This window comes from Podarcis gaigeae (genome assembly GCF_964106915.1).
Source record: "Podarcis gaigeae genome assembly, chromosome: 2".
In the NCBI taxonomy this organism is placed as follows: Eukaryota; Metazoa; Chordata; class Lepidosauria; order Squamata; family Lacertidae; genus Podarcis; species Podarcis gaigeae.
This window is the reverse complement of record NC_139679.1, coordinates 2,438,028-2,692,478: the sequence shown is the minus strand read 5'-3', so window position 1 is coordinate 2,692,478 and position 254,451 is coordinate 2,438,028. Positions and strand designations below refer to the sequence as shown.

The window sequence follows — 254,451 nt, the reverse complement described above, 5'->3', positions numbered from 1 at the left end:
GCAGAGACAGACCTGGCACACGCAAAAGTGTCAGCAAGACCCTTCTTCGTGCAGAGTTGACTGGAGTCGGAGGGGGGGGGGGTTCATCAGGAATCATCAGATGTAGAGGTGTGTGTCCACAGGAGTGCACCATCCTCAGGATCCATGTCCAGCCTGGTGACTGCTCCTCTCTGCATACTACATAGAACTAAGGGCTTAATGCTGCAATCCTTTGCCCTCTTTTCTAGCCCCTTTGGCCAGACCTTCCACTTTGAGCAGGCAGATGCAGGATTGTACCACAATCTCTTCAAAAAGAGGGTAGTTCCCCAGGGGCAAAACTACTTGCCCATCAATAAGGTTTGCAGCAACACAATAAATAGCATCGTCTCCTAGGAGCAAATTAATGAGATGATATACCTGCCACAATTTGTGAGCTACAGTAGCAGGACGAGGGGTGGGAGAAGGGACGGACGCAAGCAAAGTGCCTCTGATGATGAACATTACACGCAGAGCCTTTTCTTGTACGTATTCATTTCCAGGCACTCAAGCAGAGCTTCCTATATTCTTTTGAAAGATGGCAAGCGGCACTTCCTGGCTGCCAGATACACCAAGATACCTTTATATTAGAAATGTTTTAGAAAGGAAATTGACAGTGAAGTCTCTGCTTGCACTTGGACTTCCATGTTGCTTTTCACTTTGCTTCGATGCGGCCTGGTTTTGTTAAGAATCCTGCCCCCTGGACAGAAAATAAAGGAATGGAACACAGTGAGAATAGAACATTGCACCTGCTTGTCGAGAGGGGAGTGCTGGTGGTTTTCTGGGAATGGGGCTGAATCCAGGCAATGAGCCTCTAGGCAGGGGGGCATTCACTCTTGCTAGTGCCCTGCAGGGGTAAAGCACTCTGGGGTCACTTTAACTGCCATGGCTTCCCTTAAGGCTTCCTGAGAACCATAGTTTCTTAACGGTGTTGGGAACCATAGCTTGGGCAGGTGGGTCACCTGATGAGGGTGCTGAAAGTTAACAAACTACAGTTCCCAGGATTCTTTGGAGGAAGCTTAAAGTGCCTTGAATGCATGGTGTGAATGTGGTCTGTATTAGCTCACGGCCCTTGGTACATGTTAGGCTAGGATGTGACTGAGCTACTAGATTATTTTACAAGACAGGCTTTTTAATGGACTAAACTGGCAGCTGCCTCAGGTGTTGAAAAACTAGGTTAGGCTGGTACAAATTAAGCAAATGGCAAACTGGCAACCCCAGGGCCTGTGCAAATGAGCCGTTTCTTTCAAGGATTGGGTGCTTTGGATTCAGCTTGCATGAGAACCATGACCTCTGAACTCTTAAGTGCTTTCTTTCCTCAGTTGCAGGGATATGGACAGGCATTACTCAGGCAGCATGCAGGTTGTTTAGTCGATTAGTCGTGTCTGACTCTTTGTGACCCCATGGACCAGAGCACGCCAGGCCTCCTGGAGTTTCATCAAATTCATGTTGGTCACTTCTGTAACACTGTCCAACCATCTCGTCCTCTGTCGTCCCCTTCTCCTTATGCCCTCAATCTCACCCAACATCAGAGGTTTTTTTCAGAGAGTCTTCTCTTCTCATGAGGTGGCCAAAGTATTGGATCCTAAGCTTCAGGATCTGTCCTTCCAGTGAGCACTCAGGGCTGATTTCCTTCAGAATGGATGGGTTTGATCTTCTTGCAGTCCATGGGACTCTCAAGAGTCTCTCCTGGAAACATAATTCAAAAGCATCAGTTCTTTGGTGATCGGCCTTTAAGGTCCAGCTCTCACTTCCATACATCACTACTGGGGAAACCATAACTTTAACTATACAGATCTTTGTTGACAAGGCAGCATGCATACCATACATTTAAACACATTTTCCCTCCTACACTCCAAATCCCAAGAACTGTAGTGCTTAGAATTGCTGCTTTGTGTGAGTGAACTATAGTTCCCAAGATTCTTTGGAAGGTATGTGCTTTAAATGTGTGTTGTGTATGTAGCCTCAGGAAAGGCCTTCTCCACATGCACAGAGCCACTCTGTAAGACAGATGAGAAAATGTTTGGTGGGTTCTCAGACTTTTGTTGACTCTGTAATGCTTTTTGTTGGAGCCAAATACAGCTGGAGCCAAATAAAGCTACAATGAGGAGCACCGTCTCACTCTCCTGTTTCCAACCGGAGGCAAGAGAGATGTGTGAATGGAGAGGCGGCTGTGACAACAGTATGGACAGTCCACTTTATGAGGCCTGGTCAACCACCCACAGTGCCTCTCCTCAAAGGCGACCCTCTTGTCAAAAAAACAGATCAAAACTAGTTACTGTCTCCTTGGCTCTGTTACTGCCTTGATGGTCTCTTCTGTTGCAACAGAAGCCATCCTCTCAACAAACATCACTCTCCCTGTCATATATATATAAGACAAGAGACATTTCCCAACTGAAGCCATGAGCCGGAGCACACCTGATGGGATCGTTGGGGCAGGGACAAGGCCCACGGGAGAAGCATGAAGGAAGGGCGTTCAAGAGGCTTGCATTGAGGGATCCATGGGGTCATCCACTACCTATCCTAACCCTACCCGTGTAACCCTACTACGGAGGGCTTGTCCACACTTCTGCTTGTCCTGGGCCTGGAAAGGCTGGGGCTGAGCAGTTTTCCGCTTGTCCTGTGCTTTCCAGGCACAGGTCTGAATGGCTTTGCCATGCCCCACTACTTTCCCCAGGAAAACCCAATTGCCATTTTTTTCGATCGAGCACAGAAGAGCGGGTTTTCCTGGGTGAAAACTGCAGGGCAAAGTAGGTGTGGATGAACTCTATGCCAGAGAGTGGCTTAGGACTGGTCTTGTTTAGTTTTGGGGATGTTTCAGCCAGTTTCCAAAGAACCATGCGTTTGCCATGTGCCAAATTAAATATTCAAAAGAGACACCTACAAAACCAGAGTGTTTGGCTTGACGATGATCCACAGCCCCCAGCCCGTCATGCTCTGACTGGAAACTGCTGTGATCCAGACACAGGCAACCGATGCCAGGAACGATTGATGGCTTTAATTACTGTGTGTGTTTGTTTATCAGCCACCATCTGAGCTCAGAGGGGGTTGAATTCTGTCTTAGTATACATCCACATATAAATATCAGGGCTGTCTTTCGCATCCCGATTTCCAGAGAAGTGCTTTGTGAGAAACACACTTTTTCAAAACAGGCAGAGACCACAAAGCCCTCTGTGGTTAGTATTGAAATATCTTTGCCTGTTACGGTAAATGTCAGAAATCTGGGGAATGTTAACTTTTACCAATAATATTTAACATTTTAGGAGGCCACTGATACTGTTGGAAAATTCTGACATTTACAATTCAGTCTCAAGGACAACCATCATCTCTAGGCTAATAACTGAAAAGCAGTTTCTAAGCTTTGTGACACACAATGATTTCTGACATTCAAAAACAATGATATTTAAGCTACAGTCCTATCCCCGAGTTCCTGGGAGTAAATCCCATTGAACTCAGTGCAATATTTTTACAAGGCAAAAGTCTGCACAGCAATGAATGTAATTTTTACCTTTAGTCAGTAGGCCAGTTCCTGCGCTCACTTCTCATCCTTATCCAGCCAAGCAAGAGGCATTTCCCGACACAGTCCAGCCAGACGGAAACACTCCAGGAAGGTGTATCTGGGAAGGTTCCAAGGGCCAGAGAAAGAGGTATGGAGGGCCACAATTGGCCCTGCACCTCAGCTTCCCTGTCCCTGCTAATGGCCAACTCTCAAGGGGTACAGCTTGGGGCTGGGGCTGAAGAGGGCCTGTGGTGTGGAGAAGGTTCTGGAAAACTTGGAGGGCCACATAGAGCCTCTGGGCCTGAGGTTCCCAAGCCCTGCTCTAAACCAGTGCATTGCCTCACTCCCTCTTTGTTCCTTGCTCTGCCACAAAGCAGAGAGCATCATGGGTTTGCCCAGCACACACAGTGCAGTCATTGGTAAGCAAAAGGTGTGGCTCCTCCTGGATAGACACGCCTTGAAAAGTTGCCAAATGCCTGCCAAGAAATACGTTCCCCAGTCCTGCAAGGCTGGCTTTAGCTGTGTCCCCAACAACAGCACCTTGAACAATGCCTCATCTTTCCCTAGCTGTGACGAAGACAACAAGAAGACTGAGCAAGCGTTTGCAAAAGGAGAGCCCATGTTGCCTTACAAGGGCTGTAGCAGGGGCAAAACTAGTCATTTTCACCAGGGCCAAAGACCCTGTTTGGTACCCCCATTGCGCATTTGCCTACACACACGCCAGGAGCCTCAATGGTGCCCCTCTGGAGGCTTCACTCGGGACAATAAAACTGGCTAGCCCCCCCCCCCCGCCGGACTCTGGCTTAAGGCACATCAAAGTCCACTGACTTCAACCCATGGATGGAAGGAAAGGGAGGGCAACCAAGAAAAGCCAGCTTTATTGACTGCCATGGCCCCCATTCTGCTCTCCAGGGCATTCCTGGCCTTCGCAAGGAACAGCGCGTTGTTGTCACAAGCGTCGAAACACGTGCCAATGTTTCCTGGCCAAGGACCCTGTAAATCACAGCCCCACAGACAGGTTGCACACAGAGACTGTGACCTTATTTCTCTCCTTGAAAAGTGAATGAGTCATTGTGGATAATGTGTCAGCTGAGCTGTGACAAGGTGGCTTCAGTGCTCCAGCTCCTCTCGTGAGGGATTGCTGCTATGCGACTCTGGAGAACGGCTGTCATCTGTGCCATTTGCCCCAGAACAGTCCACTCCTTGTGTCCTGGTCAAGAGTGGGGAACGTCTTTCTGCACATGTCCCCCTTGGCAACTTCTGGAGGGGGAGGGGGTCAGAGGCAAAAGTGGGTGGGGCAGCAGGTGTGACTTTATACCACAGGCTACGCTCCAGCCATGCAAAAGGCAGAGGCATACATTGGAACATAGGAAGCTGCCTTATGCTGAATCAGATCTCTTGGTCCATCTATCGAAGCAGATCTACAGTGACTGGCAGTGACCCTCCAGGCTTTCAGACAGGTAGTTTTCTGGAGGTGTGTGTGTGTGTGTGTGTGCGTGATGTGTGTGCCCGGGTGAAATGAAGCCTAGTTTCCTCCTTGGAAGAAAGCGGTCAAGCTGGTGTAGAGTCAAGGGCTCTCCTGCTCCACCGTCTCCCAGGACCAGAAGAGGATTGAGTGGGCAGGTGTAGCCTCTGCCTACTCTGGTGCAGCTCAGGTGCAGGAGATACAAAAGCTGAGCTCGGGGGTGGGCCCTCTCTGCTGTGGCAACTGCCTCATCAGGTGTGCACCTAGGAGTAGCTGAGTGATGTAGGGATGATAGACTTGTTTTTTCCTAACACTGCCTGTAAGTGCTCCTTTGACAATAAAGTGTTAATTCCTCTTGCTGGACATTCCTTCCCTGGCAGCGCCATGAGAAAAGGTAAGTGTGGCTAAGCTCTTAGATATGCCCTGTGTCCTCCAGTGCCATCCAATGTACAGTGGTGCCCCGCAAGACGAAGGCCTCGCAAGACGAAAAACCCGCTAGACAAAAGGGTTTTCCGTTTTGGAGGCGCTTCGCAAAACGAATTTCCCTATGGGCTTGCTTCGCAAGAAGAAAGCCCATAGGGAAATCTCCGGGGACCTCTTTTAAATGCTAGCGGTGGGGAGCAAAGCCTTCCCCCCCCCTCCGGCCTTCAGAAGAGGTCCAGGAAGGCCGGCGGGGGCCGAAAGGCTTTGCTCCCCACCGCCAGCATTTTAAAAGCAGTCCGGGATAGCAGGAAAGCGCTTCCCGCTATCCCGGATGGCTTTTGAAGGCAGGCGGCGGGGGGGGGGGGAGCAAAGACTTTCGCCCCCCACCGGCCTTCAGAAGAGGTCCTGGACCTCTTCTGAAGGCCGGTGGGGGGCAAAAGTCTTTGTCCCCCCTGCCTGCCTTCCCGGGGGCTTTTAAATCGCCCCGGGACAGCGGATAATTCCTCCACTGTCCCGGGGCGATTTTAAAATGCTGGCGGGCAGCAGCGCTGCCGCCCGCCAGCATTTTAAGATCACCCCAGACAGCGGAGAAGTCCTCCGCTGTCCCGGGGTTTTTAAAATGCTGGTGGGCGGCAGCGAAGGCTTCGCGGGCAGCAGCGCTGCCGCCCGCCAGCATTTTAAAATCGCCCCGGGAGCGGAGAAGTCTCCGCTGTCTGGGGTGATCTTAAAATGCTGGCGGGCGGCAGCGCTGCTGCCCGCCAGCATTTTAAAATCGCCCCGGGAAGTCTCCGCTGTCCCAGGGGCTTTTAAAATGCTGGGGGACGGCAGTGAAGGCTTCGCTGCCGCCCGCCAGCATTTTAAGACCGCCCCGGGACAGCGGAGAAGTCTCCGCTGTCCCGGGAAGGCAGACGGGGGGGGGGAGCAAAGACTTTCGCCCCCCACCGGCCTTCAGAAGAGGTCGGGGGACAGACTGTCCCCGGACCTGGTTTGAAGGCGGTTTCCATAGGAACGCATTAATTGATTTTTAATGCATTCCTATGGGAAACCGTGCTTCGCAAGACGAAAAACTCGCAAGACGAAAAGACTTGCGGAACGAATTAATTTCGTCTTGCGAGGCACCACTGTATCTTAATGCTTCCTAGTGGAAGAACCATTAAGGCTGGGATTCTGCACACCGAATTTACCTGGGATAAGTCCCATTGAATGCAGAGGGACCCTACTTCCAGGTAACCATGCCATGGATCAGGGCAAACAGAAGAGATAAGAGATTCCACCCCTCACTGATATTACCAAAAAAGGTGCCCTTAGTTTGGATGGATCATGTCAAACCTCAGGTCTGGTTGCTTTGAGAATCTGGAATGGTGAGTTGCAGCTTCTCAATTCCTTGCGATAGGTAGGAAACAGAAAACCTTTGCACTTGTGGATAAAGCTCATGCTTATGAAACTGATTCCTCAATGATGGCTGACAGCAGCACATAGACAGGTAAAAGGTAAGGTGTATATTCAGTGACAAGGGCACTGGAGACAAAAAGGAAGACACAACACATGGTGTGAAGCAGACAGGATACAGTGGGATATAAAGTACAGGGGTAACCTGTACTTCACAAAGAGCATAAGCAGGAGACAAGCCCCTGCCCTCCATCAAAATAGAGATGAGACACAGGAGGGAGAAACACGGTCTGATTAAGCTTCTGTAAATTTACAGGAGGGAGCTAACACCCCAGAGGACAGGATCACACTTCAAAACGACCTTGACAGATTAGAGAACTGGGCCAAAACAAACAAGATGAATTTTAACAGGGAGAAATGTAAAGTATTGCACTTGGGCAAAAAAACCGAGAGGCACAAATACAAGATGGGTGACACCTGGCTTGAGAGCAGTACATGTGAAAAGGATCTAGGAGTCTTGGTTGACCACAAACTTGACATGAGCCAACAGTGTGACGCGGCAGCTAAAAAAGCCAATGCAATTCTGGGCTGCATCAATAGGAGTATAGCATCTAGATCAAGGGAAGTAATAGTGCCACTGTATTCTGCTCTGGTCAGACCTCACCTGGAGTACTGTGTCCAGTTCTGGGCACCACAGTTCAAGAAGGACACTGACAAACTGGAACGTGTCCAGAGGAGGGCAACCAAAATGGTCAAAGGCCTGGAAACGATGCCTTATGAGGAACGGCCAAGGGAGCTGGGCATGTTTAGCCTGGAGAAGAGGAGGTTAAGGGGTGATATGATAGCCAGGTTCAAATATATAAAAGGATGTCACATAGAGGAGGGAGAAAGGTTGTTTTCTGCTGCTCCAGAGAAGCGGTCACGGAGCAATGGATCCAAACTACAAGAAAGAAGATTCCACCTAAACATTAGGAAGAACTTCCTGACAGTAAGAGCTGTTCGACAGTGGAATTTGCTGCCAAGGAGTGTGGTGGAGTCTCCTTCTTTGGAGGTCTTTAAGCAGAGGCTTGACAACCATATGCCAGGAGTGCTCTGATGGTGTTTCCTGCTTGGCAGGCGGTTGGACTCCATGGCCCTTGTGGTCTCTTCCAACTCTATGATTCTATGGTTAATAAGGGATGGATGTGAATGGGTGCAGTTACTCTAGGAAGGGTTAACCTCTCGTCAAGGAGCAGACACAGCTACGTTTGTGAAGTTTACTGTATAAAAACAAATAGGGTCCAACTGTGTGCTGTTATGGTCACACCCACACACCCTACATCTAAAGTTCATGGCTTCACCCCAACATGCTACCTCTGCCCATTTCTGAGGCCACCTGCAAATGCTGGGATGAAGAAGTACTACGACTGATTCCTCGCTCGTTGCTTCTTTCTAAGTCCCATACAAACAGGGATTATCTGGGGCATTGTTGGCTGCTGGAGGATGGAGCTCATTCCATCACACACCCTGGCATTTGTGTGCCAATTTACAGAAGCTTAATCAGACACAAAGCAGCCTTGGAAGCAGCTGGTAAGCAGCTGGAAGGTTGGGCTCCTGCATTGTCCTGAGCCAGATGGGATTTTCTGACATGCAAATGGCACTTTTTATGCTACCAGGCTTCCTCAGGAACATGGCCGTGACAGCATCTGTGCCTCCGTTGGCAAAACACAAGCAGCAGAGCAAAAACACCTGGAATGGGATGTGGGTAGAAGTGCTCCAGTATCAACATGATGAATGTGTGCCAACTCAAGCCAAGGGAACTCAGAAGCTGGTGAAAATGCATAGGGCTACTGCTTTGGAACTCTTAATTGGCAAGAATGATTTCAAGCCCCCTTCCTGAAAATTCCTCTCTTGATTTCACAGGGTGGGGCAGAAGAGAGGAAAAGGGCAAATCTCACAAAGGCCAAGGGCAGCGGTGCAAGAAGAGAGGAATGGGGAATTGGCAACAATTTCATCTGCCCCAGCTTTATTTGCAGACATCCATGACTGATAATGCTTGTCTCCACATCATGAAAGGCATCACCTGCAGAGCAAGCTTCCACTGAAGGCAGCAGAGCAAGCCAGCTTGCTTTTTTGTCTTGGTCAGTTGGCAACCTCACATGTTGGCAATATCAGTGCTGAGCCTGTAACTCCACTCCTTGGAACTTACCCATTTTGCATCATCCTTCTGTGGCCACACAGAAAGAGAACCATTAACCCCAATAGAACACACTGTTATTCTTCTTCCATATTTTTTGCATTGCAGAGTCTACCTAGTAGTAAGCTGTACTGCAAGGTTAGGGAACTGCTTTGAGTCTAAGGGCCACATTACCTTCTGGGCAACCTTCTGGGAGTCACCTGTGAGTGGCATGTGAAGCCAGAGGCAAAAGGAGGCACAAGAATGGCAGCATATGTTGCATTTGCACACTAGACTAGTTCCCAGAAATACTCAAATGTGTTTCCCATCCACATCTTGCCTGTTTGCCCTACACAGGGGAGGGAGAGGACCTGTTGCTGGACAACATTGCAGGTAATCCCTGGCCCTGGTAGGTGGCCAAACTGGCTGGGGAAGATGGGCGCTGGAGTTCAGCAACATCTGGAGAACTACAGGTTTCACACTCCTGCCCTTGAGAGCATTTGGCTCTTGAGCTAAAATGTTTCCCCATTGGGGCAAATAGCATCACCTGGTATCAGGCAGCTTGCTAAATCCCAACGTTCCTTGGAGATGAGCTGGGTGCTTCTGACACTGAGCCATGGAGCCTTTCACCCGTGGTTGAATCCAAGGGACCTCAGAGACCCTCTTTATTGGGAATGACTGCACAGAGCCAGAAATTGACCCAACTCCCCAAACTGATTCTCCACCAATTGGGATGCCATTTTATTGCATGACAAGGTGGTCTGACAATATAAATTATATATTTCAACAAACAAACAGGAGGCAGGATTAGTTTGTGCAGAAGTGATGAGCATAAATTTCTCATCTTGCAGCATGGCTGTCAAATACTGCATTTGGGGACAAAATCACAGTGATGGGGGGGAGGTGTAGTTTAAAACCCACCAACTAGACCTGACTTTTGGTAGCCCAGCCATCACTGCCAAGGATCCAGCAGGGGGCGCACTCTGTCCCTACATGCAAAGCCCATGGGATGTGCGGCACCCGCCAGGTGTCCTTGCATTAGACAAGCTGTCCTTCTGCACATGCATACCACCTGTCACAATGGCAGGCGTTTGGCAACAGATGTCCTTCCTTTCCTGCTGTCCACCCTCCTTGCTCATGTGTTTAAAAGGAAAAGATGGGCTGTGCTGAAAGATTTACAGCCAGTCATGGTCTACTGATTCATCGCTTCCCTACTGGGTCTTCTGGTGGGCGTTCTGTCCCCATGACAGAAGGAGTGCAGGGCATGAAGAACCATTGCTTTTGGAATGGCAATTTGTTGCGATTTGAAGCACGTTCACACCGTGCATGTGTCTGCAATGGAAGAAAAGCTGACCCTCCCCCACCAAGCCCCTGTATGTGGGCAGAATTTAAGCTGCAGGGGTGTTGGGAAATGTGTCTTGCTCAGAGGAATCTGCAATGGAATGTTGACAGTGGCGTATGAGCGAGGGAAGTGAGAGGCCATTTTGGATGGGAGAGTAGGAAAAACAACCCTGGGAGCAGGAAGAAGTGCTCTTGACAGAACGTAGGGGGCAGAAGTAGAGTTGGGAAGACAGGCAAGGAAGCTGAGAAGGCCAAGGAATAAGAGCTAAGGGACAGGAAACTCATTGGCAGGAAGAGCTAAAGGGTGGAAGACAGAATAAGCAGAGGCCTGAGAAGCAGGGACCTGAGCCAAGTGCAGGCAGAGAAGGAAGAGGGCTGAAGGGGATTGACAAATGAAGGAACCAATGAGAAAGGAGCTCAGGGGATGGGTGGAACCTGATATAAGGCCCAGAGTCCGGAAGTGCTGGGGGTAGCCAAGATGGTGCATTCCAGATGCTTTGGACTCCAACTTCCATCATCCCTGACTGTTGACCATGATGACTGGTGTTGATGGGAGTTGCAGCCCAAACAGCTGGTGGGCACCACATTGACCACTCCTGTGTTCTGTTGGTAAGAAGCAAGAGGTTAAGAAAGGAACCTGTATCAAAAGCAAAGCAAGGTCAATGAGGAGTTGAGGTGAAGGGTTTCTTCAAACTGCAACAGTTTCAGCAGCTTGTCCTACACATTGGTATCATATTCAGTCACCTATTTCATACAGCCAGGATGACTTCTTCTTCTACAAGATGAACTGGTGCTCTGTGTAGAAGAGATTTGTCTCTGAGCATTCTCTTTGTATGCTGAATCGCCACAGCCCCAGTACCTCTCAGCTTAGGATGCAGCTCTGTGAACTGAACCTTAAAAACCAACCGTGTCTGAAGAGAGGAAAATGTCAGCCTCCTCAAGTGGAACACACTCTGGCCTGCCCTCTGCTGCCCTTTGCCCTTGCCTTGCCTGCTCTCCATTGGACGCTGCTGAAGTGAGCTTCAACGCCAGTGGGTGAGGGGAGCGCTTTTCTTTGAGGCCTTCCTGATTTCATTTTCCTCACGTTGCACACTCCAAGATTCCAGGAGGTTGACAGGCCGATGTATATAAATATGCACACCTCCTCCTCAAAACTCAGCAAATGACTCATTGCCAGAGACCAACCAGGGGCACATGGCAAAATGTTAACTTGCCACTTCAAAGTCAAACTTGCAGCCTCCCTCCCTTATATTTCTCATGGAGCAGAACGAGTTTGATGCTGTACCACTGTCTTGACAGCACCATCCAACAGTGACCTTTCCACCTGGCAACGAGGAGATAAATAAGCATTTTCCTGAATACAGGAGCCTTTATGCAACCCACATCACGCCATTCTTCAGTTTGTTTGCCAGGGCTGGTTCCAGGCTTGAGGGGCTCCTCTTGTGGGCCGCCTTCTCCTCCTCCTCCACCCCTGCAGCCGCAGCAGGGAACAGGGGCAGCAGCAATGCCTGGATCAGGCAGCTCAGTCCAGGCGCCATGTTAATTTCCCACATGCAGCCATGGGGGATGTTAGACTTTTATGTGGTGGTGTTGGAAATACAATGGGACACCTAAGTATGGATCTCCTGTGTAACATGTAGTTTGGCCATCAGTCACTACAACGTGTTTTCACGGAAGACTGAATTGTTGGTGGCTACAAGTTTTGGCAGCCAGAAGAAGAATATTTTTTGTGGTGAAATTTACTTATGAGTACCAAATGCTAGGAACTGGAAAAAGGGGTGAACTTTACACCCTTCTGAAGAAAGTGGCTCTGACCACCATTGGAAGACAGAATACAGAGCTGGATCAACTTTTCATGAAGTCTGTTCCAGTTCTTTAAAAGTAATGCATGCGAATGGGAGGTTTTTTGTACTGCAGCAAGAGGGAGCTTCCTGAGCAAGCTGCACTGTGGATTTCATAGTTTGGAACCTGTGAACCAGTCACAATGTGTTCAGAAGCTTCCAGGTGACTGTAATAGCACTTGATAAATGATTGCAGGCATCTATGCAGGACCATCTTCAGAAGTAACAGCCCCAAGCACTATATAAGGCAATTTTCTGAGCACCACCATTGCTTGTTCCTTCGCCCTCCAATACTACTTACTTTCTTTTCATGGAGAAAAGTTGGCTCAGGTTAATTTTGGGTGTACAAATAAAACAAGCTCAGGCAGGGCTGGAAGTGAGGTTGCTGGATCAAAACACAGACCTATCATTCTCAGACTGTTAAGGTTTAGTCATCACAAACATATTACCCTCCAACATTATTCTCCAGATTGCAATTTGTTCTTAGATTCTGCACACACACAGCCGGGCTGGATCATGGGTGGTCTGAAGTGAAAATCCAGACAAAAAAGTTGTTGAGCTTTCCTGCCCCACCCCCAGCTGTTGAGCTTTTTTTGCAAAATCACATTTTTAAATGTTTTTGAGCAAAAATGACACTGCCGATGTGGATTGCCACATGTCTGGATTTTCAGGGACATTTTGCTGATTTTTCGCCCGGACACTGCTGCCAACTGCAGTATTCCGGATGTGTCTGGGAAATTCCGAATGTATGGCAACCCTAAATACACTCAGTCTCATCTCTTACTTAAACAAGGCTCAGGCTAGACCAGGAAGCTCTTTATGCTTCTTCCAGCCCAGGTGGGTGGAGTCAGTCCAGGGTCAGAGGGTTCTGGAGCCTTGAGGAAGCTGTTGCCCGCAGCTCAGTGGCTCACCCCATGGGGCAGCGGCACACAGGTCCCCCCACCCCCGCTCCTGACACCAGATATCCAAAGCCACCTGCTTTGGCAATGAAAGCATGGCAGTTCCCACACCCTTGCTGAAACGTTCTTTGATGGCCGTGAAAGTATGTCAGCTACAAAGCCAGCCACTTTGTACAATGGCAGAGTTCTGTAAATTCCTTGCTCTTGCTGATTGTAGTGAACAGCGTGGGCCAGACAGCCTGATTAAGAGACCTTTTGTTTGGTGACTGTATCTTCTCTATTTGGGTCAATTCTCTCAACGGTTTCTTGCAAATGCTCTTAAGTGTTACTGTCTCCAACCTCATTCTCCAACCCTCTCTTGTTCCCAGGTAGGTTTGTATGGGAAGGTGCCAAGGTGAATTTCCAAGTGGCTCTCTTGCATGGTTGGTGCTGGGAATGGCAAGACCAAGGGGACATCACAGGAGAAGGCAACACACACACATCTTGCTATGAGGGTACCACTACAAGCCAGAGCTTGCAAAGATCAGGCACTCCTTTTCAGAGAAAGCTTACAAATGCTGAGCTAATTCCAAGGTAAGCCAAGAAGAGGAGTTCACTCAGTGCTCATTGTAAATGCCCTGTCTTTAAATAAAATTCTGGGGAGCCCTTATCAGCCCCATGGGGTGCATTTCTTTCTGGGCAACTTCCAGGGGCCCCTCCCCAATGATGGGTGGGGGCAGAGGCAAAAGTGGGTGGAGCAATGTAGACACCTTTTAACTAGGCCAAATTTCTACACACCCCTCTCTCTATCCTGCATCCAGACAAGTGAGAGGCAACACTAGAGCTCAAGGATGCATTCTAGCCCAGCAAAATATTAAGGGCTACTGAGGGAGAGTTCTGAGGGCCAGATGGAGAAGCCAGGAGGGCCACATTTGCTCCAGGGTTTGAGGTTTCTCTCCCAGGAACTTCACCCAGGTAATACCTGCAGCACAAAACCTCATCCCTTCAGGCATGTGCTCACTGTGCCCTCATGGATGGTTTGGCATTACCTATCCATGTTGTGAGCTGCATGGCATTTCCAGATCCTTCCAGTCCCTCCTCTCCCCGGGTCTATGTTTCCCTCCAATTTTGCCCATGGACTTATCTCCCAAGAGCTCTCCTTCCCATGGGGCGCCCTCTTCCTTTCCCATCTCCACCCATCCATCCACGCTCATGAACTCTTCCCCCTGCTCTCCTGTCACCCACGCACACCCAGGAATTAGCACCAAGCAGCTCTTTATTATTCCAGATTCGTGCAACGCTCGAGCTCATCAATCATGGCATTAAGCAATAATAAGCTTCCAGTGCACCCTGCTGCTGGTGCGGCGGCACACGCGTTATCTATATTAGCTTTGCAGGTTTCCTCCTCCTTCCTCAACAACAGCGGTAAAAAAGCCACTCAGAACAGACAGTAAACAAAACTGGTAAAGACAGCAGCCGTCTTCCCGCTCACCACCTGGGGAGGATGGGATTGTGTCCAGAATGCAGCTCCTGCCTCTTTACCTGCACACCTGAACGGTCTCTGTGTGTTAGTTAGCCAGTGCTTTGTTCCAGCCAGAGCGCAGTTCTGGCATCTCTCAGGAAGAGACTATTGCAGGCTGGCACTCCCCCCTCCCGCTTCTTGCCTTTACGTGCTTCTGAAAGGCCCTCAAATGAACATTTCAAGTCAAAAGGGAAGCTGGCCAGTGTGTGTCAGTCTGCACTTGACTGCCCCCAGCTCCTAGCTGTGATTAGTATTTCAATTAGTATTTCCTTTTCTTCAGTCCATCTTCCGTATAGCGGCAGTGGGTTTTAAGCTTTGCAGCCAGGCCTCTGCCACTGCACACATGTGCATTTGAGCAAGTTGCTCTAGCCAGCCGCCTGAATATAAGAGAATGAGGGAGGCAGAGGTGCATTTATTTGACCTGCACCAGAACCAGGGGCAACCCCCAAACCAACTAGGGAGACAGCTTGCCATAGTTTTCAGCACCTCCGCAGGTGGTGAACGTGACTCTTGTCAAACCAGCCTCTGTTCAGGGCTGCCCCAAGTCACCCAGCAACTTACTGTAACAACTTAATGATGAGTTCCCACAAGTATTTCACTTGGGAAAAAGTTCTGGTTCTAGCAATCAATGTGCATTTCCCCCTCTGGAAGGGAAGCAGTGTTGGAGTGCTCAACGGCCATTGCTTCAGGACCATAGGAAGCTGAATGAGGCCCTTGTTGACAGTTCCTAAACAAGGAGGACCAGAAACTGGCAGTGGCTCTTATTACAGTAGATTGTATCTTTCATTATGTAATCTGGTTTGGCGACTAGAAAGTCATTGTCAATATGGTTATTCTTCATTCGAATCAATTTGTTCTGCTATGTGTAGTTATTTATATACGAGCATTGATTGCAGGACTCAAAAAACAAAGTGTCTGTAGGCAGTTCCACATCTGCTCACAGCCACAGCTCTGGGCAAAGGTTCCCCCTCTCCCCTTGGCCCTGTGCTGAGGGGGCTTCTAAACGGTTGCTGAGTTTGTTTGTTTTTGGCAGGGGAAGCCTCCAGTCGCATACTGTACCCTCCAACATCCCGCTGAGCAAAATCAGGGTGCTCATTTTTTGATCCTGAGCCCTCCCGGGAGCCAGTGGATTCACACCAGAATGCGAGACCAAAAACTGAGCATTTATTAAAGAGTTTTCATTGGCTTTACAACATCCGCATTTCTTAGTTCCTGAGTCAGAGTGCAGATTGGTGAGAAGGCCTGATACCTGAGTGCTGCTTATATTCAGGGGCAATTTATATTTGGGTCAGTACAGCACCTAAAGGACTCTGGCATACATTTGCACAAATTTTACATGAAGTGATATGTATAAATGTATGTATAATTGCCTTTAGGCAAATTAAGGTAGCTGGTTGAATGAGGCCTCATCAATAGGACTCCTTGCAGAGCACTCACCTCTTGTATAAGCAAAGTTTAAAGATTTTTTTCAAAAAGGGCAGATCAAGGCCCCAATCAGCCTCTAACACACCCCTATTTGCGATGAAGCGATTGTTGCTAATTTGAGCTGCTAGACTTGTCCTTCTTTTGAGTTTCAGCTGCCTCCTTGGGGTATCTGAAGGCTAAACTTCGGGGGGGGGGGGGGAGAATGCATTTTCACTCCAGCACTTGGGCGCGTAAAAGGCAGGGCACGTGGACCCAAATGTGTCGTGCTTCCCTTGCCGCCCACCCTGCCAATAGCAACTGCTTTAGCTAAGGCTGCCGAACGTGTTTTGATTTGCAGCTGTTCTGCAAACAAGGCGAACCTGATCCGTTGGAAGATGAAACGTTCTTTTGTGGCTCACTTGGCTGTGCGCTGTGCTTCAGAAGTCAGGGCAGGAGGCATTATGGGAGAGCGAATTAATACAGTTTGTATAGCAGGCAGAAGAAAGAATTCATTTATAACATGCTTTTTTGAGGGGGGGGGGAGTTAATTAATGATCCTTGATGTGAGAATAGGTGTTACTTTTACCTGAAGTACCTACTATAATCTGCGGAATGTTGGAAATTAAGGCCTTGCTTATTATGCCGTGTTTTAAAGCAACACTCTTGCTTGCCCAAACCTTCTTAAACACTTTTAAAAAGAGAGAGCGCAGCGCACACAAACCAACTGCATGGCAGCCCAGCTAAGGCTGTTTCCTTCTGCGTTTTCCACCTTCCTAGATCCTCACGAACAATGAGAGCTATGGACATGCACTGCATCTCACTCAGCATCTTCCTCTGGTGTGATCTAAGCAGATCTCTATAGACAACAATGGACACCCAGGACCAATGGTGAAGCTTCGCCTGTAAACCTCACGCATTCAGCTATAATTAGTTTCTTCTCTGTCTTCCTTGCTCCTTGCTGCGCTGTGGAAGGCACAGTGCTGACCTCCTGAGGGGAAAATGAGGGGAAAGTGGACGTGTGAAGCTGTGGCGTTCTAGCACTCTGTTGTCTTCTGAAAGAGATGTGTTGGTTTTGTTCTGTAGGGACGTAATATTTTCCAATAAGAGACAATTGGCTTAAGTAAGACGCAGCTGGCAGCTGTATGCGGAACAGATTGCTAAATCTCTTAGGGCTACATTCTTTTATAGCCCGATGCTTTAGATTGGCTTTTGTTGCTGTGGTAGCAACTTCCATTCTCCTCCATGGGATTCATTTCAGTAGTGCTTCCGCGGGAGAAGCTTCTGGTTGATGTTGCTCTCAATCAGCCTCCTGTGTAATATGTGTGTGTATGTGTGTCTATATCTATCTATCATCTATCTATCTATCTATCTATCTATCTATCTATCTATCTATCTGTCAGGACTGCCGCTAGGTCCCAGCTCACAGAGGACCAACGCCCAGTGGATATTATATACAAAAGTCTTTATTGAAGTTTAGTTTCCATTTCCAAGCTCTGGGCGCGCAGGCCCACGTCTTAACGCTAGACCGGCTAAGTCCCCTCTGACTCACTGCTCCACCCACACCAGTTTAAGATTCTAGCCCGGCTCCACCTCTTGCGCTGCTCTTTCCTGCGTTGGGTCCTTCTGCCCTCTGGGGTTCCCTCCTTCCTGGACTCCTCTGACGCGGAGCCTCCTGAGTCTTGCCCCTCCGGCGGGCTTTAGGACCTGGCTCCCTTCCCGGGCTCCCCGCTGTGCCGCGCTCCTGTACATTTGAACTTGGCGTGCGCGCCCAGCCGGTGACTTTCCTTATGACCGTTTCCCCGCTTCCTGATGTGGGTGTTGCCAAACCTGACTCCTCTCCTCCCTCTGGTGGTGAGGACACTGGTCCCGACTCCTGGGACTCCCCCTCCCCACTGCGCTCTGGTGGAGACGCTGGCCCTGATCTCCAGCTGCTGTTCAGGGACTCCCCGCTGGCCCCTCCCTCTTGAGGTTTCTCCCTTGGAATCTCCCTTGCTCTGGCCACCGGCGCTCCCTTCTGTGAGTCCTCCGATTCGCTAGAGAGGCTTGTGGAATAACTCTGGCCACTGTCACTGCCTGCGCCCCCCTCGTACTCCTCCTCCTCACTCTCCATTTGCTCCCCCTCCTGTGTCTCTCCTTCTGAACCCCTGACATCCATCCCCCCCTCGAAGCCCCCCCTTCCCCCCTCCCCCTCTTCCGGTGCGGGTTCCGGGTGCTCCATTGTTGTAGGGGCGAGTCCAGGATACAGCTCGTCCCCTGAGGCTTGCAACCATCGAGATAAGTCCGGGAAGTCCCCCATGGGCTCGTCGACGACGACCTCCTCCGCTTCCATCTCCTGCGCGGTGTGCTCGAAATCTGAGCTCGACCCCAAATCACCCAAGAGCCCTCCTCCCCCTGTTGCTTGATGGGGGTCCACCTCCCAGGGCCCCTTCGGCATGTCTCTGCGCCAGCCCACTTCGGGTTGGTCCTCCCACCAATAAGATCCCCCCGTGCCAAAACCTGAAAGTGATCCCTCCGGAGAGCTGCCTCCCGGAGCCGAGTCCTCAGCTGACGAGAAACCCCGGAAAGTGCTGGCCGAGAGTGTGGGTGTGAACAAACAATCCTCGAAAAAGCCCGCCGGCATAGGCTTGTGCGGGAAAAGTGTGTGGAATTCTTCCTTGAGCAACTGCTCTTCCACTGCGTAATCCGGCACCCACCTGTTGGCGCTGGCCGGGGTGTCCTCTGTGGCGAGAAGATATTCAATCCCGTCCTCCCCCCACCTTGAGTCTAAAATCTCAGTGGCTTCATTAAGTGGCTCCCCTTTCGGCGACCCCCCTTTTTTGGGCGCTTCTCTGAGCGGGTCTGGCGCCTTCCCCGGTGCTTGAAACCTGTGGGGCTCTCTGTAGGGCGTGAGCACTGATCTATGAAAGACCGGGTGCATTCTGGAACCCTCCGGGAGTGTCAACCGGAAGGCTACTGGGTTGATCTGCGCCTCTACTTGGTAAGGCCCTAGCTGCTTGTGCCCTAGTTTCTTCTTGGCTAACGATCTGGCTGGAACTGCTTGTGCTGCCAACCAGACCCAGTCTCCCACCTGGATGTCCTCCCCAACCCTCCTGTGTCGATCTGCCTGCACTTTGTAAGCCTGTTTTGCCAACTCTAACTGCCTCCTGAGCTGCTCGTGGATCTCCTGCAACTCCGCTGCCACGTCCTCTGCTCCCTGTGGCTCCCCCTCCCGCACTGTGTCCAGACCCGGGAAGGTTCTGGGATGCCTCCCGTAGTTGGCGAAAAATGGGGTCACCCCCGTGGACCCGTGCTTCGTGTTGTTGTAGGCAAACTCGGCCAACGGTAGATAGTCCACCCAGGTCGATGGCTGCTGGTTCGCGTAGCATCTCAGGTACTGCTGCATGATGGCGTTGACCCTTTCCGCCTGCCCGTTAGTTTGCGGGTGTCTCGCCGACGCCAGGCTGACCTTGACGTTCAGGAATCCCATCAGCTTTTGCCAGAAGTTGGAGATGAACTGGCGCCCCCGGTCGGACAAAATAGACCGTGGTAGGCCGTGCACCTTGAACACGTGGTCTATGAACATCTTAGCGGTCTGCTCGGCCGTGGCCACCTTCGCGCACGGAATGAAGTGGGCCATCTTGGTGAACAGGTCCACTACCACGAGCACTGCCGTCTTGCCCCTTGAGCTGGGTAGATCTGTGACAAAGTCCAGGGCCACCCTCTCCCACGGTACGAACGGTGTCTGTAGCGGTTCCAACAGGCCCGCCGGCGGCTGGTGCACAGGCTTAGCCCTTTGGCAGGTGTCGCACCTATTGACATAGTCCGCGACATCCCCCCGCATCTTAGGCCACCAAAAGTCTCTGGCTACTAAGTCCACCGTCTTCTCCTTGCCGAAGTGCCCCGCGCTGGGCGCGTCGTGCAGCTGTTGCAGGACCTTCGCGCGGAGGCTGTCTCCTGGTACGTAGAGGACTCCCTTGCGTAGGAGCAGGCCGTCGCGCACTTGGAATTCGTCGCCCCTCGCCTTGCCACTGCACACCTCCTCCATCTTGGCTCGGGCGAACGAGTCCGTTTGCAGCGCGCGGCGCACCGCGTCCAGGTCCACCGTGGCTGACGCGCATGCCCACGCCTGTGGTGTGAAAATGTGCTTGGCCGCCGCCGGTGCCTCTGCCTCCAGATACTGCGGTTTTCTGGACAGCGCGTCCGCCAAGACGTTGCTGTTTCCTGGGATGTACTCAATTCTGAAGTCGAAATCTGCAAAGACCTCCGCCCAGCGGATGTGTCGCTGGTTCAGGAACCTCGCCGTGCGCCAGTACTCCAAGTTCTTATGGTCTGTGCGGACCTGCACCGTGTGCTTGGCTCCGACGAGGAAGTGCCGCCACGCCTTGAAGGCTGCATGTATGGCCAGCAACTCCCTGTCCCAAATGGTGTAGTTCTGCTCCGCTTTGCTGAGTTTTCTGGAGTAGAAAGCGCACGGCCTCCAGTCCCCCTGGTGGTCTTGCTGCAACAGAACGGCTCCCACGGCCCTGTCTGAGGCGTCCGTCTCCACTCTCATGGGCCTGCTGGGATTTATGTGCAGTAGGTTCTCCTCGGAAGCGAAGAGCTGCTTGAGCTTCTGAAAGGACTGCTCTGCCTGCTCCGTCCAGATGAACCTCTTCTTCTTGGAACTGAGGGTGTCGGTGATGGCCGCTGTCTGCATGGCGAAACCCTTGATGAACTTGCGATAAAAGTTGGCAAAACCGACAAACCTCTGTACTTCCTTCCTATTGCGTGGGCTCTTCCAGTCCAGTACTGCACGTACCTTGGCACCGTCCATAGCCAGTCCCTTGTCGGACAGTTTGTAGCCCAAGAAATCCACCTCCGTCTTGTCGAACTGGCACTTCTCCAGCTTGGCGTACAGCCTGTGCTCCCGCAGCCTCTGCAGAACTTCCCTAACATCTCTCTCGTGAGCCTCCGGCGATTCCGAGAAGATTAGGATGTCATCCAGGAAGCAGATGCACTTCTTGTAGAGGAGACCCGCCAAGACATGATGCATGAAGGCTTGAAAGCAGTGGGAACCATTTTTTAATCCAAAAGGCATAACTCTGTATTCATAAGTGCCCAGCGGCGTAAACATGGTTGTTTTCCACTCGTCGCCTTCCCGTACGCGAATGAGATTGTACGCTCCGCGCAGATCCAACTTGGTAAAGATGCGACCCTTCCTCACCGTCGCCAGCAGGTCATCGATCTTGGGCATAGGGAAGGCTGAGGGCTTGGTCTTGAGGTTCAAGAAGCGGAAATCAACGACCAGCCTCTTCTGGGGCGTATCCCTCTTCTTTACAAAGAACACGGGACTGCCTCCTGCCGCCTTGGACTCCCGGATGAATCCCCGCTTCAGGTTGTGATCTATGAACTCCCTGAGCTCTTGCAATTCATCCTCAGACATGGAGTACAGTTTCCCCGTCGGGAGCGTCGCCCCGGGCAGGAGGTCGATCTTGCAGTCGTAGGGTCTGTGGGGAGGCAGCTTATCCGCCTCTTTCTCGCAGAAGACCTCCAAAAACTCCTTGTATTTGTTAGGCACCGCTTGCAACATGCCCAAGTTCAGCTGTGGTCCATCCTCGTGCCCCTCATCTTCCAAGTCCGCCAGGATGCAGTGTTCTGCGCAGTAAGAGGAGCCGAAGGTCAGTTGCCGCTGGTACCAAGCTAATGCCGGGCTGTGCCTATCCAGCCAACTCATTCCCAACACTATGGGCGTGTCTGACAGGCGGGTGACGTTGAAGCTGATGACCTCACGGTGGTTTCCAATGCGCATCACCATTGGCGGCGTCTGCTGTAGCACTTGCCCTCCCAGTAGCTCCCTGCCGTCCACTGTGACGACTTTCAGAGGTACCGCCGCTGGCAGAAGGGCTATGCCATGTTGCTGGATGAACTGCATGTCTATAAAATCTGCATTGCTCCCCGAGTCGATGGTGATGGGAATTTCCACAAGTAGCCCATTGGGGAGCTGAAGGGATGCGGTGAGCTGCACTACTGGTTTGGGTGGGAGGGGGTCGGTGGGCTGTAAGATCCCTGGGGATTGCTTCACTGACTTGTCTGGCTGGTCCCCAGAGACGCCATCTCCAGCCAGACAGTGGAGTTTTCCTGCTGCGACTCCCTCTGCTGAATTGCGTCTGTTACTGTCGCTGCGGCTGCAGTATGCTTGTGAAACCGCTGGGGACACTCTTTTGCCATATGCTGAGCACTGTCGCAGATGTAGCACTTCCTGGTTCCTCTAGGAGGCTTCATCTTGACTGCTCCCGGAGTTAGGGCTCCGACTGTGGAGTGAGCCTTAGCACCACCTATCTCCATCGGCTCCTCTCCCCCTCCCAGCGGAGGCATGGATCGAGCGCGCGCCGCCTCCTTGGGGAAGGGAGGCAGTCCTCTCGCTGGCGTGCGTCCCAAATGCCCTTCCTCCTTGCCCCAAGGGCGTCCTTCCAACCGAACCCCAATGGAGAGTGCCCGTTCCACCACGTCCTTGGTGGTTTGGGGTCTTCCCCCCCTTGCGATCTCGTCTTTCACAGCTCCGCTCAACCCCTCCCAGAACAGGTCTCTGACGGCAGGCGATTCTTTCTCCCAGGCTAGTACATTCACCAATCCGAAAAAACGTGAATGATATTGCCTCACAGTGGCTTTACCTTGTCTTAGTCCGTGAATCTCCCTCCTAGCGATATCCACATCAATCTCAGATAAAAAACACGCATCCATCACTTTAATGAAGGCAGCCGCATTTTGGAGGGCTGGATCCTTGTCTCTCCATAGATTGCGCAGCCACGATTTTGCCTCCCCCCGTAAATGCGAAATAATAAATCCCACTCTCTCTTCCTCATTTTTAAAGTCTTTGTCAAGCAGCTGCAATGCATAAATTACATCTGCTCTGAAGTTAGGATACTCCTGCAGGTCCCCATTGAAGTGAGATACCAGGCTCCCTCCTCTGTTTCCCAGCCCAATCCCTTCTGGTCTGGTGGCCGGTAGCCTCTGTGTACTTAGCACTTCTAACCTGGTTCGCAGATCCTGGCAGGCAGCAGCTGCTTCCTGTTCTTTTTTTCTGGAAGCCGCAATTTCTGCAGTCAACTGCGTCACTGCGTTTTGCAAACTCGCTATCCTCTCTTCGGTAGTCATTTCCCTGTTTTTCGTGAGCACGCGAAGCACCAATCTTCACCCCTCGCTGCTTTCCCGCACTCCACGAGGTTGCAAAATTGGTGAAAATGGTGAGGGGACTTACTGTCAGGACTGCCGCTAGGTCCCAGCTCACAGAGGACCAACGCCCAGTGGATATTATATACAAAAGTCTTTATTGAAGTTTAGTTTCCATTTCCAAGCTCTGGGCGCGCAGGCCCACGTCTTAACGCTAGACCGGCTAAGTCCCCTCTGACTCACTGCTCCACCCACACCAGTTTAAGATTCTAGCCCGGCTCCACCTCTTGCGCTGCTCTTTCCTGCGTTGGGTCCTTCTGCCCTCTGGGGTTCCCTCCTTCCTGGACTCCTCTGACGCGGAGCCTCCTGAGTCTTGCCCCTCCCTCCGGCGGGCTTTAGGACCTGGCTCCCTTCCCGGGCTCCCCGCTGTGCCGCGCTCCTGTACATTTGAACTTGGCGCGCGCGCCCAGCCGGTGACTTTCCTTCTGACCGTTTCCCCGCTTCCTGATGTGGGTGTTGCCAAACCTGACTCCTCTCCTCCCTCTGGTGGTGAGGACACTGGTCCCGACTCCTGGGACTCCCCCTCCCCACTGCGCTCTGGTGGAGACGCTGGCCCTGATCTCCAGCTGCTGTTCAGGGACTCCCCGCTGGCCCCTCCCTCTTGAGGTTTCTCCCTTGGAATCTCCCTTGCTCTGGCCACCGGCGCTCCCTTCTGTGAGTCCTCCGATTCGCTAGAGAGGCTTGTGGAATAACTCTGGCCACTGTCACTGCCTGCGCCCCCCTCGTACTCCTCCTCCTCACTCTCCATTTGCTCCCCCTCCTGTGTCTCTCCTTCTGAACCCCTGACACTATCTATCTATCTATCTATCTATCTATCTATCTATCTATCTATCTCTATCTCTCTATCTATCTATCTATCTATCTATCATCTATCATCTATCATCTATCTATCTATCTATCTATCTATCTATCTATCTATCTATTATCTATCTATCTATCTATCTATCTTATCTATCTATTATCTATCTATCTATCTATCTATCTATCTATCTATCATCGTAAAGGTAAAGGGACGCCTGACCATTACGTCCAGTCATGGCCAACTCTGGGTTGCGGCGCTCATCTCGCTTTATTGGCCAAGGGAGCCGGCATGACTAAGCCGCTTCTGGCGAACCAGAGCAGTGCACAGAAACGGTGTTTACCTTCCCGCTGGAGCGGTACCTATTTATCTACTTGCACTTTGATGTGCTTTCAGACTGCTAGGTTGGCAGGAGCAGGGACCAAGCAACGGGAGCTCACTCTGTGGCGGGGATTCAAACTGCCGACCTTCTGATCGGCAAGTCCTAGACTCAGTGGTTTAACCCACAGCGCCACCCACGTCCCATATCTATCTATTTATATCTATATGTGTGTGTGTGTGTGTGTGTGTATATCTCCAACATGTCACCTTCTAGAGGTCTCTGGAGTCCAGCTCCCATCAGCCCTGGCCAGCTTGACTAATGATCAGGATTTTTTTTACTTAACAAACTGTTAATACCACTGACTCTTAGCAGCTTACAAAGGACCATTTATGATATATATTAAAAATACTGGTAAAAGGTAAGCATTAAAAACAAGGTAATGCCACATTTTAAAATAGATCAACAATTATAAATTGTACATAAAACCCATGTGCTGAAAAAGCTGCATTGGTTGTCACTTGCCAGTTTGTTAAATGACTCAGGCCCCCCAAATATCTGAAAAGCTGCTTCCTTTCCTACAGACCTCTTGGGTGTTTAGATCAGCAGAGAGGGGCCCTCTTGGCAGATCTGCTGCCCTCTGGAGTTTAGGGCATTCTTTGCAGCCGAACTCAGGCTGTGGAACTCCCTCACCCACAGAGGTGCACCTGCTACCTTCGTTACACGGTTTCCATCGTATGCTGAAGATGCAGCTCTTTGCCTGGGCCTTGCACAGCTGAGATCTATGTTTTTAGGAATCTCCTTATTCCTTTGACTGAAATTTGTTTGAGACTGTTTATGATATTAAATTTTAAATTGTTGTAACCTACCCTTATGGTAAAAGGGGGGTAAGAAACTGAACAACAACAGCAACAACATTACATGGTAAAATCACAGGGGCCTGGATAGGCTTGCTGGAACCAAAAAAGGTGAATGCAGCAAAGGTGGCTGTCTAATGAATGTGCTGCCACACTGAAGGATCAATTCCTGGCAAGTGTGGAGCAAACAGAACATGGCATTTTAAAAGTGCCAGTTCCATAGACTGAAGCTGTTGAGAGGGCATGTGTGGAGTTCAAGTAAACTGGTCCCAAATTGTTCTTGCACGGATCATGTGACCGCATGGGAGCACAGACAGAAAGAAGCGCGTTCCAGTTTTGGGATTCAACACATTGGAGGGTATGCCTTTCACACTAGAGCGAAACAAACGACAGTCCATGGAAAACCCAGTTGCTGTTTGTTCTGATTCAATGCTAAAGGACAGATTTTCCAGGGGGGAAGTGGCTGGGCAAGTGGGAGTGTGAATGAGTCCAGGGCAAACCTCGCTGGGGCCCAGGCTTTCTGTGTTCAGCTTCTGTCCCCCGTGTTTCCAACTGGCAGGTCTGAGTGGATTCTGCCACAGAGCCTTGGACTCTCCCCCCTCCCCCAGTTGTGGTCAGAGTTTCCCTTTGCATTAGCAATTCCTGTACAGGAGCGAGCACAATTAATTTCCCTGTCACAAGCCCTCATGAGCAACAGATGTAGCCCGTGGTCCTGTTTGTTTTTCCTCTCCTGTTATTTCTGAAGCGGGTGGCATTCAAGCTCACACAGTGCGGTTTGTTCTCCCTCCCCCCACAAACTCTTAGATTTTGCTTATCCCCATGATTTTTTAGTGACAGCTGTCAATCCTGGCTTTGTGGCTGTCCCCACTCTGCCATTCCCTGCTATTATTGCTGTTCCTTTTCTTCCCGCTCACTCCATCTCTCTCCCACTTGGCTCCTTTTCTTTGCATTTAAAATTCAAGACCATGTTTCAGTACCTTTGGCAATTAAAGTATCTGAGGTACTGGGAGCTGCCTTGGCATCGCCCATCTGAGATTCTCTTACAACTCTTGCTGGCAGCATCAAAATTGGAGCGGAGACAAGTTTCCTTCTCTCCCCCCACCCACCCCCCAATTCTCCTTTGTGAGCTTTGATGTCGCCGACCTTCGTAGCCTCTCAAGGTTCTGGATGATGAAAGATTTGCAGGATATTCTCCGGAATACCTGACACCTGAATGTATTTTGATTTCAATATTTAATACATGGTACTTGATCTTTGACAGTATTGGATCATATTTTTTATTTATTCAAACATTTGATGCCCTGCTCTTTGAGACAAAGGTTTTAACGTTTTAAAATGACATTGTCTGCTTCCACATCCCCTAAGGCAAAATAAGGGTTGATCTATCAAGAGGAAAGCACTAATAAACTGGAGAGGCCATCTCTGGCAAATAACTGGAGCGCATGCAAGGACTCCCTGCTGCCCTGTAGGACCTGGTGTTTGATCCAAGATCAGACTCTTCAAAAAACATCATTTAAGTTTTATGCCCAGGTTGTGAGTAGCCTGGTGATACTCAGCAGACTGTTTAGCTGCTGCTCACACCTGTTGCCGGTGTTTCATTTGGTGCTTAAAGCCCCAGGCTATTTCTAACTTGGGCTACAAAACCTGCTTTTACCTTCTCTCTTAGATTTTTGTTTAAGCAGCCTTCCCTTTTCCTTTGCTGAGCTGTTATTCTGGCTCTCTTAGTGGAACAGTTTGGGAATTTGCTGTTAATAAATAACAATGAGTACAATAGCTGCAGTTTACATAAGGCTGCGGTGGTTTGTGTTGTGTGTCTACAAAAGGGGGAGAAAGGGAGAAGAAGAGAGGGATTGCTTTAATTGAGATGGTTATTCCCCCAGAGTGCTGTTATAATAACTAATAATATCCGGGCGAGAGGACCTGCTAATTTCAAGCTCTGTTAGGAAGTAGCACAAATAGCTTTGGGAGGTAATGTGACTGACAAATGGCGAGGCTTCTCTCTCCCTCCCACCTGGGAATATCAGGAAAGCCTGAATTTCAGGCTCCTGAAATTTCCCATAGCCTCATGCCATGAGACTAATTACCCTAATTTTAAAAAAATTATTATTATTATTATTATTATTATTATTATTATTATTAGCCAGTATAGAGGAGCGAATGGAGAGCCGATGAGGTTGTCAACTGACTAAGGAAAGCAGCTTGACCTGCTTGAGTGCCTTTAACAGCAGCTTGATCTGCAGGAAGGAGCAGGAAATGCTTTTCACAGCATAGAAATGAACATTATCTCCCTGTCCAATAGAGGCTAATGCTGCTCCCCATAACACGTGGGCTCCTCTACACTTCCACTTGTTCTGTGCCTAGAAAGCAAGGGGCCAGGAGGTTTTCCAGCTGCCCCATTCTTTTAGGCATAGATCTGAGTGGTTTTTTCATTTGGCTCATTGCTTTCCCCTGAAAAGGCCGCTCTTTACCTCTGAATTGGAACAAGCATCAATCTGCAGAAACACCAATTGACGTTTGTTCTGATTCAGTGGGAAACAACAATGAGTTTACGTAGGAGAAAGCAGCAGGACAGGCAGACCCTTGAACGTTGCAAGAAGCAGAGCAAAGGAAAGCATTTTTTCACAGTGTATGGTTAAACTGAGGTTCTTACACCTCAAAAGAAGTAGCCATGGCCACCAGCTTGGTAAGTTAGACAAAGTCATGGAGGATATGGTGACCATTAGCCGCTAACCATTATGGCAGTGGTCTTCCTCCAGCCTAGGAGGCAGCATGCCTCTGAATACCTGCTGCTGGGGAGTGCAAGTGAGGAGACTGCTGTTCCATGAGACAGCCCTTGAGATATTTGAAGATGGCTGCCATATCTCCTCCCAGTCTCCTATTTTCCAGGCTGAACATACCCAGCTCCTTCAACTGTTCCTCATCAGGCTTGGTTTCCAAACAATTGTGAATATTGGTTGCCCTCCTCTGCACACCTTCCAGCTTTTCAATATCCTCTTAAATTGTGGTGCCCAGAATTGGACACAGTATTCCAGGTGTGGTCTGACCAAGGCAGAAGAGAGTAGTTCTATGACTTCCCTTGATCTGGACACTAGACTTTTGTTAGTGCAGTTAGCTTTTTTTGCTGCTGCATCACACTGTTGACTCATGTTAGGCTTGTGGTCCACTAAGACCCCTAGACCCTTTTCACATGTATTACTAGTAAGCCAGGTGTCCCCCATCCTTAAGTGCAGAACCTTACATTTGTCCCTATTGAAATTCATTTTGTTACCTTGTGCCCAGTTCTCCAGTCTGTTAAGGTCATTGGCATCATCTGCAAACTTGATGAGCATCCCCTCAAATCCTTCATCCAAGTCATTTATGAAGACGTTGAACAACAACGGGTCCAGGACAGAACCCTGTGGCACCCCACTTGTCACTTTGCCATTCTAACTACCAGTGAATTTAGAGAGGGGGCCCACACTTTGTAATCTGGCACAGAGCCACTTCCTTTGTTTCCTTAATGGCCTATTACCTAGTTTATGACCTCTCTGAAATGTTAGCCTGGATATTCCAGGAATTTGAATCCTTGCTTAGATTGTAACACTTGTTGAAGCCAGGAATTAGAAGGGTCTCAGCATTCAACCTACCACAACTCTTAACGATATTTTGTATTTGTGTGTGTGTGGTGCTTTTACCATTTTCCTTTGAGAAATACCGGTAGTCAAAATAATGACCCTTTCAGAACACTGATTTTTTTTTTTATTACTCCCCCACCTCTTCTCTGTTGCTTAATTCCTCTAACAGCTTTGCAATGGAAACTGCCACTTCGAGGCCACTCTTGCTGCAGCACAATTGTGACATGACGAAGAAACAAGTCACCCACCCACTTGTGTTACATAAACAAGTTACATAAAGCCCAGGTCCAGATACAACCAAAGGCAGAGCTGTGAATCCACCAAAGGGAAATAAATAGTGAGCCTGTTAACAGTTGGTACCTGAAAGCTGGATCGCTGAAAAGCAGCCCCCAAAAGACTATCAGCAAAAGTCCTCCATGCTGAGAGGCAAGGTGAACATTTATAGAGAACGAAGCACTTGACATGGGGGGGGGGGCCCTGTTTCAATCAGGGGGTTAGGTTCACACAGCTTGGAAGCTTACAGTGAAAATGTTTGGTTTGGGACCTAATCCTGTTCTCTCTGTCAGCTGGAGAGAATTGGCTCAGTTATTCTTATTTATTTCAGATCCCTGTATACTGCTTTCCATCATAAATGGTCCCAAAGTGGTATCTGTACAGCAAATGAAACTGTCTCAATATAATAAAATTTGGGGGGACATCAAGGAAAACAACAACAGTCCTGTTCAACAACAGTGCAAAGGAACTGTATGGTGGGAGTGATCCAGCAAGGCATCCAGTGGGCCTTTGCCATGCAACAACATCCAATCCGAGTTGTGACCATCTGTGCCTTTACACTCTGGTATTTGACAGGTGGGTGGGACGCTGTCTACCTTTTTAAAGTGACTCATCAGGGTTTGGGTAACCCAGGACCTGGTCCACCAGCTGAATCTAGTTCACCACCCCATAGAGCCTAAGGGGAGGATGCTCCATAACTGGAGTGCTACCAGAGAGAAGGCCCTGCTGCAGATCTCTGCCCAAGAAGCTCTCCCTGTTGATGGGACCGCAAGCAGCGCCCCTCCCTCGCTGACATTAGGGGGCAGGCTGGCTGGTATGGGGTGAGGCATGCCCACAAACACCAAAGTTTTATCCTGCATCTTCGTATCCACAGTTCTTTTTTTATTGTTGTACCCAAAAAAGGGGAAAAAACAAGACATAAATAGAAACAAAACAGTGATACAGATAATATTAATTACAAATCAATAAAGCAAAAAGTGGTCCTTGGACTATAGACCTGACCTCTCGTCCATTCCTTGTTTCAATTATCTATTACTTGTTTCCAATACACATTTTTATCTTAAATAAAATTATTGATTTATCTTAGATTTCATATCTTTCTTAAATCTACTACTAAAGTTATTCAAATGCTGCGGCAGTTTAAACTACTGTAATTGTTTATCAAATAAACTTTGAAGACTTCCCATTTTGAGATATATTCCTGTTTTGGTTTGTTCTTTATTTTTTCTGATAAAAACCAGCTCCACATAATTTTTTAGCTTTTGGGTCCATTCATGGGTAGAGGGGATTTCATCACTCTTCCATTTTGTAGCGATAAGAACTCTTGCTGCCCCTGTGGCTTATAAAAATATACCCTTCATTTTTTTGTGGGATATCCAAATCTGTGATCCCCAGGAGATAAGCTTCTGGATTTCTCTTAAAGGAAATCTTTATTATTTTTTGTATTTCTAAGTGCAACCCATAACCATAGCTGTCAACTTTCCCCTTTTCTTGCGAGGAATCCTATTCGGAATAAGGGAATTTCCCTGTTAAAAAGGGAAACGTAGACAGCTATGCCCATAGCTGCCATCCCCATACCAGTCTCACGAGCAGCAGTTGGAAACTCACCAGCTGGGGTGGTCCGGAGGCAGTTTTAGGTAACATGACCAGTTTGGTCAGACTGGATGCTGCACTGCAGGGGGGGGGGCAAAATATTGCAGAACAGACTGAGAGAGGAGGAGTGGGGAACCATATTTTAGCGCCACTGAAATATGAAAGTCTGCCACTGGATGGTCATCTATTAAATGAATCCTTATATCTGTGCCTTCACACATATAAAATACATAATGTTCTATTAAAAAATAAATTAATACCAACTCTTTTTGCTAACATTGTTGGGTCTGTGGCCATCTCTATAACCATTACACTATCTGTATGCATGTATATTTAAGAATATGCATCCATCCATATAGCCAATAATCAATACCACATGGATAAGCTGCTATTCATCATTAACCGTATTATATCTATTTAATGGGAACTAATGAATGGGTATTAACTTCCTTCTTCTGTCTTCCATTGCATACGTTATCACAAAAGATGTATTTCAATCCATTTTTTATTTTCATGTCTGCATTTCTAAAGGGCACCATAAAATTCAGAGAAGTGCAGGGATAATTACACTTTGAAAGGGGCCTTGACAGATTCACGGAGAAGGCGCTCAGTGGCTATCAGCCATGATGGCTAAGTCCTACTGTTGGAGGCCATATGACTCTGAATACCTGTTGTTGGGTATCACAAGAGGGGAGAGAGCTTCTCTTGGCCACAGCTGGACCAGGTGGGTCTGTGGTCGGATCAGGCAGGGCTCTTTTTATTATTATTTTAATCTGGGAGATGCAAATCAGGTTAGTTTGTGCTGGAATGAACAGAAATTGAATTCCACAAGCATTGCAGCAAACCTCTAATTGAGGAATCTTAGCATGTGAACAGCTGACATGGTGTTTTCCAATTACTGTTGCCACTTTATTTTCCAGCTTTGCTCTTGTGCCTCTTAACAAGCAACCTGACAAACAGGCGTTAAGCAGGTAAAGATTTTTCCACTCCTATCTTCCTGATTGGCTTCATCTGCTTAATTTCTTTGCATGAGGTTCCGTTTAGAGTTGCTAACCTGCTGGCAGAGAGTTGAGCACAATCTTCGGAGTGTGGCTGCTTGTTGGCTAGAAAAAGTAAGAGGCAAAGCCAATTCCTACTTTTAAAAAGAAAATATGTATCCCTTATGATCCAGAACCTCAGGCTTGGGAGGCGCACTGTGTCCCCTTCACCCTTTCTCCCCTGCTCCTTTTCCCAACCCTCCATTGCACTGGGGACCCCCCCCCCATTTCTATGCCTCACCCTCTCCCCTTTTCTGCAGCTCACTTTGTGCCCACCCCACACAATTATACACCGTATTTTTCGCTCCATAAGACGCACCTAGTTTTTAGAGGGGGGATGCAAGAAAAAAAGGGAGCGCTGAGCAGAGCCTGTATGCATCTAAGATGAACAAGAACAAGCCCATCAGTTAGCTTGTTCCGTTAGAGAGCTCATTTGATGGATATTATACATATATGTGTATTTGCTTGATAATAAAGTATCTCTTAAATTTCAGGCAACCCCTGATTCGTATGGGGGTTGCATTCCAGGGAATGACCCTGGGACGTCTTTTTTACACACAAAGCATCGGCTCTACCATTGAGCCACAGATAGTGGGCTATTTGAAATTGCTTTGTGGATGAAGAATTGTCAATGGGTCTCCTAATAGGGGCCAGAATTACCATCTTCTTCTATGGAAAAGAGATTTCCCCACCTTATTATTTATAGAATTTATAAATAGGTCTCAGGGTCTCACAGAACAAAATTATGTGGGTTTTTTTTGTCTGCCCTGTGCTCTAGGAATGCATTGCAATGCATAAATAAATAAATAAATAAATAAATAAATAAGTAAGTTAGTTAGGGAATTGTAAATTTTCCAGTAATATGAGATCCTACTGCCCAGGTTGTACCCTGGTCAGGTACCTCTGTTGCTTTATTTTAGTACAAGTTTACCTCCAGCTCTGCTCATAGGCTTTGAACAAGAGGCTGAGATGCAGTAATGAAGCAGGTGATGGATTTCCCTTCATCTTTTATCTCCCAGCCACACTTGCGAATATAAGAAGAGCCCTGATGGATCAGACCAATGGTCTGTCCAGTCCAGCCTTCTGCTTCCCACCAGGAGGCCTAAAGGCAAGGAGTGTGGGCACAGCAGCCCTTGTGATGCCTGCCTTCCAAGCTGCTGTTAATGGCACAGGAGCAAGAAAGAGCCTGAAGCAGGCTGCTGTGTCAGTTTCATTCCCAGCACAGTTATTTGGGGGGGGGGGGGATGAGGCTACCTTAATTTATTTTGCTGGCCTCTGGGAGTGAAAACAGATTATAAATCTGTCTCCTATTTTAATCAGAACCACTGACTGATCAAAACCAGCCCCTGGCCTGCCCCTATGTCTATAATGGCCACTTAATCTGCATCAAAGAGTGTGTAGAGAATTTCAGAGCAGGGAGAGAAACAGGATCACCTGCCAATCACTGGCAGATCGACTATGAAACTAATGAAGCGTCACTTTCAGGCCCCTAATCCTTGAGGGGCCAAAGAAGCAATTTTAGTCCACTTGCTTAAAACCTTTGTGTCTAGGAGACCCAACTTGTATTGCACAACTCAAATTGATTATTTTTGTTGTTGTATATTTTTCAACAATCCTCAAGCTTTGAGAATCATTAGCACAGATGATGGAGAGGTGGAGTGTCACGGTGTAGCGGTTTTAAGCAAAATCTGAGATTTAGTAATTTTTTAAAAATCCCAATTGTGGTGAACTGTTATGGAAGAACTGCACTGAAGTAACTGTGGTTACTCATTGTGAAGGGGCCCCAATTCAAGCTTCAGGTCTTCAAACATGTATGTCCACCACTGCTGCCAATACTTGTATATCAGGAATGGAGAATCTCAGGCTCAGAAGATGAATGTGGCCCTCCAAACCCCTCTCTGGCCCTCCATTCTGTCCAGGCCACACCGCTCCCAGGCCCTGCTTTGCACCCCAAGTGTTTTTGCCTGGCTGGAATGTGTCCTACAACTCTGATTGGAATGGAACTTTGCCTGAATGGAAGATAGAGAAGGGGATGTGTGTGAGTGAATATAGAAACTAGCAGATTACACCAAGATAAAATGTACATTTGTTGCTTCACCCACTTTTGCCAGTGGCCCCCTCCGCCACTGGCCTGCAGCCTTCAGAAGGATACCCTCCCCTATAGTAGGCCACTGTGGATCATCCTTCTATTGAGGACTAAAGAGCTGGTTGCAGAATTAGCGGCTTTCCCCGGCATATAGATTCAACTTTGCAATTTCTAAGCCTCATGGCATCTCCAATAGCAGAGGGGTAACTTCCAGCCCTACTTCCTTCTGTGCCATTCAGAGAAAGCGTCACTTGCTTAATGTCTGTGCCTCAGGCAGAGCCAGTTAAAAGGTGGCAATCCTGGTCACCACCAGTGCCCTGTAATGCTTCCTGAATTAGCAATATAACCAGCTTCCAAGTAATGTAAAGGTAAAGGTAAAGGTACCCCTGACCATTAGGTCCAGTCGCAGACGACTCTGGGGTTGCACGCTCATCTCGCTCTATAGGCCGAAAGAGCCGGCGTTTGTCTGCAGACAGCTTCCCGATCATGTGGCCAGCATGACTAAGCTGCTTCTGGAGAACCAGAGCAGCACATGGAAACGCCTTTTACCTTCCCACCAGAGCGGTACCTATTTATCTACTTGCACTTTGATGTGCTTTTGAACTGCTAGGTTGGCAGGAGCAGGGACCGAGTAACGGAAGCTCACCCCATCGCAGGGATTCGAACCGCTGACCTTCTGATCAGCAAGTCCTAGGCTCTGTGGTTTAGACCACAGTGCCACCCACATCCCACCCGCACATGCCCATTACTTTTACACAAAATATTCCACAGCTGAACCTCTGGCAGTGGCAAGGTTGCAGGGTTCAGCTTTGACTAATCTTGAGCTGTGTTTGCCTGCAAGAAGATTCCCAGAGGACTAGAGTCCCCTTTTAGCAGCTGGCATTTATCTGATTTTGCCCAAGTTCCCCACAATTTGGCCCTGGATTGAGAAGCACTTAGTAGTCTTGCACTCTGATCCTATACACAGAATGTTGCCAAGCATTTTGCTAGACTTTGCTCCTGCAAGGCCTTTAACAGCAGATCAGTTTGTGGCCATTACCACTTCTTTCTGTCCATGCTCTGAAGAAACTTTCTGCGCAGATTTTTGAAGATTAATTGGCTGTTGAAGGCATGGGAGCATATTCTGGTCAGCTGACAACTTCATATACATGGCTACTTGAAAGCAAATTACTCTCAAATGAGGCTGTAATCCTATGGACCCTGACTGAAATCAGTGTGACTAAGTTGTGGTAGACTACTGGGCATTAGGGGAGGGGTTGTACATTGGTGGGGGGGACACTGCTCCTTCTGGGGCAGTTTGTCCACCTTTGGTCCCCATCCTGCACTCAGCTTTCACCTTCACTTCCTTGAAGCTGTCAGCATGGGACAGCAGCCACACTCTGGGAAACAGCTTTGACAGGCTGGCTAAACCAGGTGAGGGGAGCCGATGGGTCTCAAACCCGTGGTGAGTTAGGAACTTTCCCTGCATGTGAAGGAAGGCTCTGGAGGATTAAGCGAATAGTGGGTCACATGGTCAAGAAGGCGGCTTCTGCATGTGCTGTAGAGGTAAGTGAGGGGCAGATGGGGCTTGTCAACCTGGAAGGTGGCCCATCTAGGAGAAGGAAAACTCTGATCCTAAACTTCCACTGTGTTGCAGCTAAACTCATTGTGAGAAAGGCTTTGGCAGTAAACCCCAAGCAAAAATGCATGTCCACTGCCTTGCAGGACATCTTCAGGAGAAGAAAAGGCTAAGGAGTAAATCACACACAAATCACGCTTACTCCTTGTATGCATAGGAGCCAACTCCTAGGGGCCAAGGTCCCTTCCACCCCCAAAAATAAAATATTTAAGGGGGATAGTTCCTCCCCAAAAGTGGATGGACATTGTCATTCAAATGGTGTGTGTGTGCCATGTCTTCTGATTGATTATGCAGGGTGGGGCTGACCTCCTCCCCATGATTTGCTCAAGTTGGCCAGCCTGGTTGTACACCTCCTTCCAGCAACACTTGCAGCCCTGCTGGAGCCAAACATCTTGCTCTGCTTTCCTTTGGACCACATCAGCTTTGGCCGAGAGGGGATTGTGCCATCTGAACAGCCCAAGACCTCCATACACACTGCGCAGGTTTGTGCCCCGGGGAGGTCACTTCTGTGCTGCTAACACAGCAAACACAATGTGGGAGGCAGCAGCTTTGAGTTACCAGTCTCTGCAGCAGATGCTGTGATGCTCCAGCAGTTTGACTTTACCTCTGGAGGCACACTCCATTGTCTCTTGAGACAGATGGGTGCCAACAACAAAAGTTCTGGGTAAACAGGAATCTTGCTGGACGAGCACATTGAATTGTAGGCCATAGCTATTGTGAAGGTTTAGGTTATTTACAAGTGGGATCTGAAACAAAATATTGCAGTGCAGAGTGCTCCCTATTAGGACTGCAACCCACCCCCTGCTTTCCTGTCCCCCACTACAACAGTGATCATTGAGCTCTTGGCATCTCTCTTAGCCCCACCCCTCTCAAAATGTTCTTATCTTTCTGCAGAAATTGAGCTTACCCAAGGCTGTGTGTGGGATGGTACTATTTTGGCTACACAAGTAACAGCACTCACAGCCTGAGCATCAGAAATAGAGGGAATTATGCACAGCCTTGAAGATGATGAGTGTCTGACAGCAACGTACCAATGAGGGCTCTCCAAACTCTCTTGAAGTCACAGCTATGGACCAGGGTCCTACTCTCAGATGTACAGGTGCAGGCTGTGTGACGACTACCCACCCAGGAGGGCAATGGATACTTGAACGGGATATCCTGATGCAGCCATTTTGATGCAGCTATTGTTCAACAATTGAGAGACAGAAATCCACGCCAATCTACTTCAGCTCATCTAGAGATCTACCAGCAGAGGTGTAGTGGTTCAGAATAGCAGGGAGCATAGATGCGGAGCTTTGAACCATGGAAAATATGTCTTCTCACCCTTTGTGCTGATTGGAGCCAACCAGAGGGAAAGAGGAGGCGAGAGAGCCACTGGCTCCCAGGGTCACCCTGGAAAAGAAAACTGAAGAGGAGTTGTTCCATTTGCTCCAAGGCTCAGCATTTAGGAACACTGGAAAGACAAGGTGCTTTGGTTTCAAGAAAAGGATGTGCAAGTTCTGAGAAAGACAGGGTTACTTAAAGGAAAATGCTGCTCTGAAAGCAGATATTGGAGCAAATCATTTGCCCAACCTTAAAAAGGTAAAGGGACCCCTGACCATTAGGTCCAGTCATGGCCGACTCTGGGATTGCGGCGCTCATCTTGCTTTATTGGCCGAAGGAGCCGGAGTCCAGCTTCCGGGTCATGTGGCCAGCATGACTGAGCCGCTTCTGGCAAACCAGAGCAGCACACGGAAACGCTGTTTACCTTCCCGCCGGAGCGGTACCTATTTATCTACTTGCACTTTGACGTGCTTTCAAACTGCTAGGTTCATCGCGGGGATTCGAACCGCCAACCTTCTGATCGGCAAGTCCTAGGCTCTGTGGTTTAACCCACAGTGCCACCCGCATCCCTCATTTAGTCCCTCAATGCCCAACCTTAGAAGGCTGTATAATCTTAAAAAGCAGTGCGGCTGTGAGTTGTGTGGCTGTGACCCGGCCTGTGCAGAGCTTGTCTGTGGCCTGGGGTGAGAGTTCTGTTAAAATAAAGTTATAAAGTCAAGCAAAAAAAGGAGCTGGTCCCTGGTGGGCCCCCTGGCAAGCTTTGGCCTCTGAGGCCTGGGGCCAGGGTCCCCAGCTGCTCCTTCCTGCAGCCCCTCTGCATGGGCTTGGCTATGACTATCATGAAGAGATCCTGCAGTTTGGAATTTCATAGAATCATAAAATTGTAGGACACAACTCAGTCAGGCCAATACACCCAAGGAGGACTTGAAGCCGGAGCAGGGGGAGAGTTCTGAGAGCTGGACAGAGAGGGGCACTTGGCCCCTGGACCTGAGGTTCCCCATCATGGGCATAGCCAAAGAGTGGGAGCTGCCCCCCAATCAATCAAAAGCAGCACAAATCTGAGGTTTAGCGCCCCCCAACAAAAATCCTGGCTATGCCCATTATCCCCATCCCCGATGTTGAGAATATGGAGCGTGATGGACCAGTGGAACTGACTTAGTAAAAGGCTGTGCAGCAGCCAGACATTGATAGCACATCTCTTCCCAAGGAATCCTGGGAATTGCAGTTTGGCAGGTCTGTTAGGAGTTTTGGGGGCGTGGGATGTATAGTGCGTGTCTTAGTGGCTACAAGTTTCTCTGTTCCTAAGCATACGTTGGCACAGGCCGAATGCTGCCTGGTGGCTTCTGCCCGTCCTCAGAGGTTCTCTCGTCAGAGCGGAGCGCTGGAGTAGGAAACAGGTGCGCGACTCGGTGCCCCAGGGTAATTGCTGGCTGCCTGCCTTGCGCCCTGCCGGCCCGCCTCCTTGGCCCAGCCTCTCCCCGCTGCCGCACTGCCCGCGCCGCCGCCGCCGCGCCAGCAACAGGGGCGAGCCGCGCTGCTGCTGGCCGCTTGCAGAAAGTTGCGCGCTGCCAGCGACGCTTCCACCGGAATCCGGATGCGCTCCGAGGAGGCAGCCGTCGCCGCCCCATTGTCACCATCCCCAGCAGCAGCGCCCGGGCTGCTCCTCTCGGGGACGTTGCCGCCGCCGCCGCCGCCGCCCAGGGGTCTCCCCGGGCAGAGAGGGCGACTGGAGCCGGGTAATGGTCGCCAGGGCGGCCTTCGCCGAGGCTGGAGGCTGCGGGGGTCGCGGGCTTTTGTGGCCCAGCGCGGGGGCCATTTTGGCTTCGCCTCGCCTCCCCTGCAGGCACCTGCCAGGGCGCGCGGGACTCGGCGGCCTTTCCCGCTTGCCTTCCCCGGAGAAGCGAGGGAAGGAGGCGCGCGCGGTTCATCTTCTCCGCTGTGGAGCCGCGCGTGGGAGCCGAGAGGGGAAGGAGAGTGGATCGCGGGAGCCGGGCCGAGGAGGAGGAGGAGGAGGAGGGATCGCACGGGAAGCCTCCCTCCCTCCCTCGGTTAAGGGAGGCCATTAAGACCGGCGCGCGGGGGGGGGGGGGGGATTGGCTGCAGCTCCCCCAACAACGGATGATTCAGGCGGCTCGCTTCGCCCGAGCCCGCCCCCCGCCCCGCGCTCCCTGCGCACCAGCCCCGGCCGGCGAGTCCCCCAGGCAGCGCCGAGCGCCCAGCAAGCCACCCGGTTACGTGGGGTAACCAGCTAGCGCGCAAAGGCAGGGAGAGGGGGCGCGCTTGCTTGCTTGCTTGTGGGGGGAGAGCATTGCCTGCCCCCCCCACGCGCGGGAGTGGGGCTAGAGGATCGGTGGGGAGGGGAATCGAGGCGCTGGCTCTCTCGGGGCTCACCATTTCTTTTCTCTCTTTCTCCCCGTCTGGTGTCAGAAGCAGCGGCGATGGAGGTCCCGCAGCTCGACCTGCTGGAATCCCCCGAGGGCTGCCCCTCTCCCCTGGAGCTCAAGTCCGCCCCCAGTAAGAAGATGTGGGTCAAGCTCCGGGCGCTGTGAGTAACCCCATGTACTTGCTCCCCCCCGCCCCCCTTGGGCCTTTCTGTCTGCCTGTGGCTCCGTCGCCAAACTCTTTCGGATCTTCCCCATCTGGCGTCCCTGGCCACCGCGGAGGCTTCTCCGATCTCCCGGACACCAATCGCTCGTTGCGCCCGGGCTGGGTGGGGGCGAGGACTATGCCAGCCTTGGAGGGCAGGCTTGCTGCTGCTGCGGTGCCCTGTCGGCGCAGGGGGAGAGGACGCCTGGCCGGGCTTGTAGTAGCGCTGGTCCCGCTCGCCCCCCCCCCCCGCCCCGTGTTTTCTAGACCCTGGACCGGGACGTGTGCATCCTCCTCAGCTCAGGGTTCGCTCAAGCTTTTGTCTGCCCCAACAAGTTTAGGCAGTTGAATTCTCGCTATGCTCCTGCCGCTGTCATGGGGGAACTGCCAGGCTTTACCGCTGGGGGGCTAATTTTTTTTTGCCGCAGCAATTAATAGCATTTGACGAACTGTCTCCAGCTGCTTTGGTGTGGGGAAACCCATGTACCCCCCACAACCGCCAGCAGCGCTTGTTGATCTTTCCATATTGTGAGACGAAGTCATCTGCATGCAATGTGCAACAGTGTTAGTGAGCTTGCCTAGGTCGGGGGTTGTTGTTGTTTTAGCTGCATCCATGGGGACTAGAAACTTGCCATGCGTTCCAGACAGAACTTGTTTGCACCATTTTTTCTGTGACTTAGTGCTTGAATAATGCAAAAGTGGGTGATCTAGAGCAGGAAGTAGCACTGAAAAGACCAACAAGAAAACCAGTAGTGCATGGGATGGGGCAGAGGAAGCCACCCTGCAGCAAAAGAGAGTATATATCCATTTTATCCAGTGTTGTCTACTAGTGACTGGCAGTGCTTATCTGGAAGAAGATCATTGCATTGCTTGCTTTCTGGTTCCTTGAGAAACAAACAAAACAACAACCTGGAGATGCCAGGGAACCTGTGACCCATGGGTGTAGCCAAGGGGTGGCAGAAATCACCCTAAATCCATCAAAATCAATATAACAAAAATCCTGGCTGCCCCCCTAACAAAAATCCTGGCTGTGTCCATGCTTCCACCCTAGCAGCTGTTTGGATATTGCTCAACTCCCTGGAGGGTTCCTTGGACTATACCCTACATCCATATCCTCTGGGGAAGGTCCTTAGCTCAGGGATAAGTGTACTTGCCTTGAATGTTGAAGGTCCTTGGTTCAATTTCCCATCTCCAGTTAGGGCTGTGAATATCTTCAGCTACTAGGCGTAGAAGTCTAAGCCAGAGACCAATGGAGCAATGGCCGAGCCAGTACAAGGTGGCTTCCTATGTTCCTAGGCTGACCACGTTGGTGTGGCTTGGTAGTTATGAGACCGAGCGACAAATGGGGCAGCTCTGGGTTCAAAGCTTGCCCTTGTGGTGATCTTACCAGGGGGCCTTAGCAAAGCCCACATTTGCTGAGTCTCACCACCAGCAGCAATGTAGGGATGGTAGCGCTGACCTCCTTGCCTTGCAGAGTTTGTCATAAGAATTGCACTGTGACAATGGTGCATGTGAGGCTCTTCAAGCATTTTTATTGCTAACCATTTCCAGGGATCGGGGCAAGTCCTGCATGGCTTGTAGGTGGCAGGAATAAAATGCTGCATTCTAAGTGCAACTCGCCAGGGAGAAAACCCCGTTGAGGAGTTGTTAGAATTTCTATACTGCCCTTCCTCTGAGGAGCACAGAGCATTTTTACAATATAAAAACACAAAAAATACACAGCTTGGTAACAAACAAAAACCATAACCCCTCACCCATTATTATTATTGTGGAATTTACTTCAGAGTAAACATGCTGAGGATTGCACTGCAAATTAGCTGCCTGCCACCGAAGAGATCTGTGGCCCCCAAAGCATATTTTTATTGTTGCAAACCTGACGTCGAATTCATTGGGCCAAGTGCAGAGGTTTCTGTTGGTTGGAAGAGGCAGGCGGGGACCTGACGCTTCCGTAAATACAAAGTCCCAGTTTCTGGCTACAGAACCCCTTGCATCTTATTCCCCTGCTACCTGAAGGCACAGAGGTCTCCTTCTGAAGCTGCCCTTGCAGGCAGGCTCTGTTCCAAAAGAGTCCTTTCTTTCCTGAGGGAGTGAAGGGATAATCATGAAGTAGCTTAAGATTGTGTTCTCTGTGCAATCTTGCCCCACATTAGATCTTTTTAAGTGCTTGCATATGCTGAATTTTGCTGTTGTTGGAATTATGAAACTGGATATGACCTGGTACTGTCCTGGCCATCTCCAGGCAGGGCTGGGAGAGGCTCTTGGGTGAAATCCTGTTGCCAGTCAGTCTAGACAGTACTGAGCTAGATGGACCCCGTGGTCTGACTTGCGAATGGCAGCTTCCAACAAAGCCACCCTTCGCTCCATAGTGCTGCTCCACCCTCCCAAGCGAACACTCAACAGCCAGCTTGTTGCATTGCAGGGGCTGGACTGGATGACCCTCAGAGTCCCTTCCAACTCTACAATCCTATGATTCTGTTTGGAGGCCAGGGTTCAAATCCCCATTCGGCCATGAAACTCACTGGGTGACCTTTGGTCACCTGTCATCTCTCAGGCTAGCCAACCTCACAGGGTTGTTGTGGCCCCTTATGAACCATGGAAGAAGAGTAGGATGAAAACAGGAATGAAATAAGGTGCGCTGTGTGGCTGCTGCCCTGTGGCCAGATAGCTGTCTCACCCACATGCTTTAAGTTTTCTGGCTCTCCTTTTCATTCAGGCTCTCTAGGAATCTGGCTTAAACTCCAGGGGACAATTTGTGAATCAGGCTCCAGGGATTATTCTGGGAGCCATCCCACGGCTGCAACATGTTATGTTTAAAGCTTGCTTTTAGCAGAGCAGAGTGCCAATTCACACCTCTCCGACACTTGCAAAGGGTAGAAAGGAGGTGAGCATGTTCACCTGTCAGCAGCTCAGCAAGGGTGCATTTTTAATTCATCCATAATGCTTCAAAGAAGGAGGGGAGGAAACCCGCTCTGCGGTGTGGTTAAACTGTGTCTAGCTTGAAGGTGCTGGAAATTGCAAATGTATTTTTTCCTGCTTGGGCAGTTTTCTTATAATGAAACTGGATGGTGGTGCAATGTAGTAGAGAGATGCAAATGGCAAATGGGTGAGCGTGGGGACAGGGACCATAGTGCAGTGGTAGAAGACCTCCTCAGCAAGTACAGCAGGGATTGTGGCCCCCCAGCTGCGGTTCAGCCCCAGGGATAGTGGAAGTTGGAGTCCAGCAACATCTGGGAAGGCATAGCTTCCCCAAAACTGATATAGAAAGACTCAGGATCAGTCTCTGGCATCTGCATCTAAATGGTCAGGTAGCAGTTAATGGGAGAGACCTTTTCCTGTGTGAGCTTGGAGAGCCACTGCCAGTCAGAGTAGACAGTACTAGATGGTCAAATAGGCTGGCCTGATGTAAGGCACCTTCCTTTGTGTACCTGTAGTGGTTGGTTCAGGTAGCAGGTTTTGGGGAGTACTTCTGCCTGAAACTGCCTGCTAGGCAGCATTGGTTGGGAAACTGACATTGCTGGACTCCAACTCCCATTAACTCCCAACTCCCATTAACACGCTCAGAGGTTAGGGATGATGGGAGTTGTGGTTCAATATCATTTGGAAGACACCAGGGCTAGATGGACCAGCTTGACTCAATTTAAGGTAGCTTCATATGTTAGCCTGACTCACCTTCAATCCGAGTTTCCTGTTAGCCTGACCCACCTTCCTTGCAGTGAAATCAGCTGAGGATACATTTATAGTCTACTCTTGGTCCCTCCCTTGAAACAGGACAGGGAAAAGCCTAATTGAAACATAGGGTCCCTGATCCACAGAAAAAGTTGCACAGGTTGCTCTTGTCCCTACTTCATAGCAGCGGAAATGAAATTGGGGTTTAGAGATTTGGCTAAAGTCTGCCCAGTTCTTCACTATGCACTGAGAACCTGAGGTGTGAAGGGGACACTTGTACAGGAGGTGGGATTTGCTGCCGATCCCTGAGCAGTGAACACTTGGTGGCAAACTCTGATTTCCTGCTGTGCAGTGTGTGGCAGGCAGGGACCTTATTCCCACGGAGCTGGAAAATGTGTCTGGCCAGTACTGCTGCAGGTGGGAACTCACAGGATTGACTGCTTCCTTAGCCACAGAGGGGGAAAAAGATTCCTGCACATAGAAAATCAGCATGTCAGGGAGAAAGCCAGGCTGGACATGCTATTTTCTGCATGCAAGGGGCTTTTCTTGGCACACAGGTGTGCCCATCCGCCTGTGGTCTGGAAGCCAAATTAGACAGGATGCAGTAAACATGTGGAGTGATTGTCAGTGGTGTTTGTTTTTCTTTCACAGTGGGCTCTGAATTTTGACTGCCACATTGGTGCCCACAGACCATTTAATTTCCCCCCTTTAGCATCCTCCTTACACCCATCAAGTTGCTTCCCCCCCCATTCTACAAGTCATTCATTTCACTGAGCATTTGTGGGATCACATCGCATACGAAAGAGAGAAATTGTTTCTCTGCTTCTCTTGCACCAAGCCATGCACATGCAATTATAAACCTTTATCCTGTCTTCTAAACTAAATATCCTCATTTCTATTAGCCTTTTCTCACGAGGAAGCTTCTGCTGTCTGCTAATGCCCCTCCTGCCCCCTTTCCAGCCCTGCAATGTCCCATGGATAGACAAGCTTATCCGCAAAGTAAACATCCTTTGATTTTGCGGCCTGATTTCAGTTGTGACGCAAGGCATGGCAAAACACTGATCTGCGCACGTCTCCATCTGTGCATGCGTGCGTTCCCATACAGTGTGTGCTAGCTTGTACACATGAAGAATTCACCTGTGGCCTGCCTGAGTCACAGATTGCTGCTATGCTCAGCATGTCACCTTGGGGGCCAATACCTGAATGCATTGTCATTTAAGATAAGGCACTGGTTACGTGCAACACTTGCTGAGGTGAATGTTGCATCGGTGACCCGCGTTGCATTCATATTGGAGCTCAGTCTGTCCTAAGTTTTCTCCAAATTCCAGCTCCCTTAAGCCTGCATGTGCCTCTTGGCTGTTTCCTGTTGGATGAAAGCTGGGTGCCCATATTGCCCAGACTGTGGGAGGTGATGGGTGCCTGTGCCTCAACTCCCTCCCTGACTTTATGGCCTGCTGGCAACAGAAGTTGCCATTGATGCTACTTTTTTTGGTGCTTCTCCTTAAGCCAGGCATTGCTCAATGACCAGACATGTATTGGGGGCTTCTAGTTGGTGGTTTAAATGTCTTGCTTGCTAAGTATAGCTCTCAGAATAAGTTGGGGGTGGGGTGGACTTCTGGTAAGTCAGGCTCTAAGATCCCTGGGTGATGAGAAGACGATTCATGAGGATTTCTAACTTCCAATTGTTTCTAACAATGGTAACAACAAATGACTCCCTCTCCTCCCCCAATTTTACTGCTGAAATGAAAGGGTGGGGGAAGCAGGAGTTGGTTTTTGTGTGAAAGGGCTATGAGCTCAGTTCACTTCTGTAACTGTGGACAAATTCTTGGGCTAAGTGTGTCTGTGGATAAGTTGCTTTTCATAATCAAGTGAACCGTGCTGGAATGCCAGCATCTCTCAGGCCATAAAACTCAATTATTTTTCATTAGGGTTGAACACCTTACTGTGGTTTGTGAGTGAGTAAAGAAGGGCTGGGGAACCTGTGGCCTTCCATATATTGTTGGACTCCAGCGCCCATCAGCCCCAGCCATCACAGCCAATGTTCAGGGACAATGGGAGCTGTAGTCCAACAACACCTGAAGTGGCACAGGTTCCCCATCCCGGGTCTAAAAGCACCATCCATTTTTGGCATTTGCTATGAACATATTTGCATGCTTTTGATGCTCTGCGTCATGGCATCACGCCCCATCTTTTCCCCCTTTGAATGTCCTCTGCTTCATTTCATTTTCCTACTATTTATTTCTGATAAAACCGTTGACTTCACATGATTCTGTTGATGATGTCACAAGGTGATGTCTGGCTGTGTTGTCATGGAGATATTTACTAATATCACTTGGAGTTTTTACACACACACACACACACACACACACACACACAATCTTTTGGGTTGTGTGAGATGTGCAACTTTCGAAAAGAATATTTAAACCAGATGATATTTAGTGCAGACCCTCTTCCCTTCCTTCCTTCTTTCCTTCCCCTCTTCCCCACTCATACCCTCTCACACAGTGACTTTTTCTTCTCTCATTCAGTCTTTTTGAAAGGCCTCAGCTTGGGAACCAGTAGAATTGCTGATTTATTAATTTCAGTGTAGTTTCAGCAGGTGATGACTTCATGTGTCTCTACACCACCTGAGACTGCCCCCCATGTGTTAGTAATAATAATAATAATAATAATAATAATAATAATAATAATAATAAATTTATTATTTATACCCCGCCCATCTGGCTGGGCCTCCCCAGCCACTCTGGGCGGCTTCCATAAAAACCAAAAATACAATAAAATATCACACGTTAAAAACTTCCCTGAACAGGGCTGCCTTAAGATGTCTTCTGAATGTCAGGTAGTTGTTTATCGCTTTGACATCTGCTGGAAGGGCGTTCCACAGGGTGGGCGCCACTACCGAGAAGGCCCTCTGCCTGGTTCCCTGTAGCTTTGCTTCTCGCAATGAGGGAGCCGCCAGAAGGCCCTCGGCGCTGGACCTCAGCGTCCGGGCAGAATGATGGGGGTGGAGACGCTCCTTCAGGTATACTGGACCGAGGCCGTTTAGGGCTTTAAAGGTCAGCACCAACACTTTGAATTGTGCTCGGAAACATACTGGGAGCCAATGTAGGTCTTTCAAGACTGGTGTTATATGGTCTCGGCGGCTGCTCCCAGTCACCAGTCTAGCTGCCGCATTCTGGATTAGTTGTAGTTTCCGAGTCACCTTCAAAGGTAGCCCCATGTAGAGTGCATTGCAGTAGTCCAAGCGGGAGATAACCAGAGCATGCACCACTCTGGCGAGACAGTCCGCAGGCAGATAGGGTCTCAGCCTACGTACCAGATGGAGCTGGTAAACAGCTGCCCTGGACACAGATTTGACCTGTGCCTCAATGGACAGCTGTGAGTCCAAAATGACTCCCAGGCTGCGCACCTGGTCCTTCAGGGGCACAGTTACCCCATTCAGGACCAGGGAATCCTCCACACCTGCCCGCCTCCTGCCCCCGAGAAACAGTACTTCCGTCTTGTCAGGATTCAACCTCAATCTGTTAGCCGCCATCCATCCTCCAACCGCCTCCAGACACTCACACAGGACCTTCACTGCCCTCACTGGTTCTGATTTAAAAGAGAGGTAGAGCTGGGTATCATCTGCATACTGATGAACACCCAGCCCAAACCTCCTGATGATCTCTCCCAGCGGCTGCATGTAAATGTTGAAAAGCATGGGGGAGAGGACAGAACCCTGAGGCACCCCACAAGTGAGAGCCCAGGGGTCTGAACACTCATCCCCCCCCCACTTTCTGAACACGGCCCAGGAGGAAGGAGCGGAACCACTGTAGGACAGTGCCCCCAGCTCCCAGCCCCTCAAGACGGTCCAGAAGGATGTTATGGTCGATGGTATCAAACGCCGCTGAGAGATCCAGCAGAACTAGGAAACAGCTCTCACCTTTGTCCCTAGCCCGCCGGAGATCATCAACCAGTGCGACCAAGGCAGTTTCAGTCCCATGATGAGGCCTGAATCCCGACTGGAAGGGATCCAAATGGTCCGCTTCTTCCAGGCGTGCCTGGAGTTGTTCGGCAACCGCTCGCTCAATCACCTTGCCCAAGAATGGAAGATTTGAGACTGGGTGATAGTTGGCCATTGTGGCCGCATCTAAAGATGGTTTTTTAAGAAGCGGTTTAATAACCGCCTCTTTCAGTGGGTCTGGGAAGGCTCCCTCACGGAGGGAAGCATTCACCACCCCACGAAGCCCATCGCCCAGTCCTTCCCGGCTAGCTTTTATAAGCGAGGATGGGCAAGGATCCAGGAGACAGGTGGTTGGCTTCACTCGTCCAAGCAGCCTGTCCACATCCTCGGAGGTAACAGATTGGAATTGATCCCATTCAACTTGACTAGACAGAACTCTAGCACTCTCCCGCCCCGGCCCTGCTCCCACGGTGGAGTCTACTTCTTCCCGAATCTGAGCGATTTTATCTGCAAAAAACTTTGCAAAATCATTGCAGGAGAATATGTGGCCCGTACTGGGCCCCGATGTTACAGGTGGTTCCGCTAAATTGTGAACCACCTGAAAAAGTCTCCTGCTGCTGTTTTCTGCAGATGCAATAGAGGTGGTGAAGAAATTCTTCTTCGCCGTCGCTATCGCCACTTGGTAGGCTCGACGTTGAGCTCTAACCTGTGTCCGGTCAGATTCGGAATGAGTTATCCGCCACCGGCGCTCTAGCCGTCTCAACGATTGTTTCATTGCCCTCAGATCCGTGGAAAACCACGGGGCTCTCCGGGCTCCATGCAATCGGAGAGGGCGCTTCGGAGCCAAACAGTCAATAGCCCTGGTTAACTCCACATTCCAGCGGGCCACCAGGGAATCGGCTGAAAGGCCATCAACATGGGATAAAGCATCCCCTACCACTCTCTGGAAACCATTTGGATCCATTAAGTGGCGGGGGCGGACCATCCGAATTGGTCCCACCTCCCTGCAGAGGGGATGGGTCGCAGAGAAGTCCAGTTGCACCAGGAAGTGATCTGACCATGGCACTTCTTTTGTTTCACTTTTACTTAGTGTCAGATCACCAACATCCATAGAGGTAAACACCAGGTCCAAGGCATGTCCGCGGCTATGGGTTGGGCCAGACTTATTCAGGGACAGCCCCATGGAGGCCATGCTTTCCACGAAGTCCCGAGCGGCCCCCTGTAAGGTCGTGTCGGCATGGATGTTAAAATCCCCTAGGACGACCAAGCTAGGTGTCTCCAGGAGAACATCCGCCACGACCTGAAGCAGCTTGGGCAGGGAATCCTTGGTGCAGCGGGGAGGTCGGTACACCAAAAGGAATCCTGTACTGCCCCTATTGCCCAACTTCCAGAACATGCACTCAGAAAACTGGGTCTTCCCAATAGGACACCTGGTGCAAACTAGTGATTTTCTAAAAATCACTGCAACCCCCCCTCCCCGCTCACATGACCTGGGTTGCTGTGCGTAAGAGAAACCTGGTGGACAAGCAGCGGCAAGGACAGGCCCATCTGCTTCATCCAACCAAATCTCTGTCACACATGCCAGGTCAAGTCCTCCATCCATGATCAAGTCATGGATGGCAGGAGATACTCAGACAATTGTGAAGGGACAGGTGAGGCTAGGAGCCATTTAGGAAGGATGAGACTTCTTTGTGTGCTGTGGGAAGCAGCACCCTCTCTCAAAGCACATTGAACCCTCTTAAAAAAACTTACCTGTCTGTCCCCTTGCTAGATTTTTTTGAAGTGACATAAGCTTCAAAAGACATAAGCAGGGTTGTGGGAGCTGCATTCTCATCCCATGGGATGATCCAGTGCTTGAGGGAATGCCAGTCTGTGTGCTTTTCTCCTTCTACTGTTTAGGATGCAAATGTAGTCACTCTTGTTTTGCTTCGCCTATGGCGATGCTTTACAATAATTGAGCTTCAACTGCTTTCTGCTAACTCTCTCTACTCATTTGTGCTTTTGTTTTTATGCTTTGTGATGGGAATAGTTTGCCAATCCTTTCTTTCTTTATTTCTTTCTTTTGGGGGGGGGTCTGTGTGTTAACCTTCCAATCTGCCTGGAGCAGTCTTTTTGCAATCTGGTGCCCTCCAGATATAGATGGACTTCAGCTCAGCATAGTCAATCGTCAGGAATGATAGTCACCACTGAAATCCAAAGTGTCTGGAGGGCATTAGGTTGGGGAAGCAGGGCTCACAGTAAAATATTTTGTTAGTGTCTTTACTTGCATGGAGTTTTTGCTGCCTTCTCTCCCCCCCCCCCCTCTCTCTACTTCCCATTGCCATTGTTTCCTTCTCTCCTAAGCTGAATGGGAAAGACCTGCACAACTGGTCCTGCCCAGTAATGGGACTGCATGACAGTTTCATGCCACTGTATATAGGTGTATATAGGGCCTTGGAGGAACTGTTAGCCCTGAAAGGGGAGAGAAGGAAGTGGTGTAGGGAGCCAAGGAATGCAGGAAGCTGCTTTATACTGAATCAGACCATTAGTCCATTTAGCTCTGCAGTGTTTATATTGATTGGTGACAGCTCTCCAGGGTTTCAGAGAAGCGCCTCTACTTACCAGGAAATGCCGGGGATTGAAACCAGGGCCTTCTGCCTGCATGGCTGGTGCTCTGCCCCTGAGCTGCAACCCTTCCTTCCCCATCTTTTCTCAAACACCATCTGGAAATCATGCTGAAATCTCCCCTTCCCTGATTTGACTGCTGATGCTCACATGGGGTCTTTCATGACCCTGCCCTCTTCCATGTTTCCCTTCCTGCATTCTTATGTTTTCTGGAGCAGCATGCAGCATGAGTGGTGCCGCGTTTCTCCCACAGCAGAATGATCTGTTTTATTTATTTTTATTTGCAACATTTGTATGGCACCCAAAAGCAGCATTCTCTGGGTGGCTCACAAGGATAAACTTTAAAAAAAGAAAAAGAAAAACATAGCAGTCATTCAGCTGTCAATAAAAAAGGAACAACATAAATTTCTCAGCAACGGCAAGTCAAAGAGTATAATCAGCTACACGGCATCACCAAAAACGGAATTTAACATCCAGTGGAGGAAAAGTGCACAGATCTAAAAAGCCTGGAGGGGCAGAAAAGAATCAGAACAATAAGGTCCAGAAAGGGTGTACAGTGGTACCTCTGGTAACGAACTTAATTCATTCCGGAGGTCCGTTCTCAACTCAAAACTGTTCTTACCCTGAGGCACGCTTTTGCTAATGGGGCCTCCCACTATGTGCACGATTTCCACTCGCATCTACTTCCGGGTTAGCAGAGCTCATAACCCGAAGCGTTCGCAAGGAGGACGGTTCATAACCAGAGGTATTACTGTATATATTGAATGGCATTCATATTCAGCTGTTTCTCTAAGGAGCTCAGATTGATGTATGTTGTTTCCTTGCTTATCCTCTCAAGAGCCCTGTGAAGCAGGCTGAGCAGAGAGACAGGTAGAGTGACTGGCCCAAGAACATGGTTCAGTTTTATTTCGTATGCCCTTAGAAAGGAAAACAGATACAAACTGCCTACTTCTCATTGGCATGTATGAAAATGAGTATATGAAAATGTATTACATACATTCATATACATATGAGTTTTTTGTTCTAGCCAAAGGCCATAACAAATTTGTAGCAAAAGTTTTAATAAAATAATGCAGAACACACATCTATAATAGGAGCCAGCATCCATGATGTAAGTTACCAGAGACGACATCAAACTCAAATCCAGCTGGATTTCAGAAAAGGTGTGTGTGCATTTGTGTGTGTATAAAATGGGAAAACAATCTGTGTCACAAGAAGTATTTGTTTGGCAAGATGTAGCATGTCTGTTCATCCTGAAAACAATAAAATAAGTGTTTTAATGCTTCTCTTTTTTTAAAAAGGAAGGGTGAGAGGCATATGTTTCATTCCTAGCTGCAGCATCAGAAGCTTCTAGGTAGGATGATTGGGAAAGGCTTGGCTGAAGCACTGGAGAGGTGTCTTTAAGATTGAGGTCCAGTAAATGTCTGACATCTCTTATGATTTTGACTCAAGGTTGATTCCTACAGTCCCCTCATCACACAGCCAGGTGTGGTTTGACTTATTCTAGCAGGCTGGATGGCAGAGCTGTGCATGGCTCATCTGTCGTTTGCTCAGCTTTCCCTTAAGGTGGATGATGAATCTGTGAATTTTCTTCCAGTTGCTTGAATAACGAATCCATCACTGTGCATCTTGGCTGCATTCAGAGTCCCATTTAAATCAGCTGTCAGTAGGTGCCTGTGTTCAAATGCACAACTGTGTTTGGCTTTTGAAACTCTTAATGGCGCTTGAGCCTTTCTTTCCCCTGGCTCAGAGGAGGTTGGAGGCAGACAGAATTTTATCTTAATATGACATGAGGTTTGCAGTTGCCGGTGACCTCTGCAGTCACTCCTGAGAAATCAGGTTAGTTCACCTAGGTATAATTAACAAGCTAAATTAAGGTTACCAGATTTCTTTCAATGAATCCGGGGACACTTTTCAACTTCAGTCAGAATGGATGGATTTTGTCAGGGGACTGATTTGTAAATCTGGGGACATCTGGTAACCTTAAGCCAAATGTCTGCTTTATGATAAACAGGTGTGTGTGGGGGGGGGGAGGGCTTGGAGTGCTGAGCCTCTTAGGATGTGATGTGCATTTTGCACCCCAAGAATAATCCACGGAAAATGTATTGACTTCACTTTGCTTGTTTGCCCTGCTGGTGGTCAAATCAGCCAGCATTAAGCATAGTGGGCAGCTTTCAGCATCGTCATAACATTCCCTCCAAGTGCAGTATTTTACTTTTCCCCGAAGGAATGAATGTCAATTGCCACTTATATTTATTTCATTTCATTTATGAATTGGTTCCCCTGAAATATCCCAAAGTGATGATGAACAACAAAAGGATAATAAAAACATCAACAATAAAAAACAGATTTAAAATGATTCCAAATTCAATACAGATACAGATGGGATAAAAAAACCCTCTCCTCTTAAATGTCTTGTTGAAAACGGTCTTCAGTAGGTGCTGAAAAGACTTTAGACATGGTTCTTGCCTGCTGTGTAGTGGCAGGGAGTTCCAAAGGGCAGGTGCTGCCACAGTAAGGCTTGATTCATACATCGTATGGAATGGACCTCCTGATGCGATAGCGTTTCTTTTGTTTAAACAAGCCTATTCAGGCTTGCAAATGTGACATGTATTTTAATGTGTAAATTTCTTTCTTTCTTTTTCACCATATCTTTGTCTAGTGATGAGAGTGGTGCTGGTCCTGCTTTTGTGACCCACTTTAGATCAGGCTGTGGTCCAGCTGTGGGGCCTGACCCACCAGCTGAAGACAGGAAGCCCAGTTGGCAGTGTAGCCAATACTAAGGTGGCTGAACCAAAGGTCTGATTCAGTCTAAGGCAGCTTCCGGTGTACTGTGCTGTCTTTGAGCATCTGATTTATCTTTTGAGTGCTGCTGCTGTCTGGTTAAACTTGTTTTAAAATCTTTGGAATATGGGTGCAGTTCCAGTGTTCAAGCCAGGTCAGCTCTGAAGACTTATGCCACTGCCGGTGAGCTCAGGTCTCTGAAGCTATGTAGGGAAAGGGGGGGAAGATGCTTCCACAGAACCTGGTTAAATGCCTGCGCTCCTATTAGTGGATTTATGCTTCTGCAAATGCCGTATTTATTGGGTGGGAACTTGGTGTCATCAAGGGGTAGAGTTTGGGTGAGCCTGAGTATTCTTCCAAACCCCTGCAGTTAGGATGTGCTAAGCTGGTAGGGGACCATGCAGAGATAGGGGACCAAACTGTGAGCTTCTCCAACCCAGGATGACAGGTGCTCTCTGCCATCTTTGGATTTTTACCTCAGGTGTGCACTTAGAATCATGGAAACAGCTTTTAGTCTTCTTTTAAATGTGTTTGTGGTTTTTGATGTTTTTAAGTGTCATGGGTAAATTGCTTTGGTGGTTTAGAAGGCAATTAATAAATTAATTGCAGTAATAATAATTTTTGAAGTTTTTCTTCTTCTGGACCAACACTTACTTTATTTATAAGAATATTCTTAAACTACCAACTTCATAATAATAATAATAATAATAATAATAATAATATAATATCACCCTTTATGAAAAAAGATCCCAGGGTAGTGTACAACATTTTTAAAAATACAGGACATCAGTGGTAAAAACATAATAGGAAGCATACTGACAGACATGCCAGGCAAAAACATTCCTCTTCACATGTCATGATGGCACCAGGTGAGCCTCTCTGGGGCGAGCGTCCCACCCCTGAGGAGCCACCACAGAAAATGCCTGTTCTCTTGTTGCCGCCCTCCCTCCCAAGCTCTCTGGGAGGGGCAACATAGAGAAGGGCCTCCGATGACAAGCGCAGGGTCCAGCTCGGTTTGTATGGGGAGAAGCGACCCTTAAGATATTGATTGAGGTCCTGGGCCTGGAATAGTAGTAGTAGTAGTAGTAGTAGTAGTAGTAGTAGTAGTAGTAGTAATAATAATAATAATAATAAAAATAAAAATAAAAATAAATAAATAAATAAATAAATAATTACAGTTTGCAATAAAACTATAAAAATATCATAAAAATGCAGCACCATTAAACACAGGATGAAGAACCAACACAGAATTAAATTAGTTCTTGAAAAATGCTTGGTGAAACAAATGCTTGGTGATCTAGTATTGGAATTCTATGTGCTTGTCTGATTTCAACAGTAGCAATGTTCCAGATTACTGATGCTGCTGGTCTTAAGAGCCTTAGTTTGCATGGAAACTGAATGGATGTGGATACTTTTTTCTCTTTTTTAATAGAGAGCACTGAATAATCCAGAGAGGTAGCTGGGTTAGTCTGATGCAGCAAGAATAACAATGAGTGTTGTAGTCCCCTTAAAGCAGACTTCCCCAACCTGGTGCCCTCTGGGTGTGGGACTATAATTCCCACCATCCCAGACCATGAATTGCTGGGGCTAATGGGAGTTGCAGTCCACCAACAGCACCAGGAGGACCACAGACTGGGGAAGGCTGCCATCAAAGACTAGCAGACTTATTTTTGTGACAGGATCTTTTGTGGAGCAGGGGTCACTTCCTCAAATGCGAGAAGTGTTCTCCACAGCCAACAAGAGATATGTCTGCATGGGCAGGTGGGAGAGAAGACAATGATGAAACACTAGGACCAAAAGGCCATGAAATGCAATGGGTTCAGCCTGTGACATTTCTACGCTGAGCTCAAATGCCGACAAGATAAGCGCGGTTGCCCTTCTGCAGCAGCGGTAATAGGTGATAACAGGATCCTCCAAGATTATTAAGGAATCTAGTGGTGCCTTAAGGAGTAAAAGATTTAGTATGGCAGGAGCTTTCACAGTCCTGTGTATTTTGGCCTCTTGTAAGCATTCAACAGAACCAGATTCCGTTAACCTGAATGAATCTGAGCCTTGGCTGAGGATTGTGAAACTGTGTGCTTTACGTATCTTGGTCTGCTTAGCTAAGCGGACTGTTGGCAAGGCTCCCAGGAGGACTTGGCAGACCTGTGAGATTTATCCTTGAAAAATCAGACAATCGGAACAACTCTGTGCCTTGATATCGATCCTTACTGACTTTGTTTTGCAGACAAAGGTACCATAACTCTTGAATATTCACACTGAAGTCAGGGGCGCTTACGCCAAAGTGAAGTGCCCCCGTGGTGATGGGCTGCAGCCTTCCAAGGGGGGGGGGGGAGAAGACTGCCCCAAGCAGCTTTTAGGCATAGATGAATGCAGGGGTGATGGAACCTGTGGAGCCTTCAGCTCTTTGTTGGGACTCCAATTCCCACCAGCTGTAGCAAGCATGGTCAGTGGTCAGGGATGGTGGGAGCAGGGGCGGATTTAGAGTTGTGCCTGTGGTGTGCACTCACTGTGTGCTGAGCTGAGGGAGCGCCATCTCCCACCCTGTGGAACGCCCTCCCATCAGGCATTAAGGAGATAAGCAAGTATATAACATTTAGGAAACATCTGAAGGCAGCCCATGTATTGTGAAGCTTTCTAAGGTTTAATGTTTTGTTGTGTTTTTATGTATGCTGGAAGCTGCCCAGAGTGGCTGGGGCAACCCTGTCAGATGGGCTGGGGACAAATAAAGAATAATGATGATGATGATGATTATCAAAGCCCGGTAAGGAAGGCACTGGGCTTTGGGAAGGAAATGTGAGGCTCTGACAGGGTCATAGAGTCCTGCTGCCTCCTTCCTAGAGCTTTTTCAGCTTTGGGAAGGACATGGGAGGGCTCTAGGATCCTGCCACAACCTCACCCCTCTTTCCCAAAGTCAGGGCCTCCTTACCTACCTTTGGGAAGGCAGCATGAGGACTGGTGGGGGAGTGTCAAATTTTGGCCTGGCGCAGGGTGCCATGGTACCCAAGTCTGCTGCTGGTGGGAGTCTGGAAGGTCACAGGTTCCTCACACCAGAATTAAAGAATACAGAACTCCTTTATTGTTACTGGAGCTTTCTAGGTCTGCCAAAATAATGCCTTGGGGTAGGACGGAGTGGGTATACACTTAGCATTCATGAAGGTACACTGTGCTGCAGAAGAACCCAGAAATTGTACCAGAACTCAGCTCATGGCCTCTTTACCCCCAAAGCACGCCTTTCCCCCCTCCCAATGCATTTCATTTTATCCATCTAAGTTGGAAAGGGAGGGGAGGGAGGGAAAATAAGCCTTTTTGTTGCTGCTGTTGTTAAATAATTGGGTGACAGAAAATCTTGCTGATCTCCTGCAAAGCAGCCATCTATCCTACCAGGCAATCTCATTCTGCAGCCCACCTGCCCCTGCCTCCAGCGAACAGATAACGTTTAGGCTGGCTCCCATCCCAAACTGCTCAAAGTCCACTGGGCTCTGCATCCAGGTACCAGCATGTTGGTGATGACAACTCTAGATTCAAGGCAAGGAGGCTTTACCGCTTTTGTACATTTTCACAATTGCAGCATTCCTAAAGGAACAGGGAATTGTTCCACAAATTAGGAACGTATGGTCAGAGAGAGAGAGGAACCTGCTCTAGGCAACCTAAAGGCCACGGCTGTTTTATGTCAGGAGAAAATCCCTGCACAGTAGCTGGTTGCTGACTAGAATATTATTGCATGTGACAATTGCCCATGTGGTTGTTAATTGTGGGTGCTGGTGTACGTATGTTGCTCTTTTTTTTTAATTGAGGGCCTATAGTGATCCAGTCCTTTCTTTTTAAAGATAATAGCATAGCTCTGGCACAGGCTTTACGCTTCATGCACCCGAAAAGTGGGCTTGAGTGCTTGAACAACTATGCCCCGATAGCATTTAGCATTAAACACAACACAGGATTCTCGGTGGTTTCTCCTGTAACAGACTGAGCAGCTAGTCTTTGGGAATGTTGATGGTCACAATACAAGGCTTTGATGTTTGACTGCTGGGACACAGCCATCTACATCAGGGGTGGCTACTCTTTTATGGCCCAAGGGCTGCATTCACTCTTGGCCAATCTTCTGGCAGCCGCATAACAGCAATGGATGTGCCCACCCCTCCCCCACTCTTTCATGCAGACTCACACCTAAGCACATAGCCTCCCTTCCTCTTCTGACATGTGCAGACATACAGAGGAGAGCAGTTACCATTCCTTCTGTGCTCATTAAATGACCAATCTCATGACTGAGGAGGGGCACAATTGGCATCCCCATCAGGGCATTGGGCCATAGCTGTCAACTTTTCCCTTTTCTTGCGAGGAATCCTATTCGGAATAAGGGAATTTCCCTTAGAAAAAGGGAAACGTTGACAGCTATGCATTGGGCTCTATTCATTCCACCACCCACTTACATTTCTTCTCCTTTCTGCAGCTGCTACTAAAATTGGTGAGGTCATGGGTGAGGGGACTTGCTTGTGGCGGGGGCAGATCAGGCCTCCAAGCTCAGGATCAACCAGCCCTGATTTATGCCTATGCACATGGTTAGTTGCACAGAGCAGCTTTCAGTGTAGGAATTTGTCTAGTCTGGAGTGGCCCTGTGCACCAGAGGGTTTGAACCTTGCTCTGCCACCATTCAAGGTGCTCGCTTTGATCTTTATAAAGCCTGAGATACCTGGGAGCCAATAACTTATGGGACTATCTTCTCTCACATGAACCGCTGCCTGCAGCATAAAGATAAACCATAGTAGACTTGCTCCCTTTGTGCAATAGCCTGTTGTTGTTTCTGGGTGGTTCTTTTTACAATTTTAACATGCTGAGTAAAAAGCAAGATGGTCTCTTCCTGCAGGCTCACAATTAAAGGACGTGGCCTGAAAGGAAAAAGGGGAGAGTGGGGAGAGAAGAGGAAAGAAAGCAAATCCAGACAATCTTAGTGGTATCCGCTGGCCAGATGAGCCTCCCTGCCTTTAAGCATGCGCTCCCAGTAGCCCTTCCTGAGCACAAGGGACAGAGGGTTTGGGTGATGGTGCTATGGCTATGGGATGCCCTTCCTGCAGAGATCTTTTGAGCCCCATCTCTGAATTCTTTCCATCACCTTAAACACTTGGGGTTTATTTGGCCGGCCCTTAAATTTCATTTCTGCCTGGATTCTCGTTGTTTTAGATTTCAATAAAATTAAAGTAAAAGCAGTTTAATTTATTTCTGTTTTTTTTGTGTGTGCATTTTTTTCATTTATTTTGTCATTTGCATTTTCCAAAACAGGAACAGAGAGCATACTTAACCCTCTCCCCCCCTGCCCCACCCCACTTACAACTTTGTACAAAATACAGCATGTATACATATACCAAATGACTTCCCTTCCACCCTTTTCCTGGTTCCTTTTGCTTTTCTTCTACTCCGCGTAATCTACATCTTTTTAATCATCCAATTTGTTATCTATCAAATACTCTATTTCAACTCTGCTGGATTTACTCAAGACCCGCTAAGCTATGTATTTGTTTATACTGGTCCTTAAAATATTCAATAAACATTGTCAGTTCCTCCTTATATTCCTTATCTTCGTTTTCTCTTATCCTGTTCTCCACCTTTGTGCCAATGAGGTTCTAGCTGCGGCTGTGGCGCAGAGTAACTCTCTTGTTTTTTTGGGGACCTCCGTGGTTACCACCCCCAAGAGGAAAATCTCAGGTGTTTTGGGGAAAGTTTTATAAAATATCTTTTAAAATTCATTATATATAGTTTCCCAATATTGCTTAATTACTTTATGGGACCACCACATGTGGAAAAACGTGTGTGCATTTTTAATGTTGTGAAGCTGCTCTGCGCCACCTTTCATCCCAAGCTTCTGTGAAGGGTTGATGTGAAGATCAGTGTGAAAGGGAGGGAACAATGTACTCTTCCACCAGCTCCTAGCAAGAAAGGGAGAATATCAAGAATGTAAGAAATGGAGATTATTTTTGTGTGATCTTCCAGGCAGGAGAATTTTTTCTTTGTTCTCTGCCTGTCAATAGGATGCATAGCCTGTAGGTGGCAGTGTTGGTGAGCCCAGCTGAACCATCCCTCCTGGGTTGGTGTCCACTTAGACTCTTAGAGGATTATAGAGAAACTTGCCTTGTAATTGAATGAGGGCCTTTATACTTGTTATGCAGAGGAAAGCTATGAAGAGATCATGATTTTTTCCTCCAGTGTACTAGCAGGAAGGAGTAAAGCAGCCCAGTTCCCAGTTCATAAGTACGGTACGTCTACCATGACTGTTGAAGAAGGACACCCTTAACAAGGTGTTGTAGCAAGGCGTGGCTGGTATACCTGTAAGTTAATTCCCCTGGTTTGTATAAAAGAGTGCTGTGAGTAAACTCTGCTCAGTAGCTTAACTATTGTATGTTTTCTCTCAACAGACCATGATCTGATGCTGTGCTTTGCTGTTGGCTTATGAGCTGTGGTTCATTTTACTATGTGTGAACCCAGCTCCCTTCCTTAACCATAATTTATTTGACTACCCCACCCCAGAAGCTCACCAGAGTAGAAGGGCATGAGGCAAACAGAAAACAAACCAACTTTGGAGAAACAAGCCAGGGTTTGTCTGTTGTGGAACAGACATTAAGTGTGTTGATGCAAGTTGAACTTTGGGAACATTTTGATGTAGCGAGGCAGTGTGAGAAGTGTTTTTTATGAATGTCAAGAATGGGGCTTGTGTGCATGATTTTAAAAAAGATTTCAGATGTAACTCTCCCACACCTGCAGCCTGATATGGTCCAGTCACCATAGGACTGTGGCGTAAGACTATTTTGAACATGCAGAGTGACTCTGAAAAACAGAATTTTTCCAGTGGTGTTTGTGCACATGGAGCTGGCTGGCTAGTCCATCTAGTAGCACAGATGTAACACTGGCTCTCTGCAGATTCATGGGAGCTAGCTTCACAAATAAGCACTTTAGCTCTGCTTTTATCTTTTATCTTTAAAGCAATGCCCTCCCCTCCAAGCAAACAAGGTTTCTTCCTAACCCTGGTGTGTAAACTCACTCCCAACCCTAGTTTCAAATCCTTGCCCACCTGAGAACCCTGGTTAGTGTTAGTGATGGTCAGTGCTATTTTTCTAGAAAAAGAGGTGCCGGAACTCATTGTGGACATATCCCTCGTTCTCTTAGAATGGCAGTGGCACCCACCAGAAAGGTGCTGGAAGCTACCTGAGAGGTGCTGGAAGTGAGTTCTTGCGAGTTCCCCCTGAAAAAATCCCTGGCGACAGGTAGCGCTGGTGTACCTCCATCACAGAACCAAAGTTAACACTGGGGAGGGAAGTGAAGTGAGAAATGGCTCCGGAGAGGGGAAGTTCATTCATTAGGATGGCTATTTATTTTAAATCAGGGGTGGGAAACCTGTGGCCTCTAGATTTTATTGGAATCTAGTTTCCATCACTCCTCTATGCTCACACATTTATTTGATGGCTGAAATATGCTGTTATGGCAACCTTGAAATTAGTTAGCTGTGATGTACTGAGTTATCTTAAAATAAATTCCCATTATTTGGGGCTTCTTTGGAAGTTTAGTTTTTGCTGCTGCTGCTGCTGCTGCTGCTGCTGCTGCTGCTGCTGCTGTGAATCATCATCATTTTGATCATTGGCCGGGGGCTGATGGGAACTTGAATCCATATGTAGGGCTGCTGGTTCCCCATCCCTGTCTTAAACCACGGTCTGTAAGTGTTTTTAATGTCTGCACTAGACCATTGACCAGTCAATTGTTCTGCAAGCTAAATGGGACCTGGAGCAAATGCACCCCCTGCTGTCTCTCCATGACCCCCCCATCCTGACCCTTTCTCTCTGCCCTGCCTGCCCCACCTCCCAGCCAACTGTGCTGATGTCCTAGCAGCTCTTGGATCTGTCTGGGAGAGAAGCTCTCATTTATGCTGCCACTGGAACACTGCTTTTAGGCATAAAATAACATTTGGCATTGGATGGTATACAGGGTTTCTGTGTTTGTTTTTTTTAAAAAAAGGTAAAAGGGAGGCATTAAAAGTTAACAGAATCTGTGCACCAGAGGTTGAGAAGCAAATGATTTCCCCTCCTTTAATCTTTGCCTGAATGTATGAGGCTCGTGATGTGCGCCCGTGATGTGCTGTTGCCTTTGAAACGAGAGGAGAATGCCTGATTGTGTTTCAGCATCTTCCGCCTACTAATTCTCTGCTAACGACAAAGGGAAGGGGGTGTGGGGACAAGGACCTGGCAGCAGCCCCCCCAGCCCCCACCGTCACTCCCCACACCACTCCTGGTGCATGATGTATAGATCTATCTGCTGGCTGTCTCAGCTGCAGAAGAAATCATTGCTTTGTATTAAAACCGCTTCTGGTGTTTAGGAAAGACGTGATGGCCATGTTTGCCAGAAGAATGTCTCAGGGCCCAATCCTCATTGGAAGGGATGCCCTGACCACCTTGCTTTTTATTGCATGTGCACCCCACATTTTTCTCCCAAGGAGCTCAAGGTGGTGCATGTGGTTCTCCCCCCTCCGCATGCAATCCCCACAACAGCCCTGTGAGGTGCGTTAGGCTGAGAGGCAGTAACTGGCCCAAGGCCACCCAGTGAGCTTCATGGCTGGGTGTGGATTTGAATTCTGACCTCCAGCACTCTAAGCACACCACCACACTGGCTATCATGGGTTGGGGGTGCAGAATGCACCTGGTACATGCATGGAAAAGTTCTGTTACAACTTTACATGTTCCAGGGTCAAATAATGGGATTCTTTTTCTTGTCTTTTTTATTATTTAAAAAAGCTTCTAAGACTGAACTGGTATCCAATGCACTTGTTCTGTTAGCATAAGGATTTACACTGGTGCAACAGAACCTATTCCCTCTCTTCCCCAAATCTGCTTCAGAAGGTTGAAGGAACCCCCAAAACAGTTTTAAGGGGCGCACAGAGGAAGGAGAGGAGGCAGAAATTTCTTTTCCACAAGTGTGGATCCTTCTCCTGATGGACTGCATTGCTTAGTCCTGTGATGGATAAAACCCTTAAATCTGGCTCATTTTGAGTCCCATGGTAAAGCAGGCAAGAGAGGCTGTTTGTATAAGCATAAAGGTAAAGGTAAAGGGACCCCTGACCATTAGGTCCAGTCATGGCCGACTCTGGGGTTGCGGTGCTCATCTCGCTTCATTGGCCAAGGGAGCCGGCGTACAGCTTCAGGGTCATGTGGCCAGCATGACTAAGCAGCTTCTGGCGAACCAGAGCAGCGCATGGAAACACCGTTTACCTTCCTGCCGGAGCGGTACCTATTTATCTACTTGCATTTTGACGTGCTTTCGAACTGCTAGGTGGGCAGGAGCAGGGACCGAACAACAGGAGCTCACCCCGTCGCGGGGATTCAAATTGCTGACCTTCTGATCGCCAAGTCCTAGAGGCTGTGTGGTTTAGACCCACGTCCTGCATAAGCACAACAGTGAGATAAATGCACTCCATGTATCCTCCATGTAACCTTGCGTGCACTGCATAGGGAGGACTTTTTAGTGCTCCTTGCACTGTAAATAGCCTTTCAGACTGAGCAGGACTTAAGCAGTCTGATTGGGGGCGGGAATGAAGTGTTTGAGGATTGAGGAAGTCCAGTGGCCAGCTTGTGCCTTGGCCTGTCAATTCCAGGCTCCTATGCTGGAGTTTCCAGCTTTGAAGAAACTGAACGTGCCTTTCCTGAATTGGGTGCATGGGATGGTGGTGGTGGTGGTTTGCTTCCCTTCTCAAGGGGAATGCTTTGCTTGGCACACCAGAGGGAACGCGCTTCTCATTGCTGCCTTCCCTGCTGTGCTTTCCTGCCCACAGAGTCCATCTGGTGAAGGACTGGAAGGGGGCAAGCTAGGTGGGCTGGCTGGATCTCAGCAGTCTGCAGCGCCCGGGAAGCCACATCAAAAGCCCATTTTGTGTCTGCAGCATTGCAGTGTTTATCCTTTTCTCTCTCCCTCCAAGCAGATTTCCATAAATCAAAACTGGCTGTGTGAGCTCAGCGGAGCCATGCAGGACCCCCACTTTTCCTTGGCAGTCCTTGGTTAACTGTGTTTCTTCCCACTCCCCAAAGCCCTCAGCTTCTCCCTGTCATTCTCTGATGCTCCCACTGCTCCTGGGCTGCTGGTCTTGACAGCTCCTTGATACCTTTTCTGTGCTTTGCCATTTTCCTTTTCCTTTTGTGCTTGAAAGCTTGGTTGTTTTTTAAATCTCCATGGAAGTTTTGGAAAGCTGAGCAGCTGCAGTGCTTTCTCTTGGGTTGTTGTGCCAGGCAGTGGAGGTGGTACCTGGGACAAGGGTGAGAAAGTGGCACCTTTTGCAACCCCCCTTGGAAGAGGATGGGCCCTTGGCAGCCGCTGCTCAGAGGCCACACCCACAGTGTTTCCCCCCACCCATGTGAAAGATTGATTACCTCTGGTTGCACTTTGAAAAAGGTATTTGCAGCTGCTTCCTGTTGCCAGAATCTCCTTTGTCTTCTGAGATTTCAGGGGGTGCAGCTTATAACTTCCAATCATTCTAGCAGTTCTCTAAATTTAGTTAAAGTTTTTATTGATTCCCTGTTTCTTTATTTTTGTGATGTTCATTGTAAATTACCTTGATAAACTTGCATAAAAGGCAGTATATATGTATGTTAATTCATTAGTATCTTTGAAATGATTAAGGCTAGAAACTTGACTTTTAATTTTTTTAAAAAATGAAAGCTGAGATTTACAGGAAGCTGAATTCTGCACTCGCTGCCATATTTTACTCTTTCTCTCTCTGTTTCCACCCATCGCTGGCCACAGAACCGCAGCTTCAGCATAGTCTTTGGTACAATAGCCCTGGACTGGCCAAGTCTGCAATCCAAGCCTGTCCTTTTAGCCCTTGCCTGGTCCTGCCAAGTGGTGTCCTCTGGTCTGCTGCACTTCATGCTCCCCCAGGAATCCTGTCTCCATCTGCACCCCCAGCAGGCACAGGAGACCCTTCCTGAGGAGGTCCCCAACTGCAGGACTGAATGCAGGCCTAACTGCCCCTGACCTTATCTTGGACTGCTTATTACAATTCAGGGATGTTAGTCATTAGTCATTTTAGGCACTTTTTATTTATTTTTGCTTTCTTCCTTCCACACTGCCCTGTGGAAATGCATTGCCTCATCTACTCTGGCACACTTTCCAGTTACCCGAAACACCCCAATAAGTACTTGCACTGCTATTTTTCAGGAAAAAGAGGTGCCGGAACTCACCATGAATGCCTCCCTTGCTCTCTTATAATGGCGCCCATCTGACAGGGGCCAGAACTGAGTTCTGATGTGTTCTGGCTGATAAAAAGCCCAATTTGCCCATCACTTTTCTTGACCAGCCCCTGCAAAGGACATTGCGGCAACCCCCCTTTTTTTGCAGTGCAATGGTACGTGTGGTTTTTATCTTTCCTAAGCAGATCATCAAAGCACATTGCAAACCTCTCTTCTCTCATTGCCCATCGGGTATCTCATTCCTTACTTCATTGGCTTGCTGCTTTGCTTTCCAGGAATATCTCTTGCAACAGCGTGACACCCACTCTTGGAATCAAGAAGCAGACTGAGAGTGGCGTCTATATTTGTTCCACTCCCCCCGCACCATTTTCCATTCAGCCACTCTTTGTGTGTGTGGGGGGGGGGGGGCGGAGAGATTCCCAAATTTATTTTCCCTTCTGCAACTTAGGAACCTTTATAGGAAGGGGTCGGGCAGACGGATGCAAATAGCCAGCAATGGAATTGGTGCTGTTGGGAAAACTGGTTCCCACGTGCCTCCTCTTCAGGTGTTGATTTGGACCATTGTGCAAGATAGATATGCCAGACTGGAACATCACCAACACGGCAGCACAGGTTTGTGCCAATAAACTAGCCTACTGTACAAAAGTGCAACTGAGATGTGGCAACCAGGAACTTGACCAGAAAGGACAAGTAACCCTCAGGCTTTAATAAAGGGTCAAAATAAGAAAACATCCTCTGTGCATATTCAGAGTTTCCTTCACACTTGGCTGGGCCACCAAAACCTCTGTCACTTATATATAAAGACGGGCTCAAATGCAGTGTTCCTAATTTTGAAACCATGGAATGTGCTGTAGTCTTGAATGACCCCTACTTTACATACAAATTTAATCATCCAAGGTTTCCTGCAAATTCATTTGGGTTTTGTCAACCATGGTTTTGGACAATCCTGGTTAGCACTGACCACAGTTGGCCCAGCGATGGGGATATAATGCTGAAAAATGGCAAGCAGTGGAAGGGTGCAGAGAATGCAAGTGATGAGGGGATGCAGCCCATGGCACATTGGTGCTATCCAAACCATGGTTTTGAGATCTGGAACCAGATGTTTGAAGTTAGGACCATCATTCCACAACAGAGCACATGCTTTGCATGCAGAATGTCCTAGGTTCAGTTCCTGGCATCTCCAGTTAAAAGGATCCTAGATCACCAGTGTTCGTAAAGGCCCCTGCCTGAAACGTGGGGCCCGGGCTGCTGGGCTAGATGGACCAATGGTCTGACCTGGTATAAGGCAACTTCCTGTGTCATGCTGGCTTATGGTGGTCATCCTATACCTCTCCCTTATGATGGTGCCCGCTCTCACTCACACCACTGGTCTTCCTGGACCTTTCAGCACTGGCCAGCCTAGAAGGGCTGAGCGTCATTGGTTTTGTTTTCATGTAATTGTTTTTTGTTTGTTTGCTTTTATATTCTGTAAATGGAGGCGAATATTAGGCTTGGGATTCCTACTGTGGAGGGGCGAGGGAGGTATGGCCGTGGGGGCAGATGTCATAGGCGAAGGGGATTGAGATACGGATATGCTCGTACCCCTTCCAATCTGCGCCCCATCCCGAGAGACGAGGGTAGGGTGAGCAAGGATTACTCACCTCCGTCACTGGTGTTGTGCAATGCCAGGTCTATAGGCAACAAAACCGCCACCCTGCGAGATTTCTTCACCTCGCAGGGGGTTGACCTGGCATGTGTGCCTGAGACCTGGGTGCACGAAGGGGATACTGTTACCTTACGAGAGATGGCGCCCCCGGGTTTCTCCGTCCTCCACCAGTCGCGGACTGTGGGCCGGGGGGGGAGGGGTGGCGTTATTAATCCGGGAAGATTGTTCTTTCAGGGCTCTACCATCGCCATTGATCCCCGGCATTGAATGTGTTGGCCTAGTGTGGGGCTCCGAGGTGAGCTTGGCTGTCTGGCTGGTGTACCGGCCACCTAGCGCACCAGCAGCCACCCTGTCAGGCCTGCTGGAGGCGGTGGCCGGCTAGGCCTTGGAGTTCCCTAACCTATTGGTATTGGACGGCCACCCGGACTCGGCCCCAGACACACTGATCAGATGCTTGGAGGCTGTGGCTAGATGGTTACGTGGGAGCCGGTTGAAGTTAAATCCTTCGAAGACAGAGGTCCTCTGGCTGGGACGGGACGACATGGGACTGAGGGGGCAACTCCCATCTCTTGCAGGGGTGCAATTAGTGCCAGCACCGTCCGTTAAGAGTTTGGGTGTAATCTTCGATACCTCCCTCTCCATGGAGGCGCAGATTGCAGCTATAACAAAGGCGGCATTTTTTCATCTCCGCCAAGCTAAGCAGTTGGCTCCTGACCTCTCTCGCCCTGACCTAGCCACTGTGATCCACGCGACGGTCACCTCCAGACTGGATTATTGTAACTCGCTCTACGTGGGGCTGCCCTTGAGACTGACCCAGAAACTCCAGCGGGTGCAGAATGCCGCAGCGAGACTCCTTACGGGGTCTTCGCTTAGAGATCACATTCATCCGGTGCTATACAAGCTGCACTGGCTCCCGGTGGAGTACAGGATCAGGTTTAAGGTGCTGGTTTTAACCTTCAAAGCCCTATACGGCCTAGGGCCCTCGTACCTACGGGACTGCCTCTCCTGGTATGCCCCACAGAGGAACTTACGATCTTCAAATAAAAACACCTTGAAGGTCCCAAGCCACAGAGAGGTTAGGCTGGCCTCAACTAGAGCCAGGGCTTTTTCGGCTGCGGCTCCAACCTGGTGGAACGCTCTGTCACAAGAGACAAGGGCCCTGCAGGACTTGACATCTTTCCGCAGGGCCTGCAAGACAGAGCTGTTCCACCTGGCCTTTGGTCAGGGCGCAGCCTGACTCCCTCCTTTGGCAATCTTTACAAGACTTTAGTTTATGGTTGCCATCAATTTTGATTTTAATTCATTTTTATAATGTTTTATAATGTTGTACTGTTTTAGTGTTGTTAGCCGCCCTGAGCCCGGCTTCGGCTGGGGAGGGCGGGATATAAATAAAATTTATTATTATTATTATTATTATTAAAGCACATCTTGCCCAGGGTGGCTTTGCAATGCTGGGAGTGTGCAGAACACATTGTTATCATTTGTGGCTGAAGTGGGTTTTTAATTTGGATGCCGAGGGATCAGAGAGAGACTTGGCAAGGTAATCCTTGCAACCTCTGAGCAGAGTTTAAAAGTGATGGCAGCTGCTTCACCCCCCCCCCACCTCGCCTCCGCCTCTCTGTTCTTCTTGACTCTCAGGAGCAAAATCCTTTTCATGCAAAGAGTTCCAAGTGCTGTGTGAGTGCTTGCAGCATTTCCCAGAAACAGCCTCAGAGGATCAGCCGTCACTGAATGCCCTTGTGCCAGACAACTGATCCTCCCCCTGCCCATCAAGGCCATCAGAAACCGCAAGGGTATGTGTGTGTCTTATGAACACTGTTCCCTTTCCCCAGATAGTCAACCCTCCCCTTGGAAATGGAATGACTTTCAAAGCAGTAGTGCACAGGTGCCAGGCGGTCCCCTTCCCGTATTGTGGTTGGGCCAGGAGGAGAGTTCTCTCCATTCTTATCCATGCTGGTGCAATACTGGAGCCAGCTGAAGTGGAAGGGACAAACATGTTGGTGGCCAACCAGAATGTGTGACTGGAGATGCCCACTGATGCCCCTCTTCATTGCACATCCAGGCGCTGCTTCATTGTGGGCCCAGCAGTGGTGTGTACTGATAAGAATCTCCTTGCTTATTCAGACTAAAGGCTTCCAGTTCTGTCCCTGGAAGCTCACAACCAGTTTTGAAACTCAGATATATAGGCTAGGCACCAAATGACTCCTTAAATCAAGGTTGCAGTCGCTAAAATGAAATGTCTAGTTGCCACTTTGGGGCAAGACAGCTCTAAAGTCTTATTTTCCAAATGATGGACTGACTGTGGCTGATTATCAGTTAAGCATCTGGCTAGTTCAGAGAATAACCTTGAGCCAGGCTAAGAGCTTTGAGAACTTAAAGAAGAAAAGTTACTTGATCCGGGGACAGTCCACATATATATCAGCCTAGTCCGACCTCTGGACTGCTCCGGCTTCTGCTGCAGAGGAAAAGCAATTCATTCTGATTGTGCAGATAAAATATAACTGATAGAATTCTACAGGATGAGGTATTAGTGTGTGAAAACAGTCCAGACCCAGGGATCTCCAGATGGTGATGTCAGGCGCCACCTTTGCACCCTGGCATCTTGACTTGTTTACAAGTGGTCGAAAGCAGGTGCAAAATGTTCCCCGTGCCTGGGTAATTTTGAAGACTACTCACAATGAGAGGGGTGAATGTGTTCCCACCCCCTTCATTGTTTGTTGTTTGGCATTCAGATTACTGCCTATCTTATCCCCCCTATATCCCCCATCTATATCCCCCATCTATATCTATTTTTTCTAATGTACGTTGCTTTGGATCACTGTGAGATATTTGACTAACAAAAATTAAACCTAATGGGCATGGGGACAAAATTCTTAAAGGCCGGTTATTTCTGTCTGACCCTTAAGAATCTTCCCAGTCCACACCTCTTTCCTATACCATATACCCTTCACTCATCCTGCTCTCTGCCCTCCTCAGATACTTTCGCCTGGCTTGAATATGCCAGTGAAGTGTGATAATACCACTTGCTTGCCTGATGCAAGATGGAGAGGTCTGTGTATGCAGAAAGTTCTTACTTCTGTATGGCTTGAAAGGCAAGGATCGCATCCATTGCTAACTCACTTTTGCCTCTGGTCATGCTCACTATTGGGACATGCCCCCCCCAGCCCAAGTTTTTCATGAAGGAATGTGCCCCCTGATTTGTATTAAGCCTCTGGGTGAGGTTGTTTGGGATTCAGGAGTCTGCAAGGGTTTGCTGACGACACTTCTATTTTCTGCATGTCATCTGAGGTCAAGTAAGGTGCTGCTGGATGAGGGCCAGTGAAGTGAAATGGAATTCCAACAAGACAGGTATGCCATGGATGGTTCAGGTCTGCAGAACTGGTAACAACTTGTGCAGGGCATGCAGTCCCCTCGAGGGAGCAGTTTAGCAGCTTGGAGAGACACGTAAATCCAGGGTTGTCACTAGAGGACCAGTGGCCTTGGTGGCACCAAGTGCCTTTCACGACTTTTAGCTTTTTTTGTTGTGCTTTGCTGTTGGCATCTATTTTGAGTGACAATGGAGTGCACCTCTGGGGGTGAAGTAAAAGTGCTATGTTAGCAACACTGACTTGACCTTCCCAGGGTGCTAGGGCAGTGTGCATGGAAGTCCTGGGCTGCCCTGATGACAGGACGGCCTCCCTGGTGTGGTCCAAAGGAAAAGCACTCTGGCTGTGTTACTGCATTATACCTGACAGCTGCCTTTGACTATGGTTTGGAAGCTTCCATTAGTACAGAATGCAGCTTTCAGAATTCTGACAGGTGCTGCCTGATGGACACACATTAAGCAGCTTCCAGATGAACTGCATTAGCTGCCTCTTCACTTTAAGCTGCTTGTACCTGCCTTTTAAAGCCCCGAAATGCCTGGGACTAAAATACCTGAATCCGCTATACTGAGTCTAGCACAGTACTGTCTAGGCTGACTGGTAGTGGCTGTCCAGGGCTTTAGGCAGGAGTGGGGATGCCAAGGCTTGAGCCTGAGACTTTCTGCAGGCAAGGCACAATCATAGCAACCTGCCTGAATCTTCCACAGAGGCCTTTTTCTATGTTTCTCATAGAGAGACGTCATTCCCCTACAAAGGAGATGGCTCTATTGGCAGGGGCACCTCAGCTGTGGAACTTATGCCACAAAGAAGTCCACTTGACACTAGTGCTGTAATCCTTTAGCTGCAAAGGGAATTTTAAAAAATAATTACCCAGGCTTCTGAATTTGTGCAAATCTCAGTCAATTCTTATGGATTTCGGTACACTGTGTTTATCACTCTACTGTTTTTCTGCTGTCTAGAAATCTAAGCAGGATGATGGAGCTCAAAGCCATCTCTGGCTTCTGCTTTCGAGGCTTGCTGTTTTTGTTCACAGATGGATGTCCTGGAGGTGCAGCTTGAAAAATGCATGTGGTTGGAACAGAGCCAGCTGGCCACAAAATCATAAACAACTACCTCTCTAAACTCCGAGTTTAGCTCATTGCTATCTAATCTTAGGCCATGGAGCACCTCAGCTGTTTAGAACAACTGAGGGTCATCTCTTATCTGAGTCTTAAGCCTTATTGTAACAGAAAGCATGGACTTGTGGTTGAATACTTGTTGGTGATGCCCAGGATTGAACCTGGGACTGGTTGCATGCAAAGCAGGTGCTCTGCCGCTGAACTATGGCTCCTCCCTAGGAAAAACACAGAACCTTTAATGGCATCTTTTTTTTTTTAATTGCTTGGCTTCACCTCTTCTTTCCCCTGCCCCATCTCTGCTAGAGCTGCGTTGGACTACAAGAGGAGAAAGTGCATTTTCAGAGAGATTGGGGCAGCTGTCTGGGAAGAGTTTGAATCTAGCCTCTTGAAGGCAACATCCCCGTCACATGATGAATTGGTAGTGAAACTTTTCTTGGGAGTGTGGCTTTGGTGGCAATAGATTGGTGTCAATCTTGCATTTCAAAGTCGACTGGGTTGGAACTGTGGAGCAAAGGAAGACCAGGCTGAAATTGTCTGTTGAGCCTGAGATTTCCATAATGGGCTGTGCTGGGGGTGGTCAGGTGCAGCAGGGCAGTGAGAAGAGAAATTGAAATTATCTATGCAGCTGTGGCTTGGCTTCATCCAGAGGCTACTTCCAGTTCTCTCACACACAAAGAGAGGTGTGTGTGTGTGTGTGTGTGTGTGAGTGAGAGAGAGAGAGAGAGAGAGAAAACATGTATGTATGTATGTATGTATGTATGTATGTATGTATGTATGTGAATGGTGAATGTTATGCTGCTGCTCTGTGATTCTCCAGCACCTAGTGGCAGTTTCCTCACCCACTTCTTGGTCCTCAGCCAACATTTGCACTTGTTCATTTCTTTCTTGGCCCGTGACTGGAATGGTTCAGGGATCCTGCTTATCTCCCCATGCCACCCACACCTTTGCCTCCTCCACAATGTTCTCCCTGGCTGGATGGCAAGCTGCTGGGGGTGGGGGGTGGGGGTGGGATGGAGGAGGCTGCTTCAGGAAGAGCTTGAGAGGGAAGCGGTGGAAAACAGCCTTCCAAGGGTTTATTTAAGCTGAAGAAATCCCATGCGAAAGAACAATTATGCACCACAAAAGCGCGCCTTGCCACAGTGTGCGAAGGAGAGATAACAACTTCCGCCAGGCATTACAATTGGCACTGGGCAATGCTACCCAAGATAAAACACTGAATCCCCTTCAGTCTACAGAGCCCCTTCTCCCCAGCACAGACTGTCAAGATATAGCCTCAAAAGGCCAGTGTTCTTTCTGGCTGTAGAGCCAGGCTTTCAGCTTGCCCATTAGGGATTTTCTTTTTAATTAAGCCGATTAACTGTCTGGCTTATAAATGATGGATCTGTTTTATTAACTGGGTGCAACTAAACATCTTGGTATCTTGGAACAGCTGTTCTGCCGAGGTTACTTAATGACGGGAATGCCGCTTTGGTGCAGGATTGCATGGGCTGCTCGCTTGATGCTCGTTCTCTGCTCAGCGGCACATTGCGGCTGGGCTGCCCAACATGGCATCCTTGGGCACCATATCATCCTCAATGCCCACCAAGGCTTCTGGACCCTTCTATTTTTATTTTTATTTATAAAAAACAGTGGGCTTTTTTTAAAGGGGGGCATTTTTTAAGGATTGTCTGGTGGTGGGAAGTTTTCCTGCTTTTTTCTTTGTGTCATTTGTTTATTTGGTATGGGGTGGGGGTAGGTGTTTTGTCTGGATTCTGAGCATCACCAGTTTTCCCCATGTGAAGCGAGTGTTCTGTGGTGCCCACAGCAGATTTCCAAGTATGCTCCTGGGCTCACAAAGGTTCGAGCCCCCTGCACTGTGGCCTGGATTGTACACTTAATCGGGATGTGGCATGTAGAAGAGTGACATGGAGGCAACCCTAGAAAATGAAAAGAAAGCTTTGGTTGCTGTTCTGTTGCTAAAAGAGGAGGATGTATGGTTGTGAGTTGTGCCTGGATGGGAAGCGGTTTGCAAAGGGAACATCATGCCAAGGCCAATTCAGTGTGCACACATCCAAACTAATGCACGTTCTGGTCTGTACAACATGAGTTTCCCTAAAGCAAGTTGCATCCTCCTGGCGTCTCCACAAAGCTCTCTGCAAAGAGAGCAGCCCATATGACAGAGGCACGGCTTTCTTTTCAATCACAGTAAAGAGTTTTGCATACCTTGTGTTAAGTCCAACCCATAGATGCAGCAAGCCTTGAGCACTGTGTGTCATGGAGCATGTGGAACAAACCTGTGCCTCACTTGGGCTTTAGAGCTGCCAGAGTATTGCACTTTGTGGATGCTGGCAGGACTTGCCCCATGACAACAGGCTCACAAGTAACTTCCCACTCACCCCCAACCCCCACTCTGTCTGATTCAGCTTATGTGCCCTTGACCAGAGATGCTGAGAATCTGCCTGGCACACAAAACACCAAATTAAGCTTCCAGCCATAGCTTTTTAAAAGCCATTTCCTTGCTTCTGACCCTTCTGACCCTTTTGCTGTGAGTTGGGCAAGACCTGCCCTGTGCCTGGCTCCTTTCCACCTGTCCTAGGAGGGTGGGGCCCCTGGCTGGCTGCAACATTGAAGGCTGTTCCAGCTGGTGAAGAGAACTATAATGTTTCCTATCCACCCAGGGAAATGTTAACGTTTCCGTTAGCTTGCCATTGTGGATATAAATGTGGTATTTACGAAATGAGTTTATTGCATTTATGGTTATGTTTTATTTGTGCCTTGATGGTGATGTAGTCTTGATTATTTGTCTGCTGTTCTCATTTTCTGGGCAGATCCTGAAAAAGCAGCACATCATAAACTTGAAAAGGAACATAGCCTGCATTGTTCAGATAAGGACTGGTGCTCGGTGGTTCTTGGTAGTTGCGAGTCATGGCAACCGTGTTCGGCCTCCCTTGTTGGAGGTGCTCTGTTTCTGATGGGGATCACAAGCAGGAAGGGTGTTGCTGGAGTCATGTCTTGCTTGTGGGCTTCTTCTAGGCATCTGGTTGGCCATGGTGGGAGCAGGATGCTGGATTGGATGGGCCTTGGGTCGGATCCAGCGGGGCTCCTCTACTCTCATGTGTTTGATGGAACAAGTAAAATGGGTGCAGTCAGGGAAAGTGCTTTTGTCACAATGTGTACACAGAACCTATAGTGATGATTTCCTTTCCAGGGGTCCCTGATATGTATATACACCCTGATATTTATCCTTCTGTATTGATCACTCTGTGTGTATTTTCTCTCACTACTTAGTGGTTCTTTACGGGCTTTTCACTATTAAGTCAATATTTATGTAGGGGCCGTGTGCTCAATGATAGATGAGAGATTTATTAGTGTTTCTGTTCCCTGACCCAAATGAGGCTCCAAGGGTGGCAGTAGTAGGAGAAGAACATAAGGAAACCCTTGCTGGACCAGGACAAAGGCCCATCTAGCGATCTGTTCTCACATTGGCCTATGGGAAGCCCCAAAGCAGGGCTTGAGTGCAACACCCTCTCCCCTCTTGTGATTCTCAGCAATAATAATAATATTATTATTTATACCCTGCCCATCTGGTTGGGTTTCCCCAGCCACTCTGGGTGGCTTCCAACAAAATATTAAAAATACAATAAAAGAGCAAACATGAAAAACTTCCCTAAGTCGTTGCATACTGCCTCTGTCGCAGGAAGTAATGTACAGCCGTTATGGCCAGTAGCTGCTGATGGCTTTATCCTCCATGGATTTACCTAACCCCCTTTTAAAACCATCCATATTGGTGGCCATCACTCCATCTTGTGGGAGTGAATTCCGGATAACTGTTGCATGTGAGGAAGTGCTTTTCTTTTATCTGTCCTGAATCGTTGAATATTCAGCTTCATTGACCAGCCCCAAGTTCTAGTATTTTGAGAGAGGGAGAAAATATAATCTTCTGCTCACCATGCATAATCTTATACACCTCTATTATGTCCTGCTGCCCCTTACTTGATAGTGGCAGAGATGGGCCTGGGCCTCCCCTGTTGATTTGTGCATCCACCTGCTTTACATTTGGAGAATTTCACACTGCAGCACCTTGGCCAGCACCTACTTCCCACTGTGTCTCGGGGCCAACCCCCATGTTGGCCTGCAGGCGCAGGGCAGAGGACCCAAAGTGGCAGGGGAACTAGGTGGTCATGGAGGAAGCAGTTCACCAAGCAGAAGCAGTGTGCAAAGGGTGTGTGTGTGCTTAAGGTGCCCTCATTCCTGCTTTCTCTCTGCAGTGCCCCCAGCTGCTTCCTGCTACTCGATGGAGGGAGAATTATTTCACCTGCCTCAAGAACAGCTAGCACAGAAGTCGGGAGCCTGTTGCCCCCATCAGTTCCAGTCAGCATGGCCAGTGGTCAGGGATGATGGGTGTTGTAGTCTGGATAGCCAGGGCCATAGTGTGGGGAGCTAGGGGGGCCCTGTGGCTCCAGGCTCACAAACCAGATGGTGCCTGCAGAGATCTCTGTTGTGCACTGCCTGGCTCTGGCAGCAAGGGCTAGTTGAGTGTGGAAGGTGAAGAGCACACTTGCCCCTTGGCTGTGAGGGTTTGCTGAGTGTGGAGGATGCTGTTCACCCCCTGCGCCCCTGCCGGAGGCGCATGTGCATGCACCCACCCCAGGTGCCAGCAAACAGCACTACACCCTTGTTGAGAGCTGCAGCCCTCCCCCCTTCGGCTAAGTGGGATCTTCTTTTCTGCCTTAGGCAATTTCAGAAGGTTTGACCCTGCCTGTTGAAGGCTCCCATCGAGTGACATGAAATGATGTGCGTTGCTACCTGTGGCTCCAACCTTTCTTTGCTCTTAACTCCTCTATCTCCGCTGTGCTGGATCCCAGCCAGCTTTTAAGCTAATGTTATCCAGCTGATTATAAAAGGGAAAACAGATCTAATGGGACTCGGAGAATGAGTGCAGTGCCTCCCACATACCTGCCAGCTGAGGATATTTTGAGGGAAGAGACAGAATATTATAAGTGAGGCTTCTAAACTCATTTAGCTCGTTTTGGAATTGGGGGGGGGGGCAGAAAGAGAGAGAACCATTTCGTTTCCCTCACCATCTTTTCAAAGCAGAAGGCAAAGCTTCAAGAAGAGGAGCAGAGGGAATGGCAACTGGAACACAGTTTGTAACAACATTGTCTCTTTTGCTTTTTTTTTTAAAAAAAGACACCACTCTGGCATTTGTAAATGTTGATGCTGATAATTTGAGACAATATTTAATTATCCAATTAATTAATATGTACCCTGCCTATCCAGAGTAACAAGAAGAAGAGAGAGAGGGGAAGGTAACATTTTAAAAATTAAGTTTATTTCGGCTTCTGTTGTGTTCTTCCCCAGGGATGAGAGCTGGTTATACAGAAACTTGGCAATTTTGCAATTAAAAGCTGCGGCAGGGGAGGGGGGTGAATCTGTCTTGACAGACTTCGTTATGTCACAGCTGGGTCCCTTGAGGGGAAAAGTGGGGAAGAGAGTGGCGGGAAGAGCAAGAGAGAAGGCAGAGGGTGTCCTTGCCTCAGCTTTGGCTCCAGCTCTGCCCACTGCTGGGTACCCAGCTCCTCACAGGGCAAGTAAAAAAAGGTGGTCTATCCCTGATTTAAATAATCTGTAATAAGGGAAGGCGAGAGACTTTGGTTGTTGCAGTCCTGAGGCCAGCCACCATGTCTCTGCTAACCCAGAAATAGTACCTCGGGTTAAGAACTTTGCTTCAGGATGAGAACAGAAATCGGGAGGCGGTGGTGCAGCGCCCCATTAGCTAAAGTGGTGCTTCAGGTTAAGAACAGTTTCAGGTTAAGAACGGACCTCCAGAATGAATTAAGTTCTTAACCTGAGGTACCACTGTATATAGGGTGACGCTGTGGATAAAACCTCAGCGCCTAGGACTTGCCTATCGTATGGTCGGCAGTTCGAATCCCCATGACGGGGTGAGCTCCCGTCTTTCAGTCCCAGCTCCTGCCCACCTAGCAGTTCGAAAGCACCCTCGGGTGCAAGTAGATAAATAGGGACCGCTTACTAGCGGGAAGGTAAACGGCGTTTCCGTGTGCGGCTCTGGCTCTGGCTCTGGCCAGAGCAGCTTTGTCACGCTGGCCACGTGACCCGGAAGTGTCTCCGGACAGCGCTGGCCCCCGGCCTCTTGAGTGAGATGGGCGCACCAACCCCAGAGTCTGGCAAGACTGGCCCGTACGGGCAGGGGTACCTTTACCTTTACCTTTACCACTGTATATGTAAGATACCATGTTGTATCCAGTGCTGTGCAAATGGGGCTCCTCCTTCCCCTTCCTCTCCTCTCTCCCAGATTTTGAATGTCTGTGGGGGGCTGGAGGAGGGGAGGTTCCATTGCACAAGTCCATTGTGCACCTGGATTGACAGTGCTGGATACAAATCCATTGTCCAGAGGTATTACTCAGTTTTAAACCACTGACCTGTTTTCAGAGCACTGAGTTAATGTTTCTTTTTTTGCCCACCACCTGGGTGAAGTGGTTAATGTCCAGGAAGAAATCTGGCAGGAATGCTCAAGAGTTCAGACTTCCATCCTGCTCTTAATCCTGGTCCTATGCTTAGGCAGGCTGCAGTTATTCATTGGTGTGTAAAATGCACTTTGCACATGTTTGCAGGGAGTCTTTGGCATGTGGGGCTAGCCACAGGGAGCACATCGCTCCCATGTTCTGTGCCAGACCATTTCAGGGAGGTGGCTGTATTAGTTTTTGCACTGAATGCACACCCACAAAAATTCTTGCGGCACCTAAAAGATGAACAGATTTATTGTAGCAAAAGCTCTCATGGACTGGAGCCCACGACATCAGATGCATGAAATGTTATCCACAGTTGATAGATGATAGATGATATATAGATAGACAAAACACAGAAAAAATAACTGTAAATTGCTTGTGGGTATATCTGTCTACATATATATGCATTCTCAGTCAAACTCACATGTATGTATTGAGTTCTATGATAGAAGAAAGGTGGGATATGAATATAATAAAATTAAGAATATGCATTACTGTACACAGTTATGTAGATATACAGAAAACCTGCCAACTGAGGCGAACACATCATGCATCTGATGACAGGTCTCTGGAAATTAATGTGCAGACAATACTGGTCATTGGGCTGCTGTCAGGGCAAATAATATTTTAATTGGTGCTTGTAAATACGTTGTGTTGTGTTTTTATTATTGCTTTTAATGTTTTTTATTTTTCTGTACAGTGCTACCTCGGATTAAGTACTTAATTCGTTCCAGAGGTCCATTCTTAACCTGAAACTGTTCTTAACCTGAGGTACCACTTTAGCTAATGGGGCCTCCCGCTGCTGCCGCACCACTGCCACACGATTTCTCTTCTCACCCTGAAGCAAAGTTCTTAACCCGAGGTACTATTTCTGGGATAGCGGAGTCTGTAACCTGAAGCGTCTGTAACCCAAGGAACCACTGTATTTTGTAACTGACATTTTTGAATGTTGCAAGCTGCCTTGAATCCCAGTTTGGGAGAAAGGTGGGATACAAGTATAATAAAGAAATAAGGAAATAAATAAATAAGTAGACTTTATTCCATGAGCACTTATGCCACAATAAATCTGCTAGCCTTCAAATGCTGGCCCCTCCACCCCATACCTCTTCTTGCTCCTTGTGAAGTCAAGGTGGAGATGCAGGAGCTACTTGATGGTGGCACCTGGAGTGGGGTTTATTAGGGTGAATTTATATTCTGTTTTTGATATGATTGCTTTGTTTTGCCATTGGAAAGCGTTCTCTTTCTCTCTCTTGAACTATGATAGTGTTTCATTAGTCCTACAGCTACATTGGCATTTTTAGTTAAGAAATGTATGTTAGAAACGGAGTGAATTAAAACATCAGTCTTGCAGATAAGTTCAGTGTTATGGAACACTGATGGCCCCAAAGGAAGGAAAACCCAGCCCCTTTTCCTGTTTACAAAAGTGTCTTTTTTCATCACCTGGAGAAGGCTTTTTACTCAGAACAAGTGATCAAGTGCGTAGCTATTTATACATCTAGAATAAATGCCATATAACCTTAATGCAGCACATATACAGACAGAGCTATGGACACAGATTGCAGAAATCTGTAGCATTATGATCACTAACAGTTAATGTTAATTAACAGTTAATGCTTGGTACGGAAGAACATCAGAAGAGCCCGGCTGGATCAGGCCAATGTCCCCCCTTGTCCTGTATCCTGTCCTCCCAGATGCCCATGGGGAGCCTGCAAGAAGCATCTAAGTGCAATAGCATTCTCTCCTCTTGTGATTTCCCAGCAACTGGTATTTGGAGCCGTTCTGCCTCCAACAGTGGAGTTACAGCATAGCCATTGTGGCCGGTACCCATGGATAACTCGATCTACCATGAATTTGTCTGATTCTCTTTTGAAGCCATCCAAGTTGGTGGCCACCATTACATCTTGTGGGGTTGTGCTTCAGAGTTTAACTATGCGCTGTGTGTCTTGCCATAGGATACTGGATACCCAGATTCATGTACTGTATTTTGAGAGAGGGAGAAAAATGTTTCCCAAGCCACTTTTTCACACAGTGCATAATCTTGTACCCTTCTGCCATGTTTCCAGTTACAGTGGTACCTTGGGTTACAGACGCTTCAGGTTACAGACTCCGCTAACCCAGAAATGGTACCTTGGGTTAAGAACTTTACTTCAGGATGAGAACAGAAATCGCATGGCGGCAGGAGGCCCCATTAGCGAAAATGGTGCTTCAGGTTAAGAACAGTTTCAGGTTAAGAATGGACCTCCGGAACGAATTAAGTACTTAACCCGAGGTACCACTGTACTCGCTTTCATCATTATGACTTTTATCAGAATGAACTGAAAAATTCTCATTCTCCTCCCGCTTCTCAGTCCACACTGTTGGAGAGCAGCCATGAGCCAGAAACTCCATACTGAGTAACATTTGTGTAATTTTGATCAGCTCACAATGCGTAGGAATGCTGGCATCTCAGAGAGATGCAAGAGTCCCTTCAGTGAGCTCTCAGTGCTGACCCATCCTAGAGATAACAGCGGTGATGTGGGAAGTTGGCGCTTCTCTCACTAGGCTGCCTCTTTAGTTCTTTTTTATGGGTGTTCTGTTCTCTCTTCCACCACTCTGGAAGAATAGAAACCATAGCAGCATGACCCGAAGGGGATTGGGGCCAGCTGGTTTGTGGAAGGCAGAAAACCGCCTGCTGGCACCATCACAAATGCTCTGTGAGCAAAGCTGTGTGCAGACGCTTAAGGAAATATTTTGGGGCCCATTTTATATGTAGGTTGTCCCTTTTATATGTGCTGCAGATGGAGGAACATGCACAAGTACGGGGATGGTGCCTTAAGTGGTCGCTGGAGGATCTGGCCCGGATAGAGCCAGCTTGGGGAAGTTCAGATTAACTGCTGCAGGAGGTGTGTAGCCTGGGTCAGCAGTGAGGAGTGGAGAATCAGCAGCAACAGCTGAGTGCAATTTTTAACTGAGAAATAGCACGACAGGAGAGGGATCCTGGGCCCTTTACCTTCTTGCTGCCTTTCCACTGCCAATACTTCTGCAGATTGCTTTTCACTCGCAATGTTGGCGAAACTGATCAGAGGAAAAGATTGCTGTGTTGAGTTTCTCTTTCTTGATTCTATTGCTTTGAACAATGTTGCTGCTAATTTAGTTTTTATAAGTCCCACCCCCTCAAAAAAGGAGTGTTCTTTTAAAAATTATTTTTCATGTTTTTGCTACCTTGGAGAATTTTAGTCATAAGGCGAATTACAAATATTTTAATAAAAATAAATTAGAAAGTGAGGAGTGGGGGTTTAAGCTTTAAATCATGTGCTGTAAATCACGGCTTCCCCACGGCTGCTTCCTAATGGTTTGGGAGATGACCTGGATGTCCAGACTTGGTCTCCTCCTAAATGCATATCTTGCCCCCTTGCCAATTACAATTTGGGCTGTGTTTATACATGACACTTAAGAAAGGAGAATGTGGCACTCAGGAAACACAAACGGCTAGAAAAGCTGTATTCTGTGACTTGTAAGAGGCAAAATTGGCACAATTTCTCTCTCCCCCCCCCCCATGGGGCATGTAAAATATGTGCAAGTGTGCATGCCTTTGCATACTATCTATCCCAGGAGCACAAAAAGCAGAAGCACAACTTATTTGCTTTTCTTTGTAATGTAAAAAGCAACCTTCGGGATTTCAGCAGACATTTCCCACCTGGTTCTTCCAAACTTAATGGGAGAGCGAGAGCAAGAGAGAGCGAACTAGCTGATGTCATCTGAATACTGAATTCAATGCCAAGGATGAATTTTTGTGCTTGTGTGCTGTAAGCATGAAAACACAGAATAAACACATTCCTGCCTATGTGCAGTGAAATCCTCTAGTCTTAACAAGGCTCCATGTTTTCCTCCAAGTAGGTCCTGAAGCCTATAGTTCTGCCTCAGATCCTTGCTGGTTCCTCGGCTTCTGTGCAGGCCCAGTGCCTTGGATTTGTACACCTGGAGGCTCTGGGGCTCTGTGTGAATGCAGAACAGGGTAGGAACTAGAGCTAGGAGAGAACATGTGGCTTAATGATAAGCAGCAGGCTTCAGTAAGACTGAGAAAGTAGTGTTCCATCACTCTGTGCGCACATGCCGTGTGGGAGTGCAGGTGCCCTGTGGGTCCTCAAGGAACAAGAGCCTAGATTGGCAGGGAAAGCAGATTCTCAGACTCTCTCCCTGCTTCCCTCAGCCAGGCAAAAGCTGTTATGAGACCTGACGCTGGATTAGCTGAGATCTGCCCCTTGAGGCTTTTACAAGGGGCCAAGTGAACAATAAGCTACTGCATATTCCCTGTTAGAAACATAGGAAGCTGAAATAAGCAGACTTCCGGCGAGGCAGCATGGCGGCTGCAACAGCAGAAAAGAGCTCCTGAAGCCAGCCAGAGTAAAAGGCTCTGCCTGGCCGACTCCCGGACTCCCAGGACTGCTGCCGCCAGCACTGCCAGCAGAGAGGAATTGGGGGTGCCCAGGGGTCTATCAAAGGAGCCAAAACACCCCCCCCAGGACTGAGATTGAGCCGGAAAGGCACCCGGAAAGGCACCCGACCACCCCCCCCCAACAGCTAAGAGGAGCTCCAAAACCAGGAGGACAGTGCAGCCAACGCAGAGAGGGAGAAAAAGAAGAGAAAAGGGGGAAAGAAGGAGAAAAGGAAAGAAAGAAAAAAGAGCCCCAACTTTACGGCTGCTGCCCCCCATCTCTGCCGACGGGAAAGAAGAGGAGAGGTAGGTGAGCACGGCTCCGAAAAAACAGGCTCCGGAAAAACACGTGGCTGAGCCGACGGGAGCCTACCCCTCCTGAAAACAGAGGAAAATCGCATGACAAAGGAGATCGCAGAAAGGAAGAAACGACCCTCCCCCCCCTTTTTTTTTAAATCCTTTTTTAACCCCTTCCTCCCCCTCTCCCTTTTTTTTTTTAAGTCCTTTTTTTATCCCCCCCCCCCCATATACCTACTTTGATCATTTTTCTTTTTAAAAGAGGGGGCACTGCTGCAGCAGCCACCCTTACTTTTTTCAAACAGAAAATAATAATAATTAGGGGGAAATAGGTTTCTTTTTTATATATATATATATTTTTTAAAAAAAACACAATCCCCCCCTCTCTATTCTATTTCTATTCTATTTGTTAGCTTGTTCTTGAGGGGGGGACCTTTCACCCCCATCCACGACCACCACTCTCTTTTTAAACAAAAATTTCCTCCATATCACTGCTATTGCTATTGATACTCCCCCCCCGTTTATTTTTCTCTCCTCTCTCTCCCTTCACCCCCTTTATTTTATTTTTTCCTTTTATCCCACCTTTCTCCATCCCCAATTTTGTTCTCTATCCCCTTTATCTTTTAAAATCAACTCCCCCTTTTTAGCCTGTTCGTCAGCTTGTTTTTGAGGGGGGAGCCCTTTCCCCCCACCCCCTCTTTTAAAATAAGACTTTCCCCCCCATACCATTGCCACAGCTCACCCTCCCTCCCCCTCCCTTCTCTCCCCCTCTCTTTTCTTCTCCCTCCTTTTCCCACCCTTCCCCCTCCCCCTCTCCTTTTCTCTTCCTCCTCCCTCTCTCCATCCCCCCCCTTCCCCTAAAGGAAACACATACACACATTCATATCACCATATCCTACTTTGCCCCCCTCATACTATAGCTAAAACTACTGCGGCAATCTAATACCGCCGATATTACTGTACTATCTCTCCTCTTTCAACTCTTTTTGTCTCTCTCTCTTCTCTTTTACTCCAATCTCCCCTCTCCCCCCCCCGTCTCCCCCGATCTTCTTTCTTTCTTCTTCTTCCTTTTTCTCCCTCCACCCTTTACATATAGCCTATTTGTCTGTCTCTGTTTCTGAGCGCACCCCCAACCCCAACCTCCACCTTAACCGGACCCCAATACCCTTTTGGGGTATATACAACCCCCTCCTAAACACATATTTTCCCTGGCCCCACCCCTCTAATCTCTTGCATCTCTACCTGCTAACCCCTCCCCCTTATATGAACTGTCTGTCCGTTAGTCTACCCATCTCTACTTACCTGCCCCCCCCCCGCTTTGGCGTCAACGCTGAGGCAACCACAGAAACTCTAGACAAGTTCTTAAAACACAGGCTAGAAGTGACACAAATGACCACCTAATCCAAACGCTCTGTAAAAGCCACCTGCAACGCCTGATCAGCCCAGCAACCCAAAAATACCCAGGAATCACCACTGCCACAACTCCTAACCACCACACGCCCTACTCCAAGAGGATGCCAAGCCAACCTCAAACCAAAACCATTAGGGAGACTGAGATGACACCAACCAGGGCAAACAATGCCAATACCATAACTCCCCTTCAAGATGACGACCACCCAGTAACGAAACGAGATCTGAGGGAAATGGAAGCAAGATTAGAAGCACGATTAGAAGAAACACTGAAGGCCACAATGGCTCCCATGCAGGCACTAATCAACAATCTAACCTCCAAAGTGGAAGCTCTAGAGAACAAGAACCAAATGCAAGAAAGAATAATAGAGCAATACCGGGAGGAGAACGCACGTGTGAACAAGAAACTGGACGAACTGGTAAACCAAATGGAAGCAGAACACAGAGGGATGAAAATTAAGCAAGCCGACCTTGAAGATCGCAATAGACGCTGTAACATCCGCTTCCGCAACTTTCCTGAAAAAATAGAGGAGAAAAGCCCAGCAGACCTAATTATACGCTGGCTGAAAAACACAATCCCAGGCCTGAAACTTGAGGCAGATGACTTGGAGGGGGCTCACAGAGCCCTAAAACCCATGCCAAAACCCAGCGCCCCCCCAAGAGACATCATTGTATGCTTCACGCGCTACAAAAAGAAGGAAGAGGTATGGAACAACCTCAGAAACTCAACCAACCTTCGATATGGAGAAACCCCCATTCTGGCCCTACAGGACCTATCCCAGGATACCCTAAACCGGAGGAAAAGCCTGCGCCCATTCACCCAGCGTCTCCAACAAGCCGGGATCAAATACCGATGGGGCTTCCCCTTCCGCCTAATTGTAACAACTAATACAACACAACACACGGCCACCAACATATCTGAGGCCCTACAACTACTAAAGAGCCTTGAACTCGACCTCCCACCGGAATGGCAACCGACAAACCCACCAAGTGACAGCCCCAACCACGAGGAAACAACAGCAAACAACTGGACGACGGTAGAGAAGAAGAAAAGGAAACAACAGAAGCGGCACAACAACGCAAACCAATACAGACAAGCATCATGCTCAGAACCGCCACGCCGGCCATACGACACAAGAAACCAGACCAAGATTAACCAAACCAATTCATCGCAGATGGACAACCCTACAACAACAACAACCACAGCTGAACGAAGCCACAAACCGAAGGACTGGTGATTTCCCCCCCCCCCGTTCCCCCTCTCCCCCCCAAAAAAACATAGATTTAGTTAACACCATCAACATCCCCCCAGCCCCACACCCCCACAGAAATCCCCACCCCAACACCAGCCCAGACGACCTCAACCACATTCCCCACCACCCACACCTTCAACACTCCCATACTCCATACTAAGGAAAAACAACTCCTCCAACCTCAACAACACAACCCACAATCAGGCTAAAATCTGATACCCAACCAGCACTATGGTGGCACCAGAGCGTACCAGCACCCACACCCACACCCCAACACACCAACAATGTTGCTCATAACATTGGCAACATTGCTCATGAACCTTATACTTGACAGCGACGTTACAAAGTCACTTCACACTGTCTCACTGATCTCCCCCTCTCGCAAACAACAGGGGGGACGGCCTGTCCTTGAACACGGCCTTCCACACCAGCTGAGACCTAGGACCAACCGGCTAAATGCCAGATGGCCCAAAATACCCCAAACAAACACCTATATGACTACATATAGGAAACTCTCTACAACTTACCCCCTACTCTTTAACCCAAATCTTACTCTAATCCCATTAGCCCCCCACCCACCACACCCTAGATCAGCGCAACCCCACTGGTTCTTTAAACAACACGAAGAGAGAGACACAAGACAACCCGAACGGGTTGGCAGGGAATCGCCCCACATAATAGATAAGCAAGATGGCTAACCTAAAAGCAATTACATTAAACGTGAGGGGGCTGGGAAACCCCATCAAAAGAAAACGCATCACCTCATACATAAACACCATGAAACCACACATCACCTTCCTACAAGAAATACACAACCCACCCAAAGGCAGCAAACTCCTGAGCGACCCCCGCTTCAGTCAGCAGTGGGTCGCACGAGGCTCAGGGAAAGCTCGTGGTGTAGCCATAATACTCAGTAGAGACCTGAACTTCACTGCCACAACAGTCCTCAGGGACAAAAAAGGCAGATTCATTTTCGCTAAAGGGACACTAGATGGTAAAATCAAACTGACAATTGGCTCCATATATGCCCCAAACGCGAAACAACTAGAATTCTTCCAGAAGACACTAAACAAATTCCTCTCCTTCTCTGAAGGGGAAGCAATCCTAGGAGGGGACCTCAATCTAAATATGAAAGGTATATCCCTGAAAGACATCCACCCTACAACCCCATGGGCAACCTTCCTCCGAAGGAAACCCCCAACAACTAGGAACTCTTACAAGTTACTAAAAATGCTAAAAAACAGGGGTCTCTACGACATTTGGAGTGAGCAAAACCCGGGAGACATCAGCCATACATTCCAATCGGGACGTCATGATACAGTGTCCAGACTGGACAGCATTCTACTCACACAGGGTCTGATCCCCTCAGTGGAATCAACAAACATCGGTAACATTAAAATCACAGATCACGCCCCAGTAGAAGTCATCGTTAAAATAGGAGAAGGAACACAAACCACCCCATCATGGTCCTTCAGTCCCATCCTAACTACAAACAAACAAATTAGAGAGAGTCTCACAAAAACCCTCCAAAACTACTTCAAGGAAAACGATGTAGACAATATAACAACCCCCCTCCTATGGGACACAATGAAAGCGGTCACCAGAGGAGCTTGCATAAAAGAGAAAACATTCCTTAAAAAACAAACCTCCTCAAAAATTAGCAAAATAGAACAAGACATCACAGCCCTCTCAACACGCTACAAACAAACAGGATCTAAAAAACTCCTCAAACTTATAGAACAAAAAAGGAGAGAACTAGACTCCCTAGAAATTAACAAAACAATGATCAGCATTCTATATTCTAAACAACGTTTCTACGAATATGGAGGGAAAAACTCCAGATTACTAGCAAACAGATGTAGGAAAAAAGCACTCAAAACAAGAATACACTGCATCACCAAAAAAGACGGCAGCATAACATCCTCCCCTGAAGAAATAACCTCAGAATTTGCAAAATTCTACTCCAACCTATACACCTCCCATAACCCACCAGAGAAGGAAATCAGAACATTTCTAGCAGGACTGACCATGCCTACCCTAACTGATGAGGAACAGGAATTCATGGACAGCCCTATCACCCCAGAGGAAATAGATGTGGTCCTCAAAAACCTGAAACCACACAAAGCGCCAGGCCCAGACGGCTTCACAGCAGAATTCTATAGGAAATTCAAGGAACCCTTGATGCCCTACATGACCCGCCTATTCAACGACATCATAAAAGGGGGCCCCATCCCCAAAACCTGGACCCACTCCAAAATAGTCTCCATCCCAAAACCACTAAAAGACAGCCTCAAAGTAGAATCATACCGCCCAATCTCATTAATAAACCAAGACTACAAGATATTCACATCAATCTTGGCCAACCGCCTAAAAATCTTCCTACACAAGTTAATAGCCCCAGACCAGACTGGCTTTGTCCCTGGCCGCAATATAACAGACCCCATCAGGAAACTACTGAACCTGATCGAACACAGCAAGGCAACGAAACTCCCATTGACAATTATGTCCCTAGACATCCTCAAAGCCTTTGATTGCTTAGAGTGGAAATACATATTAGCAGTACTAACTAACATGAAATTTGGCCCCAACTTCCTACAAATCCTCAAACAAATATACTCCCAAGCCTCAGCAAAATGCAGAATTAACAATATGGATTCTAATACTATAGCTATCCAAAGAGGCACGAAACAAGGATGCCCACTGTCTCCCTTCTTATTTATCCTGGCTCTGGAACCCTTAGCAATCCGCATCCGAGCAGCCACAGACATCAAGGGAGTGGAAATAAAAGGCAGAACCTATAAATTAGGGCTCTTTGCAGATGACCTAATGGTGACAACACCAGACCCCATAAGCACAGCAACCTCCCTAATCAGAGAACTCAACAAATTTGCAATGGTGTCGGGCCTACAGGTAAATTTTACAAAGTCAGAAGCTATGTGCTTCAACACCCCTCCTCACACCCAAAAAGAGCTCACGAAGGTCACCAAAATAAAACTCTGCCACACCAAGTTCAGATACCTAGGGGTACAAATAACCAGAAACCTCAACAAATTGTACCTCCACAACTACAAGCCCCTGTGGCGGCAAATTAACAAAGACCTAAAGAGATGGAATAACACGAATTTCACTCTCTCAGACAAAATAGCCATGATCAAAATGATCACACTCCCAAAACTAACCTACCTATTCCAAACCCTCCCAATCTGGATCCCCTCAACCCAACTCCGCAGTTGGCAGAGAAAACTACACTCTTTCATCTTCTCACATAAAAAACCAAGAATAAGCCCCAAATACCTGCACCTCCCCACCTCAGAAGGAGGATGGGGAATCCCCAACATAGAAGCATATTACAATGCCAACCAAATACGCCATATAATCCCATATATACTAGAAGATGAGACAAAACAATGGGTACACCTAGAGAGGGACACAATTGAAAACACCTGCACCACAACATACCCACTCCTCCCAAACAAACTAAAGAAAATTCCCACAACACTTAACAGGTACACACAGACCATGCTCAAAGCATGGAAAACACAAATAGGTAAACTATCCCCAACCCCATCCCCACTAATCCCCCTGGCGTACCACCCATTATTCCACCATGCAGCACAAAACCTCCAGATAAAAGCCTGGCGAACCAAAGGCTTATATCGCCTAATAGACTTTTATAAAAATAACAAACCCTTGTCAACACAAGAAATACAAGACAAACTAGAAGACACCCAAATGCCCTGGTTAACACAACACCAACTACATGCCCTCTTAAACAACCCAACAGTAAAATCAGCAGCAACTAGGCCCCTGACAACCTTTGAAAACCTCCTCCTAACAACAAAGGGAAATGGTAAAGGGACGGTATCCGCAATATACAAAATACTACTCCAAAATCCCGCAAACCCCCTAGACGCAATCAAAAAACAATGGGAGAATGACATAGGCTATGAGATTAACCCCACTCAATGGACCAGAATGTGGTCTAAACCCCCCTTTAAATCCATATCAACAAAAAGAAAAGAACTCACACTGAAACTCACCTACAGGTGGTACCTAACACCAAGGAAACTAGCGCTAATACACCCAGGAACCTCACCAAAATGCTGGAGAGGGTGCACCTCCACAGGCACATACCTCCACATGTGGTGGGAGTGTCCCAAAATCCAACTATTCTGGACAACAGCCATACAAGAAATATGTAAAATAACAAAGCAAGTATTAGACTTCACCCCAGAATTGGCCCTACTAAACATCTTCCAAGACAACAATGCCCATTTACTCCACAAAGAACTCATAACCCACCTACTTTCAGCAGCCAGAAACACCATAACCAGACACTGGAGAGACCTGTCAGGAGTAAGCATGGACCAATGGTACCAAATAGTATGGGAAACAGCCCTACTAGAAAAATTAACTAACAAACTGAAACTGACACGGGGACAAACAGAAGAAGACACCTTCACCCCGGTATGGCTCCCCTTTATCACATACACAGCCCAACAGGACAATGACAATAATCCACCAACAGCATACAAATCAATATGGCTAACTTGACCCAAAACACCCACCCACCTCACTCACACACGAAAACAAAGATCACCACAGCCAATCACAAACAAACAATCACATCCTAGGCCAACCCCAACCTCTCTCACCACCAAAGGAATACAAGTGAACAACACAAGCACGCTGACACCAAACTACATACATTAAGCATAATAGAAACACCGCTACCCCACCCCACTCCCATCCATCTCCCCTCCTTCCACCCTCCTTTCTTCTTCTTCTTTTTTCTTTTTTCTTCTCCTCCTAATGCCTCAACAAATGAAATGGATTTGTAAAAATGTTACACGGGAAAAAAAAAATACACGAGGCATTACACTTACACTGTAAAACAAGAAAACCCTTAATAAAATATATTTAAAAAAAAAAAAAAAAGAAACATAGGAAGCTGCTGTCTACTGAGTACTGAGTTGGTCCATCTAGCTCAGTACTGTCTGCACTGACTCACAGCAGCCTTGCCGGATTTTGGGCAGGGCTCTCTCCCAGCTGGGGTTTGAACCTGGGATCTTCTGCCTGCAGCGGAGATTTATTGGGAGTTCTAACCCCACATTCCATTTGGGGGAGCATAGCTGAACTCGAGATGGTTAAAAAAACAGGGAAAACATCCTTCATGTTGCCTTTAATAAAGTAGCTGGTTTTGTTCGTGCTTTTAATCACCCTTCATAGTATTTTTTGTTTAGTTTCGGGAGTAACATGGTTATTCACGTCAGTTAATGTGAATTGGGGGAAATTACATATTGGACAAGGAAGGAGTTGGAGATCTAAATGACTCCAATACGGTGAAAACACTAATTCAACAACACACTGTAATGGCTCTTTTATGTTCACACAGCAGTTAACTAATGAGGTGCTGACCATTCAGTATCTTTATCAGAACTGGGGTTGTGATCCCCCTGTACAAACACCCTTGGCAGATGCAAACACACAATGCTGCTGCCTTGTCCTCCCACATTCTGATTTCCCTGCATCTGGCTGCCAGTGCAGAACAACCATCAGACTGTGCTTTCTGGCTGATTTTCCAGGCTTTTCACGTAGTGGAGCACTGGGAGCTGTCCAAGGTTCTGGAGGGAGCGCTGGTCAGTTCCCTTCCCTGTCTTGTTCCACAGCAGTTAGAATGCCAACGACAGTCCCGAGTTCCTTCTTTGCTGTCTTCAACCAACCAAATTATTCTTTCTCCATTTATTTTACCTGTTTTAGATCTTTGTGTTTATCTGTTATTTTGAATGTGCAAAGCAGATTAGAATTTGAAAACAAAATCTCAAGTGGATTGAGCGGAAACACACTGCTTCCACCATGCTTTCGCTGTTTGTTTAGTAGATAACTTCGGGGGGGGGGGGTCACCTTGTAAACTATCTAATATTAATCTTTCTTCCCATGCCACACTTCCTCTTTATATTCCCTTGCTTCTGTGAGAGATAACTTTATCCAAAGCCCCACCTTCAACTGTCTCCTGATAACCCACCTGGCCTTTCCGTATTTATTTATTTATTTATTTATTTATTTATTTATTTATTTTTATTTAGTTTCAAAAAAAATTATATACCACTTGATTGTAGAAAAATTTAAAGTGCTTTACAAAAGGATTCTATCTCCTTTGGCCATTTGTCTGCTTGCTTAAGGAGTGTTTTCTATATGCAGCTGCCTTATGTTGTGTCCTACGGTTGGCCTATGATGCTCAGGGAAGAGGATCTGTGGCCTTCCAGGTGTTGTTGGACCACAACTTCCATCATGCTTCAACACAGGTCAAGCTGGCAGGGGTGGTGGGAGCTGGAGGGCCGCAACTTCCCTACCCCTGATCTAGCTTGTTATGGTCTAACAGCAGCTCTGCCTTATCTTTTCTAGATAAGATGCCAAGGACTGAGCCTTGGATCTTCTTCAGGCAAAGTGTATGCTCAACCACTTGACTCAGGGGACATACCTTGATCCTTGTCCCCCAGCCACTCTACTTTATCTCCAACTAGGTAAAGCCACCTCCACCAAGCCTGTAGCAACCACTCTTGCAGGGAAACATAATTATATAGCATCACAGCACTCCTGCTTGTTTTGTAACCTATTGAAGAAAAAGCACCCCATTATCCTCTTAGTTCCAAAGCAGTATTATTTGTCCACATACCCAGAAATCCCTAAATAATGCACAACTAGCCAGTGTTCTGTGCAGCAACCCCCTTTTTTGAATTAGGAATTGAAGCAGTGATGCTGTTCCGTTTTGAGTGTATAGGCCATTAGCACACTGTGTGCAGCCCTTAGAAGATGACACCCTTGCCCACGTGAACTGCTCAGTGAACTGTTTTCTGTGAGACAGAATGTTTCAGCTGCATTGTATTGGTTAATGATCAAATGGCTTTCCTTTTCAGTCCTCTTGTGTCTTGTGCAGCTTGACAAGTACACATTCAAGAGCCAATGTGGTAGTCTTCAAAAAGGGGTTGGCAATGTGTCCATGGGCACACATGTGCCTACAGAGGACTTTCTGGACACCCACAGGGTCCCTGTCTCCCTACTTCTGCCCCTCCCCAAACTAGGCTTGAAAGAAACACACTATTGTAGCCAACAGACCAGCTTGTAGGGTGTGCTTGGTTGTGGTGAGTTGTGTGGTTCTCACAACATCTTCTCCCAGGATGCAGATGTGCCCGTGGACCCCAAAAGGTTGGTGACCCCTGTTCTAGGATTTCCTACTTGGATCTGGGAGTTATGAATCCCATTTGCTCATAATCCGTGACTCTGGGATGATCACCATCTCTTTGATTTAGCCTACTTTGCTGGCTTGTTGTGAGGATAAGTGTATGCTGCTCTGAGGGTCTTGGAAGAAAGGCAGGATAAAAAGTAATAACATAATAACCCCAGGAGGTGGAAGCAGAAAATTGTGATGGAGCTGGGCTCTTACTTAGGAGAAAGGGCCTCAGTAATCTTGGTTAACTCTCATACTTGTGCAGGAAAAATGAAGGTGGAACCATCCGCAAGGTAATTACTATGGTTTTTCTTTTAAAGATGCAAAATGCACCTTGCAAGCCAGTGCTGTTTGCCCGAGGACAAAGTGGAGAGGGTGTCTCCCCCCCCCCGCCACAGTAAAAGAAGCTCAGTATCCCTTGCCCAGATTCCTCTTTTAAAAAGAGGAAGTCAATCCTGCTTTTGACATTAAATGATTATCTTTCCAAGCTTGCTAATTGCCTAATAAATCTTTTTAAAAGGGCTAATTTCTACCGAATGCATTAAAGCCTCGAAAGAAATATTTTGCCCAATAAAGGATGGTGCAGAGAATTAAAAAAGCAAAGATGAATGGCCCTGGCTTGGCAATGAGTAAAAAGCCATTTCAGGCTGTGCTGAGCACATTTTTTTACAGTAAAAGGTCACATCTGCTGGGGGGTGGTAATTGGGGCCATGGGGTTAAATGCATTGAGTGGCCATTAGTAGCAATCTATCATGATGAGTTACTGCTCAAAAGTAAATTGGAGAATTTGGATTGGATCCAGCTGGGATTGGAAGTGCCTGGTCCTTTCTAGGGGAGTCTCTGGTGTCTTATTTTGGACTCCTTAAGCCAACAGCCCAGTGACTGCCACGAGACATGTTGATTCTCTGAATGAAATTCTTAAATAGAAACCCCAAGGTCAGGTTTTGAAACTTGTTGGTTTGGTGGCCCCTTTCTTTTCCACTTACCTGACCTTGCTGCTCACTTGGTCAGAACTGCAAGGCTGTTGTTGAGCCAGGGGCCACCATATCACAGATGCAGAGCTCATTTTCTTTAAACAGGGCTTTGCCCATAAATATGTGGTGCAACACTGCAGAACAGAGTGGATTTGAGCCCGTGGAGAGTGATTTTTCACCATTGGTGCCTAAATATTTGCGGTTTCATCTCTGCAGTTTTAAGGGATTAAACCTGGGTGTTTAAACCTGAGTGGGGAAGCCTTTTTTTTTTTACTCCTGATTATATTATTTCATACTTTTAAAAGTAATCTGAAGTGGCCAAGAGACTCCTCCCTCAGTGGCAAAGTCAGTCACAACTGGTTACACTCTGTGGGAAGGTCAGGCTATTTGTCATTTGGTCCTATGAGACAATCAGGCATAAAGGGATATTTGTTTCTCTTGTTTTGAGTTGGGGCATGTGAGAGAAAGAATCAGGTGCTACGCAGAGGCGATCAGAGCTGTTCAGTCACCAGTCTCATTCTCTTCTGCTGTTTCCCCTGTGTGGCGTTCTTGGCATTCTTCTTCTTGTTGTTGTTGTTTAGTCGTGTCCGACTCTTTGTGACCCCATGGACCAGAGCACGCCAGGCACTTCTGTCTTCCACTGTCTCCCGCAGTTTGGTCAGACTCATGTTTGTAGCTTCGAGAACACTGTCCAACCATCTCATCCTCTGTCGTCCCCTTCTCCTTGTTCCCTCAATCTTTGCCAACATCAGGGTCTTTTCCAGGGACTCTTCTCTTCTCATGAGGTGGCCAAAGTACTGGAGCCCCAGTTTCACGATCTGTCCCTCCAGTGAGCACTCATGGCTAATTTCCTTAAGAATGGATGCGTTTGATCTTCTTGCAGCCCATGGTACTCAAGAGTCTCCTCCAGCACCATAATTCAAAAGCATGAATTCTTTGGCGATCAGCCTTCTTTATGGTCCTGCAGACCGTTTCCAGGTTCAGAGCAGTGGTAGTTTACTTTTCCCTCTCTCCTGCAGGTTCTCACTAGGTCCAAAATTTCCCCCCTCTTCTCCTGCTTCCAAGGTTTTTTTTTGTAATTTTAACCGATGGAAATTTAATCCTTTGCCAAAAGCTTTCAAAGACTTTAGCTTGTAACATCTTTGCTTCAATCTATTTACAAAAGCGGAAGGCGGACTTCCTGTTTAAGACCTTCCCGCTTCGGTGCCAAATTAAGGTATTTAAAGATCCAATTTTCCATTCTACTCACGGGTAGTTGTTTAAAGTCCAATTGTCCACAGGAAAAAGTCAGCGCTCTCCGGCAACAGCAATGCGGCTTCACTCCGTGAAAGAAGCAGTCAATTCGAAGCACCGCGCCACTCACCCCACGTCGCTCTGGATCCCCAAAACAGGGTTTCCCCGCAAGTAGGGAAGGCACAAAAGGTGCCAGCCGAATCCCAGGTTCACAAGCTTCTCCCACTTGTGATTTCAGTGGGTCTCCGCCTTCGCCGTGGCGGTCAGATCCTGCTTTTCACGGAGCAAGTTCCTCCCGATCGGAGGAGCTCCGTCATTGCCGGAGGCGCCAACCCGGAAGTCGGGAAGTTTTCATTTTCAAACCATAATGCTTGGAATGGTCCTTTTTGTAATTTGTGGTTCTCTGCCCAGCATCCTTTGCCTTTCCTTCTCCATTGCTGACGAGAACATCAATAACATAAACTTCATGGACCTCAAATTCTGCTTTTTCATGGTCCTTTCTTTGCTAGTCTGAGGGGTTCTGAATGATAATCTTCTCCCCATCTATCAAATGCTGCTTCAGCGGGTGTGATAGCATCCCTAGTAGGCTAGTTTCTGCACACACGTGCACATGCCTCTGTGTCCTCCAACCACAGATCAAGGACACATTCCAGGATGGGGCAAAGCAGAGCCAGTGTGTGGGGCTGGGGAGCGTCCTGAAAGCTAGACAGAGATGCCTAGGGGCTGCATCTGGTCCATGGGCTTGAGGTTCCCTACCCCTGAAGGTCTAACTGAAGATGTTGCAGAGCTGATGCCTGTCAGCTGAGCATTCTCTCTTTCACTGCCTGGGGGAAAGTGGTCCATCCACTTGCAGCCCTTTTTTATTCAGCAGCGTTCCCTGGTAGGCCTTTTGCACATCTGATTGTCTTTCTTTGCCCCCCTGCCGACCTGCCCACCCCCCTCTGGCAGCTGAACTGCTGAGTTCTCCACTCCTCCCCCTGCCGCTCTCTCAAGCCTGATTTCCTCTCATGAAAGCAGCTCTTCTTGCCTCTAATTTAATACATGCTGAGCATGCACCTGCTGGGTGCCTGAGAAAAGTGCTGGGGAAATAAGTGGGACCCTATTAAAGACATCCATTCTGTGCTCAGACTTGCCAAACTGCTACCTAGAATGCTGGAAGAATAGCAATGGCCTCAGCGAAGGACAGACCGCATGTTGCATGTTGCATTTTCACATTAGCAAATTGATTGGACATTCCAGAAAGCAGCATGGGAAGTACTTCTGTGGGGCAGGTGGAGATTTTTCTCCCTTCTCTCTCTTTTTTTTTTAAATTTTTTTATTGCTTTTTAGAAATACAGAAATACAGAAAAAAGAATAAAGAGTGGTTATAAGAAAATAGAGTAGAAAAATAACAAATTTCCATATTCTTTTTCCATCTAATCTATAGGACTTCCCCACATCCTCCGAACCCTGCGTTCTCTGTCTTATAAAGCATCAGCAATTTGTTAACTTATTTCAAAACTTATTGTAACTTCCATTTTATCATGTTCCCTATTTTCAATTTTACTGTAACTCAGTTCTTATATGTTTTATATTAAACACAATAAAGTTGTTTCATTATTTTACCTCTGAATTCTTGTGTCTTAATTTTCATTTCATTAACTTACATTTGCTGAAGCTAGAATTTCCTGAAAGGTGCATTTTTTAACATTCATACAGCTTATAGTGTTTTTTCAAATAGTCCTTAAACTTTTCCCAGTCCTCCTCAATTGTTTCTTCTCCCACGTCTCGGATTCTGCCAGTCATTTCAGCCAATTCCATATAGTCCATCAACTGCGATTGCCATTCCTCCAGCGTGGGTAAATCTTGTGTCTTCCAATATTTTGCAATCAGGATCCTTGCTGCTGTGGTGGCATACATGAAAAAGGTTCTGTCCTTCTTAAGCACTCTCTGGTCCACCATGCCCAGAAGGAAGGCCTCTGGTTTCTTAGGTAAGGTAAATCTCAGTACCTTTTTTAGTTCATTATGGATCATTTCCCAGAAGGCCTTCACTTTCGGGCAGGTCCACCAGAGATGAAAGAATGTCCCTTCCGCCTCTCCACATTTCCAACATTTGTTGTCAGACAGATGGTATATCTTAGCTAGCTTGACTGGGGTCATGTACCACCGGTATACCATTTTCATAATATTTTCCTTCAGGGCAGTACATGCCGTAAATTTCAAACCGGTGTTCCATAACCTTTCCCAGTCTACAAACATAATGTTGTGCCCCACATCCTGCGCCCATTTTATCATGGCGGATTTGACTGTCTCATCCTGTGTATTCCACTTAAGCAGCAAATTATACATTCTCGAAAGTAGTTTACTTTTTGGCTCTAACAATTCAGTCTCTAGTTTCGATTTTTCCACCTGGAATCCAACTTTTTTATCTATTTTAAATACCTCTTGAATTTGCGCATAGTGCAGCCAGTCTCGTACCTTAGTTTTCAATTTCTCCAAACTTAACAACCTCCAATTGTCTCCAATTTTTTCAATTATTTCCCAATATTTAGGCCAATGGGCCTCCATGTTGAGTCTCTTACGTGCCTTGGCCTCCACCGGTGAGAGCCACCTCGGAGTCTTACTCTCCAATAAGTCTTTGTATTTTATCCAGACCCTCCAAATTGCTCTTCTGACAATATGGTTTTTAAACAATTTGTGCACTTTAACCTTGTCATACCACAAATATGCATGCCACCCAAACGCATTGTCAAACCCTTCCAGATCTAGGACGTCAGTGTTCTCCAATAAAATCCAATCTTTCAACCAGCAGAAGGCTGCAGATTCATAATATAACCTCAAGTCTGGCAGGGCAAATCCCCCTCTTTCTTTCACATCAGTTAATATTTTAAACTTTATTCGGGGCTTTTTGCCCTGCCAAACAAACTTAGAAATATCCTTCTGCCACTTTCCAAAACATTCCACCTTGTCCACGATCTGTAGGGCCTGAAACAAAAATAACATTTTCGGCAATACATTCATCTTTACAGCAGCTATTCGGCCTAACAAGGAAAGTTTCAATCTTGACCATATTTCCAAGTCTCTTTTGATTTCTGACCAGCATTTCTCATAGTTATCTTTAAACAAATTCAAATTTTTGGAGGTCAAGTACACCCCTAGGTATTTTACTTTTTTAACCACATTCAGCTCCGTTTCTTTGGAGAACTCATCTGTTTCTGTAACTGTCAAATTTTTTGCTAAAACCTTGGTTTTTTGCTTATTTAACTTAAACCCCGCCACCCGACCAAAATCAGAAATTAATTCTAACACTCTTTTAGTGCTGGAGACTGGTTCCTGAAGTGTTAATACCAAGTCATCTGCAAATGCTTTCAATTTGTATTGTTTCACTCCGACCTCAATTCCCTGAACCAACCGGTCCTTTCTAATCATATTTAGCAACGCCTCCAGAACTGAGATGAACAATAGGGGGGATAGAGGGCACCCCTGACGTGTCCCTTTTTCAGTTTTAAACTCCTCTGTCACCACATTGTTTACTATCAATTTAGCTTTTTGTTCTGTATAGATTGCTTCTATATCATTTTCGAACCCCCGCCCCACTCCCATCCCTTCCAAATTTTTCTTCATAAACATCCAAGAAATATTATCAAAGGCCTTCTCTGCATCAACAAAAATCAAAACCGCTCTGGTGTTCAAATTTGTTTGTAGAAGTTCCAAAATGTCAATAATGTTTCTTGTGTTATCAAACAAATGCCTACCAGGGAGAAAGCCGGCCTGGTCCTTGTGAATCACTTCATTTAGTACTTTTTTAAGTCTATTTGCCAAAATATCAGCAAAAATTTTATAATCCACATTTAGGAGTGAAATGGGGCGGTAATTCTTAAGTTGGGTCTTTTCAGTCTCTAATTTAGGTATCAATGTGATGAAAGCTTCTTTCCACGTTTCCGGTGCCTTCCTTCCCTCCATTATCTGGTTACAAACCTCCATCAAAGGTTGTATCAAATAGTCCTTTAAAACTTTATAGTATTTGGAGGTTAGGCCGTCCGGGCCTGGGGACTTGCCAAGTTGAAGATTTTGAATGGCACTTTCAATTTCTTGCTGTGTAATGTTACAGTTCAGGTTTGTTCTCATTTCCAGGGGTATTTTTTGTAATCCATTAGTTTTAAGAAATTGATCCACCTCTGAGGCTTTTTGCGGCCCTTGTGAATAAAGTTCTTTGAAGTACCTCTGGAAGCACTTTCTGATTTCCTCGGGTTTCTGAACCATTCTCCCTTTGATCTCTAGATTTGTAACCGTATTAAGCTTTTGTCTCTTTTTCAACTGCCAGGCTAGCAGTTTCCCACACTTATTCGCCGATTCGAAGGATCTTTGTTTCATTTGTTTAATTTTCCATTCCACCTCTTGATTTATCAATTTTGAATATTGCGCCTGGAAAAATTTCACTTCTCTTAACACATCCTTCGACTTAGGCCTAGATCTTAATTTTTTCTCTCCTTCTCTTATTTTCTCCAATATCTTCTCCTTCTTTTCATTCCAGAGCCTTTTCTTAATCGTGTTTTGTTGTATTAGAAACCCTCTCATGACTGCCTTACTTGCGTCCCAGATTGTTCTTTTTTCCACGGTAGTATTCAAATTTATCTCAAAATAGTCCTTTAAAGTTTTTTGGGCCTTCTTCACAATCTCCTGATTTCTTAATAAAGTGTCATTCATTTTCCATCTAAAGGAACCGGTTGTATTAAGTCTCAATTCCACTTTCAAAGCACTATGGTCGGAGCAGGTTTTTGGGCAGATTTCCACTTTTCTAGTCTTGGGTGCCAGTCCTCTAGTTGTCCAGATTTGGTCGATTCGTGTCCATGTCAGATGAGCTTCAGAAAAGAAAGTCCCTTCTTTCCCTAGAGGGTTCTTAACCCTCCAAATGTCAACTAAGTCCATATTGTCTGTCATTTCAAAAAAAGTTTTAGGTAGTCTGCCGTCTTTCGATATGTTGGCACTTTGTGACTTATCCATATTTGCAGACACAACCCCATTCATATCACCCAGCATAATGATGTTACTATAGTCCAAATAATCCAGCATAGTCTCATGCAGCTTCCTGAAAAATTCCGACTTTCCCTCATTTGGAGCATATATTCCTAATATCAAAAATTTTTCTCCTTGTGTCTGTATTTCAATCGCCAAAATTCGGCCATATTCATCTTTAAATAAAAGTTTCGGTGACAGGCTCTCCTTTGCGTAAATCACCACTCCTCTCTTCTTAACTTTGTCCGAAGAAATAAATTCTTGGCCTAGTCTTTTGTTAATTAACACTTTTCTATGGAGCCTTGTCACATGTGTTTCCTGTAGGCAGATAACGTCCAGTTGTTCCTTTTTCAAGATGTGAAAGACTTTTCTTCTTTTTTCCGGGGAATTTCCGCCATTTATGTTCCAACTAAGAAGCTGCAGAGACATCCTGAATCAATTGACGGGTTCTACAATGGGGTATCTAAGCTTCCGCCCGATCCCGGGGGAGGTAATGCTCGTCCTGATCCAGGTGGTATAACTCTTGGAGGTGGTCCCGGTAGTGGTGGAGGCCAAGAAGCTGCAACTCCTTTTTGCAGGTCCTCCTCGTGGTCGTGTAGGAACTTCTGCTGGTCTTCAGGTGATTTAATCTTTATTTTCCTTCCTTTGTAAGTAAATGAAAGTCCTTGTGGAAACTCCCACCTATAAGGAATTCCGTTGTGTCTCAACAATTTGGTCAGATCTATATAGGTAGTCCTAAGTTCCAAGAGATATTTGGGTATATCTCTGTAAATTTCGGCCCTTTTGCCTTCTATCTCCAAAGATTTCTTAAAATGTAGGCCTAATATCTTATCCCTTTCTTCTCTTGATCTCAGAGCAACCAAACAGTCTCTGGGCTTGTCTTTCTTTACTGATTTTCCCAGTCTAAAGGCTGTCACAATTTTAAAGTCCTTTTCTTCCTCAATTCCCCAGAATTTGGAGAACAAAAGTGTCAAAAATCCCTCTAAATTATTTTGCTCCAGTTCCGGGATAGCCCTTATCCTGAGATTACTATCTTTACTTTTCAATTCGACCAATGCCAGGTAGGCTTGTTGTTCCCCTACCTGCCTTCTCAGAGGTCTTACCTCTCCTTTAATTTCATCAACCTTTAAATTCGCCTGTTCTGCTTTTTGGTTGGCTTCCACAGCTAATTTGTAGTTTTCTGCCGTAGCTCCTTGCAATTTCTCAATTGCCTGAGTGTGCTGCGAAACCTGTTCGGTTAATTTGCCAATAGAGGATGTAGCTTGGTCAATCTTTGATGTTTGATTGTCCACTTTTTGGTTTAAAACTGCCAATTGTTCCAAAATTTGTTTTAAAACTGTTTCAGATCCTCCAGTTGCCATATCTTCTGCAGCAGGCTGCACTAGTTCCACCTCCTGTGCTGTCAGCACAGTTGGGACAGATGATCTGCGGTGATGAGTTAAAGTTGTTTGCAAAAGTTGCCCAGATTTTTTCTCTTTTTCTTTATCTTTGGCTTTAGCTGCTCTTGTTCTCCCTGTGCCGCTCATTCCACACCTGCCTCTGTTCAAGGTCAGGTGGTCTTTTGTCCCATGGGAAAAACAAGTCCCAAATATAAACAAATAAAACCACAAAAAGTTTCAATAAAGTTCAATTCCCATGCCACTATATTTCCACAGTCCTATAGGGGGAGTATTTCAAAGTTTCAAAGAAGAAAGGAACTATTTTCCGCCATTGAAGTTCCTCAATTCCCCATGTTGAGTTTTGTAATTCCCAAACACAAAAGGAAGGTTTCCAGAACTTCTGATCTCTTAAAATCCAGCCACAAGGTATCAATATAGGTCCATGCGACAATGTTTAATGTTAATATCTCAGTCTATGCAACACTTTCAATCTCTGCAACAATGTCGTCAGTTTGACAGCAGTTTGACAGTTCTTTTTCTATGCACTGGCAGCCCGATGACGGGGTTATCTCTTTCAACCCCGTTTAGCCCAGAAATAGGAGGATAGTTCCAAAGAATAAAAGTCTATAAATCACACAGTTCTTTCCTTTTTATCTTCAAAATGCAGAGTCTATCAATGCACCCTTTCTTCCACTTTTACAATCCCTTTTTAGATACTTCAGCTCGTTTCCGAGCCCTTGCTTTGATCTAATTAGCAGAGTCGGGAGGCGGACTTCCTGTTACTCGCCTCCCGTTTTCAGCCGAATTTCTTCAATTTAAGTTAAAAAATTTAGGTCCCTTACTCACGGGTATGTTGCTCCAATTCCGATAATTTCAAGAAGAAAGGTCAGCGCTCATCAGCAGCAGCAGCGCGGCTTTGCTTCCACGAAAAGAGCGATGAACTCACAGCGCCGCTCCCCCTTTCACGTTCCGGAGCCTCTTACGAGGCTCCTTCCCCGCTTCTGGGGGGGCTCCAGGCGCCCGCCGAGTCCCACGGCCGCAGGCTCGCTCTGCCTGCGGTTTTTCTTAATGGGTCTCCGCTTTGCCGCAGTGGACGACCCTTTTTCGCGGAGCCCCTCTTCACAGCGCGAAGAGGACCGCCATTGCTGTTTCGCGCCGCCTCCGGAAGTCGAGATTTTTCTCCCTTCTCCATGGGTGATGGGAATACTCCTGGGGAGATCCTCTGTCACTTGTTCCACTGAGCTTTCTGGATGGCAGTAGCCCTGTGATATGGAACCTTAGGCAACAGTAAGTTGAATTCAGCCTACAGGGTTTCCAAAAGGATCACTGTGAACTGTTCTCTGCGCATTGATTCTGCTGTCCATTCCCTCCTCCAGTCTCTGTTTCAAGGATTCCATTTTTTGTTCAGTGGAACAAAAATGCCACCCTTCATTTCACCAATTTCCACTCTTCTCTTTCAGTTGACTCGTATGCCAGATGTCCCCAACCTGCAGCCCCCCAGGTGTTGCCGGACCCCAGATCCCATCATCCCTGACCATTGACTGTGTTGTCTGGGATTGATGGGAGTCCAACAACATTTGGACGGAGCCAGCTTGCTGATGGCTGCCGTATGCTTTCAGATCTTGAGCTCTGACCTGGATGAGCTTTATAGACAAGCTGACTAAGGGGAAACACTTCTTCTTCATCTGCTACTACTGGGGATGATGATGAGTAATATTAATAATAAATAAATAATTTCAATTATAAGGCTGAGACCAGAACTAGATGGTAATGGCTGACATGAGGCTGTTGCCAGAAACAGATACCATGCATTGCCACTTACTTCTCCTCCTCTCTGCCACCAATGGAAGACACTGGATGTCATTATCATATTGCAGCTTTCTGCACCCCTGCAAGGGACAACCAAGGAGCATCACAGCAGAGAGTGAGAGAGGCGAGTAGACGCAGGGCTGCTGCTGCTGCTGCTTGTAGTTCTATTTTTTTAAATAATATTTATTGCTTTTAAGGATTACAAAAAAGGAAAATAAAAGAAGACGAAAGAGGGGGAAAAAGACAATACAATACAATACAATATATAGACAATACAAAACACAACCTAAACCCATTAAACTAAACTAAACAAAACCCAATCCCTAACCCTAACCCTAAATAAAAAAACAAACAAAAACAATTTAAAAACATACATCACATCTTTTCCATACTCTATCTTTCATTCCCTTGTTTCCTCAACCTCCTCTCACCTCCCTTTTTGTATTCCACTTCTGTTAATTGTTTCAACAAATCCTTTCCATCTTTCTCTATTTTTATCATATTATAAATAACATATTTTTAAATCTTATTTTCCATTAAAACTAAAATACTTATATATGCTTAACTCCTTATAACTTTTCTGCTAAGCCCATAAAATATCATTCCACCATTTTTCTATCACTCATTAGTTTTGCAATATTTCTATATATAAACTTTAAATTTTTCAATCTTCTTCCACCATCTCCTCTCCCTGGATTCGGATTCTGCCAGTCCTTTCCGTCAATTCCATATAGTCCATCAACCTGGAGATCTTATGTCCGAGGCTCTTAACTCTTTTCCAGGTCCCTTCTGCAGGTCTTCTTCATATTCTTTAATGCTAAAAAGCAAATCTCGGGAAAACTCCAACCTAACAATACTTTTCTTCCTTCTGGACAGGTCAGCCAAATTTCCATAGTTGAAGCTAAGATCCATAGAGTATTTCAGGACATGTTTCAAGATTCCTCCAAATCCAAAGACCCCAAAACTTCAATCTCCTCCAGACCCAAGTCCATGTCCCAGAAGTCAATTAATCCCTCTATGCAGGATCTTTCCAACTTTCCTTCTTCAATCTGAGCCGGGATCCAATCCTCAAAATCTGACTTTTTCTAGATTCAGTCATAAAAGGCCTCAACTTGTAGTCCTCAATTTGCTTCTGTAAGACTAAGGATCCCGCTTGTATTACTTTAGGTGCTTTCTCCTTCTCCTCCACAATTTGTCCTGCCAAAATAGATTCCTGTACCAAGTCCTGAATTATTTCTGTGTTGGTGCTCACTTTTTGTCCCAAGTTAATCACTTTCTGTTCCAAGTTATCAATTTTAAAAGTCATGTCATCGGTCTTCTTATGAAGCTGTTCCAGTGAATAGCTTATCTTACATAATACAGTCACAATTGCTTCTCCTGTCAACATTTTTAAATGGTCCAAGGTCAATCTCTGGTTCTCACAATTCCTTATCTTGCAGGTGGTGATTTCCCAGTTACACTCCTGTAACAGTTTCAAAAGCTCCCTCTAGAGGGAAACAGTTTCCACTTGTATTAATCCTTTCAAACACAACTCAAACCATAAAAATAGTTTCAATTTTCAGTTGCTTTTCCTCCTTTTTAAACGCAGAAGAGGACAATGGAAACAGTATCTTTCTCTTATTTAGCTAGCTGTCAAATACGTTCAGTTCGCAATTAATGAACTCTTTCTGGCAGCCCGTTTCCAGGTTCAGAGCAGTGGTAATTTGATTTTTCACTCTCTCCTGTAGGCTCTCTAGGTCCAAAATTCCCCCCCCCTCTTCTCCTGCCTCCAAGGGTTTTTTTTGTAATTTTAACCGATGGAGATTTAATCCTTTGCCAAAAACTTTCAAAGACTTTAGCTTGTAACATCTTTGCTTCAATCTATTTACAAAAGCGGAAGGCGGACTTCCTGTTTAAGACCTTCCCACTTCGGTGCCAAATTAAGGTATTTAAAGATCCAATTTTCCATTCTACTCATGGGTAGTTGTTTAAAGTCCAATTGTCCACAGGAAAAAGTCAGCGCTCTCCGGCAACAGCAATGCGGCTTCACTCCTTGAAAGAAGCAGTCAATTCGAAGCACCGCACCACTCACCCCACGTCGCTCCGGATCCCCAAAACAGGGTTTCCCCGCGAGTAGGGGAGGCACAAAAGGTGCCAGCCGAATCCCAGGTTCACAAGCTTCTCCCGCTTGTGATTTCAGTGGGTCTCCGACTTCGCCGTGGCGGTCAGACCCTGCTTTCCACGGAGCAAGTTCCTCCCGATCGGAGGAGCTCCGCCATTGCCGGAGGCGCCAACCTGGAAGTTGCTTGTAGTTCTAGCCTGAGGGTGGGACTCAGCCTTGTGACAAGTAGGGTGTTCCAATGGAGAACGAGGTCCACCTGTACAACAGGAAATTCCCCTCTCTCCTCACCTTCCCACCACAAAAAGAACCTGTTCTGGGTTTCTCTTTCCTGTTTCCAGGTTAAGGGGATTGTGAGAGGAAAAGTTCCATGTATCTGTGTGGGTGCTGGGTGGGAGCAGGATTTTGCATTTGGTTTCTTTTGCGACCTTGTCCTTGATTGAAGAGGTTTGAGTTATTTCAGCCTTTGCCAACTTGGTGTCCTCCAGTTGTTGAAGGACAACTCTGATCAGTTCCAGCTAGCATGGTCAGGAATGCTAGGTGTTGTAGTTCAACCACATCTGGAGGGCACCAGGTTGGGGAAGACTGGTCTTTATCAAAACGAGGGGGGATTATTGGGTTGTTTTTGTGTTTATTATGTATTTTGTGTTTTTATTTTGTGTTTTTATATTGTGAACCACCCTGAGACCAGTGGGTATACAAAATTAATTAATCATCCTCATCCTCAGCTTTCCTTCTCAGTTTTGTGGGAGCCAAGACATGCAGACTCAAATTCTGGCTTTTTTTAAAATACTTTAGTGGAAAAGGCCAATGTTTCTGTCTGTCTATAATTATTATTATATTTATATCCCAGTTATCCTCCAATGAACACAAGGTGGTGTACACTGTTTTCCCATTCCCATTTCATCCTAACAACAACCCTGTGAGGTAGATTAGGTTGAGAGACAGTGACTGGCCCAAGGTCACCCAGTGAGTTTCAAGGCTGTGTGAGGATTTGACCTCTGGCCTCCCAGCTGCCAGTCCAACACTCTAAGCACTACACCATTCTGACTTTCCTTCTGTTGGTCTAACTATTGAACCAATTTTCCTGATGAGATCAGCAAAACACATTGGGAATTATATGTTAATTGACTTCGCTGAGTTTTGTTGGCTACAGTCTTTTCTTTTGTCATAGCTATGGCCATAAAAGTATGAAAGGGAGATGCATGTCTCTGTGTAGTCACAGTCCCGTGCCAAGGAGCTGGAATTGCTCTTAGCTTCTTGGCACATATCTAGGGCACGTTTAAAGATTTTACTCTTGCTTTTACACTTTCTTGTTTACTGCAGCAAATAAACACTGTTCTGACACTGATGTACCAGCTAGTCCTATTTTTCTAGAAAAAGAGGTGGTGGAACTCACCATGAACACCTCCCTTATTCTCTTAGAATGACAATGGCACCCATCTGAAAAAAAGCCCAGGTACAAGTGTCCAACACTGTTACAGTTGCTGCGTGAACAGTGAGGCCCTCTGCATGGTGGCTTTCAGCAAGCGGGAGAGCCCATGGTTTGCATTCAGAGCATCCGAGGTTCCAGCCCTAAGCTGAAACTCTGAAGAGCTACTGCCAGCCAGTGGAGAGAATGTTCATCTGAATGAGTCAATGCTTCCTGACTCTTACAAACCTGTGTGCACCTAATCTGCTTTCCTCTGTCTGACCCTATCTCACAAAGCTGTATTGCAAATAAATGGGATGAACATTTAAAAAGTGCATACTGGTTTATGAGCCAGTATGGTGAAGGCTGGTTTGCCATACTGGTTGGGTCTGACAGGAATTGTAGTCTAGCAACATGTGGAGGGCCCACAGTTTCCTTATCCTTGCAGTAGACAGTAAATCCTGAGCTCTGTGTCCCTTGGGTGGAATGGAAAATAAAAGTAAATTGCACCTGATATAATCCCAGAAACTCATCTTTCACAAATGGGTCCTGCCTGGTTCCTTCTCAGCATGCTGTAGGCATCCGGGACCTCCCCTTGGGAAGTGAGTAGGATGTGCCAAAGGATTTCGTCCCCAGCCCTCTTTCCCAGCAAGGAGCAGTGGCGACCCTTCTCTTCCGCACGTGGAGCTGCGCTGTAGCCCTCACTCCTTAGTAGGCAGGAGCCCTGCCTTTCGTCAAGGAGGAGATGAAATGGCTTTGCTGCTGAGCTCCTTATCATGCATCAACTTAACAGGCAGCCCCTGGCTGCTTCAGCCACAGCAGCGGAAACAGAACTTTAATCGCTCGGCTCAGCCAAGTAATTAAAAGGGAGCGTGCCCTGTGGAAGGGCTCCCTTGGGTGCTGGGAGGCTCGCAGCTCTGAGCACTTCCTTGCCTTGGCTCATGTCCTGGCAGCTGCTTTGCCAGCTAGTGTTGCTGTCAAGTCTGGCGGAGGTGGAAGATAAAGCACCCAGCAAGATCCGGGCTGGTTAATGGAGGCAAGGCGAAATGGAATTCCTGGCAGAATTAACGACCTGTGAATTCTGAAAAGGTCTGGTTCAGATGAGGGCATCTTCTCTCTCCCCCCACCCAACAGCACAAACATCTTGTTTCACACCTTCTTCCTCCCACCACTACAGCAGTGTGCACATTTGGGATTGTTAATTGTGCAGCACACACTTATCCAAATTGGCAGCACCCATTTTTTTTAAAAAATGAATGTTTAATCAATCAATGCACATAGCTCTGTGTGTGTGGGTGTCTCTGTGTGTATTGTGATTCCAAATGAATGCAGATGGAAACTGCAGGTTATCACAATAATCCTGTCCTTATCTGTTCACAATTTATCTGTAAATAGTCAATAAACCATTTCCATTCTTTTATAAAAAGTTTGTTATCTTGATTTCTTATTCTTCTGGTAAGTTTTGCCATTTCTGCATATTCCATAAGTTTTTGTATCCATTCTTCCTTTGCTGGGACTTCTACTTCTTTCCATTTTTGGGTGAGCAAAATTCTTCCCACGGTAGTAGCAGACATGAATAAGTTCCTATACAGTTTAGGTAGTTCTGTCCCTATAATTCCCCAAAGGAAAGCTTCTGGGGTTTTGTTTTTATTACAAATGTTATTTTAAACACCCTTTTCATTTCATTATATATCACTTCCCAGTAAGCTTTAATGTTATTACAAGACCACCACATAGGATAAAAAGAACCTTCTTTTTCTTTACATTTCCAACACTTACCGTATTTGATTTAGATTTATAAATTTTTGCCAATTTACTCAGCGTTAGATACCATTGATATATCATTTTCATATAATTTTCTCTTAGACCATAACATGTTGTAAATTTTATATCCATATTCCACAATCATTCCCATGCTTCCATGTCTACATTATGACCAATATCTGTTGCCCAATGTATCACTGAGGATTTTACTTGCTCATCCTTTGTCTCCCATTCCAATAATATTTTATATATTTTAGACACCACTTTTATATTACATTCCAGCAGGTCTCTCTCCAGTTGTGCTATTTGTTCCCAAAATGCTTGTATCCTATTTTTCTTAAATGCTTCATTCAAATGATGATATTGTATCCGTGCTGTTAATTTTCCTGATAATTCTTTAATTTTTAAAAATTTATACTCCCCTCCCTCTTGTTTTAATAAATCTGTATAAGTTGTCCACCCTTCTATCATATTCTTTTTCTTTACCATTATAGCTTCCAATGGTGAGAGCCAAAGTGTTGTTTTTACTTCTAATAAATCCTTCTATTTATCCCATACTCTATACAATTTTTTCCTAATTATATGATTTGTAAATCCTTTATGCATGTTTACCTTTTCATACCATAAATAAGCATCCAATCAAAAATAGTGTCATGACCTTCCAAGTCTAGAACATGTGAATTCTTTAATATCATCCATTCCTTCAACCAACAAAGACAGGATGCCTCATAGTATAGTTTCATATCCGGCAGGGGAAAATCTCCTCTTTCTTTTGCATCTATAAATATTTTATATTTTATTTTTGGTTTCCCCCCTTGCCAAATATATTTAGAAATATCTTTTTGCCATGTGTTGAAACAATCTGCTTGCTTGTTTCTAAGCAGCAAGTTTCTAGTTCTCATGGCTGCAAAATTAAGTTTGAAAATGGGTGCCTGTGGTGATTGTGGAAGCCATAGAAATGAGTGATTAAGCTTTTCAGTGGAAGTGATGAGGAGGACGTGCTGTTCCCATGACTTGTAATGTTGTATACCACCCTGAACTCCTTGGAGGTAGAGTAGAATGCAGTACAGTACATGTGTTTGCAAAACCCAGAAACAGGCATCAGCTTTGTGTTTCCATGTTCTAGGTGTGGAGCTGCTAAGCAGGTAATGAGAGAACCAGATTCATTTAACCTGCTCATAATCTAGAGCAGCCTTTGCCAGCTTGGTGCCCTCCAGATGTTGTTGGACTACAACTGCAATCAAACCCAGTGATGGGAACAGCAGTCCACTAGCATCTGGAGGGTACCAGGTTGGGGAAGGGTGATCTGGACTGAGCTACGTGCTACAGATGCTTTTGGGAGAAAAGTTTTTGTGGCCAAAGAGGGGGAGCCCAAACTAGGGATATTGCATGGGTCTCAAATCAGGCTAGTTTGGTGGCTCAGGGGCAAAAAGAGAGGACATGTTGCTCAGCAGCAGAGTGCATGGGTTTCTGGCAGAAAATCCAAGATGTAATCCTTGGTATGAAGGGTGGGAGAGGAACACAGCCAGGAGAAGGCATCAGGAAACTATTGCTGTTCCCTCCAAATAGTCCTCTTGTCTTCTCCAAGCTGTCTGCAGTGTGCCAGCCCATGTTCTGCTGTGGTTCCCTTGGTGGCCCACACATTAGACATGCAGCACTCATCCTCCTTGCAAGCTCATGGTTGATTGCAGCCCTAATCGCTTTATAATATCACAGACATCAGGGAAAGTGATCCAATTAACAGAGAAAATAAGCATGTTGTTTTTTTTAACACACACGAACGTGCACACACACACACACACACACACAAGCTTTTGGAACCCTTTGATTTCCTCCTCTCCTCGCTTTTCTGCCTCCCCTGTTTCCTATCTCTATTGCCTCATTTCCAAACAGACAAGGCTTTTGGAGAAGGGAGAAACAACACCGTCAATAAATTGTTAGCTGCGTGCGTGACGTAGCCCTTTGAGCACCCGAAGTCCAAGAGAAGCCTCGGCCTGATCCCTGCAGCAGCACAAATGAGCTTCCACTTGCGCTCTTCTCTGGCTGTGGCGGGGCCCTTTCGCTCAGCTAGCGCCGGTGTCAGCCAGCTGCTGGACTCAGTCACCTGGCAACAATATTCTGGTGATGACGGGCGTCGATTAAAGAGTGGCTGAATTCAGCTGGCGGATGTTCAGAAGCAGCAATTGATCAAACAAGTGCAGAGCCACTTGGCACAGGGGCAGCAGCAGTTGGGAGGGGAATGAGAAGGGTATAGCATTGTAGCTCTTACGCCAAGGAGCAACTGGCCTGCACACTCCAAGCTCACCCTCTCCCCCCACTTGTGCACTGGCATTGGCGCTGTGATCCCGGTTTAGTTTAAACCAGACCTTATTAATTAGGATCTTGAACCGGGGTGAAGCCATGGTTTGAAATCCTGGTTGCTAAGTCAACATTAAACCAATGTTCCCCATCATGTCCACAGTTTCTGCGCATAACAGCCAAGATGCGAAGAGTAGAGGGAAGGGAGGAAGAGGGATCTTTAGCTGTGATTGCCGCACTGCAGGGGAGTTGGACTAGATGACCCACTGGAGCCCTTCCAACTCTGATTCTATGATCTCATGGACCCAATGAATTTTCCCAGGGGAGAGTGCTGCCGTTGCATCTGTGTCCTGATTGTGGCCTTGACATAGACACCTTTCTGGCCATTGCGAGAACAGGGTGCTGGACCAAATGGACCTTTGGTCAGATCCCACAGCCCTCCTTACATTCTTATGATCTCTATCTTTGTATTCATTGTTGTTGTTATTTCAAAAACAATTTCCTGCCTATTGCCTCAGGAATGAGACCTCCAGCTGGGGTAGCTAGCAATAATCTTTAAAGCCAATCATGGCAAAACAGTGCACAACCAATTAAGCAAACAAACATAAGCAGCATTGCAGAAAATTTAGCAGCAACAGACTCATTTTGGGAAGATCAAACTCTTCAGCAGCATTTCAGGCAGATGCCAATTCAAGAATCAGCACTATCACATTCCTGCAGGAGGCACAGAGACCTTTTCCTGACTTGGAGCTGGTAGGCAGTGGTGGTGATGATGATGCCACGAAGAACCCTCACCTCTGGTGGGTGTGGGACACAGAGCCTCTCCGAGATAATCACAGCACGTGGGGAGGCCCAGATGGAAGGAGATGTGGTTTCACCACTTTAAACCATACTTGCTTTGCATAAAATTAGAGTACCGTATTTAGTGTAACCTTAATTTATATCAGTCCGTTAATGGCCTGCTGCTTTTTCTCCCAGGAGCTCAGGATGCTGCACACAAAGTTCCTGGGTATCCTCTCATTCAAGCACAGATCAGCCCCTGATTCGCTTAGCTCTAGCATTAGAACCGCATTATATATCTTGCCAGTTATTGTTTCTGTTGTTGTTCTTGAGGCAAACTGGCAGCTTTTGAGTGCAAAGGAACTGAAATTGACAGTCTTAGGTGTGGACCTAGGATGTGGAAGATTCTGTCAATTTCAGTTTCTGCTTTTTCCACTTTACTTTCCCACATTGCCATGTCAGTTCACATATTTCTAAAAATTCATCAGCATTGTAGTGTGACTTTCTCCTAATATTCACATTTGCGTATGTAATTTTGCCTAATGTACACAATTTTGCAAAGCCATTTCCCCATATGTTTTGCATTTTTGTATGCTGTTTTCACCAATATATACATTTCCATGCACACTTTCCCCTAGTGTATGCATCTTGGGAGACATGGCTGGGCCATGTGGATTGTTTTGGAAAGCATGAATTAGGGAGAATGAGCTGAACCAAGTTTCCTCCCTACCCCCAGCCTCTCCAGGCCACCTTTTCCTTCCCAAGCTGGGTTTGGACCAAGAGGCCCATCATCCTCTCTTCATCACCCTCTCCCTCTGTTAATCAGCCGCTCCTGCAAACAGAAAAACTTTTAGCCATGCCAGAAGTGGAATAAATGGTCATTATTGATTCTAAGTGCCTATACACCCCCTGCCTCCATCCCCCGATTTGATGTTTGTTGCTCAGTTGAGCTGTTTAAGTGACTCAATCAGCCGTTTCTCTCGTTATTATTTATTTATTTTCCGAGTGATTGGGTTTCATTGCAAATTGCTGTTTGCAGATGAAGCTGGTCTCGGCGGTAGGCTTGGTGTGGCACAGACTGTGGAAGCGGGACAGATGGTGCCGTGCCTGGGAAACGCAAGGAGAAAACGCCACGTAGCTCAAGCTTCAAGCTTCCACTTGAAACTTCTGCTGTTGGGATGCAAGCTGAGGACAGAAACCCCAGCTGTTGGATTGAGGGGGCTCCTACTCACCCCTCACCCCAGGGCGGACATAAATCTGGGCAGGACCAGGATCCAGATGGTGTTAGGAGGATGAGGGAGGGTTGGGATTGGCAGAGCTTGGAAACCAGATAAGAGCATAAAGGAGAGCCCTACAGGATTAGTATGAAGATCCATCATCATTAGGAGATCTGCTTTCCATGCAGGGTGTCCTAGGTTCAGTCTCTGGCAACTCCAGGAAGGTCTGAAACCTTGGAGAGTTGCTGCCAGTCAGTGCAGACAATATTGAGCTAGATGGACCAATGGCTTGGCTCTGTATAATGTAGCTTCTTATGCTCCTATTATCAGTTTTCTGACTCAGTTGGCTTCATATGATTCAAGGCTTGGCACAGGTGACAGCAGTGGGCCACTGGAGGCATCTTGCCTCCAGGCTCCTGAAACAGGGATCCAGCACTGCACAGTCTGCAGCGTAATTGTGACTGTGCAATGGCTAATGAATTTTAGCCTGACTTGAGCCTAGGTATAGGGAAGGCCGTGCATCTGAATGGTTTTTCTCTTTCAAAGGTAGGACACCTACTCACTCCCCTTGCTGCTGTTGGGTTTTTATTTTTACCAAGAAAGGAAATCTGTATTAAGTGGGTTTGCAATGAGTGTGCAGGGCTCAAAACATCAGATAATTACATGTCCAGTTTCATCCGCTTTCTTAGCAGCCCAAACTGCTGTTGCAAAATCTATTGCAATTACCCATTGTAGGGAGCTTTTGATGGCATGTTGGAGAGAGAGATCAACAAAGAGGTCGATGGCAGAAATCTCGGGTGGCTGCTTTTCAAGGTCACATTTTCACTCTCTGCACAGTGTACAGATCCTGTCCTAGCTGGCAGGATGTGGGTGCAGAGGGCACTGTTGTAAACACATCAACCCCTTTCCAAGTGCTCTTATTGAGAACCTGGTTGTGCCTTTAATGCTGCCCCCTCCCTTCCTGACATGTCTAAGCAGTCTGAAGCTACGCTGCCACCCCTTGCCCTGCCCTGCCCTTGCAGAAGATCCCACTGAGCAAGGAGAGATCCCTGCTCAGACAGAGGTTGGGTGTGACCTGGATTCTTTTGAGCCTCTGCTCCATCCCCTTGTGGGGAGCTAGAGTATCTTAAATGGTCTGTCCTCAGATTTGACAGTAATGTGGAAGGCACTTGGTCCCTTGCATTTGGGAAAAGATTCCCATGTGGATTCTGGCTCTGGTTCTATGAGCTCTGGTGCTGTGGAATCTGTTTCATGAGGCTTCTGCCAGACACCCTTGGAGTAATCCACGGATTACAAGCATCAGTTTTCAAGCCAGAAACATGATCTGCTTCCATAGCTGGTAGCACTGTAGCTTCTGACTCAGTGGGCGCTCCCAGGGGGCCATTTCTTGTGAGATGAGTTCTCTTCTTGCATGTGTGTGTGTTGGCATCAAAAAGCCAGCCTGTATTTCCCCAACCCACCCCAGTTTAATCCGGTTTTACACTTTATTTTTATGAAAAAAGCTGTTGCCAGCTGTTATGAAAAAAGCTGTTAACATTTTTTATATGTCAATGAAAAGTTTGCAAATTAAACCCTCCCATTTGGAAGTATCTAGCGTCCTGGTCATTGCTGGACTCAGGGATCACGATACCAACCCCCCGCAGTTTTGGTCAGATGAAATTGGTATATCCATTTTACACTGTGTGGTGGTCTGGGCTGGTAAGAAACAAGGCTTTTAAAAATGGATCTGGTGGTTGAAAAGCCCCACTCGGGGTAAGCTTTAATCCATTTTGGTGCATGAGGGGTAAAATCCAAAATGACACCATTCTCCTAGGTAACAGAGGGGATCATCTTCTACAGGGTCGGGGGAGCTGTGGACCTCCAGATGTTGTTGGACTACTTTCACTATCTTTGACAGTTGATCATTGTGGCTGGAGCTTGATGGGAGTTGGAGTCTAACAACATCTGGAAGGCTACAGGCTCCCCTTCCCTGATCTGCTGGGATGTTTTGCTACCCAAAGCAATTGAAACACATTTACCATCCTCATGCATGCTCCTGTTTATTCACTGGAGCCCGAGAAAGAGAATTTACTGACAGATTGTGCCCCTTGGATCAGATTGATCCACCTGCCCTTCTGCTGCCCTCAATGCCATTTAAACTCCCACCACAGAGTGCCCAACCCACTTAGCCTCACACAGAGCTACTGGTGGCTATAACAAAGACATCTTAAGACAAAATGCCCATTTCCCTGGAACGATATAGATTTTTAAAAAATAAAACAAAATAAACTAAGAACACTGTTTTGATACCTGCAGCATGCAGATTTCTCTGTAGCTTGCTAGCTAAGTCTTGCTTGCTTGCTTTAATGGACACTGATGCTCAGTTGCTATTCCTAGAGTTAGGAATGTGGGTCACAGTCTACCTGTCTGGGTTTAGGCCAGAAGCAGTTTGGAAAGAGGCCAGTGAAAGGCTGGAGGGGAGACATGAGTTTTTGCAGCTAGTTTGCAAGAAGCAGCCTCTCTGGGTGTGCTGCTGCTTGGGGCTGGGGGGGGGGCGATTGCTCCTTTATAGGGGCTAGTGGCATCTTCTTAGGTCTTGGCATGCTTCTCCCTGTTAAGCTGTTCTATTGGGGTGCAGAACCCACCAGGCCAGATCTTTTATCTCCTCCCACACCACAGGGCAGTTTTGATAGATAGGTAGGGACACCCACATGTCACTTATTTGATGACATAATGATGTCAGGTGATCAACAGGTGGGTGGTTGGGCCTAGCTATCAAAGTTGGCCCACAGGGTTGTGGGGGTAGTGACTGAGCAGGACTGATATCATGTTATGTTCCGATGCTGGAACTCTCAGGGAAAGTGGCAAGGCTGGAGGACCATGGACAGCTCCCAGTAAACAACTTGTTCCAGCAAAGGTTGGGAGGAGACTTTGCCCTTTCATGCCTGTCTCCAGACTGCCTCCTCCAGGCTCCACTCTCTTGAGAAAACTTCAAAACATTAATGGCCAGCCCTCTGGCCTGAAGACAGGCCCTACTCCTCTGTTCCATAGCCCCCCCTCCTGGTATACTCCCAGTGCTTCTAGATTGGTGTGTACAGTGGATGGTTCCTGGTTTTTCATGCTCAGGGAAAGGTGTCCATGAGGTACGAAGTCCTGGCCCTATACGCCCTGGTGGAATGGGAAGTTCCTCTGGGACTCCCTGCCCAACCAGCTCAGCCACAACGCTCTCCCTATTCTCTGCAGCTGGCTGTGAGCCCAGACCCATCTCCCCACTTGGTGCTCCTGTGGCATCCGATCCTGTGTCCAGATCACTGCTGGATACAGGGGTCATGGCAACTGAACTCCCTGTGCCTCAGCTGATGCGGGGGGGGGGTCAATCCTGCTTTCTGCAGGGTTGGGGTAGGCCGGTGAGTTCCCCTTAACAGTCCTTAAGCTAAGGCAATGGTTTAGAAGTGTGTGGCCGATGTTTGGTCAAAAACTCCACAAACGGAATGGGTAAAGATGATGGAGAGGGTTTTCCAGGGGCTAGCTGGGTTTTTAGCAGAAGCAAAATATTTTTTTGCAAAGCAATCGAGCACATGCAAATGCATGTGCTTTTAATATACATATATGGCGGACTTCCGGGGTGGCGCCATCGGTAATGGCGGACTCCCTCTGATCTGGAGGGACCGGCTCTACGGAAATCGGGTCTGTTCCGCTACGGCGAAGCGGGGGCCCTTTAAAAAATCACCGGCGGGTGAAGCCTGTGACCGTGGGACTCGGCGGGCACCTTTCGCGCCCCCCCCCAATTTGTAAAGGAACCCAATTACGGGCTCCGGAGCGAAGTGGGGAAGTGGCGCGGTGCTGAGAGTCAACTGCTTCTTCCGTGGGGTGAAGCCGCACAGCCGTTACCGGAGAGCGCTGCCTTTTTCCTGTGACAATCTGGCTACAAAAACAACTACCCGTGAGTAGGTTAAATTCGGAAATAAAGGAGACAATTGGACTTTATACAATGACCAGTGAGCAGAGTGGAAAATTGGAAAGAAATTTCTTCTAATTTGGCACTGAAGCGGTAAGGTCTAAACAGGAAGTCAGCCTTCCGCTTTTTGTAGATAGATTAAAGCAAAGACACGGCAAGCTAGAGTTTAGAAGAACCAATTTTCATCATCTAAAATTACTGAACCCCCCTTGGAAGCAGGAGAAGAGGGGGTTCTTTCTTTCTGGACTGTTTGAACCTGCAGAAGAGAGTGTAAAGAAAAGGAATTTTCCACCGTCTTGAACCTGGGAGCGGGGTGTCAGGATGGATGTTTTCGGGAAGTTCATTGACTATAGACAAACGCTTTTGACAGATAGTTAAAAGAAGAGAAACATAGTGACTCCATTGTTCCCTTTCGTATATAAAAGGAACAACATTTTGAGAAAATATCTGAAAAAGGAAACTTTGTTGCTAGACTTGCTATATAAAAAGAGAGAGAGAGAGAGAGAGAGAGAGATGGATACAAATAGAAGCTTTTCCCCTAGAGGGAGCTGGTGAAACTGTTATTAAATCTGAACTGGGGAGCTTTGCAGCTGCAACAGATTAAGATCGTGGGATCAGACTTTGACCTTGCACAAGAATGTACTCGGAGGCTCTGGTGCGTGCCTTCTGTAAGACAAGTGCTATATTGGAACAGTTACATGAGAAGACGGATTTGATGACTGCTGCAATCGGAAACTTTGCACAGGCAGTGGGTATCTATATAGAACCCACTCAGGAATTAATCCAGGAATCTGCTCTGACAGATCAGATGAGGGAAGGGGCTGTGGCTGGACCTTGGGAGGTAGAGATGGAGGGAGCTGTGGCTCAACAGGAACATGAGTTGTTGGACCCGATGAATGAACCTGGAAAAAGCCAGATTTGGAGAGACAGAGTTGTGCTTGGCTTGGAGATGGGGGGTTGGATAGACCCTCCTATGCAGGGATGTTTTGACTTTTCAAGTCTGGCTTTGGGTCAGGAGGAGTTTGGGGTGGTGGGGGTCCTCAACTTTGGAGGGACTTTGAAATATGCTTTTAAATATCACATGGAGTTCAGTGCTGACTATGGAAAAGGGGCTGATCTGTCGAGAAGGGTCAAAAATATTATCAAGCTGGAGTCTCCACGAGTGAAAAGAGCAGAAGACAAAGTAAAGTACAGGTATAAATATGAAGAAGTTCTGCGGAAGGGGCATGGAAGAGACTTAAGGGCCTCGGACATAAGGTTACCAGGTTAATGAACTAGCTGGATGGGATAGAAAGGACTGACAAAACCCGGGACCAGGAGGAAGAGACGTTGGATGAAGATTGAAAAAAAAATCTATTTAGGAATGTTTTGTAAAATTAATGAGTATTAGAAAAATGTTGGAATGAAATTATTTGGCTTTAGCAGAAATGTTAAAAAGAATTATGTAAGAAGGTGCTATGGTTATGAGAAATGGGAATGAATAAGATTTAAGTCTTAAGCTTTTAAAAAAAGGATTGCTAATAGATGGAAATATAAAGTTATAATATGTTAAGATAAGGAATTAAGATAAAAACAAAGAGGGAAAGGACTTGCTGAAATAACCATTTGAACTGGAATACAAAAAAGGGAGGCGTGAGGAGGTCAGGGAAACAAGTAAATGAAAGGCAAGACATAGAAAGATGGATTTATTTTTAATTGTTTTTATTTTTTCTGTATTTTGTATTTTTTGTTCTCTTTTTTCTACCTTTTTTATTATTACTTTTGTAATCTTCTTTTGAAATCTTAATAAGTATCATTTTTAAATATATATATGATGTGGAATGCAGCTTTCCTAAGCAAAGAATTAGAATTTGGATGGCAGCATAAAAATCATGTCTGTACTGAGTTTTGCAATTAAAAGTCCTGGCACCCTGAAAAAAATAACCAACACCCACGGAAAGTGAATGTGCCCAAGTGAATCACACATCTGGCTCTGGCGCTGCTCAGGGGCTCTGCTGCGTGATGCTATTAGCTCCCAGTTGGGTCTGAGATGCAGTTAACTAAATAGCATTGCAAGTTTATTGCATGCGACTGACAGTTCTGATTAGTGCTAATAGGGAGGGAGCGGTGGCAGGGAGCTGCAGACCGGAGAAGCTGGCAGGAAGCTGCCTCTGGAAAAAATGCTCTTTATTTTCTAATAATCTCTTCATTAGGTTTGAAATCTCCCTATGTAATGACCCTGTTGATGAGCAACAGGATCTGCCTGCCAGAGGGGTCTGGAATGAAAAGACAAAAAGCACTTCTGAATGACTTCCTTCCCAATGAAATTGTTGTGGCAACTGCCCCCAAAGCAGGAAGGTTTGATCTCCTTGTCCACCTCTCCTGTGACCCAAAGGGTGCTCATCAATGGTTCCTCTTCATCCTGGAGAAGAGTGACTAGTGGGGTGCCACAGGGTTCTGTCTTGGGCCCGGTCTTATTCAACATCTTTATCAACGACTTGGATGATGGACTCAAGGGCATCCTGATCAAATTTGCAGATGACACCAAACTGGGAGGGGTGGCTAACACCCCAGAGGACAGGATCAGACTTCAAAACGACCTTGACAGATTAGAGAACTGGGACAAAACAAACAAGATTAATTTTAACAGGAAGAAATGTAAAGTATTGCACTTGGGCAAAAAAATAAAAAATGAGAGGCACAAATACAAGATGGGTGACACCTGGCTTGAGAGCAGTACATGTGAAAAGGATCTAGGAGTCTTGGTTGACCACAAACTTGACATGAGCCAACAGTGTGACGTGGCAGCTAAAAAAGCCAATGCAATTCTGGGCTGCATCAATAGGAGTATAGCATCTAGATCAAGGGAAGTAACAGTGCCACTGTATTCTGCTCTGGTCAGACCTCACCTGGAGTACTGTGTCCAGTTCTGGGCACCACAGTTCAAGAAGGACACTGACAAACTGGAACGTGTCCAGAGGAGGGCAACCAAAATGGTCAAAGGCCTGGAAACGATGCCTTATGAGGAACGGCTAAGGGAGCTGGGCATGTTTAGCCTGGAGAAGAGGAGGTTAAGGGGTGATATGATAGCCATGTTCAAGTATATAAAAGGATGTCACATAGAGGAGGGAGAAAGGTTGTTTTCTGCTGCTCCAGAGAAGTGGACATGGAGCAATGGATCCAAACTACAAGAAAGAAGATTCCACCTAAACATTAGGAAGAACTTCCTGACAGTAAGAGCTGTTCGACAGTGGAATTTGCTGCCAAGGAGTGTGGTGGAGTCTCCTTCTTTGGAGGTCTTTAAGCAGAGGTTTGACAACCATATGTCAGGAGTGCTCTGATGGTGTTTCCTGCTTGGCAGGGGGTTGGACTCGATGGCCCTTGTGGTCTCTTCCAACTCTATGATTCTATGATTCTATGAACCACTAGGGACAAGTTTAAGAGCTAGGCTCTGTATCTTCAAAAACACCACATGGTACAGCTTTCTGAAGAATGCTCCCTCTTTAAGGGTGGACTAAGTCTTTAAGGGACGCAGGTGGCGCTGTGGGTTAAAGCCTCAGCGCCTAGGACTTGCCGATCGAAAGGTCGGCGGTTCGAATCCCTGCGGCGGGGTGCGTTCCCGCTGCTCGGTCCCAGCGCCTGCCAACCTAGCAGTTCGAAAGCACCTCCGGGTGCAAGTAGATAAATAGGGACCGCTTACCAGCGGGAAGGTAAACGGCGTTTCCGTGTGCGGCTCTGGATCGCCAGAGCAGCGATGTCACGCTGGCCACGTGACCCGGAAGTGTCTCCGGACAGCGCTGGCCCCTGGCCTCTTGAGTGAGATGGGTGCACAACCCCAGAGTCTGTCAAGACTGGCCCATACGGGCAGGGGTACCTTTACCTTTAAGCAGCTGAAACACATCCCATTTCAGATTTTCTGGTGCTCAATCAGAGGTCCGTTCCATCCTGTTTGATCTAGATTATTTTTTGAAAAAATACTGTAAAAGTCCTCTTTTAAATAGTACACATTTTGCATAGTTTTAGTTTTTTTAAAATACACATTTTCCAATTCTTTCCAGTACACTTCCTCATATAATGTGCATTTGAAAAAAAGAAACCTATCTTTATGTGCACCCCCCTTCCCTCCTGCAACCTCCGTTTACTTTTGAAAGTGACTCCCTGCCTCCTACACTTAATAGGAAGAGTGAGGAACCTCAGACCTGGATCCAGCTGTGTCCCTCTCCATCAGGACTCTCCACAGGTTACATCACCTCCTCAGCCACACCCCCTTCCTGCTCTAATTTTGCAGCTTCCATTGCATCCGCTAGCTCTCGCCCGGCACAACTTTTTAGAATAATTAGGTCAATAACGTCCTTAAGAGGACAATCAAATTTAAGCACAAATTCGACCCACAGCTGTGAGGCATTTGCGAGTTTTTTTTCGGATAAAGTCCTATTGCTCCGCCGTGACCTCCCTGCCAATTTAGATACAGTGACTGAACTGGAGGCCCCTCGAATGACTTCAGGTCCAGTGTTGGACCATTTCGATCGGATACTCCCTACTGATGTGGATAGATTCCTCCAAGTTAGTAGGCCCACCACCTGCCTCCTTGATCCGTGCCCGTCTTGGCTGATTAGGGAGTGTCCAGATGTTGCGCGGACCCCTCTGGTTGAAATTATCAATTTGTCCCTTGACACGGGGACATTCCCAGGGGAACTGAAGGAGGCAGTGGTGTGTCCACTCTTAAAAAAAACTTCATTAGATCCCTTAGACCTATCCAATTACCGCCCAGTTTCAAATCTCCCATACCTGGGTAAGGTAATTGAGAGAGCGGTTGCTGAGCAGCTTGGTAGGTTTCTGGAGGAAACATCGGCATTAGATCCATTTCAGTCCGGTTTCCGTCCTGGTTTTGGGACGGAGACGGCTCTGGTTGCCTTAACAGACGATCTCCGTAGACAACTGGATCGAGGCGGGTCAGGACTGCTGATCCTTTTAGATTTGTCAGCAGCCTTTGACATGGTCGATCATGATCTTCTGGACCACCGCCTCGCAGACGTGGGGATACAAGGCATAGCCCGTAACTGGTTGTGCTCTTTTATCTCTGGTCGGGGACAGAGGGTGGCACTAGGGAGGGAAATGTCGTCGCGCCACTCCTTGGTGTGTGGAGTGCCGCAGGGCGCAATTCTCTCCCCGATGCTTTTTAACATCTTTATGCGCCCCCTTGCCCAGATTATCCAGAGCTTTGGGCTGGGCTGTCACCAATATGCTGATGACACTCAGCTCTATCTGCTGATGGATGGCCACACCGACTCGGCCCCAAACACATTGACCAGATGCTTGGAAGCTGTGGCTGGATGGTTTCGTGGGAGCCGATTGAAACTAAATCCTTCGAAGACAGAGGTCCTATGGCTAGGTCGGGATGGCATGGGGATGAGGGACCAACTCCCTTCTCTTGCGGGGGCCCAATTAGTGCCATTGCCTTCCGTTAAGAGTTTGGGTGTAATCCTTGACGCCTCCCTTTCCATGGAGGAGCAGGTTACAGCAACAGCCAAGGCGACATTTTTCCACCTTCGCCGCATAAAGCAGTTGGTCCCTTACCTTTCCCGCCCTGACTTGGCCACAGTGATCCATGAAACGGTCATCTCCAGGCTTGACTACTGTAATTTGCTCTACGTGGGGCTGCCCTTGAAGCTGTCCCAGAAACTCCAGCGGGCACAGAATGCTGCAGCGAGGCTCCTCACGGGGTCTCTGCCATGGGAGCATATTCACCCAGTGCTTTTCAAGCTGCACTGGCTCCCGGTGGAGTACAGGGTCAGATTTAAGGTGCTGCTTTTGACCTTTAAAGCCCTTCACGGCCTAGGACCCTCGTACCTCCGGGACCGCCTCTCCTGGTATGCCCCACGGAGAGCCTCAAGGTCCATAAATAACAACACCCTAGTGGTCCCGGGCCCTAAGGAAGTTAGATTGGCTTCGACCAGAGCCAGGGCCTTTTCAACTCTGGCTCCGGCCTGGTGGAACGCTCTGCCTCATGAGACCAGGGCCCTGCAGGATCTGATTTCTTTCCGCAGGGCCAGTAAGACAGAGTTGTTCCGCCTGGCCTTTGGCTTGGAGCCAGTTTGATTCCCTCCCTCCCCCCCCCTTCTCTCTCTCTCTTTTTGTCCCCTTTTTTTCCTTCTCCTCCTGCGATGAGGCTACATTTTAATATTTTAATGTTCCATTATTTTAATTGTTGTGTTTTATTTTTGTTTTTAAGTTTGTAATCATTCATCTTGTTTTTATTATTGCTTGAAAGCCGCTCTGAGCCCGGCCTTGGCTGGGGACAGCGGGGTATAAATAAAAAATTATTATTATTATTATTATTATTATTATTATTATTATTATTATTATTACTTTGCATCCTCCTTAAGTATATCTTACCTGTCCTTGAACTCTGATAACACCTCTTGCTTGCGTGGAGGGAAGATAGCTAGAAGTGTCTGAGTGTTTGCAGAACTAGCCCAGGGTTGGCTGTTGTTGGCATCCGTCTGTCTTGAGAGACAATGGAGTGCACCTTTCGGGGTGTGTTAGTAGCACTGGAGTGACCTCCTCGGGGCGCAAGCCTGGGCAGCATGTATGGAGGACCTGGGCTTCCCAGAAGACAAGACCTCCCTCTCAGCCTCGCTGGTGTGGTCCAAAGGAAAGCAGAGCAAGACGTTTGTCACCAGCTGGGCTGCAGGACTTGCTGGAAGGAGACGTACAAGGCACCACCCAACCATCATAGGGACTCCACTCTGGATTTGTGTAGGGTTTACTCCTTAGCCTTTTCTTCTCCCAAAGATATCATACAAGACAATGGAGGTTTAGGATCAGAGTTTCTTTCCTTCCTAGGTGGATGAGCTCCATCTGCCCCCGCTTCCCTCTACAGCACATGCAGAACCCACCTTCCTGACTGTTAGACCCTCTGTTGGTCTCGTCAATCTGTCAGAGCCCATCTTTGCATGCAGGGGAAGTCTCTAACTCACCAAGGGTTTGAGACCCATTGGCTCCCCTCACCTGGTTTAGCCAGTCTGTCAAAGCTGTTTCCCAGAATGTGACTGCTGTTGCATGTTGTCAGTGTCTAGGAGTCACAGGTGAGAGCTGAGTGCAGGTGCAGACAAAAGGTGGAGAAACTGCCCCAGGAGCAGCACAATGTGTTCCGCAGTGTACAATTCCTGCAATTGTACCGCAGTGTACAATTCCTGCAATGCAGGAATCTCAGCTAAAGCTTTATAGGCAATCTAGCATGCACATGTTGGATCAACCTGTTTGTGCTGCCTCTGGTTTGGCCTGTTGCATCGAGGGAAAGCTTTGTGTTTAACCACCAAAGTACCGATTCTGCCCAGATTGAAAGGGAACTGGAGGAGCAAGTTCATGAAATGGTCATGTGAATCAACTGTTAGTGATTGTGGCAACCCTGGCACATTTGTGAGAGGAGATGCTTTTCCTGCTGCTGCTGCTGCTGCTATGAAGCAGCCATCAGTGAGAGTCTCCCTCCTCCCATTTCCTTTTCCACACCCTTGTCCAACAATCTGGCTCCTTTCCTTGGATGTTGAGGTCAGCGGAGTCCGTGAGAACTCCCTGAGTAGGAAGTGGCTGCCCCTCAGTCTCCTCTGCACAGCTGCTATGATGCAGAGTCACCAGCAGCTGGTGGTCAAGTCTGAGCAATGAAATGTCCTAAGGGAGGATGGGGGGGGGGAACCTTGAACCTATTTCTGGCCGCTGGAATCTGTCCCCAGTGGGAGAAAAAGGCTTGGTCTCGTTTGGCTGGCCTGCGTCCCTGGAAAGGAAGAGCAACAAGAGGCTGTTGACTTCACTATCCCTTGCCCTCTCTTCTCCTGGAGGAAAACCAATGAAGCACTGGTTGCTCGCCTGTGTCACCTAGGTAGGTGCCCTGCCTTAAACCAGCAGCATTTTTGCTTAACATCCTGCCTGAGGAAGAGCTCTGTCATACTCCCAAACTAGCTTCCTATTTAGTGAGTTTTCAGTGCTGACGTAGACATGGCCATGGTATATGTTAAACACCTTCCACATATAAAGCAGGGTTTGGGTTCAGGTGTCCACATGCATCACGAAAAAGGAAAAGGAGGCCACTGATTCACATGAGCTAGTTTAAATGTATAGGATGCAAATTTGTAAATAATTATTAATGTAATACAGCTCACCATAGAGAGAGATGGTGACCTCTGTGCCTGCTCAGTCTGCTGTCCAGATGTTCCCTGCTGACTGGCAACTTTAACCTCCTACCCCATATCAGGCTCTCTTATTATGAGTCAAACTGGACTTGGACAAATAGAGGACTCCTACAAATCTCTGCCAAAGGACAACCCCCTAAGAGACTGCTATTCACGATGGCTATATTTAACTCCAGCAGCAGGGGCATCATGCCTCTGGACACCATCAATTCAGAACAACCATGGAGGAGGGCTCTTGCCTCGCTGGCCTGCTTGTGGGTTTCCCTGGGGTAGCCTTTGTGGTCCCATCCAGCAGCACTCTTCTTATGTTCCCATGACAGCCCTGCCAGTAGAGGACTGTCCTCTGCAAAGTAGGGCACTCTAACCTTTTAATTTTTTGTGCATGAGAGAGGGGAGCAAAACCTCTTGTTCTCCACCCCCCACATTTTTCCTTTCTGTGCTGCTATTAAGTAGGTTTTCCAAAGTGAGCCAGGTGAGGAGAAAATATCTCAGGTGGGCGGGGGGGGGGGGGGGGAGAGAGACACTCTCTCTCTTTAAAGCAACAGTGTAACTCAATTAAGAAGAATATATTTATCACTCCAAACCATCATACAGGTGGTTGCTTCATATGTCAAGTCAATCCTCTCAGATGGCTGTGTGAAACCTATTAGTCCTTTTTTGGGGGGGGTGAGATGCCTCCCCTCCTTTTGGCAATGGATGCAAATGGTCGCCCTATCTGCTGCTTCTTCAAGGATGATGTAGTACTTGCTTTCTGCGCCTTGTACTGGACACCAGGTGGGGGAGATCCCCTCTAGTCCGTGAGCTCCTCTCTTCCTTGTGAGTAAGACTCCCAGGACTTGCTTTTATTCCCTGGTGAAGATTTACAGAGAGCTGTGAATGAGGGTGAAAAGATGAGTTGAAAGATTTTCCTGAGCTGGTGTAATGAAAGGCTGGAAGCAGGCAATCCTTTCGCTTCTGTTTTTAATGGAGCTGAGAGTGGTGCAATAGAGGCATCATTTGTCCTGTGGACACAGCTGGTCAAACAGTTTTTACTTCTTGGATTAGATGCAGGGAGGGTACTTCCAGAATGGCACTGCTGCGTTGAAAATCTCTAAGCCTGTGGTATAGATACTCTCAGATGTTTCCACAGCGAAGGATGGTCCTCCCTCTTCCTCTTCTTCACGTGTGCATCCCCCATTCACATTCCCAGAGGGAAAAAAACGATACACGGGATACCAATGGAGGCAAAATAATTGTGGGTTCCTCAACCCCACCCACCCCATTTTCATTCATAGAAGGTCTGCAGCACTGCATCAGCTCGCAGCCTTTTGATTGATTGACTGAAATGTTACTAGCCTGGTATGCAGAGAACGGCTCTTGTCTCTCCGAGATGATTCCATGCTGGGCCTTCCTGCCCCCTCCCTCTCCACCTCTCCAGATCCAACACCCCTACTCCCAGCTCACCCACTTGCTTTCCATACCAGCTGCAGTGGGAATTGAGTGATTGAGAAACCACAATTGAGTCACCCTTTGGTGTGTGCCACTCCACCCACCCCCCCGGAGGCATTAGGAAACTGATGTGTTTAAATTTCAGCAGTACAGTTCATGTACAAAATGTGCCCTTGTTTTGCTGGTCATGGCCATGAAATGTTTTGGCAGCAGAACACCTAGAAACCCAACTTCCTGAGAGAGTTGTGGTGGCAATATTCTGACGGCTGGGGAAGGGTGACACTAGATGCCCTTCTTGCTTTTTTTTAAACTCAAGTGTTACACAGCACTTTTCATAGCAACATGAGCAAGAGTGTGGGTTGACAAAGGAGCAAGAGCCAATAGTTATTGAGAGGAAGTGCTGTCCTATGCTTGAAGGCATGTGTGTGAAGGACTGTCTGGTCCAGGTCTGGTTTTAAATAAAGAACCTTAACAAAGTTGGCCTTCAAGAGCTAACAGCATCCACACAGCCAGGCTGAACAGGTACCCTGCTTGCAGACTTCCATTGTGAGATATACTGTATTTCAATTTAAATTGCAGTAATTCTTTGCAAATTTGCAGCCGTAAACATGCATTAGCTCAGTGTTTCCCAAAGTGAGTGATACCACCCCCTGGGGAGCATTGGAATGATCCAGGGGGTGGTAGTAGCCTCAGGTGCAGTTGGGGGGCATTGAATAAAAATAAGAGGGTGGTGGAAGCATAAAGAAAGAAGAGAAGAGAAAGAAGAGAAGAAAATTTTGGGGGGAAAAAACCAGTTTGTACATACTGGTATTTCATCTGTCGTGTAATGACACTTACCGTTAGGTTGGGCCCTGTTGTGGGATGGTGACAATGCCTTCCCTGTATCTGGCGGTCGTGCTGGAGGCAAGGGGTTTTTCTGGGGTTGGGTGAACCCGTTTTGGCTTCCCCCAGGCCTGGGAAGTGGGTCGCAGCTTGCCTACCTATTTGGCCAGTGGAAGGCGGGCTGTGGCCCTGGCACTGCCCCCGGGGTGGATCAGACTGAGGTGGCACTTTTCACTCCCCTCTGCTTCATGGGTTTTTATTCCCGGGATATTTTATTCCTCATCTAGTTTTGGAAAAGTGTTCATACATATTTCATCTGTTGTGTAACGACGCTTACCAATATAAATGTAGCAACATAGATACATAAAAGAAAGCAGATTTATCAAGGCATCTTTCTGTTTGTTCGCTTAAAGAAGGCAGATTTCCAGGGAGGCGCTGAGTTGCTTTTTCTGAAAAGGGAGTGGTAGGCCAAATACGGCAAGTTTGGGAACCTCTGCCTTAGCCTGTGCAGTTTCATGCTGCCTGTGCTCTCCTTGGATGATGCATCTCCTTCTTTAATGCATACTTACCCACCCTAAGGGGCACTGAACCTTCCATCTGCCTCCTGGCCTCCCCTGCAATTCTGTTTGCTGTTCACATACACACCTTGCCCAGATTCTAGAACTGTGTTTGTGATGCAATGAGAGCCTAGAACCTGGGTAGAAAGAAAAGCAGTTGATTGTGGGGTGCAGAGTTGTGATGGAGAAACGAGCAGGCTGGGAAGGGGTCAAGTGCCCTCCCTTACCCCCCTCCACCCAGCACTTCTCTACTGGAAATCACACCCTCGTGGCCAACAAATTCATGTTGGATCAGGGTATCAACGGCGGCTAACCAGACTGGCTATATTCTTCCTCCGCTGCCAGAGGCTGTGTGCTTCGGAATAGCAGCTGCTGGGAACGCCATGTGGGTGGGAGTGCTGTTGCACTGTGGTTCTGCTTGTAAGTGTCTCCAGGCCTCTGGTTGGCCGCTTTGGGAACAGGGTGCAGGACAAGATGGGCCTTTGGCCTGATCCAGCATGGTTCTTCTTCTGTTCTTCTTTCCACAAGTAGTTGTACTTTAAGTAGATCAGGCTGCATGTGGATCTCTCTGCTTGAGAATCTACATTTGGAGATGATGGGTTGAGGAATAGATGTGGAGTTAACCAAAGGCTAACAATAAGCACTGAGGTTTACTTTGGGGGTTATGCCTTAGCTCAGATGAAATCCTGTTGTGATAGATTCCTGCTGGATAAGTATACAAATTGGTTTCTTCAAAAGCCTGGAACCCTGTTCTCTCTTTTAAAACTGAGTGTCGGAGAATGTGCTCTAAAGGGGGGAAGCAGGTATTTTTCATTAAAGGTTTTGCGGAAGTGGAATGGCTCTCAAGGTATCCACCTGCTCTTTGCTCTCTAGCTTAGCAGCTTTTACAAATAGTCTGGTCCGGGACGGGGGCAGCAGGGCAGAAGGAGTTGCTTGCATCAAAATGCAGCCCATGTTAAGATGCTCCTTAAGGTATGGGATTTAAACAGTCTTCTGCTGCAGTCTCAGTATTCATAGCATATACACAGCACATTTTAAAGACAAGATTAAAACATCCAACACAAATGCAGAGTGACAGAGATTGATTTCAGCCAGATTGCAGTGGTGGAGCTTAAACCTGGACCATGATGCAGAGCAACAATTGATTAAAAGAAGAAAATTTTAAGCATGTGCAGAGTGCAGTTCCCTCACTTAATATGGCATTTTGCTACACCAATAAGGATTGTTTCATATCTGATGTTGCAACTGCCAAACACATGTGAGACTTGGCACTGCTCTTTCTAGTAATTTAACTACCATTGTAGCCAGGGAGGCTGATTAACTGCAGCTCAAAAACTAGTGCTTCTCAACCAATGAAGTCAAACATTGATGGAAGAATACTTATGCAACAATTTCTGAGATCGCCTGTACCAACTAACCCAGTGCAATAGCAAAGCCTATTCAGTTATGTAACTTTAAGTGAGTTCACATTTTTCCCATGTATTGCTCCACTCTCATATTGGCCAGAGTCTCAACAGGCATCACCAGAGCTTTTTCACACAGTACGTGTTTCACTTACGGAATTCAATGCCACTTACTGTGGTGACAGCCAGTAGCTTAGATGGGTTTAAAGTGGATTAGACAAATTCAGTGAAGATGTCTGTCAGTGACTACTAGACATGATGGCAGTTTATTACCACCAGTATTGGACGCAGCATATACAGCTGACTCTCAATTTATGTGGAGGTTAATTCCTGGGATAGCGCATAAAGCCAAAATCACGTATAGTCAAAATGTACATTCTCTGCATCTCCAAATGCTTTCCCAAGCTGTGTGCAATGGCAGGTGGGATTACAAAAGTTTCCCTGCCAGATGCTTGCCCCCCTTTTAATTTGTTTTCATCCAAGAGCATACAACTGAATTCACACAAGTTAAATTTGCATAAGCTGGAAGTTGACTGTATCTAAATATCAGGTGCAGGGGGCAAATGAGGTGAGGGGCGACATCATCACATGCTGATTGTGGGCTTCCTAGAGGATCTGGCTGACCACAGGCAGAAAGCAGATGCTGGGCAGGATGGTCCCTTGGCCTGATCCAGCAGGGCTTCTCCTCCTTCCCCATCCCTCTTCCTCACTGGATGCCTGTTTGTTTCTGGCCCCAGTTCAGGATGCTGCATTAGTGCTGAAAGCCCTAAAGTGGTAACAAACTTTTCTTGTATGGACACTGCCAAACCTACACTCAAGAAGGCAGAACCTCCAGGCTGGATTGTTGCAATGCGCTCTGTGTGAGGCTGCCCTTGAAGATGACTCAGAAGCCTCAACTAATCCAAAATGCAGAAGTCAGATTACGGGCTGAAGTTTCATTTAGAACCCATGTAACACCTGGGGGACGCGGGTGGCGCTGTGGGTAAAACCTCAGCACCTAGGACTTGCCGATCGTATGGTCGGCGGTTCGAATCCTTGCGGCGGGGTGAGCTCCTGTCTTCGGTCCCAGCTCCTGCCCACCTAGCAGTTTGAAAGCACTCCTAAGTGCAAGTAGATAAATAGGGACCGCTTTATAGCAGGAAGGTAAACGGCGTTTCCGTGTGCTGCGCTGGTGCTGGCTCGCCAGAGCAGCTTTGTCACGCTGGCCACGTGACCCGGAAGTGTCTCTGGACAGCGCTGGCCCCCGGCCTCTTAAGTGAGTTGGGTGCACAACCCTAGAGTCGGACACGACTGGCCCGTACGGGCAGGGGTACCTTTACCTTTAACTCCTGTTTTAACTCCTTCCCTACAGACCCTCCCGGGTGTTAAAATGGACAGAGGGAATTTTAGAGTTGGAAGGACCCTGAGGGTCATCTGCTTCAACCCCCTGCAATGCAGGAATCTCAACTAAATAGAATCATACAATTTTAGAGTTGGGACCCTAAGAGTCATTATGGGGCTATGCATGACATTACTACCCCTATCCTGGTGTGATTTTGCCCCTCCCCTTGACTTTCACAAGTTGAACATTGAAGATCTGAAGGGACATTCTAGCCACATTGAATTGAATGTGGCGAGAATCCTCCCCATGACTGAGAACTGTACATGTATCAGTTCCAAATTGAACGGGGATTTTTACTGCATTCAGCTGAATCCTGTTAAAATCTCCCTGTAGACCTTCATGCTCATAGTGCAAAAGGTTGGGAGGGGATTCTTGGAGGTGGGACCAGCACGCATGAGCCCCTCCCAGGTTGATCCATCTCTTGAATGCAGGAAGAGGGCTGCTATGAGGAGACTGGGTGGAGGAGAGGGGTGCTTTGAACAGGTGGAGGCAGAGAGGATAGATGATTCTGATGATATCAAAGGACTCCTTCACTCATGTAACCTCAGAAGACCACAGAGAGGCAACGTGGGGTGAAAGGAGTATGATTCTGGTGAAATCTCTCAAACTAGACTGCAGTGGTATGGGTTTTCCGCAAAACTGCAAATCGGAAAATGTTTCTATGCAAACATTTGCATTGATCCCCCCCCCTCCAGTTTGCACCAGAAAATTTCCTGAATGCATAGAAATTGATCTAATTTGGCTATCATTTATTTTAATTGTATTTGGTAAACAAAGCTAAGGGAAGTATTCAGCTAATGTTCTGCAGAAGCACAAGAGGATTCCCCCCTCTCTGCCCTGCCCTGTTCCCAAATCCGTTCCAGAATGTTGGGAAAAACCCCAGAACAGATTTAGGGGAGGGCACAGTAGGAGGAGACATTCTGTCACACAAGGAGAAATTCTTGCCCTGGCAGAACATCCAGCGTTCCACTACACTGAATATAACCCCATAAACTTGAAACTGCCAAACTTAATACGGTTGCATTTGCAATTAGACCCATTCATTGCTGCTAATGAACTCATGTTCCAAACTGTGGTTTGACTAGAGGTCATCTGCCCTAGGGGAAATGCCGTGACAGCTCAAAGAGGGACCCATCCACCTCAGGGACCATTTTGACTCATCATGAGAAAGAGGAAGTGAAAAATGGTTAGGTAGTTCCTCTTTAAAATGCAGCTGGGGATGGGGAAGGATATCTCCCTCTGCTTTTCAGAATTCATGTGCAACTTTCCCCTTAAACACCCACCCACAGCCCAACCTTGTAGCACATGGTAGTGGTGACTGGGTAACAGGCAACCTGGAACATGGGCAGAGGAGGGCAACCAAGATGATCAAGGGTCTGGAAACCAAGACTTATGAAGGCTGGGGATGGCTAGCTGGAAAAGAGGAGAGGAGATATGAGAGCCATCTTCAAATACCTCAAGGGCTGTCACATGGAAGATGAAGTAAACTTGTTTTCTCCTGCTCTAGAAGCAATGGCTTCAAGTTACAAGAAAGGAGACTCCTACAAAACACCAGGAAGAACTTTCTACAGTAAGAGCTGTTCAACAGTGGAATTATATCCCTCAGGAGGTGGTGGACTCTCCTTCCTTGAAGGTTTTAAAGCAGAGGGTGGATGGCCACCTGTCATGGATGCTTTAGCTGAGATCCCTGCATTGCAGAGGGTTGGACTAGATGATGCTTGGGGTCCCTTCCAATTCTACAAGTCTGTGAGTTTGTCATTTTATCATTAGACGGAGGAGGCAATCACTTCAACCACCAGATGCTGGGGGACAGGGAGCGGTGAAGAGGACAGAGCTATTTGTGCCATTTGAATTGTGGTGCACCAACTAAGAAGTTGCCTCAAGTGCCTGGGCAGGTGAGGGATAGTGAGATTTAAAATGCACTTTAGATTCGTGTCTCCTGAGGCGAAATGGGAAGCTGCCTTCTCCCCCCACTGAAGCCTTGTCTACTAGGGTTGCACAGCAGCAGCAACTTCCAGAAAGATCTCATGAGATCTTGTAGAACTCTTGCAAGAGTTTTGAAAACTGTTGTGAGATGTTGCGGGAAGCCGCTGTCGTGACCTTGCTTCACTCCACCTCATTGGTGGGGCTGGACCTTTCTCTGGGGCTCTGCTTGTTGTCATCCCCCCTCCAGTGGAATGCTGCAAGGGAAGTTCCCTTGAGAGTGGATGGAAAGAAAAGGAAGTTTCTAGAATTGACACTCAGGGATTTCACCGTACAACCAGTATCTCTGATTTAGGCTGCAGCCTTGCAAAAAAGCCATCCGGGATGGCTTGCAAAAAAGCCAAATGCGCTGCGTTTCTCTGCTCTCCCGGGAAGGCAGGCAGGGGGGAGCAAAGACTTTTGCCCCCCGCCGGCCTTCAGAAGAGGTCCAGGACCTCTTCTGAAGGCTGGCGGTGGGCAAAAGTCTTTGTCCCCCCTGCCTGCCTTCCCGGGGGCCGGCCAGCATTTTAAGATCGCCCGGGACAGCGGAGAAGTCTTCGCTGTCCCGGGAAGGCAGGAGGGGGGGAAAGCAAAGACTTTCGCCCCCCGCCGGCCTTCAGAAGAGGTCGGGGGACAAACTGTCCCTGGACCTGGTCTGAAGGCGGTTTCCATAGGAACGCATTGATTGATTTTCAATGCATTCCTATGGGAAACCGTGCTTCGCAAGACGAAAAACTTGCAAGACGAAAAGACTTGCGGAACGAATTAATTTTGTCTTGCGAGGCACCACGGTATTTCACTGTCTCTGGTCCTTTGGGAGAAATAGGGTATTGTCGGCCCCCCAACCACAAAAAAATGAGCTTAGTGCAAAGTGCTTCTGACCATGTGCAGACTGTTCTGTTCCCTTTTTAAAAAAGTAACAATGAAATCACTGAACACACCTGTTTTATATTTTGTGTTCCAGCAACTGAATGCAAAGATGAAATTCTGACTAGTTTTGCAACCTGCAAACCTGCTGCATTTCAGTGTCCTAAAAGAGCGGAGTTTGCTTCTTGGGCTGCTAGTCATTTTAGGCAAGGCTTCATTTACTTTTTTGAACCTCCTCCCCCCACTTCCAAAACAAACAGGCTGTTTCCACGCATTCCCTGCTCGCCCCCATCACCCCTGGGGAGCAGCCTGCCCAACCCTCTTGGCCTCTGCTGGCTGCCAATAGATGTTCCTGTGATATAAATGCTAAATGGCTTTTCACAGGCAAAAATAGTCAGTGGTGGTGTCCGATAGTCTGCCAAGCCAGCAGCTGAAGCCAGCCTGCATCTATCGAAGCACATATTCCCCCCGCTCTCTGGTTGCCTTAAATGGCTTTTGTGCGTTTCCTTTTTTGCCTTTGCTAGCGGTTGTGAACCTTTTCTACCTTGTGCCCCCTCCCAACCGCAACTCACAAACTCTTGCGGACAGAAGGCCTGACAACCCTACCGCAGATTGCATCCTGTGCAGCAACCCAGCATTTAAGCGGGGGGGGGGGGGACACAACCCCTTTGCTGTGGTGAAGAAAGAAGAAATATCGGGATGTTTTTAGAAAATAAACAGTGGACTAGGCCCTGGCTGGTGGTGCCGAAGCCCTCCTGGACTGACAGGGTGGAGCCTGAAGGCTCTTGTGGACAGTGAAGGTCCTCAGTGCCTCTCTGCTCATGGCAGAGGTTGTTCAAGTCCAGCGGGCCCATATGCACAGCCCCATCCTCAGGTAAGAACAGGGAGCGGTCATTTTCTTGGGCTGAGGCTGCAATCCTGCACAGACTTGCCGTGCCGTCCTAAGTGTGGTGGCATTCAACTCGGTTTTTAAGTTGAGCAGATCCATTGCAATGAATGGAGCTGACTTAGCCATGTCCATTAATTTCAGTGGGTTTGATCAGAGTAAAGACTTAGCTGAATACCAGTACCCTCTGTCTACTCAGAAACAAGTTCTAATTAATTCATTGGAGTTTGCACCCAGGAAAGTGGGGTTAGGATTACCTAGGAGTTTGTCCCCTGAACTCAGTGGGGTTTACTTCTGAGCAGACAGGTACAGGCTTGTGCTATAGAAGTTCTGAGTTGTTGTATAGCTGGACAAGAAAGTGCTCCTGTACCTGGGGGTTTCTTTGGCTGCTTCAAGCTTTCAGCCAGGCTGCCTTTTCAAGATGGAAAACCCACTAATGGTGTGCTCAAAGTTATGCTATACTGTTTATGTTAATCCTCCTCCTTCCTCTTCTTTTGAAAAGTGCCTTGTTGTTGTTGTTTAGTCATTTAGTCGTGTCCGACTCTTCGTGACCCCATGGACCAGAGCATGCCAGGCACCTCTGTCTTCCACTGCCTCCTGCAGTCTGGTCAAACTCATGCCGCTAGCCTCGAGAACACTATCCAACCATCTCATCCTCTGTCGTCCCCTTCTCCTTGTGCCTTCCATCTTTCCCAACATCAGGGTCTTTTCCAGGGAGTCTTCTCTTCTATGAGGTGGCCGAAGTATTGGAGCCTCAGCTTCACGATCTATCTTTCCAGTGAGCACTCAGGGCTGATTTCCTTAAGAATGGATATGTTTGATCTTCTTGCAGTCCATGGGACTCTCAAGAGTCTCCTCCAGCACCATAATTCAAAAGCATCAATTCTTTGGCAATCAACCTTCTTTATGGTCCAGCTCTCACTTCCATACATCACTACTGGGAAAACCATAGCTTTAACTATACGGACCTTAGTTGGCAAGGTGATGTCTCTGCTTTTTAAGATGCTGTCTAGGTTTGTCATTGCTTTTTCTCCCAGGCGTCTTTTAATTTTGTGGCTGCTGTCACCATCTGCAGTGATCATGGAGCCCAAGAAAGTAAAATCTCTCACTGCCTCCATTTCTTCCCCTTCTATTTGCCAAGAGGTGATGAGACAAATGGCCATGATCTTCGTTTTTTTGATGTTGAGCTTCAGACCATATTTTGCGCTCTCCTCTTTCACCCTCATTAAAAGGTCCTTTAATTCCTCCTCACTTTCTGCCATCAAGGTTGTGTCATCTGCATATCTGAGGTTGTTGATATATCTTCCAGCAATCTTAATTCTGGCTAGGGATTCATCCAGCCCAGCCTTTCGCATGATGAATTCTGCGTATAAGTTAAATAAGCAGGGAGACAATATACAGCCTTGTCATACTCCTTTCCCAATTTTGAACCAATCAGTTGTTCCATATCCAGTTCTAACTGTAGCTTCTTGTCCCACGTAGAGATTTCTCAGAAGACAGATGAGGTGATCAGGCACTCCCATTTCTTTAAGAATTTGCCATCGTTTGCTGTGGTTGACACAGTCAAAGGCTTTTGCATAGTCAATGAAGCAGAAGTAGATGTCTTTCTGGAACTCTCTAGCTTTCTCCATAATCCAGCGCATGTTTGCAATTTGAAAAGTGCCTTAGTGATGGTTAATAAATTCTATAGTACTTGAGGGAAAAATAAAGAAGACTGTGATATCTTAAAGACCAGCAGTTTCATTCTTTGTAAGCCGAGCAGACCCATTGTCTGTGCCAGATTTTAGGGGCTCTTGGGGGAGATTCAGTATTCAGTGGGGGGCTCTTCCTGAATGAGTCCACCTCCATGGCACTGTCGCCACTGCCTAGCCACTTACTTAATTAACAATTTTCTACATTTCATAGAATCATGGAATTGTAGAGTCAGTCCAACTGTCTGGAATGCATGAATCTCAGTCCCCAGACCCCTAACCAGACCAGACCCTGCTTACCTTTGCAAATGTGCTAGCAATTTTATTGCTGCACCACTGTTTTATATTCCACCTTTCCTCCAAGGAGTTCAGTGCTCCCCCCCAGCTCTATTTATCCTAACAACAACCCTGTGGGTTAGGTTAGATTAGACTAATCCACAGTGACTGGTCCCAAGTCACCCAGTGTACATCACATCTGGTGTGATGGCTGAGACGCTACCTTCCTGTACACTGTCTCACCAGTGCTGCATGCTCTGGTTTTCTCCTGCTTGGACTACTGCAATGTGCTCTACCTGGGGCTACCTTTGAAGGCGGCTCAGAAACTGCACATAATCCAGAATGCAGCAGCTAGACTGGTGACCAGGACCATATAACACCAGTCCTAAGTACACTGGCTCCCAGTATGTTTCTGAGCACAATTCAAAGTGTTGGTGCTGACCTTTAAAGCCCTAAACGGCCTCAGTCCAGTATACCTAAAGGAGCATCTCCACCCCCATTGTCCAGCCTGGACACTGAGATACAGCTCCAAGAGCCTTCTGGCAGTTCCCTCACTGCAAGAAGTGAGGTTACAAGAAGAGGGCCTTCTTGGCAGCGGCACCCTCCTTGTGGAATGTCCTCCCATCAGATGTCAAATAAATAAACAACTGCAGTGGTACCTCGGGTTACATACGCTTCAGGTTACAGACTGCTAACCCAGAAATATTACCTCGGGTTAAGAACTTTGCTTCAGGATGAGAACAGAAATCGTGCAGTGGCGGTGTAGCGGCAGCAGGAGGCCCCGTTAGCTAAAGTGGTGCTTCAGGTTAAGAACAGTTTCAGGTTAAGAACTGACCTCCAGAATGAATTAAGTTCTTAACCCAAGGTACCACTGTATCTGACTTTTAGAAGATATCTGAAGGCAGTCCTGTGCAAGGGAGTTTTTAATGTTTGAAGTTTTATTGTCTTTTTAATATTTTGTTGGGAGCCGCCCAGAGTGTCTGGGGAAACCCTGTCAGATGGGCAGCACATAAATAATACCATTATTTATTATTACTGTTATTGAGGATTCAAACCCTGTTCTCCCACAGCTTAGTCAAATACAGATGGGAGCTCGTCTCAGGGTGGAGGGTTCAAGCCCCACGTTGGGCAAAAGGTTCCTGCAAGGGGTGGGCTAGAATACCCTCCTGGTCCCTTCCAACCATGATTGTAAGATTCTAGCCACTACACTACTCTGGGATACTGGAACAGAATACAAGGGAAGCAAATTGGGAGCATTTCTATTTTATATTCTGTTAAGGTTGATACTCCACATTTCCTCCAAGTTGTCTCAGTGCATGCATGGCTGAGCACCCTCTGTGCTCTCCCTCTGCACCACTGCGGAGGCCGCTGCTCCTTCTCCGCCTTGCTCTTGTCCCTGCTTGTGTGCTTCCAAAGTGCAGTAATCAGGCAAAGATGGGGAGGAAGAACAATAGAATCGTAGGTAGATCACAGCCCGGGGACTTGGGGCAGGGCAGGCAGTAAGCAAAGGTTCCCTGCTAGGGCGTAGGCCTTGGCGGATGCCCAACAATGCTGACCCCTTCTGTTTGCCCAGCTTGGCACCCAGCTGGCCATTCTGGCTGGGGCTGCTGTGAGCTGGAGTCCAACAACATCTGGAGGGCCACAGATTCTCCTCTGGGATAGATGGAGTGGGGAATCAGTGGAATAAGGTTACCCTGGAATACCAGATATCTGTGGGGGCACTCTTTCAGTGCAAAAGTTGTGTTTTGGGGCCCCCTGTTTGCACTGAAAGTTTATTCCTTCTTTGTGCCCTAATTGAGTTCTGCTTCAGCAGCATTAATCCCCCCCCCCAACTATTTCTTCTTCTTCTTCCTGGAAATATTGACATCACTATTCCCATCAGTGACAATGTCACTGAGGGCAGATGCATCTAATTTAGAATGAGGCCCTTCTTTCCAGAACTGCATCGCCTTCACTTCGCCTGAATGGGTGACCAAGAGGGGAACAGACCCCTCCCCTTGAATCTTTTTCTTTTCTGAGTATTTAACTGTTTAAAGTAGATTTAATTTTTTTAAAAAAAACAAAAAACTTTGAACAATGTACCTCTTAAATCAGCGACAGCAAGACAACCTTCTGTTTTCCTTAAGTGTGATCAAGTTTGCAGAGTTTTCTTCTTGACTGGGCCAGATTAGCTCTGGCCGCGTTTGAAAAAAAGCTTTTGCTTGTACCAAATAAATCAAGACAGTAACTATGCCATGGTGTCGTAAGCCACGGACTTAGTGGGGTGTGAATGTGTCCTTCGATGGGTGTGTGCCCTTATACTTCAGAATGTGGGGAGTAGGGATGTGAAAAACTGTCAGATTTGGTTTCTCGGAGTTTTGCATTTTTCAAATGTTGCTTTCAGTCTCCACATTGCCGCAAAAGTTTGCAGTTTGTTTTAACAAAATCCAACATAAAATCATCAGCATTATCGTGTGAATTTCTCCTTATATATATATGTTTTTACATATTGTATATGGTCTGCATCAACAGAAGTCTAGCGTCCCAATCAAGTGACTTGTTAGTCTTGCTCTATACTGTTTTGGTCAGACCACACCGGGACTACTGTGTCCAGTTCTGGGCACCACAGTTTAAGAATATTGACAAGCTGGAACATGTACAGAGAAGGGTGACCAACCTCTGGAAACCAAGCCTTATGAAGAATGAGGGAACTGGGTATGTTAAACCTGGAAAAGAGGAGACTGGGAGGAGATATGATAGCCATCTTCAAATATCTCAAGGTCTGTCACACGGAGAAGGAATGGTGCTTATTTTCTCCTGCTCTGGAGGAGAGGAGCTAAACCAATGGCTTCAAGTTACAAGAAAGGAAGTTCTGACTAAACATTAGGAAAAACTTTCTGACAGTAAGAGCTGTTCAGCAGTGGAAGGGACTCCCACGAGAGGTGGTGGACTCGCCTTCCTTGGAGGTTTTTAAACAGAGGCTGGATGGCCATCTGTGATGTATGATCTCGCTGAGATTCCTGCATTGCAGGGGGTTGGACTAGATGACCCTTGGGGTCCTTTCCAACCCTATGAGTCTATGATTTTATGCCATTTTCCCCATTATAGACATTTTTGCAATTTCCCCTAATGTACCTTCATGTGCTATGCCTTTGATGTCTATTTTATCCTAGTGTGTGTATTTTTATACACATTCTGCTAAGAAGTGCAAAAATTTGCGGAAGCGCTTGCTTCTACATGCGAAAGTTGAAGGATAGCTGTGTTCTGGTTTGTACATTGTTTTGGAAACTGCAGCTTAGGTGAGTGTGCCTTTGAAGGCGAACGGAGCTCCTCCCCCATCCCAAGTGGTGACCCAACCCTGCGCTGCCCCACCCAGCCCGGCTCAGTCTGCTGAGCGTTGCTACACACTTCTTCCCCAAAGTCCTGCCCTTGTGGCTGCATCTTCCAGGCCTTGGGTGCTCTTGCAGGGAGTTTCCTCAAGAGAACTCCTGGTGTGGAAGGATATGGGTGCAAATTCTTGTCTGGAAACTTCCTTCCCTTCCTAAGGAAAGCTGAATGGCATATCAGTGCTTAGCGGAGTTAAAGCAGCTTGCAAGACGGTTGCGAGGCAGCAGCTTGTGAAGTCCCGTCCCCCCAGCTAACATGCTGTTTAGCGTTCTACTCGCACAATGCGGGTGATCACGATCAGGACTGGTGCCCACACAAGGTGCCTGCCACCAGAGTGTGACAAGTGTAGGGACCCTGGTGGGTGTGGGGCGGAACGAACAGCTCATTACAAACACAAAGGAACCTCTCTGCCATCGCTCACATGCTTGTTGCGCTAAAATGCTGCAAGTCAACTTTCTGCAGTTACCTAGTAACGCTACTGGGAGAGAAAGTAAGTTGCCCGGTGATGTTTCCAACTTGAGACCTTGCAGTGGGTTTGAGGGTCACCTTTGCCTCTCTTCTCCATAACTGGGGTCCCTAGAAATGAGAGGCTCCTTGGAGAGGTGGGGAGCAAATCTGGGCCCAAAGGAGAGGTACACTGAGGAGAATGTGGCTTCACTTTCAACTGCCCCTTGAGCAATTTCTCCAGTCTTCATGGCTTGTGCCTGTGTGCTGCCATCTGCTACTGATATTCCTCAGCAGCAGGAGGGAAGTGTGTAATCACACACACACACACACCCCACTGATTCTGATCCAGTTTTTATGGTTTGGGGGAGAGGCAGGATGTTTCTTAGAGCCTCACATTTTTCCTACTCTGTCCTCTGCTGCATTTAGGGACCCGGGGTGACAATATAGGGAGTGGAGAATTCCCCACCCTTGCCAGTGCGTTTGGCACCTTCATCTTTTAGAGCAGGCATAGGCAAACTTGGCCCTTCAGATGTTTTGGGACTACAACTCCCATGATCCCTAGCTAACAGGACCAGTAGTCAGGGATAATAGGAATTGTAGTCCCAAAACATCTGGAGGGCCGAGTTTGTCTATGCCTGTTTTAGAGGATGCACCTCTTAATGCTGGTCATCAACACCTGAGATATATATGTAACTGTAACTGTAATCTGTAATTGTAACTGTAATCTGTTTTAATTTGTTTTAGACATCGCATTTTCAAATAGCTGCAATGTACCCTTGCACCTTATGGTGAAGGGTGGGCAAGAAATCATCATCATCATCAACATCAAGTAATAATAAAACAATTATTGCAACTTGCCTTATAGGGCTCTTGAAGAATATCCTCACAGCAGCCTTAGAAGGCCAGTCTTGTTCATCAGATACGCTGCCAGCCTGTTTGCTGTGCTCCCCACACTTCCCTTTCCTCCCTCTCACCTCCCCAACCCTCACCCGCTCAATCTCCTTTAGCCCCCTCCCCTCCAATCCCCAAAGCTACCCCTCCCCCAACAGTTCACAGAGGAGAGAGGAATGAAGAGGAGACAGGCTTTCTTTCCTTCTCCCTCCGGTGCTGCCCAAATGAAGTGCACATTTTGAAATGCATACACCCTTCTGCCGGCAGCACACTAAGGGGAGATAGACTTCAACCTGGGGTGAGCTGACAGTGGTGGGGAGCGCATGAAGGCTTGCCTGTGCTGCCCTCCCAGCTGCCCTCTTGCTCATGCCTCTCACTCAGCCAGGCCACCTGCTTGCTTGGACCCCAGGCTTGCCTCGCCTTGTTATGCACACATGTGATCAAATAAGCAAATGGGCTGGTGTGTGGCAGCCACAACGACTACGGGGAACATGGGAAGGCCTGATGGGCCATTTCAAACCTGCTCCCTCTGCTCGCATGCTTGCTTCTACTGCTGCCCTTCCTGCTCCACTCAGTTGCGTGTCCAATGTTGTCATGCTGCAGTTTGTGTGGCCACCTAGTGGTGGCCACATGAACAGCAGCATGACAACTCTTTTTTTGTAAAAATATTATATAGTAAGATATGGCTATGCATGCATATAATAGCAATGGCCTAGTTGACCACCTTATTGCTTGCTTGCTAATGATTAGTGATGATCACTTGATGTTTCACTAGGGTTGTTCACCTGCTTACTAGAATGTATGGTCTCTGGAAGTTGAGTCTCCATGTGGGAGAGGCATGCGCTCATCTTTAGTCCTCCAGTGCATGTGTGTTTTGATGCATGCCCATGAACGTGGAGTCTTCTCTAGGCCACCACTTGCTGCCTTCACATGCTGCAGCTGCCCACGTTAATTTGAAAAGTGGTGGACTCATAATCTGGTGAACTGGGTTTGATTCCCTGCTCCTCCACATGCAGCTGCTGGGTGACCTTGGGTCAGTTATACTTCTTTGAAGTCTCTCAGCCTCACTCACCTCACAGAGTGTTTATTGTGGGGGAGGAAGGGAAGAGATTGTTAGTTGCTTTGAGACTCCTTAAGGGGAGTGAAAGGAGGGAAGTCAAGTCCAAATTCTTCTTCTTCTTCTTCTTCTTCTTCTTCTTCTTCTTCTTCTTCTTCTTCTTCTTCTTCTTCTTCTTCTTCTTCTTCTTCTTTAATGCATGATACAGCAAGCACTTTCCTCCCTAGCGGTATGTCATTTATCAAAATAACAAATGTGTGTGCTCTTTGCTGCTTCTGATATGTGGCTGAGTTTTTCTTAATTGGTTGTCTCCCCACCCGCTACTAATCAGTATCTGGACAGTAAATGTCATCTGATCTGGGCAGATGGGCCTCCTTGTCTTTAGTAACTTAGCACTAGAACTGGTGGACATCCGGTGAAGCTGAACATTGGAAGATTCAGGGCAGATGAAAGGAAACCCTTCTTCAAATAGCACATAGTTAAACGATTGAATTTGTTCACGCAAGAGGCAGTGATGGCCAGCTGGCTTTGAAAGAAGATTAGACAAACTCATGGAGGGTAAGGCTATGAATGGCTACTAGTCAGGATGGCTTTGTTCTGCCTCCCCTGTCAGAGGCAGTTGTTGGAGCTTGCAGGAGGGGAGAGGGGTCTTGCATCCCGGTCTTGCTTGTGGTCTTCCCATGGGTGTCTGGTTGGTCTGAGAGAACAGGATGCTGGACTAGATGGGCTACTGGCCTGTTCCAGCAAAGCTCCCACTGTGTGGAAGGGGCTTGAGAATAGCCTTTTTTTAATGTTTTCTGCCTTTAAAAAACAACAAAACCACCACCACAACAACAAATGCTCAAAGCAGTGCACAGCAATATTTAAAGCCATTGTAATAAACCAAGTAATAAATTCACTGAGCAATATATAAACAATATGGAGACAGCCATAAAAACAGCCTTGGCTCAGCTGATAGAAAGCCATGCTTTGCTATAAATTCTCATATACAAACACTAGAACTATGTTTCTTGTACTCTGGAATACCATGATAAGAACATGAGGAGAATTGCCATATTGGATCATTCATAGATCTGGCACAGTATTTTGCTTGCCATGTGACCCTAAAATGATTTCCAGAAGATAAAAAGGATGATAACTGTTATGTACTAAGCTTGGATCCTAGAACAATAGGTAGGTAGGATCCTAGAATGCAACAACTGATTGGCTTGCAGGAAAAGACCAATCAGGCTCCAGGAGGGAAGCAGAAAGCAGAATCAGCCAATCAGATGGGACCCATTGTGTAAATAATGTATATAAAGCCTGAGGTTTGGGGGGAAACTTAACTTCTGTTCTACGAGCTGCAATAAAGAGCATGAAATTACTGCAATAAAGAGCATGAAATTACTCCAAGTATATTTCAATAACCCACCTTTACTTGTTCCACAACTGCCTTGAAATACAGAGATTCCAAACAAGCATGGATTGGCAGTGACTATTCCAGGGTTTTTGACAGCCCCACCTGGAGATTCTGGGGATTGAACCTAGGATCTTCTGCATGCAGAGCTGGCCCTCTGCCACTGAGCTACAGTCCTTTCCTAATTGCTTGGAGCTATCTTATGCTGGGACGCAGGTGGCGCTGTGGGTTAAAGCCTCAGTGCCTAGGACTTGCCGATCGAAAGGTCGGCGGTTCGAATCCCTGCGGCGGGGTGCGCTCCCGCTGCTCGGTCCCAGCGCCTGCCAACCTAGCAGTTCGAAAGCACCTCCGGGTGCAAGTAGATAAATAGGGACCGCTTACCAGCGGGAAGGTAAACGGCATTTCCGTGTGCGGCTCTGGCTCGCCAGAGCAGCGATGTCACGCTGGCCACGTGACCCGGAAGTGTCTCCGGACAGCGCTGGCCCCTGGCCTCTTGAGTGAGATGGGCGCACAACCCCAGAGTCTGTCAAGACTGGCCCGTACGGGCAGGGGTACCTTTACCTTTACCTATCTTATGCTAGCCTTTGGGTCTCTCCCAACTCAGTGCTTATGTCCTTTATGACATCAAAGGATGACTCTTAAGAATCATAGAGGCTGCAATCCTATACACTTGAACTGTGAGCCAGCCCCATTGAGCCCCTTTGTGGGGTTTACCTAGGGCTGGCCCCACCGATGAGGCAAGGTGAGGCGACACCCTCGAGTGGCAGGATCCATAGGGGCAGCAGATCCATCCTCCAATGAATGCTGCCATGATGGCAGTGACAGCTGCAGCACTCTCCTTAGAGGCCAGATCTGCCATTTCCTTGGCGGCCAACCCAATACCACCTCTGTAGTGTCTTCCTGGCAAATAGGATGTGCTGCTGGTCTCCTCTCACCACTAGGGAGGAAGTGACAGAGGCTGCCCACTGTGCTCTTCTGGGCTCTGCACTCACCTGGTATGATTTTCCTCCTATGATGGCCTTTGATTCCCACTTCAATGTTCATGTAAGGTTGATGGATTCTCTGCCCTCTGTTCCCAGTGTAGACCTCCACTCACTCCTTCTTTCCTGGAGAGGGGTGCCATTTTGTGGTTAGCCTCTTGGGCTGGCCCTGAACTTACCTCTGAGTAAACATGCATTTCCTTTATTCCTTTTAATTGGTTTTGGACAGTGGATGTTCCAGGTGTTGTTACCAACCCAAAGCCCTTGGGGAGGAAGCATACTAGAAATTGGGCTGACTAAATGTTTCTTGCACCTTGTGGAAGTTGCTGATCTTTTGCTATGTGAAAGAATTGTGCAGTCAGGAGAAATAGCACTTTAATTTGTGCAATTAACTCTTTTCTCTTTTGGGAGGTGTGGACAAGCTGCAACACAACGGTGTTACACTGGGGCTTCCAATACCTTTAGGGTGGCCAGATTCAAAAAGAGGGTGGGGGTGCTTCTGCACCTCCTGCACAGAAGAGCAGATTTCAGAAAGCGGAGGCTGTCTTGCCAGCTGCACCTTCTGAAGACCCCCTGTGTGCCCCTCCTCTCTAGTCCTGGTGTGCGTGGAGTCATTGGTTCTGGAATTGCACTCTGTGCATTCTCTGTTGCTGCCTCTTACTCACACACCCTCACACACTCACGAGAGGAGCAATAGCGAAGAGTCAGACTAACCCCCCAGCTCTAATTAAGCTCCCTCTGATGCCCGCAGCTCTCCTTCAGAATGCCTATTCTCTTGGCCTTGAAATCCCTCCTGAAAATCCTTTTTATCCTTCAAAGCTATTAATCCTCACCTGTTATAGAAATCAACCCTTAGTACATGTAACTTTGCCCATTATACTTGACTCTGTTGACTACCCTCCCTCACTTGAAATTTTAGATGGTAAGCTTTGGGGGCAAGGATATGCCTTTTCTTTTTTAAATTATACCTACAAAGCATAGTTGCTTTATATGATAATTTAGTATGATTATAGGGCCATTAAGGTGATGGCTTTAAGTACCACTTTAATGTCACTAGAATCCTGTTTGTATAAGATTGTGTTTCTAAGCAGAATGAAGGACTGATACTTCATATACAAAATCTATATATAATTAATTAATTCTCAGAAGCTTGCAGCGAAGGGTCGGACTCAAGCCCAGGAAATGATTTTTATCTGTTTATTCCCAATAAACAAAATAAGGTGAATGATTGAATTCTTCTGTGGCTCCAAAACACTCCATGGAAGAGGCTGCCCCACTGTTAAGAGGAGCTGGATTCTGAAAGATGTGTTTTGTTTGTGCAAGCCCATCACATTTGCATCCTTTTGCATAACACTTTTGCATAACTGATTCTACATGGACACATGGAAGGAGTCTGGCCCTGACCACAAGAAAGCTAATGCCAGAAATCTCAGTAAGAGATATGGAGCAGTGCCTTCGAGTAAGCTACAAAAGTTGGAGTCCCTGATTTGCATCTCACCTCTGCCATGAGCTTATGAGGGGGCCAAGGGGGCCAAAGGCAAGTTATTCTCTCTCGATTTCAACTTCCAGAGTTCAATGGGACTTACTCCTGAGTAAGCAGGTGGAGGATTGCAGCCTACCTCACTCTGCCTTCTGAGAGTTTGCTGACAGTGCAATCCTATGCATATCTGCCCACATGTAACCCCCATTGAGTCAGATGGGGTCAAATTTACTCCAGGTAAATGTGTGCAGAACTGCAGCCCACAACAGACTTCCTTGTTGCTTTCTGAAATGCCAGAATGAGGAACCTATGGACTTCCAGAGATACTGTGGGACTCCAGCTCCCATCAGCCCCAGCCAACATGATCAGTAGTCAGGGATGATGGGAGCTGAAATTCCACCAGCATCTGAAGGGCCACAGGTTCCCTACCTCTGGCCTAATTTCATAGTGGTAGAAAAGAAAGAAAAAATGGGAGACAGAGAGAAAGAGAGAGGAGGGGGGTAGAGAGAGGGGGTGATGTACCCCCTTTGGGCTCTGCCTCCACACACTGTCAACATGTGCTCTCTGCCACAGATCATGCTCAAGCAGAATCCCCTGCCCACTCCTGATCCTATGGGATGAAATGGGAAGAAACCGGGTGGGCTGCGCTTTGGGAGAGCATCTTCTAAGTGCAACACATCTCAGACTAATGTCTCCTTGACTTTGCCCTTGCTGTTGGCTCTGAAGCACTTTAAACACCCATTCTGTTTCTTGTCCCCCCACCCCATCCTTCAGTGGCATCACAGCTTGCCTTCCACCTTTCCTGGCTAATTGAAAAGATAGTGGGCCCAGATTACAGCCTTGCTGTGTAAATTGCTCAGCATGGGAGGCTGGCTTGACAGCCGGCGAGGGAGATGCTCTGGCCAATGAATCAATCATGAGGCAGTGGAACCGGAAAGTCTGCTCTGGGCGACGTCGCCCGATCCCCCTCACCGGCCCAGCCAAGGTGATGATTATTCACATAGAACGCAGGCTGATAGAATGTGTGGTGCCATAATCCAAGTTGTCATGAGCTTTGCTGTGCCTTGGATATAGAACTGGTGCCGGACCACACATTATAATGAGTATTATTACTTATTGTTCTTACTGTGAAGCACTGGCTGCTGTGTTAGATGAAGTGCAAGTTGAAACCTGGGGCTCCTCTGAGCGACCTGTTTTTGAGCATTCATCCTGATTTGCTTGCATGTAGCTTACATGGAGGTAGACTGTGTCGGGTCTTCATTGAGCATTTGTTCTGATTTGTTTAATGGGCAACTATACCACAATGAGGGATGTGGGTGGCGCTGTGCGTTAAACCACAGAGCCTAGGACTTGCCGATCAGGCGATCGGCGGTTTGAATCCCCGCGAAGGGGTGAGCTCCCGTTGCTCGGTCCCTGCTCCTGCCAACCTAGCAGTTTGAAAGAACGTCAAAGTGCAAGTAGATAAATAGGTACTGCTCCGGCGGGAAGGTAAACGGCGTTTCCTTGTGCTGCTCTGGTTTGCCAGAAGCGGCTTTGTCATGCTGGCCACATGACCCAGAAGCTGTACGCCGGCTCCCTCGGCCAATAAAGCGAGATGAGCGCCGCAACCCCAGAGTTGGTCATGACTGGACCTAACAGCCAGGGGTCCCTTTACCTTTATACCACGATGAGCATTTATCCTGATTTGCTTGTGGGGTGTTATTCAGTTGTTCCTCCTACACTTTTCAGTGCACTTCCCTGTTGCTTTTTGTTGCACAAGAGCCCTCTTGGATCCGACCAGTGGCCCATCTAGTCCAGCATTCTGTTCTCACAGTGGCCAGCCAGATACCTGTGGGAAACCTGCAAGCAGGACGTGAGTGCAAGAGCAGCCTTCTCCCCTCCTGTACTTTCCATCAGCTGGGATATGGAAGCATTGCTGCTTCTGACTTTGGGGGCAGAGCGTAGCCATTGAGGCTCAGAGCCACGGGGGGCTCATCCACACTTACCTTTTGCCCCACACTTTCTGGGCACAGATGCATGCTTTCCCTGTCTGTGTCCAAGCCTTGTTTTGCCTTTTGCCCCACCACTTTCCCAAGGAAAACCTACTCTTTACAGTAATGCTCAATTGGGGTTTTCTGTGAATTGCCATTGGCTCTGGTTCAGCAGTAAAGGGAGGGTTTTCTTGAGGTAAGCGCTGGTTGGGGTGGATGGGGGAAGAAGCACTCGGACACAGAGCTTTAAAATGCAGACTTGGTCTTAGAAACATGGCACAGAAGGAGGTCTGGATGAGCCCTGATAGCCTTATCAATTGACAGCCTTATTTAATCCACTTTAAATACACAAACCTGAAGCTTGGATATATACTTCAATTCCTTCCACAAAATACTGAATGTCTGGAGGCACCTTAAAACATGTACAGGAGCTAGCACCATGGCTTACAAGAGGGATGGGAAACTTTTGGCCCTCCTGATGTTGCCAGATGCCAGCTCCCATATGCAGCCCTCCCCCTACATATAGCAGAAAGTGGTAACTCCAGGAACCCCCACCTCTACCCCTGGTTTGTTATATAAAATTGGCAATTAGCCATTGTTGGATGGTTGCTGTCAATCCTACGTGGCAGCCTTCCTCTTTTGCCTGCTTTTGTGTTAGGAAAGACTCTCCAGGAAATTCATGGGCCATCGCCCCCTTTCTCTGGTGCAGTCTTTATTTTCTAATGTTTTATCAGCTTGCTTAATTAAAACCCTGTTCATTATACAGAGCTCAGGGCTGCCCTTTGTTCTCACAGAGCAAAACATTTGCTGCTGTATTATTCCCCACGTGGCTGGAGACTTGTCCAAACAGATCTCTTTGAGATCCCATACTATCTGGGGATGGCTTCAGCCCAGAGACACTTATGCCAAATTATCACCATCTCCATCCTGCTCTTTTAGCTAGAGAACTCAGGCCAGCATCCCTTGTTCTCCCTTCCACCTGACTTATCTTTACAGCAACCCTGTGAGGGAGATTGGGCTGAAAGAGGCCCTTGGCCCAAGGCTACTCATTAGGCTGGAGCAGCCAATGTTCTGCTGTCCAGGTGGTGTTTGACCTCATCATCGCTGACCATTGGCCATGCTCACTCGTCATTATACTTCTTGCACTGCTTCACTCCCAGTGGGTGATGCTACATGCACAGTGGTATCACTGGTTTTCCAGACCTTCACGTTCTTCCGCATGACTTGCTTCCAGGATTCATGTGACTCGACCGGAGGCAGCAGTAATTGCTCAAATGCATGAGCCTGGGCTCTGTAATTGAATTTGCAGTCCCTAATCCGATTGCCAGGTGCTGGTTAACACGCTCAAGGCCCTGCAATGGCATTAGGGGGCTCCTCAGTCATTTCTCAGCATTGTAGCTGGCCAGGAAAATGCATCTCCCCCCTCCCCCTTCAATGTTGCCCTGACTCAGAGCCATCTGGATCTGCAAAGTGGAAAGAAAGTCTTTGAAATGCTGCAGTGTGACACTGATGTATGCATGAACGTCTTCGAAGTTCCAAGACAAAGGAGCATATGGAACTGTTTTATAATGACTTGGATTGTTAGTCTATCTAGTTCAGAATTGCCTATCCCTGATCAGCAGGGCCTCTCCAGGGCTTCAGGCAGGAGTCTTTCCCAGCCCTACTTTAGTGATGCAGAGGAATGAACCCCGGGACCTTTTGCACATACAGCATGTTCTCCACACAATTCAGAAATCCCAAGTAGCTCTTCCAATTCCAGCAGAATCCCAGGTAACTGAGTGATTCCTAAACCAGGCAGGTTAACATCTTCAGCCTCAGTCTCTTCCAGGCATGTGTGTGAGACTTGGAAGTCATATTCCAGGCAATGTGACCAATAAGAATGTGCATTCTAAGAATGTAAAAAGAGCCCTGCTAGATCAGGCCAAAGGAGTTCCATCGACTCTGTTGTTACAATGACCAACCAGATGCCTGTGAGAAGCCGGCAAGTGAGTGGAACCTGAGCTCAACAGCACTTGCCCTTCCCAGCAACTGGTACTCAGAGGCACACTGCCTCCAACAGGGGAGGTGAAATATAGCCACCTTACAAACATTAAGTGCTGACATTCATACTATCTCATTTCCTTAAAAAAATATGAATTTTTAATTCTTTTTAAATATAAAAACCATACCCTTCCTCCCACTGTACCCCCCTCTGCCTACTTTATCCTGACAACAACCCTGTGAGGTAGGATAGGCTGCGAGGTTACTCAGGGTCACCTGGTGAGAATCACAGCTGAGTGAGGATCCCAGTCCCAGTCTGACATTCTGACTACTGTGCTATACTGGCTTTCCTTGCCACAAAGAGCCAAGGCTGTTAACTGCACTGGACCAAAAATGGATTATAATGGTAGTGAAGCCTGTGCAGAAGACCTATCCATTGGGCATTCATCCTTGCAGCTGTTGTCAGGTGATGGCAGTTGCTTATTGAGCAGTCATTCTGATTTCTTCCTTGGGAAGGTAAATGCTGCTGCTGCTGCACCAAAGAAGTACAATCCCACACTTCTCAGTGCATTCCCCTTAATGTATAAAGTCTGATCTTTAGGGGAAGTGGGCTTCTTGTGCAAGACCCCCCACCACGACCAACTATAACTGTGCAAGCTGAATTTGCCAGAAGGCAGCTGAATCCAACCCCAAAGTAGTGACAGCCTGGAAGCGCCCTTGCTCAGACACCCTTCCCTCACCCCTTCTGTAGTGGCACGGGGCTGTAGGGAGGCTTGATGTAGAGAACAAGCACTTCCAGGATTGACTGTGCTAGGTAATGGGTAATCTCCTGGCCCAGTGGCTTTTAGGAACCTTGGGCATTTTTGGAAGACTGCATCACACACAGAGATACCTCCTCCCTACATGTGTCCATCTCTGCTCAGTAACTTGAGTCTCTCAGGCCGTTGCCATGGTAATAGAACACCGCAGCAAAGCCCATAAGAGCAAACAGATTCCTAGTGTAGGAACTCAGCCGGCTGGAGTGAAATCCCACTGAAACCATTCCCCTTTGTTTGTGCTTGAGGAGACTGCTGGGGAGGCACAGATAGCTGAGAGGACCTAGGCAAACTCCCCTCCACATGCCCAGGAGCACCTGAATCCTACTCCCCACCTCCCATGCACAGTGCATTGCACTGGTGGTGCTGAGCAGCGCCACTGAGCGTATCTGAGCATCTTTGCCATTGGAAACCCTTCCCTAGGCATCTGTGGGTCGTGTAAATCCTTTCCTGTGGGAGAACAGCCAGCAATGGCATTTTTATTTTAAGGAGGCAAGGCCTGTGCAAAGCAAAATAATCCCCCCTCTGGGATGCATTTTGTTAAAGAGGAGAGCGCTGACTCCTTAGCCTCCGCAAGGAATGACGAGACCATTGAGAAGCAAGAAGAAAGCAGATGGCTTTGTCATCTCCCTCTCTTTTGACTCTTACTTGTTGTCCCAGCCTAGCCTGCAGCACAGATCTCTCTGCTTTGGAGTGCCAGCCTGGGAATTGGCTAAGTGGCTCTTTATGCGCAATTGCTATTCCCTTGGCCAGCCGGGGCACCAACCTGCCCTTTCAAGAAAGCAATAAAAGGCCAGCTGGTCCCCAGTTTGTGAAATGCAAGCCAGGTCTTTGCTGCAGAGCAAGTGGGAGAGAGTTGGTGTACAAGACACGCAAAGAAAGACTTCAGCTTGAAGGAGCCTGAAGCAATTCTGCATCTGCGTGGGAGATGATTTAAACAGGTGTGCAGGTGTTGTGTGATGCTTTAAGAGGGGGAAGAGCATACATCCACTGCAGAAGGCAAAAGGCACCCTGGATACAAATGGCAAGTCTAGCTCAATACTGGAGAGGCAGAAATTAGACTACCTTTTTCTTTGCCATGCTATCCTAACCTGTGGTTTGCCATCATGGCATTGAAGGAGAAGAGTGGCTCAAGAGAGCCGTATGGCGCAATGGTTAGTGTTGAACTGTGACCTGGGAGATCAAGGTTCAAATCCCCACTGAGCCATATGAGGCTCACTGGGTATGGTCACCATGTCTCAGCCTAAGCCACCTCACAGGGTTGTTGGGAGGAGGAAGTGGGGAGGAGAACCATGTAGACCACCTTGAGCTCCTTAGATTCTTTAATAAACAACAGTAACAAACAAACATCGAACCAAACTGACCAAGATCTGCTTCTTACCTGCATTGCAGGGGGATAGACCAGATGACCCCTGGGGTCTCTTCCAACTTCCAACTAATTCTATGCTTCTACCTAAGCTGCAGTCCTAACCATGCCTACTCAGAAGCAAGTCCTCTTGAATTCAGTAGGACTTGCTCTCAGTGAAATGGGGTTAGGATTACCATCTTAGAATCAGGAAGACCAAGTATTTTAAAAAGACTGGAATAACTTTCTAACATATTTGAGAGATCACTGTAAACAGCTGAAATCATTGGCAAGAATGCATTCGCACTTGTAATGTAACATGGATTTGGGATACTATTTTTATATAACAGATAGATTACAGAAAATATGCAGGAATAACATTTAGAATTGGAACTCATGCAGGGAAGGAAGGAGGTCTCAAGATTCGAAAGAACCTTTAAAAAAACATGTGTTAAACTTATGTTTATGGTGTATAACTTTTACGTGATAGATAGATAGATAGATAGATAGATAGATAGATAGCCATCTTAGGTGGTAAACCTGTTTCTCGGCCATGTGAGCACTCACCTTCGATTCAACACAATTCAGCACAGAGCCTAATTCACCAACTCAGTGAAAACTAAGCTGATAAAGCAAGGCTGTTTTATATTAAAATGATAAAATACACACATAAAGCCCACAGCATATGAAGACTAGCAAATGATGCATGTATAATCTTAACCTGCAAATCAAACTGATCCATTATGCTTTCCTATCCCTTTAATTGTTCACTAACTTGGCCCAATTGATTATTCTTGTTTTGAGTCCACCTATTGCAGTTACTGAAAATAAAATAAAAAAGTAGGTCACCACCAACAGTGAAAGAATGGTTAGCAAAAAAAATTGGAAGCTAGAAATGACGTATAAATTTACAGAATTCATTAGACTGAGACAAGATAGACAAGAGAAAATTTTAAAGACAAGTGGAATCCTCTAATATATATCACAGTGTGTATGCATTTAATTATTTGTTGTAAGGGCAGAGCAAGGGGGCAGGGCTGGATGCTCTTTTTACCCAACAGAGGAAAATGAGCCCCCGACTGATCGCTAGCATAAGGAGATTGACCTGTCGATCACGGCCAACCAGTTGGACATCCCTGCACTAGATGATCATTGGGCTCCTTCCAGCTCTACAATTCTATGGGTCAGCATGCAACTTCTAGTTTTGGCGGCAGGCCTGTGTTTTTCTTAACAGGTAGTTTTGCTCCACAGGAAACGACATGGGTTGTGTGTGTGTGTGTGTGTGTGTGTGTGTGGTTTTTACCATTTCATTAAAAGGATAATCATGCTGTAATGATCTCTACTCATTTGGTTCTCCTGAAGTGTTCAATGTTTTTACATTAATGTCCTTCAAGCGGAACAATAGGGCTGATTAACTGGAAATGAAACATTATGGACCACACACCCAGCTGAGCTTGATGGCTTGTTATTAACTAGTGATGTGCCCCATCAAGGGAGCAGATGGCCCAAGGTGCATTGCTTAACATGCCATTTTCAGCTCCATTGTCAGGCTCTCAACATAGGAGAGCCATCTTGCATCAGGGTGAAGCACAACCAACAGAGAGAAGCCAGGAAACTGGCTTTTGTGTATATGAGTGAGGCACTGCAACAGAGAGGTCCAGTGTGGCATTATTCTGTTCAGGGTTCCACTCACTCCATTCCATCCCTTCTCCTGCTAGAGTTCTTCTCTCCACCTGCTTAATAGCCATTCAGCATTCCATGCCTACTGAGCATGCTCAGTCCTCATTGGGCTGTTTTTGATCCACAATTCATTTTTCAGTTTCTTTTTTGTGGAATGGGGTTTGGACACATATGTGCCCAATTCAGCTACCACATTATCACAGCAAATGAGTGATTTCACTGGTGTAAATTCCATTGGCTCCATTTCTCCCCAGCAGTCCCTCACAAGGTAATGATGGGAGTGGGCTGCCCTTTGATGGATGACCCAGAGAGCTCTGCAAGGTTCTGCTTCCCTCTTACTCATTTCCCCCTTCCCTGTGCTTCCATTTCCCCCTCCAGGCTGCGGTACATGGTGAAACAGTTGGAGACGGGAGAGGTGAATCTGGTGGAGCTGAAGAAGAACTTGGAATATACTGCTTCATTGCTGGAAGCTGTCTACATTGATGAGACCAGGTGAGGCTGTGGGGCTCGTGTGTCTTGCCTGACCCCGTTTCCAGAGAGGACCCAGAAATAAGCACTGAGCTAGCCACTGGTTAAAGTGCAGAGCCTGCAAGTCTAGGGAGACTGTTTTAGAAGCTCAGGTGGGTGTTTTGCATGCTGTTGGAAACAGTTCAGTAGTGTTGGGACCTGACCCTGAGTCAGATGAGATCTCATGAGGAGAGGCAGTTCCCTGTAGACCCCAGTACATGCTGGGAGCAGGAAAAGTTATGACTCCCCTCTAGCACTGACTCTGGGATTGCCACTGTAAAGAGCACACTATCCTTGGGCCCCGCTCATTTATAAACCCTTTCCCTGTGCCCAAACCTCACCTATGCCACAGGACTCACCATCTCCCCCAAGCTAATCTCCTGGGCTACACAAAGCATCTCTAATTCGCAGGGTGTCTCTGGAGGCTCAGGAGAATTTGATTTTATCCTCTTCCTTACCTCAATTTGTTTCTGCATAAGGAATAGCAGACCTTTGCAGCCTGTTGGAAGCTGTTCAGTTCAGAGAACTTAGGAGGAAATAAGTGCAGCCTGTTGAACTGGCCAGTGAAGCATCCCTGAAACTGAATCTTGTAATCACAGCTTTTACGAAAGTCAGAATTTGATATGCCAGAATTTGGCCAATTTCCAGATTATTTCTCTTCCTCTTCCCTTTCTCCTTCTCCCTCATTATCCCTCTCAGTTTTAACTGCAGTTCTGCTTCTCTTTGCAGTGCCTTTCTCACTAAAACACTCACTGCTCCTCACTGCTCATTTTTCCTGTTCCAGGCAGATCTTGGACACGGAAGATGAACTCCAGGAGATCAAGTCGGATGCAGTTCCCTCTGAGGTGCGGGACTGGCTGGCCTCCACCTTCACGCAGCAGACCCGCGCCAAGGGACGTCGATCTGAGGAGAAGCCCAAGTTCCGCAGCATTGTGCATGCTGTTCAAGCTGGCATCTTTGTTGAGAGGTCTGGACGGAGTGCTGTGTGTGTGTGTGTGTGTGTGTGTGTGTGTGTGTGTGTGTTGTTGGAACAGGGCTGCTCCAGATGGGGATGGTCCTCCATCTGTTTCATGCGTTGGCCTAGTACATTGGCCCAATGAGTGGGTCCTGCCCCACAACTGTGCCTTGTTGGTGACTATATCAGGGTGCCCTGGCTATCATTTGGAAAGGAAAGGAGTAAGAAGGACCAGGGGCTCAGCTATACAGCTGTAAATAAAATGTTTTAAGTGTGTTGCCTCATGCAATATACAAATGTGACACTAGATGGCAATGGTGAGTTATGACAAATTCAGTATAGTTTTCAAAACGTTTTTTTAAAAAGCATTTTCACAGTGTTTTTTATATGTGGGTAGATTCCACCTGGGTTGAGCAAGCAGGAGGAGGAGGTGGAAGGCAGCAGACCCAGATAGATATAGTAAGGGCAAAGATAACATATAACCGAGGTGAGGAACATGAGGCCTTGTGGACCAAATGCATCCCTCCAGTCTTCTCTGTGCGGCTGTTGAAACTCTCCACAGGCAACGCCAGTTCTCCTTTGACCACACTCTTCACCAGCCCTGCTTCACACCCTCTTCAATTGTTTTGCCTGGCTGGAGCCTGTCCTTAAGCTGTGAGAACACCTCTTCTTTCTCTGGAAAGAGGACAGAGAAAGGCAACACGTACAGCCATTGACCCACCCACTTTTAGCCCTGGCCCCCAGGCTGAAAAAAGGGCTCCCCAACCTGATCTATAAGGTGCAAAGATTGAAAGTCAAGTCCCATTTGAATTTCCTGGGTTTGGAAGGATTGAGGACTGCTGGCCTGGTATGTAAGGAGAGGGTCTTGGATGCAGTATTTTATCCAGCACTCAGACATCTGGATACTCAGTGGGGTTTGGGAGATGTCTCTATGGGGATGCAGTCCAGATGTGCCATGGGGAGCCTGACCTGCTGTTATCTGCTCTGCAGGATGTTCCGTCGGACTTACACAGCGGTGGGGCCAAACTATTCTCCCTCTGTCATCAACTGCCTGAAGGTAATGCAGCTCTATTAGGGGGATGCTGGACTTACTGCCCAATCCTGCCCATGTCTACTCAGAAGTAAGCCCACTGAGTTTAAGAGGGCTGACTCCCAGGTAGGGGGGTGTGTAGGATTGCAGCCTTAACTTCGTTTGCTTCCTTCCTTGACGTGATGCTTCTGCACCGGCCCCAACCTCTCAAGCTGGTAGTTATTCACTCTGCTTTCTGGGGGGCAAAAAAGTAGAAGGCTGGTATTCATGCTGTGGGTCCCAGCACAAAATGGCTGCCATGAACAGCAAAAAGAAGGAGTCCTGGTGGTACTCTGTTCCAATGGATACTGTCCCAAAAAAGGCACTGATTGTTTATACCCTGACCCATTTTCTGTGATCAAGTTGCATGAGTCAAGGAAACTTTCCTAGCTTTCCTCCTTTGTTTTGCCGTAACTTTTTAAAAGAGAGACACTGGGGCTGAAAGCGGTGGTTTTTTATCAGGAATTAATGGCCTACAATCTTGTTGGATGCGTAGGGGACCAGCTACATCTCATCACTGCAAAAGCAAAATGCTTTTTGCACAGGCTTAAAGGAACTCTTTGTGGAAATACTTTTTGTTCAACATACTCCAAAGTTGAGAGATGGAAGGTTTCCTTTCTTCTGATGCTCATTCTTTCTCCATCTGTACCAGTTAAGTGCACTATGCTCAGGACATAGTCCTCCTTTTTTACATTTCTTTTTTGGCTTTTCTTGTGTAGACTCTTGACCTTTGGTTTTTTGATGTCTTTGCGCTGAATAAGGTGAGCGAGGACCATGCCTTGCGCACGATTGTCTTTGAACTGCTCACCCGCCACAACCTCAACAGCCGCTTCAAGGTAAGAAATAGCATGTGTATAATCACAGTGTTGTTATTATGATGATTTATTAAAGAGCTATTCCATACCCCTCCTACAAAATAAAGACTCCAGGGCACCAAACAAGCAGCTACCCTGAGCTCCAGAGCCCAAAAAAGAAAGCTTCTTCCAAGCCTGGGATGTTCTGTATTTAAAGGAAGTGATCTTTTTGTTAAGGGGCCCCCTTTTTAAGAGCAGGTCATTCCTCATTCTGGAACGCCCCAGCCCCTTAGGACAGAGAGATGCCCTTGAAGTTCATGCTGCCATAGGGCATAAGGGTCATTTCTTATTTCTGTTTTTCAAGAGGTTAGTGATGGGATAGTGCGGGTGGAGGACTCACGTGCATTCCGGACAAGGAACGTGATCGCCCTGGGATCTTCCACTTATAAACTGTCTCTTTGCCACTGTGTGTGTGTGTGCTGGAATCTTAAGTGAAGACTGGAGGGTTCTGCATCAGAGCATAGATGTCAGCCTGTGACTTTTTTTGTAAGGATGGGTCCCACACTGCATGCAAAAGATCCCAGGTTCAATTCCTGGCATATCTAGGTACTGGGAAAAAGCCATGCCAGAGACCCTGTGGGAGTTAGTGGGAGTGGGTGGCGCTGTCGTCTAAACCACTGAGCCTCTTTGGCTTGCCAGTCGGTGAGCTCCTGTTGCTCTATCCCAGCTCCTGCCAACCTAGCAGTTCGAAAGCACACTAGTGCAAGTAGATAAATAGCTACCACTATTAGCGGGAAGGTAAACAGTGTTTCCGTGCACTCTGGCACTCGTCGCGGCGTCTTGTCGCACCAGAAGCAGTTTAGTCCTGCTGGCCACATGACCCAGAAAGCTGTCAAACACCGGCTCCCTCGGCCTGAAAGCGAGATGAGCATCGTAACCCCATAGTTGCCTTTGACTGGACTTAACCGTCCAGGAGTCCTTTACCTTTTACCAAACTGAGTTAGATGGACTTCCTAGGTACGAGACAGCATCCTATATCCTTGACTACTCCCAGTGCTTTTCCCCACCAGGGGGTACGCAGGGGTACACATATCCCTAAACATTTTGTGAATCTATGTTTGGCCTCATTGAGGGGCAGTATTTCAATACTGTAGGAAAATGAGAGTACATTGTTAACCTTTTCATTTATCTCTAGATCCCCACAGTGTACCTCATGACATTCCTTGATGCGCTGGAGGCTGGTTATGGGAAATACAAGAACCCGTATCACAACCAGATACACGCTGCTGACGTCACCCAGACTGTGCACTGCTTCCTGCTTCGCACGGGCATGGTGGTGAGGGCACCATGTGGATATTCTGTCTGCTGGTTCTCTAACTGAGAAGTGTCTATGGTGCCATCTTGGAAAGCTCTTCTAGGTGTAGGCAAACTGGGAATCATGGGTCATTAATGCTCTTAGAAAGTGTGTTTCTCATCTTGGCCAAGTCCAGTAATGCAGTCCTAGATCACAGAAATGAAGGGTCCACTACATGACTAATGGTCCTAAGCCCTCTTTTACAGTCCATCTCTAGAAAATCTATATATGAAGCATTGACAGGGCTTTTATTTCAGTGGGAACTCACCAGAACTCAGTTCCAGCACCTCTCAGGTGGGTGCCATTGCCATGATAAGAGAACAAGGGAAACATTCCTGCACCCCCTTTTCTAGGAAAATAGCACTGAGCATTGATATCAATAACATAGCGACTCCTAGTGGCCTCTTTTGGTTTAACATAATGGCAGGAGCTGGAAAAGAGGTTTCTTTCTGAAGGCAACGATTCACTAAGCCAGACCCTTCTCTCCTCACAATCTCTTTCCTTGTTTGTTGCTGTGTTTTATTTCTAATAGATACTCTGTACCTTTAATAGCCATGCAACAGGCAGAAATCCAACCCATAAAACTTGCAGTTATTGCAATGGCGATTTTTCTGATTTATCTTCAGGTGCTGAAAGCACCTCTGTCAGTCGAAAAGAAGCCATAGTTCCTACTCTTCTTCCATATTTCCCTACCTTGTGCTGTGTGTTCAGACTGCTTCTGCCTCTTATTGCATCAGCGCTGCAATAGATTCCAGAGGGGTAGCTGGTTGGTTTCTTGGCAATGAAACAACAATAGAGTCTAGTGGCATCATAATAACGAACAAATGTATTGTGGTCTCATGGATCAGAGCCCATGTCATCAGATGAATGAGGAACCTGTGACACCCCAGATCCAATTGGACTCCAAGTCCCATCAGCCCCAGTCAGCATGGTCCAAGTATGATTGGGGTTGTAGTGCGGCAGTGCCTGGCCATAGCTGGGTGGTACAACAGGTGGCAGTCCCAGGTAAGGTTGAGAGAGATTCCCCATCGGGAATCCTAGAGAGCCACTGCCAGTCAGGATAGACAGTCCTAAGCTAGCGGGACCAATGGTTTGCCTTGATGTAAAGCAATTTCCTATTTCTCTATGGAGGTCACAGGCTTCATGCATCTGATGAAACGGGCTCTGGTCCACAGAAGTTTGTAATACAGCAAATCAGTAATTTAGCAGGGGTGGGAAACCGGAGACCTAGGAAACCTGAGGAAACTCTATGCAACCTGAAGGATGCCCAAAGGGGTGTGTGCAGAAATTAACTACTGTACAACAGTGAAAGTTATGTTTGTTGCTGCTCCTACTTTTGCCTCTGGCTCTGCCCATCACTGACATAAGGCTACAGGAAGGCTGCCCATAAGGAAACACATCCATTGGGATGGAAAGGGGTCCCCTATCCTGGCCATTAGGAAGCCACCAGAGCACTATGCTATTCTGAGGGTGATCCATGAGTATGAACTGGACTTGTTCACCCACACAGGAGAATATCCAACCAGGCAAAGAGATGTGAGGCTAGAGGGGATCCATCCTGGTGAATACTCTGGTGCAAATAGTATTTCCCCTCCTCTGTCTCTGCTGCTGGGCAAGGGAGGGCTCCCCACAGGTTCTGATGGCATCTCCTGTTTCTGTCCCCCTTTGCAGCACTGCCTGACAGAGATTGAGGTCCTGGCCATTGTCTTTGCGGCAGCAATCCATGACTATGAGCACACAGGGACCACTAACAGCTTCCACATCCAAACCAAGTGAGCAATATGGATCTGTTTCGTGTGTGTGTGTGTGTGTGTGTGAGAGAGAGAGAGAGAGAGAGAGAGAGAGAGAGAGAGAGAGAGGGAGAGAGAGGGAGAGAGGGAGAGGAAGAGGGAGATAGAGAGGCTTATTGGTACAATGGGCAGCAATTAAAAAAAAGTGAAAGAGAGTCTTTTGAGTGGTAGAGCATGTTCCAGTCCCTGACCTAGCATAGTAACAAACAAAAACAACCCCCCTCTGCAGTTTTAAAGGCCATGATGGTTTAAGCAGCCAAAGGCCTGAGAGAAGAGGAATGTTTTTGACGGGCACCTAAAGATATGTAGCAAAGGCACCAGGCGAGCCTCCCTGGGGAGAGCATTCCACAAATGGGGAGCCACTATAGAGAAGGCCCATTCTTGTGTTGCCACCCTCTGGACCTGTCTTGGAGGAGGCACATGAAGAAGGGCTTGAATATGGTGGCTCTGCCTGTCATTGGTTCTGGCTTCACTTACCGTTGGGCGTCCACCTTACCAGCTTCAATTGGCTCCAACCACCACTGCAGGCAAGTCTGTGCAGGTCAAACTATACCCCCTGTTCAATGCTTAGAGTGTTGGACTATGGCACCTGATATGCGTGTGGGTGCATGGGTGAAAATCAGAAGTGTTCGAATGTCTGCCCCAATCCCTGTGAAACAAGATTGGAATTGGAATTGCTAAAGCTGCCTCTGAACTGTACTGTTGTTCTTCCCTTCCCCAGGTCAGACACGGCCATTTTGTACAACGACCGCTCGGTGCTTGAGAACCACCACATCAGTGCTGTCTTCCGCATGATGCAGGAGGATGAGATGAACATCCTCGTCAACCTGACCAAGGACGAATTCGTGTGAGACCTCGTCCTCCTCCTGCCTGCCGGATTGGACTCACTCTTGCTGAGGAAGATGTTGCCTTGGAATGGGGGGAATGGGGGGGACTCTCCTGGAGGGGGCAGACATTGTGGGAGTCAAGCCAATGGTTTGCAACCACTGCTGTCAGCTAAAGTGGATAGGATTGTGGACACAGTGCCCTCTCATTGTGCAATGCTTACTTACTCAGAAATTGCCCCACTAAGTTGGGTGGGTTTAGGATTCCAGTTTTAAATACTTTGTTTTATTTAAGCTCATACGTGTTTCTGTTGAGCTCCTGATGGTCTCATTTCAGGTCCACACATCCAGTAGGCTTTGAATACACCACAGCAGGTATGGATAACCTTTGGCCTTCCAAATGTTGCTGAACTACATTTCTGTCATCTCTGTCATCTCTGGCCATTGGCCATGTTTGCTGAGGCTGATGGGAGTTGTGGTTGAACAACACCAGGAGGGCCAAGGTTCCCCACACCTGTGCTCTATATAGCACCAGATGCTCCCAGTTCATTCACTGGACCCACTTTTGGTCTCCATGTCTCTTTTACCTATTGATCATGGACAGAGAACTTGTGACCCTTTAGATGTTGGATTCAAACTCTGATTGGCTGCAGCCAGCATTGCCAATGGACAGGGATGATGGGTGTTGTAGCTTGGCAGCATCTGGAGGGGCATAGGTTCCTCACCCCGGCTGTTGAGGGTGATGACAGCAATACTGTAAGGACCAGGAAAACAGGAACTCATGACTTGTGCATCAGTACATGAAGCAAGGTCAGAATATTAGGCTTAATTCACAGAAGCAGCAAGTGAAGTTTGAATTTGTTTCTGGACTTTACCACTGGATTTCAGGTCTGAAAACAATGGCATTTCCAGGAAATCCATATGCTATAAATAGTATATAAATCGATATGGATTTGTTGCATGGGTTGATGAAGGCTGTGGCTCTCCCCTGCCTTCACTTGGAAATATACCCAGACTGCCAACACACCACATAAAAAGAAAGCACTTGCAATGTAGGAAAAACCAGCTACTCTGGAGTCAAAGTGCAGAGAACCTCACTTGTTCATTTCATGCACACACAGGCTCAGAGGCTTGGAATTTATGATGAGACTTTTAGCTGGAGTCAACTGGTGTAGGTGATAAGGGTCTGAGCTTCTCCAGATCCCTTCTTCCAAATGTTTTTTCATGCTTGCCCTGCTTGTCTCCTTGATTTCAACCCACATCACCTTCCTTGTTGTTGTTTAGTCATTTAGTCGTGCCCAACTCTTAGTGACCCCGTGGACCATAGCAGGCCAGAGCATCACCTTCCTAGGCAGCACCCTGGGTTTGGAACCCTTTCCTGGCCCAAGGCAGTTTCCAAACCCTTTTCACTACCCATATCCAGGCCTGCTTCCTGACCAGACTCAAAAGCAACCCATGGGTTGTTTCTGTAGGTCAACTTGACAGGGTCTATAGGCAGCTCACTTTTCATGATACATCACTTGGTTTTCGTGCAGGCCAGACCTCACCCCTTTCACTTTCTGTGAGAATTCCCTATTTGCAGATTGTGCAGTTGCTTTATACTTGCATGGATCACACCACTTGGAGAAAAAAAGAGGGGTATAGGAAAGACCCAGCTACACAGCTGCCCCCCCTCCCATACACTTCTGATGGGGTCCCATCATGTTTGGCTTCCTCCTGGAACTTACAGGACACCCTTATGCATGCTGGGTAGCCAGATGCTTTGTAACGATGGTCTGGATGTGCCTATACATGGAAGAAGTGTGATTATATCTTTTGTTCAGTCCTAAGAAATAGTGGGAGTAAGGTTTTGAGTTTTACAGAATTCTCCTTCAAACGCAGCTGCACAGGACTAAACAATTGCGATGATGATTACCTATTGAATCTGTTCATCTTCAGAAAAAGAATGAAATTGGATAGAGTTTGACAGACCCTGATAAATGTGTTATAGTTACTAAGGCCTTGCTGGGAGGCTTAACGTTGCAAAGGCTTCCTGGAGGCAAGAGTAAATGAGAAGATGTATTATATTTGGGAACACAGGCATTTATGTGACTCAGTACCATTTGAGCTTCTCATGACTCCTGGGATGCAGAGCAAAAGATAGAACCACCAATATTAGAGGTCATTTAGAAAGCACATCGCAGCAGTCTTATTACCTGACACACATCTTGGAACAGAATCAAAGATTATCTGCTCAAATCTAGCCATTCATGATGACCAAATGGATAGATCCTTTCTTTTCTCACCAAATGTCAGGGCTCCACTGGGTGTAAGGACCTGTGATGAGCCTGCTGGATCAGACCAGGAGCCCATCCAGTCCAGCATCCTGTTCTCACCGTGGCCGCCCAGGTGCCCGTGGGAAGCCTGAAAGCTGAGCTTGAGCACAACAGTACTCGGCACACCTTCACAGCAATTGGTATTCAGAGATCTACTGTCTCTGGCAGGGGAGGTAGAATATAGCCCTGTTGATAGTCATGTACCTCAGGAATGTGTCTAATCCTCTTTTAAAGCCATCCAGGTTGGTGGCCAGCATGGCCTACTGTGAGGGCAAGTTCCATAGTTAAACTAAAGAAGAAGAGGAGATAATGGTACAGGTGGTAGAGCTGTCACACAGAAAATACATGTGCCCTTCTGCCCCAAGGCAGAGCTAGATCCAATGGGTTCAAGTTACAGGAGGGTAGATTTTTGCTCGTGCACCATGAGAAACCTCTTGATGGTAAGAGCAGTTCAATAAAGGAAGCAATTACCCAGAGAGTTCGTGGGCTTGAAGCAGAGGATTTGGACAGCCTTCTGTTGGGGATGCTCTTGCTCTGGATTTCCTGCATTGTGCAGGACATTGGACTAGACCAGTGTTCTTGCATTCTTCAACCTTGAGTCCCAAGATGTTGTTACGACTACAACTCCCATCATCCACAGCTGATTTAGCTGTCTGTGGATTAGAGGAGTTCTAGTCCAATATCTGGGGAGACAAGAATAATAAACTATACAGCCTACGAGGCCCCTTCCAATTCTATGATTTTATGAAACACACAGGAAAAGTCTGTGTGAATATCTCTTTCCTTCTGTTTTGTGTGGTTCAGGGAACTCCGGTCACTTGTGATTGAAATGGTTCTGGCTACGGACATGTCCTGTCACTTCCAGCAAGTCAAGTCCATGAAAACCTCCCTGCAGCAGCTTGAGCGGTAAGTGGCAGAAGAAGGGGACTGCGGGGGAGGCAGGGGCACTGACCATATGGCATGGATGGAGGTGCCCAAGGGAGGGGTGATAGGGACAGTGGGACCTGAGTCCTATTTTTTTCCAGCCTTGCAGAGTAACAGTGACTTGGTAAGGCCGGGGATGTCCAGCTAGCAGTGTTCCAGTGAATGTGATGACATCACAAATCTGGCTAGACAACCAGAGCTGGCCATGTGCTGATGTAACAATTCAGAGCAAGGGCAATGCTTTGAAGCAAGGTCTGAAGCCCAAAGGGAGAGGGGCTTATTTCAGCCTAGCTCTAGTTATGCTGGGGAACCTGTCCTCTATTAATGGCATTTCACTAAAGGAGTTACGCAAAGAAAAGTCATGGGGCTTTTCAAAAGGAGCAGGTTTTGTGGGAATGGTACCAGCAGAAGGACTCTGTTTTTCTAAGAATAGACCAAAGAAAGGCAGAAGAGCAGCAGCACAGAAGCAGTGTGAGCGAGGTGGAGGAGAAGCAATTTATTTAGCCCATTATGTTTTGAGTCATGGACTTGTAGAATTGAGGTTCCAGCCTCCAGCAATGGAGGAATATTTTGCCCAATGTGGGGCTTGAAGCCATGACTCTGAGATTAAGAGTCTCATTCTCTACTAATTGAGCCACTAACTTATCTAGAATGTCATGACTTATTTTCAGGAGTTCTGGTTGTACTGAAGCACAGAGGCCCATAAATATAGACGTGGCTTACCAGTCAGCCATTATTTTTGGTTGCCATTTCTGACATGCACAGAGGGCTTGAGAAAAGGGCAGGAGAAAAATGAGAAACAGCAGAACTTTCCCCCAAGTTCCCCAGTGGCTTGGAAGGGACTCTCCCTTTTTCTTGCCTGCTTGAAAACTGCAGTGGAAATAAGATTTTCACAATAGGGATCTGTGTGGTGCTATGTGACCTGCTTGGCCAGAGGGCTAAGATCACTTGTCTGTGGTCAGTTGGCAAGTGGCCTTGTGGCTGCCTTACCCTGTAGGGTGAAGGTGGGGTATGCCAGAGGTAAGATCCTACTCTATCCTCATTATTTCCATGATAATACTTTTCCAGAATTGACAAGTCAAAAGCACTCTCCTTGTTGCTGCATGCAGCCGACATCAGCCACCCCACCAAACAGTGGACGGTGCACTCCCGATGGACCAAGGCCCTCATGGAAGAATTCTTCCGACAGGTATATCCTGTGACCTCTGTGACCCAGAGGCCTGTTTCCTCTGGGATTATTACGCTTGCGTACAAAACAGACACACAAGTAAGGGGCGCATGCATGTAATTTTACATTCTTGCCTTCAAATTATTTGCAAGCAAGAAAGGAATCTCCCCCACCTTCCTTCCACCGTGAGTATGCTGAAAGGCAAATCCATGAAAATATGCTTGTGTGTTCCTTTCAGTATTGAGTGCAGTTTTGATCTACAGTTTGGGATCTACCGTAGTTTTGAATTGGAAGTGTGAAATATTTTGTAGGAGGCATCCCTTAGAGAAAGTTGCTGAAATATACAGAGGTAGAAGGGCTAGGATTCCTGAGCAGAGACTAAGAGCTGTGTTGAAGGAAGAACCATAACCCCCCTGACTGTTGCAAGCCATCTATTTGTGATCTCCAGGCAATGTATCTTATCAGGTGGCCTGTTTGTTTTCATTTCCCCTCCCCATGCTGCCAGTCTGTAGCCATGGGAACATGTGGGTTTGGTTTTAAACACACCCAACCAAAGCAAAGATTCTCAGGATTTCACAGCAATTGCAGCCTTTCCCCTGAAGAGTGATAGTCTGTGCTTCACAGCACAATAGTAGCCATGCTTGCTACCCTGGGATCAGTCTGCTTGGCTCAGATGTCTTGCTCTTAGGGTTGGTTCTGATGCTGCTTTTGCTTTCTCTAGGGTGACAAAGAGGCTGAGCTTGGTTTGCCTTTCTCCCCTTTGTGTGACCGTACATCCACACTGGTGGCTCAGTCCCAGATTGGTGAGTTGCACAATACCAGGCTGTATTCTTTGGTGAGGCCCTCACGACCAGCATCTCCTTCCCTAGTGGGGCTCAACACCTGTCCTGCTCCATCTGCCACCTTATTTCATCCTGCTGTCATTCTTGCCCACTGAGGTGCACCACGGTGCCTGGGGGAGCGGAGGAGTCCACAGCCCTGTTGTTAAGGCCTCTTCCTTTCCACAGGCTTCATTGATTTCATCGTGGAGCCCACTTTCCAAGTTCTGACGGACGTAGCTGAGAAGATGGTCATCCCCCTGGTGGAGGAGGGCTCCAAGAACAAATCCTCCAGCCAGCAGAGCAGGTTTGTACACAGGGGGGGCTGGGGTGGAGAGGAGCACTGGCATGGAGAAGCAGCCAGAACCAGTTCCAAAGGGAGAGGGACCGGCTTCTTCAGTATCATGTGCTGTGCCACAAGTTCCCAACATTCTGTCACATGCTAATGTGACCAATAAAAAATAACCCAGGGTGATGATAGGGCAATGGTAGGTGGCTTGGTTCTCAGTGGCTGAGCTCACCAGGGACAAGAGAGCTGGGTTGGTCCATTGGTGTACTTGAGTGAAGCCCATTCGTGTTACCTAATGGTACTCTCCATACCATGGACTACATCCTCCCTACTTGGGATAGCACCCCTGGGTAGCATACCTGCAGTCCTCCAATCGTAATGACAAGCCAGTTTCCTGATACAGTGGAACCTGGGTTTTCAAATGTAATCCATTCCGGAAGACTGTTCGACTTCCGAAGCGTTAGAAAACTGAAGATCAAAGGGCAGTCAGCAGAATCCATTGACAAAATGGAGAAACACGCCTCGGAAGCCATTTGAAAATGGAAGCAATTACTTCTGGATTTTTGACGTTCAGGTTCCGAATTGTTTGTCAACAGAGACGTTTGAGAACCGAGGTTCCACTGTATTCTGTTATGCTGTTAGTTCAGCCTTCTGCAAGATATTTTAGAATTAAGTCCCGTCAGGCTCAGCCATGATGGGCAATGGTCTGGGATGATGAGAGTTGTGGTCTAATAACATCAGGAGCAGGAGCGGTCAATGTGGTGCCCAATGACACTGTTGGACTACAACTCCCATCAGCCCCTGCCAACACAGCCAATGTTCAGGGATGATCAGCACTGCAGTTCAACCAGCCCTGGCCTGGAGGGTACGCATGTTGGGGGAGTCTGCACAGAGTTTAGGGGCAATGCAGATGTGAGCAGGCCTGTTTCTCATTGAGGAAAGGAGGGCGTGGAGTTTAATACCCCGCTCCACCAATAGTGTCCCTGGATGTACCCTTTTATTTTTCCAGTAAATGCATGCTTTTCATTCACTGCTATGCAGGAAAATAATACAATAGGAACAGAGCAAGATGCTTTATGCTAGGTTACATCAAGCCCACAATTTTTCCTCTTGGCTGCTGTGGCCAAGTGCTGTGGGCACTTCCCGTCTTTGGCAGACTAATTCTCCTTTAACTGGAGCTGCCAGGCATTGAACTTGGTACCTGAGCTCTAGACTCTCCCAGGATGCTGGTTGGCCCAGCCATTGCGGATGTGGATGGAGAGGCAGGGACAATGCATCTTGCCAGGGACCAGTTTCCCACATTGAGCCTGCTTGTCCCAGTGCTGGGGATTTGGGGGAAACAGGGCTGGTCCAAGTCCGAGGTGAAGGCCAAGATGGTGCCCCCCTGCCCCCTTTCATGTATAAGGAATAGCGGCTGAGTCTTACTTCAACACTGTCAATAGGAAAGTGACCTCCACAGCAGCTGGGGGTGTGCCATGTGGCATACACAGCATGCCTAACCCCTCAGCAACTGCCACCTGAGGTGGCTGCCTCATTGCCTTATGGAAGGGCCGGCCCTGGAGGGGAAGTTCAGCTTTTGAAGAAAAAAAAGAGTTTGGATTTGATATCCCACTTTATCACTACCGGAAGGAGTCTCAAAGCGGCTAACATTCTCCTTTCCCTTCCTCCCCCACAACGAACACTCTGTGAAGTGAGTGGGGCTGAGAGACTTCTGAGAAGTGTGACTAGCCCAAGGTCACCAGCAGCTGCAGGTGGAGGAGCGGGGAAGCGAACCCGGTTCACCAGATTACGAGTCTACCTCTCTTAAGCACTACACCACACTGGCTCTCTGAAGCATGTTTGCTGTGGGAGAGTCAGCCAGCCTTCTTTCTTTTGAAGAATAATAGGGCCTTTTTTCATTTCCCACCCCTCCCTGTGAGTTTTGGGGGCTGTGGAGTGCTTCCCCTCTTGACTGCCTCTCGCCTGCTTGTCAGGGGAAGGCAGCGAGGACCAAAGGGAGCCTGTGTCAGCCGGTGAGATCAATTGGAACCTTTCAAGGTACCAGCTCCGACAGAGCTTGTGTGTCCCCAAACTCCCGTGAGGCAAGCGCCAAGCAGCACAGCCAGCGGCAATGTCGGGCTTCACATAAACGGGCCCCTTTGTAGCTGGAAGTTGCCTTGGCCTGGCTCACTATGCAGGCTGTTCTTTGTGCACCTGGCTTGGGGATGCCCAAGGGAGAAACATGGATCCTTCCACCCGCCCCGCCCCTGCTCCTCTTCCTGTCTTGGTTGTCACTCCCAAAGCGGGGCAAGTTCACAGGAGAGTCTTTAATTTGATTGGATTTTTATTTGTATTACTATTTTTTTATTTATTTTATAAAATATTGTTTATTTTATTTTTTAAAAAAGAATACCTCCTCCCTTCCAGTTTGAAAACGGAACAGGGGTGGGGAACTTGTGGTCTTCCAGCTCCCATCCATTCCAGAGGGGATGGGTGGTCTGGTCCAGCAATATCTGAAGCACCCCAGGTTTCCCCATCCCTGACTTAAAATGTGCAATACAAAATAGGAGTTGGGGGCGGGGAGACTAAGAGCAGTTGATTTGCTCCGCAGAGATCAAGGCTAAGTGAGGGACTATAAAGTGGAAGCATGGCCAAAACCAGGGAAGTGCTTCCAGGGGCCCCGAGTTTGTCCCTAGAGGGAGACCAGGCAGCAGTCCAGCCAGCGTGACTGTCTCTGGCCGGGCGCTGCGTGGCAGGAACAGCCCTTTACGGTCCTTGTCTCTGGGGATTTGCAAGCTTCCTCTGATGGTGTCTCTCACTTCCTGCAGTTCCCACTGGCGCCAGCCCTCTGTCGATGAGCATGCTGAACTGGGAGAAATCAATGCTGACATCAACAGCTTCCGTTCCACCTGGACGAAGTACATCCAAGAGAACAAGCAGAAGTGGAAGGAGCGAGCTGCCAGTGGTATGGGCTGACGGTGGGGCAGAGGGATGTCTTTCTTTGTGAGTAGGGGACAGATTTAGTTGTGTTGGATCAATTTTCCTGGTCAAGTTTGTAAGGGAGCTGTGGTCAATACTGCCCCTTCCCCAAACTGTTAATAAAAAATAAAAAATAGTGGGCTCCATGACATGCATGCGCATGTAATATGTAAATTCAACCCAAACATCCACTTCCTGACCTTGTAACAAAAAGACCGTTAAGAACCAGCCCTTGAACACAATCTGATTGCCATTGATGTAATCATTCTTTCTCTTAATTTCCATTTGCATCTTCCCTAATGCCTCTCTAGCTGCTTTACCCTTCTTTAGATTTCTCCTTTTCTTGTATTTTCTCCCTTCTGACTTTGCTCTTTTTTTAGATCAAGTAGTTGTTTTATCTCACTATATTATAAAAAGATATTTTCTACTGGGTATGTTTTTCTATATATCTTTGAATAAGTATTAATAAATAAAATTTAAATAAAATAAAAAGAGGGAGCCAGCACATAAAAGGCCCTGCTCTTGCCATGCCTCTCCTAATGCTCTTGTCGTGTTGTATTCATGTCCCGCTCTTCTACGGCAAGTACAATAAGAGCAGCTTATAAGCAAGAATAAATAGAAAAGTTAATATGTAAATCCATCAACATGACCGATAGATTATTTTGTTAAAAAAAGTAAACAGACCTAACACTAGCATTTCCTAATCTCAGTTTATCCAGTTCTTGAGCAATGTATGCTTGTTCTGGTATTCACACATCAATTGGTACTGGACGGTACATTTAAAGCACTTTTCTACCACTTTAATAGTCATGGCCTCCTCCAAAGAATCCTGGGAATTCTAGCTCTGTGTGGGGTCTGTGTAACAACTCTCAACATTCTTAACACGCTACATTTCCCAGGTTTCTTTGGGGAAAGCCAAGACTGTTAAAGTGGTAGAATAGTGCTTTAAATGCATAGAGTGGATGCGACCCAAGTTCTTTATGGCATTTCCCTCCCTTCTTTTGGACCATTGACAGGGAACCTTTGGCCCTCTGGATATACAGTAGGTACTCATCCTACTCTGGCTGGGGCCGGTGGGATTTGGAGTCCAAAGTCTGTAGGGGGTTCACAGGTTTCCTGTTCCCTCTCCTTTTTCAGGGCCTACATCTTCCTAAGCCCCCCTTGTCTCACCTTACCTGCCCCCTCCCTCCTCCCGACCTTCTGCTGGGTCTCTTGATCTTGGCGCCTGACCCACAACCTCCTGATGCTGATGCCTTTCCCCCTCCTTAGGAATTACAAACCAGACATCCATTGACGAGCTCTCACCCTGCGAGGAGGAGGCGCGCACGCCTGGAAACCAGCACAATCAGAATGGCAACGTGGAATAGCACAGTCCGTGAGGGAGCAAGGTGAGTGCTTGCTTGCCTGCTGATCAGGGGCGCTGCTAGGGATTCTAAGAGAGCTGGGAGACCAAGCTTGTGACGCAAATCCCCATCATATTTATATTTCCTGATTTATATGCACAGATGCAAATAAATTTAAGATTGAGGGGATTGGAATCTCACTGGTGTTTTGCATCATACTCAGCAGGCCTGTAAGCCAAGTTTGTATTTTTTAAATAATAAGAGGCTAAGATTAAAAAGTGGGGAGGGGAAAGAGATAGGGAGTCTAGGGCCAGCACAAAAGAACTGGGGTCTGGGGCCACTGGGCTACCTCCTAACAACACCCCTGCATTGATGACTTGCTTGTCCCAGAACAGGGGTGGATTTAATGAACCTTAAGCATCAGGGCCCCGAATCCCAGAGGGACCCCAAAAGTGATTAGTCCACATTGCCTAATTTTTTTGGTGGGGGGTCTAGTAGACCCAATTGGAGTTGCACAGCTTAAATTGATTAATTTTTTGGTGTGCTCATTTCAACAATCCCAAAGTTTGAGAGTCAGTAGCACAGATGTTGTAAAGGTGTGGTGATTTGCCATGGAACAACCCCAGTGAAGAAGAGAACAGTAGTTACCCAGATCTTGTTGCTGGTTGCGAAGGGGCCCCATGACAGTCCCCAAAATGCAGGTTTGCCACTGTCCCCGAATTTCAATAATCCAAGAGGGGCAGGGAAGAAGAAACAGCCCTGCATCAAGGAAGCTGCTGCCTTCTTCTTGACATAGCAGTTTTCTGTGCAGAGGGTGTTTGTTTGTTTGTTTTTAGTGGCAGAACATTCAGGTGTGTGAAATAACACCCCACCTAGCTAGTTTTTAATAAGCAATAATTGTGCCCCAGATTTTTGCAGCTTAGTGGTATAGTCCAGATGCAGGCTTATTACCTGAGAGCAAGGCTGGAGAACGTGTGGCCCTTCATACATTTGTTGGACTCAGCCCTGGCTAGCATGGCCAATAGTCCTAGATGATGCGAGTTGTAATCCTGCAACATCGGGGGGGGGGGGCAGTTTCCTCAGCCCCACTCTAATGCAGGGTTCTTCAACTTTGGGCCCCCCCAGATACTAGGGGACTACAACTCCCATCATCCCCAGCCACCTTTAACCAATGATCTGGAATGATGGGAGTTGTAGCCCAACAAAATATGAGGATCTGCCCTGCTCTATTCAAACTCAAAGTATTGTTGTTGCTTTCTTGCTCTTATTTTCAAAGGTTATTGTTAATTTTGTTATTTCCCAATCAGAATTATTTTCATGATTTAACTCTGGTGGAAGGTATGAATGGCTTCCTTCCTATCCAGACCATGGACACGCTCCCGACTCTGACTCTTGAGGCTGTTTCTGTTTTTCCTGGCAGGTCTCCGACACAATTTACTCCAAAGTCTTCAGTACCATCGACAAAGCACCATTCGCACAGGGAGGGAGCCTCCCCAGGCTCGAGAAGGGTGTGATATGAATGTGACCATCAATACTACTAGTAATAATATTAATAATGATAAATGCAACTGTTAATGAGTCAACAATGTCGACATCACACAGCACCCACTGCCTGCCCCATCCCTGAGTTGCAGAGAATGAGAGAGACACATACCCCCCCCCCCATGTAACTGTTAGAATTCCTGCTCCATGATTGCAGTCATGGGATTTTTGTCTATCCCATCCCCCAAGCACCAGTGGATGAGCAAATGGCCTCGGCAACACTGAGGGCTTACACTCACATCCACCCTCCCCCTCCCTGCTGTGCCAAACGGGCCGGGTAAGGCTTCTCACTGCCAATCCAGCGAAGTGACTGCCGAGACCGCTGCCACATTTTTTTACTGTATTGGCTGAAATTGCACTTTGGAGGAGAGTGTCAAGGCAATGGAGCAATGGCAATGTCAAGGCAATGGAGCAATGTCAAGGCAATGGAGGCAATGGAGAGTGTCAAGGCAATTGCACCCCTGCATGATCAGTATGGCTCCTAGCTGGCCTCAGGGGTGGACTAAATTAATGGCATCTCAAGAGTCCCCTCCCCCCCATGTATGAGGTTCCAGCTGCAGTTCTCCTCCTGGGGCAGTTTGCCGACATCTCTCACAAGCCTAGTCCCTTGTATCAAAATGTGTATGCCCTATACTCAGCCTCCCATTTTTATGAAGCCAGATCAGCCAGCCTCTCTCAACTCGCTAAAGCATTAGATTGGCTCAGATCTGCTGTGTATCGAATCTCACATCTCTGGAGCAATAGTTATATTGCACCGTGGAATAGCTCCACCCAACCCAAGCCCTAAGTGGATGCCACTGCCGTCAACTGCGGTTCCACTTCTGAGATGAGATTTAGGCATCTGTTGGAGAGTCGCAGGCACCCATTTTTCTGGGAGCTACTTGGTCACATGGGTTGGGGGGGCGTGAAGAGGAAGAGTTGAATTGCAGTTCCTCATCCTATCCATAGACTGAATCCATTCTGTCTGTCTATAGGGGATAAGCAGTATGGAAGTTGGATGGACCTTATGCCTGCTGGTTATTCTGCAGCTACTGGGTTCTGGGCATAGATAGCTCACAGGATGTCCTAGTGGTGCATCTTCTATGGACTGATGCATTGATCTGTGCATTTGTGGGATCTCAAAAGCCAGTTCATGGGCTTGAATGGTCTTTAGTTAAGGACCCTGTTTCCCTTTTTGATTGGTGCAATCGTATCGCTGTGTGCAATGGAGATGTGAGGCAGGCTTGTATGAATGTGAAGAGAGGAGAGCAAAGCGTTTTGCAGATCAGGACCAGGGTTTAACATGAGCCAGAATCCATTTTTAATGCTAGGGCTTTGCTGAGTTCTGGCTACAGACACCCCCACATATCTTCCAGAAGGTATGTCTTCCAGGTAAGCTTTCTAGGTAAGCTTGAACCTCAGCATTCATCCTCTCTCTCTCTTTCAAGAAGTGAGCCATAAGAGAATCAGGGTTTTGGATCCTCATTGGATTGTAGCTGAGGCTGAGACGCATCGCAGAACACGTACATGGAGCATCTCTTGTGAGTTCTCATGAGATTTGGGGTCATCTGTTGAGTTAAAGGGTTGAACTGGCCAGTTCCCAGCCTGGAGAAGTCTTCCTTCATGGAATGTCAACCCAAATGCTGCCCCTAGAAGCTGATATAACACAGTAGTACCCATATGTACCCTTCCTGGCAACCTAGTAGTTTGAAAGCACGTCAGAGTGCAAGTAGATAAATAGGTACCGCTCTGGCGGGAAGGTAAATGGCGTTTCCGTGTGCTGCTCTGATACGCCAGAAGTGGCTAAGTCATGCTGGCCACATGACCTGGAAGCTGTATGCCGGCTCCCTTGGCCAGTAAAGCGAAATGAGCGCCACAACCCCAGAGTCATCCGTGACTGGACCTAATGGTCAGGGCTCCCTTTACCTTTACCCTTATGCTACTGTGCATATGTTCATCTGCAGCAGATATAGGGGACCTGTGGCCCTCCAGATGTTGCTGAACAACACCTCCCATCAACCTTGGCAAGCGTAGCCAAGGGCCAGGGAAATGGGAGCTGATGTTCAGCAAGGCTGGCAGGCCAGAGGTTCCTCACACTCTGATCTATAGCATAAGGAAGTATAGTATTGGAAATAGAGGTCGCCAGCAAGAAGTTGAATGACATGGTGAAATTGGGTTGAGAGACAAATTGAGTGCATGGTGAAGCAACCACATGATGCTTCAGCACTTGCCAAACTATGCATGGACCTTGACAATCCATGTTCTCAATATGACCATAGGACCTGACTCAAAATTATGGCAGCAAGTCACTTGGAGAAATTATGCCTTAGGCCAATCTTTACATTCATATATTAAAGCATATGGTTCAGTCTCATGAGGGCTGTGCCACTGTAGAATGCCCGCTGAAGGAATGGCAGATGAAATGCTCCCTGGCTCAAAATCCCTGTCTGTGGAAAGGCAGCATGTCAAGGAAAGGAGTTTCAACATGACTTCTTCCCAATACGCTCAATTGTCTCTCAATCTGTGTGTATCACACACACACACACACACACACACACACAGGAAAGCATTTCAACCACTTTGTATGGTTTTTTAGCTACAGGGTCCTGAGCACCAAGTAAATGCATGAAACATAGTCCTGCATCCACACACTGGGCTGATTGGTGCAGGGGCTCCAAGAACAAAGGAAAAGGCGGACTGTTCTGACTTATTTTAAGAATACCTCAGTGCATTCTGGGGCAATGTGGCTAGGCATATTGACATGGACAAGCTTTCAGGCAGAAGGAGAGAGAGGGTTGCATTCAGTGCTAGTCCCCCTCAGAATAGACTAACTTAGGTTCATCAGCTTCATTGGCTCTGCTCTGAATAGGGCTAGCACTGGATACAATCTCCAGAGACTGTAGTCAGGTGAGTTGGGGGTCTCTGGCCAAGAACCCATTTTGAAGCTGCTGAAGGTGTGCAAGAAGTGAAAAATCTCCCATCTTTGTGGCAGGACAGGATGCCCCCTCCATTCCTTCGCAACCAATGTCTGTCCTAGCCTGAAATCTCTCATCATATGACTTGTGTGATTTGGGACTCACTTCCTCCCTAGCTGTAAGCACTTGGAATGGGGACCTGGTTGAGAATTTGCTCTTTGGGGCTTCTTCAGCTATGACTTCCTGTCCGGTGCTTTGAATGCTTCCCTTGAGACTTAATGAGGCTGAATAAGGAATGTCAAGGGCTGGAGCTACCTTCACCCCAACTCTGCAGTTTCTTCCAGAGTGTCCAACCTAGAAGAAACTTGCAGCTCCCGTCTCCAGCCTCTTTGTCCTCCAACTCCCAGCCCCAGAACTTTGTAAATATCCTCTTTGTCAACACATTTGGTCCGTGGAACTCTGTATGTGTCTGTACCTCAGACATAATTTTTCTACCATGCAGTAGCTCTTCTTTCTTTTTGGTTTTGTTTCTTGAACTCCGATTCTTATATTATAACAGCTCCATACAATGCAGAATTCCAAATTATGCGCATGTAAAAGAAACTTAATAAAAGAATAAAAGGAAAGTGATGATCAACAACAGCAAATAAAAGGGAAGGGGAAGAGACACAAATGGCTGGTTCTCCTGGTTTCTGTCCATCAGAAATACCACAATAAGCACCTTGCAAGCAGGGATGGATGCCACAGCTTGTTTCTGACTTGTGTCCTTTTCTCATGTGATCACTGATTGTCAATTGAACCCCATTTCCCCATAAATCTGGTTTCTTTATTTAAAAATGCCCCCAGATTTGCATTTCAGTAAGCAGTTTTAGGAGCCTTGGAAGCTGCCTGACCGTGTCCCTCAAGGGCTTGAGGCAGGGCTCTCTCCCCCAGGGGATTGCTCTACCACTAAGTGCCATTCCCTAAAGTAGTTTCTCAAAATACGTGTTTCCAAATGCATTTAATCTCAAAAGACGGGTTTTAAAGCCGATCTCGATGCTTTTTCTGAGCCAAGAAGTACAGCACCACAATTGCATTCCAATCTGAATTTTTGTCCAGGAGCTGTAGATCAAGTGAGCCTGTATCACAATGTGAAAAGATCAAATTCCTCAAGCATCCCTGCTGGCAGAAGGCAGTGCTTGTCAAGGCTTGATAAAGAGGGGATGATGATTGGCGGTGGGGAGGTCCTTGCAAAACAGCCCCTGTAGAATGAAACAGTTATGTGATGGGAAACAGCTGCCCCCCCCCCAGTAGCCGGTGACAATTGTCAGGGTCACTGTGTTATATGTATGCAGTGAGAGTCAGCAGGAGGTGTGATGGTGGTTATGGGGAATGACCCAGACTTGATAAGCTTATTAATGGGGCCCCAGAGCCATTGCATGCAAACTGAGTGTCAGTTGGTGGAAATTCCCAGTCCTGAAAGGGAGACTCAACCTCCTTCTGGATCCTTCCTGCTCAGCTCCTTGGCCAATACAGACTCTCAACCCACCTTCGCTACTTTCCATTTGGAGTGGGGATGTGGCTGCCACTTTTATTGATCCGCAGGGTCAGTGAGGTCGGCCCATTAGCAATTTCTCCCATGGACTATCCCTACCATGTTTTAAGCAAATCTGTGTGTCACACAGGTAAGAAAATGAGTTGCATTCCGGTGTAAATGGAAAGCTATGGTTGGAAAGCTAGTTCACACATAGTGCTAAACCAAACCACAGTTTAGCACAAATGCATGCACACATTAGTGTTTCTGTAAATTTCAATAGTTGCCCTCCAGCTCAGGTGCCCCTGCTGCCGTCATGAGCAGCATGGCTTGGTTTAGCATTGCATCCAAACTTGGGCTCATGGTGTGTCTGGAGCAGGGGCAGAGGAAGGGGGTGCAGTGGGGGTGGGTCACCCTGGGTATCACCACTGAAGGGGGTGATAAAACGCAGGGCGGCACTCACTGCGGGGCCTGCAGTGCGCCCAAGCCATGCGTCACTCCTGGGAGAGATGCAGTGGTTTGGCTCTGCACTGCCTAAACGGTCTGCCTGCTGCCTCCCCCCAGCTGTGGGACAGCTGAGAGGGAGGAGGCAGGCAGACTCCTCGGAGGCCCCGCAGAGTGTCCTGCCCCGGCTCACACACGCCTCCCCAGGACCTGATTGGCTTGCTCCGCCACTGGTCTGGAGTGAGGCAAACCGTGAGTTTGGGCTCAAAAAACACTCCTAGCTGAACCATGGCTCAGCTCGCAGCAGCAGGAGTACCAGGAGAGGAGAGAACAGCTGCTGTGAACTTCTCTCTAGCAACCTGCACACGAAGCCATAGTTCATATTGTGAATCATTGTGTGAAATTCAGGCATACCTTTAGCTCTGCATCTTTATGCTGCACACAAAGTTAAATCAGAACTGGCAAGTAGGATAGCATCTACATTTCATTTAGTCACCAGAGTGTCAGCCAGGACTGCACTGGGACTCCTGGGTGTCAGTTGTCCTCTTCCTTCTCATTTTCTTATTTTGATGGGTTTGTCCCCAGACACTGTCAGGCAGAATCTCTTCCTCTCAAACACACCACTAAAAGAGAGGTGAACCCGTGGCCCTCCTGGTGTTGCTTTCATAAATCCACCAGCTTCATAGTTGTGTCTTCTAATAAGGAAGACAGGCTCTGACTCTTGCCTTCGGTGTCAGACGAAGATGGTATGTAATGCTGGCCGAGAGGCATTTTTGCAGACCAAGGAAAAACATCCTTGACAGCACTGCTGAGGCTGAAAGACGGAGCCCTGCCATGTTGTCATAGCAGCACACAAGCCACTTAGGGCAAACGAGTGATTTTGGAACTCAAAAACCAAGCAAAGATGACCCGTTTAATAAAGAAATAGAATTCACATGTGTGATGGGGGAAGAGAGCCCAGAATGGTGGTCCGGATATGTAAAACTCTGCCAACGATTCAGGAATGCACAATGTACAACTGATGAGAAACTCAAGTGGGATCTCTGATATCTCGGACCTGTGTATCTAGCCTGCAGCCACCCCTTTTGCGGGTGGAGCAATGAGTGTGTTAATAAAGGCATGCAGCACCTTTCCCCAAAATGGTGCCCTCCAAATGTTGCTAGAGGTACAATCCACCTTCCCTGCCCCATTGCCTATTCTGGCTGAGGTGGATGGGAATTGGACTGCAACAAAATCTGAAGGGTGATGACTTAGGGAAGGCTGGCAGGATAAAGGCCCATGTCATATTGAGGCTTTGGCTTAAAACACCAGTGTAAGAGCCACGGATCTGTCCTCCACTCCTTCGTCTAGGCTGCATTCAGCTGGTTTCTTTATGACAGGGAAGCCTTGACTGCATTTTCTATTACATAAGAGCAAAATTCAAAATACTGGTAGTATGTCTAGCATAAAGAGAAAAAATAGCTATTTCAAGCACTCACGACTGTGTTACTCTAACGTCCCAGGAAATAAGCAGACCTATTTTTGTTTAATGTGTGACAAATACTGGAGGTTATGCACACACGACTGAGGCCTGCAGGTTGTTTCAAGGGAGGAAAACCTGCTACTCTCTCCCAGAAGGCACTGTTGTATCTTGTCACTCCCAAAGAAAGGACAGCTCAGCTGGAGAAGGAATAAAGAGGAGGTTGTCATTTGTTCAGATTCCCCCCACAATGATAGGCAGGAAGCTTTTAGATGGCCGTCCAGATATTTTGGACTATAGTTCCCATCATCCCTGACAGCCTGAGGCTAATGGGACATGGAGTCCCAACCACTTTTGGAGGCTTCCAAGTTCCCCCATTCCTGCTCTACTTACTGTTCCCATCCTAGTTTCCTTCCAAAGCATGATAGGAGGAGCTGCAGATTTTCCCAGCCTGCACCTATCTATGGCTACAGTAGAAAGCAATAAAAAATTGTAGAAATCAGTACTGGACAGCTAGGAAAACATCATTGTAGAGTATAGAAAAATGAGGTCTAAGGGAATAAAATCATCTAGCTGGTGGCCTAGATCTCTCCCACAGCAGATGAAATAATGGTAAACCTATTTTTAAGCTGTACTACATAAGTGAGACTGCAGGTGGAAGCTTATGTGACTGAATGCTCTTCTACCCAACAATGACTACTACTACAACAAAATATTTGTATATAAAAAATGGCACATCAGAGAAAGAGCTAAGTTAGAATTCTCTGCAGTTCTTGGCATAAAGAAATCTATCGTGTGTGCTGGGAGTGCACAAGCATGTGCCTCACTCCCCACCCCCCAGCTCTTAAAGTGGCTCAGCTCCAGGCATAAGACTTTACAAACTCATCTGCTGTTCTGGAGAACTGGGCCAGTGATAAATGTACAATATGGAGATTTCTCCAGCTCTGCTAACTAACAAACATACTCTCTAGTGCTGATTCACCTTTTTCTACTTCAACACCTAAAACATGAGCCCAAGCCCAAAACTGAATAGACATCCTCCCCTAGGCCATTGGACATTTCATTTAAAAAGAAAGAAAGGGGGGGCATTACAAACATCTGAACAGCAATTGAAATCTTTTTTTTTTAAAAAAAAATTCTTTAAAGAAAACTGCTGTGTGATATTCCCGTATGTAGGCATGAGCTCCGCCTGTGTTCAGACGTAACCTCCATTCCTGAAGCAGTGCATCACCTATGGAACAAACAAACAAAGTTTGTAGAACAGGCTCTTCAAAATGGCTGCTGAAGACCAAGGTTAGTTTTAAAGTGAAGCTGGGATATGCACAAGAGTTTAATTATTCTGTGACAAATGTGGCAAAGGTGTTTGCTATCTTGTCTGATACCTATTTCAATCATTACTTCTGATCACCTCATCTGAAATAGGGAGATCTAGGAGCTGGAAAAGATATAGAAACAGACAATCACAAAAACCAAGGGTTTGGATCATTTTCCTTACAAAAGGCAGGGATAGCTCACCTGTGGCAGTTCAGATGTTACTGGACTACAACTCCCATCATCTTTGGCCATTGGCTGTGCTGACTGGGCCAGATGGGGATTGTAGTCCAACAACAGCTGGAGGGCTAAATTTTCTTCCCCTCTGCTGTAAGAAAAGGCTAAAGAGTGTGGGACTATTTTGGGTGGGTGGGTGAGGACAGAGTATATGAAATTATGCATGGGCATGGAGAGAGTTCAGAGATGCATTTTTCTTCATGGCTCATAATACTAGGACTTAGGGTCACCTAAGGGAATTGATTGGCAAGAAATGTTCTTTCTTGCGTGCAAGATGCAATGGAATTTAAAGCCATGGGGTTAGATAGCTTTAAGAAGGAATTAGACCCCTTATAGCTCAGTTGGTAGAACACGAGACTCTTAATCTCAGGGACTGGACTAGATGATCCTCATGGATCCCTTCCAGCTCTACAATTATTGATTGTGATTCTGTGAACTCACTGGAGGATACGCCTACTAACAGCTATGAACTATGTAAGCTCAACAGACCCACTTAGAACAGACTTTGCCAACCTGGTACCCTCCACAGGGAGGGTTGTTGGCTCAGCAACAGATCTTTGGTATGATCCAGTAGGATCTCTAAAATTGCCCCTTGACTAAATATAGAGACCAAGCTAATCACAACCCTTGGTAAATTTAACAAAATAGTCAAACTGTCCAATGATAATAAGAAGGTTGTCATCTCTTTTAGTGGTGCCTGAATGCATCAAAGAACCTTGAAATCTCTGCTTCTGTTTGGCTTGTGCTTTGTGTTAAGACAACACATTGCTGGGTACAGGTAGGCACTCAGGTGTGCGGGAGCCAGAGAGTGAAGACTTGTGCCAAGTCTGCTGCATGTGTCTGCATCTCCCCTGGGGCCCACACTGTATCTTCATTCTCAGTATACTAAAGTACAAAGAACGTCCCTTTCAGTTTTCATTAAGCCTGGGCTTGAGTGAAGCAACCAAACCTTTCCCTTGACCAATTTGATCTGAAATGAACTAATCTAAGCTGAAAGGAGAACTAATTGAAGTCACAGTGAGACTTCATAATCCAGGCATCCACAAAGGAAATTTGATACCCGCAGAGCTAACATGCTGTCGCTCTCTCCCTACTCTCTCACACCATCCAATGATTTTTATCACTGCGGGACTTGCAGCTGCATGTATCTGCATTGTGCCAGAGGTCATGCAGATGGCCTGGCACCTGTGGCCTTTTGATCTGCAATACAGCTTGCTTGCACATGTGCAGCAAAAGATAAATATTTTATCATGATTATTTTGTACCCCAGAGCATCCTCTGTCCCCCCGCAGGTTCACCTGGACACGCTGCCTTTATTTAAGCATAGCTCTCAAACCCATTTTCCTGTTCAGTTGCTCAGTGCTGAAATGCATGAACTGAAGAATCACAAAGGTGGATCACACGGCAATATCTGAATGAGCATTTTCAAATATTGCCCTGAGTGCCATTCCTGTGTATAAAAGGCTCATGTCTGACACGTTTTTAAGTTTAGAAAGCAGGAAAAAGGGGGGTTGGGGTTGACCTCCACCAGGTTGAGTAGACATATTTACCTTAATAGACCTGGTAGTCTTATCCATTCATTTTAATGGGTCTACTCCAAGTAGGACTAACATTGGCCACAACCCATTATTTTGGTATTGATACTCATCCATCCCTATGTTAAGATGTACATACCCCTTGCAGAATAAAGTATCCACATTGCATCAATGTTCTGCCCAGTGCCATGCATGTGTGCCAGCATATGGAATTTCTTCTTTGATGTGCATACAGCAGGTCATATTAGGATTACTATGCACCAAGGCAGAACTATGGGTTTATTCTTCCTTACTATGTGCAGAGAGATCTTGATGCGCTTCTGGGATATACAGTGTCCCTATTCATCTGGGCAAACATTTGCATTGCATTTCAGAAAATGCTGAAATTCCAAGTGAATGGGTGTAATTTGCTATCACATTTTACCTGTTCTCCTGGGGTGGGGGGGACACTAGAAATAACTGATTGAAAGAAACGATTGAAAATGTGAAACTACTGTTTACACACACACACACACACACACACACACACACACACACACACACACACACAATCCAGCAGCTATGAACCATCCACCTCTTCCTGGATTTTGGTACAGTATTTTACAGGTGATCTTTTTACAAAAATGTGGCAAAAAGTGTTCACCCATTCCAAGGAAAGGCAGTGCTGCTCCAGGAAGCACTGCCTCACTCTAAATCAGCTTCACTCTAAATCAACTTCATTTTGTTAAGCCATCACTGACCTGGATTACAAGAAGGAAGTGGGGGAGGAAAGCCCTAAGCCTAGGGAAAGCAAGCTGAAGCAGCAACAGATTGGGGAAACAATAGCCATGAAGGAGCAAGAGAAAGGTGAATTGCAAATTACTTTACTTTCCAAACCCCAAAGAGGTAAACATTCAGCAAAGTCAAAGGCTTTTCCCTGCAATACTTTCCCTAGCTCATAAAGGAAGACTATATATCACTAATGACGGCAATTTCAGAATTGATATTAATACACCCCTGGGTGTCTGTTCTATTCAGAGCAGAGTTGGCTCCTTTATCTCCCTTTTCCTGCCCCGTCCCCAAATTTAGAGGCACAGCTATACATACTCCTTGGCCAGCTTCTGCTTCTCCCCAGAGCTCTCCGGTGGTATATGAACTCCTTGCTTCTCGGAGGACAGGTCTGGCTTCACATTACTGGGTCTCTCTGCGCAGCAAGCTCCCGTGACGCTTCCCTCTGCACAAAACAATTGTCAAAAAGTCCATGAGGAAATGGAGGGATTTTTTAATTGATTCACAAAACAATCAAGCCGTGGAGCGGAATAGGGAGGACAGCAACCCTGGCAGATGATACTGGCGTATAGAGAACAAGAACAACAACAATACCAAAGAACGTCTGTCAAAACAGCTCCAGAGAAATCTATCTAAACTGGGTCACTGAGTAAAGGCATACCAGATGAGATTCACTGTTAATAAGCAGACACAGTTATACTTACTTCTCACTACATATATGCATGGATAGATTCTCAGTTGGTTGGAACTGCTCAGGGAAGATTTGGGAAGGTATAAATAATAAATAATGGGAAGCTCACACGGAATGTTAAACTCAGTGTGTCATGACAATAAATTCCAGTCATAGCCAGCCCCCTCTCCCCAAATCCATATGGCCACATGGGCATTCTGAACTCCAGCATGTGTCCTTTCCCCCATCTATAACCCTGCCAGAGAAAACTTTATGCACACCTCTTGGCACTTGAGAAGCCGCGACCTCTGTTAAAGTGAACAGACAACTCTTGGGAAGCTCCATGCATGCACTGGAATCCCCACACCTGCAAAGGATTGCGAGGGTGTGCAATAATAATAATAATAATAATAATAATAATAATAATAATAATAATACAGTGGTGCCTCGCAAGACGAAAATAATCCGTTCCGCGAGTCTCTTTGTCTAGCGGTTTTTTCGTTCTTGTTGCTGCTGCTTTAGGCAAGTCAAAATGTTGAACTCTCCACCACTGTGTCAAGGACAAGCCACCTAACATTTCCAAGAGTTGACTGGATTTACATCTTCTCAGTTTCATTTTAAATCCTTGTAATTTAAATCACATGCTATTGTGCTGCACATTCCTTAATCTGGACTGAATCTCACCCTCAGATTCCTGGACTTCTATCAGTTACATAGATTAGAAACCTCTGACTATGGAAGCGCTGAAAAGTGTAAGATGCTACCTCTTTTACCAGTCCTTTACTATTGTGATTGTACAATTCATTCATTCAGTCAACAGCAGCTCGCTCTCGCTCTCTCTATCTCTCCCTCTCCCACACCCACATCCCACCTTTCTAACACAACACTGTTTCTCTATAATGCACCCTCTGGAATCAGAAAAAAAGTGAGTTCAGGAGGGACACAATAGATTTTACACAGCAAGGAGAAAGTTCAGAGGCAGATGTTTTTCTCCATTTTTCATAATGCTAGAACTTGGGGACATCCAAAGAAGCTGAATGTTGGAAAATTTAGGTCAGGCAAAATTAAACACTTCTTCCCACAGTGCATAGTTACTGTGCAAATCGTTCCCACAAAATACAGGGATGACCACACACTTGGATGACTTTAAAAAGGGCTGGATAAATTCACGGAGGAGCAGGCTGCCGGTGGCATCTGCTTGGCCCTCTCAGAACAGAAACCTGGACCAGATGGGCCATTAGCTTGATCCAGCCGAGCTCCGATGTTCTTACTTGGGGCAAGCAAAAGAAGAACTGTTCTTGTTGAGTCTCCCATATAACAGACACACATTTTCTCATAAAATAGCCCAAACATCTTGGACCTGTTTTGCCTTTTTTATTATTTTTTATTTTGCCGCCAAAGCCAAGTTCATTAGGAGAAACATGGTCAAATGCCTGCCACTTTTTTTACTTCCTCCAGCTTACAATTGTGCCTGTGCCCCAGGGGGCTGGGAAAGATAAAGGTGGCTCTTGGCTGAATCCCCAGGAAAGGACAAGGGCAAATTTAGCCCAGCAGCTAAGCTTCTGCCAAGGATGCCCTTCCTCCAGAGGTGCAGGGAACAGTCTCTTTCTCCAAGAGAAAGCTGAGGAAGTCCCCTAGCCTGACTCTACGGTTAGGCTGGCCCTGGCTGAAGTTCCAGTTGTTATGTCTTGAATGACAGCTTCCCATAGCATACTCCTCAAAAGCTGTGAGTTCTCAACCAAGGGAAATAATAAAACATACATTACTTGAGCTTAGTGTTGGGGGAGAACCCCACTCTCAACCCTTGGTGGGACATGACACAAGTCTCTAGGGAAGCAGTTTGCTTTTTTTGTCTGTTCCCTGCTGCACTCTGAAGTCCTGTTTATAATGGAAAACAAGAGCAGCCATCTTCCCTCTTCTGTGAAATGTCAAAGGGGAGACCACAGCTGTTTTGAGCCCATCATCCAGCCGCAGCACTTTGCAGGACACGCTCACACTATGAATATTTGACAAGGGGCTTGGGCAGAGCTTGTTAGAGAGAACATCCCTGATAAATCATTTATCAAGACAGGGAGTGGATCAAAACGCTTCCCTCCAGGAAGGCCTCCCCCCCCCCCCGAGAGAGAGAGAGAGAGAGAGAGAGAGAGAGAGAGAGAGAGAGAGAGGACTCAAGCAAAGCTCGGCTATCATTTTGAACTACATCCGCTAGAGGCCACTGTTTGATCTCCTTATTAGACAAAGGATTTTTTGGCATGACTTTGCATTCAGGCTGCCTGCTGCAGTGTGGGGGAGAAGAGTGTCCTGTCACGCGCACAGGCTATTAGCATGATCTGCAGCAGCACCTTGTTAATGCACAGCTTGCTTTCACATAGGCTGTCATGGACCGATCATATTACATGGACCATTAAAAAAACCCAAAAAACAGATTCCAGGGTGGTGCTATGCAGATAAAGGGCTGCACAAATCAGAAAAAGACCTCTGTGCCCCCACTGAGTTCTATGGGATAAAATGTAGGGTTGCCATATGTCCTCTTTTTCCAGGAGATGCTCTCTTTTTCATGGGTACATAAAATGAGTGTCGTCATAGTTATCCATTGTTAAAAGTAGAAGTTGGCAAATGTGTCCTCTTTTTTGATCTTCAGAATATGATAACCCTAAAATAAAGCATAAAATGTAGGCTAGCCTTCATCAATCTGATGCCCTCCAGATGTTTTGGACGACAACTCCCTTCACCCATGCCAGCTAGGAAAAGTGGGTAATGCCTCTAGTTGACTGAAACATACTCACGTTCCTCCAGGCCAATGGGCTCCCCCTGCTGAATGCCCAGCTGAGCATGAGCTTGGGCCAAAGGGCAACTCCCAGGACTGTGGCCAGGTTCTGAGTTGGCATGAGGGCAGCAGCTTGGACTGTGTGGCTCTTGGCTCCCAGTGCTGACATCCTCCTCATCCGCCTGCTGCTTGCAGAGATGGTGCTCAACCATCAGCTGGAGCTCTGGAAGGGGGAGGAGGGGAGGAAGAAAACCTCATGAAAAATACGAAATTTAAAGAGTCTGGGACGATTTCCTGTGCACACATTTAATTAAGCCCAGTTGTAAAAAAGGAAAATTGTTCATTTAGAAACATTCAGCTACCAGTAGGCAGTGCCTTTTGATGACTTGGGAACTGAAGGAAGGTGTAGCTGTAGCCCAACACACAGGGTTGTGGCCAACGAAATGGTCCCTTTGGTGCAAGGATTTCTTCCTGTGTACCAGGACTTTCTCTCTCTCTCCTCTCCTGCCCCTTGTGCAATTTGTTCCAGAGGGTTGGGGTAAACCACGGAATGGATTTAGATGTGGAGGAGGCAAAGTCCCATTGTGGAGATGTGCCAACAGAAAGATTTTGTTGGTTACAATCCCCCCAAGGTTGAAGAACAGTGTTCTAAACCACTTCCTGTACTCCATGCTTCCTACCCCTGGGCTCCTTTATATACTTTACCTGGGAGTAAGTTCCACTAAGCTCAGGAGGACTCACTTCTGAGCAGATATGCATAGGAGCACACTGTCAGTGCCATTGTCACCCTTTTTGACCCAATGCCTAATGACCTTTCTTCTTTCCAACTAGTATATGAATATTTGACCTTGAATCCTGGTTGTCAGAACTTGAACCTGTTTTCTGGAAAACAGAATTTCTCCATCACCCACAAGTCATAATGACCTCTAGTTATGGAACCTGTTCCTCTTTCAACCTTGATCTCTCCTGTGCTCCAAAATGGATCCTGTGACTCTGTCACAGCCTGAGAATTGTGCTCTGCAAGGCTTAAAAAATAGCAGGATGGGCAAATTGGAGGGAATGTAGAGCAATGCAAAAGATAAAGTGGTTCAATGCAAAATTTATGAGGAAAGATTGCAGGAGGAGGAGGGGGGACCAGACACATTTAGTCAGACAGAAAGAAGAAAATTGTAGATGGGAACACGCAAAGACAACTTAGAACCCATCCACACATACAGAAGAATCACACAGAACATCTTTGTGGGCACTTCAGAATGTTCAACTACAAGCGGATATCAGCTTGGCAACTGTTCTACATGCAGGAATCCATCTTAAATTGGTACAGACCCACTGGGGGGGAGGTGTGGGTCTTCCATGGGTGTAGATCACGTCTTTAAGAGTTGGACATTCTGGAGCAATGCCATGAATGAGCATTTGTAAAAATAGGTTGGGAGCAGCATCTGCCAGGGGTTGTTTACGTGCAAATGGGCTTAAGACCAGTTGGGGGGAACAGAATGGATTGGATGACCTTTGAAGGTCCCTTCCAGCCCTATAATTGGAGGATGCGTGTTTAAAAATAAATGCTAATCTCTTTTAAACGACCATGTCATTAATCACAGGATGGCATTCCTGGGATACTGCCAAGCAAGGGACATAGCAGTGTGTCTGTGTGCGCGCATGTGCATGCACACCTTTGAAAAAACAGCCATTCCATCTGTGGGCCTTCAGTGCTTTTAGCAAGCAAGTCAATAGACAGCCAGACAAAAACTTGTGCTGGCTACTGACCCTGCCATTACCTCACAAAAAGAAGGGGGAAATACTGTGGGGGTGAAACATGCTGCCATTTGAAGGAGCTGTGGCTGTAAGCCCCAACGCTCTCCCCCATCTCCAAGCTGATGGAGTGGGGAAGACGCAGGGGTTTAGCCTATCCTGCACAGAACCTCACTGACAGAACTCTTGATCTTCTCTAGAGTGCAGAGAAAGACATGGTGCCAAGCCTTTCAGAGCGGGGGAAAGCAGCGAGAGAGCTTGTTGCTTTCAAAGCACTGCCAATATCCGTACGGAGTTAAGAAAAACCTCAATTCCTTCCCAGAGTGAAGCAATACGCTCAGGGTGGGTAGTGGCAAGAACCATTCAGGGCCCTTGACTTGGAGTCAACTAGTCCCTAAACTGCAGCCACTGTTACCTTTCATGGTGGGGGTGGTGCGAGAAACCTTCTTCCTCTGCCTTGGAGACATCGACATTCCTGGCTGTAAAGAAAGGTGGGGGTGGGGGGGGGAGGTGAAAATACCTGATGAGCCCCTAGGTGGAAACTCTGAAGCAAACCTTTAGCTATGTCCTGAATCTGGATCCTGCCAGTTCAGGAATGAAAGAGAAGATGCTCAGTGAGAACAAGGCCTCTCAAAATGCAGCCTCTCCTCTCTGAGGGGCCAGTCCATCTGGAGAGAAAGTGCCACTGCCTGATGGGCAGGTGCCTTTAGTCTACATAGCAACAGCCTGCCAGAAGAAGTCCCTCCCCACCTGCAGCCCCTCCCTTCAAGATTCAAACCAGAAAGTGTGCCTGATTTGTCCCCTCCCATGGAGGCATGATGTGGCAAGTGCTCCCATTCACTGAAGTCTCATGTCAGGAAAACCAGCACCTGTTGACTTTCTACTCACTATGGGGCTCTTAAAGCAGGGGGAGCAGCCTGTGGGCACATGGGCCAAATTGCCAGGCCTCCCCATTTGACTTGTGAGACTGTTCTGTGGAAGCCCATCTTACACCTGACATCATTTATGGCATCAGGTGTGAGGTGGTTATGGGTGGGGCTTCAAAGGAACATTTGGGAACTTAAGGTGCATTCTGGATTACTCCTTTGATGGTACAAGGTGAGCCCCCACATGCCCATCAGCTGACAATAGGAGGTGGAAGATGCTGGTGAACCTCTCTACGTTTGGAGAAGAATTCTAGCAGCTCCTAAAACTTGCCACATTAGGAAATATTTCAAGGCCAGGAATTTTCCCCTGGCTAGATTAAAATCTAAACGAGATAAGAAGTGTTAGCTCCCCCCTACCCATCCACACCAGATCTTGCCGCCAGCACCATCACGACACTCTTGTTCCTGCCACTGCTTCTTAAGTCAAGGAAGAGGAGCAGCAGTGGCAAATGCTCCCTCTGTCCTCCTACCATGAGATCAGTAGCTCTTCTGAGGACTTATACCAACTGAAATGAAAGGATGTGCATTAGGTGGTGGAGCTGGTGGTGATGGCAAGACTTTGGGTGAGGATCAGAAGGCACCCTTCCAAGCACTTGGACTGACTTAGAAAGATAATATTCTTTCTTTCTCACGCCCCAAATTAATGTTAAATAAATACCACTTTACTATACGATCAAGCAATGAAGCCTTTTCCTGGACCAGGTGCTTGGAGGGAGAAGGTTGCCTGTGTCTATGCCTGCCAACAAACAACTCCCCCATCCTCTTCACACAGAAAGCTAGCACACCAGGGAGAACCTTTTCACTGACATTTCATTTCTCTCTGTGCATGGAGAATTTTCACTGGGGGTGCCTTAAAACTGTATCTGCAGCTTGAAACGGTTCTATCCAGGACGTACTTTAGCACCCAATTTTGCTGGATAAATGAAACTGGACTTCAGTTCCTCACCCCTTGGAGAAGTTATACATACCTTCAAAAGAGGGTTGGGGAGCCGGTCTTCATCAATTTCTGGGAGAGAAGGATTTGTATGTGTGGAGAGGAGACACAAGGGAGGGGGAAAAGAGCAACACGTTAATAAAGAAGCAGACAGAATCATGCCATGATGAAGGGGGCCTAATTTTGGCAAGTCAGGGAGAGTCACCAAATCAGTCAGGAGATAAACCTGGTTCACTTGTTTCAAAACAGGTGCAACTAACGCCCTTGGCTGCCCCCCAGGAAACCATGCACAAAAGAACACTGCTTATCCTCAAGAATCCTGGGAACTATAGTGTAATGGTGCTGGGAACTACAGCTCTGTGAGGGGCAACTACAACGCCCAGGATTATTTGGGGGAAGGATAGCATGAATGAGAAAACTCCCAGGGATTCTCAGAGTGTATTGAGTGGAGTTCTTCCATAATGTTGTTATAATGTGGTGGTGGCTCATTAAACTTTTGGAATGTTTCATTTTATGGATTAAATTGCTTCTCATTAAATTCAGTTCAATTTATTGTGTTTCTATGGTTCTCTTTGTTGTAGTACTTTTTGGGATTAGGGTTATCTGTGGTCAAGGTGCTGATTTAGGCCCAGGACGACAGGCCTTTGCGGAGCTTTGCAACTCTCTTCAGGAGCCCAATGGGTCTGAGAATGCCTAGTCAGAGAAATATAAAAGAACGACTGATGAATGTGCAAACAAGCAATTAGGACTGACTGAGCATTGCTTTTGACTTTTAACCAAAAAACAAAAAAATAAAATCAATACAGAAAATGTTTCCCTCATTGGGCCCAAAGAGGTATTTCCTGCCAACTCATCCGCTAATCAGTTTTACCCAGGACAGGAGGTGGGGGGGGGGGGGAAAGACATCTGAACACCAGATCTGAACATCACTAATCCGAACATCAGACCTGACCCAGGAGTGGAGCTGCAGCCAGGCACACACGTAGCCCAGTTGAGGAGAGAGGCAGCACTGCTGCTGACTCTCCTGCACTCCACCCCCAGGCTTGACCCGGGAGCGGAGCTACTGCAGCCGGGAGCAAGGAAACTGGCTCGGCAGCTCCCTCGCCCACCAGAGCCAGGCTCCAATGAGGGAGCCTATCATGGGGGTGCCTAGTTGCACCCCCACCCTAAAATGTGTCCCGGCCACACACCCCTCAGCCCCCCACTCTAAGCCACTGTGGGTGACAAATGGGTGGGGTCCCTCCTCCAGCAATGAGATAGTGATAAGACAAAACCCAGAGTTCAGAGTTTAGTTTTGTGTGATGTGAGGGAGAGGAAAAAGTAGCAAGCAGAGGGTCAGAGAGACATGGCTGATTTCTGCTTGAATCCATGGTTGCAGCTATCAAAGAAACAATACCCCTTTGGGGTGTTGATGCTGGGAACCCCTCCATTGTAGGCTCAGGTTGTATATATGCATAAAGAAGCCATATATCACAAAGACCCCACGGTCTCTGCCATGCCTCATTCCCAAAAGGAAACATGAACCCTGGGTAAACGGCTGGAACCCCTGGAATTTTGCACTGCTTGGATAGTGTTGGTGCACAACAATGTGTTAGGAATAAGGGCAATACTTCCTGAGGGCTGCTTCATTTACCCTCCATGACTTCAACATTATACGTGTGTTCAGGATGCATCTTCCCCTTCAGAAGCATGACTTTTGCTAAATAGAAAGCTTAATAGACAAACATTTGACACAGCCTCTAATATTTCACACACCACACAGGGTACCTAATTTGGAGCGGCTCTGTCACCCAGGAAACGTAAGAGGGTGTTGTCATGGGAACTAGAACACTGCTGGACTACCAGGCTCCCCTTCTGTCAGCAGTCCAGAAACCATTCCGGCAGGATCCCAGAAACTCACAGCTCCAACATGCTACTAGACACCAAGCAGGATTAAACAGATTGTAAGGGAATGGGACTTAACCCAAACAGAGTCTGCCAGAGGGCACGGCCCATTCAGCAATGATCTGAACTGTGCCGCTTTTTCTTTTATAAAGTCAGCTACAAATACACCTTTTGTGAGATATACAGGCTTAGGAATAATCATGGAGAAAAATGTGTTTCATAAAAACTGTCTCTTTGGTTTTGAGCCACGAGAACCCCTACAATGTCTGAAGACGCTGCACAACTGCAGTGTTAAGCAAACCTGCCCAGAAGCAATAAAGAGAATTTGATGGAGAAAAGGACACTTAAAAGAATAAAAGAATTGTGAGTGCAATTCCTTCCCCCACTTTTCTGAGGCGGGGTGGGGGGGGGGGAGATTAGGCTCAAAATCATGGTGCATGAGGGAGGGTTAACCCTTTCTCCTGTACTGTAGCTGCAGTGAAAAACAGCCCACTCCCAGGGAGCGAAGGCAGTGGCGGATTTATGGGCAGCCTAAGCAAACAACAGGTTAGGGCCTCAGACTATGAATGACCTCTAAATATGAGGGTTTGCATTCAGCTAAATTTTACTCATAGTAGACCTTTTGAAATGAATAACCCTAATTTAAGTCATATGTTCATTAATTTCAGTGGGTCTATGCTGAGTAAAACTTACACTAAGTTGACATTTTTTCTGAGTTTCAAGTCTTACATAATTGGCTTTTTAAAAAATTAAAGGAAACTGGGGAAAGAGACTCTAAAATAGACACAATTGTTCTGATAGGACCAAAAATATATACCAAAAATAGCATTGATTTGAGCACCACTACGGACCTCTTAAACTCCACATGGCCTGGGGCCTCACTGTATCTTAATCCAGTGCTGACAACAGGGAAGGACTTGGGTCTTTCACATTTCAGTGGCACCTTCTCCGCAAGGCCAAAATTCAGAGCCTCCCCGCCCACCCTCTCACCTTCCATTCTACTCAATTCACTATGTCTTGGTTGCAATGCCCTGCAGCGCCCCCTAGGTGTGGGGCCCTAAATCTGCCTCTGCTGCAAGGAGGGATGCTCTCCCTGCCCCTGGCCATGCAGAAGGCCAGCTTCCATTGGCATCAGAAGAGTATGGGCTGGTGGTGTGGGGCAGGAAGGGGAAAAGGACCAGTCTTGGCTATCTGGACAGTCCATGTCTTTCCTCCACCCCACCCCTACCTGTTCACTCAGGCTGAAGACAGATGTGGCATTTAAAGGGGAAATCTACTGAGTAATCCATCTAATAACTTGCTGCTTCCTGGTGAAGAATAAGCATGCATTTATACTGGCCAGGAACTTCCAAAGCATCTCTACTGCCTTACAAATGCTACATTCCATCTTCAGCCAAAAAGATCCAACCCTGGAAACCAGAGACCCTGTGTTTAGCCTTCAGAATTGCTCCTTCAGAAACAGAACCTCTGTTTATACATATCCTCCATCTGAGATCTGACTTCATATTATGCTGCCAGAGGAGGCTCAGCACAGCATTCAATATTTATGTGCACTGTAGCAGTGACTCCATACAGTGGCATACTCTCTCTCTCTCCCCCCCCCCCCCATTTAACAAACACATTTTCTTCTTTTCTGCTGCTGTGGCTGTTGGGTCTCAGAGGAAGGGATGGTTTTGGAATTCGCAAAGAGGAGCGTGTAATTTCTTGGCTTTCAGATTATCTCTGCTCCATTTGAAGATCAAACACAGGTGCCTCCTGGCAGAAGGGGGGGGTGCTGGTTTATGTCAGGAGAGGGAGTTGAAGAAACACTGTGTGGAAACCGTAATCAGAGCATGATACAGGCGCATGTGTTGTGCGCTTGCAAGACTGCGGCATTTTCTTTCTCAGCCAATCTGCTTTGTGTGGTAGGAAGAAGACTTGCACTTTAGATGTGCTAGATAATAACACAGAGCAAGTTTAATCTAGTTTGCATTTGCAACTCCCATAAAAAGGCAGAGAAAGCCTTTTTTGGGGCCTCATTCAACCCCATCATTTTCTGTTCTCAAATGAGCATTCCTGGCAGGGAGGAAAATTCAGTCTAGCCCAGGATGATTGGCACTCACAGTCATATGATAATCTTGCAATCAAGGGTGTTTTTAGAAGAAGGCACTGCCAGACAAGTTCTACAGCAGGGATGAAGGACCTGGTGCCCTCCAGATGTGTCTGGACTACAAATCCCATCACCCCTGTCCATGTTGGCTGGGACGGATGGGAGTTTGAGGGCCACAAGGTCCCTATTCTTTCTCTACAGGAAGCAGGCATAAACTAGCTTTTCCTTGCATTCCTGCGAACATAAGACCTTTGAGACATCTGACGTGCAGCTTGTTCAAGCAAGCATAAGCAAATCACCTTTCTCTTAACTTTGAAAATGAACTTGGTGGGCTGGCTCCAGGTAGAGCTTCCCACAAAGCAGGGCTGGCTCCAGGTAGGAGGAGAAATTGGCTCCTTATGGTGAACAAGTCCAATATTTTCTGAACACCTTATATTACAGGGGTGGGAGAGCTGCAGCCCTCCCACTCCCATCAGCCCCAGTCAGCATGGTCAATGGTCAGAGATGATGGGTGTCATAGTCCAGTAATGTCTGGAGATCCATGGATGTCCCTCGTCCCCCCCCCCCACGCTGTATAGAAAGATAGGCTCATCAGCGGCACAAATCACCTCGTTCCAGGGTGCTGGAAGGGCTGGGAAAAGGCCAGTTAGCCTGAATGTATGATTGAAGGCATAGCCATCTAATTCAGGGGTGGCCAGAAGGTTGTTCTAGATCTACTGGCTGATATCTTTGTGATCTGAAGCAGACAGGCATGGCTTTCTGAATGCCAGTTGTTTAACAATGGCAGCAGCAAAATGTATTGTGGGGCTGAAATGAAAAAAGTTAGGGTGGGGAGTTATCCAGGACTGGTGGGGTGGGGGGCCAGCATAGCAGAGGTAGTCCACCCGCCCTAACCTTTGAATTCATTCTTGCCACTTTCCATCTCTCCAAGGAGGATATTTTCTCCTGGCTGATGAAGCGTGACTCACAACTGCTGAGGCCGACCCCTTTCATGCTAAGAGATGGAGCACAGAACCTTCCTTACTGAGCGATGTATTCAGACCCCTTCTTCCCTCCATTGTGTTTCTAAAAGAGTATCATAGATGCAAAGCAGTGAGTGAAGGAGACTGAGCAATTACCAGCAGAATAAAGTGGGTTCACCTATCAGCTCCAGGGAGCTGCTTAGCCTTGAGATAAAAGAGCTTTAATTTATGCAGCTAGAGGAATTTAACTGCTTTTTGTTGCTAAATCATACACACACACACACACACACACACACACACGATGCAATAGCATGCAAATATTCATAACATCCTACCCCCACCCACTCCAGTAGAGTGGGAAGGCAGCTAAGGCCATGCCTGCCCAAGCTGTGTTGATTACTTTCCTGATTTGTGATGCAAATGAATATTGTATTATCAGCTGCCCCATTTCCTAAGACAGGAGTGGGGAACCTTTTTCAGCCAGAGGGCACCCAGTGTGCTTTTATCTTTGCACAGTGTGCTAGTTTCTATACACATGGTGGTATTCAACAAACATTTGCAATAGGCAGCTCTACTTAGCCCTAGAGAATGCAGGTGCTCCCATGAGGGTCTCAGTCGGAACACACAAAATCCATCTCCCTGGTCCTCTAATAGGAAGACCACAGAAGTCATTCTGATGCAGGGGTCCTCAAACTTTCTGAACAGGGGGCCAGTTCACTGTCCCTCAGACACTGTTGGGGGCCAGACTATACTGTATTTTGAAAAAAATATGATGAATTTTGTTGACTTTCTACCTGTCATGTAGCTGCAAAATGCCTGTAACAATCATAGATGTGAGCTATTTTTCCTAGGAGTGTTCCTGTGCATTTAGCTGCATGGCAGGCAGAAATCAAAGAGATTTTTCCCCCAGGTATGAATGAAGAATACATTTAGCAGGCTTCTGCCTGTCATGCACTGTTAAATATATAGGAGCTCAACCCAACTAGGAAAAGCAATAATGTATCTCAAACAATTAAAGGTAAAAGGTAAAGGACCCCTGGATGGTTAAGTCCAGTCAAAGGCGACTATGGAGTTGCGGCACTCATCTCGCTTTCAGGTCAAGGAAGCCAGTGTTTGTCCACAGACAGCTTTCTGGGTCATGTGGCCAGCATGACTAAGCTGCTTCTGGTGCAACGGAACACCATGACGAAAACCAGAGCGCATGGAAACACTGTTTATCTTCCTGCTGCAGTGGTACCTATTTATCTACTTGCATTGGTGTGCTTTCAACTGCTAGGTTGGCAGGAACTGGGACAGAGCAACATTGCAGGGAGGCTCAGTGGTTTAGACCACAGCACCACCAGCATCCCATATCTCAAATAATACTGCAGAAACAATCCAACAAGTAGTGGGGAGACAGGAATGGGGGGGGGAGGGAGGGAGGGAGAGAGAGAGAGAGAATAAGCCCTAGCACAGCTAATAATAATAATAATAATAATAATAATAATAATAATAATAATAATAATTTTATTATTTATACCCCGCTCATCTGGCTGGGCCTCCCCAGCCACTCGGGGCGGCTTCCAAAAAAAATATTAAAATACTGTAATACATCAAACATTAAAAACTTCCCTGAAGATGTCTTCTGAATGTCATGTAGTTGTTTATCGCTTTGACATCTGATGGGAGGGCGTTCCACAGGGCGGGGGCCACTACCTAGAAGGTCCTCTGCCTGGTTCCCTGTAGCTTTGCTTCTCGCAATGAGGGAACCGCCAGAAGGCCCTCGGCGCTGGACCTCAGTGAACAATGTGCATTTTAACACCAGTATGTGAGACAGAAATCTGATAGCTGGACTTTGTTTAATCAGGGGTGGTAGAAAGCACCACCAGTTGCATTTTATCCATGTTGTGCAGCTGTTTAATACAATATCGTATAAGCAGAGTTCCTGTGCATCCCAAGCTTCCTCCCTCTTGGGGAGGATGGAAGGTTGGACCTCTGGCTGCTATACGTCTGCTCAATACAATACATGCACTTACATTCACTTATTCATTAATTGCCCTGTAACATGGCTCTCTGGGCAATGTAACAAGAAATGTTTAAACACAACTTGAAAAATGTTAAAAAGACAAGAAGGAAAAGAAGGAAAAAAAACCCACCCCGATTACGGTCCAAACATACCACAGCTAAAAAGATCCAAAACATCACAGACTATTCCATATACTGTATTTTTCGTGTATAAGGCTAGCTTGTTTTCCTAAAAAATAATGTCCAAAATTTGGGGATGTCTTATACACGGATAAATCTTTCCCCCCATTTTCTTAAATCGGAGTCCCTCATATACATGGGGGCGTCTTATACACTGAAAAATACGGTATATACTGTATATAAATCTACCCTGAGCTCCTTGGGGAGGAAAGACAGGATATAAATCCAAATAAACACACACACGCAGCAATTCATCTAGTCCTCCAGAAAGCCAAAATAATCTCATAAGCACTAAGAACATAAGAATTGTGTCCAGTCACGGCTGCCCACAGGCAGAAATCCAGCCGGCGAGGAGGTGCATCTCCCCTCATCACAGAGAGGAGCGAATTTGAGCCCGCTCTGTCAGTCCTCGCACAGCATGGCGTTATGGCTGGCAGGCCGGATTGACGAGCCTGGCGGGCCGAATCTGGCCTGCGGGCCTTAGTTTGAGGACCCCTGTTCTGAAGCCTTGAAGCCCCAAAGCCACTTAGATTTAGAGGTATTGTGCCTCATGAACTTTCATGGTTGAGGGTTTTATAAATCGGTTATGCCATATTATCAATTTTGCAAAGAATTGCCTTGCAGGACCTTTGGGGGGGGGGTATCTAAAAAGACAAAACAGTGACTGGGCCCTTCTTGGCTTCCTCCCTTTCCTGTTTTTTTTAAAAATAATATTTATTAATGTTTCAAAAAAGTTCCAAAAGTGAAAAAAGAAAAAAGAAAAGAAAAATACAAAATACAAGAAAATAAAAACAGTTAAAAACAATCAATCTTTCCATATCTTGTCTTTCATTTACTTGTTTCCCCGACCTCCTCACACCTCCCTTTTTTGTATTCTAGTTCAATAGTTGTTTCAGCAAATCCTTACCATTTTTGCTTTTATCTTGATATTTTATCTTAATATATTGTAACTTTACATTCCACCTGTTAACAATCCATTTTTACATACCCCTTTGTAACATTGTTGCTAAAACCACATAACTTCATTCCAGCATCCTTCTAACATTCCTTAATTTTACAGTGTTTCTGTAAATAGTCTTTAAATTTATTCCAATCTTTTTCTACCGACTCTTCTCCCTGGTCTCGGATTCTGCCAGTCATTTCCGCCAGTTCCATATAGTCCATCAACTTCATCTGCCATTCTTCCCGGGTGGGTAAATCTTGTGTCTTCCAATACCTTGCAATAAGTATTATTGCTGCTGTTGTAGCATACATAAAGAGAGTTCTATCCTTCTTTGGCACCAATTGGCCGACCATGCCCAGGAGAAAGGCCTCTGGTTTCTTCAGGAAGGTATATTTAAATACCTTTTTCATTTCATTATAGATCATCTCCCAGAAAGCCTTAATCTTTGGGCACGTCCACCAAAGGTGAAAGAATGTACCTTCATTTTCTTAACATTTCCAACACTTATTATCGGGCAAATGATAGATTTTTGCAAGCTTGCCTGGTGTCATGTACCACCTGTATATCATTTTCATAATATTCTCTCTTAAGGCATTACATGCCGTAAATTTCATACCTGTGGTCCGCAACAGTCAGCAAACATAATGTTATGTCTGATATCTTGTGCCCATTTTATCATAGCAGATTTCACCGTTTCATCCTGAGTATTCCATTTCAACAGCAAGTTATACATTCTTGATAATATCTTAGTTTTGGGATCTAACAGTTCTGTTTCCAATTTTGATTTTTCCACCTGGAAGCCAATTTTCTTGTCTAGATTGTAAGCCTCCCTTATTTGATAATAGTGGAGCCAATCTCGCACTTTGTCTTTTAGTTTCTCAAAGCTCTGCAATTTCAACTTATCTCCTTCTTGTTCCAAAATCTCCCAATATTTCGGCCATTTGGCCTCCATATTGAGCTTTTTCTGAGCCTTCGCTTCCATCGGTGACAACCACCTTGGGGTTTTACTTTCAAGTAGGTCTTTATATCTTATCCAGACATTAAACAGTGCTTTCCTGACAATATGGTTTTTAAATGCTTTATGTGCTTTGACCTTATCATGCCACAGATATGCATGCCACCCAAATACATTATTAAAACCTTCTAAATCCAAAATGTCTGTGTTCTCAAGAAGCAGCCATTCTTTCAGCCAGCAAAATGCGGCTGATTCATAGTAAAGTTTAAGGTCTGGCAGGGCAAAACCACCACTTTCTTTTGCGTCACTTAGTATTTTAAATTTGGCTTCCTCCCTTTCCTGTCCGCCTGCCAAGAATGCTGAGCTGCTATTGTCCCAAGGCACCGTACTGAAGTTATTTCCTTGGATGCCTCCTTATTATGTCAGCCACCCTAACCCTTGTCTACCTCCCTTGGCATTCCTTCCGTACCCTTTTCCAATTCCTTGCAGCCTACATCTTAACCTGAAGCACTTCCTCAGAGCTCCCTCTCTCATTGGCCCCTTCTCACCTCAATTCTTCATTGCCTTTGTCCAGAAGATCCACTATCCTCAGGTTCCTCTTTCTCAGACAAGTGCTCCTGTCCCTAGAGCAGGAGTGGGGAACCTGTGGTTTCCAGATGTTGCTGGATTGTGACTCTCATAGACCTTTGAACATTGATCTAGGGCTGATGGGAGCCCAGCAACATCTGGAGGTCCACAGGTATCCGCTTCTTCTGTATGCGAGGGGTTTTAAGCTCAGCCAAGCTGACACCTTTCACTTCCCTCATGGAACCTGAACTACAGACATTCTTTGTCCCTGAGCAATTGTTATGTTTATGGACTTGCCATGCCATGATGTCGGCTCAGTCAGCTGGCATCAGAGGCTGCACCAGCACCTAAGCAATAGAGTGCAATGTTTTTTGCTTTGGACATCTTGGAAATAACCATGTTGCCATGCATCCTTATTCTGTGATGGATATCTTTCATAGACTGCTCAAACAGAGCTCCCTCTAGGCCAAAGCATATTTCCCTCCAGTAAAAAGTATAGCAAGGCTGTTCCTGGAACAGCGCTGCCCATTTCCCACTCTGGGGCACCAAAATCTTGAGGATTTTAGGAATATGCTATGTCCTTAGGAGTCCTGGAGGGACTCGGTCATATTTGATCATCTAAGAGAGGTTGCTTTTACCAAGTCTGGCATGCTCAGCAGAATGTCACTGGCATTTGTCAGCTTGCTAGAAGGAGCCAGTGTCCTTAATGGCAACACTTTCCTTTACAGAAAGGATTGGTCCAAGAGGTCTTCTAAGGGTGAGCATGAGCATCTTGGCAGTTCCATCCATGGAGGGGTCTCCAGTTCTATTAGGGTGTGTTGTTTTAGAGATAAAACTGATTTTTTATGAATTTATTCAGTGAGTGGTCTTAAAAATATGTTTTTGGATGTGAGTAATTAAAATTTGCTATTATTTTTATGATTGGACAACAGTTAACTTCATAAGTTTATGTTTGATGAAGAAACACATAAACTGCTTTCAGACAACCAAATAAATTTAATTTTACCTTCTGAAAATGTCAGATAATGCTAATTAATTAATTAATAATATAACTGCAAGTACTTGGCAATCATTGTTAATGATTTCTATGCAATTTTACACACATTTTACTTATCAAGCAAGAATAATTAATTTAAGCAAAATATATTTTGAATTCCCCAACTTTTTAGCACCCCTCATTCTTGGAATTCGAAAGTCTAAAAATTCAACACGCCTTAGTAATCCATGCTTACCCCATGAAAGTGACGATAAGCCCCCACATTGGGGGGGGGGGGCAGGTGTTGCATTCAAATAAGTACAAAATTCCCCTGGATCAGTCCTGTCATTGTGATCCAGTGACTGGTGTGAGAAGGTCCACTCACAATTCTGACCCCAATATAATCCTAGTGGACCAGAGGCAGCTGCCTTACACCAAATCAGACATCAAGCCTGGTGACTGGCAGCGGTTCTCCAGGGCTTCAGACAGGCTCCCTTTCCCAGCCCTGCCTGGAGATGCCAGGAGTAGAACCACAGACTTCCTGCACGTAAAAGAGGTGCTCTGCCACTGAGCTCCATCGAGGTGTCATCTACACAGGCTGCCCTTACAGATTCATAGAAGTTGGAAGGGACCCTGAGGATCATCTGGTCCAACCTGAATATGCAGCTGTCCCATCCAGGGATTAAAGCATTATCAGCATCACGCTCTAACCAACTGAGCCAGCATTAAGATGAGTCCCATTAAAATCCCAGTGTTGTCCAGCTTTGAACTCCAGATTCCTCCTAGCTCCTAATCTAAGAAAATGATGCCCCTTTTGGCACCAGAGGCTTCTCCGGTCAACCTCCCTTCCCCCACCAACAAAAAGATGTCATGGCTTGCTGACTATTGCTTGCTCTCAGCGTTATTTGCCAAATCAACAATCCACCATGACAACTTCCTAAATATTCAGACAGACAAGGAAGCAGAGAGAAACACAGGTCAGACAGGCGGTCAATTATCCAGCATGCACGAAAAGCCAGAGAATGCAACCAGGGACTGAGACTGTCAAGTCTTGTGCAGGCCGGCTGCAGCTGTGGGAGACTGACAGGAAAGGGAAAGGAAGGAGAGGCCTGCACAGACAACAAGTGAGGTCTTTTTCCAGAGATGTTGCTCCCTGCTAAGAAAGAAGATGCTTTCCTGTTTGTCCAGTTCAGATGAATTTTCCCGCTCTTGTCTTTGGGACAGCAACCCACAAGGGATATCCAGAGACCCACTGTGGTGTAGTGGTTAGAGGACTGGACTAGGACCTTAGAGACCAGGGTTCAAATCCCCACTCAGCCATAAAAGTCACTTTCTGGAGCTTCTCTCCTAAATTTATCAAAAGCATCTTGGGACTCCAATGTGCAAGAATGATGGGGGAGGGCAAACATTCTGGACCTAGAGAGGGGGGCATGTGGAAATCTAAGAAAAAACTGTTGAGAGCATCACAAAATGCCCATTTCACAGAAAGAAACGTTGGTGATGCTCAGAACCCACACCTCTCCCCCCACAAAGAACCAGTCAAAAAATACTGAACACACATTGCAAAATAAAAACCAAAAATGCACAAAAAGCAGGCAATACCTCCACAAAACATGTCACCCTCCCACAAGAAAAACAGGTAAAAAACTCAGTTGAAAGAAATCACGAGGGGCAAGACACTGCCTCAGGGAGGGTGTTTCAGAGCATTGTGATAGAAAGAAGCTGCATGTATATCCCTCGGGAAGGAGTTCCACAGGTGCAGAGCCAACACTGAGAAGACCCTGTCTCTAGTCACTGCCACTTGAATAGATCTTGATGAAAGGAAACGTGAGCAAGACCTCTGAGACCAGTTTGAAAGTCCAGGTAGCTGCATATGGGTATAGGAAGTCCTTCAAAGAGCCTGGTCCTAAACTATTGAGGGCAGGGTGAGGTAACAGATTTCAGCTGAAGGCCCTATGCAGCTCTAGGGCTGTAGGTTGCCCACCTTCCTGCACTAGGTCCATCTTACTCAGCTACGAGTGATTGCCTAAAAAGAAGAACTCTCAAAAAACCGGCAGGGAGACACAGACCAACAACAAACACCTTGCAACATTTTATTTATTTATGAAATCTGCATACCACCTTCCATTTGTAGATCTCAGGGTGACTCATAACATAAAAATACAATACCCCCCAATACATAATAAAAAATAAGAACCAATAATAACAACCCCCCTACAACACATTTAAAAGGAAATCGGGTGTCAGTCAGCCAAAGGCCTGGTTGAAGAGGAATGTTTTCACCTGGCGCCTAAAGGTGTATAACGAAGGCACAAGGTAAGGCTCCCTGGGGAAAGAATTCCACAGACTGGGAGCCACTACAGAGAAGGCCCATTCTTGTGCTGCCACCCTCCGGACCTGCCTTGGAGGAGGCACACAAAGAAGGGCCTCAGGTGATGACCGCAGGGTCTGGGCTGGTTTATATGGGGAGAGGCAGTCCTTCAGGTATTGCAGTCATCAGCTGGTTACGGCTTTATAGGTCAAGACCAACACTTTGAATCAGACGCAGAAACTAATTGGTGGCTAGTGCAGTTGGGCCAAGATTGGTATAATATGCTTAAACCGTCTAGCCCCATGGAGCAACATAGCCGCTGAATTCTGCACCAGCTGAAGTTTCCAAACCATCTTCCGAGGCAGCCCTACATATAACATGCCCTTCAGGGGAACAATTGACCAAGAAAACAGTTCTCATTGCCCATGATAGAGCAAGGTTAGGGATCCATAAGGGCATCTTCTGGGCCAATAAAATGGCTCAACAGTGCAACAGCCCTTGTGACAAGGTCTCCTTGTTTATTTCTGAAGCTGCTCCCACAAACTAGTGAGACACCCCAAAATATGCATGAGTATGTTTTGGCTCTCACCAGGAGATGACTGGTCACTGCTCAAGACCAAGGTAGCTGGAGTTGGGCGACGTCTTCGGATCTATAAGAAAAAAGAGTGGGAGAGGGGTGGGGGCGTTAGGCACTCAGAACCACTTTTGTCCAAACACTTAAATATAGCAAAATGGGTAGAGAGACAGGCAATAAATGGACAGCAACTACAAAGCCACAGGATGTGACTTTTCTTTATTTTGTTCTGTTCATACTATGCCTTTTCACCAAGGTACTCAATGATGGCTTTCACAGTTCTCCTCCGTATATCCCTGAGACAACCCTGTGAGGGAGGTTGGGCTGAGAGATGGTGTTAAGTCAAAGATGACCCAGTGAGCTAAGCCCATGGTTGAAGGGGGGCTTGAGACCAGGGGACCACCAGGCTGGCTCTGTCTGCCAACTACCAGTTGGAAGCTGGTGTCAAATAATCGAGGCAGCACCACCATTACCAGTGAGGGCCAAATACCCTTGCCAATATAAGGAAATACAACCCCTGAGGAAACGTAATTCTCTTTTCAAAGGGTATCTACTTAGATCTTAAAAGCTGTGAATTGCTCTGATAAATTCCCTTTGAGCAGCAGATGAAAGTGTTTATTTACACTAAGACATTTTAAATCAGCGCCTGTGTTTTTAATGTTGCCACAGTGTGAGATTAAAATATTTTTTAGTCTAATATTGTAACCATCTGGCCTGATTTATCTGCTGCTGCTTCTGGGTTGCTTTTAAACTCAGAGATCTTGGTTTCTTGTTTGGGTGCTGTTTATTTATCATCTATCTGCAAACCGCCTTGAACTAATGCAACATGTGCATACGAGCAGACTGACAATGGTCCTGCTCAGCAACCTGCCGTCCCTCCTCTCTGCACCTCGAAACTGGTGTGCCCCAGGTTCAGTGGCCAGACTGACAGCTCTCTTTGCAAAGAGACATCCCAAAGAAGACCTGTTTAGGATGGACCTCAGTAGGAGACAAGGATGGCATTCATAAACAGACAGCTCCTGGAACACAACACGATCCTTCTGGACATCTATGGCCCCCCAGATGTTGCTGAAATACATCTCCCTTCAACCCTGACAATTGGCCATGCTGGAATGGGATGACAGAATTTGTGAGTCCAACAACATCATGAGGGCAACAGATTCTGCATCCCTGGTTTGTGCTCTTTCATGATATTGCCCGTGCCAACCTTACTGCAAGTGTAGGGGGAGGGTGGGCAAAAGGAGCATAAGACAGTTCCCTTTCCTCCAACTGGTAAATTAAGTGACTTTCCATATTCCAAGGGGAGGTGTGTCTGATGTCCAAGTGAGAAGCAGTGCCTCCCACATTTTAAGATCAATCTTCTGAGGACACCTTGAACCCACCCAAACCCTAGAGCAGAGGAAGTCAAGATGGTGCCACCCAGATACCACAGACAACAACTTCACTTATCCCTGACCACTGACCCTGACCACACTAGTGGGGGCTTATGGGAATTGTAGCACATGTTATAGAGGGCACTGGGTTGGCATTTCCTGCCTTAGAGCTACAACTGGTTAGGAGGCCTCTAGCTGATGCTTGTTTCATAGACAGATCCCCATCTCCCAGGTTCCTTGGAGAGACAAATCAGCCATTAAGCCAATTTGTAGGATAGAGGAAGTCAGCATAAATACAGCCTGAGAAACATGTGGGGTATCTTCCAACTGCCACTCAAAGACTGAGCTGCATAATGCCAAACGCAAAAGCGACTTCTTCACCTGGTCTTTGAAAGCAGGGCACAGCCCAGAGTCAAGCAAAGATCAAGCTGGTGGCAGCTGAAAGATCAGATCCGCCTTTCCTTCCCCTCCACACCTATAGTAACATTGCAGAAAGTTCAATGTGTTCCCTGCTGTCTGCAGAAGGCACCCATGTGGTGCAGGAAAGGCAACTGCTGGGGAAAATGGCACCCAACACACTGATCACTCACCAAATAACTGCAGTTCTCATTGCATGAGCTTCTGAGGTTGCTGGGAGGTGCAAATTACAGTCCATGCTGCAGACATGTGCATTTTGGTGGTACACAGCCTCTCTAAATTCAGTCTCAGCCATTTGATGCTGCCAAATCCATCTTAACAGCAGCTATCCTATCTTTTCCAGGATATTTTCCCATCACTTTCCTTAGTGTAGAAAGCCCAATCTTTGGGGAAAGTAGGTTCCTTGCACAAGGCCTCTGAATCAACTATAATTGTACAAGCTGAACCTAAGTTATAGGATTGCAGCCATGTAGTGTGTGTTGTGCACTTTAAAGCCTTTCTCCATAACTGTATGACAGCTCAGTATCACCATCATTAATGCTAGCTTACATCACAAACAGCAAGAGAAAAAGGAAGCTTGAGCAAGGGGATTTTCCTGACCCCTCCAGCCCCTCATAAAGCCTCTGCAGAAGATCAGGGAGCCGTTCTGAACAGTGAGGTGTAGGGACCATGAGGATGTGGGGGGTGGAAGAGGAAGAATGTAACACACACAACACCAAAACAGGCAGAGGCACCTTGCTTTAGATTTGCTTCACTTCTGCTACTTAAGATCTGGGTCAGTTTTTTCAAGGAAAACAGTCACTACTTTCTGCAAGAGAAGGATGAATAACAGGCAAAATATGCACTAACAATCACACATTGACACACAGACACACAGGACACACACTCACTAGTGTTCTATGAAGTGCGCACATGTTCTCAGAGCATGCTTGAGTGAGAATGACACCCTCCTCCAATTTGTCACTTTCCATGTCCACACGCAGACGACTAAGAGGACAGATGAGAGACTGCATAATCAGAAGGCTCTATTTCCCTCCCTTAGGGCTGTCAACTTATTTATTGATAAGCCAATTAAGTTGAAATAAAATTTACATACCACCAAAAACAAGAGCAACAACCCACACCATTGCCTATTTAAGGCCTAACTGAGATACCGTAGGAAGTGTAAGGTAATTTATACAGCAAATGCTGTTCCTCATGATTAGGAAAGATGGCAGCCAGGTGGGCAGGGTATAAATAATAAAATTATTATTATTGTTATTATAGCTCCAGAGATTTATGAAGGATGCCCCATCTGGGTCCAGAGATTTAGAATTCAGGGCAAACACTCTGGGGCAAGAGCAGGAGTAGGAAACTGCCAGGCTGAGAGCCAGGTGTGACCCATGGCATCGTCCCTTCTTCTTTTAAATCAAAATTCTATACCTCCTGGTTATGAAAATATGCTCAAAAGTGTGTGGGCAATATCAGCTAACATCCCAGGGGAGCAGCTGAACTAAATTTCAGTGGCTGAACAACTCCTGGAGGATGCAGACCATTAGGATCCCTTCCAATTGGGATTCAGGCTTATCATGGGACTGAAAAAGCCTTGGTTGCACTGGTCAATGATCTCCAGTGGGCTAGGGATAGAGGGAAAAGCTGTTTCCTGGTTCTGCTGCATCTCTCAGTGGCCTTTGACACCATTGACCATGGGTAGGCAAACTAAGGCCTGGGGGCCGGATCCAGCCCAATCGCTTTCTAAATCCGGCCCACGGACCGTCTGGGAATCAGCATGTTTTTACATGAGAAGAATGTGTGCTTCTATTTAAAATGCATCTCTGGGTTATTTGTGGGGCATAGATATTCATTCATTCTTTTCCCTTCAAAATATAGTCCGGCCCCCACAAGGTCTGAGGGACAGTGGACCGGCCCCCTGCTGAAAAGTTTGCTGACCCCTGCCATTGACCATGACCTCCTTCTGGATTGTCTAGAGGAGCTGGGGGCAATGCCAAGCAGTGGTTCCGCTCCTTCCTCCTGGGCCGTGTCCAGAAAGTGGGGGGGGATGAGTGTTCAGACCCCTGGGCTCTCTCTTGTGGGGTGCCTCAGGGTTCTGTCCTCTCCCCCATGCTTTTTAACATCTATATGAAGCCGCTGGGAGAGATTATCAGGGGGGTTGGGCTGGGTGTTCATCAGTATGTGGATGACCTCTCTTTTAATTCAGAACCAGTGAAAGCAGTTATTGTCCTGTGTGAGTGTCTGGAGGTGGTTGGAGGAGGGATGGCAGCTAACAGATTGAGGTTGAATCCTGACAAGACAGAAGTACTGTTTTGGGGGACAGGAGGCAGGCAGGTGTGGAGGATTCCCTGGTCCTGAATGGGATAGCTGTGCCCTTGAAGGACCAGGTACGCGGCCTGGGTTCATTTTGGACTCACAGCTGTCCATGGAAGCGCAGGTTAATTTTGTGTCCAGGGCAGCTGTTTATCAGCTCCATCTGGTACACAGGCTGAGACCCTACCTGCCTGCATGCCATCCCAGCAGAGTGGTGCATGCTCTGGTTATCTCCCGCTTGGACTACTGCAATGTGCTCTACTTGGGGCTACCTTTGAAGGTGACTCAGAAACTACAACAAATCCAGAATTCCATCTGAGACTCAGAAAACACTGTGACAGGAAATGAGGCTGCCATTGGGGGTAGGAACGCAACTGACGATTATTGTGCTAGAGAAGAAACTAACAATTTTTTTTTTTTAGTTTCTTCTCCCATTAGATTCATAAAATGTTTAGGGGTATGAGTACCCCTGCGTCCCCCCCAGAAGAAAGCACTGAATATAACAACAACAACAACAACAACAACAACAACAACAACAACAACACCCACCTCTCTGTTGACTTATAAAAACGCCAGTATATATTATGCAAAATATGCATATTGGTTCTATTTGCAAAAGATGGATTTCACAAATGTTAATCTGACAGCAGTTGCATACTAGCTATTCAAAGTGGCTATTGCCTGTTGTACTTGTTTTACAAGATTGTAAACCTTGGGGGGGGGGGGGAACCCTGTAGAACTTTAAAAGGAGCCTTCAGACCATCTTGTGTGGCAGGATTGCTTCTCAAGCTCTCCAACGTGCTAGACTGGCAATTTCCGCCCCTCATGTTCCCCATCTGGCCCCTGAAGCATCCCACCCAACCTGGACTGTGGTGGCGTCATTGGGAACCAGCAGCTGATGACCCACAGACTAGAACCAGTCCACAAACCACCACTTACAGCAGCACCGTTGCATAGTACAGTAAGTAACGTATTTGTATACAAAATGTAATGTATTTTTTAAAAAGAAAATAATGGAAACATAAATGGGGCAAAGCAGAACATATGTGAAAAGAACATGGGCGGGAAATTTTCTGGGATTATGCATGATTTGTGGGGTGGGGGTAGATGCACTCTGGAGTGAATGTCAGAAGGGAAAGTGGGGTCCAAGAGAGGTCTGTGTGCCCCCACCAGGCAAGCTGCAACCTTTACGCCGGAACATATTTGTTTTCTTTTTTAAAAGCACACACATAAGAGGACCACACAGATCTAGCCAATTCTTTGTAGCAGGATGCTACAGGCATAACCCAGGTGCCCAGGGAGCTGAGTCTTTCCAGCCCTCTCCTTAGCTGGCACCGGGCCACGCTCCGCACAATCTTGGAGAGAGTTAAGTACGCCAAAGGGCTTAATGTCTATGCTGCGCTTTGTGTGCCTGTGTGCTTGTGGAGAGCTGTGTGCAGTTTAAGTGCTGCTAAGCATTAAATGATTAATTAATTATACTCTCTATTTCTCTCTCGCTCTCTAAAGTGCTTTGGAGATGAAGTGTGCTATGTTAGAGCTATTAATAAGGCTCCTGCATTCACAGAAGCTGGGAAAGCGGGGTCAGGCACACAGACAATCCAGTCCTGAGATTGTAAATAAATGCAGGCCTCCCCAGAATGTCTAGACTTATGGCAAGCAATAAGCCCATGTATCTTGTTAGGTGTCAGTATTTTACCTTTAAAAAATAGATTTTTAATTTTAATTTTTTTAAGTTTGAGTGTGGAGCTGCGTTGCATTGATGGGAGAGGGCATTGCAGATGAGCAAACCTTACCTCCCCCACCTGCACTGGTCAGTGGAAGGTTATTTTATAGAATTGTAGAGTTGGAAGGGACCATGAGGATCATCTAGTCCCAACCCCCTGCAATGCAGGAATATGTAGCTGTCCCACAGAACTGCAACCTTGGCATTACCAGCACCAGGCTCTGCCAAACTGAGCTATCCAGGCACATTTGATTGGTTTTGATCAAATATGGTTTTTGTCAGCCCAGTCCCTTTGGTTCAAAGCAGATCAGGCCTTTGGAGTTCCCACTTAAACCAGGTAGCAAATGCCTGAAGGGTAAGTAATCTGAAAGTGGGGGGCTGCAGGGATGAATTCACTACCTCCACCCCTGTTGTTGTTGTTCTGGGTCACCCTCCAGGAGTTCAAGGGTAACTATATGAAGCCAGGGGTCTGCTGCTCCTCATGTGGTTTAGAGGATCCTAATTTTCCAGGGTTCTGAGATGTGTGCAGAGTTCCATGCTGGGGAGGGTAATCAGAATAGCACTGGGGGGAATCTGATCCTCACTGCCTTCATCATGTGCCTCCTTAACTCAGGCAGTGGATGCCTGAAGAGAGCCAGTAGCCCGGCTAATGCACTGGCTCCTGGGGGGGGGGGGGGCTCATAGAGAAGCAGAAGTGGGGCCAGGTCTCTAGCTCCACCCCATGAATCTCCCAAGAGTTTTGTATGTCAAGCACCAAGGTCTTAAAAAAGGCACCCTTCCTGGTTTCATGGAGCCCAGATGTGGGAGCAGCTGCCTGCCCAAACCCTTCTCTCTTCAGACCTCCATGCTCAACATGGTAACGGCAGGGCCGGGCAGCAACGGGGACACAATGTCACACCCTGGCATACATTATAGCCCCAACCCTGCTTCTACACAGAAGAGCCAGTGTGGTGCTATGGTTAGATTGTTGGATTAGGACCTGGGAGACCAGGGTTTGAGTCACCACTTGGCCATGAAAGCTCACTGGGTGATCTTGGGCCACTCACTGCCTCTCAGCCAAACCTACCTCGCAGGATTCTTATGAGGATAAAATGTGTGTGTGTGTGTGTGTGTGTGTGAGAGAGAGAGAGAGAGAGAGAGAGAGAGAGAGAATATTGCACACCCCTTTGAGGCTCTTGGGAGGAGCATCCATGTAGGATGCTCTCTCAGCATCAATGCCTCACCTAGAACAATTGCCCAGGGGTGGCTGACCCACAGCTCAGTGCTGGTGTGCCAAGGTTTTAATTCTTATTGCACATACAGAAATTCCCTTCAGTCAATAACTCTTTCCATCCATTCCCTTCATGGGATGATAAGTCATGTGGAGGGTGGGAGGGAACAGGGCCATGCCCACTGGCATTCTGGGACCTGTAGTTTCTTAAGGGAGCCAAGAGTGGATAGGAGACTTCTATTTCCGTGGTTTAACCATTAATCGCTCTTCCCCGGGAACTTTGTAGCTCTATGAAGGGAATAGGGGTCTCCTAACAACTCTTGGCACCCTTAAAGAAACTACACTTCCCAGAATGCTTTGGGGGAAGCCACGGCTGTTTGAAATGGTACTGCTTCAAGGGCTCAGTGCAGATGGGGCCTAACTTCCCCTGAATCAGAGCCAACATGAGAATAACTCCTCAAAGCAGCACAGCAAGTGCTGGAAGCCAAAGTTCACTTTCAGGTCCCTTGGGGCAGCACTCCCTTGAACCCCACACGAAACAGTCATGTGCACCAGAACCCTGGGATTATTTTGTTGTGAAACTGTAAAATGGTAATTTCACAATGCAAGGTCACAGGCACCCGGCGTGTGACATCATTCAACACTGTGTACACATTACTAATGGTTGGGATCGGCCCAAATGTGTAAACATAATGGAGAAAAACCAATATTTATGAATAATTGAGTAACCTCTGAGTTGCAGAATCCAGCAAAGGGCACATGAACAGATAGCAGTGGGTTGTTACCTACAAAACCAAGCTAAGGTGCTAGCCAGGACATCCAGCCAAGCAGCAGACCAATTGCTCCAAACAGAAACAAAGCCATAAATAGGGTATATCAGTGGTTTTCAACCAGTCTGCTGTGCCTGGGGTGCCTTGAATTATAGTCACGGGCGTCACGGGCAATGCTGGCCTCTGTCCCTCTTTCCTTCCCTCTCTTCCCTGATGCCCTCTTACATCTTTGCCTCCGAAAAGCTTGCACAGCTGTTTTTTGCAGCAGCCCTGGCTATAAGCTCCGCAGGCTGATGGCGCCTGTGGGAGGCACTTCTCTTTGGGGCAAGACTGGGGCGGCTGCCCAGAAGACTCCGAAGGAGAGGGGAGAGGAGAGGAGGCTGAGGGAACACTCCACAAGGGAGGGTGTTTGAGAAAGGGTGAGAATCTGCCAGCTTTGCAGGCAAAGGGTGACATAACTGGGCTCCTGAGCCCCACAGGGGTGCCACAGAAAGAATGTAGATTGTCAAGGGAGCCATGGACTCAAAAAGGTTGAAAACCTCTGGGCTATATACAGTGGTACCTCTGGTTATGTACTTAATTTGTTCCGGAGGTCCGTTCTTAACCTGAAACTGTTCTTAACCTGAAGCACCACTTTAGCTAATGGGGCCTTCCGCTGCCGCCGCACAGTATCTCTTCTCATCCTGCAGCAAAGTTCTTAACCCGAGGTACTATTTCTGGGTTAGCGGAGTCTGTAACCTGAAGGGTATGTAACCTGAAGCGTATGTAACCCGAGGTACCACTGTATATATGCAAACATGAAGGTATCTACTCAAAACTAAAGTTGTCCTGAAAGAACCCAATATACCACATTAGACATCCCAAGTTCAGACCTATTAACATGGGATTTAAAAACAGGCAACAATAGAGACGCAGGTGGCGCTGTGGGTTAAAGCCTCAGCGCCTAGGACTTGCCGATCGAAAGGTCGGCGGTTCGAATCCCTGCGGCGGGGTGCGCTCCCGCTGCTCGGTCCCAGCGCCTGCCAACCTAGCAGTTCGAAAGCACCTCCGGGTGCAAGTAGATAAATAGGGACCGCTTACCAGCGGGAAGGTAAACGGCGTTTCCGTGTGCGGCTCTGGCTCGCCAGAGCAGCGATGTCACGCTGGCCACGTGACCCGGAAGTGTCTCCGGACAGCGCTGGCCCCTGGCCTCTTAAGTGAGATGGGCGCACAACCCCAGAGTCTGTCAAGACTGGCCCGTACGGGCAGGGGTACCTTTACCTTTACCTTTAACAATAGAGACAATTGCGTTTCCTGTGGATTGTCGTTTGTTCCATTTCAGCAGTAAATAACGGGTTTCCCCAGGGAAAGTGCCAGGGCAGAAAAAATTCTGCTCAGACATGGAGCTTTAAAACATGAACCTGTGCCTGGAAAGTGTGGCACAAAAGGAAGTCTGAATGAACCCTCAAATACAGTAAAAGACACCTTCAAAACAGAACCATCCTCTGCCAAATAGGGCACATGACGTCCCTAGCTATTGCCTAGCCTTCTCTATGCCATGATAATTGCCTATGTATCAGCAATTAAGGTGATTATATGTGGTGGAGGGGAAAGCTTCCGATCTTATTATTTCCACACCACCGGTTGTAATCTGACACAGTAGGTGCAGCCTAGAAGCAGTGTTAATCTGGTGATGATGAGCCTATTTTCCCCGACTAGGTATCACTAAGGGTAAAGTCCTGCCCCATCTGCTGGATTCATGTTCCTTGTGGGGCATGCCAAATGCTACTGTGTTCCATATTCCACACAAGCATCCCTCCACTGCTAGGATTATTTGGGACTTGTACCCTCCCCAGTGCAGGAGATCTTGCCAGTTCAGGAGACGGGGGTACATGTGTGCACTGTGTTTGGTCATGTGAGTTCCAGGAGGCACCAATGAGATGCTAATGATGCTTCCAGGAGGGACTTACCATGCAGCATTCTGACAACTGCAACATTGGGAGGTCCCAGGTGCCTCTCTCCCCGGCCTCACCTCCTTACTAAAACCTAGTTGCTATGGAAACCCACATTTGGAATTCCAAATAGAGGATTCAACTCTTACCTGCTCCCCACCCAAAAGGGAAGATAGTTGTTATTTGTTTTCCAGCAGAAAATGTACAGAGAGCAGGGAATCATGAGACATTATTTAGATATTATGACAACTGAGCTTTCCCTTTTTCTTGCTGACTGGATCCCTAAGCCCCAACAGTAACTAGGTCCCCTAAGCAGGAGCCATGAACCACCTCCTGTGATCCCAGGCTCCTCTCCATCTCCTGGCTCTCTTGAAATGAACTGCGTTTCTGCCCAGTGACCTCTCTCTCTCTCTCTCTCTCTCTCTCTCTCTCTCTCTCTCTGTCATGCACACAGGAACCAGAAAGACTATAGTCACTGCACGAGCAAGCAGACAGCAACTTCCAGACACCCTAAAGTGAGGACATGGCAACCACATTCTCCTGCATCCCTTCCAGGTCCCATCAGTCCATGCAGGTTGCTCTCTCAGCATCAATGCCTCACCTAGAACAATTGCCCAGGGGTGGCTGACCCACAGCTCAGTGCTGGTGTGCCAAGGTTTTAATTCTTATTGCACATACAGAAATTCCCTTCAGTCAATAACTCTTTCCATCCATTCCCTTCATGGGATGATAAGTCATGTGGAGGGTGGGAGGGAACAGGGCCATGCCCACTGGCATTCTGGGACCTGTAGTTTCTTAAGGGCGCCAAGAGTGGATAGGAGACTTCTATTTCCGTGGTTTAACCATTAATCGCTCTTCCCCGGGAACTTTGTAGTTCTATGAAGGGAATAGGGGTCTCCTATCCACTCTTGGCGCCCTTAAAGAAACTACACTTCCCAGAATGCTTTGGGGGAAGCCACGGCTGTTTGAAATGGTACTGCTTTAAGTGCTCAGCGCAGATGGGGCCTAACTACCCTTGAATCAGAGCCAACATGAGAATAACTCCTCAAAGCAGCACAGCAAGTGCTGGAAGCCAAAGTTCACTTTCAGGTCCCTCAGGGCAGCACTCCCTTGAACCTGGGCAAGCCGGATCATTTCTGACAAGAAAATCATTTTGGAACAAGGAGGACAGGAAGGATGTCAGAGGAGGCGGGGTGGAAAGAAGCTTTGCAGCAACAAAATAGGCATCAAGGCTTCATGCAAGGCTAACTCCTGTCAACAGCCAGCCATGTTACACCTCGCTTGATCAAAGGCAACGGGAAAGCAGAAACAAAAAAGGGAACAGACAGGCGCTGAGAAGCAGGCAAGGGTGCTTTGTGAGTGCCCTGTGCTTCTCCAATTCCTCCCAAGTGTGGGAACGTTTATATAATTTAGCAAAGTTTAAACGATCCCCTGTTTGAGTTTATGCAGCGACAAGTTGGTTGCTAACTCGTTTGAGTCCTATCAAAAATTATACCTTCCTGGTTGATAATCCCTTTCTGTCCCTCTTGAAGAAAACACACATGAATCTGAACCATATTAACATAAACTACTTTACTATCAGATTCATTCAGGTTTACAGAGTTGTTCCTGAAGGCAGGCTTAGGTTATAAACTATATACTAGATAGTAGTGAGTCATGAGAAGACTGCATCTGAGCAGTTGCCAGTTAACACTCCTTGCAGCAACCGACCAACTGACAGAACTGCCTGCCACACAGAGGGAGTCAGTCCTCTCGGAATGTTGGACTTGACTGACAGCTTTATATCCCACCCCAAGCAGTGGAGCATTCTTGGGGGTCCTCATCCTGGAAACTGGATGTAGTGGCATTGCTGGACTTTGGGAAGCAGCTGTCCCAACCAGTTTGAAGTTCATATCATGATATTGGTTTCATCATTTTTGACCTGGCAATATATTGTGAATCATGATGTGTGTGTGTGTGTGTGTGTGTGTGTGTGTGTGTGTTATGCAAAAACCACAATGCCTCTACATATCTCCATCCTTATTTCAGACATGGTGATATATCTGTATATCATTATGTTTAGCTGGTGATATATCACAATGTTGAAAACCAGGTATCACCCAGCCCTACTCCTGGGTGTCTACTGACCCTCCACATGTCCTTTTTATTGTGCATTCATGTTGGTATTGGGGCAGTTATACAACATCCCATTTTCAATACTGTTTGGTGCCTGAAAACGTTTTGGGGGAGGCACACTGCTTTGTTTCCAATCTGCATATGTCCTGTCTAAATCCTGTAACTTGTCATATGGCAAATGCCTGCTCTTGTTATTTTGGTCCCACTTTTGTTGTGCTATGGGGCAAAAGTAACTGCTAGACAGCAATCAGGAAAGCATCGCAGAACAACTTACAAAGCAGGAAAAGTTCGGATGGTCCACTACAAATCAGTGCCGGATTTAGGGCAGTGTGGGTGGTTCCCCTGCAGAGAGCGCTGAGCCAAGCAGATACATAATAATATTGAGAAGATCCATTAAAAAGGTAACTGTACCAAAAGGATTTATTGTGAAATAAGAAAGAGGTGCATGTGCCTAATTTTGTCCTTGCTCAGGGCACCATATTACCAAAGTCCGGCCCTGCTATATATCCACCGCCAGTACTCTTTTGCTGCATCAGTGCAAAACACCTCATCAGTTCAGTACATGATGCATAAAACACTTGCATCAAAACACCATGTCCTGAGAGGCCCATGGGACTCACCAGAAAAGAACCATGCCATGAGACTAAATTCAGTGGGAAAAGCCAAACTCTATGGGAAGATGGTAAGAAAATCACAGAATGATAGAACTGTAGAGCTGGTAGGGACTGTGCCAGGACTGCAGGAATTTTTCACCCAAAGCGGGGCTCAAACCCACAGCCCTGAGATTAAGAGTCTCATGCTCTATCAACTGAGTTATCCCACATACATATAATACAGGAAGGAGCACACAAGATGAAGATTACATTGAATAAAGATTTGACTTTTTGGAAACATCCACTTCAAAACTCCAGGTACAGCGAGACACAGAAGCTGGAGTCAGAGTCTCCTTGTCCTACACAGTACAGGATGTTCCTGATCCTCTGCCTACTGTTCTTGGAAACAGCCGGCGGTGGCAGGCATGGTCTGTGCCACATATGCCGCACCTTTCAGCAAGCGGACAGGCCTGTCACTTCTTCCGAGGCTGAGCTGCTCCTCAGCCAAGGCCAGTTATCCCCCTGCCCCCATCCCCAAACAGGAAGGACTAATTGCAGGCACGGGGCCATGGGCCTGCGTTTTCAATACACGTTGTGTACCCTACTCTCCTTTCACATACTGGCTTGATGTCCAGGGGCAGAAGGAGTTCCTCCAAGTCTCTTCCCATTCCAAGCAGAATGGCCACATATCCAGCTTTGCAGAGAACAGTTCTCTCTCTCTTTAAAGGGCTCTTGGAGGACAGCCTGCCCTAAGTCTGATTTAAGCATAAGGGAGCATAAGAAAGGAGAGCTGCAGGAGCCTTGAAGCTGCTCTTTGACAGCGTTGCAGCACCCGGACAGCACACTGAGCAGCAACACCAGTCACTGGTACCTTCCCCACGGTGGGAAGAGGCATTTCCATTAAATTCATGGTAATCGTTTCTAAATTTGGATCTTTACATATAAATTGCCATACGCTAATTTCATGCGCATGTTGGCGTCCCAAACTCAGAGCTAATTCCGATAGCAAAATGTGCCAATAGCACTTCCACAATATTCATGAGTCAGGAATCATTTCCACAATGAAGAGGAAGGGGTGTGGCTCCAGCCAGAGGGTAAATGGCATTACCCTACCGCCAAGGCAGAGTGAGGCAATCATTTCAGGGGGCAGAAGCTTGGAAGCAGTGACAGCCCCCCCCCCAATTCCTCCTGAGCTATTCTCCACTGTTGGAGATCAGATCTGTGTGCCTCACAGGCCTGTCACACAGTCCTAAACTAACCTGCCCCCCTGAGGTACATTGGAGCACACCATTCCCCTCAGCAGGAAGCTCTGAATGTCATGGTCATGGGCTCAAGTCCCATGTTGGGCAAAAATATCAGCACTGCAGGGGGTTTGACAAGATGACCCCTGGGGTCTCTCCCAACTCTACTATTCTATGATTCTATGATTGCTGGCATTGCAGTAAAATCTGGTCAGTTTATGTAATTACCGTATTTTTTGCTCTATAAGACTCCTAAAAAGGAAGGGGAAATGTGTGTGCATCTTATGGAGCGAATGCAGGCTGCGCAGCTATCCCAGAAACCAGAACAGCAAGAGAGGTGTGTCTTTTATAGAGCGAAAAATACGGTATATGCAATCTGGTAGCTGCAAAGTAAGTGTAGTTACTATAAATGGGTGGAATTCAAAGTAATACTAAGGTGATTGTTCCATCCACACAAGCATTTATGCATACATCCTGTTCTGGGGGTTCTCCTGATCCTCCCAATCAGATTTTTGCGAGGTGGGGTGAGGGAGAAACCCCTTGTATCAATGGAACTCATTGCATTGGCTTCCGCTAGTGCAACAACGTAGGTAAATCGGGCCCATTGTTACTAGTTGGCAGTAGTGCTAATACAGTGGTACCTCGGGTTAAGAACTTAATTCTTTCTGGAGGTCCGTTCTTAACCTGAAACTGTTCTTAACCTGAGGTACCACTTTAGCTAATGGGGCCTCCCGCTGCCGCCGCACCACTGCCGCATGATTTCTGTTCTCATCGTAAAGTAAAGTTCTTAACCTGAGGTACTATTTCTGGGTTAGCGGAGTCTGTAACCTGAAGCATCTGTAATGAGGTACCACTGTACTGTAGAGCTATATTAGATGTACAAAACCAAATGGTTTTTTGGTACTCTGCTATCTCAGAGTATGTGAATGTGTCTTCTTACACAGCACCTACAACAGAGCATCAGCCATGGAATAAATGGGTGGGTACGGGGGAGGGAGAGACCATCTTGTCCTCTGCCTTTGGGATGGGCCACAGCTCAGTGGCAGAGAATGTGCTTTGCATGCCTAAGGTCCCAGGTCCAAACTCTGACATCTCCAGGTAGGTATGGGAAAGACTCCCTGCCTGAAACCCCAGAGAGCTGCTGCCAGTCAGTGTAGGCAATTCTCAGCTAGAAGGAGCAATAGTCTGATTAAGTATAAAGCAGATTATTTTGTTTTTCAGGCAGCCAAAAGTCTTGGGCTGCCCCTGCGTGGCATGCAAAAAAATCCATGTTCTATCCCTGATGCTCTACTTAAAAGCATCAGAAGTCTGCAAGCCTGGGGGAAAGACCCCTCCCCTGGCAACTTGGGGAAATGACTGCCCAGTCAGGTTGAACTGTGCCAGGGTAGACAGGCCTACAAACTGACCTGGTGCTAAGATAGGTTCACAGGGCCTTGAAGAATCCCCTCCACACGTAGTAGCCTCTACGCATGAAAAAGAGCCAAGCCTTGCCCTTGGGATTTCCTTCCACAGTCTTGACCAGAGCAGAAATCAGGCCCAGACAACTTGCCCTGTTCCAAATGGTTGCCAGGAAAGAGGCTATGAATAACCCTCCAACCGCCCTCTCTCTCCACAAGGAGGGACCCTGACACTCCCACCCCCACCCCTAGCCAGGGGAGCTTTGGCCCATCAGCTGAGATCATTTTACTTATGGCTCCCTCAGTAATGCAAGGTCAAGCGAAGGGATGAGAGATTAGATTTCATCCTGGCCTGAAGCAGAAGTCAGGGGAGGGGGAGTCTGCAGCCGAGGGGGGTGGATGTTGACACACACCACCAGCTTTCCTTGCTAAGCATCCTTTTTTAAAATCCATATTGATGAAACACCTTTGTTTCCCTTAGAAAAGGAATAAGTTAAAGGGAATACCAGCCACAGTTTGTCCCATTTATTCTGGCCGTGGGGAAGAAACAGTGTCCTACCTGTCTGTCTGCCTGCTTGCGCAGGAGCATTCTCTCTTGCTTTCATTCTGTCTTGCTTCAAACGGGAATTGATGCCCTGTGAGTAACAAGGCCTAGAAAAGCCTCAAAGTTCACACTTACAGAGCGTTCACACCTACATGGAGTGCCACATAAAAAGAGAATAAACCCCCATTTGTGACAGGTGTATTTTGCGCTTTCCTCCTTGTATCTTGCTCCCTCTCAGAGGAGGATGCAGGGAGTGTCATTTTATCCACCCAACAACCCTGTAAAGTAGACTATTAGGCAGAGAAGCAATGACTTTCCACCAGGGCTACCAAGTAAACTTCCTGGGTTAGCAGATATTCCAGGCTGAAGCCTACCATGACCAAAGTCGGGCATTCCAGCCAGTCTGCCAGACAGACTTTGCAGGCCAAAGGCCACATACTACCTCAAATTCACCGCTTCCCAAATGGAGGCCAGCAGTTCGCATGTCCACTTTCCTCACTTGTGATTCCAAGCGACTGGTATTCTGAGGCATACCAACCGTGTTGCGGCATTTGCCAGTGTCCAGGGTGCATGTGCATGGAAGTGTACAGAGGGTGAACAGAGCCCGCTGTGCCAGGTGCACACACACCAAGTGAGGGCAGCATGCAGAGCCCACCGCACCAGCCCAGCCCTCGCCACTGGAGCCAAGCGCCCTTGGTGGGCAAATGCCCCCTGACATTGGCTGGGTGGCCATTCAGCGAGGGAGCTGGGGGCACAGTGGCAGGCCAGGCTGCCCACCTTCCAGGGCCCAGAGACCCTCAGTGGCAGTCAGGACAGGATGGGGATCCCTGGGGGAGGGGCGCCTAGTTCATGGCCCCTCAAAATTGTGCACTTGGGCTACGGCTCTTCTGGCCCCTGGGGCATATGGCCTCTGATAGTGGAGTTTATTATGCTATTCCTTCTTGTGGTGGTGCTCAGGACTTTGCAATATTACAAGAGCAGGAAGGGGAGGGGTCTATAGATGGCATCGTTCACTTCAACATGTTGATAATCCAGCCTTGCTGCACTAGCTGGCTCTTTTTGCCCATCCTGCTTAGGGTGGCCCTGGACACCTGCAAGTCCTGCTCTGAGCATCTCCCTGAGCTACCATTGGCCAAGAGAGAGAGAGAGAGAGAGAGAGAGAGAGAGAGAGAGAGAGAGAGAGAGGAACCTCTCCCTCCACATTGCCCTCCCTCTCCCAGACAAACACTTCGCTTTTTCGTAAAGTGCTCAGAATCTAAGGATGCAGCTAGTCTTTCCAAGCTCCAATTTTCAGAAGCCTATTTTTGGCAGACGGAGCCAACCTCTGCTACCCAAACATAAAGAAGTAGAACTGATAGCTGCTGCTCTGTTGCTTTAACAGAACTATGTTATTACTATAGCCAGTCCCAAACACATTGAAATTCAGGACCAAGGTAACCCAGATTCCTTCTGGAGACAGCACAAGCTGCAGAAAATTGAAGACACTTGAATGAGTTTCCTAATTCAGTGCAAGGGATCCTTGACACATGGAACGCCTGTGCACATTCAGGCAGTTACACGCTAAGTGTCTCTTTTTGAATGGTTGCACTCAATGCATAGGGTGCCAGACTAGGGGCACGCTTGACATCATTATCCACACACACAATATATTTGTGGATAACACTCAATTAGGTATATAGTTTATATTATCCTTTCAAGGGCCAGGTTTTTGAAAGAAATAGACCTTTGCAACAAAGGGCCATAAGAATTGCTACAGGAGCTGAAAATAAGCCAGGAACCAGAGGTTTGGGTCTGCTAGTGCACTAAGATGTTTAGACGAAGAAGAGCCTTGCACCAATAATAATAATAATAATAATAATAATAATAATAATAATAATAAATTTTATTTATATCCCGCCCTCCCCAGCCTTAGCCGGGCTCAGGGCGGCTAACAAAAATAAAACAGTACAAAAGTACAGCATAAACAACACTCTAAAATCATTCATTATAAAATTAATTAATTCAAGCCGCTGGCAGCCATTGGGCCAGAGCTCTGCGAAGATTGCCAAGGGAGGGATCAGGCTGTGCCCTTGCCAAAGGCCTGGTGGAACAGCTCTGTCTTGCAGGCCCTGCGGAAAGATGTCAAGTCCCGCAGGGCCCTGGTCTCTTGTGACAGAGTGTTCCACCAGATAGGAGCCACAGCCGAAAAAGCCCTGGCTCTCGTTGAGGCCAGCCTAACTTCTCTGTGGCCTGGGACCTTCAAGATGTTTTTATTTGAAGACCATAAATTTCTCTGTGGGGCATACCAGGAGAGGTGGTCCCGTAGGTACGAGGGTCCTAGGCCGTATAGGGCTTTAAAGGTTAACACCAGCACCTTAAACCTGATCCTGTACTCCACCGGGAGCCAGTGCAGCTGGTATAGCACCGGGTGAATGTGATCTCGCAGTGAAGACCTCGTAAGGAGTCTCGCTGCAGCATTCTGCACCCGCTGGAGTTTCTGGGTCAGTCTCAAGGGCAGCCCCACGTAGAGCGAGTTACAATAATCCAGTCTGGAGGTGACCGTCGCGTGGATCACAGTGGCTAGGTCAGGGCGAGAGAGGTAAGGAGCCAACTGCTTAGCTTGGCGGAGGTGGAAAAATGCCGCCTTTGTTGTAGCTGCAATCTGCGCCTCCATGGAAAGGGAGGTGTCGAAGATTACACCCAAACTCTTAACGGACGGTGCTGGCACTAATTGCGCCCCCGCAAGAGATGGGAGTTGCCCCCCCAATCCCATATCACCCCGTCCCAGCCACAGGACCTCTGTCTTCGAAGGATTTAGCTTCAACCGGCTCCCACGTAACCATCCAGCCACAGCTTCCAAATATCTGGTCAGTGTGTCTGGGGCCGAGTCAGGATGGCCATCCATCAACAGATAGAGTTGGGTGTCATCGGCATACTGATGGCAACCCAGCCCAAAACTCCGAACAAGCTGGGCGAGGGGGCGCATAAAGATGTTGAAAAGCATCGGGGAGAGTATCGCACCCTGAGGTACTCCACACACCAAGGAGTGGCGCGATGACAATTCCCCCCCAAGCGCCACCGTCTGTCCCCGACCAGAGAGAAACGAGCGCAGCCATTGAAGGACTGTGCCCTGGATCCCCACGTCGGCAAGGCGGTGGTCCAGAAGGTCATGATCGACCATGTCGAAAGCTGCTGACAGATCTAGAAGAATCAGCAGCCCCGACCCGCCTCGATCCAGCTGTCTACGAAGATCATCTGTTAGGGCAACCAGAGCCGTCTCGGTCCCATGACCAGCGCGGAAGCCGGACTGGAATGGATCCAGAGCCGACCTATATAAAGACAAAGTGGAGATGGAGAGCTTGAGGAGCCAAACACATGCTCCATATACACAACATATTTAAAGCACATTATATTCCCTGAAGCATCTTGGGAACTGTAGTTTATCCCTCACAAAGCTACAATTTCCAGCACCTTTAACAAACCTTTCAAAATGCATTGAAGTTTTCAAAACTGCACTCATCTGAACACCTCTTAAGATAATGTAACTTATGCTCCCTCTGGAGGAATCCTGCTCAGAGGAGCACCTGGTGCAGGATACAAAAAACCCTGTTTTGCTTCATTGTGTCAGGGTAAAAGTTGATGTCATGTTTCTTACATCCCACAAGGCTTTGGGGACTTTCCTGTCTGTCAAACTGAATTTTGTGGAAAATAATTCATTCTCTCCCCCGCTCCTCCCCCTCACCAATCAAACAGGCCCCTTTTAAAATGCAGGCGTCCCTCCCCATTTCTGAATCAATTAACCTTCCAGGGTCAGGGATCTGATGCAGAGACTTAAGAAGTGGCCTTTGACACCCACGCTCATCAGCATGGGTAGGTCAGAGACAGAGGTAATTGGGAACATATGCCCAAAAACATTTTCCACATATCTCAGAGGGAGGGAGAAGAAAGCATAGCCAGAGACTCTCAGGACCTTCCTATACCACAAAACCCCCTGCCATTTTGAAACCTTACAGTCTTTAAAGATGCCACAAGGACATCTATGCTGTTTCTGCTGCAACTGTCCATTTCTGGTCCCAAGGTGGAACCCACAGAACATGACAGCATCATCTTTGCAGTACTAAGGAGAGCTCCTAGTGAGCAGCTTCTCTTGAGTGACTCCAGTGCACCTCTTCTAGGCTCTCTCCTGCCCCCCCCCCAATTGTCAGAGTACTAGAGACTCCTTTAAGCAGGAGCGAGAAACCTCAAGCCAAAGGGCCAAATATGAACCCTACCCAGGCCATACCCCCCACTGACCATGCATCACACCCTGAGTGTTTTTGCCCTGGCTGGAATGTGTCCTTGAAGGACTCTTGGATGGATGGTAGAGAGGGGTGTGCGAGTGTGCATGGAAACTAGCCTACTGGACAAAGGTAAAATTATCATTTGTTGCCTTGCCCATCATCCAGATTGGTGGGCCATCATTGGCTCCTGTGGGAGTGAGTTCCATAGTTTAACTCAGCCCCATGTGAAAAAGTGCTTCCTTCTGTCTGTCCTGAATCTTCCAACATTCAACTTCATCCGATGTCCCTGAATTCTAGTGTTATTAAAAGAGGGTGGGGAAAAGTTGCTCTTTGTCTTTGGGACACTGGCTAATTGTAGAACTGCCTTTTTAAAGGCCATATAATCAAAGGGTTTTCAAGGATGGGCACAAGTGAGAGAAATACATGCACTGTCCCCATAAAAGCCATCCAGAGATTTTCATGTATATGGACATGAGTGCTGAGTCAGACTGGTTGGCCTGTCCCATCTCACCCAGTACTGTCAACCCTGATTAGCAGGTTCCGAAATTGGACAACCTTTAACTCGAAATGCCAGGGATTCAGTCTTGGAGTGGGAGCGGGTGGGGGATACGCAAAGCCTGTGCTCTTCCACAATGTCATCACCCTTCTCCTATGTCTGCAGAGTTCCTTAAAAAAAACTCATTGGCAAAATTAGCACTAATTCAATATAGAGCCTTCTGTGTTGAACAGAGATTCCATTCCTAGATTATGTCCAAGAACATGTAAACTCTGTGCAAAGAAGGAGGAGGAGGAAGAAGAAGAGGAGGCAAACATTTGCAGAATGAAAAAGTGACCTGTGTAAGTTATCCAGAGATATTGAATAAATATGTTATGTATGGAATACAGGAAGCAGCTTTATACCAAGCCAGTCTGGCATTTTGCTTGGTCTATCTTGCTCAGTATTGTCTACACTGACTGGAAGAAGCTCCGCAGGGTTTTAGACAGGGGTCTCACCCTGCTCTCCCTAGAGATGCCAGGGATTGAACCTGGGACCTTCTGCATGCAAAGCCGATCCTCTACCACTGACCTATGGCCCTTCCCCGTGTGTGTGTGTGTGTGTGTGTGTGTGTGTGTATGCACACAGGCACAGATCTGATGCTTGCATGAAATATGTTAATATCAACACAAAGGGAGAAGCAAAGAGCCTAATATTTTTATTATTAATAATAATTTATTTATACCTCACCCATCTGGTTGGGTTTCCCCAGCCACTCTGGGTGGCTTCCAACAAAATATTAAAAATAAAATAAAACACCAGACATTAAAAGCTTCCTTAAATAGGGCTGCTTTCAGATGTCTTCTAAAAGTCAGATAGTTATTTATTTCCTCTAAAGCAGGGGCCCTCAAAAATTTTAAACAGTGTCCCTCAGACACTGTTGGGGGCCGGACTATTGTTTGAAAAAACTATGAATGGTCAGTGCTCAAACATATGTATACTGCAACATTATTAAAAATCCACAATAATAAATAGACTTTAGGTTTAGATGCCAGACTGTCACCCTGGTTCTGCCACACTCCACCCTTTTAAAATTTACTAAGAATTTAACTCAAAGAACTTCTCCCTAAATGAGCTTAGGGAAGAAGTGTGAAGTTAAAGCAGAGACTGGGAACTGTGCAGCCCATTCCTTCTGGGATGAATTTACTCCCAAAGGCACACAGCTAAGGACCCAGTTCTAAAGCCCTGAGCATGCCCTCTTGCACTCCAGAGACAGGAGCCGTTTTCTCAGGAGTAAAAGTAAAGGGACCCCTGACCGTTATGTTCAGTTATGAATGACTCTGGGGTTGCGGTGCTCATTTTGCTTTATTGGCTGAGGGAGCCGGCGTACAGCTTCCGGGTCATGTGGCCAGCAGGACTAAGCCGCTTCTGGCGAACCAGAGCAGCGCACGGAAACACCATTTCGCAGGAGTAACCCTATTCAAAAGAGAAGGAGCAGCTCAAGAGGCTGGGGAATTGTGGATTGCAACTTGGACCTGTTTGTACTACAGTGGTACCTCAGGTTAAGTACTTAATTCATTCCAGAGGTCTGTTCTTAACCTGAAACACCACTTTAGCTAATGGGGCCTCCCGCTGCCGCCATGCTGCCGGAGCACAATTTCTGTTCTCATCCTGAAGCAAAGTTCTTAACCCGAGGTACTATTTCTGGGTTAGTGGAGTCTGTAACCAGAAGTGGATGTAACCTGAGGTACCACTGTACTGCAGTTCCCTAACCAAGGAGCCCCCCTTCATTACGGGGAACCCTCTTTTTAAAAATCCCAATATTGGAGCTCTCTTGGGAAACAAGACAAGGCCTGGGTGACGCCACTGTTTCTGCCTCCTGGGTGGGAACTGCGGAGGAGAGAACAACAAAAAATAAACCCACCTTGGCTGGTCAGTTTCTTGAATGGGGAAATAAACAAAAAGATAAGCAAAAAGACTTGGGCTTGACTTGCAGCAACCTCGCGGGACCCTGTGAAAACCCATAGAGGCGTTTGCCACTGACTTCAAGCGGAACATGTGCCTTGTGTGAAATTCTTGCGTGCGGAGAGGTGGTGAGGCAGTGCGTGGCCGGGAAGAGGCGACCAAGGGACGGAGGGGGAGACAGAATGAGGGGGTTGGAGAATGAGCTTGAGGCAGAGCCTGAGGCTGAGGGAAACCCGGTGTGGCGTTTCAGCCTTGGACTTTGTGGCAGGTTCTAAAATGGCCGGGCAGGCCGTAGTCTGAGGACCCCTGCTCTATCCTTCCTCTTAGTTCTCCTCTGCACATGCACACTGCCAGCTTCCATGCTTTTACCAGCCACTGAGCACATGCTTTCAACTGCTGCCTCCCAGCTATTTAAAACCTTATGGCAGCTTCTTCAACCTTTGGGTCCCCAGATTTTGGTTGAACTACAACTCCCACCATACCTAGCTGGTCAGGGATGGTGGGAGTTATAGTTCAACAACATCTGTGGACCCAAGGTCAAGAAAGAGCACCTTAAGTTCTGGTAGTTTGAAAAACAATATCCAAAAGTTCTTAGTATGCTGGATTCTGAATGGGGGCAAATCGGAGCAGGAAAGGGTGAATGTTGCATGTACCTTTACTTATGCAGCATGGGAGGCACTGATAGCTCCCTATTTAGCCCCCTCCCCCCTTCTTGTCCGTGGGTGGGGTGGAGTGATATACTCCATGGTCACTGGCCCGAAGCCACTATTTCGTGGCCCCCAGAAGGACATTGTAAGCAAAGCATTTGAAGGGGGTAGGGAAATTGTGATCTACAAGGGTGTGTATAGCTCTTGTGGGTTCGCTACATCAAGGAGGGAGAGAGAGAGAGAGAGAGAGAGAGAGAGAGAGAGAGAGAGAGAGAGTGTCAGTTGCCACTGTTGGCTACACTACCTGATTAGAGGTCATGGAAAATCACTCCCCCTCAATCCCATTTGCAAAAGTAACCTGGTTCCGTGAACAGAGTGGCCATGTGTCCTACCTTATAGAGGCAGTCCTCTTTTTTGAAGGGCTCTTAGAGGACAGCCCTCTGTTTGAAGCTGTTCCAGGCTGCCCCCTTTAAGGATAAACCATAAAAGGGGGGAGCAGGCACATCAAGATCCCCCTGCATCTTCTCTGTTCTAAATAAGAGTAATTATTTATGAATATGCATCTATACATATAAATTACCCTATGCAAGTCTGTTGCAAATTTAAGTCCTTTTCGGGTGTGGGAGGGGATGCATAACCTGGTCTGCCAACAGGATGGCTGGCTAACAAAGCCAAATATCCATTCTTGGACAGGCTACTTGTGAAACTGTGGAATAAAACATGCTTACCCTGGCTGTACTACTCTCTCCTTCCAGAGTTGGGTTCTAAGAGCCCTGCCTAATGGGGTGTGTCTGTGTGTGCGCCCTCAAGGCTGTGCTGGTTAGCTTGCCTCCCCCCCCCCCCAAGCCCTACTCCCTGACTGCATCCCCATTTTGGCACAGCAAAGAGCCCCATTTGGAAACTGGAACGGCTGCTGCTCCCGTAGCTATTTTTAGACCAATTTCCGACATTGATTGTCAATTACCACTGCGGCCAATCATCACAATGGGGAACGCCAAGAGTAGCCTGCCAGAGTTCACTTCCATCTGTGTGTGCACGCATGCGCATGTGCCCATGCCTGCATGCACAGGCCCATGTAAGGCAGGCAGACTCCCAGCCCTGACCCCCTCCAATGCTGCACAGCAGGGGCAAAACCAGGCTTCATTTCACCCGGATCAAAGACTCAGTTTGGCAACTCCCCGCGTACATTTATGTAGACACACACAGAAGCTGGGAGCCTCAAAGGTGCCCCTCTGGAGGCTTCACCCAGGGCAAAAATCCTGGCTAGCCCCCCCCCCCCAATAGCTATGGCTCTGCTGCACAGTCAGGCTGGATTGGGCCCAATGACAGCTTCACTCAATGCGACATCAGAACTTGCACTGTTGCATCAGTGCTGGAAGGCAGCTGCAGAACCAGCAGCCTCCCCCTTGAGAAATAAAAGCTGCAACCCAAAACTGGAGGCAATCACTGCAAAAGAGGCTGAGTTAATTATTTAAACAAATTCAGTCTAATCACTGCTCTTTAGCATAGTAATAATAATAATAATCCATATACAAAAACAAACAAATTAAATTGTTGGCTGCCTCCTCCCCACACGCCAGGCAGGCAAGAGGCTGCTGCTTTCTCCCCCCTTTCTCCCCAGGTGAGGTGCAGAAGAGAAGGGCTGGAACAGTTCTCCGCTTACACACCCCTCACCCACTCACTGCCTTTGTCCTGTGCAGGGGCCAGTCGCTGCCCCGAGAGCTCAAGAGCTGCCTAGAGTTCATCCACATGGCTCTCAGGTCTGAGAACTGGCTTTAAAAAGAAAAGAAAAAAACCAACCTCCGCTCTGCTAGTTTCCGATTTGGGGAGACCTTAACCAGAACAGGAGAGAGTGCTCTTCTGCTCAGGTCCTGCCTGTGTGCATCTCACAGGCATCTGCTTGGACTAGATGAGCCATTGGCCTGATCCTGAGCTCTCTTCTCAAGTTCTGAGGTCATGGTGCCCTCACTGGGTGAGGGGGGTGTTCCTTCCACCTTTCCTTCCTCCTCTCCAAGGCACCACTACCTTTTCCCTGAAAAGGTAAAGGTAAAGGACCCCTGACAGTTAAGTCCAGTCGCAGACGACTCTGGGGTTGTGGCGCTCATCTCGCTTTATAGGCCAAGGGAGCCGGCGTTTGTCCAAAGACAGTTTTTCTGGGTCATGTGGCCAGCATGACTAAACTGCTTCTGGTGAAACAAGAGCAGCGCACGGAAACACCGTTTACCTTCCCGCTGGAGCAATACCTATTTATCTACTTGCGCTTTGACGTCATTTCGAACTGCTAGGTTGGCAGGAGCTGTGACTGAGCAACGCGAGCTCACCCCGTTGTGGGGATTTGAACCACTGACCTTCTGATCTCCAATCTATATTAGGGATGAGGAACCTGGGGCCCTCCAGATGTTGTCACCACCCTTGACCATTGGCCATGCTGGTTGGGGCAGATGTGAGTGGGAGCCTAGCACCACCTAGAGAGCCACAGTTACCCTATTGCTGTTCTGCATAACTGCCCAGAGGGAGAGTGCAAGGCAGGGAGGGGGCCCTGCTGCATCTCATCACTCTTGCATAGCTGGAGGTGGCAGGGGAACCCCTGCAGTGGACAGCTAAGAGGCTGAGAAGCAGGCGCCTCAAATTGGGGGGGGGGTAATACCCCTTTGCGAGGACGTCAGCCTTGGCAGGTGCCCAGTGATTCTGACCTCTGAAGTCAGTTGTGGTCCTCCAGCCTCCAATGTCCAGGCGTGCTTTAGACAAACTATTTGCCGCTTCTCCACATGGCCAGCAGTGACCAAACGGTGTGGATTTCAAGTCCAAATGGGGGTTTTATTGCTTTCCCTAGAAAACTTTGAAAATTGTCACACTTTGAGGGAACTTTGAGGTTTCTTTCTATAAGTACAGAAGACCTTGGGGTGGAGAAATCTATGTGGAGAAGATCTCCAAAACCAGAGGTAGTCCCATAATCAATAATAATAATAGTGTTTTATTATTTATACCTTGCCCATCTGGCTGGGTTTCCCCAGCCATTCTGGGCAGCTTACAGCACCAACATGGTGCTTTGAGATGTTTTGGGACTACAGTGCCTGCCCATGATCCCTGAGGATGCTGGCTGGCAGTGATGGGAGCTGGAGCCCAACACCTGGAGAGCATCACATTGGCTACCTCTGCCCAAAACAGCCCCGGGGAGGACTGAGCATGCTCAGTGGGTGTTGGAGGGGTGGGAGACAAACTCAAAAAAAAGCAGGGGGGAGGGGAAATGAAGAAATGAACAGAAGCACCCCTCCACTGCAATGTTTTGTTGGGGTCCCACTAGTATTAAAAATTAGCAGGAGCAGACCCTAACCACTACCTGAGCTGGAACAAAACTGATTTCCCTTCTCTATCTTTGTGCAGCATTTAAAAGAGAGGGAGAAAAAAATTGGAAATGGTCCACACCTTCTTTACATATTACAAAGGAGCACACAGGCAGTGATCTGTTGCATAGTAATTAAAACACACACACACACAAAATAAAATAATAAAATAAAATAAAATAGAGTGACATAGTGATGAACAGAATGCTGAGACTTGGGCAGGGAAAGCCCAAGTTCAAATCTTTAGTGAGCCATGAAAGCTCACTGGGTGATCTTGGCCACTCACCACTTTTCAGTCTAGCCTACCTCACAAGGTTGTTATGAGGCTAAAAATGGGGGTGGGCCATGAATTCTTTGCAAGAAAGGGAGGATCTAAATGTAAAAATAAAACAGAAGTAGAAATATTGATTTCAGGGCATACAAAGCAGCCCTTCAACTCCAAACCAGCATCTCAATGAAGTCAGCAGCCACAAGCCACACCCCTTGAAGCCTCCCTCCCACCTCTTTAAAAAGCACCCTGTGCACTTCATGGACAGTTCCATCGCCTTTGCATAAGAATCAACTGGGATCCTGCAAACGTAACAGCCTGGTGGTCCCTGTCCTCCCTACTTAGTGGAGAATCCACACATCCCCCCCCCCCGCCAACTGCCACCTCGAAAGCTGCAGAGCTTGGCAGGAGAGGCAGCAACAATAGAAACAGCTGGACCTCAGGTCCATTTAGTCTGGCTGCAGCCGCACATAAATTAGAGCAGGGAAGAGAGGGAGGCGACACAGCCAAGCACTTTCCCCGCACTCACCAGTGAAGGTTTTCCTCCCGACACTCACGTCCAAACCAAACTGCTTGCAGGCAGCGATGGACAGCGCTGATTTCAGAAGAGGGCTGAAAGTGGTCTGTGATGGAAGCATTGTTGCTCCTGCAGCGTCCTTGCACCTCTGTGTCATCTCAGATAAATAGGGGTTTTTGCACCTCCTCAAGAACAAAGCTGTTTGACCAGAAGTGAGAATGGGATAGAAGAAATAAGCTTAGGTGCCACATATGCGCCACAGGCAACCATTCCTCTGTGGCACCATTTCCCATCTCTCTGAAATAACTCTGCTGTTCCCGGCCTGTAACTGTTATGAGGTGTCATGTAGGCACTTACAAAGGAACAATCTATACAGCTGTTGGCTGCTGGAGATAGTTTGAGAGCAAGGAAAGGATGGGGTCTGGGCAAGGTGGCTTATGATGGGAAATAAAAGACATTTAAAAGGCTGCAACTGGAGGCTAGACTTTTAAGGCAAGTAGGGTACCAAATTCAGGTTAGGTTCATGTAAGTGGCATGAATTGCAATGAGGTCATTCACACACAGCCTGCATTTCAAGGTGTGCTGTTCACTTCAGAGATGTCTTCACCTGGCATGCAAGGTCTTTTTGATTTCCCTGCCCCTGCCACCCCCAACCCACACTCTTCCATTCATGAAGATGTTGACTGCTCATGTGCACTCATCTGCCCATGCATTGGGACTGTACAGTTATCTTCGCATTACACACCACCCAGTTTTCTAGCAAGAATGAAATTATAGGGCAGAATCATGACAAATAGCAGTATTTGCAGACAAACTACAGGACTGACATGGATTGTGGCTAATGTTGTGTGAATGTAGCTTCAGAAATGAGTGGGGGTGAGTGCTTTAGATATGGAGCAAGCAATAAGGCAAGCATGCCCTCAGTCCCCGCCCCTACCTGCCTGCCTTCTTTTTTACAACCAGCGCAGGGGATGGCCTTGGCTGTCAATATTCTCCCTGCTTAGCCTCAGTGTTGCCCTTAGAGAAAACTAGGAGGCAGGGGGAGGGAAATTAGAATTAGCTGGCTGTCATTGGCTGCGGCTCTGCCTTGCATTGGTCTTCCTGCCTTCCACCCTACTAGTCCCAATGGACGCCTGCCACCATTGGAGGCTGCCCTGCAACCCTCCTGGTCCCCAATGGCACAATGGGTCAGTGTGCCTGGCTGTTAACCAGAAGGTTGGTGCTAACCCAGGGATGGCTGTGGGCAGGATTCCTGCATCGCAGGAGGTTGGACTAGATAACTCTTTGAGTCCCTTCCAACTGTACAATTCTACAATTCTATGGTCCCACACTATCAGCAGGGCACACCCTTTGCATGCAGGAGCTCCCGGGTCAATCAGACTAAGGGTACAAAAAGCAGCGGCTCCAGCTTCTCCTGAGAGCCCCTGCCTAACAGAAGAGCTACAGCACTTTTCTATCAAGAGTTGCCTGCTGGTAGTGGGTGGAGCCACAGTGAGTGGCAGGCAGGATGCTCCTCCCCTCCCCGCATTCTCTTTTTGCCACTCCATCCTCTATTTCCCCCCTCCTGGCCCCCCATGTGAAATCCAGCCACAGGCTGCTCACTCTTGTGCTAGGAGGTCCCTTCTGCTTTGAGATGCCAGGGACTGAACCTGGGGCATCCTGCAAATAGAGCACATATTCTGGAACCGCACTATGGCCTCTGCCCGGTAGGAATTGAGGAGAGTGTTTATATGTGTGTGGCTGCATATTTATGTCAGTAGATCTGAGCAGGGGAGAAAAATATAGTGGCAAGGGAGGTTATCAGTTCCGCTGATTAAAAGGATGTCATATCTGTCAAAAGCTGCTGCCCTAGGGTAGGGCCAGTCTCCTCCAATGTGGTGCCCTCCTGTTGATGGACTATTGCAGCTCCCATCAGCCCTATCATCAGAGATGGTGGGCGGAGGTGTTGGACTGTGTCTGGAGGACCACAGGGTCAAGGAAGGCCACTTTAGCATTGAGCCCAGTGATGTTTATCTGGCTGGCAGCAGCTCTCCGAGGTCTCCACAGAGAGGCCTTCTCTCAGCCCTTTTGCCCCAAACTCTTTTAAATTGGAGATGCCAAGGATGGAACCTGGACCTTTACTCATGCATTGCAAAAGCAAACCATCTACTACCACTGAGTGGAGGGGACCGGAAGGGTTAGAAAGTGCAAGGAAATCTGAACCACTGAACTACTGAAATCACCAGGCATAGGGCAGCATACCAATTCACACAAACAAAAAGCAGGCAGGGGAAATCAATCACTTAATTCCCAGACAAAAAGCTGTGAAAGAACTCCCAAGTATGCTCTGATATGAAGTAACAAAAGGCTCCTGTGAGCTCAGTGTTTCTCCTGCCCGCCCACCAAATAACAGAGGCTGCCTGCTGCTTCTCTGCATGATGCAGGCCTCTGGCAATGTCTCCATCCAATCAGCTTCCGCTGGGAAGGGAAATTCTATTGTGCCTCTTTCCAATGGCAGTGGCTGCATCCTTTCATTATTCCTGATAATAGACGCACAGCAGCATTCACCCCTCCCCATCCACACAGGGCAGGCTACCTCTGCATCTCTGCACAAGGCAGCTGTTCTAGACTAGCCTCCTTACAGTCAAGAATCACATGCAGAACAGAAACAAAGGACAGAGCAGGCTCCTCTGACAGCAGGGAAATGATTGCTACAGACTTAATAATAATAATAACAATAACAACACTTTCCTGGTGTAAATGAAATGTGCCTACCATTTTTAAAATTTGGGGTGAGGGAGGAGTGTTGCTTCAGCTGCCAGACATTTGGGAAGAAAACAGACTTTTTTGCCCAAACTGGCACATTACTTTAATTGTGTAAGAAGCCACTGCAGCTATGGGGTTTTTTGTTCTTTGTTTAATTACAGGCATGGGATAGGCAGCATAGATCAGGACTCCATCATGGGCAGAAGGGATGTTCCATCCTTTTCTCACCATGTGGGATCATAATTGTGATCGCATACACAGTGGGTGGATGCTTCCATACAACTCTGATGGAGTCACATAGGAGAATCCTGTAGGAAAATTACAAGAGGAAGGCATATCTTAAAGACATTAATATTTACCAGAAAGCTGGTGAGACTGGGAGGTGCAGGGGGTGTTATGGATATATTTAGATTTCTACTTCTAGAAATCCAATCAAAATTATTTACACACAAAAAATTGAACACACGCAGCTATGGCTTAGAAAATAACTCTTGAGGGTCCGCCATGAAGATTCATGTGAAGAGGGAAACATTTTACTGTGATTGCACCTGGAGTTGGAAGGGTTAAACCTCTTCTCCCCATGTGCAGCAGTCCTGATGTGTAAAAGAAGAGTAAGTCATCCCAGTAAAAGGTAAAAGGTAAAGGGACCCCTGGCCGTTAGGTCCAGTGGCAGACGACTCTGGGTGGCGGCGCTCATCTTGCTTTACTGGCCGAGGGAGCTGGCGTACAGCTTCCGGGTTCTGTGGCCAGCATGACTAAGCCGCTTCTGGCGAACCAGAGCAGCACACGGAAATAATAATAATAATAATAATTTTTTTATTTATACCCCGCCCTCCCCAGCCAAGGCCGGGCTCAGAGCAGCTTACAAGCAATAATAAAAACAAGATCAATGATTACAACTTAAAAACAAAAAGAAAACACAACATTAAAATAATGGAACATTGAAACATTAAAATGCAGCCTCATCGCAGGAGAAGGAAAAGAAAGAGAGGGAGGGAGGGAATCAAATTGGCTCCAAGCCAAAGGCCAGGCGGAACAACTCTGTCTTACAGGCCCTGCAGAAAGAAATCAGATCCTGCAGGGCCCTGGTCTCATGAGGCAGAGCGTTCCACCAGGCCGGAGCCAGAGTTGAAAAGGCCCTGGCTCTGGTCGAAGCCAATCTAACTTCCTTAGGGCCCGGGACCACTAGGGTGTTGTTATTTATGGACCTTGAGGCTCTCCGTGGGGCATACCAGGAGAGGCGGTCCCGGAGGTACGAGGGTCCTAGGCCGTGAAGGGCTTTAAAGGTCAAAAGCAGCACCTTAAATCTGACCCTGCACTCCACCGGGAGCCAGTGCAGCTTGAAAAGCACTGGGTGAATATGCTCCCATGGCAGAGACCCCGTGAGGAGCCTCGCTGCAGCATTCTGTACCCGCTGGAGTTTCTGGGACAGCTTCAAGGGCAGCCCCGCATAGAGCGAATTACAGTAGTCAAGCCTGGAGATGACCGTCACATGGATCACTGTGGCCAGGTCGGGGCGGGAAAGGTAAGGGACCAATGCCATTTACCTTCCCGCCAGAGTGGTACCTATTTATCTACTTACACTTTGCCGTGCTTTCGAGCTGCTAGGTTGGTGGGAACAGGGACCGAGCAACGGGAGGTCATCCCATTGCGGAGATTCGAACTGCCAACCTTCTGATCGGCAAGCCCTAGGCTCAGTGGTTTAGACCACACTGCCACCTGTGCCCCACATCCCTGTGCCCACAATTAAACAAAGATTGAAGGGGTGAGGGAGAAATTGATGCGCGGCACATTGTACAATTAATTTAACACCTAGCTTGGCCAAAAGCAGGCTTTCCCAAATAATTCTAATTCTGAGGCGAGTGGGAATTTCTCCATTCCTGGTGCCTAGAATTCTATTAAAAAACTTTTTAAAGACATGTGCATTGCCAGACCTGTGAGGACAAGGTGTACAGGAGATAGTGCAAGGTTCCATAATGGAAGGGAAATGGGGGAGGGGATTGGGGCCCAGATGCCAGGAATTAATTTATTTCCTGGGCAGGGCATTAAAGGTGCCAGGCCCAAACTTCTGAAGGTGGCCAGTTCTTATTAAGTCTAATAAGTCCTGCTGAATCAGGCCAGTGGCCCATTTAGACCAACATCCTGCCCTCCAACCAAATGCCTCTCTGGAGGTGGCAAGCAGAGCGCAAAAGTCCCTCTCTCCTCCTGGCATTTCCAGCAATGGCTATTCAGAAAAGTGCACTGCCTCCAACAGCACCGAAAGCCAGACTTTGAGATCACACAGTCTCAGATAGGAGGGTGGCTTCTCCTTATGGCAAAGGACTCTGCACATGTTCAGGCACACCCTTCCTCTTCCAGCCCTTTGTCCTTTGCCAGAAGAATAGTTTGATCTGAAAACGGGTTCTGGGACTGGTCCTTCTCCATTGTTCTTTACTCTTTCAGAAGGAAAATAAATAATACCCCCCCACACACACAAAGCAAACTGCTCGTAGCATCATGTAACAAAACAACAACCAAAAAGAAGCCACCGGCAGAAGTCTCCTGAGTGCAGCAGGAGAAGGATGAGCTCAGCTGTTTTGCAGCACATTCCTCAGGAGACATTCAGATGCCCTTCCGCACACAGCAAGATGCAGAGCAAACAACAAGGCATCAGGCAAGGCAGAGGAGCCTGCCAGGTGGCTGGGACTCTCTCCCCTGGCTCCTGCTGGTGAGGGCAACCCCACCACACCCGGCCGGCGCTGAGACTAATTGGAGAAGGAGGGCGAGCAAACAGTGTGTGTGTGTGCGCGCGTGCACACACACACACGCATTAAAGCAGATGTGATGTTGCTCCCCACAGTATTATTGAGAACACTCTCTATTATTGAGAACACATACGGTCATAACCACGTTGGGAACCAAAGCTGGGCCCAGTGGGATTGCGCCCTGTCCTCAACTTCACTGCTTTCTCTTCCTCCTTCCCTGCTCCCCCATCCTGCCTGCTCTGCCATTTTAAAAGACAAGCGGGCATGTGGCACAAAGAGAATTTCGTTTGCTATCTGAATAGGACAGCAGCTGGGTTAGTTGTTTTTGAGGCTGGAGTAGGTACAGGGAACATGCAATTCTCTAGCAGGGATGTCAGAGAATTCTGATGAAAAATGGAAAAAGGGAGCGGAAATTGCTGCAGTTTGTGGTTACAAAAGCAGTCAAGTGCATATGATTGGTATTCATAGAACACAGAGTTTAAAGGGACCCAAATTGTCATCTAGTCTAGCCATCTAGTCCATTCACTCACTTGCTCTGTTCAAGTCTGTAAATTCTATATCAATTCATTTTCACATTGTTTTGATATTTATGTTAAAATTTATATACCACTTTTCTTCCATGGAGCTCAAGGTGGTGTACATGGTTCTTTTCCCAATTTCATCCTTACAACAACCCTGTGAGGTAGCTTAGGCTGAGAGATGGTGACTGGCCCAAGGTCAACCAGTGAGTTTCGTGGCCAAGTGGGGATTCGAACTCTGGTCTCCCAGGTCCTAGCCCCACACTCCAACCATTGCACCACACACCATCCCAAGCTGGTAGCCATCATTGCAGCTGGTGGTAGCTAATTCCATCAGCTTAATTTTGTGCTGATGATCTACATATGGCAGGTGTCTTACTTTGGCTTTGAAACATAGCCAGCTGCCTTACTGGAAAAGCTCATGTCATCATTCTGCAATTTTACACAAATAGGAAACATCACGGCTGCTGCTTTGGGGTGGGAGAATCAGAAACAAGAAACAAAATTAAGGCTTCAGGGCAGCAAAACTCCAGAATTGACAAACGGGCAGTGTTTCTAACCATTGTTCTGATTTCTTCCAGCAGCCAATAGGGGCAGTTGTAGGCCTTCGCATGGGTGAATGTGTGTATCGGACTGTGTGTGGCTAATATTGAAGAGGCTGTCAGAAGTGAATGTAAAAATGAGGAAACACTCCAACACATAACCAAGGTACAGCTAGTCCTCAGGACCATGTCCTACTGAAAGCAGCAGCAGTTGCACCCAAGTTGCTCCACTAAGAAGCAGATCTGCAGTTCAGTGGCAGAGCACATGCTTGGCATGCAGAAGGCCTCCATTTCAATTCCTGGCCTACACAGGAAAGACGTGAATAGAACTCTGTCCGAAACCCCAGAGAGTCACCGTCACCCAACATAGACAATACTAAGCTTTGTAGACCAACTAGTTTGACTCAGTATAAGGCAGCTTCTGTGTTTCTAAGGGTTCATGATGCGACATTCAGCATGCCGCCCACCTGTGACTCCCAAGCCCACCCCAAGCCGTTGATATGGGGGGATGGCAAAAATTTTATCACACTGGGTATCACCTGACCTTGCTGCGCCTCTGATGATGCCATAAGAAGTTGCATGGAGAAATGCTTTTTGGATGTTACACCTACAAGATTTAGTTCTGTGGGGAGAGAAAACAGATAAGCCAACCAGTCAGGAAATTAGCAACAGAACATATGACCTGTGTGCATTTATATATAAGCACCAGTTTCTGGGCTCCTTCTCTCTAGCGCAGGCATGGCCAAACTTGGCGCTGCAGCTGTTTTGGGACTACAACTCCCATCATCCCTAGCTAACAGGACCAGTGGTCAGGGATGATGGGAATTATAGTCCCAAAACAGCTGGAGGGCCATGTTTGGCCATGCCTGCTGTGGCGCAAGGGTTGGAAACCCATTGTCCTCCAGTGGTTGTACTACTCTAGCTCCCATCCTGTCTTTCCATTGAGAGATTTGTGGATATGTGGAATTGCACCTGCACCAGTAATGGTTGCTTTGATTACGGAATCCAGCTCTTCACCACTTCTTATTGCAAGCTGTAAGTGACAGGGAGTGATTCATTTCACCTTCAAGTCTTTGGATGCATTGCCTGCTAGTTCAAGGACCTCATCTGTGCGGTACCCCAAGAGAGCAGCACTAAACACAGCACCTATAGCTCCCACACGTCCATGACTGGTAGTCCTTGATTTCAGATGCCGCTGAATATGGCCCACCAGAAACTGTAAGCCAGCCCCTTGTAAATGGGACACAGACTTGGTCTTAGTCTTGCTGGAGTCTTTCCCAGGTTTGCTACCAGCCATTTCAAACGGGGCCAGCTTCTCCTCCTGGAAGGTGCTGCACAAACATTAAAGAATGCTCGATGGATGCCTTTCCCCCAATTATTTTGCGGTGGCTCCAATTCAAAATCATGGGAACAGCATCCAGAAGGTGACAGGTTAGTCACCTATGGCATAGACCACATGGAGCTACAGACATTGAGGGTCTGACTCAGTGTAAGCAGAGGCAGATTTAGGGCAGCGTGACCGGATCCACCACATTGGGTGCTGAGCCAAGGGGATGCCACAGGGTGTTGCTATGATGACATAGTGAATTGAGCAGAACGGAAGGCAGAGGTGGGTGGGTGGGTGTGCTGAATTTTGGCCTTGCTCAGGGCGCTGCTAAAATTTGTAATGGTGTAAGGCAGCATTCAGTGGTCCTTATGCCATTTTCAACAGTGTGTCTTAGCTGGCATCTTGTAAACAAACTGCAGAAAAGAGGACAATTTAGGGAAGCAGGAATTGAGCTTGTCAAGTAGACGAGGTGGTCGAAAGGCTGGGGAACAATGCAGTCTGTTCAAGCCATACTGAACATCCTACTTTATATTTTTTTTCTATACTTATCTGTGGTTGAATGAACAGCTTAAAAAAAATTAAGAACAAAGGTAACAAGATTTATTTAAAAACCAAGTGGCTGTCATTCATTCCAGCTTTTTTGCATTCAGTTTCCAGAGCAAGGGGGAGGTGCAGAGGCAGATTTACTTCTTACTAACCAATTGGGTATAATGCTGCCTTCACTTGCCAAAAAAAAAAGTTTCATAAAAACTAGAAAGTTGCTTGGCATAAAAGAAAAGCAGTGATGGCTGAACATTCAGGGAACAGACTCAAAAAGTCCCAGGGAGGGTAGAAGCTCCCCCCCCCCTCCTTGCTGCAGCCCTAGATCTGAGGTTCAGCACATACTGAAGATCCCAGAGGCAGATAAGGTGTATCTTTTCTTCTGACTAGCTTCATATGCAGCCAAAGAAAGATGAAGATAAGCAGCTTCCGCCATCCTAGGTCAGTGTTCTCATCATGTTTGTCTTGTCGTGTTAGCTTTTCCTCAATTTGTGCCTTGCTACATTGACTAATGCTGCCACCTCCATTGTTAGTTCTGGGCACTTACGTGCTTCATCAGAAATAAGCACATTCTCTTTGACAGGGACACACAGGCCATCGGTTCAAACGGCCTGGGGAAGAGGTGCATTTCTAACTCTCCTCACCCCTTCCCCAGATTGGTCAATATGTTTACAACTCTTTCCACTGCATCCCTCTGCCCTTTTTCATTCTCAGGATATTGCACAGCCCTGAAATATGATCTCTCCTGCTATTCCGGACCCAAGGAAAGAGTTGCCAGCAGTTTCGCAACAGTTGGCTTTCCACGTCTTGGAAGCTCGATCGCTCCCTTTCTCCACTAATGTACTTGCCCAAAGTGCATCTGGTTTCCTAGAGGGCATAAACAGTGTATTCTATGTTAAGGGGTGTGAGCATGTTTTAGATAAAATTAGCAAAAATTATGGACTGAATAAAGCTTGTTTAACAGGGAAGGGCATTTACCCACAGAAACCTATTCAACTGCCCTCCCATCTATTCAGATGAAGAAGCATCATAACTATCAGCCAATTGCTAATTTCCCTTTTTGAGCAAGAGGTTTGAGTGGTCATGCAACTCTAGACAACACTAGAGATCCATTTCAATCTTATTTTTTTTTGTCCTGGAAAGGGCCTTGTGCACCCGAATAGATGGCCTATTTTGGGGAAAGGACATGGAGAGTCTGGCCCTGCCAATTCTCCAGGATCTCTCAGAAGCATCCACCTTGGCTTGCTGTCTAGGGATCAGGCACACCATGCGCCATTGGTTTTGTTCCTGCCTGGGTGTCCAGAATGTGGTGCCAGGAGACTATGTTCTGCCCCGTAGACCTTGTGCAATGATGTTTGGCAGAGTTTTCTTTTGTTTCCCATGCTGTTCAACATCAACATAATATCTGAGTGAGGAGGTCAGGTGGGAGCTTAGGAATGAGGGATCAGTGAGCAAACACTCAGATCTCTTTTGTCACTTCATCCAGTTCAGGTGAGGCAGAACATGTGTCATATCAGCACCTGGGATCAGTAATTAACTGGACAAGGCTTGACAATCTGAAGCTGAATCCAGACAAGGTGGAGAAAGTCTGAAAAGTGGTGTTTAGTCTGTCTTAGATGGCACTGCGCTCCCCATAAAGCAGGGTTGGGGGACCTGTGGCCTTCCAGATGTTGTTGGACTCCCTGGCCATCCTATCATCAATGACCATATGTGGACACCATGTGGAGAGTCACAGGCTACTTGACAGCAAGGATGAGGAACCTGTGACCTTTCAAGTTGTTATTGGACTCCAAGTCCTTTCATGCCCTGTGGTTGTGGATGATGGGAGCTATAGTTAAAGAACACCTGGAGAGTCCTTTACCATCACACCAGATTTGGAGTGGACACTCCTTAAAAGAGAGGACCATCCTCTGTAAAGCAGGTAGCCGTGCTATTTTGGATGCCAGGCAATGAACATTTTTTATTTACCTAAACCTATGAATCATCTTCTGCTTTTAGGGTTTAATTGCTGCTGATCTCTTCCCTCTGTTTCTAGTTTTGTATTGATGTTTTGTATTGTTTTATTCTATAATTGTAAGCCTCCCTCAGTATCCAAAGGGAACTGAATTATGAGATTTTAAAAAAATAAACAGGTGCCAACTATGAGTCAATTCACGCATTATATTTAGGCCATTTGAAGCCAGCATTATACATTTCTGCATGCGCATGTGGGGCAGGAGGTGTTCATCTGCTTGATCAAACCATGACAGTAGTTAATAGGTCTGAACTGCAGCTGCTTATGCAAATCACAATATCATCACAGTTGGTATAGCTATGTGAGCTACCAGCTCACATGTTTGGTTGCCAGTGTGAATGGGTGGGTCTCATGAATATAAAAGAGGGTGTAAGAACTTGTGGTGTGTTCTGTGACTCAGATTTTGATGAACAGTGAGGGGATAGAATGAGGATGATTTGAAAATCCCAGTATTTGAGGAATGGACTTCAGCAATTATGGGGAGCCTATGGGGCTCTAGATGCTGTTGGGACTACAAATCCCATCATCCTTGACTGTTGGTCATGCTGGATGGGGTCAGTAGGAACTGGAGTCCAATAACATCAGGAGTGGGGCAAATGGGTCAGATGTAGAGTGACTTTGGTTCTCTAAAAAAAAAAATGAGGATCAGACCTATAGTGCCAGGATTCATCTTCTATCAAAGTATAGATTGAAGATAAGTTCTTGAACAGGCAGAATGAGGTAGAACAGGAGGGACTTCAGATCAGTGGTAGAGCACATGTTTTGCATACATAAAGTCCCAGTTTGAATCCCTGGAATCTCCAGCTAAATTTATCATGTTGCATGTAATGGGAAAGGCTTTCACTGCCTGAGACGCTGGAGAGTCACTGGCAGATTAGATATAGTGAGCTAGACAGACACAGGGTTGTCACCAGCATTAGTCCTACTCAGAGTAGACCGATTTAAACTAATGGACCTATACTAGTGATGTCTATTAATTTCAGTGGGTCTACTCTGAATAGGACTAGCATTGAATACAACCCAAATACTCTATGGTGCTTCCCGTTGGGGAACTGCTGGGGAACATTTTCCCCTCAAGGTCTTAAAGTGACAGACTTGGCCAAATTTGGGCACTGTCTCATCAGAGGTTCTGCTTGCTTATGGCTCCAATAGTGTCATAAAGCTACAACCTCCCTGACTGTGGCTGTTAGACTTGCTTGGTGATAAATTTATGACGCTCAAAACATGGTCTTCTGTTGGTGGGACTAGTCAGTTGATTCCTGCCCAGACACCTTCTACTCTGGTGCCTGAAATCAAGGCAATACATGGTTCTCCATTAAAAAGAAAAGAAAGATGAAAAAGCAATGATGAAAAACAGCTCAATTCCAGGAAAAAGACAGCAAACACTTGTGGTATGCAGACACCAGATCAATAAATCAACGGACAAGCACCAGACACAAAGTGAGGGTTGGCCGTCATTTGTGGGATCTGGATAACCAGTGCTTGAATTAAGAAAGAAAGTAGGAGCTTAATTAAATCTACAAATCTGGCCTACAGACTCCATCTGATTTTAGCACAATCACATCTCCCCCTAAAAAACAGTTAAGGGGTCGTATCAGGAAAGGTAAAGTGTCTATGCTTCCTTCCCTTGAAACGCAAGTACTGTGGAGAACTGCGGCCCACACAGCCCCTCTCTCCATCTGCAGTTTCCTTTGAGCAGGAGAGAGAGCCATCTCTTTTTTCTATCAAAGGCCACATACTCTCAGGGGTAATTTCCTGAATGCAGTGTGCTAACTGTGGCAGAGCTACAGTCAATGGATCTGGATTAACTACTCTGGATCAGAGACCCTCCTCTAACTACTCTGGAATAAGGGGCCACTCTGCTTCAGTTTTTCACTATGGCTATCTCCTCAAGCCTTACCGCCAAGAAATTAGTATGTTTTTATTAGTTAGTTAGTTAGTTAGTTAGTTAGTTAGTTATTACATTTGTATATTGCCCTTCATCCATAGATTTCAGGGCAGTTCACAACATAAAATTACAATATAAAAACCAAAATGCATAATAAAAATAAGGACAAAAGCCAAGCAATAATTTCTGCTCCCCCAGCTGACTTGCAGTGATACCTATAAGCATACATACTTACATGTATATAAAACAAAAACTGTCCCTTCCAGTTGTTCTGAAACTACACAGAAAGCAGTTGAAGGGAGAGGCACTTCAAAACCTGGGGGGGGGGGGGGGAGTGTTAAACCACAGAGCCTAGAACTTGTCGATCAGAAGGTTGGCAGTTCGAATCCCTGCGATGGGGTGAGCTCCCGTTGCTCAGTCCCTGCTCCTGCCAACCTAGCAGTTCAAAAGCATGTCAGAGTGCAAGTAGATACATAGGTACCGCTCCAGCGGGAAGGTAAACGGCATTTCCGTGCGCTGCTCTGGTTCGCCAGAAGTGGCTTAGTCATGCTGGCCACATGACCCGGAAGCTGTATGCCAGCTTCCTCGGCCAATAAAGCGAGATGAGCGCCACAACTCCAGAGTCGGCCATGAATGGACCTAATGGTCAGGGGTCCCTTTACCTTTAAAAGGCACGAAGGAACTCTTTAGGGAATGGAATGATGGTGAAGCTTCAAGAAGCACTAGCAGTCACCTACAAGGAGAATGGGAAGCTGCAGGTGACCCACCTGCACCTTTGAGAGGTCTGCCACTTCCTTATGCACCATCATTACAGCCAGCATTTGGGCAGATCTCTCTGCTACCCACTTTGGGGGTCCAAAAGCAGTTTGAAAATTTCACCATACCTACTTCATCCTATTTTCTGATTTCCTTGCATCTATAAATTGTTTTGCTTTTAAATAATTTCATAATCCTTTCTACTTGAACTGAAAGGAAATCAGGTGGATAAAAATCAATGTTTTTTTTTAAAAAAAAGTATATTAAAAAATTGGATTTTTAAAATTTAAATTGGATTTTTAAAATAAAATGCTTTTGGAGAAAAATTCTTTCTAAAGATAGTTTTCTATTTAAGTTACATTATAGTCATCAGGAGTGAGTCATCAGGAAATAAGGATTTGTTTTAAGTTTTTAATGTGTGCTAAAACTCAGTCTAAGGGTGTTATGTACTGAGTTGAATAGGATCCAAAATGCAGCAGTCTGATTGGTCCTAGAACAATAGGATCCAGAATGCAGCAGTCTGATTGGTCCACAGGAGCCACCCAATCCAGCTCCAGGTGGAAGTGAATCCGCAACCTGATTGGCCTACAGGTGAATCACGTGGGGCCCATTGTGTAAATAATGTATTTAAAGCAGACATTCTGGGGGAAATTCCATTCCTCCTCACCACTATGAGCTGAATAAAGAGCATGAAATCCACTCTCGACTCTGAGTATATTACAAAGGGGTTAAAAAAAAATCGTTTAACCACATCAGTTAACAAACATGGATACATATGCTATAATCTTATTGTTTTATTTAAATAAATTGTTTAAATTGTTATTAAGGAAATGATTATTTTGCTCCTTCCAATAAAGTACAGTGGAAAAGTAGTTCAAATATAAACAGTTAACTTATTAAACCTCACGATAATTCCATAATTATCTGTCAATGTATTTCCAATAGCATAACCAAATTCGTAATTTTTTATATAACTGTAAAAACTACTCTGAAAATTTATTATTCCAAAAATTAAACCTTCATCTTGTTGTAAATATTAAGATTATACCAGCAAGAATAAGTCTTTCTGTAAAAAAAAAAAGAATTAAATCAAGTCTTACTGACTAGTGATTTAAATCAAATCTACCCTGAAGGAAATTGGTTTAGATGAAAAGCTGTCTGCTGCCCATTGGAGAGAAGGCAAGCTTTCCTGGGGGTGAGGGAGAATGTCCATGTTTTTTGGTAGCATTTATAATAAAGCACCTGTGAATTCAACTAAACCAGCTGGAACTGTCCCTGTGACTCTCTGGTCCATTAAATCTCTGTGGGCTGATTCATACATTCACACTTGCTATCACTTGATGACTGCAGAACTGCATGCAGATGAGCCACCTCAAGCCTTTCCCATGAGAGTCCATTCACAGACCCACTTGTGAGTCACCAAGAGATGGGAAAGCAAGTGATGTACATAGATAACGTGAACCAGACCATACATTTCCAGCAAATGCTCCCAGAACATCATCAAAAGCTGAAAAAGCAGGCTGGCAGCAAAGTCCTTGTCAGAGGAGAATGTCTCCTTACATTTCCAGTGTAATCTACGATTAGGTAACTGCAGGTTATGGGAGGTGAACAGTCACGGTGACCTGGCAGGTCAGGGACTGGGCTGGCTGTCATGCCAAATGGGGCAGAGCAGAAGCCATCAAAGCACCAACAATCAGGCTTTCCACAGGGCAAGGAAGGTGGGGAGGAAAGGGAGCCCAGGATGGGAAGCACTGAGTGTACATGAAGCTGCCTTTGACCAAGCCAGGACCTTCAAGCTGCTCAGTAGTGTCTACTCTGTTTGATAGTGGAACTCCACCATGTCTTCCCCATCCTGGCTTCCATCATCCTTGTACTGAGATACCAGAGGCTGAACCTAGGACAGTGGCAGGAAACCGCTTCCATAATCCCCCAACCACTGGCCACGCTGTCTGGGACTGATGGGAGCTGGAGTCCTAGAGCATCTGAGGGGCACCTAGGACCTTGTGCATTCCCTCCAAGTGCTCCAATTTTCCAGGGACAGTCCCCAAATTACAAAAGCCACCCCGGCTTCTGATTTGATCCCAAAATGTCCCTATTTCCGCTGCCAGTGCTGAGCTTGGGGAGGAGAATAAGCTGACGCTTTTCCCGAGTGACCGCAGTGGTGGCTGTGAGGGAGCATCCCTTGGCCTCTCCATGGCCACTGCTGCCAGCCTTCTCTCTGGGAAGGAGAGGCTGTCGCCGCCAAGACCCAGCCCCACAAGAAGCACCATCTGAGGGGAAGGCAGCGGGCAGGACCCTCCAAGTTGTGGGCATCCACATCTAATCTTACCCCTTTCTAAAAATTTATTTCGGGGGTGTTTTTCTTTCTGTAACTCTATCAAAGAATAAAATTAATTCAGGATGAAGGGGTTTTCTCAGGGCGGTGGAGGGCGTGTGTGTCCCACTGCTGCATGGTGGGGGCATTCACCCTTCTTCTGATAGGAAATGCGGGGGGGGGGGGAGGAGAAAATAGGGGGCTGAGGAGGGGGAGTTCAGTGTGTGTGAGAAATGTCCCTATTTCATCTGAGAAATGTTGGAGGGTATGCTTCTACATGCAAAGAAAGCTCTGTCAGTGGGTGCTGGGCCTTTTTCATTGAGTAGAATCTACCTGGGTATTGCTCTAGGGAGAATGTACTTAAGCGTTCATGATAGATCAGGCTCTAGTTCTAGCAGCACTGACTTCCTGAAGACAAAAAAAGGGATCCAGGCCATTTGCTCTTTCTTTGTGCTAAAGGTACAGGATCATCTGCTCAGCAGCTTCTTCTGAGAACCCTCCTTAAATGGCATCTTTTCCTAAGGAGGCAAAACTAACAAGATCTCTACTTTTCCAAAGCTGACAAAGCATTGAAAGGAAGCTGATGGGGGGGGGAATGGGATAACTGGTGTGTTGTCTTCATTTTGGACATCACAACATAAGCCTAGGCAGTTCAGCTAGGTTGTACCCCCAGTCAAATTCTGTGTGCTCCTCTTCTCGTTGTGTGCTAAAGATGGGCAATCTGTGGCCCTGCAAATGTTGTTGGACTCCACTTGGCATCAACCAGCATGGCCAAGGATAGGAACTAGAGTCCAACAACATCTGGAAAGCCACAGCCTCCCCACTTCTCCATTACATGGTACAGGGATGGCCCAAACGCTGCTTGCACAATCATGGGGATGAACAAGTGTCTCCCTCAAGAGCTTGTTCTGCTTGATCTCTTTTGCTTGATCCATGCATGTGAACAGAACCCACTTATGGCTTACCACTTCTTTCTAGCCTTAAAATGACTGCTCTTCTTCAGCTTCTTTCCCCCTCCTCTTCCCTTCCCTTGTGTGTCTTTGGAAGCCTGAGGGCAGTGCCACCACCCTCTCTTCTGGATTGATACAAGCCACTTTGTGAGAGAGTATATCTCTGAAAAGCTACATAAAACATAGTACCGGTAAATTGTACATATAGACTTCCAGTATTGGGAAGCGGGTCCCATACAAGAGAATTAACAGCAGCAGGGAAATTTTGTTCAACCCAAGGGAGGACTTCCTTTAGGGGCAACCCTTCAGAGGCCCCATGGCAATGGTGGGTGTGGCCAGAGGCAAAATAAAGGCAGAGCAATGGATTTGACTTTTAACAAGAAGATAGGTTACATCCATGCAGAAGTCAGAGGTTTATACACATCCACTTCTTTCCTCTTTCTATCCAGCCAAGGACATCACCACAGTTCAATGATGTGCTTTAGCCAGACAAAAGTACTAGAAGAGAGCATGAAACTGGCCTGTTAGGGGATGTCATTTTGGGGCTTTATAGAAAGACAGAGGCCTGGAGGGTGGCATTTCCCCCCAGGGCCAGGGTTCTTCAACCCGGTATGTATGAAGAATATTGTATTTGACTAACTTGGCCTCATCCCCTCTCAGGCCATTTCCCCTTAAAGGCAGGAGGCTAGGTGTGGGTGGGGAAATAAGATTGTGCTCCACCTAGCACAGGGAGGAATTGGAACCTGTGGCCTCCAGATGTTGATGTGCTACAACTGCCATTAGGCCCATCAAATGTCGCCAACAGTCAGGGATTATGGGAGTTGTAGTCCAACAACCTCTTAAAGAACCACAGAATTCAGATCCCTGATCTAGAGGATTCCCCCCCCCCCCGCCCATCCCATTATCCTGGATTTCTGAAGTCTCAGGAAGTCACCTGTAATGCTTACTGGGTTGGGTCAGCCATGCTTTCTCTGCACAATACAAGCTCCCTCTCCAAATACAACTCATACATGCTATAGGTCAGTTGATCTTGCACCTCCAAACAACCCAAACACAACTACAGAATACATCCTGCAGTTCTTTATGCCTAACATTTGGTACCAACAGGGTGCTAGGCGCTGCACAGAATGCAGAAGTGACATATCCTAAGGGGCTTCCAATGGTGGAGAAGGTTGCCAACTGATTGGGAAAAGGCTACTGTGGCCTGCCTCTGGCTTTTTAACAGCCACTTCACCTGCAGACATCAGCAGCTGGTGATTTTAACAGCATGGAAATGAACATCAACACTTGATATGTCTTCATAGCAAGCGGCTCAAAAAAGTGCATTAGCAGAGGGTCAGTTAATATACGTGTGTGTGAGAGAGAGAGAGAGAAAACTGTAGGCCAGGCACAAGGGAGCACCAGGTTCCCAAGCACTTTTAATAGTAGTGGTCACATCCACACCATACATTTAAATCACTCTTATTCCACTTTAACCATCAACTCTTATCCTGCCATCCTTTGCACTGTTGTAAAATCTCCCCATTTATTTCCATTACACAATACCTCCCAGAGCAAGAGTGTCCGGATCCCAACCCTCCACTGCAATCTCTCATAATTTAATTCAAACAGCGAGCCCTGCTTTTCATCACCCTCCCAATAAAATGGCACAGCAGCCACCCACGGACAATCCTTTCAGCCTGCAACCTCACCGCCACAGGAGAGCCAACCTATAACTGACTAGCCTCCAGCTACACAGCAGATGTGACCACAGTTCAAAAGTGCCCATTGACAAAGCATCCCTGATATCTAAGAGAAATCAGAAGAAATATTAAAAGCGACGGGAGTTATTTGGTGGACATAATAAGCCTAGAAAGATGGTATTGTTACAGATGTAAGTTAGCACCCAATAAGCATGTGCTACACAACTCCCTACAACCCCCTGGCATTGCAGTGCAAACCTGAGAACCGGACAACCCCAGTGCTTGCACTTTCACCCCAAACCACCCCCCAGAACCAAGCACTCCACATTGGGGGCAGCACCTTGCAACACCCCAGATTTCCCTGCCACAGCCCCAATTCCTTAAAGTGACCTACATATGACTGAAAGCACAGTGACGAAAATGACAAACACCACACCCACAAGCTACATTCCCGCCCCTTCCCCAGTGCTCAACCACGACCCACCCCACTCCAGAGCTTGGAGAAGTCCCACAGAGCTCACCACCCAGATCCCAGAACACGTCCCATTGCGATGCCACAAGATATGCCAACTTTACATCTGTGGAGTTACATCTTCCTCGGAGGAGGAAGAGGATGCTCAATCCTCACAGTAAACCCAATTCATGACCTCCAGAAGAGGCTCCTCTTGAGAGAAGGGTTCGGGGTGGGGTGGGGGCACATACAGGAGAAACCTGCCCGACTGCGTCCCCGTTCCTTAGCACATGCGGTGCCAAGGAAAACGCAGTTTCCCAAACGAGAGCTGCCAGGGCTGTAAAGCCGACCGAGGACACAGGCTCAAAACAGAGGGGAGCCCCGATGGAGAGAGGAAAGCATTCTGCATATGCTCAGAGACGCTCCAAAAGCCACTTCAGGGCATCCTACTGGATGGGGAGGAGCGGCGATCGGGAGCCACACGGTGACTTCAAAACGGCGCTTAAGAATGGGAAGCCCACACAACCCAGACAAAGAGGTCCCGGGGCGAAGCTGTAACTCCAGATCTCAGCGAGGGAGGGAGAGAAAGAAAACCCCTTTACGCCGCGCACAGCTAAGCCAGCTGCCCGCCTGGCAAGGTCCTGCCACCCACCTGCTCCGCCGCCTCCGGGTCCAGATGCGGCTCCAGCAGCGGGACCGTGAACTGGATCTTGCGGGGACTGTTGGGCTCCATGCCGGCTTCTCCTCCGGTCCCGCGGTCCCCTCTGCCAGCCGCCGCCACCTCCTCTCTCGCTCCGTCCCGGCTGCGCGCGCCCCGCCGCTCTCGTGCCCACCCAGGGCGCGCTCCTCGCGCCGCGATTGGCTGCTGGGGCCGAGGGCCGCCCCCGACACGCACAGGCAGCGCGGGGAGAGCCGCACACGCGCCCGAAGGCTGCCCGGAGAGATGCTCGCCAGGGGACGCAGACGCGCCTCTCAGCAGCCCTTGCCTTCGGGACGGGATCGAGCAGGTATCTTGCCGAATGAAGCAGGAATTTCGGGACGAGATGTCCCGCCCCCGCGTCCCACTTGCATTGATCTGCCTGGCTCCACCCTCTAATCAGGCCCGAGCGACCTGGCTGCATCCCGGACTAGGATCTCTTTGGGGCAAGCCACTCCCTCCGCCTACTTCTCCGTCCCATCCCCAAATCGAGGATCATCCCCTTGACCTGGCAAAAACTCGCCCGGCTGGAGCTTGGCCTTGGCTCCGCCCACTGTCCGGTGGTTGTTTTGAAAGTGGACCTGGGACATGATTGGGAGCAGGGGTGCCAACTTGAATAAAATATGGGGGGGGGGGCAGGTAAGCTCTGCCCCACATAATCGATCACATGACAGGGTGCACACGCACCCTTTGAATGACAATGCCCATAAACTGGGGGGGGGGGGGGAGAGACCCCTAGACTCCTAGGAGATGGCTCCTATGATTCGGAATACTGTAACTGCTAAGAGCTGCAGAGATAGACAACATGAATATAGCCTGAAGCGCCCGAGCCTCCATGCGGGTGTGTGCACAATTCAAAGAGATTATGGAAGAGCATAGAGAGTGAATTTATTTATTTATCAGATTTTTAGCCAGCCCTGCATCGTGTAGCCCCAAAGTGGGTTACAATCCAATACAGTTAGAACATAAAACAATTTCAGTAACATTAAAATGCAACCAATTTCAGTGGAATTTATAGCAGGGGAAAAGATGGGGCGTCACTCAACATTTGAGACATAAAACTCCCATGGAGCCACTCATGGCTTCTCATTGCAGTAGGAGACTAACATTCCATGGAAACTAGTATCCCACAGACAGGTGGGCCTTTACCTGGAGTTGCAGTCCAGAAACATTAGACGGACACATGCTCCCTTGCCTTACTGTATAAATTTAATTTTACAGAGAACAAAAGAGAAATTTGCACAGCCATTCAAACACAAAGTCACATGGTATACAAGTGTTACCAAATAATTTCATATGGCTACTATGTTGCAATTCCACCGTCCAGAGGTAGGATGCCTCTGAATATCAGTGGCTGAGACTCACTTGTAGGAAGGGGGTCATTGCACTTCAGTCCTGCTTGTGGGGTTCCCCTATAGGCAGCTGGTTGGCCACCTGTGAGAAAATGAGGCTGGACTTGACTGGCCTTTGAGCTAATCCCACGGGCTGCCCTTATGTGGGCAAGGCAGCCAGCAAGCAATGGGCATGTTTCCAGGCAGCAGTGTAGTAGCCACAAGCAATCCTAACCAAGTCTACGCAGTAGTAACTCCTATTGCATTCAGTGGGGCTTACTCCTGTATAGGGTTGTGCTGTGAACCTTATCTGATGACAGCTGTCATTGACAGTTGCTTACAGGTGTGGGTGTGTGTGAACCCCGAGAGATTAGGAAATGGAACACACCTGCCCTCACCATGCAGAGCTGCACAGAAGCCTCCTTTCCATGAAACGCTTTATTGGTCTAGGGATTGAAAATTCATGTGGCTTTTCCAGGAAAGGCTAATGATCAGCAGGAAGCTAAATTCTATGGGCTCCTGCTCCTGGGTTTTCCCTTAAAAAATCATGTGACAGGGTTTTCTCCAAGAAATAATTTCCAAAAGTTATCCATTACCTCCTGTTAGCAGCAGGAAAAGGAGGGGAGGGAGCAATTCTGGCCACGTTCAAAGAGTAAATCCCATTGTGTTAAGTAGGTCTTACTTCCAAGTATGGATGCTTAGGAGTACAAGCTCCAATTGAGCAAAGCTAACAAGAACTATGGGATAATGCCAATTTACCACTTTTATTCCACCCTCCCTTTTACAAACTAGGCTGCATGTTTGTTCGAGCACAGCAAAAGGAGTGCATGGTTTCCAAATAACTAAAAACAGAAAACAAATCCAAAGTTGCAATTTATTGAACTGAGTGGGATTTGCTTTCCAGCTGTATAGCAGGAATGAAGAACCCAAGGCCCTCTGGATGTTGCTGGACTGCATAGGAGCCAACTCCTGGAGGCTGAGATCCCTTCACCCCCCCATAAAATATTTGAGGAGACCTGATTCCCCCCCCCCCAGTTGATGGGCATTGCCATTCAAATGGTATGCATGCACCATGTCATGTGATTGATTATGTGGGGCAGGGCATACCTGCCCCCCAATATGTCATTCAAGTTGGCACCCCTGCTGCACTGCAAGTCCCATCAGCTACAGATAGCATGACTAGATTGCAGTCTCACTGTCTGAAACGTTAACGCCACAGAGATGCAAAGGTAACGTGAGACAGTGGAACAGTGCACAGCCCGGGGCTTTATTTGGATACTTCTGGCAATATGCACCTCTTCTACTCCTCCCACCCCCACAGCTATTTGAAAGGACTCTTAACTGAAAGCCTCTTTTAAATGTGTTAAGTGTGACGTTTTAAAGTGCTAAAGAAACCCAGTGCAAATGCACTCTGACCTGATAGTGCGATGCCCCGCGAGAGATAACGTGATTGCTCAGAAGGGCTCATGCAGGCCAGCCTGTCTGCGTCTGAATCAGCTATGATGCACACAAGTGTCCCCTGAGTCCCAGCCCACAGCCATTACTAATGCCTCCCTCGCATGCCTCCTCTTTCACTGTTCTGTTATGTAGCGTCTTCCTGAGGCTGCAGACATATGGTCTGGTGTTGTGCCAGAGTCTCTCTGGCAAAAAGTTTATTTTCCTCCTCTTACCCCACCCCCCGACCCCCATTGACTGTTACATGACAATATATTGTTGTTGTTGTTGGCACCCGTCTGTCTCAAGAGACAATGAAGTTCCCCTCCAGGGGTGAAGTAAAAATGCTGCGTTAGCAGCATGGAAGTGACCTCCCCAGGATGCAATCCTGCGCAGTGTGTATGGAGGTCATGGGCTGCCTAGACGACAAGACTCCCCTCTTGGCCTCACTGATGGGGTCCAAAGGAAAGCAGAGCAAACATTTGGCAACAACTTGACTGCAGGAGTTGCCATGGAGAGGCCTTAGGGACTGCACCCCGCAGGTGTGTAGAGTTTACTCTTTAGCTTTTTCTTTTCCTGAAGAAAGGCAGTGGAGGTTTCGGATCAGAGTTTTCCTTCTCCTAGATGGACCACCTTCCCAGGTGGACAAGCCCTATCCACCCCTCTCTTCCCTCCATAGCATGTGCAGAAATTGCCTTCTTGACCACTGGACTTACTCTTGGTCTTGTCTGCTCAATCTGTCAGAGCCCATCTTCACAAGTCCCTAACCCACCAAGGATCTGAGACCCATTGACCCCCTTACCTGGTTTAGCCGACCAGTCGAAGCCGTTCCTGGGGTGTGGCTGCTGTCACATCCTGACAGCTTCTAGGGGCCACAGGTGAGAGTGGAGTGCAGGGTGGGGACCAAAGGTGGGCAAGCTACCCCAGAAGGAGCATGACCTGTCCCCCGCCAGAGATGCTACCTCCCCAACCCCTGACAAGAAATACTTGTTGAAATTTTCCCTACTACACAACTATTAAAGATTCAAGGACTCCCTGTGCTCTTTTGCATCTTGCCATTCAAGGATGACCACCACAGGCCCCCTGTCTGCAAATCCAATAGGTCATGAGCAACCCCTGGGGTCCAAAGGCCCCAGTCTTGGTTCTAGCGCACTGCCCCTGATCTAACTGATACATCAGGAATGAGGGCTGCTCCTCTCATGGGGGACCTTGCCCAAGATGGTGCCCTCCAGATGTTGATGGACTACACTTCCCATCAACCTTCACCACTGGGCATTCTGGCTGGAGCTGATGAGAAGGGACGTCTCATATTTCAAGTGCACAAGCTTTGGGAAGGCTGTGGTGCAGAGTATGGAGATTCAGCCTACATGCCTGTGGTGGGAAATGGTGGGTGTAGACCTAAAAATGCACTTGAGTTATTTGTTATTTATTTAATAAGAGTGCTTTTAGCACACCATTCCCAAGCCTGGATAGAATACAATTAAAATAGCTTTTTTTAAAAAAAAACAAACCTACAACGAAAAGAGTGGGTAAAAAACCCAGCACATCCTTAAAATTACAGTCCCTAGCAGAGAAAGAGCATGTCAGATCATGAGCGACACACAGGCAAAAAAACGCAGGAAGGAGCTTGTCAATCCACCTTCCTGAGCACCAACCATCAATTTAAAAACCTGATATAATAACATTTTCAATTTCATTTCTATCTTTCACACCTGCACTCCAACAAGGAGAGGGAGGCTCAAAAACACTTAAGTAGCACATGTGAAATTGGTCTGAAGCCAGCTGCTATTTATACTGGCTTTCTCAATTTGTCCTTCCAGCCTCTCCCTCCAGCTTGAGGGTGCTTCTTCAATTGCTTTCCCCTCCCCCGATACCCACTGTGCAAGACTCTGCAGTATCTATTACCAATGTGTGCATACTTTTAAGACCTTTCTCCCCTCTGTCTCTCTATATTTTGGTTATAGTTGTGGTGGCTTGTGCCGCTGGAACTGGTAGGGAAGAAGGCAGGGAAGCCAACAGCAGGTGGTGCCAGAGCCAATGACAGGCAGAGAGCCATCTCTAAGGGCAAGCACTGAGGCGGTGGCAGAGGAAGCTGACTGGCTGTTCTGCTCACAAACTTGTTGTGAATAAGAGGGTGTGTAGGTGGGGGCTGGCTAAGGGCAGAATGAGGTTGGTGGGAGGTGCACCCGAGTGGATCACCCTTCAGTAGACTATAGCAATAGAGATGCTGGGATTGTTCTTTGCCAGCACCCACTCTCAGGCATAGGGCCAAACAAGATGTGCCCTGGGAGATCCATAGCCAGCTCTCTCTCCATCCTTTTCACAATAAAAAGTAAAAGCCGCACCCGCAATTTCTTCTTGCATCCCAACTCTCTATAAGTGGATGAGAACAGAAATTACATTATCTAAGGGGAGAGAAAATTTCAGTGAAATTCTCTTGGATGAAGCACCAGGTTTTCCTTGCTTTTGTACAGCTGATGGGTTTTGAGAATGTCCTCCCATTGATTCCACATCCATGTCCAATGAATGAGCATTCACATCCAGCACTGTGCTTTTTCCATTTCCCTTTTCAGTTGCTCAGTTCTTGGGAGCAATGTATAGGAACAATGAATGCTCAAGGAGGAAAAGAAAGGAAAGACTCCAGCTCTAATTATGCTGGATCTCTCAGTGCTCACCAGCACCATATCCCACAATGGGGCCTCAGGGAAGGGCTGTAGCTTCATGGCAGAGCACATGCTTTGCATGCAAAAGGTACCAGGATCAGTCCCCACATTGCCAGGTATGCATGCCACTTACATAGCACCTGATTAACTGTGTCCTCTAGGGGGTTCACAAATGAAAAGCAAACCAATACAAATACAATCATTTAACCATTAAAACTGTCAGTACAATATTTACTAGCACAAAACCATACGATACAGCATCAAATCAATAAAAACCAATAGCAATTAATAAAACAACCACATCATTGCAGGGGGTGGAGTACAGGACCCTTGGGGTCCCTTGCAACTCTACAATTCTGGGCTTCTATGATTCTGTGAACAAAACACAACAAGCGGGGAAATGTGATGGGTAAGGCTGGGGGAGACTTCTGCCTGAAACTCTGGAGAGCTGGTGCTGGCCCAGGAAGACAAATTCAACTCAGAAAGACCAATGGTCTGACTCAGCAGCTTCTGTCTTTCTGAAATCCATGCAGGCATAAGAAGCTGTACAGAGAGTTTTTAAAAAATATTATACCTAGAGTGTTTAGTTCTGTTGGGAGAGGGGAAACTGCTAAGTCAATCCGCCATGAAATTAGCCAAGGAACACACGCACACAACACACACACACACAACACGCTACATGTATTGTGTAAATGTATATGTATTTGTATGTGTTTTATATGTTAATTAAAAAGGGGGGGGAACTAGCCAAAGAACATATAGATTGTGTGCATTTATATATAAACATAGGAGCCAACTCCGAGGGGTCGAGGTACCTTCAGCTCCCCAATAAATTATTTGAAGGGCCTGGACTCCCCCAAAGTTAATCGGCATTGCGATTCGAATGGTGTGTCTGCACCACATCATATGATCGATTATGTGGGATGGAGCTTACCTCCAATATTTTATTCCGTTTGGCACCCCTGTACATAAGCACCAGCTTCCAAGATTCCATCCTGCTCTAGCACAGGGGTGGGAAATCTAATAATAATAATAATAATAATAATAAATAATTAAATAAATAATAATAAATCTGCGGTTCTTCAAGTGCTGTTGGACTCCAGCTCCCATTGACCCCAGCCAGCATGACCAGTGGTAAGGGATGATGAGCAGTGTAGTCCAGCAATGCTTGGAGGACCACAGGTACCTCATCCTTGTACTAGCAGAACTAAGGAACAAAACCCAGAATACAGATGAAAGGACAGACTATGCAAGAAGATCAGGTCTGGTTCTATATGACTCCCATTAAGTTATATGGAGGAAAGAAAACATGCAGCGGCCCTGTTCATGGTTGAGAGGGAGTGTGCCTACAACTTGCCCCAAACCCTGGTGTCACAGGGGGCAGGTTTTGGCTATACCCCTGGTTTAGCCAACATGGTGGTTAGCCCAGGCAGCATTATCAATGGTCAGGGATGGTGGGAACCACTTTGTCTACCTCCACAGTGCCCCTCTTTGTTGTTGTTTAGTCGTTTAGTTGTGTCTGACTATTCGTGACCCCATGGACCAGAGCATGCCAGGCACTTCTGTCTTCCACTGCCTCCCGCAGTTTGGTCAAATTCATGCTGGTAGCTTCGAAAACACTGTCCAACCATCTCGTCCTCTGTTGTCCCCTTCTCCTTGTGCCCTCCATCTTTCCCAACATCAGGGTCTTTTCCAGGGAGACTTCTCCTCTCATGAGGTGGCCAAAGTATTGGAGCCTCAGCTTCAGGATCTGTCCTTCCAGGGAGCACTCAGGGCTGATTTCCTTAAGAATGGATATGTTTGATCTTCTTGCAGTCCATGGGACTCTCAAGAGTCTCCTCCAGCACCATAATTCAAAAGCATCAATTCTTCGGCGGTCAGCCTTCTTTATGGTCCAGCTCTCACTTCCATACATCACTACTGGGAAACCATAGCTTTTACTATACAGTGCTCTGATGGTGTTTCCTGCTTGGCAGGGGGTTGGACTTGATGGCCCTTGTGGTCTCTTCCAACTCTATGATTCTATGACCTTTCTGCATATCA

The 254,451-nt window shown here is 47.2% G+C and overlaps 2 protein-coding genes, 1 long non-coding RNA gene and 1 pseudogene across 7 annotated transcripts; 1 reads left to right on the top strand and 3 right to left on the bottom strand.

Annotated features, from left to right (window-relative positions):
- Positions 1-38,129: 38,129 nt before the first annotated feature.
- On the top strand, positions 38,130-177,456 carry PDE1B (phosphodiesterase 1B). 3 transcript variants are annotated; one of them, XM_083729203.1, is made up of 17 exons: positions 38,130-38,375; positions 39,067-39,184; positions 151,796-151,909; positions 152,709-152,891; positions 153,870-153,936; positions 154,668-154,784; positions 155,938-156,078; positions 157,768-157,868; positions 158,608-158,733; positions 161,830-161,931; positions 163,018-163,138; positions 163,839-163,920; positions 164,125-164,242; positions 167,032-167,168; positions 168,452-168,570; positions 169,946-170,453; positions 170,517-177,456. In XM_083729203.1, the coding sequence occupies exons 1-15, from the start codon at positions 38,234-38,236 to the stop codon at positions 168,547-168,549; spliced, it is 1,767 nt and encodes a 588-aa protein (XP_083585329.1). In that variant the 5' UTR covers positions 38,130-38,233; the 3' UTR covers positions 168,550-168,570; positions 169,946-170,453; positions 170,517-177,456. The 3 variants fall into 3 exon arrangements, with proteins under 3 accessions (XP_083585329.1, XP_083585330.1, XP_083585331.1); XM_083729204.1 differs by having other exon boundaries at positions 38,147-38,375; positions 39,070-39,184; XM_083729205.1 differs by lacking the exon at positions 38,130-38,375 and adding an exon at positions 38,835-38,879 and having other exon boundaries at positions 39,070-39,184.
- Positions 146,714-148,388, bottom strand: LOC310840126. Its single transcript, XR_014561825.1, has 2 exons — positions 148,318-148,388; positions 146,714-147,060 (listed from the first exon to the last, which is right to left on the bottom strand). It is a non-coding gene; the product is annotated as an uncharacterized lncRNA (long non-coding RNA).
- PPP1R1A (protein phosphatase 1 regulatory inhibitor subunit 1A) lies at positions 175,813-247,338 on the bottom strand. 2 transcript variants are annotated; one of them, XM_083729276.1, is made up of 7 exons: positions 246,936-247,338; positions 200,735-200,795; positions 187,309-187,346; positions 185,830-185,893; positions 183,685-183,888; positions 180,547-180,673; positions 175,813-177,608 (listed from the first exon to the last, which is right to left on the bottom strand). In XM_083729276.1, exons 1-7 carry the CDS (start codon positions 247,014-247,016, stop codon positions 177,605-177,607), a joined length of 579 nt encoding a protein of 192 aa, XP_083585402.1. In that variant the 5' UTR covers positions 247,017-247,338; the 3' UTR covers positions 175,813-177,604. The 2 variants fall into 2 exon arrangements, with proteins under 2 accessions (XP_083585402.1, XP_083585403.1); XM_083729277.1 differs by having other exon boundaries at positions 180,547-180,666; positions 183,681-183,888; positions 246,936-247,103.
- Positions 235,275-235,732, bottom strand: LOC310839469 (histone H2A.Z pseudogene; annotated as a pseudogene). Its single transcript has one exon. The product of its transcript is annotated as a histone H2A.Z pseudogene (transcript).
- Positions 247,339-254,451: the final 7,113 nt, after the last annotated feature.

What these genes read in the sequence shown, in the direction of transcription:
- PDE1B (XM_083729203.1), top strand. Translation starts at nt 38,234, where the DNA reads ATGCGCTCCGAGGAGGCAGCCGTCGCCGCCCCATTGTCACCATCCCCA. An exon ending in TGGGTCAAGCTCCGGGCGCT is followed by an intron (nt 39,185 to 151,795) that starts GTGAGTAACCCC and finishes TTCCCCCTCCAG; the next exon opens with GCTGCGGTACATGGTGAAAC. An exon ending in CTGACCAAGGACGAATTCGT is followed by an intron (nt 158,734 to 161,829) that starts GTGAGACCTCGT and finishes TGTGTGGTTCAG; the next exon opens with GGAACTCCGGTCACTTGTGA.
- PPP1R1A (XM_083729276.1), bottom strand. Translation starts at nt 247,016, where the DNA reads ATGGAGCCCAACAGTCCCCGCAAGATCCAGTTCACGGTCCCGCTGCTG. An exon ending in CACCACCCCCACCATGAAAG is followed by an intron (nt 183,889 to 185,829) that starts GTAACAGTGGCT and finishes TCCCCCTTCCAG; the next exon opens with AGCTCCAGCTGATGGTTGAG. An exon ending in GCCCATTGGCCTGGAGGAAC is followed by an intron (nt 180,674 to 183,684) that starts GTGAGTATGTTT and finishes TGTTTTGTGCAG; the next exon opens with AGGGAAGCGTCACGGGAGCT.